Source organism: Hermetia illucens, chromosome 1 (genome assembly GCF_905115235.1).
Source record: "Hermetia illucens chromosome 1, iHerIll2.2.curated.20191125, whole genome shotgun sequence".
In the NCBI taxonomy this organism is placed as follows: Eukaryota; Metazoa; Arthropoda; class Insecta; order Diptera; family Stratiomyidae; genus Hermetia; species Hermetia illucens.
In genome coordinates this window covers 108,688,656-108,975,587 of record NC_051849.1, presented here as the reverse complement: position 1 = coordinate 108,975,587, position 286,932 = coordinate 108,688,656, and the positions used below count along the sequence as shown (strand labels likewise).

Below are 286,932 nucleotides of genomic sequence, written 5' to 3'. Positions count from 1 at the left end.
TCCGTTTGCCTGTCTACTTGTTCGTCTGTCCGTTTGCCTGCTTCCACAAAATATGCTCCAGTATAGCCAAATATTTTGAAATAAAACTTGACAGGCGTATCCTATCTGTGAAGTCCCATACTTTTGAAAGAAGGTGCGCTTTTTTTAAAGTAAGATCATTTGGAATATCAGCTGAAATACAGCCGGGTTAGGGTTTGAAATGTACGCATCTTAAACCGAAAGAGGTTTCGCTTGCAGAATTTGTCGAGCGAAAAAATTTGGAAAAGGTCACGGTGAAGAATCTATTCAAAATTTACGCCTCAGAATATATCCTCGTATCTTCTTAAAGTTCCGTAGTTAGGCAGCGTGAAATTACAATTAAGATACATAAATACATGACACCATATGACATAATACATATTACATAATATACACTACATTATGTTATATCAAACACTAATTGACTGACGATCACCGAAGTTTATAAGTGAACAGTACTTAGATAGGAGACCAGCTGGGAGTACATTATTTCAATATTTTTCGTTATTGATTGTTAATTGTAAAGCAAAGGTAAATAAGATTCATAAGATTTGTGTGGTAAATAAATTTACTTTTTGTGTATACATATTTTAGTTGCAAAGCACTTCGCTTCCAATTTTCCGATTGATTTATTATCATTTACATTTAGATATGAAGTAGCAGTCACAGCTCGGCGCTTCAGGGTACGAACAGTTTTGTCGATTTTTTGTGAAAGAACATTTAGGATTAAATGTCCCAGGGCGAAACGTGTATTGGTACCCGCGAAGGAGCATAAAACCTGGCAAACGCCTGCTGACCCAATACCAACACCCTTACTAACAAACACTATCGCCACCAACGCTTTAACAGTGAAGTAGGGGCGGAGTTCATATTCAGGCTATACGTCAGTCCCTATCGAGAGTTGCATAAAAACAGGAATAATAACGGACTGCGAGTTATTCAGTTAGCCGTATCGCATGAAATGCTTTTCCGGAAGTAGCTGATTTCCGCGGAAAGCGGTACACAAACATGTAGGGTACTCTTCAGACCCCTGACAATTAGGTGAAAATTGATACACAAACATACTTGGCCTTATTCGTAAAAGAAGTCGGAACGACTGGTTGCACGATGAAAGTAAGCTAGCAACGGAATGGAAGAATGCAGCATACCGGGCAGTGCAAAATGCTGCACTTCAAGAACGCGAGCATCTATTTATCACGAACTCCTTCAGACAGAAAAAGGAAGCCTGAGAGAAGGTCTGTGAACTCTAGGAGTAGAGGAAGCAACGGCATCCTGCCGAGACAATGAGGGAAATCTGATTTACTACCGAAGTGATGGGTTGAGTACTTTGACGAACTGCTTAGCAGCCAAAATATCGGCGGGTTGGAGGTTGGAGAAAAAATAGTAATCGATATTTTTTATTTGATACCATGCATGCCTATATTTGGTGGAAGATGTAATTGAAATATGGAACATTGTAATTATCTCAAGTTTCGATTTGCATAGTTTTGTAGATCAAATCAACTAGATGGCGTCCCGTATTTCCGATAATAATAATAATCGTTGGCGCAACAATTCAATTTGATCAGGGTCTTAAGGTGTGTTGGAACACTTCATTCGTGATCACAACGATATACTGCAGTACACTGCAGGAGGCAATGTGGTTGGCGTTGCGCAGGCCCTTGATTTTTTCCCTGATATAACTTCTCTAACGCTCATTCACAGCTGATTCGACTAGTATCGAATATCTAGGCACGCTATAAACCCCTCTACCAACAGTGAGGTGAAACGATTTCTGGCATTTGTCATGAATATTGCCAGAAAAGGAGAAGTTATGTTGGCTATTTTTTCTGGATGTTGGTCTTCAAATCTTGAAGGGGTCCTTGGACGGTTCACACAAACACATGATTTTGAAAAAACCCCATAGAAGAAAAGCACAAAGGGCGGAATCAGGAAAAGGAGCCGGCCACTCTAAAATCGTCCCTAATTGAGCTGAGGCACTCTGGAGGTGTTCCCTCAAAATAGCCATCGATGTTCTTGAATTGTGTACCGTTGCACCGTATCGTTGCACCGTCCCTTAGTCTATGAGTTGGACTAGCAGTGGGAAAAAATCCGGTAACATGTTTACATGTCGATCCGAATTTACTGTCACTTCGACTTAATTTTCCCCAAAGAACAGGGGACCAATAATTCCAAATAAGGAAATTGCACACCACACGGTGACTTTAGGTGAATGCAAATGCTTTTGATGCAATTTTCCAAGGAATGGTGTAGTAGCACAAATTTAGTTTATTGACGGATCTGCATAGCTGAAAATGGGCTTCATTACTAAAAAAACAATAGTGTCTGCAGGAACGACTTCGAGAAGAACCTCAAATGCGTTTACCCGAAAATTGAAGTCACCTGCAGAAAGTTCTCGTAAGGATAGAAATGGAGTTTATCTTGGACAATTTTCCTCACAGAACGATTGTTAAGTCCAAGGGGAGACGCAGATTTGAATGAAACTAAATTCATTTACTTTGGCTTCACTATGAAATTGGAAATTTCATCTAAAGTCAACATCAAAGGACAGGGCGTTCCTCAGGCGAATGACATATTTAGTTGAATTTAGTTGGAAAAGACACTTTTTAAAAGACAAGCAAGAGCTAAATGCCCGATTCAGACAGATGCATTGACTGTTGGTGAGGAATTCACAGTTGACAACTAATTATTTATTCCTGCACATAGACCAGTTACCGGTCACACATTAAGGAGGGACGACAATTAGATTGCAGGCTACGCCATGCACCGAAACCCATTGTTCCAAGTTGGCAGACGAGTGAGTCGCTTCAAGAGCACTTGGCACAGAATAGTAGAGGAGAAGTGTAGGCTTCTAATACCGTGAACAATAGGGTGTCCCACTAAGGAGTGAACTGCAACCATATTTATATGTTCACCAAATCTCGTCTACATCGGTGTAACCATTTCAGAGAAAGTTTTATGTGAATTCTTAAAAAGATCTCAAAACTGTGTTTTGTTCATCATCATCATCAACGGCGTAACAACTGGTACGCGGTCTAGGCCTGTCTTAGTAAGGAACTCCAGACATCCCGGTTTTGCGCCGAGGTTCACCAATTCCCTAAAAGCTGTCTGGCATCCTGGCATACGCCATTGCTCCATCTCAGGCAGGGTTTGCCTCATCTTCTTTTTCTACCATAGATATTACCCTTATAGACTTTCTGGGCTGGATTATCCTCATCCATATAGATTAAGTGACCCGCCCACCGTAACCTATTGAGCCGGATTTTATCTATAATCTGACGGTCATGGTATCGCTCATAGTTTTCGTCGTTATGTAGACTACGGATTCGTCCATCCTCATGTAGGGGTTCAAAGATTCTTCGGAGACTTCTTCTCGAATACGGCCAAGAGTTCGCAATTTTTCTTGCTAAGAACCCAAGTTTGCGAGGAATACATGAGGACTGGCAAGATCATTGTCTTGTACAGTAAGAGCTTTCACCCTATTGTGAGATGTTTCGAGCGGAGAAGTTTTTGTAAGCTGAAATAGGCTCTGTTGGCTGACAACAACCGTGCGCGGATTTCAGCATCGACCCTAGATAGGAGAAATTTTCAACGGTTTCAAAGTTTTAGTCTCGTATCTTTATTTTTCCCGTTTGACCAGTGCGGTTTGATGTTGTTAGTTGGTTGGTTTTTGGTGCTGACGTTGCCACCATATACTTCGTATTGCCTTCATTGATGTGCAGCCCAAGATATCGTGCTGCCTGCTCGATCTGGATGAAGGCAGTTTGTACCTATCGTCTGTGTCTTTTTATCGAAGAAAAATGGGCGTAATTGATAAAAAAATAATAACCGTGGCAAGGTGCAGGCTGGCTTGGGCTTTAAATTTCTTTGAACCTTTACCTTGGTGCCGTGCTTGACCCTCTTCTTTTTCTTCAGCTTTTGTCCCGTTCACAAGTGGGGTCGTATCAAGCCCCCGTTGCTTCGGCCTGCCTTTTGGTCATTTATCATCGATTTTGATGTTCACACCAATCTTGGGAAGTGAATTCTTGTTAGTGCGAATTACTTGATGATACCATCGAAGACGCCTCTCCGCCAGTCTTTTCGCGATCGGTGCAACCCCATACCGATCACGGATATCCTTATTTCGGATTTGATCAAAACGTGTTACGCCACTGGTCTAACGTAACATCTTCGTCTCCATTACCGCAAGACACCGTCCATTGTCTTTTATAGTTGGTCAACATTCAGAACCACAGAGGGCGACAGGATGGGCATCATTGCGATAGATTCAGATTTGAGACGTTCATTGATGCGTCGATCACAAAGAACACCAGTTGTGGAACGCTACTTCATCCAGGTTGCGTTATTGCGTGAAGCAATTTCATAACGCGGTTTTCCATTGACTGATAGCGTTGACCCAAGGTAGTCAAATCACTTAGTTCTAGGCAGCTCACTACCACTGACAGTGATTGTGCCTGTTTCATGGGGATCGGTCGTCAAAAGTTCAGTTTTATTGAGATTTAATCTGAGACCGTGTTGCATGAGGCGGTCATTCCATTTTTGGACAAGTTGCTTGAGATCATTGTTACTAATAGATGCTAGGAAAACATCATCTGCAAAACGGAGTGTATAAGGCGTTGGATATTGGATGTCCCGTGGTACGGTGTCCATAATAAGAACAAAGAGGGGTGGTGAGAGGGCGCTTCCTTGGTGAACACCAACAGAGACATGAAGCGGTTTACACCGGTTTGATAAACTTCGAACTTTACTTTTCGGATCGTATTAGAGCGATTGAACCCAGCGCATGAGTTCTTCTGGCACTAAGTGTTGTCGTAAAGTAAATAAGATGAGTTCACGCAGGGTGTATTGTGCCAATAGTTCCACAGTTCTTGACAAATCCGGCTTGATTCACAATTATTTCAACGATTTCGCGAATATGGTTGACAAGAATCGGATCGGACGATAATTTGAACATTCTGCTGGACTACCTTTCTTTTTCCATATTGGAACAGTGGTACTTGGTGCCAGTCAGATGGTGTTGTACCTTCCTGAATAATCCGATTAAAGAATTCACTGAGCCATAGTGCTGGGTCCCAGGTCTTCATTTTCCAGAGCTCAGATGCGATGTCGTCAGGTCCTGTGGCTTTCCCCGATTTCATTCGTTTTATCGTTTCTTCGACTTCAGGTACGCTGATAGGTGGAACTGCTCCTAATGTGAGCAATGATTGTGGAAGTGGAGGATAAGCCAATTCTTCAGTTCGGTTGGTGAGGAAAGTACCGTTCTTGTCATTAACGCAACAGAAGTGTTCGATATCCTGTGGAGGTTCGTTACGGCTTTTAGTAAGTCGATACATATCTCTCTCGCCATGCCTAGTGTCCAGTTTATCGTAAAGAGTTTTGTAATTGGGTGCTAGGGTGACAGCGATTACTTTCTTTGCTTCCCGGTTGGCATTCGTATAAATTTGAGACGTTTCTTTTCACGGACCTTCATTTCAACATGGTTATTCCAAAGGCAAATATCTTGGATGATATACCGCTTACCTGGCTTGATGACCCCGAGGGCTGCAGAGGCCGCTTTGTGGATCGTTTCTGTCATTTGATTCCACGACCTTCTCCTTTCGTAATGGTTGGTAATCGCGTAAGTGAGATAATTTTTTCTTTCTTCTCCGCCGCCATGTGATGCGCGGCGGGCCAGTGCTTTCTCACGCTGTTTTGTCCGTGGCTTAATTCTCAGGACGGCAATCAATGGCCGATGTTGAAGTGCGATGGTCTCAGCGGCTTTAATATCAGGGACGGTGGTAAAATGTGGGCTTCTTGTGAGAATATAGTCGATTTACGTTTTACTGTCCCCGCTATAAAATATAGGAAGTTGAGAGAATCGTTTGATGAACCATGTATTCATAACTCATGTCATGGGTGTCCGCAAAATAGATTATACGCTCGCCACCCTCATTACGCGCTCCGAACCGCTTTGCCTTTTCACCCACATGACCATTCAGGTCACCGGCAATGATATAGGCAGGCACGTCGTAGGTCGTTTCATCGAAAAGTTGCTAGAATGCATCTTTCTCGGCATTCGATTGATCTGTCTGTGGTGCATACGCGGTGAAAAAGTGAATGGTGCGAACAACTGATATAATGGTGAGCTTTACCAGCCGATCATCAAATCGATCGACTTCTTTAATGGCATCACGGAAACCCTCTGAGATGGTAATGCCAACCCGGTATTGAGTGTGTGGGCTACCAAAATAGAGGAGTTTATGGCGATTTTTACCGCGTTCGCGTTTAATGTCGCAGCTTTTAGCACCAGACCATCGGGTTTCTTGCAGAGCGTAGATATCAATTCGCCTTTCCGAAGGGCTCTCGCAAGTTCCTCGGTCTTTCCAGTGAGGATGTTAACGTTTAGCGTGGAGATACGTATTTGTTTGGCTTTTGTTCGGACTAATTTACTTACGTCCATGCATCAAGAGCTCTTGCCCATTTCTCGACAGGACCGGGGCCGTCCAGCCTCGTCGACTGAGGTGGCCCTAGCGTTCTTCCGAGGACAATGGATGCCTGACGCGGATTCTGTCATCAAGAGAGATCTGGTAGGATTTACCACTCCACCTATGATTTATTTATCTCTTTCACTGATCTCAGCATTTTATTTTTTTTTTACTGAGGATAGTACAAAATACGTTGACTCAAACACTCCTCTTTTACGTGAGCTTGGGACCAATCTACTATGTTAATAGCATACTATTGTCGCTATTACCTTTGCGACGGTAGGGAGTACGAAATTACCCCTGCAGTTGTCTTTGGAATCGTAACGATCACCTCCTTCATTTGCTCTTTGAGAAAGGTCTCGGATTCCCAGAATTCTCGTGCAAGTGGAGTGGAGGAGTATACCTGCAGAAACTGCAGACTGCGATGGTTAGCTCTGCCCGGAGACCGTCAAGCATTTCCTGTTGGAACAGTCTGTGTCCGCATGTATCCGTGGCTATCCATCCACAAGAGCTGGAACTTCAAAGGATAAGATATGTTTAAGGACCGTGGAGAAGTGTTCTATCCACCTCTTCAGGTGCAGTTATCACGGTAACCGTTACGTTCCTCAGACGACCATCGAATGGTTTGCGAACACATGATGCAGTATCTTCCGAAATTATTGCGTTCCTCCGAAATCTTACACTCCCGTGACCAGTGCAATGATAAATTCCCCTTTTCATGCCATACAGCAGTTTAAACTTCGGCGGATTCCGCATGGTATCGCAGCTCGAGCGCGTCACACTCGTCATCGCTCATAGTGATCAGTAGATAGTTCAACCCCTTCCGTTCACTGATCAGCTTCCACGATTCCATGACGCAAAGAATTTTTAGCAAATCTTACGAAGTGGTATGCGGAGATAACCTGAGATTCCTCACTGACTCTGTATTCGATATTAGGTCGATACTCAACACTACCGGTTTGTTGTCTATGCGTGGGAACGCAGTGCTGAAGTCGCCACCACTTGGCAACCACGCGAAAACCGTGGCTCACGTGCCCATCAATCTCAAAACCTGCACACATATCCTAATTAGCATGGACACCTCTACGAAGTCGCCGCTGCCACCTTTGGTTTCAGCTGGGGCTGGTGTGTCGTTACGGAGCAAGCAATTTGGCCATGATATCGGAAAACAATTTTTTACAGTGAAAATTGTTTTTCGATTTCAGTAGTCGCAGAAAGTTAGGAGTTGAAGGAGAAGAACTCCGCACTATATTAAGAAATAGTTTTTTTTTACAATAGCTACATTGTTATGGCTGCAGATTCAAATACGGTTTTCATGGCGACTGAAATTACTATTCTATTATAGTTCAATTGCTTAAGTGAACTTAACAGTATCATTCTATCTGACAAAATCATATCAGGTAGGGTACGGAACAAAAACAAGTGGGATTACCGGAAGCTGGACACTTCAGGCAGAAAGGTTTTGTGTTAATCTTGTGTGAGGAGGTGCATATTTTTCAATTCGTACATAGCTCAACATATTTTATATATTTTCAAACTCGAAGGTATATTTCCATATTAACGCCCAATATCTGTCGCTCCTCCAAACATACAAACATATTTTTCCATATTTTTCCATCCTAATATATTTACAAATCCAACATCATCAACATAATATTGGATATATACATGCATGCATTGATCGTACCCATATTTCCGATCTACTTCGTGCACAAAAGCATATATGGATATGTACATCTATAGAACGTATATTGAATATCACTGGTTTAATTTACAAATATATCTATTTGAATTAGGCATTACCCGCAAACGTCATTAACACGCATATATACCTACGTACACACATATTTCTGTCCGGAGTGATTAATGTCAACATACAAATGACTACAAAACTAAAACAAAAGTTTCCTTAGCACCCCCCGTTCATATGAGCTCACTTTGTTGTGGTATAGACGAATTGATATGTGGTGATGACATCATACACTTTGTAAAATGCATGAAATTCACAGAAAATGGAAAAGTTTGACCCTTTATAAGTTTGTTAGTTTGTTAGAAAATGCAACTATTACATTTTCTTCAATAATAACAATAATAATCGTTGGCACAACAATCCATATTAGATCAGGGCCTTGAAGTGTGTTGGAGCACTTCATTTAAGACCGTAACGGTACACTGCAGGAGGCAATGTGGTCAGCATTGCGTTCGCTTTCCTTCAAACTTGACTAAATTGTGCCTTATTTTATCCCTAAGGCCGGTGCAAAATTGTGCACTTTCAGGATGAACCTATCCAACCGAAAAATTTGAAAAAAATCACAGCGGTGTATCTAATCGAAATCTAGGCCTAAAAATATATCTTGTTATAACATCTGGACAAAAAAACTTAACAACAATATATTAGTATATTTTAGAAATTTAGCCGGAAACTCCCCTTAAGTTCATGTTAGAACTCCAAAATTTGGCAGTTGCATAAGGGGTAACATAAGGCAAACCTCTGGGAAGGAAGAAAGGGAAGTTTGGAGGAAATGCAACTATTCTTAACAAAGTTACAGAATGTGAAACTTTTAAATTTTGTTTGAATTTCGAGCATTCTAAAACGTGGGTGACGTCATCATAACATATCAATTCGTCAATACCACATCAAAGCGAGCTCATGTGAATGGAAGGACGCAGGGAAACATTTCATTTTAGTTTTTTAATCATTTACATATCAATATCAATTACTGGAGACAGACATACGTATGTATTTATATGGATATGTATTATAAATGAAGCTGTGCCTAATTCTGATAGATATATTTGTACATTGAACAAGCGGTATTTACGAGTAGTATACCTACTTTATATCAACATTTGTATACTTTTATGGACGAAGTAAATTGCAAACAATTGTACGGTAAATTTATATACATGCATGTATAAGTATAGTATTCGGTAATAGGCAATGTTTGTTTATTTAGCGTGAGCATAATATCTACGTCTGTAATATGTACGTATTCCCTACAGTCTGAAAAAATTTGAAGGAATATTTTGGGTTTTTAGCCATATACGAATGGAAAAATGTGCGTGGAAAATTTCTCCCATAAGATGAAACAGAAAACCATTATACCCGAAGCGCCAGTTTCTAGTATTATATATATATTGAAAGCCTTATTAAAATCGGTTTACTGTCTGTTTGTCTCTCTTTGTTTTTTGGCTGGGGGAAATCCATCACGGATACACATTTGGAATCTAGGACACGCTTGCCGAACTCTTACCGACTAAAACCTCCCATATTTTCTCCACATTCTCCCCGCGGGACCACCTTTCTGGTATTGCACCGCGGGGCTGTTCCGTACTTAGCTGTTCATTCTAAACGAGCTGTTACCACTTTACGTGGCATTAACTGCAGAAGCTTCCCTTCTACATTTCTTCTTCGGCTGCGCTTTCACACGTAAGACAATCGGGCGATTCATCTAGACCGAATCTACAGAGGTAATTCCTGTATCCACCCTGTCCGGTTAAGAACTGAGTTAGATCTTAACTCGTCTCACCGTGGTTCCGCATAGTCCACATACTTATGTCTGGGATAAGCCCGTGTGTCCACCAGCCATTCTCTGCCTGGTTCTATGCTGTTTACTATACAGCTAATGACTGCATGCGCTCATTTTGCTTGTTTAGACTCTCTTCCTGATTTTCGTACAGACGACTTGCCTTATCGGTTAGAATAGATCAACTCCACAATCATGTATGCCGCCTCATAAGAAGTTCGTCGATAGGCGCAACATGTTCGGAGCATACTTAATCGATATGCAGCCTGAAGCTATCCGCGATTTTCTCCGAATTTTATCGCCAACGCCCACACTGGTGCCGCTTATAAAAGTACAGAGCTGACGACTTGCGATAAGAGTAATCGTCGACTGTGTTTCGGGCCGCCTAAATTTCGAAGCATCCTTGCTAGTGTTGAGCAGATTGTTACTGCTTTCTGTCCAGTAAGCTTTAAGTGGGGTTTAAGGCTTAGCTTGGAGTCGAATGTTACTCCCAGGTGTTTCAGCGATGGCTGAGAACTAACGACATGCGTTCCGATGCAAATTTCAGTTTTCTGCTTCCGCTGCTTTTTGAAGAGCACCAACTCCGTCTTGTGTTTAGCAAGTTCCAGCCCGTGGTCTTTAAGCCAAGACTTGATCATCCGTTAAGTCTCGTTTCCATATATTTGCACTTCGTCGGGGTTTGCTTAGCTACGGGGCGCCGTAAAACGCCATTGTACATTAAAATCCATAGCGGGGGGCAGAACAGACCCCTGCGAAACTCCTGCCGTTATTACATACATCTTCGACCCTTTGTCCGCATCATAAAGTAGGTTCCGCTGTCGGAAGTAATCGAATATTATGTTTAATATATATTTAGGCGTTTGTACCGCGATGAGCGCTTCGATGACATGGTTTCACCTGGCAGAATTGAACGCGTTCTTAATGTCAAGGTCACCATTGCGAAATATTTCCCTTCATCGTAGGCTAGTTCGAAAACCAGTTTGGTAGCATCAATCGCTGACCGAGCTTTCCGGAAGCCAAACTGCCTATTTGATAAATAACCGTCATTATCAAATAATGGATATAGCCGATTATAGATTACCCGCTCGAGGACCTTGCCTAGTGTATTCTGAAGGCAGATAGGTCTATAGGATGTTGGTGCACCTATCAGTTTACTTGTCTTCGGGATCAATACAAGCTTTTGTATTTTCCACTCTGCCGGAAAGTACCCCACTTTTGGGCAGACTGTAAATACCGATACGAACATGCTTGGTGCCATTTTCATTGTCAGTTTCAGCGCCTTGTTGGGGATTCGATCAATGCCGGGGGCTGCGGTATCCCGGACCCTGTGTCTAAGACTTCGTCTCTTGTCACTGGAGGTATGTTTTCGGCGCTCATTGTTATCATTGGGAGATTGTTTCCGGATATTGGGGGAACAATGTCGAAACTATCTCCCACAATAATCTAGCGCACATAATAGGAGGGTACTTTTTGACTTTTATTGCCGACATAACCGACTTGTACGCTCCTCCCCTGGATCTGAGTCTGCCTCATCACAAAGTCACTTGAAGCAATCATTTTTACTTTTCGAGGTACCTTTGCAAATACTCTGGCGTGCTTCTTCGGTGCTGATTCTGCCATCTGGCTTCAAGCACTTCGTGCGACACTTCGCGATTTCAGCGTTCCACCAGTAGTTAGAGTTGCGCTTCTGAGAGTGTGCATGTCTTGGCATGGAAGCGTCACATGCTCGGTATATTTGTTGGGACAGCTGCGATGCTTTTTCTATGACCGTTCCAGTAAACTCGGTGTTTCACTACAATACCTTCAGAAATGTATCCTCATCAAGTGCACTTGATGGCTAACCTGTTTTTGGTTTATTCAGGTGAGGATTTATTGTTCTGGGTCCTCCGTTATCAATAGCAATAATATCATTGCTTGCTGTAAGGCTCGATTGCCGCAAGCCCACACCGCAGTCTTTCCACTTACGTTTGTTTTCCAAACGCGCTGATGGAGACATTTGCATTGTTCGAAGACAATAGCAACATCGACTTCCTCTTCATACACTTTTTGTGCTGGCAGATCCTGGGTGGCTTGGCAATGAGTTAAATTCAGCTGGATGACTTTCATTCACGTAGAGTACTTGAAGCGATCCTGTAGGCTGGACACCTCGTACTACCCGCTATGCGGTTGCAATTGCAATTTGTAGTTTCCCTGTATAGAAGGCAGCGAGGGTTTTTACTGCAGTCCTTTGCTAAATAATTTTCATCTCTACATCTTCGACACACTTTAGATCTGTTAGTGGTGCTATCCTTCGCCATATGTCCAAATTCGAGGCATTCGAAACACTTTTTTAGTGAAATTTGCTCGCGTTGCCTGTACACGACCCAAACAATGCGGATTTTACCCGCAGACAGTGCTTTTGTAGCTGGGGTCATATACATAGTAAGGGTCGTTGTCTGCGGTCCACCGTAAGCTTTCCGTTTCCTGAACGTCCTTCAATTGCTTTTCTTAAAATTGTTGTTGTAGTAGGAGCAAGCTACCTAGTTTTATTTTTACTTCAATTGCTGTTTGAGTGCTGCACAAATTTCCTCTTTGGTAGTAACCTCGTTAAGATCTTTACACTCTCTTGTAGCCATTGGCCGACTTACGGGGACAGTCGCTTGCTCGCCGAGTGAAGCCTCTATATTCTTTTGAAGGTCAACGTGATCCTTCTTTTCCTTCGATAGTGCAAACAGCAATTCTCCTTTTTGTGTTCGCCTAATTCGTGTTACATTGTCGCTAACCTCCTTCATCGTAGGATCAGTCTTCACCCTTCGTAAAATATCAGCATAGGAAATACCCTCTTTTGTTGTTATTACTAGCGCTTCTTGATGGTTTCGTTTTGTGATCATTTTCCCCGCTTCACCCCGCTCATTCCTTGATTTAACCAAAGTTCAACTTGGGCTCGGATCCCTTTGGCTGTTAGTTCCTTTTGCTCCAGTAGTTGTCCGATATTCTGGCGCGGAATTTTCCTTTTTAAGGTTTTGTGTAAACAAAAAACCTTATTAAAATCAGTTTACTGTCAGTCTGTCCGTCTGTCTGTCTGTCTGTCCGTCACACGCATTTTTCTCGGAGACGGCTGTAGCAATTGGCACGAAAGTTGGTAGGAAGTTGGTAGGCGCATATAGTAAGTAACATCCCTTTACGCCGAACTTAAGGAGGGCTCCCATACATGCAAAAGGGGGGTGTACGTTTTTTTATCATCAAATATAGTCATGTGGAGTATCAAATTAAAGGTCTCGGTTAGTACTTTTCAAGGCCAATCTTAGTTTTGACATTTGTTGAAAAGGTGGGGAGTGCGGGGGGTTGAAAGTGATCATTTTTTTAACGAACCCATTCTCAGAAACTACCCAACCGAAAAATCTGAAAAAAATCAGGAGGCTCCCACTATATGGTGTCTCCGAAATACCCCCCATATCCATACCTGTCTAAATAAAGTTATTAATAGTACATTACTATAATTTTTAGTAATTGACAGGAAACCCCCCCCTTAAGTTCACCCTAGAATCATAAAATTTTGCAGCAATGTAGGCTACAGTATAGAGTACGATCTTGTCAAACTTGGCGAAAATTGCACTATTACTAACAAAGTTATACTAGGTCAAAACTGCCGCTTCTCCGCAAATTCAAGACCATGAATGTCAATATCACTTGAAAGTTGAAATTTTCACATAATATATGCATATTTTACGTGCTACAAGCTAATGGGACAAATGCACAATCAAACCTCTTTATAAAAGAAATACACAAAACCTTTCATAGCTGAAGCCTCTAGTTTCCGGTTTCCCGACTTGTTTTCTCTGTTGGTGTATGGTTGAATTGTTAACGGGTTCCCTGACACGTTTTTGTGCTTCGTGTCTTGGCTGTGAAACAATCTTGCATCAAGCCTTGATGCGGGCAGATTTTTTCTGTGGAGTAGCGTCGCTGGGGATGTTTGCACTGCTCCATCTGTCGTCGTCTCCTTTGGCATTGTTAGGCAACCATTATCGAGTTCCTCCTGGATTTTTTTATAAGAAGTTCGTATGGCCCGCACCTGATTTTTAATGGCGTGGGGTGCATTCTTCCTTGGGCTGACGTATTCGGATTATTTCTTTTTTCCTGGTGTCAGTTTCTCCTGTTTGTTCTTCTGTGGCATTTGCTTCGCTGGAAGTGGAGTTCTTTCTTTGGCTTCATTCACTATCGGTTCTTGGTGGTGATCTTATTATCTTCGTGCTCCTTTTGAATGGATCTTCGTTATTGGCCATCGGCGAATTTTTAGTGAAGCTGTCAAATAGACGAAAGACCCATCGGAGGTCATATTTACCTTCGATGTTGGAGGAGCGATCTCTACTCCAAGTTGAGTTTCGCGTCCTGCCATGCCTAGTTTACTTCATTCTCTTCTGTCTGTCTGTCTTTTTTTTCATTGTTGCAGGTGGAAAGGTTCAAAACCTACTGCTGGCTCACTACACTAAAACCACTTCCACCTTCTTCCATTCTCCCCACGGGACTACTATAAGCATTGCATCGCGGGGGTGTATCAGTTCTTAACTGTGGCTCATTATTGTTCTCTCTCTTTCTCGTTTTCTTCGCAGTTCTTCATGCCTTAGCTGTTAATGAATCATTTTCAGCTCAATTACCAATTGATTCCAACCATTCGATGATTCCAACGTAAACTCCACTATATTTTCAACTGTTAAGCACCTGTCTGCGATTGCCTCCGTCTAGTTCGGTGCGCTGTAAACTTGGGGCAGGAACTGCGTTAGCTCGTAGCTTAGTTCTCCGTGGCTACTTTTAATCCACCTTCGAATGTGTGGAATGATACGGTAGGTCTATGCGGCTAGTTTGTGCCTCGCTTTCATCTTTTTGCCATTCTGCAATGGATTCCCGCCATGCTAGTTGCCGTCGAAGTACGCTAGGCTCTCCGATTGCACACATTTTATCATAGAGACGCCGACATTCCTTCGCCAAGATGTCTATGGTGATTGTCCCTGCTAGTACATATGCTGCTTCTCTTGACGTTGTTCGATATGTACTGAACACCGGGAGTATACTTATTCGATACGCCATTCCTAGTTTTCCGCAGTTTGATTTATTTGCTAGAACAGGTGCCTAAACTGGAGCTGAGTAGAGTAGCATGGAATTAACTACCCTTGAAATAAGACGACGTCGACTTTGTCTTGGTCCACCAATGTTTGGTAGTATCCTCGAGATCGTTACAACGATGGAAGATCCTTTAGTTGCAGCGCACTCAATGTGTTTTTTAAAATTGAGTCTTTTGTCAATCATTACTCCCAAATATTTAAGCGACTCTTGGGAGTAAATTGTTTTTTCACCAACTTTAATTTTCACGGTTGTGTTCTTCCTTCTTTTCCTGATTAGCACTGGTTCCGTTTTATGTTCAGCAAGTGAAAGGCCGGACTTTTCCAACCAGGAATTGATCTCCCATATCGCTTCATTTGCGTAGATTTCGATCTCGTCTAAGCGTTTTCCAACTGCTGTTACCCCGATATTGTCCGTAAAGCTAATTATTGTCATGCCGTTTAGAAGGCGTGGCGTCAATACTCCATCATACATAATTAACCACATTAAGGGAAATACAAGTACAACGTACTTTGAAGCCTGCAGTTTGGTTAGAGCCTCTACGATTTTCGTCCACTTTGCAGTATGAAATGCATTTCTTACATCGAGTGTCACCACTGCGCAGCATTTGTCATCTTGCTTTCCAGCGTAAGCCAGACCAGTCACCATATTGATTGCATCGACGGTTGATCTCCCCTTACGAAACCTGAATGTCGGATAAGTCTCCTTCCTTTTTCGCAACTGCGAGCAGCCTGTTGTATAATACTTAGTCAAATAGTTTACCAAAGGTATCAAGCAAACATATTGGTCTATATAAGAAGGGGTCACCCAGTGGCTTATCTGGCTTCGATATAAGTATCAGCTTTTGCAGCTTTCATTGCTCGGGGAATTTTCCTTCTCTAAGGTATGCTGTAAAAACTTGGGAAAACATACTTGGTACTCGCCTGGCTGCCACCTTCAGGGCGATATTCGGGATTTCATTTGCCCCTGGGGAATTTTTAGCGAATTTGCTTACTGCATCATTAACGATCCTTAACGGGTCGCTTACGATACGGAAAGTGGCGTCCCCGAGGTGTCCGAGCAAGTAGTTCTGACCCCCTAGCTGGCATAATACCTACGTTCTAGGTAGTAGCCTCGAGAAAGTTTCTCGGTGAAGAGCGAACTGCTAATGACCGATACACGCCGTCGGTAACTCCTTGTCGGCGTCGATGGTGATGTGAGCTTAGCTCTGCCAAGGTGGTAGTTGTGGTGTGTATCAGGAGCTAGCCCCTTCGGGACTTTGCAATGAAGACAGGAATCCAGACATACCACGCAGTGCTATAATTGCGGAAAGTGGAAACTCCCGAAACTAACCAAATGGTTTCGAATATAAGCCGAGTAGGAGGGCTGTCGACTACTTTGGCGCAAACTGAAGAGGAAAGGCTTATCAAGAAATGCGCGGCAGTTGTGATGCGCATGCGATCTGCGATTTTCCTCCAGAAAAACGTCGGCAAGGGGGTGAAAAACGGACTAATGGAACTGGAGGAGCTCCTGGACAGGATTTCATATTATAGTCGGACATGGAAACAACCGCGCTTCCCTGACGAGAACACTACGAATACCAAATGGATCGCTGACAGCCCATTGCAGAGCGAACTTGGGAAAAAATGAAAAGAGGAAGGTATATCTGAAGGAGACTACACTCAGGTACTCTCCAGGGCTCAAAAGAAGAAGGTGAAGAGAACAAGAAACAACAACACGTCGCGCCATCAGAAAAACCTCCGCCTAAAATTAAAACGGAAACGAAGGACGGAGCACCAACAGAAAAGGTGGGCAGATGAAGGAGGACTAGACCGCCAGCTCTGCTTATTAAGCCGACGGAAGGCAAGACTTTTACGGGAGTCCTCAGTGAAATCCGTTACAAGATTAAACCCGAAGATAACGGAGCAGAAGTGTTTTCCATTGGTAAAACGAAGGGTGGGGAAGTCCTAGTCGAACTAGGCCCGAAGACAATAAATAAAATTACGTTCTGTGAAGCAGTCAAGGGGTTTCTGGGAGAAGAAGCTTTGGTTTCCAGCCTGGAACCCACGTGTTCTTTGGAAATCGGAGACCTTGACTATCTCACAGAAAAGAACGAGGTAGAAGAGGCTACCAAACGCGAATGCCGGAGGTAACCAATATCCGGATTGGTATCACCTCTGCGAACTCCCGAGGCTAAAAACTCGCTGTGGTGGAAGTTGTCCAGCAATAAATTAGAAAAAAAATAAAAATTGGTTGGGTAAAGCGAACATCTGCAATGAAAAGGAAAGCTGCGTCCTATGCAACGACCGTAGCTCGACTGGGTATTCAGGGCAGAATTGGAAAGAACTAGGACGCGGTCAACATGATTGAATCCTACAAATCAATATGCACCAGAGTGCAACCGCTCCCGAGTTGCTAGCGCAGTTCGCTGCCAAGACCAAGTTGATCTAGTACTCATCAGTGAGTAGCACCAAAACAAGGACCCAGTTTCATGGCACTCTGACATATCAGGTACCGCTGCCATCTGGGTTCGGGACGGCACCCTCCTTAGGGTCTGTCTGGATTCGGTGTTCAGGGATAACGTTTTTTAGTGTCTATCTTACACTGAATGAGACGATGCCGGACTTTCAACGGAGGTTTGCTGCTTTGGAGGACGCTATCTTAGGCACAGATGGACGGACCCTGGTCGGGGGTGACTTCAATGTAGGGCACTTGAATTGGGCATGCCAGAGGGAAACGAATTCTAGAAATGGTGGCGAGAACAGGACTGGTAGTTCTAAACACCGGATCCACCCCAACATTCCGGTGCCCGTTCTGCGAAGGAAGCATTCCAGACTTAACCTTCGCGTCGGAATCACTGGTGTCGTTGGTGGACGGGTGGCGAATTTTGGAAGACTTCTCGGCAAGTGACCATCAAAACATTGCTTTCGAAGTGGTGGACACAAACTCTAGGTGTGCGCCACCCCGACGACCTTTCTGTGCACGGAACTCGCGAAAGTGAGCACCGGAGGTTTGTCGAAACTCTTGGAATAGGTGGGGCCATGCTTGAGGGTACTCGTGAGAACCGTGGCGCAGCAGCCGACACTGTCGTAAATTCAGTTATGAATCTGATAACGACGGCCTACGGAATCTCCATGCCCAGAAGGGAATCGAGATGTGGCAAAACTTTTATGTATTGGTGGACACTAGAAATCGCAGGGTTCCGGAAGGAGTGACACAGACTCCGCCGCTTAACACAACGTCTAAGCCACCGGGAGGAGGCATGCACCATAATGACGGAGTACAAATCAGCCAAAAGGAGACTCCGCAGCGTAATAAACAAGAGTAAAGCTCGCTGCTGGCAAGATCTCGTCAACGAGGTGAATGGGGACCCGTGGGGACTCGGTTACAAATTGGTAACCTGAAAAATCGGGGCTCTGCGGAAACCCTGTTCACTTAAGGCCGAGGAGACGGACCTCATTGTAAGGCACTATTCCCTGCGCACGTCGTATGGGCTGATGATGTCGGCGCGAAGAGCGTAGAGGACTGTCCACTTTTCTCTATAAAAGAGTTGGAACAGACCGTCCTTTCTATGAAAAGTAAGAAGGCGCCGGGACCCGATGGTATTCCAACAGAGGTATACAAACTGGTATTCCAACACTGGCCAGACCTACTGCTCGGCTCATTTAACGCTTTCCTGAAATAGAGCACTTTCCCTGCTCGTTGGAAGGTGGTGAGACTTAAGCTAATCCACAAAGGGAAAGGTAACCCCGAGTTGCCGTCTTCATACCGCCCACTATGTATGCTCAGAAGTAGACTTTGCTGAAGCGATACGCGCTGCCGGAGATTTATCTCCTCGGCAGTTTAGTTTTAGAGCAGGGAGATCCACAGTTGATGGTGTCATGCAACTCGTGTATGCCGTTCGACGAGCGGAGGCACATAGCCGGCGAACTCGACGCGTGGTGCTCCTCGTAACGCTTGACGTCAGAAACGCCTTCAATTCCGTAAATGGAAATACATTCTAGTCACAATAGACAATACTTTCAACGTGCCGAACTATCTTTTGCCGATATTGAGGGACTATCTGAGGAACCGCTCCCTGCACTATGAAACACTAGAGGGTCAAAGGAGGATAAAGGTCACGTCGGGGGTAGTATAGGGATACATCCTAGGGCCGGACCTCGGGAACGCTACCTATGATAGTCTACTTAAACTCTGCATGCCAGAAGAGTCGCCCCTGTTCGGTTATGAAGATGATGTCGCGGCACGGCGCAAAGCAGACTCGGCATACACGGGATATCCAATGTCCAGCACCCTGTACAGCAAAAATGATCTCGAGCTCCAAAAATGAAATGATCACTAAACTGAACTTCTCACTGTCGATCCTCATGAAACATGTATAATTATGGTCAGTACCAGTACCTGCCCAGAGCTAGGCGATTTAAATACTTCGGGTCAATGTTATCAGCCAATGGAGAACTGGGTTATAAAATTGCCTCATGCATTAGTGAAACCTGGATGAAGTGACTTTTACGGCTGATATTCTTTGCGATCGACGCATCAACCAACATCTCAACTCGAAATTTAATGCAATGTCGTCCGCTGTGTAGGTATCTATGTTTCTGAGTATTGGTCGACTATCAAGGACAATGACCGGTGTCTTGCGGTAATGGAGACGAAGATATTACGTTGGACTAGTTGCGTAACACACTTCGATCACCTTCGAAAGGGCTTGCACCGATCGTGAAAAAATAGCGAAAGAGGCATCTTCAATCGTGTGGTCACTTAATTCGCGCTAATTAGAATTCATTTGTCGAGATTGGTGTGAACATAGAGGCCCCAACAGTAGTTTCGCACAGTGGATAATGATTTGAAGGCATCCCGATTGCTTCCAGATTAGGCTTTGATAGAATAAAATGGCGCAACCGATTGCAGCGAGCATAGTTCCCTTGGTCAAATGAAGGGGTATGCCTGATGTCATAATTTGCAATTTCGCACAGGCGTTTGTTTGTCATTCGACATTTTGTTACGAAATTTAGTGAAAATATGTGTTGGTCCAAGGCTGCATGTTGGATTTAGTTAATTCGACAATACACGCGCTACTGTTAATTTTCCATTTAACTCCTTATTGTTATTAGACATTTGTTCACCGATTTGATGCATCTGTTGCCCGGTCAAAGCAATTATCGTTCGCATATCATAAATCGGCATACATTCTATTTGGATAAACGTGCTTTAAAATATGCTGTGTGAATATGCATTTTTCAACTACTTTTTAGACACCACCCATTTCAATTACATCAAACATCTCCAAAAAAACTCCAGTTACACAAGGTCTGTCGCAAAGTAAACAATACTTTTTCATTTCAGTTTATACTGATGTTCAGACCAATATTGGCTAGTGAATTCATAAAAATGTCAAGCGATGATGGATTTACGGTTTCTTACCAGGGCAGAGGGAAATCGTCAGGGGCTGCCTGACCTCTGCCCTGGGAGCAGCGTGACCGAAGCAGCTCGCAGATGGTAAACGCTCCTTTATATAATTCGCAGAACACGGCATGCCTACGAATTATATTGAGCGCAAATCTGCCTTATTGATCAGAGCTTAGCCAGAACTGAAAATATTTTCTGAGAATTGTGGGGTCCTAAGTCCGCATCAATTTAATGCCGGACCGGACCGGAGGGGTCTGTCGACCAAAAAAAGAGGGAGTAAGTTGCTCCCCATTTGGTCCGGTCCGGCATTAAGTTGATGCGGACTGCCGTGGTAAGAAACCGCAAAGCCGTCATCGCCTGATATTGTTGTAAAGTTTGGGTGCCAACCCTAAACGAGGGGTCTGTGGACCAAAAAAGAGGAAGTAAGTTGCTCCCCATTTGGTCCGGTCCGGCATTAAGTTGATGCGGACTTAGGACCCAACAATTTTAAAAAAATAGTGAATTCACGTTGATGCGAATTACGTGACCATACCATCGAAGACCCCCCCGGATATCCTCATTTCGGATGTGATCAAAACGCGTCACGCCATTAATCTAATGCAGCATCTTCGTCTCCATTACCCCAAGACGTCGTTCAATGTCTTTTATGGTCGGTCAACACTCAGACCCATAGAGGCCGACAGGACGCACGACACTGCGGACTTGAAAAGCTCGTTGATACGAGTTGATAAGAGCACCAGTTGTGGAACGCCACTTTATCCAGGTTGCACTAATGCGTGAAGCAATTTCATAATGTAGTTCTCCATTGGCTGATAGCATTGACGCGAGGTATTTAAATCGCTTAGTGCTGGGCAGGTCACTGTCGCTGGCAGTAATTGCGCCTGTTTCTTGAGGATCGGTCCACAAAAATGCAGTTTTATAGATTATTCAAATGCTCGAGATCACTTTTGCAATTAGACGCTAGGAAAACATCATTTCCATAAAGCATTGTATAAGGCGCTGGACTTTGGATGACCCGTTTGCCAATGTCCATAACAAGAACAAAGAGGAGTGGTAAGCGGGTGCTTGATGAACACCAACTGAGACTCGAAGCGATTTTGATACACCCGCCATACTTCGATTTTTATTTTGCGAATCGTGGTAGAGCAATTGAACCCAGCGCACGAGTTCTTCTGGCACTAAGTGTTGTCGTAGAGCACACCAGATGAGTTCGTGTGGCACACGGTCAAACACTTTCGCCAAATCCAGATATGCAATATAAAGAGGGCGATGATTCTCTATGAGTAACACCGCAGCGTTTATTGCGTAGTTCCACAGTTCTTGACAAATCCCGTTTGATTCACGGTTATTTCAACGATTGTCACTCTGCTGGACTACCTTTCTCTTTCCATATTGGAACAGTGGTACTTTCTTGCCAGTCAACTGGTGTTCTACCTTCCCCAATAACCCAATTAAAGAATTCCAGAGCTTAGGTACGACGTCTTCAGGTCCTGTGGCTTTCCGCGATTTCATTTGTTTCATTGCTTCCTCCACTTCAGGACTTCAAATATTGGCAATGCTTGTGGTAGTGGAGAATGAACAAATTCTTCTGTTGAAATCTGCCCGAAATATTCACGCTATCTATTCGTTGCGGTGTCCGCAAAATCTCCTACCTCATTGCGCGCTCCAAACCTCTTTCCCCCATGTCACCTATTACTGTCTGCCTTTTCATGACCAATAGGTCGTCGGTAATGATGACGATCATTACGTTGCAGATCTTTTCATCGAGAAGTTGCCAAGAGGTATCTTTTTCGGCATCAGGTCAACCTGTCTGTGGTGCCTACGCGCTGAAGAAGTGAATGATGCGATCAGTTGATATAATCGTGATGAGCCGATCATCAAATCGTTCGACTTCTTTAAGGGCAAGACGAAAGCCCTCTGAGATGACAATGCCAACACGGTATTGACTGTGTGGGCTATCAAAATAGAGAAGTTTTTATCTATTTCTACCGCGTTCGCGTTCTAGATCACAGTTTTGGCACCAGCCCATCGCGTTTTTTGCAAAGCGCAGATATCAGTGCGCCTTTTCCGAAGGGCTGTTGCGAGTTTTTTTGGTCTTGCTAGTTAGGGTGCCAATATTTAGCGTGAGGATGCGTATTTGTTTTGCTCGGACTAACTTACTTACTTCCTACTTACGTTGCCTTAAACCCCCCTCCTTTACCTGGGCTTGGGACCAGCATGCTATGATAATACTATGGCTGAGTTTCGAACCATACATATATATGTGCGCATATAAATTGATACAATGCATCTTCACGCATTTCCACTTTGCGCACAAAAGCATAGATATGTGAACAAAAAACCGCTGATATCTCGCGTACACACATGTCCATCATATTGACTACTACCCGCAAGCTTTATTAGCACATACGAATACGTATACATGTCTGCCTCGAGTAATTGACACTGATATAATATAAATAAAAAAAAGCTAGAAAGGAAAACCAAAATGTCCCCATGGGCCCCGTCATTCATACACTCCTTTTCAAAATTATAACCGCACGGCAAAATTCTAAGTTCTATAGTTCTCGATATAGATGCAGCTGTCTCATTTTTTCAGCAGTTAGTGTAATAGTCTGTTGTTCGAAATATACCGACTAACGGTGTTAGTCGCAACCGTTCAGAAATATTTCACAGAAAACCGGTTTTGTGCTATTTCAAAAGTATAACCGCGCGCGACTGATACTGTTTGTAGGCTGCTGAAAAAACATATTTTTGTAAAATTGTTAGTTTCTTTTGATCGATTCTGCTCATTGATTAATTTTTTTTAAATATGCCACGAGGGGTTAAGCTTACCGATTATGAAAAAGGGCAAATTAGTGCCTTATTTAAAGAAGGTATATCAAAACGCGAAATAGCGTCAAGAATAGGCAGATCGGATCGAGTAGTTCGTAATTATTTAAATAATGTGGACAATTAGGGTACTAAAAAGCGAAAAGGAAGACCTAGAGTGCTTTCCGATAGAGATCGACGTTCCATAAGCAAAGCGACTTCAAATTCCACGAACAGTTTAAGAGGCATAAGGAACGAATGTAAGCTTTCTGTATCGATTCCGACCATATGGCGGCAAATAAATCGAAATCCTAATCTCGTACGGGAAAAAATGAGGAAAGCACCACGATTACAGCAGCATCATAAGGATGCTCGACTGGAATTCGCCCGAAATAACATGTCACGACATTGGGATCAGGTATAACCTTTTTGTTGGCGGATGTTTTCAGCAAAATTATCTTTTATTTTTGATTAGGTAATTTTCTCTGATGAGAAAAAATTTAACTTAGATGGTCCGGATGGTTTTGATGGCTACTGGCGAGATTTGCGTAAGGAACCACGATATCTGTCCAGAAGGAATTTCGGAGGTGGAACAGTTATGGTCTGGGGAGCCATTTGTAGTAAAGGTACAGTGCGTCTAGCATTTACATCGGCGAGAATGAATAGCCAGGAGTACCAGAATGTTCTGCAGGATAATCTCCTTCCTTTTATAAACTCTTTTGAGGGCAATGAAGTAATTTTCCAGCAAGATAATGCCAGCGTACACGCAAGTAGGTCCACTAAAGCCTGGTTGGAAGCGAATTCCATAGCCACACTTGAATGGCCAGCCTGCTCACCAGACTTGAATCCTATAGAGAATGTCTGGGGATGGCTAGTCCGACAGATTTACTCCCAGGATAAAGAATATTCTTCCAGAAATGAGCTGAAAGAGGCCATTGAAAGAGCATGGCATGAGTTGACACCACAAATGCTCTCAAAATACATTCATTCGATGCCTAATCGAATCTTCGAAGTGATTAAAAAGGGAGGAAACACTATCGATTATTAAGCCATGAGTTAGGTCTGCCCATTATTGTTTTATTTATTTTTTATGTAACGAGGTAATTAATGCGGTTATAATTATGAAAAAGGACAATTTTACTTTTTTTCTCAATTTGTTATGTTTTTACACATTTTTTAAGCTTAATTGCTATTTTTAGGTTTCATTTTTGTTACATTATGTTTGTTTTTATACATTTTCGAATTTAATTTAAGTTTGGTTATTTTCACATCTTTTCATAATAAAAAAATTTACTCAGTAATCATGCGGTTATAATTTTGAAAAGGAGTGTATAAGTTCACTTTATATGATGATCACGTCATACATGGCTTAGAATGCAATAAATTTACGTGAAATGCAAAATTTTGACCTTCTATAACTTTGCAAGCAATAGTTGGACTGCGTTCAATCTTTTCAGAATTATGTCTCAACTGCAACTTCCCAAAATTATCGCCCCTTTTGTAGCCATGGAGGAGCCGGGGACCGAATCGAGGACACAGGACACGTATGGAGGACGCAGAAAACAATCAACCTGATGGTAGGAGAGAAAAAGACAACGATAGCGGTGGAAATGTGCCAGAAGAGGGTGCTAACCAGGTTTGTTGTAGTAGTGAAGAGGGAAAACCGGGTGTGTTTTTGCTTAATGTTTCAAAAAAATTGAAAATTGGACAGTGAACTGTCAAATGAAATGGGCATTTAACTCATTCCATAGATACAAGTCTGCAGGTTGGGATGGCATCATTCCTGCGCTAGTAATAGAGGGAATGGATCCCCTGGGTTTACATATTCGGAATATACATCGCGCATGCCTAGCACACGCTTATATTCCAATTAAATGGCGTGATGTAAAGGTGTTATTCATTCTCAAACCAGGCAAACCCACCTAGACAGACGCAAAAAGCTTCCGACCGATCAGTCTAACGTCCTTTCTACTAAAAGGACTAGAAAGACTAGTAGATCTGTTCATAAGGGATACACACATTCCTAAGTGGCCAGTTCACCATATTCTACACGCCTACCAGAAAGACAAATCCACAGAAACAATACTCCATGAACTTACGGCAAAAATTGAAAAGGCGATGTTCGAAAAAGAATACGCCTGAGGCGCACTTATGGACATTGAAGGTACCTTCAATTATACCTCATTCGCGGCAATTTGTGATGCGGCAAGACAGCATGGAATCGAACCGCTGCTAATCATATTTCACATGCTAGAGTGGAGAAAAATCCACATATCGGTCGGCCAGAAGTCTATTGAAGCAGGATGTCTCAGGGGTTGCCCACAGCGAGGGGTTCTCTCCCCACTGTTATGGCTCTTGGTAATGGATACCCTGCTGTGGCTCCTGGAGGACAAAAAAGTCTTCGCGCAAGCATTTTCGGACGACCTAGTCGTAATAATTACCGGTAAGTTTGCGGACACAGTATATGACTAGTATATGGCTACTCTTCATGGAATCCACAGTTGGTGCCTCCGCAATGGATTCACGGTGAACACTAGGAAGACTGGACTAGTTATGTTCACTAGGAACGTCAGGTAGGGCAGCTATACGCTACCCACTTTAGCAAGGGCGGAAATCCAGCTGGCACAAACAGTCAAGAACTTAGGAGTACATTTCGACTCCAAATTAACGTGGAAGCACCATATCCAGGAACAATATCAGAAATCCTGCAGATTTCTCTTGTGCTGTAGGAACGCGATAGGTAAGACCTGGGAATTTTCACAAAACGGATATACTGGATGTATACAAATAATAAAACCCATTTTGTTGTATGCATGCATCGTTTGGTGGCCAAGACTAAACTTTGCTTACAGCAGGAAGCTGCTAACATAGATACAGAAACTTGGTTGCCTAAGTATTACTAGAACAATAAGTACTTCGCCGAATGCGGCACTTGAAGCTATCCTAAATTTACCCCCCGTTCATTTGGAGGTGAAACGGAAAGCAGCCAACGACGCATGTAGGCTCGATACCATTGGGGCGTGGAAAGGCGGCCAATCACACGGTCATGCGTCTATCTAGAAATTCCGGTAGCCCTGATGCCGACCGATCATATGGTTTCCAGGATCGTCTTTGAGAGAAGAGAAGAATGGTCGATAAATGGCCATGAGTCTTTTCAGATTACAGAATTAATAATCTTCACCGACGGGCTGGATCTACAATGGTGGGGCCAGAACCAGCTTTTGGGATCCGACCATCCACATCTACTCTGAAGGGCGAAATGGCAAGGATTCAAGCAGCCGAGTGAAGAAATTTGAACTCTTTCCGGCAGACGAAAATTCTTGCGAAAGAACCTGGCAAAGCGGCATTTTTGTTGTCCCTTAAGAAGTGGGACCTGAAAACCCTAGTAGGGCTTTGAACGGGACACTGCTCCTTAAACTACCATATGGAAAAGATTGAGGCGGTGGTTTTGGCTATGTGCAGCCAATGTGAGGAGGAGGAGGAGACGGCCGTGCACTTTCTATGTAGCTGCCCGTCTTTAGATCTCAGAAGAAGACACCTAGGCAAGATTTTCTGCAATGTAGAATCTGCACACTCTCATCCTCTGGAGAATGTTCTCAGATTCGCTAAAGTCTGCGGACACCGTAGGCGGAAAGCCATTGAATAGGCGATTTACGGAAATAGTACAATGAGCCTAACAATGGCCCGAGTGCTCGGAGCTGCGGCTCCCCCCAGTAAACTAAACTAACTAACTAACTGTCAAATAACCTTTCGATGTGTAAACTCCGGGAAAGGCCATACCGCAGCCGAATGTTTGCTGACTGAAGCAGAGGGCAAGGAAAAAACCGTCTGTGTCAACTGCGGAAGCGGAGGGTATCCGGCTTCGTACCGTGGATGTCCTGAATACCGCAATGTTAAGGTCACAAGGCAGCAGGCGTCAAGATCGGCCCAAAGGATGAAAGTGTCAGCGCCATCGAACAGTACCGTACCTTCGGCACCAATCGTCCCGGGGTTCCCGTTTGCAGAAGTAGTCCAACAAGGGGGAGTTAAGAAACCTCAACAAGATGTAATTAGCAGGATGAACACCATCTTCAATAAAATATGAACTATGTGTGAAAATATGCTGCATACGTTACACGTACACAATACAAAAATAAACAGTATAACAGAATATTTACACAAACAGCATGTCCGCTGCTAGGTCTGCAGTCACAGCGGTACCACTGGATGGTCTCCGGATCATCGGGATTAATGTGAATTTCATCATAAGAATCCACCGAAGAGCGGCAGCTCCTTGATTTCACTGCCAGGCAACAATCTGCCATTGTCTTGATTTCAGAAACCCAGCTCAGTCCGAGGCATTCGATAACATTCAAGAATTTTGAATTCGTGAAGAACGATAGACGATGAGGGGAGGTAGTATCGGAATACTTGTGGGTCGCCATTATCGTTTCAGGTATATTAATAGGCCTGAATTTGAAATCTTGAATGTTTGGAAGTCTCTTGTATTCTGTTTTCACTGCCTAGAGGAAGGAATTTATACATTCTGTCAGTTTATGCAGTGGGAAACATTCGAGCCAAGATCAAGGAGGAATTCCATTATCTGTTTACGATATTCGAACTGAACAGGCTGCATAATTATTATATTATAGCCGGCGACTTGAATGCTGAGCATACCTCGTGGCTAAGCGCCACAAACAATCCCAAAGGGAAATTCCTCAACTCTTGGATAGAGTAATATTAGATAAAGTATAAACGTGAATTATATGGATCAGATAGTCCAACCTGGTCCAGGGCAAATTCCTATCTGGATTTGTGCATTGCTCACGCCTGAAATTTAATTTTAAGAATCCTCAACAGACTCTATAGACTCTTCCTCACGATAGCGATCATAACGCTATTCTTAGTGAAATTCTCTCTGATGGACGAAGAGCTCGCCTTCTGCAGTGGCGTCCACAGGCTGAACTTTAAACATACAGATTGGAAGAAATTCCAAGGGAGGTTTATTCGGGGATATTAAGAGGAATGCCCACCTTCTTGATGGAGGAAAACGATAGTACAATTGCGCCAGGTGACAGGAACTTCAGCAACGAGGAAATACTTCAGTACCTTCTCAAGCTGGAGAACTTGACACTGGATACAATTGGAGATGTGGTCCCTAAGATTAAATCTCGCAATTATATGGAACGGATATGAAACTGCAACCATGAAACGGTTTAGAAAAGCGAAAAGCTCATTCGCGTCAGGAAAATCTATCGGAGATATGGGGACTATCGTCATCCCATATTGGTTGAGTTCAAATCACTTCTTAAGATCGCGCAGGATCTTATCCGCCAATATTACATAAATGAAATGAACTCCCAATGGCGGGAGAAGTTAAAGGGTATTTCACCAAGCGATTCAGACTCCATGGTTACAAAGATAAATATGTTATTCTGGAAGAAGTCACGAGTAACTGTGCCGAGAATTAAAGTCGGTGGTAGCGAGATACAACACCTCATTGATTCAGGTATAGACACGAATAGTGTAACTGCTGATGCGCAAGGCAATTACATCAGTGATGGATGATGCTCTGAAACTCTAACTTATAGGGGAGTACTTTGAATCGGTGCATCGGCCCAAAACGGACACAGAGCCAACGCGGCTTTTGGAAATTGTAGAACGAGATGTCCGCAATTTCAAATATAGCCTGTACGGAACTACAGTTCTTCAGTTTAGCTCTGCATTGCAGGCTGATCTCATACCGAGTGATAATCTGCTAGATTACTTTGTCTTATGTGGGGAATTAACCACCATATTTAGAACGTTAAACAATAAGAGATCATCCGGTATGGATGGCATTCCCAATGTGGTCCTCAGGCATTTACCAGACATTGCCATTCGTAATTATTGCATCTTGTTCAAATAATTTATTGAACAATTCTTTCTTTCCAGGACAATGGCAGAAAGCCCGAGTGTTCCCGATTTTAAAGAGAGGGAAGGATTCATCCAGTCCTAAGAGCTACCGTACAATCAGTTTGCTGCCTAACATCAGCATGGTGTTTGAGGTTTTGGTATAGGAAGCCTTGAACGGGCATATCAAGAAGAAGCAATTATTTTCGAATGCGCAATTCCGATTTCGATCTGGACATTTGACAATACATGGAATAACGTAGTTAACGTCTGATATTTGCTGGCGGATTAACAATGGTGACTGCGTAGGCTTGCCTTATAGACATGGAGAAGGCCATTGATACCGTCTGGTTGGATGGACTGATTTTCAGGCTCCTGCAGAATGAGTTTCCCAGCCACTTCGTAGCGATGATGTGTAGTATGCAGTATGGCAAGTGCTTTGTCATTACGGACGGAAATCTCACTATTAGTAGAGAATTTCATATTCTGAATGGATTACAGTAAGAACAGTGACTGCACCTACACTTTTCGCAGAATCTGCCAGCGAATTATCCAACTTGCTTCGAGTTTAATAAATCTCCTAAAAGGTCGTTGGTTGCCTTTGCTGATGATCTGATAGCCTACATGGCCCACAAGAAGGTAATTGAGGTGCAAGTTGAACTTCAGAAGATGTTTAATGATATTAAGTTCTTCACGAACAGTTGGCGGATGAAAATCAATGCGCAAAAGTGTGAAACGATTCTGTTTCGAAATTCCTTGGCGTACACCAGTAGAACTTGGAAAGGAATTGGAAGAGATTTCCATATTGTCGCAAACGGGGGATAGTTCTGAGCGCATTCCTCATAAGAAGTGCGTTAGATACCTGGGTGTGCGTCTGAACGATCGTCTTCAATTTAACGAGCACGTTCATGTCTCTTCGAAGACTTTTTTATGCTCCCCATCTTTGCCGGAAGGTTAAGATTATTTGCTATCTTACTTTGGTTAGACCGGTGCTCACCTATGGGTGTCTTATCTGGTGTAATTTGAGTGCTAGTACAAATGGAGAAAATAAGGATCTTTGAAAGGAAATGTCTGCGTGCTTGCACTGGGCTTATAGGACTGCTTCGTCAAACTAGTGAGCACTATGTAACTAATGAAGTGATGTATACAGCTGCTGCTTTGCCAAGAATTGACACAATTATCGTCAGATTGATTCGGAATCATATAGTGCGATCTGCTTCGCATGGTGAGAGCCCTTGGGTTTCGCAGCCGTTCTACCCAAATGATGGGTATTTCGAAAAAACTCTCACGACAGGCTTCATTTCTCCCGAAGCGTTCGTATATCTTGACAGGAATGGTCTAATTCTTGATTCTGTCGGTGATCCGGTTATGTATCATATACATAGAAGGGCCACGGACAAAAGGATAGAATACCCCCCGAATTTGACAGTGGGGGCTCCGGGATTCGACTGGAGATACTCCAATAGCGAGAGCAATTGATATTAAGCGGGATGAAAAAGAGAAATCTTGGTACTGGTGGCTGCGGGATACCGAGTAGCGACGGCTGTGCTCAGTTCTGCCATTTGTTTCTTGGTGGGGCTTTGCAAATATGTACATATTGAACTGCTGCTTTTGCCTCTAGTTGTAACTTATACATACATATGTTATTCTTTATTTCTTTGTAAATATTACAACTTGTTATTAGTACTTTTTCTTCCTATGGATGTTATTGTAAAAAAAAAAAGGAAAAAGTATATAAACCGAAAGGTAAATAGTTTTCTAATTATGATAGTTTTGAGAACAATAATTTATATTAAAAGTATCTCTTGAAGCTATCAAACATTTATTATTACTTTCATATTTCTTTATTTGCCACTAAGGCCAAGTGAATTCCTGTCGGGTTTTTGACCATTTCCCGACAACTTATTGGAAAATTAGATTTTTATTTCTTACTGTTTCTCTTCTCTGTCTGTCTGTTCTCCACAGTGGCCATTAGGTTTAAGTTATTTTTCTTTTTTTTGTAAATTTCTATATAAATCCTAATATAACTATTTCTTAAATATAAAAAATGATTTTAAAAACTCAAAAACTCCGTTCAGCCGTTTTTGAATAAACCGCGTGTGGCAGACTGGTGAAGAAACGTGATCTTTTTAATATCAGAAAGTACCCAAATGAGCCAGATCCGAAAAGAAAGCCACCACGAGAAGTCAAATGTGTCACATTTGATTTGTTTCTACGAGTACGTATTTGCGCGTGAGACCGCAATACCGTAAAAATGGCAGCTGACACCTTTCGCCTGATAATGCGCCGGTTCATGTTCGGCACTTAACTTACATTTTAACCATTAGCCGCTCACCTGATTTGGTACTTTTTGACTTCTATCTTTTCAAACAACCACATTTGGCACCGGCTATATTGAGACTAGGCGCCAATCGCGATTCTGAAGGAAATTCCTACAGAATGGTTTAAAAATTCATTCATTGATGTGCACGGAGACTATTTTGAAAAAAAAGATGGCTCCTTTTAAAAATAGGAAAAAATTGTTGATTTTGACTTTGTAATTGACTATATTTAGGCCTGGATTCATTGGTATGAAAGGAACTATTATACATACAGAAGCTTAACAAACTAAATTCTAGCATCTTGTAATGAATCCGCTTTCTGATTCTCGCAAAAAAGGGGTACATTCATAACATTGGAGTATTGAATTTTGCAGAAGCATAAGTTTTACTTTAATGCATAAAATAGACAAATTTCGAGCAAATCTTACCTATTTATTATTGTAAGATATAATCTTATAGCAGTCTGGGTACGGAAATTCTTATATGGGAAAATTATAAGGCCTTTTACACCCAAAACAGGTTCCGATTTACTTATTATTATTTAGGTTCCTTTTTTCTGCTCTTGTTAGATTTTTGCTCCGTTTTGGTTTCCCTATTGTGGGGGCGGGATGTTATCAAAAGTTTTACGGGGTGCAACCTACGGAAAATACGCCGGTTTGTTTCAACTAGATTTTTAAATGAAATCGTACTCATTCTCTAGTCAATTTTAATTGTATTTGCTTTTAATTTTTCTTCTTCAGGTTTTGAGCGATTTTGCTCGGTCAAAGGTCTGACCTGGATGGTGTCCAGAGGCTGCCAAAACGCAATTTAACGAATCGAGTCATCGTTTTTTAACTTCGTCACCGCAACAACGCCTCTCTCGCAATTTCTTCTGATCGGTGCAACCCTATATCGACCGCGAACGCAGTCTAACTCATCTTGAAGCACTCAGAACCGGGTCCATTGTGCGTTCGACGCAAACGATTCCGAGTCTCCCGTTTCGGCCCTGTACCTTTTGACGTCGCACGTTTCGGCGCTGTACGTTTCGACGCCAAATAATAATATTTTAGTCACTATTTTTTTAAAATTAAATAATATCTTGGCGTATTTTCGTTTTGAGCACCCCAACCATAGAATGTTGCTAGTTGCATTTTTCCATTATTCTGCAAATTTTTTACCAGCCTAATGTGGACCGTAGCATTTAAATGTAATGAAAGATGATCAAAATATTGATTTATGGGCATACATGAATACGATTATATAAAAGTGAAACACCATCATAGGAAGTAGTATGGAAAAAAACAGTAATCAGAGAAAATGAAAATCGGCGAAACCAGAAACACAAACTCCGGAAAAAACATGGATAATCAAAAATACAACTCAACACCTCTCTCAACAGACAAGTTTTTTAAAGTTTCATCATCATCATCAACCGCCCAGCAACCGATAAAAGGTCTAGACCTGCCTTAATAGAGAAATCTAGACATCTTGGTTTTGCATCGAGGTCCACCAATTCGATGTCCCTAAAAGCTGTTTGGCATTCTGACATACGCCATGCTCCATCTAAGGTAGGGTCTGCCACATCTCCTTGATCAACCATAGATGTTGCTCTTTTAGACTTTCCGGGCTGGATCATCCTTATTTATACGGTTTATGTGATCCACCCAAGGCAAGCTAGTGAGTGGGATTTTATTGATAACCAGATGGTCGCGGTATCGCTGACATAATTTCGTCGTTGCAAAGGCTACGGAATCGTCTATCCTCAGGTAGGTGGCCAGCAATTCTTCGGAGGATGTTCTCTCGATAGAGGCCAGATCCTCGAGGAATTCTTGAGGACTGGCAACGTAATTGTCTCTTACAGAAAAAAACTACAGTAATACCCTATGGTGAGACGTTTCGAGCGAAACAGTCTCTGTAAGCTGAAATAGGCTCTGTTGGCTGCCAAAAACCGGGCGCGAATTTCATCGTCATAGTTGTTATCGGTTGTGACTTTCGACCCTAGACATGAAAAATTATCAACAGTTTCAAATTTGGGGTGAGAGTAATGAGTGGTATAAGTAACATGCTCGATGTGAGGCATGATCTGCTACATCTTCCTTTTCTACCAAAGACTACCCTTACAGACTATCCGAGCTGCGTCATCTCGCGTAGAGAAAATGAAATGTGCTGCTTATTTGCGTTGAGTGAAACCTCTTTGGTGGGGGCCAATGATATTCAAGGCGTATGGGACTATTCAACCTAGCAAGATAGCAGAGCATATCTTCTAGATGGTACTTAGAAACGTAACGCATCTATAATTGCTGCATTGGGTGATTTCTTCCTTTTTATGTATGGGACAGATAATGCTTCGTTGCCAGTCGTCGGGCATTGATTCGATGTCTCACACCATGAGCATCAGATGATAAACCACTTGCTGCTTCCATTTTTAAATAAATCGGTTGTAATTTCATCAGCCCCTGGCGATTGATGGTTTTTAACCGAATGGATTGCACGGAGTGTATTCTCCATGCTTGGTGATGGTAGCATTTGTCCGTCGTCTTTAGTTAACGGGACTTCAAACTCGCCGATATTTTGGTTGTTGAGCAGTTCATAAAAGTACTCCACCCATCACTCCAATATGCTCAAACGGACGGATTTGATGGTACTTTACTGTGCTACACTTCTCGAGTTTACAGACCTGTTGGTTCTCCCAGGCTTCCTTTTTCCCTCTGTGTAGTTCGTTTTCTTTTGTGAACTTAAATTCATCGTCGGACAAGTTAGCCTGACTTTTTGTATGTTTATGGCCGTATCAATGATAATGCTCTTCATCTCCAGCACCTCTGTTAGCTCCGGTTATTGCGGCATCCACTCCCTTCTTGTAGGTGTTACGGAGGGCTTTGTTGGGGATAGCTTCAGTATTTATTCTCACCTGATTGCCAGAGAGGAATCAAGGCCGTGTTCTAATTTGAGCTGTAGCACTATACCTACGATTATTGGTTTCCCCTATATGTTCTGATATTCATCAACATTAAGATGTGGGGCATTCGATTAACATATAGTCAATTTGGTTGAAAGTGGCCCTGTGTCGGTAGGCCCAGTTATGTTTGAGGACTGCTTTTCGCTGCAAACCAGGCACTTCTAACAACCATTTCTAACTGCTAACTGAATAATCAGGAGTCCGTTAACATTAGGTGTTTTTATGCACATTATGGGAACCGACGTATCGCCTGAAATCTCTGTGCTTCAAAACCCCCAAAATTGATTTTTATTTTTATCCGAGCACATGCTTTACGGGGTGGCCGGTATAATATATGGTGTAGTAGCTTTTCTCTAGGAAATCGGTGCCTGTCTAGCGGATCTCTTCCAAGCTGTGACGTGAGCTTTATATTGGGACAGGGTACCTTTTAATTGCTTAGCAGCTCCTTTTCTGTACAGGGAGCGTATGTGACAATGTTCGCAAATCGTAAGTTCGCTATGGGTGCCGGGTTCGTCATGTAGAGTATTCAGCCCTACCCGACCCCCAACCTTGAGGACCAGTTGGTACAATTCGTTCCGTTTTCAGGCACGGGAGACTCGCCTTCATTGTTTTCTGTCTGCCGGAGGCGGAAATAGGGTTTGGTTATAGAGCTGTTGAGTCTTAGACAGTATTGCTTGAGGCTATTATTGATCTTGTGGATAAGTTGCTCTGTTCCAGCTTTGCCATAATACTCTCGGCAAGCATTATCTGCATAAAACAGACAGTGTGGCAGTGTCCATAAAAAAACAAAGCGAAGTGGCAAGAGGACGCTTCCTTGAAGAGTACAAGTACTTTCTTTGACGTTCATAATCGTCGGTAATCGCGTATTTTCTCTTTTCCCACGAAAACGCTACCTTTGTATTCGTCACGCTATTTTGTTGTTGCGTCCATGTTCACAATCGTTTAATAACCATTTATTTGCAAGTACCGAGTCATGAGTGTTTGCAAAATGGGTCATACGCTCGTCATCCTCTGTACGTGTTTCAGAGCCTTTTCCCCTAATGTCGATGTAGTCATTGGCATTTATGTCTAGTAGTTACCAGAAAGCATCTTTTCCGACATCGGTTCAACCTGTATGTGGTGCGTATCCGACTTTATTTAACACGATCCTTTTCGGATGATAGCGAATGCGATTAGGTAGGATTTAGCATAATGGAACAAACACTACTCCTTTATCTGGATTTGAGACCAGCATGATACGCCACAAAAAAGCGGAATTGTATTCAGTTTCAATTATTGTTGTCATAGTCAATTGTATTTGTTTACATTCGGGTTTGCACCTACTTTGCTGATTAATAGACTTAGCTCTGTGCTAAAACCAGTTGATGGAAAATTAGAACAGATTGAGAGTTATATTTCAACTGAAAGTTTTTCTTGGTTCAAATGGTCGGCAAAAGTACGATTTGTAGTATATATTCATCACTTATCGTATTGCTAATGACGTTAGCAAGTTAGCACATTCTAACGTTTACAGCCATTAGAAAACAGTTAATAATATCATCATCTTTGAGTGCTATTGAATGTGTCATATCCATAATTATATTCAGGTTTTTCCTCCTAAGCCACTTCTGTACATAAAATAGTCAAGAACCTCAACTCACCTGTTTTACATGTTATGGTTTGCCTAAAATTTTGTCTCGGCTATTTACCTACTTCTTCAGTCAGATATTTCCTAGATGAAATTAAATCAATAGTATGTATGATGGCCCAAACGAATTGATATCTGCTGATCAGCTAACATATGTGCAAAAATTCTTTGGTACATCAGTCGGTTTTTATTGGATATTTTAGATTAGAATTTTTTTGAAATTCGTTAGGTTTGCGCTTAAAGAGACTAATGTTCTTCGATTCGTGAATAGATTTCCCGTTTGGCGCTTTTTGCTGGAATGTGTTTTCGCGGAATATCTACTTGTAGGTACCAGTACATGTGATAGAAGTGTATAACGTCGAAAAAGATGCGCAATTTGTTTAATCGCCTTTACATAGACGGTTAGATCCCATTGAATATTTAGAGTTTTTGTTATATATTCTCGCGCATCGGTATAGTAATAGTTACATAACTACAAAGGCTTGAAATTTAACTCGATTTGAGCACAAGTCAATTCATAATTGAATTTGAGGCGAGATTTCGTTAATATATCATATTATAGAATTGTCTGATTTACAAAACAAAAGACTTAAGCGGGGAACTTGAAAACTATTTAAAGGTATGCTTGGGAGCAGATCTCGCCAAAATGTAAATATTGACATGTTGAAGTAGTAGAAGTGATATTGGGTTGAAATTTATGTCCACGTTTTTTTTTTACAGTTAATATTTAAAATAAGAAAAGAAGTATTGTTGTACAATTGTTAAATTAGGTACTAGCACTGATGAAGGAGGCACGCGGTCTCCGAGACAATTATGTGCGGAAAAGGAAAATAAAAAAAATTTACAGTATAAGGAACAATATCTAGGTCTTTTCGTAATTTTGGTGTTAGGCATTATTTTTGCTTCGTTGTTCATATTGTTTTGTTCCAAGTGGAATGGGTAACATAAATTAGGAAGCGACTAAAGCTCAAATGTACACTAATTGATCCGTTTTTCACATCATTCGTCAAATTATACTTCTAGCTGTTATGTGAAATGCATTACGTATCTAATGTATAGGAAGTTCACGCATGTTTTTTTAGTGATGTGCCTTCGCATTTGTTTTCTAATTGCTTGATTAAGTTGAAATTGCCGCATTTGTAGAGCATATGGGTCTGCAAACCGGCTATAGACAAACTACTCCACTTCCTATAAAAATATAACACGAATTACAAAGATAAATGAAGTAAGCCGAACTTTCTTTTACACTACAGACCTGAAGTAATAGCACGCACCACAATGGAACTCTTCAGTTCTTACTACCCACCAAATATGTAATATCAGAACATGCAGGAAGTTATATATATTAGCACCGTTGATGGCATCACTCTACACTCAAGGGAAGATCTTGAGTACTGTGGGTTCGATGTTTCTATGGGTCTATGCCCGGTATTTTGCATTCATCTAACAGTTTGCTTGATAGTTCCATCGCGAAATGATCTTTTCCGCCGAGCGTGGATCGCCTCCAATGATGTTGAGATGTTGGCGATTAATAACGGCCGTTCTGATCTTCATTTTTGTGGTAGAGTTACAACGAGTTGATTGCAGTAAAAGTTTTGCCGAAATAATCGATAATAACAATAGTCGTGTGGAAAGTTTAAAAAATGTAAACTTTTTGGTTGGGATCGCGGAACGCGGCGTGAGTTTGAAAAATGAAAGTAGTATTGAAGTACGAGAGTGCGTCAAAGACTTGAAGGTGTTTTTGGAAGCGGTTGAAGCTAATGAAATTTGGGCAATAAAATGTAATTTTTTTTGGTTTCATATATTAAAGCAACAAGGAGGAGATTAGCAGTGAATCAGATTAGTTAATGTTAATCATGTGGAAACTGTTTCGTTACGTTTAAATAGGAGTGCAGTATACTGTTCTAGTTTAAGGAACAAAGGTTCCACTGCCAGGCTCGTTCTGTTAAGTGCAATGCATAGTCTAACATTTTTCGCGACGTTTGTCGTGCTCGTGGTAATACAAAACATATGTGATGTTATGGAATTTAGATGGTGCCTCAAATGTTCCTGATGGACTATTACCGTCATTAACTAAAGTAAAACGATGTCTTCTGATCCTTTTCTCTTTAATCTCATGTCGAGCGATTGTATGCTTCCTCTCATTCAATATAAAATAGGATATACTTTTTTTCTCAAAGGCTTTTCATTGCTTATTTTCGTAGGTTGCCGTCAGTGTATCTACCAATAAAATATTTTGTTGGAATGTAAATCGATAATCCTGTGTACCTTAGGATTTGAGTTCGGTCTTCACATATTTGTAGGCTTACTTTCAGTTTAAAGAGCTTAGCATCTTGTATCTGCGGTTGTCAACTGACTTACTCCGCCGATTTCTATGCAGATGTCCGATTTTAAGTTTTTTGTTTCGAATCAACGGAAAGATTGAAGCTTCTAGTTCATCATAAATGCTATACAAAACCCAGCCTTATTTACTTTGCTATCTGCCATTCTCTCTCATAGGGCCTAATATCCCCCTGATCTGAAAGGCTTTCGCTGCAAGTGTTTCATGGTCTGCTCTTTGCTTTCATAACACCAGACGGAGGAGTCCAATGTATATGGTCAATTAATTATTCCTGTGTATATTTTCTTCATGTGAGTACCACGGGATAATATCTGATTCGAAAGCATTTTCTTCTTTTTAATTTCTTCCATCCTGTTTTTGTCACTGAAAACCAATAAGCCTAAGCATGTACAATTTTCGACCTGTTCAAAATGATTACCGCCCATCCTTTCTCGTCATTTATTGTGAATTCACTTGTTCTCACATATGTCCTTCAAGATGCAGGAAGCTTTTTGCAAAGTTCCTTTCGAACAACTCATTTTATGCTCCAAGGAAGAAAAGCGTTGTTCCAATCTAGAAGTTGTTCTGAAATTGCTCGCCAATTAGCCTTATATCTTAATTGGAGTCACCGATTAATCCTTGTCGTTTGAATGGGCCTGAACGACCAAATGGAGCTGTTAGCTAGCTAGCCGATGCAATATTTGATACAGTGCTAAAATCTATTTCCTGTATTATAGAACTCTTTTCGAAGAGAATATAAAGTCAAATATTGATTTAGATCATTGGGGTCTTCTATGATATCTGCCAACTTCTATTTAATTTTGCCGCCTGTTCTCAGTAACGAAATCTTCTGTAATTTCTTCTGGCCTATTCACTTCTACTCATCCATTCGGTCGTAGTAGAACTACTCTGGGGGCACTTATGCCAGCACCGCTTTTCCTGTAGGAGCTCTGATAGAATCTCATCTATGTTCACCTTTATGTTTAAGATAATAATGGAATTTTCGTTTCGAAGTTCAACAATACCATTGATTATATGTATATGTAACTCCCTAAAAGCTGTCTGAGCTACGCTATCGCTTCATCTGGGGCAGGGTCTGCCTCGTCTTCATTTTCTACCATAGATATTGACTTTATTGACTTTTCCGGGCTGGATTATACTCATCAATATGGGTTACCTACACCCACCGCAACCTGTTGAGGTGGATTTTATCCATTCTGTTCATTCTTAATCGATTTACCGAAAATATTTACCTGCCTTACGTTTAAGAGCTCGATAATCACGACTGTTTCCGTCTCCCTTAAGTATTTGATGTAATAATAAATAAACATTAAATCATCAACGACGCAACAACCGGTATCCGGTTTTGCGCCGAAGTCCACCAATTCGATATCCTTAAAAGCTGTCTGGTGTCCTAAACTACGCCATCGCTCCATCTCAGGTAGGGTCCGCCTCGTCCTCTTTTTCTACCATAGATATTGCCGTATTGACGGTAATGGTATCGCTCATAAATTTCGTCGTTATGTAGGCTACGGAATCGTCCATACTCATGTAGGGGGCCACAAATTCTTCGGAGGATTCTTCTCTCGAACGCGGGCAATTCGCGGGGTTCGCAATTTTTCTTGGTAAGAACCCAAATCTCCGAGGAATACATGAGGATTGGCAAGATCATTGTCTTGTACAGTAAGAGCTTTGATCCTATGGTGACACGTTTCGAGTGGTACAGTTTTTGTAAGCTGAAATAGACCCTGCTGGCTGCCAACAACCGTGCACGGATTTCATCATCGTAGCTATATTCGGTTGTGATTTCCGACCCTAGATAGGAAAAATTATCAACAAAGTTGTAGTCTCCTATCTTTATTCTTCCTGCTTGATCAGCGCGGTTTAATGTTGCTGGTTGGTTGGTTTTTGTTGCTGATGTTGCCACCATTTACTTTGTCTTGCCTTCATTGAAGTGCAGCCCAAGATCTGGTGCCGCCTGCTCGATCTGGATGAAGGCAGTTTGTAGGTCTGGGGTGGTTCTTTCCATAATGTCGACATCGTCAGCATAGGCCAGTAGTTGGATGGACTTAAAGAGAATCGTGCCGCTCGCATGTACCTCAGCATCACGGATCACTTTCTCCAGGGCCAAGTTAAAGAGGACGCATGGTAGAGCATCCCCTTGTCGTAGACCGTTATTGATGTCGAATGGTCTTGAGAGTGATCCTGCTGCTTTTATCTGGCCTTGGTCAGGGTCAGCCTAGTCAGTCCTATTAGTTTCGTTGGGATACCGAATTCTCTTATGGCCGTGTACAGTTTTACCCTGGCTATGCTATCATAGGCGGCTTTAAAGTCGATGAATAGATGGCGCAACTGGTGTCCATATTCCAACAGTTTTTCCATCGCTTGCCACATGATAGGGCATCCCCTTATCGTAGACCGTTTTTGATGTCGAATGATCGAGAGTCGAGAGTGATCCTGTTACTTTTATCTGGCTTCGTACATTGGTCAGCGTCACCCTAGTCAGTCTTATCAATTTCGTCGGGATTCCGAATTCTCTCATGGCCGTGTAAAGTTTTACCCTGGCTATGCTATCATAGGCGGCTTTATAGTCGATGAATAGATGGCGCAACTGGTGTCCATATTCCAACAGTTTTTCCATTGCTTGCCGCACAGAGAAAATCTGATCTGTTGCTGATTTGCCTGGAGTGAAACCTCTTCGGTATGGGCCAATGATGTTCTGAGCGTATGGGGCTATCCGGCCTAGCAAGATAGTGGAGAATATCTTATAGATGGTACTCAGCAACGTGATACCTTTATAATTGCTGCACTGTGTGATATCTTCCTTTTTATATATGAGACAGATAATGCCTCTTTGCCAGTCGCCAGGCATTGATTCGCTGTCCCACACCTTGAGCACAAGTTGATGAACCACTTGGTGAAATTGGTCGCCTCCATATTTCCCCAATTCGGCTGTTATTCAATCGGCTCCTGGCGACTTATGATTTTTAAGCCGAGGAATTGCACGGACGGTTTCTCCTAAACTTGGTGGTGGCAGTATTTGTCCGTCGTCTTCAGTTGGCGGGACCTCCAACTCGCCGATGTTCTGGTTGTTCAGTAGTTCATCAAAGTACTCAACCCATCGCTCCAATATGCCCATTTTGTCGCAAATCAGATTTCCCTCTTTGTTTCGGTAGGATGAATGTGTGTAAGTCTTCACTTGACTTGTTTGTAAAACTTGTGCCCCTGGTGCGGTTGCTCCCTGTACTTTTCTAGTTCACAGACATTTTGGTTCTCCCAGGCTTCTTTTTTCCGTCTGTGAAGTTGCTTCTCCGCTCGATGGAGTTCGTTATAAATCTCCGGCCGTGCCCACGTCCCTTGAGAATTCAACATTACTTGGTGTGCAGCATTCTTCCGTTCCGCTGCTAGCTTACATTCATCGTTAAACCAGCCGTTCTGACTTCTTTTGCGGGGCCAAGTATTTTTCTGGCCGTATTTATGATAACGTTCTTCAGGTGGTTATGAAGATCATTGGTTGATGCTTCATCTTCAGGATCTCTGTTGACTGTGGTTATTGCGGCATCCATTTCCCTCTTATAGGTATTGCGGAGGGCTGTGTTGTGGGTGGCTTGAGTGTTAATTTTCCCCTAATTGTCAGAAGGGATTCTGTTTGGTGTTGTTATATGAGCGCGGAACACCATGCCAACGAAATAGTAATCCGAGTCTATATTGGCCCCGTATATGTTCTAACATTCAACAAGGCTGAGAGGTGGCGGCGTTCAATCAACACGTGGTCAATTTGGTTGAAAGTGGTCCCGGCTGGAGAGCCCCACGTATGTTTGTGGACCGCTTTCTGCGCAAACCAGGTACAACCAGCAACCGTTTGGTGTGACACTGCTAAATGAATAATCCGCAGTCCGTTATCATCTGTATTTTGATGTAAGCTATGGGAGCGAACATATCGCCTGAATACGGGCTCCTTCCCTACTTGGCTGTTAAAATCCCCAAGTATGATTTTGATATCATATCTGGGACAGGCTTCCAGGGTTCGTTCTACTATTTCGTTGAAGGTATCCTTCTCCAACTCTGCAGTCTCCTCTGTAGGGGCGTGAATGTTAATGAGGCTTATATTTCTAAATTTGCCTTCGAAGCACAGAGTGCATAGCCGTTCGTTTATGTTTTGAAAGCCGATAACAGCAGGTTTAATTTTTTGGCTAACTAAGAAACCTACTCCGAGCACATGGCTTACTGGATGACCGCTATAATATATGGTGTACTGACTATTCTCCAAGAAACCGGTCCCTGTCCAACGCATCTCCTGTAACGCTGTTACATCAACTCTATATTGGGACAGGGTATTGGCTAGCTGCTTATCAGCTTCAACTCTGTACACGGAGCGTACGTTCCATGGGAAAATGCGTTATTCCTTTGTCGTTGCCGGGTTCGTAGTTGTGTTATCTGTCTAGTCTGAGGCTCCTGTTGTGGCTTCGTAACAAGTTGGCTTCCGTGTAGGGTTGTCAGCCCTACCCAACCCCCAACCTTGGTACAGTTGGTACAATTTGTCCCGTTTTTAGGCGCGGGAGTCTCGCCTTCATCCTTCTCCGTCTTCGTTAAGAAAGAGCTCCCAGCGGTCACCACGTGGTGGTGGAGATAGGGTTTGGTAGTAGAGCTGTTAGTGTTGGTTCAGCAGGTTTCCCAGGTATTATGTTCCATCGTGGGTAGCAACCCACGTTTCGCCCTGGGACCTATACTATCCTTTGACCACCAAACATTAAATACTTTGACATAGTTGATCCTGGCACTGTGATGCTATGATTAATAGAAATAATCGTTGGTACAACAATCCAATTGGGGAGAGAGAGAGCACTTCATTCAAGACTGTAATAGTATACTAAACAGAAGCCCGTACCCTTCCTTTACTTTCTCCCTTGGAACGACACACTCGTCACCCATTTTGGAGGATGGATTCCACTGTTTGGCATAGTCAGCAAGGCGATTGTCGTCACGCCTTAGTGTGATTTATCGATTACCACTTCTGTAATTCGGTCACCTCGCGTACTGCCTGTGCGTCGACCAAATTCTTCGTTTGAAATAGTATTAGGTCAAAGTGCTCCGATGATACGTCACAGACAAAGGCTAACGAAGGTTTGGAGGTTTTAGGTGATATTAGGGTTGATTTTTCATGTTTCGGCTGAAATATAGATAGATATATAAATTGATGGACGCCTTTGATTCTCTACTCGTTAGTACATATAGGGAAAGCAGGACAACTCCTTGGACTGAGAACCCTGGTTTTGTTGGCTTTTATCTTCAGTCAGTTTACTGCTTCCTCTTTGTTTTGGTTGAGAACATATGGCAAATGTTCTCAGCCAAAATAAGAGGGACAGCCTTCCCGTGATTCGTATTGCACTTTAACTTGTTTCTTTCCGGGGAAAACCGTTAGAGAACACTATTCCATGGGCGTTATCTCTGGTTTCGGCTTCTTGATTTTATACATATGTTTCCATAAAATTTACTATCTTTGACCTTCGGTTCGAAGTTGTTAAATCATCCAGATTCTTCCCATGCTTAGGTAAAGTTTCACAACTCTCGAATCCCCCCTCTTAGAAAAGTGTTTTTTTGGATTCACCGGTAGACTCGGGTCGGCATTTATTGAATCTATTCCTTTTCACAGTTACGGATATCGATAATCAGTACTTAGATGTATCCTTTTATATATGTTCCACATGCGTGGAAAGTAACTCGTCATCATGTTACATTGCTCTCAAGTCCATGGCAAGCAACATACTTTCTTTCCCCACCTTCAACAGTGCATTAGCAACTGCTTTTGTTTGCGGTATAAAAAAAACATTCTGAATTCTTTTGTTGGCTTTGACTTTTCCCACCGTTCCCGTGTTTTCAAAATGCTGGTCGTTGCTCTGACACCAGTGCGTCTTTTATACTTATTTCAGTTTTCCTTGTTACCCATTCTGTTGGAAAGCCCCCATCATCATGACCAGTGCTGTAACTAAACGAGAATATGACTCAGGCGTCACTAAAAGAATAGAGACTTTCTCGTAAGAAAGAAGGTGGTAACCTTGGGGGTCTCTTTGGGCCCACTTGTATTTTCTGGGCGAGCTCCTATCAGTCTATTTATTGAAGCTGATAACCTGGTGCGACCTCCTCACATTCCAACATTCCAATATGAAATTTGGGGTGAGAGAAGGGGGGGGGGTTAAGAAATCAAAGTTATGTGACATACGACATGCTCGATCTAAGGCAAGGTCTGCTACCTCTTCTTTTCCTACTGTAGACATTGCCCTTATAGACTATCCAGGCCACATAGGCCCATAGGGATTAGCTGGCTGCACCGGAAGCTATTAAGCGGCATTTTATTCACAACCAGATTTTCGTTGTGGCTACGAATTCGTCTATCCTCATGTATGGGGTCAAAAATTCTTCGGAAGATTTTTTCGAACCGACTAAGATTACATAATTTTTCTTACTAAGAACCCCAGTTTTCGAGGAATTGTTGAGGACTGACAAGATCAGCAAGTTTTTCGGATTTCCCTGAACATGCCACGGCGCAAGTCGATGCTGGAGAGGCATTTCTGGAGGTAGTGGGTATATTGGACCAGAATTCGTTGGTGGATTGACCTGTCGAAGTTGCGGATTTCTAAGATGAAGTGAACGGATTATGGAGAGTATCTGTTTCTACATAGTCCTTCTGAGTTTTATATCGTCACGGATATAATTCGAGAGAGGAATAAGGTTACAGTAGTTACAGTATTAGGGGGACGAACTGGAATTATAATAGTTCAGTGCATGCTTGCTAAATTACTTCAAAGTACTGACGAACTGTTCGGTAAATGGTGTCCTTGGATAACAAGTTGTTGGATTGGGGCAGCAGTGGATCAGCTCTGGACTTGAGGTTGAGTTTCCACTTCGCCTTCTGCTAATCTGAAACTGAAGGAAGGACGGGACAGATGGCTCTTTCAGGAAGTTTGAGATCGAAGATGACGTCATTATAGTCACTGATGCTAGGGACGGTTTTCATGAAAGGATAATATTAATAAGGAGGTTAACAGTAATGTGACTGCTTATTATGAAGTGGTCCAAATACGAGTGATGATAGTCTTTATGAAAGGTGGAAAGGGCAGAGCTAATGTGGGACAGGTTTATGCTTGGATGAGCGATTGTTAAAAAACCGTGGGGTCTTTTCCATTCGATTTGACCGTGCATCAAACAAAGATAAGTGCCTGGCATTGAGGTTTTCAGCTTTTTTGCAGCCTTTACCTCGTCCTCTTGGTTGCATAATGAACTATGTAAGTTGCATGTGGTTAAGTTTACTTAAATAACAACGAAATGAAGACATTCGGAAGTGGTGATTAAAGAATTACAAGTGAGTAGAATATAGTGGATATAACGGCGCGATGCAGGCATCTAATGCGCCTGACTTGACTTGTGATCGAATTTCTTCTAGGATGTTGGAGTTGTCCAAATAATTTTCTTCTTCTCATGGAGGTTTAGGCTAAGTAAGAAAATTGTGGCAGCATGTAGGCTACAATAGATTCATTCCTCCATCCAAAGTGGGTTTTTCAGAATTTTTTTTTTTTGGAAAATGGACAATTGGCTATAGAAGACTAAGTTTAACATCGCGATATCTAAGCGTGATAGTTCAAGGAGTATTGCGTTGAGTCGTCGGAATGGTTTAATGATGGCGGCACTGACGTCGGCATTGGTATGTTTGTGGAAAAGTGAGAAGTTTGAAGATTAGAGGCATTACTTAATCAAGACTCATACCGAAAGCAGGAAGAATTGACACGATATTTGGGAGCGACCTAAGAAACCATCGAATGGAAGGAAGTCGTGCAGTTATCGAATTGGTGTCAGCGAAAACAATTCACGCTGATGATTTCTAACATTCTGCTCAGGGAGGGATGATTCTAAAATCTAAGCTGATATGATTTTAATGGCACCTAGAATTGTCTTGTTTTTCGTATTTGTTTGCTGTTTTCCTACGCTTTTAAAAAATTTTCTTTACTGACGTGAAACATTATGCCATGATGTTTATATCGTACGTATATATAATGATTTGTGAGATTTATAGGGTAGCATGTGCTTGTGTTCACAGACAACTTTCATATAACCGGCTCTAGTGCCAGAATTGAAAAGCTTCTTTGGTTTACCTCGACCATTGTCTCAAATGCATCTGTCAGGCTATTAATAATTTTGGCCTGCGCTGAGTGGGGCTGCGTTGAGTGGGGCTGCATTAAATGGGACGTGACGTATGCCTGCTTGAACCTTAATAAATATTTGACCAATATCTATGTTGGCTTCCTGTCATTTTTCTAATACATATTTGACCACAAAATACCCGGTATTTATTCCCAAACGATAATTTAGTCCCAAACCCTCCTTGGTATTCTCGAATCATCGCGTATAGCCTAATTATTTTAATAATAATATTTGGCGCGACAATCCAATTGGAATATGGCCTTGAAGCGTAAGCAAATTACGGATAATTTTCATAACCCATGCAACGCCTGATTTGACGAATTCAGATTTTTTTAAAATTATGATTTTGGAGAGATTTGTTTCTTGTGTGCTCGCTGGAAAATTTTTTCATTTTTAAGGTTTTGTGTAAAACAAAACCTTATTATTATAAAATCGATTCAATGTCTGTCTGTCTGTCTGTCACATGCATTTTTCTCCAAAACGGCTAAACCGATCCGAACCAAATTTGGTGGACGGATGGGAACTATGAAATCCCACGCATATAGCGAGTGGCATAAATTTAGGTGGAGTTTAAAGGGGGACTCCCCATACATGCAAAGGGGCGATCTAAAAATTTTCTTCGCCGGATACAGTTGTATAGGGTATCAAATGAATGAATGACCTCGATTCTGACATTAGTGTTGGCATAAATTGCAAGTACGTGAGTAAGGAGTCAAAATGTACACACTTGAAGTGAGACTCATTTTCGGAAACTACCCAACCTAAAAATCCGAAAAAAATCAGGGTGGTGCGCCTAGATGAAATCTAGGCCTCAAAATATGTTCCATTCCGATATCTGCTCAAATAAACTTGCTAATGGTATATTACTAACTTTTAGAAATTTACTAAAAAACCACCCTTAAATTCATCCTAGACGACATTCGCGTGAAATATTAAAGTCATATTGATGAAGAATCTATTTATCTGCACCCCTTTTTAAGACTTTGTGTAAAACACTTATATGCAATCTAATCTTCGAGAGATGTCCCATTCCGGTATCTGCTCAAAACATTCACTAATAGTACATTATCAATTTTTAGAAATTGACAAAAAAACTGTCCTTAAGTTCATCCTAGGTGTACTAAATTGCACCGATATAGAGGTCATCCTCGTGCATACACATGCCAAGTTTGTTGAAAATCCAACCATTAGTGGGAAAATTATAGCAGTTCAAACTTATCAATTTCGTGTTAATTAACAGCATTCTAAACCATACAAATAAGATGCTGACGTCATAATTAACGAGAATAATTGACATTCGAGTGAAATATTAAAATTCCATTCAAGAAGAATCTAATTCTCCCTAGCCCTTTTTAAGGTTTTGTGTAAACACAAAACCTTATTCAAATCGGTTTACTGTCTGTCTGTCTGTCTATCTGTCCGTCACACGCATTTTTATCGGAGACGGTTATAGCGATTGACACCAAATTTGGTAGAAAGATGGGAACTGTGAACGCTCACGCATATAGTGAGTTACATCCTCTTACGACGAATTTAAGGGGGGTCTCCATACATGCAAAAGGGGGTGTACATTTTTTTTTAATCAAATATAGTCATGTATGATATCAAATTAGAGGTCTCGGTTAGTACTTTTCGAAGCCGGTCTTAGTTTTGACTTTTGTTGAAAAGGTGGGGAGTGCGGGGGGTTGAAAATGGTCATTTTTTTAACGAACTCATTCTCAGGAACTACTAAACCGAAAAATCTGGAAAAAATCAGGGGGCTGCCACTATATAGTGCCTAGGCTCCGAAATACCTTCCATATCGATACCTGTTCAAATAAAGTTAATAATAGTATATTACTATAATTTTTAGTAATTGACAGGAAAATCCCTTTAAGTTCACCCTAGAATCAAAAAATTGCAGCAATATAGGCTACAGTATAGAGCATGATCCTGCCAAATTTGGTGAAAATCGCACTTTTACTAACAAAGTTATACTAGGTCAAATCTATCCCTCCTCTCTCAAGACTATGAATGTCAATAGCACTTGAAAGTGGCTATTTTCACATAATATATGCATATTTTACGTGCTACATGCTAATGGGACAAATGCACACCCAAATCTCTTTATAAAAGAAATACACAAAACCTTTCATACCTGAAGGGTCTAGCTTCCGGTTTCCCGACTTGTTTATATTTGATGTTGCTTAAATTCTTGGCATTTGCTAATAATATTAAACTCAGAGTGTGAAGCGTAGGAGGTTGACTATTTCAATACAGTGCTTTCCATCAAATGATTTATTTAAATTACTTTCTAAACAAGTCGGGAAACTGGAAGCTGGGCGCTTCAGGTATGAAAGGTTTTGTTTACTTCTTGTGTGAGTATATTTGAGTGTAGAACTATCTCATTTGTATGTAGCCCATTAAGAAAAAACATTTAGCATGTCAGATTTAGTACTTCGGGCTGTAAATTTACACGGTAAAGACAACTTTGAAATACTGCAACTTTGTTACTAATAGTATGATTTTAATCAAACTTGGAGATAATATGCTTTCATACTACTACCAACTTTTACAACTCTGAGATGAACTTAAGGGGGGTTTCACTCAATTTTTCCAAAAATATGGTAATATACTATTATTAACTTAATTTGAACAGATATTGATATGGAGAGTATTTTGAGGCCTGGGCACCGTATAGAGGCAGCTTCGTGATTTTTTTCAGATTTTTCGGTTGTGTAGTTTCTGAGAATGGCTCGGTATAGCCGTTTCTGAGAAAAGTCCCTGTGACAGACAGACAGATAGACAGACAGAGGGACAGACAGCCAGACAAACAAACATTGAACCGATTTTAATAAAAATTTTGTTTTACAAAATAAAGGCCAATAGAATTTTTAACTATGTGACACGCAACTGTGAGGCTCATCGCTCCTCACATCTTCTTCTTTTTCTTCAGCCTTCAGTTCACAAGCGGGGTCGGCTCATTGTGATCGGTTTCATCATTTTATTTTATCAAATGCCTGATCAGGATGTAATCGCGAGACCTTCAAATCGCCATCCAGTGTATCATGCGACCATTGTTTTGGCCGGCTTTTTGGTTGCTTACCATTGACTTCGATGTTCTGACCAATACTGGATGTTGAATTCTCGTTAGCGTGAATTACGTGACCACACCATCGAAAACGCCTTACTCGCAGTTTTTCCACGATCGGTGCAAACCCAAATCGATCGCGGATATTCTCATTTCAGACGTGATCAAAACGTGTCACGCCACCAGTGCAATGCAACATCTTCGTCCCCATTACCGCAAGACGCCGTTCATTGTCCGTTAGAGTCGTCAACACTCAGAACTATAGAGAGCGGCAGACGGACGACATTGCAGTAAATTTTAAATTTGGGATGTGCGCTGATACGTCGATCACAAAGAACACCAGTTGGGGAATGCCACTTCATCCAGGTTGCGTTAATGTGTGAAACAATTTCATTACGCTGTTCTCCATTGGCAGATAGCATTGACTCGACATATTTAAATCGCTCAGTTCTGGCAATGGCAGTAACCTGCCCTTTGAGATATTTAAATCGCTGAGTTCTCGCAATGGCGGTAACCTGCCCCTCGAGATATTTAAATCGCTCAGTTCTGGCAATGGCAGTAACCTGCCCATCGAAATATTTAAATTGCTCAGTTCTGGCAATTGCAGTAACTTGCCCAGAACTGAGCGATTTCAATATCTCGGGTGAATGCTATAAGCCAAGGAAGAACTACGTTATACTCACAAAACTTTTATACCTGAAACGTCAAGCTTCCGGTTTCCCGACTTGTTTCCTTTTGCCTTTGAATTTCGCTTTATATGTTGTCCGTATGCCTCGTTTTACTCAAATTCCAAAGAGTCTGTATAGAATTCTCGGAAATGGAGAATTCTATCTCAAATCAGTGATGAGATTGCATCTTGTCGCTCAGCTACTATGTCTAAATTCCAAATGCATCATCCAAACTCTGCCTTGGAACGGATGAACCTGCCTCGTGACATAGGGGGTAAGGGCCTTGTTGAGGTGGCGGGACAATATTATCGATAAGCTACGCGCCTATTTTTACTGCAAGGAGCAGGCGCGTCCCTTGCATACAGCTGCTTGTAAGGCAGGATGCTTACTGATTCCACTTACTTTGAAGAATCGATCTTTCAATCCTTTGAGTGAGGTGAAGTCAGACCAGGAGCGGATCAATGAATGGAAGTTGAAGGCAATGCCCGGTAAACACGTGAATTCCCAACCATTTGTCGATTTGCATTTGTCGAACAACGGAAGGATTCATGTCTGTCATTTAGGACCGCGTGGTCGCAACTCTAGCTTATAAAAGCTGATAATGAACGAGCGGGTGAAGAGCGACCATTGTAGAATGTGTGGTTCGGCGTTAGAGACGTTGGACCTTCTAATTTTTGGCTGCACTGTTATCGCACCGGTGCAATACACGAACAGGCATAATGCTGTATGTAGGGTGATAGATCAAAACCATGCATACAAGCATGGGCACATGTCCGTTTTACCGATGTGAGTAGCAAACAGTACTTGATAATTTTGCTTACAGCCTGTATTGGTACCGGCAAGTTCTAACTGATCGCCATTCCACACAACAAGTCTGACGCGCTGTTAGTTGACAAGACAGGTTACTCTGCGCATATTATTGATATTGCTATCCCCCAAAATAGCAACATTGAACGGAAATACATGAGAAGAAGTTGAATTATGTGCCACTGGCTCGGGCAATCAAAGAAATTTGGCGTCTCGAGCAGGTGGTTGTAGTTTCCGTAATATTGTGAGCTACAGGTATTGTACCTAAATTTCTCACAACTTCCCTTGGTGTTCTGTGACTCTCACATAGTCTGGTCCAAAACATGCAGAAATACACCATCCCGTATACGTTCTCGATGTTTCGGGGATTTCTCGACGGATTCTCCCAATGACCTACCGCCAGCCACCACCACTAGCGCCCCTTTATCTTTTAAGAAGGTAGGATCGTTCGAGCCTAAATGCTTGGCACTTAGTGCTAGTATTAGGTAAAATCCGGCATCTGACGAGATTGTGGCAATTCGGAAAATAATAATAATTAATCGTTGGCGCAATAATCCAACGGGATCAGGGCCTTGAAGTGTGTTAGAGCACTTCATTCAAGACCATAACGGTACACTGCAGGAGTACAGTGCACTATAGGAGGTAATGTGATCAGTATTGCGCTCGCCCGAGATTATTACCCACATTTGACTCAGGTACTCATTCACAGCTGAGTCCTTTGGTATCCGATGTCAAATCACGATACAAATCCCACTGTCATCATTGCATACGACAGCAACGATGATACGGCGGAAAATAATGTTTAAAAATCGTGCCATTTTACCCTTTTATCGATGGTTCTCCATAATGTTTTTTAAGCATTTCCGTTTACTGATCCTTCTTCACCCTTAATAGGTGAAGTATTTTGCAGTCATTCGCAGCGCAGCGTATAGGCTACCCTCCTGCAGTTTTCGTGGAACCGCCAGTGTGATCCATTCTAGTCCATCTTCTTCCAAAAACACTCTTCTAATGTACACTGCAGTTTAGATCCGAACCCGGAAACACATTCGCTTTGCCAACTAAACTTCCGTAGTAGTGGTTTTTCACTAGGGCCATGGCGAGGGTTGAGAATGAGTTGAGGCAAGACCATATGCAAAATAAATAAATTAGTAAATAAATAAATAAATAAATGAAATAAATATGCTAAGTAGTTTTAATGTGGTAACTGGTTTGTATTAAAATTATATAAAAGACAACAACATACATGCGATATAACAATGCCTTATAATTGGTCCAAAAGAATTCATAAAAGATAACAGACCACCAATTACACCAATATGAATAGCTTCGCCTTCCATTGATTCAATAAAGACATCACTTTCAATTCGAAACCTACTCAACACTATTTTTAACTTTAGATCACATGCATTTGCAAACTTACAACATGCAGAAAACTCTAATATTCAATACACTCTATTCAAACAAATACAACCGAAAATCAAATTGGAAGCTTAAGGTTTTTAAGGTTTTAAAATTATTTTATTTTCAAGAAATAGATAACAATAGTATAAAGATTGGAAAAATGAACAAAAAAAAAACAATTTTTTAAACTAACAAAAATAACTTAAATCTAATGGCACTGTGGGCTATAAAAATTTTTTGATAACAGACTAAAATTGATGTAAGAAACAAACATCTAATTTTACGATAACTTGCCGGGAAAAGATCAAAAACAAATAAAGAAATATGAAAGTAATAACAAATGTTTCATTATATGCAAACAAAACCTTACTAAAATCGGTTTACTGTTCCTCTATCTGTCTGTCACACGCATATTTTTCGGAAACGGTTATAGCAATTAGCCCAAATTCAGTAAACAGGTACTGTGAACCCAGACGCATGCAGTGAATTACATCCTTCTACATCGAAATTAAGGGGGCGGGTCCATGGATGGAAAGGGAGGTGTAAATTTTTTCGTCACCAAATGTAGTCATGTGGGCTATCAAATGAAAGGTCTCGGTTAGCACTTTTCGAAGCCGGGCTTAGTTTTGACATTTGTTGGAAAGGTAGGGAGTGCGGGGGGTCACAAGTGATCGTTTTTTTAACGGACCCATTCTCAGAAACTACCCAGCCGAAAAATCTAAAAAAACAGAAGGCTATCACTATATGATGTCTAGGTTCCGAAATACCCACCCTACGTAACGATATCTGTTCAAATAAAGTTAATAATAGTATATTACTATAATTTTAGTAATTGGCTGTCAAACACAGAATTACGAAATTTTGTAGCTATGTATGTTATAATATAGAGCATACCAAGTTTCATGGAAATCGTATATAGAAGGTCAGCGGATATTCTCACATAATCTCCTTTCTGCTTCTTTTTCTTCAGTCTTTGTCCCGTTTACAAGCGGGGTCGGCTCGTCGTGATCGGCTTCACCATTTGGCTCTATCGAATGCCTGATCTGGGTGCAATCTCGAGGCTTTCAAATCCCCATCTAGCGTATCAAGCCACCGTTGTTTAGGTTTGCGTTTCGGTCGTTTACCATCGACTTCGACGTTCAGACCAATCTTAGCAAGTGAATTTTTGTTGGCACGAATTTCGTGACCATACCATCGAAGACGTCTCTCTCGCAATTTTCGCGGATATCCTCATTTCGGATGTGATCGAAACGTGTGACGCTACTAGTCCAACGTAGCACTTCGTCTCCATTACCGCAAGACGCCGTTCATTGTCTTTTATAGTCGGCCAACACTCAGAACCATAGAGAGCGACTGGACGGACGACATTGCCGTAAATTTTAGATTTGAGACGTTCGTTGATACGTCGATCACAAAGAACACCAGTTGTTGAACGCCACTTCATCCGGGTTGCGTTATTTCAATGATTTCGTGAATACAGTTGTTAAGAATGCGTTCAAAAATCTTCATGGTATGGGAAAGTAACCGGATCGGACGGTAATTTGAACATCCTGCTGGACTACCTTTCTTTTTCCATATTGGAACAGTGGTACTTTCTTGCCAGTCAAATGGTGTTCTTCCTTCCTGAATAACCCGGTTAAAGAATTCACTGAGCCACAGTGTTGGGTCCCATCTCTTCGCTTTCTAGAGCTCAGATGTGATGCCATCAGGTTCTGTGGCTTTCCCCGACTTCATTTGTTTTATTGCCTCCTCGACTTCAGTTGCACTAACAGTTACGTCCATGGTCTTTAACGTAGGTACCAGTCGTGAGACTTAATCCTACGGTCCTCTTCAGACACGGATTGATTTTGTGACCACAATCAGAGCCCCGCTGAGACAAGCAACAACGGTACCAGTCAATACCAAGTGCATGGCTTAGCATTCATACTGGTGGATGTAAGAATTACCTAAATCTCTACCGAACTACGGAGTACGGCACCCGTGTTGATACGCAACACCACATCGAGGGCCGAAGGTCTCTTCTCGCTTGAGCACAACCACAACCACCATGAGACTCCCATTAGGGGGGCCAACCGCAAATAACCGAGCTGTCCTCACATACAACAGAAGTTCATGCGAAGTATCTGAGTCCATGGGGTCTGATCGCCCTGATTAGGCCTTTGGAGCATTCGCCTACTGCATCACGGCCGGCAAACCAAAGTGAGTATAGCGTTTCCGGGTGCCACCACTATGGAGGTTCTCCTCGGCCACTTGGTTTTGGTTTGGCCGATAGGGTTCCCGCCCCATCTTCCTCACCGCCACCTCTGAGCACCAGTTGCACTGACAGGTGTAACTGCTCCAAATGTCGGCAATGATTGTGGAAGTGCAAATTCTTCAGTTGAAATCTGCTTGAAGTATTCTCGCCATCTATCCGTTGCGGCTCGATGGTTGGTAAGCAAAGTACCGTTCTTGTCATTAACGCAACAGAAGTGTTCAATATCCTGCGTGCGTTCATTACGGCTTTTAGCAAATCGATACAGATCTTTCCATCTCCATCCCGAGTATCCAGTTTACCGTAAAGATTTTTGAAATGGTTCGCTCGGGTGACAGCGACCGCTTTCTTTGCTTCACGGTAGGCATTCTTATAAATTTGTCAATTAGCAGGCATTTTATCGTCGAGAAACTTGTGGTAGAGGCGTTTCATTTCACGGATCTTCAGTTCAACGTTGTCATTCAAAAGGCAGGTATCTCTGTTGATGTACCGCTTACCTGGCTTGGTGAACCCGAGGGTTGCTCAGGCTCCCTTCAAAATATTTCCAAATTTTGGCGGTTATGCCGCCACCAGGGACGGAAGACCTAGGCGGTTTGGACGAATCAACTCAATGAATTTATTGTCCACGCCTATTACGGTGTCACGGATTTGGAACGGAATCCATCAGGGTACAGACACCGACTACATGAGGCGTCCATTCACCGAATATATTGAGATTCTCCCAGACACTAGGCTAAAGACCCAAAACTATAGTATACCTCGGCAACTACTAACATCGCTGCTGCCGCTGATAGAATTTTGGCTGACCATTTGGCGAAATTACCGCTATAGAGGTTCACGGTTATTCGTCACAATAATAAACATCTTAGAGCGAATAATAGAGGTATGCGCAAGAGGACTTTACCGTTCTGGGTATTTCAACAGAAGAAAAGTGGGGAAAGGAAATTGGTCGTGTCACGCAAGCACTTCTTGGAAATCCATCACCAAGGGTGCACAGATGCGTTGCCAACATTATTGGAAACTAAAATCTCTCCAATGATGTGCCAGTCGATGTAAGTATCAAAAGAGCTTTCAGCGAAGGTCAGACAACACCTTGTTCTGAAGTCGTGAAAGTAACGTCGAATCTGGATCAGGCAGAAGACTTCTGTAGAAGTGTTTCGAGCGAACCCAGCCAATGCAATGTAGAAGCAGCGTGGCTCCCATACCTTATGCGTTCATGTGAGGTCGCCTTGGCATTTTCCAAGGCGACTCTCTAAGTCCTCTAAGGTTTTGTTTGGCTTTGAATCCACTATTCCAGTCTTCTGTATGAAAGCATATATGGGTATATATAACCCGAAAGTGGATAATCTCACATAATATATGCATATATTACGTGTCATACCTGAAGCGTCCTAGCTTTCGGTTTCCCGACTTGTTTAAATTTTTCCCTCCCCCTTGTGTTATTCTTTTCATCAGTTAGCATTTTTTTTCTGCGTTTTAGTTTTTCAATTTTCAACTCACCCAGCTTTCCCTCTGCAGGGATCTCATTGCCGCACCCTCGTCTGGGACATTTCCACCGTCACCGATGTTACTGCTTCTCGTACCATCCGCTTGATGGTTTTCTATGTCCTCCATACGGACAGGTCCGCTGTCGAAATCTTGCTCGCCCTCAAGGAAACCCGGCTCTTCCATGCCTGCAGAAGGATTTTTGAGGTTTTGTGTAAAACGAAACCCTATTAAAATCAGTTTACTGTCAGGCTGTTTTTTTTGAGGAGGTGGAAATCTTCAAAAGTCACTGTCCTGGGCACGCCAGCATGTGGGATTCTTACCCACTAAAATTACCCCCGACTCCCCTAAGCACCGTGGAACCACTATACGGTCTTACATCTAGGGGCGGAGAGTCGATATCCTCCATGTCCCGTGAGAAACTGGGTAAGATTATAATTCATGTCACTGTGCCGTCTCTACAACCACTCCTTGATGGTACGGATGAGCCTGTGTGTCCACCGACCCTTTCCCGAGCATTCCCAACGCTCTTGCCATCTATTTAGAGGTCTTTCACTTTCGGCGTTCTTCGTCTGCGATAAGGGAGAGATTGCACTTCGCATTGTATATATTCGCCATCTCATCTGCCAAGATGTCAATGGTATCATTCCAGCGATGATGAATTTTGCATCCTCTGAGACAGTCCTGAATGCCGAGCACACCCTGAACACAATCTGTTAGCGTTAAATGTAACCTACAGTGCCTTTCCCCAAACTGGAGCTGCATAGAGCAGGATCGAATTGAATACTCTAGCTATAAGGGACCTGGAAGCATGTCGTGGCCGTCTCACGTTTGGCATCATCCTTGCAATGGATGCTTTGTCATAAGCATACTGCACATGTTGCTTATAGCTGAGCTTCTCGTCTATCAATATTCCCAAGTATTTGATGGCAGGTTTAGAAGTGATGATATAATTCCCAATTTGAATACCCCTTAAACCCTTAACAGCACTGATTGCTTCGCATAAATATAACTTAGTATCTTCGAGGTGCTTTGCGACCGCAACCAGTGCTATATCGTCGGCGTAGTCCACCACCGTGGCTTCCTACGGAAGGGGAAGGTTAACTACATCGTTGTACATGATGTTCCACAGCAGTGGCCCCAGTACAGAGTCCTGTCGGACACCCGCAGAGACAACGTACCAACGTACTCCAGGGGTTCGTCATTAGTGTCATACCAAAGCCTCCCTTCTTGTAAATAGCTGTTGACAATAGCTGCAAGATAAGTAGGAATGGCAATCTTCCCCAGAGATTTCCGTATTGGGTTCCAATTGGACGAATTGACCATTTCGATGGCATCAATGGTTAATCTGGCTTTACGGAACCCATACTGTCGATCTGAGAGATCTCCCTGGCTCTGAACAACCGGGAGTAACCTATTATAGATTACTCGCTCTAGCATTTTCCCTACAGTGTCCACCAGACCAATAGGTCTGTTGGAGGTTGGCTCACCGAGAGGTTTGCCAGCCTTAGCCAGCAGTAGCACCAACTTTTGTCGCTACCATGATGCAAGGAATATCTCTTGTACATGCACGCTTCGAACAACTCAGCGAACATGTCCGGTCTGGATTTCACGGTAAGGGCCCTATTCCGCATGCCAGCCAAACCCGGAGCTTTGTTATCGCCTATGTCTGCCTGTCCGCCTGTCTGTCTGTTCGTCTGCAACACGTATTTTTCTCGGAGACGGTTATAGCGATTGACACCAAATTTGCGGGAGAGGTGAGAACTGTGGACGATCACGCATACAGTGAGTTATCATTGCCGCACCCTAGTCTGGGACATTTCCACTGCTGTTACTGTCTCTTGATGGTTTTCTATGTCATCAATACGGACAGATTCGCTGTTGAAATCTCGTTCGCCCTCAAGGCAGCCCGGCTCCTCCATGGCTGCAGGAGTATTCGAAGAAAGCTTATCTTTTTCCTTACTTTCCGAAGCTGGTCTTAGTTTTGGCATTTGTTGGAAAGGTCGGGAGTGTGGGGATCGAAAATGATCATCTCTTCAACGGACCCATTCTCAGAAACTACTGAACCGGAAAGTGGGAAAAGATGAGCAGGCTGGTACTATATTGTGTCTAAGCCCCGAAATACCCTCCATACCGATATCCTTTCAAATAAAGTTAATAATAGTATATTACTATAATTTTTAGTAATTGACTGCAAAATCCTCTAGTGTAGGCTATAACATAGAGCCTGATCATACCCAGTTATAATAAGTCGCTTCTTTGCAAATTCTTACTTCTTCAATTGCTCTGAAGTAACTGAGTGATCTGGCTTGGGAAAATTTTGAAAATTTGTTTATAACCGTTAATATATAGTGCTCTTCCTTATGGAAGACGTCTTTGTGCAAAATGTGACCTGAGAATTCACAAATAGGAGCTCGTTTAAGGATGGAATTACTAAAATAGCGTTCGTAATTATTTTCCTTTCAGGTGGAGTACTATTTGACGATTAGTTTGATTTTTGAGCTCATTTTGGGAAATTGTACCTTTGAAGGGTTTGGAGTTTGTTTCCTTTCGCGTTCCTGTGCGGTCTTTTATGGGTGGTTAGTATCAGGTTTTCTTGCTCCATCTCGCGTTCTGTAATTCTTTTTGTTTAAACCTAATTTTGTAATTGTTGAAATGTAGAGGATAAATTTCCTGAATTAACCCCATGACGTTTTCCTCTATCTTTATTCCATTAATCAGATTGGGGCTCAGGTACCGTTTGAAAATGCCAATTAATTTTACGCGGGTGTAAGAAGGTTCTATGAAGATATACTTCCAGTAATTTGGGAAAGGTTTTTCGAGTTGGTATCCTGTTTTAAGGAGGATTTGATTTCTAAACACATTGAACGGAGTGCCTACAGAGGAAATTAGAATTGAGAAGAGCTATCAACGTTATTTGATTTTACCGGCTTCGGCTCTTCGAGTATAGTTTTTCATATTTTTTATTTGAATTTTTATTACTGAGCGCATAAGTTAAGGGTTTATGATCGTTATAGATCCTCAGTTTCCTTGGTCTGAACAGGAAATTTCTCAAAGATTTGAGGGTCCATATTATCGCTAATAGTTCTTTCTCGTTGTTTAGGATAAGTGAGGGATCCTAAGTCCACATCCACTTCATGTTGGACCGGCCCAAATGGAGAGCAATTTACTCTCACGTCCTTTTAGCCCACGGATTCCTCGTTTGGGGGCACCCAAGCATTTAAAAAATGTATCGACAAACGGTTTCGTCCAGGGCAGAGGCAACTCGTCAGACGCTGCCTCACCTCTGCTCTGGGAGCAGCGTGGCCGTTCTTTCTCGTTAGCGACATAGTTGGCCTCGGCTTTGTTGAGGTTCCCCGAGAGGAACATTATTGGCGTTCTATCCTGTGCCAGAACTGCGCCTAATGAACATTGGAATGCGCCCGTGGTTAGCTCAAAGTCCTTATCAAACCTCGTAAATGCGAAGAAGCGCAAATTTGGCGTAATCGAGTATAAAGCGTCAGTAACATCCCGATAGGCCTAAAAACGACTAAAGTTTCCTATGGGTTGTTGGAGGAGGGTAGTTTAGTACGGCTTGAACCTTATGTGGATTAGTTTTAATGCCGTGTTCTGAAATGATGAAACCAGGGAACTCAACCGCTTTTTCGAGGATGCTGAAAACGAGATCGAGATTGATCAGGTGGGTTTCCTCGTCTGTGCCATAGATAATTATATCGTCGATATAAACTGGACATCTAATACCGATTTGCTCTCTCAAAATATCATCAAGTATGGAACGTGGCGGGGGCATTCATAAGTCCAAAGGGGAGGCGAGTGAACTCGTATTTGCCATTATTTACGGAGAATGCCGTTTTCTCCATGTCAGATGGTTTCAATCCCACTACCCAGACAGGTGCATTGCATGGTGATTTAGACGGTATGCCATCAGCTGTCGCGAATGTAGCTACTCGTCCGGTTTACAGAATAGACTTTTATGTCTTGTCAATACTGAAAGTAGTTTTTCGGTTTATTAGTGGGACAAATGGTTAGTTCGGATTCAGATATTATTCACGGAGATTATTCAGGACGGTAAAATTGCAGAGATTATTAAGGAGGGTAAAATAGTTTTTGGCCGTATAAATCGTTGCGTCTAGTTCTTTTAGGCTGTCGTTACCTAAAATGCCATGGAATGATTTCAGGTTTGGAAAAACTTCAAGCTGGGTACGGAGGGCCCAAAAAGGTTGACGATCGCATGGTGTGTTATTTTATGTTACCACCTACAGAATTTGCAAAAAATGAACTATTGTTAGGGATTTAGGTTGGATGTAATTTTTGTTAGATCCAGTATCGACAAGGAATTTCAGCAATTTCCTGCTCTTCATTCGATACTCGAAGGAAGGAAGCGAAGAGCTAGTTAATCTAAACAAGTCAGGAAACCGGAAGCTAGACGCTTCAGGTACGAAAGGTTCTGCGTATTTCTTAGTATGTAGCACGTAATATATGTATATATTATGTGAGAGTATCCACTTTCGGGTGATATTGACATTCACAATACGCTAATCTTAAATTTTCAAAGAAGTAACAACTTTGACGTATTATAATTTTGCTATCATAGTAATAGTGTGATTTCCACCGAACTTGATGACATCATGCTCTATATTATAGCCTACATCACTGCAAAATTTCATAAAAGGATGTAATTCACTGCATCCGTGTGCGTTCACAGTTTCCACCATTCTACCAAATTTGGAGTCAATCGCTATAACCATCTCCGTGAAAAATGCGTGTGACGGACAAACAGGCAGACAGACAGACAGACGGGCAGACAGATAGACAGACAGTAAACCGATTTTAATAAAGTTTTGTTTTACACAAACCGTGAGTCCGGATGTTGGACAGCGAAGTCCTATGGCCACAGCAACATTCTAGATGAAATACCTCGGGAAATCTGCGCATCCCCCACGGACTATGCCACACGCAAGCTGAACTTCACGAGAAACTTTGCTGTGGACCTTCCAACTAGGGCAAAGTGGAAGACCGGCGGCGTGTTGCAAGACTATGACACAGTATTTTTTATGGACGGATTAAAGATGGCCTATGGAGCCGGCGCGGGGGTTTTCTCGAATACACCTATTGTATCCAAGTCGTATGGTCTCCCAGGTTTCGCCAGTGTATTCCAGGCGGAAGTACTGGCGGAAGTCTGTCGATGGCTGGAGCGTGATTCGAGCCCCAAGCGTAACATAGCCATTCTGACCTGACCTTGTACTCAACGACAACATCTTCCCGGCTGGTGGGGCAGTGCAGAGACGCGTTCAACCATCTGGGCGGCACGCTCAAGGTCACTCTCTTCTGGGTTCCCGGGCATAGGAACATAGAGAGGAATGAGCGGGCTGACGGATTGGTGAGGTAAGACTCTGCTCTTGGTAGTCCCTCGGCGATCACAGTCGGTGTTCCGCTGGCGGCTGTCGGGGGCGGAGTCTATTCGCACTACCTTGCAGCCACGGGTCTGAGATGGTGAAGGCTTACAAGCTGTGCCAAGTCAAGGAGAATTTGGCCCGCTTATAACATAGCCCGATCACGAGAGCTTCTGTGCCAGACGCGTGCAAATGTATTCAAGATTACGGCGGTCTGCACGGGGCACTGGCCCATAGGGGACCATGCCGCTAAGCTCGGCATACCCTACAACTCGCATTGCCGAAGCTGCGGAGAAGGAAGGGAAACCCTCATGGACTTTCTCTGTGATTGCCCAGCTCTGGCTAGAGTCAGGTTGCGAACACTGGGTAAACCATTCTTCGGGGACCTCAGAGAAATTTCTAGCTGGAGGGTCGGAGAGCTGCTTTCCTTCGTGTATGCTACGGGCTGGCTCTGAAAATCCGAGCCGGCTGGACTCTGCCTCCCTGCTCCAATAACAACAATCACGGTCTTAGCAGTTTGTGGCATCAAAACGGCGTACCAAAGCGCTAATTGGGCTCCTCCGAGTGACCAATGATACCTACCTATCTAGCCCTGCATGGCTGTAGGACGTTCAAGGGCGGCAGACTGTTGTGGTCTATTTTGCGACCTGATGGAATGATCTACACTCATTGGCATTGGTCTTGGTTGTGGTTTGGGTGGAAGCTGGTTTCAAGGGGGTTGGAAAAGATAAAGTTGTATTTGCTAAGGTTTAGGTTGAGGCTGTAGTTGTTGCCGTTTCATTGGCTCCGGGAAAAACGTGCATCGTGGTGCGGGGATGGGTGTCTGCTGAAATGGAGTCTACCTTGGTAGTAATGGGGTGGATTTTGGGTGGGAGTTCGGTGCGTGTTTTAGATATTGCCGTATTGGGAGCGATAATTCCCATTTTCTAGTTTGAGACATAAATGAAGTGCGGGGGCAGATCTCCTCGTTCTCTCATGCTCAACAACTTAGGTAAGGCTTTTCCTTGTGTGCGCGGACCAGATCATTGGTTGCCTCTAAGCTCATGTCCATACAGGAAATTTTATTAAGAATCAGAGAAAATTGATAAACCGATTGATAGAAGTCCTGACCATTGCCTTGAATGAGACAAGTCATCTCATATCCAAATGTGTCCAAGTCATGTTAATCCCCATAGTTTAATGTTAGGCGTAATACGTTCCCAATTCAGAGGAATATTATAAGATAAGAAATTCCAGCAGAATTCGTATTCTTACTCGTAAATACGAATACTTTTGTATTCACTTTCGGAAGTGAGAATGTAGCTGTATTCGCATTCACTTGTGTAAATACTGAGGTATTCACCTTTTCGAATACCAATGCATTCGTGTTTGTATTCATATTCATAGGAAATCATCGTACGAATTTATTCGTATTCGTATTGACGAATACAAATATGCCCAACACTATCTAGTGGTTTACTTAAAGAAGAAGCTACTTCTGATCACGTGCCCAATCCATGTGAGTGCGGTGGCGTCTGACGGGATTGGAGCGTAATTAGATTACCTAAGTTCGTTCCCACGGAAAGTACGACAGGTTACAAGGTTGCAAGTGTGAAATGAATTGAATTTGGACTTTGCCTGTGCAACTTTATATTTCTCGATTTTTGAATTTGACTGGATTGATGTTAACTTATATATGCTTTTGTACAGAGGAAAAATTTAGATGCGCACACATATATGTATACATCAGTGCGGAGTAATAGGAAATGTTTGTTTAGGATGAGTAAAATATTTGTCTTGTATGACTCTTTTGAAGTTTGGAAATATATAAAGGAATATTTTGAATTCTTTGATATGTACGAATTGGAGAATATGCGTAGAAAGTTTCCCATGTAAGATGCAAGACCTTTATCCCGTAGCATCAGGGTTCCGGAATTCCGACTTGTTTTGTCAACTCTGTCAACTGGAATCTTATTTAAAGTTCTTTACATAAGGAATCTACAGAACATTTCAAATGTCAAGTGCTTCGCTTTCGGTTTTCGACTTGCTTCGGATAACGCTTTATTTTGCATTTTTCCTCAACTTCAGTTACATTTTTACTAGTCTTATTACTGTTTGTTTTTTGCTAGGGGAATGTTCCTAATGAGCATTTCCTGCCTTTTCTAGATTTCCACAATGTATATTTGATAGTAGACGTGGGGTGATCAACATTTTAAAATACTTTTAAAACATATTGACTTGTAAAGGTTCCCATTATCATTGTTTTCCTCATGAAGATTATGCTTAATTAAGTCTGTTCTTTTTTCGAGTCCGCCAGGAACATTTCCACGGGTTTTTGAGCAAGAAAGTGTATCAAGTTCCCAGTCGATTTGAGAAGTTACTCATTATAAATATGAGGACTACTTATATATTTTAAAACATCATCAGGGAATTACAAATGTAGGCACTTTATAAAATGCATGAAACATTTAATGAACGTTCGTTCATTTCTGCCAGCAACCTCTATAAACAGAATTTTCGGCCACCGCGAGATTTGGATTCACGAGAAAATTTCCCTCCTTAGATGTTTGAAGAGATGAATTACTCGCATCTACACTACCGCCTAACCTCATCTTGAAATTAAATAAATCTGTTACATCTTACGAATTTTCAGTGATAGATGCGTTTGGAAACATGCCGCGTTCGTTTATTTGGGGGAATAATTTCTGGTTTTCATCAGGCGAGCTTTGCTCAGATGTCAGTGAACCTTTCTATATATCATTATCATCAAATATCCCGCGGGCAACTAGTGGAAACTTAATGAATGCGACGAGTCCTTACAAAATGCATCTTCAAATGATCTACTTCAACTACACATCTTCGCTACAATTGGATTTGAAACAACAGTATCAGGTAATATAGGTTACATATGTATGTTTACGTTTTATCTCGCAAAGCTAAATACATATATTCATATGTCATGAAATTTTGATTTATGATACATACAAATTAATACTAAATCACTAAATCACCGTTTATTCGCTTCTGTATTATGCAAAGTTTGCTCATTACATCAAACGGAAGAGTATCAATGGAAATTTTATATATCTGTGCGGTTGTATGTTATGAAATCGTTGCAACATCACACATTTAGAAAAGTGCATTTCGACTCGAAGGGTAACAGGGAGAATAAATTATGCACTACAAAGGAGGTGCGACTTCTTGGTAGGATGTTTCATGCTGAAATTCATATTAGTCCAATTTTACGGATCTAGGAAGAATTAAAGGAGGTTTGCAGAAAAGGTTCAAAATATATTAATATTCTATCATTAACTCTCTTGGAGCAAATTTCGTAACGTAAGATATTTCGATGTATATGGACCACCATATTTTTTTCTTAGCTTTTTCGGTTAAGTGGTTTATGAAAATGGCACCTTGAAGTAATTGTCTCTTTCCGGACAACCACATTGCTTCGTCTTGCAGTACCTGCTTAAGGGGGTCATCCCGTGTGAAGGCCGTTTTTTTTGCCCTTTTTTGAAAAATTATTTTGAAGGACTGGATAAAGATAGAAACGTGATTTTTTCACCATATGTTTACTGATATCTCTAGTATATGTGATAAATTTTTCAGCTTGATTTCGTAGCTAATTTTCGGAATGGATTTCCCTGCTCTAAAATAGAACTGATTGGAGTTTAAATCGCCGAGCCGTCCGAAACTTGATGAATTTTTCGATCATTTTCCTGGCCGTGTCAATCGGAGAGAGTGGGCGGTATGCGGATGGAAGTTCAGGGTCGCCTATGCTGATTAGCGCCAGAATCAACTCCTTCATCATGCCCCCTTCATGTAAGCATTGAATGGGCCGAGCAGTAGGTCTGGCCAGTGGTGGAACACTAGCTTATCTATCTCTGCTAGTTTATCGGTCGGTTCTGGCAGATTCTTATTTTTTACAGACAGGATTGCCTTTTCCAAATTTTTCGCTCGGGGCTTTTGCGCTGTTGTAAGCAACCCGAACTTAATATATAAGAAATCATGTTCTTACAATGCGGTCCAACTGTTCGTCATTCAGTGAACATGGTTTTTGCAGAGTTCTAATTTTTTGGGTGGCCAGTCTGTAACCAAGCTCCACGGATCCCCGTTTACCTTGTAGACCAGTTCATGCCAGCAGCGGGTTTTAACTTTTCGGGAAAAGTGGGAATGAGAGTCAGCTGGACAGGCACACAGAGAGTAAGCCGATTCTAGGTTTTGTTTTCTTGGAAAACCCTGAAAATGAAAAATCTGTAAAATGAGCTCATACGGAAGTAGTTCCGATAGCACTTTCTTTGGTGGTGCAATAAGGACTATGTAGTTACCTACACTGTCGATTACCCAGACGGAGCTGTGAGTTGTTTTTAATTATGGTTTTATTAGTGAGAAAAGAATCCAATTACAGAATATGTACTAAGTACGCTAGATCTCAAAATATTAACTTTATTCTAACCTTTTACACTTCTACTAATCCAAATGGGATGAGAAAAACAAGATTTTAAAGCGAGGAAGTATGGAACTAGAATAAATTACGCTGGCTTATAGGGAGGAAATGATATTCATATCGGTGCATAGCTCGGGTGGTATACACAGTTGAAAACAAAACTTTAGTATAATCGATTCATTGTTTGTCTGTCTGTACGTCACGCACATTTCTCCTGGAATCGGTTACACCTAAGTAATGGAATTAGGTAGAAAGATTGGAACTATGAATTCAAATACATGCGTTGAATTATATGGCTGCACGTTGAACTTAAGGGGTGAGTCCACATACACCTAAAAATTGAGTGCACATTTTTTTTCATCGATTGTAGTCATGTTGGGTATCACTGAAAGGTCTTGATTAGTACTTTCCGGAGCATTATTATATTAGTTTTGATGTTGGTTACAAAGGGGAGGAGTACGAGAGTCCGAAAGGGGTCAATTACTTTAAAGACCCATTCTCAGAAACCAGCCAATCAGAAATCTGAAAAAATTATGGTGGCTCGTGGGTATTGTATCTTTGCCTTAAAATATCTTTCGCTATTATATCTGCTCAAATAAAGTTAATGATAGTGTGCTGTCATATTTTGAAAATTTACTGTCAACCCCCATAAGTTCATCCTAGATCCGTAAAATTTAGCAGCAATATGCTGCAAGTTTGGTGGAAATCCGACTATCAGTTAGAGTTAAAGTTGCCTCTTACTCCCTACATGCAAAATGTCAGCATCCCATCGAATTGAAAGGTCAGGTATATTCAAGGTACATATGTACACTACAAGTTATGTCTAAATGGCACCATTATGGGAAACGAACGCGTTTAGTGGGGTACTTCTATGGAGACGTGGTAGTGGCCCTGATTGGTCGAAAAGAGACTACTTTTCCCACTCGAACCTTCTTCTTGATGTGATTCGCGATAATGAACTGACGCATCTTTTACTCAGTAAACATCAAATCAACAATTTCCGTTTCCAGCTACTTGCGCTGTTCTTAATTTTCCACATCTGGTCTCGTATGTTAAAAATCCGGCAAAGTAGTAGAAACCGATGCATTTCTAATAGGCAATGATCTCCGACTTTCGAATATATTGATGAAGCTTATCCATACACATCATAAGCCCTAACACCTAGCAGTTTAAGTTTAAGTTTTTTATTTACCATAGTGACTTACTTCTAATACATTATTAATTACTTTCTAGCTTAGATATTAAGCTTAACTAACTTAACTTTATTTCAATGGGTGGCTATTACAATTGTTTGGCCTACCCGACCTTCTGTGTAAATTATTACTTTACTTGTATTAATTTTAATACATATATCTTCACAATTATTTGTATTCAACTGAACTATTTAAAAGACTGCGCTTGCACTAAAAGCGCCAGAAGGCATTACTTACTTACTTAAAATACTTAAAACTAACTAAGTCTAAACTTAATCTAACTTAATCTAACAATAAATACTTAACCTACTATATACAATAGCACATTACATGTCTTGTGCTTAGCCTCGATGTGCCCCTACCAGGCAGGGAGAATCATATAGGGAAAGGATGGCGGGTTGAAGAGCTTCGCTCACTATTTGGTAGGGCCTTAGGTAGTTGGCCAATGGGAAGGTGCTACCCTGTTGGTAGAGTTGCCGGATTAGTGGATTTGGATGGTTCTCCGTTCTTTCGAAGAACCGTTCCACCAAGTTGAGAACGAATTCTCGAAGAGGTTGTACTTTGGCGCGCCGATATACCTCGGCGTTTTTTCCAACCTTCTTGATTTTCCAATTATAGGAAAGACCAGTGCAGTACCTTAATATCCGGCGTTCGAATGCCTCACATTTGGACATGGTTCGGGTGGAGCAAGTGATCCACGTGGGCGCTCCATAGCAGATAATGGGTCTGATCAGGGTCTTGTAGAGAGTCAGTTTGGCCTTGGTGCTGAGTCCTACCTTCTTTCGAAGAAGAAAGTAGATCCTACTGAATGCACCGCGTGCCTTACCGATCGCGAGCTCAAGATGTGGCTTGAACTTAAGGAGTTCGTGAAGTTTAACTCCTAAGTACTTGATGGTCTGGGAATTGCTCACTATAGTGTTTCCTATCTTCATTTTCAAGAGTGTAGCTTTTCTATGGATTCCTCTAGAACCTAGGTATCTAGCTTTCCTCCGGAAGGTGCAGAATTGCGTTTTAGCCTCATTAATCTTAATGCCCCATGCCAGGTAATATTTGCCAAGGTCTTTCAAATACCTCTCGACCGGTTTGGCTGCCCTGTTGGGGTGGAGGCTTGAAGCGAAGATGAGTGTATCATCGGCATATTGCTGCGGAACCCGAACTGATGGTTCGGTATAATCTCTTTGAGGTTGCAATATTGGACTAGCCCGATTGTCCATGCTCTCTCAAAGAGTTTGCCTAAATTGGATAATAATGAAACGGGTCTAAAGTTGTTAGGCTCAGTAGAGAAGCCTTTTTTCCGGATCGCAATTATTTTAGCTACTTTCCAGGTGGTGGGAAAATAGCCATTATTTATGCAGTTATTAAATACTGCCAGCAAAAATTTGATGGAGACTCGGGGAAGTTGCCTAATTACGTAATTAGGAATTTCGTCAGGTCCGGCTGATATTTTACCGTTTAGGTTTGAGGTCAAGGCGGTGAGCTGTGATAAACTCAGAAATTGTTGCGAATCCGTTGGTTTTACCGAGGAGTTCGTTTGGGAGAATGTTACTAATCTATTTGAATGCCTAGAGACAAAGTCGGCAATAGTTGTTTCAACCATCGACACTATTGCCGGGTTACTTTGAGGCGGAGGGGTATTGAGCTGAGACTCAAATGATTCCCCAAGGACTTGCGCCTTTCTGGCGTCTCCGCAGATTGGTTCCTTGTTCCTGGTAAGAACGAAATTACGGGACTTATTTTTCCCCGCTAGCCTATTTATATGTTGAAACATATCTGGCCCGGGTTTAATATCTGCGAGATTACGGGTTAATTCTTTATTGCGGAATTGCGCCACCATTTCCCGGATAATTGTACTCAGGCAATTAATCCGGGAGAGCAATGCTTTGTATTCAGCATTAACTTTATTTCCATTTTTATGGAAGTTGCGCTTGAGGTTCCTGCGCCAAATCTGTCTGACCTTCATATGTAGCATGATATCATGCGGGAGTTTGTTGTATACAAACTCATCAACTTTGATAAGCCTGGTATTTCTGCGTGTAGCAGTATTGATGGCGTCCGTGGCCAAAATGATTGCTTCGTCGATTTCTTTGTCCGACAGATTGCGATCTGTAGCGAGTTTCTTCAAGTTCAGCCTTGGTGCTAAATCTGACTTGAATTTGTCCCAATCAGTGTGGGCGAATGACCTGATGGTTATCTTAACTCGCTTCTGCAGTTGTGAGGTTGAGGCCATTTTGAGTTCAACTGCAAAATGGTCGGACATGCCTGGCAAGGTTTTACAGGAAGTTACCTGAAAATTGTGCTTGGTTTCATCAGACAGCAGGAAAAAGTCAATGATGGATTGACTAGCGGGTCTTGTCGGCGAATCCGGCGAGACCACCTCAAGGTTGGCAGGCGTGAAAGGGTCGTGGATCCAGTTATACAGGGTTTTCCCATTAAATTTTCTGCCTTATCGCCCCAGGATTTGTGCCGGGAGTTAAAGTCGCCACCGAAGATAAGATATTTGGATTTTAACTGGAGATCGCCCAAGACTTTTAAGTCATGGCCCAGTTGTTCACTTGGGGAATTGTATTTGAAATAAACGGAAACTACCAAAATCCGTTTATTATCGGTAGTTTTAACTATTGCCGCTGCAGCGGAACAGACTAGTAAGCCCTCGATGACGACTTCCTCAAAATGGTAGTCTTTTTTGACTAGTAGGGCAGCGCCCGTGTTGCTGTTATGCCGAATAGTGGTATATCCGGTGAAATTGACATTATGTCTGTGGTTTAGGTGGGTCTCCGAAACGCAAAATATGTCTGCTTTCAGAGTATCAACCAACGCTTGGGCAGTGGCACGTTGGGCGTGTGAGACCAGGGACGCGGAGTTAAATGTGACTATATTTAACTCCATAAGTTCATTAATAATTGGATTGCGGCAATCTGCCGCTGCTCATTCGTTTGGGCGGAAGCGAGGCTTTCGACCAAGTTCTTGAAGGCCAGTTTGTTGCCTTGTGGAGCTTGAGGTGCAGCTCTAGGAAGAGTATTCCTAGCTGCTTGGGCGTATGATACACCTGGCCGGGACAAGCTTTGTGACATCTTTGTCACCGTTTGCTTGGTCCTCGCCGTTTCAGTATTTTTTCGCGCCCTGCCAGCTTCCCTTCTGGCAACCATATCTTTGTATGCCGGGCATCCGCGGTAGTTGGCAGGATGTCCGGTCTGGCCGCAATTGCAGCAATGCGGCGCCTCCGCCGATGGTGTGGGGCATTCCCCGCGAACGTGTTTCTTTGCGCACTTCACGCACCTGTGCACAATGGAGCAGTTAGGGGCAATGTGGCCGAAGTTCTGGCAGTTGTAGCACTGCACTTCTTCAATTGGCTTGACTTTCTCAAGCGAAATCTTCTGGTGAAGTATATATTTAATTTTTTGTACTTCACTGAGCTCTTGGGAGGGCTCGAAGGTGGCTATGAAAAGTCCCGATTGAGACCTCATCGGAAGTGCCGGGTTCTGGCTGTGCAGAAGCTTGTCTGCACGCGTAATTAAATTGGCCACAGTTTTCAGTTTTATTTGCGGGTAATCTTCATTGAGTTCCCGCAATATGTCTGCTGGATCTGTCTCCCTGTGGAGACCGCGAATAACCAGCGACTTTGTTCTAAGAGTCGGTGGGGTGCTGGTGGTGGCGTGAAGCCCTTTCTCTCTTATGAGAGCGAAAATTGCAGCATGGTCCTCTACCGTCTCGGCGAAGATGAGGGTCTTGTCAGCCCTCGTGTTCTTCAGGGTTGCTTTCAACCCTTTCTCTTTAATGAGTCGTAGGAACTGCGGTACATTTAGCCTGTACCCAGTTATCGGTGGAATTTTGGGTTTCTTAGGGGTGGCTGCTTGGGGAGAGGATTTTGGGGTGGTTGGTGGGGCACTTACAATAGTCGCACTAACCTTCTTTCTATTCGACTTCTTTCTTCGTTGAACAAAGTTGAAGGGGTCTCCTTCCTCCTCCTGAAGGATGACTTCCAGGCACATGCCGTCATCTTCTTCTGGCTGCTGCTGTTGTTGTCGTTGCTGCTGCTGCTGTTCCTGCCTTTGGTGTTTTCGTTGCTGCTGCTGTTGATGCCGTTGATGGTTAAGTAGCTGCTGCTGTTGTTCTTGTTGCACCGGCTGCTTCCCGGCCATGTTGACTGCTTGCAGATCAGCCATCTGCTGCTGCAGTTGTTTTATGAGTGCCAGCTGGCACTCCGATTGTTGGGCCATGGCGGCCTTTTCTTGTTCGAGCTCTGCAATCTTGCTGAGCAGGCTCGAATTTCCTTCCACCGATGTAGGGCCCATGGCTCCCTCCTCCTCTGATGACATTTCGTCAGGCAGGATCAGCTTCGTCCTCTTGGCGGACATTCTGTCCCCAAGCCCGTCCTGCGTGGCTTCCTCCTGGACTTCACTGAAAAGATAAAAACGTCACTAGTAAATTTATCACTTGGCTATGCAGTGTCTCAATAATCTTGAGCTGCACTGTATAACGAAACAGAACGATACTTCCTTGAGCATCTGCTTCTCCCTGCAGTTGTATGCTTCTCTGTTCGTCTTGTCCCGCACTACCACACTGTCACACTCACTAATAATTTTCAGAATTAATTTTCAGTCAGCGCCGACGTCTGTTCACTTCGATGGCTCGGAGTGAACTGACACCTAGCAAAAAACAAAAACAAACATTTTTATTCTATCCTATAAAAATACAGTGCTAAATTAACCTAACTTAAGTACTACCTTAACAGCCTAGCTTAATCTAAGGTATAATCTATGGCTTAAACTAACTTATCGCTAAGGAGTAAATGGAAAAAATACATGTTATGATATCTGGAGGAAACTGACACCTAGCAGTATCTACCTACGGTTTAATACCTATGATGTGTGCGGATAAGACTCCGCAATACATTCGCAATCCGGTCCACTTAGTATGGGTACTACTTATTAGATGTACTGTGGTAGAAATCTCCTTTTAAATACTTTTTGCTGGTTTATTACCACATGTTCGTCCAGTCTTCATTGCTAATGTCAAAGATGCGTTTATTGAAGAGGTTGCAAATTCGTTGAAATTCATCACTATTTGCTTACCGCAGTTTTTGAGATTAGCGAAAAGTATGGCGACTATCCTTCTAGGATTTTATGTAAAACAAAACCTTATTAGAATTGATTCAATGTCTGCCTGCCCGTTTGTCTGTCTGCCACACCCGATTTACTTGGAAATGCCGAAACCAAGTGTGTTGAATTTTAGTGAAAATGTGTGGTCTGAATTCCTTTACACACAATAGGTAGTATCATGCCCCATATATACGGAAGGGGGTTGTAAAGATTTTTGGCCCAGAATATGGTCACGGGGGTATCAAATGTATGGTCTCAATTAGTACTTTTCTAAACCGATGATATTTTTGACACTAGATGAAACATTAGAAGTAAGAATTCAAAATGTGTGCCCCAAGAAGGGTAACAAGTCTCGTTCTCATAACCTATTCAACGAACTTGTCGTATAGTACCGCCTCCTAAATTTTCCCCATAGTGGTTTTGGATATCCGTTAGCATAACCACTCTTTGCCTCTTCCATTGGGTGGGAAAAACTTGTTCCATATGCACGAGTCAAATGTGCTTATGAACCAGGCGGGGCTGGTTTTAGCATTCAGCTTCAGGGCTTTGTTCGGAATCCCGTCGAAACTCATCCATTCGTCTACAGATGCCTCGTAGTTGCTCTTCTGTCATGCCGGGTGTAGAGAAGACGTTGAGCCGTTTGCTGAGGTCGTCTTTTTTCCTTTTGTGGGGAATGAATTGCGATGACTTTGAAAATGATTCGTGGGCACGGCACTTAGGGTGATTTTTGCCCACGAATCCTGTCCATTACAACTTTTTTAGCAAAGTCGGGAAGAAAGATAGTCACGGGGGGGAGGGGGGGCGGGTGTAGTCTTCACTTATCAGAAAGACCATCCGTCTCGCCAACAAGGTAATAGGGTACATCAGATCGACGAACGAGGTTACTCCTCTGCTTCTGGAAAGTGGCCACGCATCCAACGTTGGCTAGTACGGTGTCCAGCTCCGTGAAAGCCTGAAGCAGCTTTTGCCCTCTGGTGTTCGTCTCTCGGCTTCTCCCGTGCATGGTCCATGCATTGAAGTCACCTCCAATAATTTTAGAGTTGTGGTCTCTGGCACCCATCTCCTCATATTGCTCTAGCGTTGCACTAGAAGCAGCATATCAGCTGTGTATATACATCCTGTTGACTTCCGTTCTTGCATAGCCGGCTTCCCGGGAATGCGATTATTTCTTGTACGGCTCGCCTTCCACATGCTAATATTGCCGCATTTGTAGATGAGTCTTTTATCCACGTAACACTACCGTAATTTTGTTCCCATTCGACTCGAGAGCAGGTCTTCAGTTACCTGGCAATGTTTGAGGTTAATTTGTATCTGTTTTAGGCGAACTTCGTCACATTTGTTAATAATTGTGAGTTCCTAGTATTAAACGTATAGACTCAACTATATATGATAAAGTTCCTTGCAGAGTAAACTATTTGAGCAAGTGAATTTTATATTATTATGCAAGTGCAACTGTATCATGCACTCAAGGTTCCTCACATAGGGAAACACAAACCGTTCATACATGAATCATCCAGCATCAGGTTTCCCGACTTGCTACGGTTAACTCGATTGACTTTATCAACGTATGATTTTAACTTTTTAATCACGTGACTGCGACATTTTCGCGATATGTTGGTTGCTTGCAATCACAACTGTTTCTAATGTTGCAAAACCCTATCACGGTTCATAATTTTGCTTTTTCACTTATTCCCAGAATATGGAAGAAGTGATTCGCCTTTTAAGGAATCAACTGTTTATTCTATTTATGCCAAATCATGAAAGGGTTGCCAGTGATGCGACTTTCATGACTGTCAGTGTTCATTTGCTCACTGTTTACTTACTTAATTCTAGCCATACATAGAAATTGGGTTGTGTGTCTCAGCAAAGTGCCCGAAAGAGGCTATCGTGAGTTGGACCGAACAGTATTTCAAGGATAAGCGATATGGCCCTCAACTTGTATATGATATCGATATGGCCACCATTGATAGTAAAGTCCCAGAGTTTAAGCTGGAAATTTTCGCGAGTACAGGAATAATTCTCCTTGCGTATGTTAGCGACTCTAATTTGTATCTTTATTTCCCTTCTTAACAATCTATTATCTTCTAGGTTAATTGGTATCGTAATATCATCACTCGCAGTGTTTGCAGAGGTTACATATATTCTGCAGCAGAGACGTTTAGAAATAAGCAAAAATAAGACCATAGCGGAAGCTTTTCGAGGTGAAAAATTTGTGATGTGTTTTTCCCTGCGAGAAAACTTTCCACGTGTACTAAAAGCAACAGCACCCAAGGATTTTGTACCGGTTATAGCCGGACTCAGAACAATTGTCTGCCTCTGGGTTACTTTGCTGCACATTTACTATCATTCAATGTTTACCAGGAACAACATTCAGTTCTTATACGCGAAATTAGAAAGTTTCATCTTGCAACCGATCCTGCAAGCCTGCTTCTATGTGGATGTATTTTTTACCATCAGGTGAGTATGACATGCAACCGTATACCTGAGCCCTGAGCAAAAAAATTATAAGCTAAGGTGAATTTCGAAATTTGATTTGCATTATTATTAATTAAATCGCTTATTGGAAAATTTCTTTTATTGTTAGCGGATTTTTACTAGCATACAACCTTTTAACGAGTTCACACCATGTAGAGACAATAAAATCCAATACATTTTTCCAAAACGTGAAGCTATACGTGAAACTGGTCATTCATCGCCACTTCAGGTATGAACCCGTCCCTTCTTTCTTTGATTAGTTGGATTAATGAAAGCCTTCATTTTCAGACTAATGCCTGTGTTCATATTGACAATGGTTGTAAGTGACTTTGTTTTTGATATCGTCAATATGATCTCACCATTCTATGTGAATGAAGGACACTGACTTGTATTGCAAAGAGTAAGTACAGAAGCGTCTTTTGTATCTATTATCTGTTTATGTTGCAAGCTGTTTTCCCGTTTAGAAATGAATAGCATAAAAATAGTGAAATGAAGATTGTTTTTCAGTGTTTTACTTTATAATTCGTATGGTACGATTTGGTACGAAGTATCTCGATAGCCAATTATCGCGAGTGCAAACTAAAGAAAATTAACCCTGGGGATCGGCAAATTTGTGCAAAATTGTGACGATTTTAAAAAATCGACTTTTTTTGTATATTTGGAAAGTATAACCTATTGAAAATGTACAGTCAAAATCTCAGATTAAAATTCAACATATTTCTAAAGTTGTAACACAAAGAATGGAGTTCGCCGCAGTAGATATATGTAGAAACGGAAATTAGCCGGCAGCGCCTACTTCAATTCTTCTATATATATATATCCATCCTATATTGTTATAGTCAGTTCATTAGGTCTAGGCATTATGTAAAGGTATATTCGATTATAATATAAGGAATTCAACAAAGAATGCGAGAGAGAATTTTAGAATATCGCATTTTGTTACGAAAAAATCTATTGTCAAAACTTTAAACGCGTTTTACTTGAAACCACGTTTTTACAGTTTCGAGGTAAGCGCTAACAAAAGACTACTTAGCCGAGTTATTTTAAATTTGCAATCCCTTATTATCAACTTTCTAATAAGCAATATTTTTGTTTAACTATTTGATTTTGATTTGGAACATTACAACAAAAATTGCTGTTTAGTTTTTTATAAAATATTCACATGTTTTAGTGTTTGTATATTTCGATAAGTCTACAGAATAAAGGGAAATTTACTTTTTTGAATTTAGATCACCAAATAAGGCTATGGACTTCCTCGAGTGAGACCACTATTCTCCAAAGCGGTTGCTTTGGTCATAAAAATCATACATTGAGTAAGGCAAAATCAATCAATTAAATCTCTCTCGTTGTATATCTGTAAGTTCTACCAAAATCATAATAAAATTTCAAAATCATAATAAAATTTCAAAAAGTAATGAAATAACCTTGAAATTTCGAACGATTTCCTTCCTTTCCGTTCCTTCTACCCTTTGAAAATGTGGTTTCGAGTAAAGCGCATTTAAAGTTTTGACAATAGATTTTTCGTAACAAAACTAATGAGATGTTGATGAGATTCTTTCTCGTATACTGTGTCCACTTCTTATTTTCTAAAAGAATACAATTTTACATAATGTCTAGACTTTAGTCAGCTGATTATAACAATAAAATATAGATGATTTTATATAGAAGGAACGATTGAAGTAGCTGCTGCTAGCTAATTTCCATTATTATATCAACTGCGGCACGCTCCATTCTTTGAGCTATAACTTGATTTTTAACTAATCTGAGATTTGACTGTACGTTTTCAACATATGTATTATACTTTAGAAATATGTAAAAAATATGTTTTTTAAGGTTTTTTGTAAACACAAAATCGATTTTTTTAAGGTTTTGTGTAAAACAAAACTTTATTAAAATCGGTTTACTGTCTGTCTGTCAATCACACGCGTTTTGCTCGAAGATGATTGTAGCGATTCACACCGAATTCAGTGGAAAGGTGGGAACTGTGACAGCTTACCTACTCAGTCAGTTACATAAATCTACATCAAATTTAAGGGGGCTGTTTTTCGAGCATGAAAAGAAAAATGAAGATCGGCATGTCAAGTTTCATGTGCTATGCATTTCAATATTCTCCTGGTCATTGATTCGTAAGGAAAAAACATGATAAAATTCCATATATTTTTAACAAAATCGTATGTTTCGACGTATCCAAAATTTTGGTTTTGATGTAAAGTGTGGGTAATATGGCACCCAGGGGGCCATATTGGAAGTATGAAAAATTCTTTAAAAAATATTCTCCAAAACTTAACAATTAAGTAAAAAATAAACAATAAATTACCTTCTTTTCTTAAAATTAAGTAAATCCATTAATAAAAAAATAATAATGAACATAATAAAAACGAAATCAAGATAAAATACATATAAAATAAAGTTATCGGCAAAAATCGCAAATATAATAATCTCCTTCGTTCGCCGCACAAACGCAATGAGCCCATAAATTGCATCCCTGGCATTGAATCCACTCCTCCCCTTGTTGGTCATTTGAATACCTTGCATCACAAAATAAGCATTCTGCATCTAAGCTCGTTGGTATTTTATCATTTGAAGGTCCTTCGTCGAAGCTGTCGGATTGTGTGTCTAAATGATTTTCATCTGAGACAGTGGTTTTCCCTCCACGGCTACGACTTTGGATATTGTCAGGATTCTGATTTCCATCTGAAACACTTGATGTACCTGCCAGGTGTGTTCTATATGCAGAAGAAGTGAGTACTTTTGGTGTGGTACGTTTTCGCCCTCGATTCGAAGTTTTATTTTTAGGTTTTGGTATTGGTTGAATAATTTCTGGTGAAACTATGATGTTTAAGTGATGATGCAACAACTCATCTCTTTGCGATGCAGTCAAATTTTCCTGTGTGTTGCTCCCTGGGCGGTTTTCGGAAGTGTTTTCATCGTTATAAACTTGAGCTTCTGCTAAAAAATCTGCGTCAGAAAAAATCTGCGGATTAAAGGGGTAGATTCCGGTGACGCGAAATCTATTTGCAGCGATTTCTCCTGTTGAGCTTCGTAGATAGGCTCGACCAAACAATTCGGCGATATCGTAGGGTTTAAGCAACCGATCGGAATGCAACAAGAAATTTCGGATTTCTTCACTATAATAGGTTTTTAGTGCCCCCATAAAGGTTTTATCCAGGGGCTGCAATTTATGCGTGGTGTGAGGTGGAAGAGTAACTATTGTTACATAGTTCTCATGAGCTAACTCCAGAAGTTCAATGTTACGAGTGTGGCTGTAATGCCCGTCGAGTATTAACAGTACAGGCGACTCCTTAGTTGGATTTGTTTTAGAAAGAAAATGACGAAACCAATCGGTGAATAAATTCGTTTGAATCCAGCCGGATGGGTGGACTTTGCCGATAGCAGCATGCGGAGCTCCTTTCATAAGTATATCGGAATAATTTTTTCTGGGGAAAATCATCATGGGTGGTATAAAAAACCCGGAAACATTCATACAGCAAACCACGGTCATCAATGATCCTCGTTCCGCAGCAATTAAAGCACCTATTTGTTTTTTGCCTTTCTTCCCAATTATTTGAGGAACTTTAGATTGAACGATTGTCAGCCCGGTCTCGTCAACGTTGAAAATGCGATCAGGAGGGTATCGAATTTTTTCCATTTCCGCCTTCAAAATCTCAAAAAATTCCTTTACTGCCTCACGGTTAAAGCCTTGAACACGGGCAAAAGATGTTCCTAATGGTTTCCTTAAAGAAAGTTCGTGTTTGTGTCTTCGTAGAAAAAGGTCTAACCACGAACGCCCTGCTATTTCCTTTGTAAAATTGTTGGGTATGTTATTTTTCAAAGCTAACTGATAGGCCATTCGCCGAACATTTATTCGTGTTAGACCATAGTATTTCGCTTCCATTAAAAGAATATATTCCACGAGTTTCTTTTCTATATTAGGTGGAAGTACAGTTTTCCTGCCTAGCGGTTTTTCAACAATTTTTTCAGACTCTCCTAGATCGTGCACCAACCTTCTTAATGTAGTCCTCGGTACGCCAAACATTTTTACGGCTTTTTTGTAACCCATCGTCTTACTCCTGACTGCATCTATTGTTTTTTTCATTTGTTCCGGATCCCATGTTTTCCTCTTTTTGGCTACGGTTAACATAATGCTGTTCCGGGGCATTTATAGGAAACAATACAGCAATCTTTAATACTTTTGTGTTTCAAACATCGATTATGGCCCCCGGAGGCCATAATCGAAACCGAACGGGGGGCCATATTAGACTTATGCAATCACAGAAAAAAAAAGCAAAAAATAAAACGAAAAGTAAGCCGTGCTTCAGCATTACCTTGATATGTAATACTGCTGAACCTGTAAAAACTTTTTAGCACAAAACACCATTTAAACATGCCACATTTACAGGAATACCGAAAACAAATATCTTCTTGGAAGAAAGTTAGAAGAACACAAAGAACAGAAACTAGAATTTGTCTCTACCATTCATTTAAATGACATATGGATACATGAAAAAACAGCTGTTAAGATTGTGGTTGTTGCACAGTGGCGTTTTTATCTGTGGCTGTTTTGTGTCGCGTAGAATCGTAGGGGGCCAAAATACCAGCAGGGGCCAAATTTAGATCTTCTCCTCTATAATTTTTGGTAATTGCCTCTAAAACTCTTCTTAAGTTCATTCTGGCACCAAAAATTTTGCAACAATTTAGAGTATAACGTAGAGCATGGTGACAATCGCACTGTTACTAACAAAGTTATAATAGTTCAAAGTTATCGCTTCTTTGCAAATTCAATACTGATTGTGGATATTCTCACATAGTATTACGTGCTGCGTACTAACGGGACATGCAAACGCACACTCAAATGTTTTTATAAAAGAAATACACAAAACCTTTCATACATGAAGTGCCCATTTTCCGGCTTCCCGACGTATTTTTAGTTCCGCTTGATTATGGTAATATTTGTGGGGAATTTTTCTTGGAAAACAAATTGTGATCACCAGAGCTCGGGGTGAGGGTTTCATTTGTATCTTTTCTTCGTAATATCTTTACTTAAATGTACCTATTTCTTTAATTTGCGCCTTAATAAACATCTGAGACAGAATCGAAACTGTGATCTGTCGTGTAAGTGAATGTAAGCTAGAAACGAAAGGAAAAATACCGCATACCGAGGAATATTGCATTCTCAAAAGACGCGGGCACGTCGAGTGGGGAAGTGAGTTTACAGACAGAAAAAGGGAGCCTGGGGAAACAACAAGTTTGTAAACTTGAAAAGTACAAGGAGCAACCGCACCAGGTGCGCAAGTTTTACCAACATGAAGCCTTATACATCTCGACGATCATCCTGCCGAGGGAAACCTGATTTCCGACAGAATGGGGATATTGGGGCGATGGGTAGAGTATTTTGATGAATTACTCAACTAGAATATCGGCGAGTTGGATGCTTCCCTAACTGAAGATGAAGAAGTATGGAAGAAACAGTCCGTACAATTCATCGGCTTCAAAATCATAAGTCGCCAGGAGGCGATGGAATTATACCCTGAATTGGTTAACAATGCAGGCAAGCAACTACGCAAGCGGCTCATCAAATTATGACAGCGAATCAATGCCCGACTATTGGCAACGAGACATTATCTGTCCCATACATAAAAAGGTGGATATCACGCAGTTCAGCAATTATAGAGGTATCCCGTTGCTGAGTACCATCTATAAGACATTCTTCGTTATCTGGCTCGGATCGAATAGCCCCATACGCCTAAGAACATCATTGGCCCATATCAAAGAGGTATCACTGGAGGCAAATCAGCAACACATCGCATTTTCTCCCTGCGGAGAAACTATTAGAATATGGCCTGCAGTTGCACCTTCTTTTCATCGATTTCAAGGCCACTTATTATAGCATACCCAGGGTAAACTCTACAGGGCCATGAGAGAATTCGGTATCCCGACGAAATTGCTAAGACTGACTAGGCTGACCCTGACCTGCGACGCCAGATAAAAGCAGCATGACCACTCTCGAGGCCATTCGACATAAACAAAGGCCTAAGACAAGGGGATGCCCTATCGTGTGTCCTATTTAACGTGGCTCTGGAGAAAGTGATTAGCCATGCGGATGTCACTGCAAGAGGCATCATCCTTTTTAAGTCGACGCAACCACTAGCCTACGCTGACGATCTTGATATTATGGGAAGAACAATCCGAGATGTACAGTCTACCTTCATCCAGATCGAGCAAGTGGCGCGAGATCGCGGGCTGCACATCAATGAAGTTAAGACAAAATATATGGTCGCAACGCCAGCACCAAGAACCAACGAACCAACATCATCAAACCGTAAACGAGAATAATGAAGATAAGAGACTACAACTTTGAGACCGTTGATAGCTTCCCCTATCTAGCGGCGATAGGGATATCGAATTGGTGGACCTCGGCGCAAAACGGGAATGCCTGGAGTTCCCTATTAAGGCACTCCTGGAGCGGATACCGGCTGTTGTGCCGTTGATGATAATCAATAACAACAGACTGATCGTCGGGTTGTGGCAGCATAACTAACTTTTTTCAAAACTTGATATAACCCATTGAATGAATTAGAAAATTATGATCTACATTGTTTTCAAGATTAAATCAGCTATATGACGTTCTCAACTTCTCGAAACACTAAACCGATTTCTGGCGTTTGCGATTATTGCGCTGGGAAGTGTTCCCTCAAAGCAGCCATCGATCCTGTTGAAATGTGCGCCGTTGTACCATCAGAATCAAACATTTCATTGATAATGCAATGCAGCGGACTTCGCTCTGGTGTTCGATAATGTGTGACATCAAGCTATGCTGTACAAATTGCATAAATAGCCCCCAGAAGAATTTTTCGATATCCTAAAATCTTATATATCTGATTGCTTATTCAAAGTGAAATACAAAGCAGCGTGCTTCGAATTGAAAAAAAATTGCAGCTGGTGTACCGCAGGGGAGTGCCTTCGGCCCTACTCTGTTTCTTTTGTGCACCAATGATATACCTAGCTGGGATGAAGTGAAGCAAATAGTGACATTTATGGATGATACTGCTATCCCCTCCGCCGGACTGATAGATCCATATGGACACACGACATACACCTCTGGGGCTGTGCTAAAGAAACAACCCTGAAAGCCACACAAGCCTTTCAAAACAGAGTGCTTAGAAGTATCTAATAGGCGGTCCCTGGTATTCGTAATGAGGATCTGCACAGGGACCTGCTAATACAAATTTTTGGTGAGGTCCTTAAAGAGCGTGCAATTGAGCATAGTTAGCGATTACGTTCACATGAAAATAACAAGGTTCAAAAATTGACTGATATCTCAAATATAGCGAGACGATTGAAAAGAGGACATAAGCTTTTGAGGAATGCCAGTCTCTGAGCAGGGTCTTCCCCCTATAAATGCCAAAGTGAAACTTGCAACGGAGGCTGCTGGAGGAGGATATCTCAGTCGTAACTTGGCTAGAGGTGGTTTTAGTGGGTGATAATCTCATACTCCGAGGGCAACAAATGAATTTCATGTGCTGGAATTTCTGGAGTGAGGTAAACGCAACTTAGTGGCAGCTTGAGGAATATCTGCGACAGCCTCTTGGCTGAATAAAATACATTTCACATTTTAGAATAGTATCTCCTGGTAGTGTAATAATGCTTTGACAGCAGGTTTTTAAATCTTTTAGACGCATTTAAACTTTGCTTGACGGCTTCTTTGCTTGTTAAATAGGTGGCTGCGCACCACGCTTCATTTGCTTAAGAGCGAACATTCGAAATTTAAATGAAGTTTAGAACAAAAAAGAACAAGTCGGAAACCAGAAGTGTCCTTCAAGTATGAAAAATTCCGTTGACTTTTTCTGTAAGAATGTTTGAGTACATACCGATTGGGTCCATTTATACATAGCGTTCGTTGAAGATAATGGATATTCAATTGGGCATGGTATTAACATTTGATAATAGTAGGATTTCTACCAAATTTGATGTTCGATGATGTGGTGTTCATAGCTCCAACCTTTCCACCAAACTTCGTATCAATAAGTTCAACCATTTTTGAGAAAAGTGCAAACTGCAAAACCCTCCTTATGTGCATCCTTCTTTTTTAGTGTCCGGATAGCTGAGTGGTTAGAGCGCAAGGCTGTCGTACGGAAGGTCGCGGTTCAAATCTTGCTGGTGGCAGTGGGATTTGTATCGTGATTTGTCGTCGGACACCAGTCGACTCAGCTGTGAATGAGTACCTGAGTCAAATCAGGGTAATAATCTCGGGCGAGCACAATGCTGACCACATTGCCTCCTAGTGTACCGTTACGGTCTTGAATGAAGTGCTCTAACACATTTCAAGGCCCTGATCCAACATGGATTGTTGCACCAACGATTATTATTATTATTTATCCTGTTCACAAGCGTTCGTTTAACATAGACTTTGATGTTCAGACCAATCTTGGCAAGTGAATTCTCATTAGCGCGAACTACGCCACCATACGATCAAAAATGTCCCTCTCGAAGCTTTTCCACGATTGGTGCAACCCCATATCGATTGCAGATATCCTCATTTTCGATGTGATGAAAACATGTTACGCCACTAGTCCGAGGCACACATCTTCGTCTCCACTACCGCATGACGCCGTCCATTGTCTTTTATATTCGGCCAACACTAAGAACCATAAGGAGTGTCACGATGGACGACATTGCGGTAAATTTTAGATTTGAAATGTTCGTTGATACGTCGATCACATCCAGTAATACCAGTAGTGGACCACCACTTCATTCAGGTTGCGTTAATACGCGAAGCAATTTCATAGCCCAGTTCTCCATCGTAGACCCGAGGTATTTAAACAGCTCAGTTCTGGGCACGTCACTGCCGCTAACAGTAATTGTGACTGTTTCATGAGGATCGGTCTTCAAAAATTCAGTTTTATTCAGATTCAATCTGAAACCGTGCAAAAGTTGCTGGAGATCATTATTATTATTAGATACTAGGAAACATAATCTGCGTAAAGCAGTGTATAAAATGCTGGACGTTGGATATCCCGTATGACGGTGTCCATAGCAAGAACAAAGAGGAGTGGTGAGAGGGCGCTCCTTGGTGAACACCAACAGATGGTTTTGCTACACACTTTGAACTTTACTTTGTGGATCGTGGTAGAAAATTTCAACCCTGTGCAAGTTCTTCTGGCACTAAGTGTTGTCGTAAAGCATACCAGATGAGTTCGTGTGGCACACAGTCAAACGCTTTCTATAGATCCAGAAAAGCAATGTAAAGAGGGCGACGCCTCTCACAGTGTTTCTCTATGGGTAACCGCGCAGGGTGTATTGCATCAGTAGTTCCACAGTTCTTAGCAAATCCGGCTTGATTCACGGTTATTTCAACGATTTCGCGAATACGGTTGCCTAGAACGCGTTCGAAAATCTTCATGGTATGGGAAAGTAACCGGATCGGACGGTAATTTGAACATTCTGACTTGACTATCTTTCTTTTCCCATATTGGAATGGTGGTACTTTCTTGCCAGTCAGATGGCATTCTACCTTTCTCAACAAAGGTTAAATTTGTCGCTTCTGTGCAAATTCAAGACTTTAAATGTCAGTAGCAAGCGAAAGTGGATATTCTTACATAATATATGCATATATTACGTGCTAGGTACTAATGGGACAAATGCCCACTCGAATGTTTTTATAAAAGAAATACACAAAACCCTTCATACCTGAAGCGTTCATCTTCCGATTTCCTGACTTGTTTTATTTTGCTACATTCGGTTGTGTTTGATGTTGAAATTAACTTTCTTTTGGAACTTACTGCGTTTTTGACCAGACAGTGAACCCCAAAAAGAAAGCGTAAGTATAGTTTGGTTTAGAACACAACACAACGGGATCTATGGAAAAATAGAGCTTTGGCAGTTTTTACAAAATTAAATTTGAAAGTTGCCCTGCTTTCTAAGATTTTGTTGGTTAAAATCGGTTCAAGGTGTGTCTGTCTGTCCGTCTGCTTGTCTGTCACATGCACTTTTCTCAGAAGTAGCTGAACTGATTGAGAAGAAATTTGGTGAGAAGGTGGGAACTCTGAACCTCCGGACATGCACTGAGTTACATCTTTCTACATTGAAATTAAGGGAGTCTTCATAAATGGGGGGATGTAAATTCTTTTTTTCACCGAATATAGTCATGTCGGGTGTCAAATGAAAGGTCTTGATCAATATTTTTTTTGATGTTAGTCTTAATTTTGTCATTTCTGGGAAAGGCAGGAAGTTCGGGGGTTCCCTATGCGTACAACTTTGAGCGCGTTTCAACGTCAACGGCAAAGTACTCTATCGATTATAGCTAATTCCATATGCTTCACAATAAGGGTTCAACAACAAATGTGAACAAGTTCACCAAAAACAGATATAAACAAGTCGGAGTACCGGAAGCTCGGCACTTCACGTATAAAGGCTTTGTGTTCATCTTATGTGAGGAACTGTCTAAACATGGTGTTCCATTCGTACATTGTTAACAATGCAAAATTTTCCGTCATATATTGTCAAACAAAATATGCGTATTTACATGAAATGCAATGTTTTGACATTTAATAACTTTTCAGCGTTCAAACTTTCCAGAGTTATATTATCGCCTAAACTAATGCCCAATTTTGTACTTCTAAGATAAACTTAAGGCGGGTTTTCGGGTAAATTTCCAAAATACGCTAATATATTATTATTAATTTTATTTGTGCAGATATCGGAACGGGATGTAGTTTGAGGCCTGGCTCTTGTAGAGACACATCACTGTGTTTTTTTTTAGATTTTTCGGTTTGGTAAGTGAGCTGCGAACAAGACTTGTTCCACGCTTTAGGGCATATATTTTGAACCCTCCTTCCCTTAAGTTTCACCTAAAGTTAGAAATGAGATCAGTTTCGAAAACTACTAATCGCGCCTTTCATTTGATACCCGACATGACCATATTCTGAGGGGAAAATTTTACACCACCCTTGTATGGGAATGTATGGGAAGCCTCCTTGAAACTCAACACTAAATGGCGCCAATCGCTGCATGTAAAGGGAAACACAGACCATATGTTCTCACCAAATGTCATATAGCCGTTTCGGAGTAAATCGGGTGTGACAGACTGACAGACGGAGAGACAGACACCGAATCGATTTTAATAAGGTTTTCTTTCACTCAAAATCTTAACCTGATAGCAGTAAAGGGTAAAAGGGCTGAGGAGAAGTAACTTCTTCATGTATAGGACTTTAATATTTCACTCGAAAGTCAATTATTCTCGTTAATTATGATGTCAGCATCTTGATAAGTTTGAACTGCTATAACTTTGGCACTAATGGCCAGATATCCATGAAACTGGCACGCGGCAACTTAAGGGGGCTTTTCAGTGCGTTTGTAAAAGGTGGTAAAATACTATTAATAAGTAAATTTGAACAGATATCGGAATGGGACAAAATACGTCAAAATATGTGGTTTTTATGAAATTTTCATAAAAAAGCCCTAAAAAAAGAATTGTGAGTTTTGAAACTGAGGGAGCTTAAGACTATGTCCTATCAAATTAGCAAATAAAAAAAATTTGCAAAAAGAAAATTGAAGGTTGTGGAAAGTCCTTTTAAAATAACCTTTATTGCTAAACAATAAGCACTTTCAATTTAAATTAAATGCAAACGTGTTGAAAAGCGCGCCCATGTTATGTGACATCAGAAGCCGAGTCGAAGCACGTCAATAAAGAAGCGAATTGCTGTTAACATGCATCATTTATATTCTCCTTACTGCATCGTCTCCCTAGCCTTAGCGATTGCATCTGTAAATTAATTTATACACAAATATGATACATTAATTTAGCTGTAACTTGACGGAACTAAGATTCAAACCATTTGCCGAGTGATATATTTTCCTGCCTTGTTCAAATTTAGACTTTGAAAAATTCTATTAAATGTGTGAAATTGAAACCATATCAGAAGGCCCATTTTCACGTATATTTTTGGAGTTTTTCTTAGTAGGAAAACATAATTGGGACTCAATCAAATTTGAACATTATACAGGGTGCGGCAGGATAACTTCCTTTTTTCAAAACTCAATAAAAACTATTGTATGCATCGGAAAATATTTATTTATTTTTTATAATGTAGGTACATGTCTAATTACATTGTTTTGAAGATCAAATCTGTTAGGTGACGTCCCCCATTCTCAATACATTGCGTAAATCGATTTCTGGCGTTTGTCATGACTCTTGTTAGCATAGCAGGTGTTATGTTGGCAATTTCTTCTTGGATGTTGGTTTTCAAATCTTGTAGGGTTCTTGAACGGTTCGCATAAACACGGAATTTCAAAAAACCCCATAAGTTTTTTTCTATGGGGGACAGATCGGGAGAGTGTGCCAGGCCATTCCAAATTGCCTCTAATTGAGATAAGGCGCTCTGGAAAGTGTTCCCTCAAAACAGCCATCGATGCTCTTGAAGTGTAGCTGTTGCACCGGTCTTGTTAGAACCAAGTGTCCCCCAAATCCAAATTTTCTAGCCGTGGGAAAAAAAAATTCTGTAGCATGTTTACATACCTGGTCCGAATTCACTGTCACTGTAACCTCATTTTCCTCAAAAAACCAGGGACCTATAATTCCAGCTGAGGAAATTGCACACCACACTGTGACTTTGGGTGAATGCAAAGGCTTTTGAATGCAATTCTCGAGGGTTGGTGTCAGCCCAGTAGCGCATGTTTTGTTTGTTAACCGACCCACACAAATGAAAATGGGCTTCATCGCTGAAAAAAACAATAGCACCCTCGGGAACGACATCAAGAAGAAGCTCACACGCGTTCATCCGAGAATTGAAGTCAGCGTTCTGAAAGTTCCTGCACTATCGCCATCTTATAGGGACGAAAATGAAGATCATCACTAAGAATTCTTCTCACAGAACGATCGGATAGTCCAAGGGCAGATGCGTGTTTGCGCTGCAGAATGCCGTGGCGGTCGCAACATTGACGCTCTCACTTGCTTTCAATGTTCTCAGGTGATCTAACGGGCCGAGGGACTCCAGTTCTTCCTTTTGTCGCACTTGCAGTTTGTCTGAATGTAGTGACCCATTTAACAATTGATTTGCGGTCTGGGACGGGAGCCATAATATATTATTATTATAAGTAGAGCCCCCTACTGCGGGACGTGTAGCGACTCTAATTTTTATCTGAAGCCAAAAGGCTTTAAAGTTTACGTTATTAACTTATTTTCAATGAATATTAAGAAAATAATAAAAATCAAAAACTTTGCAGCGGTTGAATAAAAATTTCATCTCACCACATTTAACGCAAAAAAAAATCCTTAAAAAAATTATATCATTCAAAATGTTGGTTCATATTCTTGGCAATATTATAAAAAATCATAGCTCCAAATTTCGTAATGATCGGTTTATTAATTTTGAGCTAGAATTCCTGCAAATATCAAAAGCGTCATTTTGAGAAAAACGAGTTTGAGAAAAAAATTCCTTGAAAGGTCGTCCTTAGGACTATAAAGATATATTTCTCACTCTTACTAACTACTAACAAAATACAGTGTTTATAAATACGGATATTTACATAGCGCAACAAAATTACGCAAGGACATAAAGCGACTACATTCTGGGCGCTCAAGTTCATAATATCTAAAGGAATACGAATTTCGCTTTGAACTTTTTGTAGGATATTCTAGGATAGCTACTGATCCTATGTAATAAAAAAAGTCGATTCTGAAAACCTCCAAATGGGGTTTCCTCTCTTAAAGAAACGTTTTTTTTCAACGAATATGTAAATAGAAGAAACGAAACCTGGCGGCGATCGAGAGTCGACGAAGAGTTCACTAAAAGAAGCCGAAAGAGGTCGTGAATGTATAGGCGCTACCTTGAATGAATACTCGAGTTTCTCCTCATTCAATCAAACTAGGTTTATAGATTATGAAACTATTAGTATAGTGTAGCTTCTGACATAAATCATTCAATATTATACTGTAAAGAAACCCTAGAGTTCTGGAAGGTTTGCAATTGATTGATTGACAATTTATAATTGCTAGCATTTATTTTTTGTTTAGTTCGTATTATAGTTTTTTTACTTCTTTAACATTGTTTTCTCTTTTTTCCGTTTTTTTTTTGTGAAATTTCGTTTGCCTCCCTATCTCCCGTGAACTCATAGTAACGTAAGGGGTATCCTCCATTATTATGAACTGAGAATGACAACGAAGGGTGGAATCCCAAAGTCGTAGGTGTTCCTTCTTGGTCGCTGGCACTTGCGTCTCGTGTTTTACAGCTACGAGTGTGGTGGAAGGACACGAGGCTCGATAAATGACACCTGAAGGACTAAAGTGTGCAAAGTACCCCACATATTCTCGAGGCTTACTAGCAATTGGGCCTGCAAGTGACTGTCGATCTCGGTAAACTGAAATAGCCCCTGGATTCTCATACTTCGGGTGAACTCCGGTTATATGTGAGTACAGCTCAGTTATTTGCGGTTGCCCCCTAGTGGGAGCTTCATGTGGGTTGATTGGTTATGCCCAAGCGAGAAGGACCTTCGGGCCTTGGCGTGGTGTTGCGTTTCAACACGAGTGCCGAACTCCTTAGTTCGGTAGAGATTTAGGTATGCATTGCATCCACCAGTATGAATGCTAAGCCATGCACTTGGTAAAGACTGGTACCGTTGTTGCTTGTCTCAGCGGGGCTCTGATTGTGGTCATAAACTCAATTCTGTGTCTTAAGAAGACCGTAGGATTAAGTCTCCAGACAGGTGCTCACGCTAAACCCTCAAGGACTCACTGTCGACCTTAGTAAAGTTTCAGTATTGCTGGTTGATCTTCAGGGTCAATTTTCGCCAAATGGGATAGCTCTCCTCTCTAGGTCGACTTAGGCCAAATAAGATGGCCAATAATGTAAATAACTTTAATAATCGTCCAACCAAACATGTCATCCCATATAATTGCCAGTTACCCGTATATAGGGCATAGTGCACCAAAGACGGCTACACACCGACGCTGGACGGTTTGCTGAAATATTTCGGCAAATCCCTCCAGGACCTTTCATTCTCATTTCCATTATTCGGTAGATACCAAATGCTCTAAACTCACACGAAAAAGGCAGCCTTGTTAATAATAGTAGGATGTGCGTCACATAACGGTTTATATTGCCTCAGGAGTTCAGCTTCAGCTATATGAGTATGTACACTTAAATGCGCTCCTTAATCACGGGAATTCATACTCCGCCCCACATAGCCTGTTAAAGTTGCTTATAATATTGGCGTAGGTCATCAATTCTCTTGAACCAAATATCTAGTATCTAAGAAACTGATGAAACTACTGAATGAAAACTGCTTGCCTGCTATGTTAATTCTGCCACAATTCCTAAATCTGGAAAAATCATGCAAGGCAAGAAGACTACTATATAAAAAACAGGTAAAATCTGAAAGTAAAAACGAGATCAATTTAAGGCCAAGTCAAGGACATAATGCGTTCTGTGCTCCTCATATATACTTTGTTTCTTGTAACATTCTAATCATTTGCTCGGATCATGAGGTATGTAACAAAAATCCGCAGATGATAATGAATGAGGATGATGTAGATGTGATTGATGCGCTGCACACTACATAGAGGTTCTATGACAACCTTCATTGAGGATGATTCGAAAACTGTTTTTCAAAATTAAACGCTTGCGTGACTAGGTCCCTTTCTCCCTGACAAGGCAAAACTGTATCAAAGACATAGCGTAACCTACTAAACGTCCTCTTTACGAAGAAAAGTGGTTACGAATGTATCTCCGCTAAGTAGAAGGATGTGGAGACTTATTGTTCGTGTCTGCTGAAAGAAAGACGCAACGAAAGTAGCCTCTCAGGAAAATATGTGTGGTGTATGTGGTTGCGTTGCACCTATTTCTCTCCAACCAGTTAAGGACTTTTTCACTTCATTGTTTGGTTAGTAGAAATATCCGCGCAGCATAGCGTTTTGTATACAGTTTTAGATGATGCTTCTGATTGGGAGAGATTCTCCCTAATGTAGTTGATGATAAATAGTAAGTAAAACTATCCGCAAAATGACGACATACGTAGAAGAAAAAATAGCCTTATATGCAGTAAAGTTCACTTTCCAATTCAATTTATTTTTGATTTTCAGGAAGATTACAATTGTCTTATGTTTTACAGGACGTGGTGGTACAACTTGTTATATATCAACAACGCCTTGCCTTTAAGTAGAATGTGTTCAAGCTGGGGCTGGTATATCGCTTGTGAGATGCAGTTCTACATATGCTTCCTTGCAATTATGTTTATTTACATAAAAAATGAAGGTGCCGGAAAAGCACTTTTTATTTCCAGTGGGATAATAATGGTCACCGTTAGCTTCTTTTGTTACTATTCGAACGGAATAACTTTCCAGTAAGTATGAGCTGTTTTTCCTCATGATGACTATAGTGAAAATCATTTCTGCTTTTCCACAGGATCGATGTAATCAGTTTGACAACAGAAAATGTGTACATAAAACCTTGGACCAGGGTACCACCATACTTCGGCGGAGTGTTCATGGGCTGGTTTTTATATCGGATTAGAAACTCAACTGTGAAACTAAGCACGCTCACTAGAACAACGTTCTGGGTGGTAGCCATAGTGATTCATTTAGCGACAATTTTCATGAGCTACTGGAAGACGACCCCCGTGTGGCTTGTCTCATCAATTATGTCTTTTGGGAAGGTTCTGTTTGGAATCTTCATTGGTAGTTTGATAAGCATCTGCCAATTAGGCTATGGCGGGGCATTCGCTAAAGTCATGGGTTCTAGATTGTTTTTGTACCTAAACAAATTTTCATTTAGTATGTACATGGTCGCTCCAATTGTAATAACAATTTTATTTGGCTTGCGAACTGAGCCATCAACGTTCAATGAGTTGACAGCAGCATCAGAAATCTTTGCAGTTATTTTCATATCTCATATATTCTCAGTGGTAATAACTCTTTTCATTGAAATTCCATTCCAAAGGTTATCGAGTCAGTACATTTTGAAAAGAGTGTGATAATACGATGTCTATTTTATTATAATAAGTTATTAAGTTGTAGCAGAGTAGCTGAGATATACATAAGTTCTACAGTGACAAAAAATAAATCCTGTCGGGTGTTAGTTAAGCGATATTCCGCTCTGGCGAAAATAGTACAAAGATGAACAAAACACTCTGGACACCTTGTAGCTAACACAATGGAGTACTTGTGATGCTACGACCTTACCTAGGCAAAAAGGACATTGTTTATCACCATGCCACCATTTGATTATCACCATATCTACTTTTTGATTGTCAAATTAACTTATATCGATTTTATACTGAAATGAGGTGATTCTTGGTGACCTGTAGTTAATTTAATACGCCGAGTTTTATCAGAATAAATGTTTTTTCTATTGCCTACGTTTTGTTTAGATTGCTTCACGTTCAGATACAGCAAGAACATATGTATGTATATTACTGCAAGTCAAATATGTATTCACACTAAGCTAGAGTCTTATTATAGAGTAAAATGGAAATATATGTATGAATAAAAATATAAGAAGTACTTTCTCAAGTCATTTTGATCTTCTTTATTGAGCCGATTGTCAGAATAGCAATAGACTGGAAATAATCATACTTCAAGTGGTCCTTTCCACTGCCATTGCGACACAGTGTCAATGGTGGTTAATCATCATATGGGTTAATATTAATGTTCAATAGTCAATCTTCAGTCATACTAATAATATAATATCATTAGCTAATAAACCTGGATATTAATTTCAGAGATCAATTTAGTCTGCATTTTTGCTAATTGCAAAGGAAACTGTGAACAAAAGAAAAACCTTGTTTACCAACAATTCAATAACTTAGATTTAAACACTAAAGCTATCTTATTTTAACAGCAGGTCGTTCTAAACAGGTATGAAAACAACATAGAAGACTTTAGTCGAGAGCATATGTTGATTTCGTTATCATACCATGAATTTTAGGTATATTAGCCATAAGAAAAATCGCATGGCGTCTTGAAAACTAATCTCAGGAACTTGAGCAATTTGAAGCTTTGCAATGTAACTATTTGCACTGCTGCCCTACTGATGAATAATTAATAAAATGCCAATTTCGAAAAAGCGATGTTTTGTTTGTTTTCTCAGTGGAGTATGTACTCGTAGTTAGAAGAAATTTGTTGTCATAGCTGGACAATCTACAGTGTAAATCTGAATATAACCCCTTCTTCAGTCTTTGCCCGGTTCACAAGTGGCGTCGGCTCGTCTTGTCCGATTACCCCGTTTTGTTCTGTCAAAGGCCTGATCTGGATGCAGTCTGGAAGTTCTCAAATCACCGCTTAGTGTATCAAGCCACCGTTTGTTACGACCGACGTTTTGCACGTTTCCCATCAACTTCGATGTTCAGACCAATGTTGACAAGTGAATTCTCATTAGTGCAAATTACACAACCATACAATCGAAGTAACTTCACATTCAGTCCCAGACCGTGTTGAATGAGGCGACCATTCAAATTTTGAACAAGTTCCTCGAGATCAGCTTTACCATAAATAGGGCGCTGGATGTCGTCCTGTGTGATAGCGCCCATAACAAGAACAAAGAGCACTGATGAGTGGAACCCGATAGAGGCACGAAGCGGTTTTGATATGCCTGTCGTATTACGAGCTTTACTTTTAGGATCGTGGTAGAGCATTGAACCTATCGTACGAGTGTTTCTGGTACTAGGTGTTGTCGTACAGAAGATCGGATGAGTTCATGTGGCACACGGCCAAATGGTTTCTCTTGATACAGAAATGCAATGTAAAGAGGGCGATGGTTTTCACAGCGTTTCTTCGTGAGTAACCGCGTATGCGGGATTTCCGTTAGTAGTTCCGCAGTTCTTGAAAACCTGTCTTAATTTACGATTATTTGAGCGATGTCGCGAATACAGTTGATAAGAATGCATTCAGAAAATTTTATGGTATGGGGCAGAAACTGGTTCGTATGGTGATTTGAACACTGCTCGATTATCTTTCTTTTTTGATATTGAAACGGTGGTGCTTTCTTGCTAGTTGGGCGGTCGTTCTTCAATAAGCTGATTCAAGGACTCCATTTTAACACCGCAGTGTTGGGTCCCAGCTCTTTGCTTTCCAGAGCTCAGTTGGTTTTCTCGCTTTAATTCGTTTGAAAGCTTTCTCCACTTCAGTCGCAATGACAGGTGAAACTGCTCCAAATATCGGCAACGCTTATGGAAGTGAAGGATGAACAAATTCTTCGCCGGTCAGTTAGCAAAGTACCGTTCCTTTGATTAACGCAACTAAAGCTGGACCTTCATTTGGACATTTTCATTCCAAAGTGTCCCGGTTGATGAACCGCTTACTTGGCTTGTTGACCCCGAGGGTTGCATAGACCGCTTTGTGGCTCGTGTTTTAAACTTAATTCCACGATTCTTCGACCATCGTATAGGTTGGTATTCGCGTAAATCCCCACCCCATCTTTTCCCAAGAAACTTTCACCATTTAATGCGCGGAGGGTCACTGTGTTCCCCACGCCGTTTAATCGATGGCGTGATTCGCAAGACAGCAACCAACAGCCCAAGGTGGAGTACGATGGTCTCAAAGCAAATGGCTTTGCAGCCATAGCCGTTGATGAAATGTTGGCGTCCAATAAGGGTATAGTCGATTTGCGTTTCACTGTTCCCACTAAAAAATGTAGAAAGATGAGATAATCGTTTGATGAACCATGTATTCGTAAATACAAGGTTATTAGTGAACGCAAAATCGACAATACGCTCGCCACCTTTATTGCGTTCTCCAAAACCTATTGTTATAAGTAGGTACGTTACATACCTTTATATCGAGAAGTGGCCCAAAGGCATCTTTCTCGGCATCTGTCTGTGCTTCGTATGCGGCGAAGAAATGAATCGAGATTTCAGCTGGTATAAGGGTGCGCTTGTTCAGATTACTTCTTAACGGCATCACGGCAACCCTTAAAGATAGCAATTCTAACATCATATTGAGTGTGTGGGCTACCAAAATAAAGAAGTTTATAGTCACGTTTACTATGTTCACGTTTTCTGTTTCAGCTTTTGGCTCAACAACATCGAATTTCTTGAAGAGTGCAAATATCAATGCACCTTTTCCGAAGGGCACTTGCGGGTTCATCGGTCTTTCCAGTGAGGGTCCAAACACGTATTTGATTTGCTCAGACTAATTTACTTACATTCTTATGCCGCTCAAGGTAACTTCGCTTCTCTTACCCCTCTTCCCTTCCTTTACAGACAACTCCTAAAATACTTATGGAAAGGTTTCATTTGATACTCCACATGGCTATATTCGCTAAAAAGTTGTCCTCTCCTTTCCTAGTATGCAGCCATTTTGCCTTTTCCTTCAATACATTCATGGATCTGCGGACCGAAGTAGTTCTTCAATTATATTTGTTTCAGGTCAAATTACCCTGGCGATACAATGCAAACAGCAGTTCATGAAAGAATAGTTGTAACTTTTCATATGCCGCTCCCATACAGGAAATGACCTCAACTTGATGTTGGTGTTGAGAAAGTGATGGTTCTAAATTTTGGTCGAAACACCAAATCTGGATTTATCGCTGTTAACACACCGGAAGATGTCAAATTTTTTGTCGCCGTCTACGCATAGGGACTCTACTCAGAATAATTAAGGTAAGAATTAGGTGCCCTGCTAAGGTAGTGATTATCCTATAAATTGGAATTTTTGGAATAGAAGAATAGAGATTAGTCTCAAATGTGGTTTGGAAACCACTACTATGCCTAGGAAACGGATTGAATTTTGGATTATTACTTTTTGCATTCGACAGCGGTTTATGACTGGATTCTGGAATGTGCGAATGCTTCTCGGCGAAGGTATTGAGGCAAGCTTGAATGCTTGCTCCAACTTCTGCGAGAATTTCAGTGATAGAGTCTGGGCATTGTGGGGTTAAGTGAGGTAAAATGATAAAACTCAGGGGACCACTCATCTAATTGTGGAGCACTGTGCTATTGGGGTTTAACAAGTCTGCCGGATATAAGCGTCAACCTAGTACCGGATTAATATTTACTGCAACCACTTGGGGAACTCTCACGTCCTGAGGTATCGGAAGAACTATTACATGCAGATTTCAGTCGAAACGAGAAACATTTGATTAGTGCAGTAGAACGCACCAATGACTTTCAATATAGAGAAGAACTGAATTCAGTTCACGAGAGATGCCCTGAAAACGGCATTATGGTTGCAGCGGGTGACATGAATGCAAGTAGTGATAGTATCTTCCTCCGAAATGTGATGGGAAAACAAAGTCTAACGAGTAGAGGTTTATGGCTTTCTGTAGCTCCCATGGCCTTTTCATATAGCACCAGTGTTGTGGGAAGTGGGAAAATTATGATACTAAAAAATGTGGCAAAAAACGCTTGAAGTTCTTCATAACTGATAGCTTTCCTCACAAAGGGAAATTAGTAGTAAATCTAACCTCAATTATATACACAGTTTTCATAATATCAGTTTAAGCCTACTGATGAGATCCTAGTGGGATGGATCGAAATACGAATATAGGCGTCCCAATGTATTAGACCTTTTAGTTGCTCAAATTTTTTCACCACTCTGAATGGGCCTCCTTTTAAATTAAGCAGTACTGGAAGTGACTGAGCAAGTAGGAGTTAAGATTAGATTAGAATTCAATCCATCAGTATAGATTAATCGTTTATCTCTTCCTATGCACCATCAATAATTTTATTGCTGTTCGAGGAATTTTTTTAATTTTCTCAAATTTCTCAAATGTGTTAAAAAATTCTGATTTCTAAAGAAATGCACTACTAACTACCCTAAATGTTTAATAATTACACTACACAAATCCAGCTAACTTCTTATTGACTTATAGTCCCACGCGGATTGTTAGCATTGGAGAGTCCTTTTTACCACCTCTCCCAATGCAACATTATTTGGTTGATGGTTAATTATCACCAAATCTGGTTCGTACGATGATCATTATGCTTGTATTAATTTCTACTAAGACTGTACTTTCCTACTTGTACTGTCTGGGAGGGGAAGGGGTTGCCCCTCTGGCTCCAAGTCGGAGGTTGGGTTGAGAAATAAAAATTTCCCTCGATATGGTCGGAACTTAACCCTCAGGGATACTCCGATATAATACTGAGAGTACATTCCCTTCATGATCTTTTATGTGGGAATCATCTTCTTCATTGTAACATGGTCGACCTCCCCTTTGGACACCAGCTTGTCGTGGTGGGGGAGCCTATACTAGTTTACTACTACACTAAGGGTGTCCAAAATATGAATATGGAAACGAAGGATATAAACTCTCCAAGTGATAAGAAGTCACAGACATGAGCAATCATGTCGCGGCGGAGGCGCAGATTTTGGAGGCCTTACCCCATTCATACTCGCCTATAGATCAATCTATAGAAGGCATGCTTTCAGACTCAGTGGAAAGCTTGCATTTAGTGCCTACGGCGAAGTTAGTCAGAAAGGAAAGTACGGAAACTTTCAAATTGGGAGAAACTGTAAATTCGACTACGGCCGTCTACTACCGTCCGCGGTAGAACAGCCCAAATCTACCCGGGAGCGAAAGAGGAAGGCCCGGCAAAAGGGAACTTCGGCCACTAAGAAGGGGGGGCTACAGGCTGAATCCTGCCTGTCAGAACCTTCTCCTTCATCCTTACGGGGAAGAGAAGAAGAAAGGGAAGCTGGTGACGTGGACGCTACTGGTTTAACGCCAGTATGCGAAAATGAATCCAAGCGGTCCGGACACCATGAACCTGGAAAGACCCCAAGCCGACGGCAGAAGAGAGCACTGTGAAGGAAGATGAAGCACCTTGGGAATGAGGACATGGACGTGGCTGTACCACTAGGCGCGGTAACCCCCAGAGAAATCGGACGTAAGGAAGCGGAATCTCCGGCGGAAGGTGGGCATAAACTGGAAACCCCGGTAAGATCCACACTGGACGCACCAGACTCTTCTGTCAGCGGTAATGCGCGCAAGAAGCGTAAGACCAACACATCTGCTGTGGCAAATGCTTTATTGTGCTCGGCACCAGGGCTTATATCCCCGCGTCTCGCGAGGATTAGGATCGGTGTGCCGGGAGGTGATCAAATCAGCGAGAGGAATATCAATGAAACTGATCCCTCCCGCAGGAATACGAACACGAAGGCGGGAAGGAAGAGGACGTATGCGCAAGTTACAGCCTCTGTTCTGACTGCTGCCGTGGGAGTTTCCTCCAAGGATGGCAAAATGTCAGAGGGACAATTTACCATCCTCCAGGAATGCCTGTGGAAAAAAATGCTGGAGCCTGGAACGAAGCCACGATTTAACGATCAAGGTTTTCGTGATGAGCTTCTCCATTTGAAGTGCACTGGCGAGGCTGCCTTAAGGTGTCTCCAGCAAGTAGTCTCAACTTTGAGTTCCGGCGGTCGGCCCAAGTTCACTATTGTGAACACTGAGCTACGCAGGACAGAACATGTCGGATGTTGGCTACCGGGCCCTCGAATGAAGGCAGAGGACATCATCTGCATGCTGGGTGAACAGAACCCGGGCATGGACTTTGGACACTGGAGGGTAAAGTTCATGAATGCCAGGAAGGACAAATCTACAAACGTGGAAGGTTTCAACTTGGTATTCGAACTGGACCAACAGGGTCTGAATGTGCGCAGGAGAAGCCACCATATGGTGCTCCACTTTTTCCAATATAGACTGAAATTCAGTCATATCAGGAAACTGTAGGGCATCATCTCCATTTTGAGAGCGAAGAACAATGATTGTCTTCGACTCACATAACATAGAGGAAATTGCAGCATCTTCGGTGCGCTCTCCCACAATCGAGCCGCGCGCGGAGGATAGTGCATACAGGGGCGGAACCCCCGTATGGGGGCTCGCACTGGGGAAGGGACTACAGAGTGAATCCTACTTGCTAGTAACTTTTCCTACACCTTCCAAGGAACAGGCGGAAGGAAGGGAAGCCAGAGACGTGAACGGAACTGACTTGATACCAGTTCGAGTGAGCGAATCTATGCAACCCGGACACCGCAAACCAATTGAGGTGCTAAGTGGAAAGCAGACGAATGTTCTGCGGGATGAGATGAGATCTTTCTTGGATGACAACATGGGAACTGCGGTACTTCCAAGTACGGCTTTTCTCAGAGAAATCCATCACGAGGGGATCGCGTCTCTGGCGGTACGGTATGGGGGAAACCCCGTCATACGCGGACTGCCGCATACGCTTCTAACTGTTTTCCATAAGACAATAGACTAAGTTTATGTCGAAAAACATAAAGATTGGTCAAATCAACCTGCAGCATGCCAAAGCTCCTTCCTACCTCTTGGCAGCGAGAATGATCAAGCTGCAGGATTTCCCCTATATCTTTCTGGTGCAAGAACTGTGGGTTCGATGTAACAGAATCTGTGGCATTGGATCAGTAAAGGGGGCTAGGATCTTCTGCGATGAAAGATCCATAAGACCCGTGAGCTTGCGTCCTGATGTCAAGACGGTTAGAGACAATATTGTTCCCAGAGCTTAGTTACGGTCATCATACTCGTACAATACCAGATAAATGGCGAGAGGAAAAACATCATAGTTGCCTCCGCTTATTTACTCTATGATTCTTTGTATCCTCTACCGACGCAAGAGCTTAGAGATCTGGTGGCGTATGCAGAATCAAGTGGTCTTGAGCTCTTAATAGGTTGCGATGCGAACGCTCAACATATTTGTGGGGGCAGTAGCAAATGCAATCCAAGAGGGGAGAAGCTATTTGATTTCATCACTTCAGTTGGTCTTATGACTGCAAACGTAGGGTATGCCCCTACGTTCGTGGGACCGAGAAGAAGCGAAGTAATTGACGTAATAATCTGTACCCCAAAATTGTTAGAGTTGATTACACACTGGCGAGCACTAGACGAGGTCTCACTGTCAGATCACCGATATCTAGAATTCAATCTGACTATTGCGGGCGAGCAGTCTGCAGTACAAAGACGGAACCCTAAGTAAACGGATTGGGCAAAGTTCAATGAACTTCTTGGCAATAAAATGCAGTTCTCTAGGCGACTAAGGACTTTTTTGGCGCTGGAAGATGAATTGAAAACTCTGAATTGCACACTTTTAGAGTGCTATGAAGAGTCTTGTCTTACTTCCCGAGGTCAAAGCGGTAAAACGGTTCCTTGGTGGAACCGAGAACTGCAAAAACTCAGGAAATCAACCAGGCGACTTCTAGACCATGCTTGCAAAAGTAACAAGAACGAAGACTGGTTAAATTTGAGGAACTCACAACGTGAATATAAGAGGCTCGTTAGGTGTTCGAAACGAGTTTCTTTTAGAGCGTACTGCGAGGAACTGGAAGGCGAAACAGAGACAGAAGAGGGTTCTCGAGCCGAAGTCTACCTATCGAAAAAAAAAACGAGAAGTGGGCTTTTCCTTTGGGACAATATGCAACGGTTTTTCAGGCCGAAGTTTATGCGATCCTGAGGGCGGCAAACTGGGTGATTGACGAGCGGTTGAAGGGCAGGCGCATCGCAATCTGTAGTGACAGCCAAGCTGCATTGAGGGCATTGAGCAGTCCTTTGATCACCTCGAAAATCGTTCCGAAATGCAGAAACCGTTTGAACTCTATGTCTAGATTCAATACGGTGGAACTACTCTAGGTACCTGGTCACTGTGGCATAGAGGGAAATGAAATCTCGGACGCTTTAGCGAAAGAGGCGTCAATCTCCCCTATGCTGGGACCGGAGCCAGCAATTGGAGCATCAGTAGCATTGGCTAAGTCTGTTTTCCAAAACTGGGAACAAGTTTCCCATAATGACAGGTGGCAGAGCCTAAATGCTGCTCGACAAACCAAACTTTTCCTGCCAGAACCGAACATACGTACCGCAAAGTTTATCCTGTCGAAAAGCAGGAGGACTTGCAGGTGAATTGTGGGCATTCTGACAGGCCATAATTCACTAGCTGGGCATATGTTCAGAATAGGAATTACCGAAGATGATACGTGTCCCTCCTGTAATGAGGAAGCGGAATCCACGGAGCATTTCCTATGTGAATGCCCCGCCTAAGGACGCATCAGGCATCAGATCTTTGGTGGCGATGTTCTCCAATTGCGACGGGTAGCATCACATCCACTAACGGAAATCCTGCGATACGTTAACGAATCCGGAATATTCCGTTAGATGGGGGTGGCGGGTACAATGGACCAACACAGCCTGAGTGCTCAGAAGCTGTAGCTTCTCCCCCACCATACATACACACAACATGGTCGACCCCGGTCATGTCAGCCAAATCACAAATCCCACAGATGAGATTTAACTGGTAATCATGGCAAGCGTTCCTGTGTGTTATTAAGTTATGGGATAGAATGAATGGTCATGACACTGATCGGTTTACATATAACCCACTCGTGCCAGGGGAATGGGCATTATGATGATTCCAGATGTAGACAGGCTGATGTCCTATTGGGGTGTTTACCTCTCCACTTATAAAATATCTATCTAATATATCTGGAAGCAGTAGGATTCCCGAAAATATTCTTAGAAATGGTACCAAAAAATCAACATGGTGTAGCACAAACAGCTTCATTATCTTCGAGTGGAAATAAAGTTCGAAGCTTTGGCGTAACGTATGATATACGGAGGCATGCGGGTAGGTTGTGTCAATAGAGGCGGAGCATTTGATGAAGCCAGTAGACAATTTAAAAACTGCACATTTCAAAAAAGATTCTGCTGGAAATTAAGAGAGTGGAGGCGGGTATGAAAGTTCCCACTGGAAAGATTGCTGTTAAAGAGGAAAGTTCGGACGAAATTGCGTTGAACTTTTTCGAGGATAAGGTAACCAAACTTATAGGAAAGGGATCATAACACTTAGAAATATTCAAGCATGCTTAGAACGAGGTTATTGAAAAATGTTAAGGAGGGTAAAACTGAGTCAAAGTTACAAGAGGCACGCAGCTGGACATTCTGGAACCTTGATTACTGATATCAACGAAGTGTCAGTTGATGGGGGAACGTATTATTCGAATTTAGCCGCCAAGTAGGTATCAAAATAGGCTGGAAGAGAATTTCAGAGTGTTGAATGTTAAGCGCGAACTGATTTATAGAGCAATAGTGAACCAGAGTATCTAAGTTCGACTGTAGCGACACACAATCTGTTGAGAAGCTACAGAAGAAAAAAAATTAAAGTCATCGGCTTAGGGTGGTCCCAACATGAATCCAGTCGCATATCAGAGGAGGGGGAAAAGGATGGATGTGCAGCCATCGAAAGAAACTCTACAGGATCGGTTCAAAAAGTAGTAGGTGGGTCATGTACTGAGTAAGAGAGAAATGTAAAATGAGGCGAGTTTAGATAAAAGTATCGTGTGATATTCGTGATCATAGTTTACACACATTTAGACACCTTGCTAAAAAGTTAGTACAGTTTAGTAGATTAGTAGTAGTGGACCAACATTTCACAAGCTATAAGATCGCCAAAGGAAAATGAAGAGAGGCTGTACATTGGATGGATTATCCAGGGGTGAAGAGAGTTTCTTTCCGCACATTAGGAAAATGACAACCTTCAAGATTTTGTTAAAAATCATGCAGACAGGCACGGGAATGTGTACATTATTTGACATTTTTTAGAGAACAGCAAATCTGCCAAGACCAAGAATAATATTGAAGTTTCCATTGCTGATCGACTAAAGAAGGAATAAGGAGGAACGTTTTTCAAAAGATAACGCAGGAATCGAGAATATTACTCCTATGGATTACTGCAACCACACAATTCCGTATACTAGATTCTCTTTGAAATTTTTCTATTTCCTGTGCTGTACTCAATCTTGTCAAATATTAGTCCTCGCCTTCACTAAAAATCGCAACCAGTACATTTAAGTTTTTTCGTATAATTTCACTGGAAAAAATATTTTTGAGCACGTTTACGCTTGATCGATTAAGTATTATTAAAAAAATATAAGAAACATTCACGGACGATTAAACTGCAATGAGCACGGTAATATTTTGTTTGAAATAATCAGACAACAAGGAATTCATTTACATAGCCAAAAAGCATACGAATGCAGTGAACAAAAATATAACCTAGAAATCCCAATCACGAATTTGGGAACCTTAAGGGGGTCATCCCGTGTGAAGGCCGTTTTTTTTGCCTTTTTTTGAAAAATTATTTTGAAGGACTGGATAAAGATAGAAACGTGATTTTTTCACCATATGTTTATTGATATCTCCAGTATATGTGATAAATTTTTCAGCTTGATTTCATAGATAATTTTCGGAATAGGTGTTAATTTATGCACCCATCTCCAAAAAAAGGTGTTTTTCTGCTGCCACGCTGGAGGGCGCTGTGTTCATCTGACGGGAAAAAACTAAACGGCATTTTAATGTGGACAATATTCCACGGTCCGCAAACTAGGATAATTAGAAAATATTAAAAGGTAAATTTTTGGTGGGCTTTTAAACTTAATTTTTTGGATTTTGGTGTTTTTTTACGGCTTTTTTCATGAATAAAAAAAAAACTATCCGTCCGATTGCAATTATCCTAGTTTGCGGACCGTAGAAATATGTACTAAAGAAGCCGTGAAAATTTCAAAGAATTTGGTTAGATAGATTTTGAGCTATGGTGGCAGCCGATTTTCAAGATGCAGTTTCGAGAAAAACACATTTGAAAATTTAAATGTGATTATCAACAGTAAAATTTTAGCTCACCATTAATCTGCTATACCTGGTCCATAGAGAGTACCCTCCGTTTCTTCAAAAAAGTCTTGTAAAGCCGATTGTTGCTCTCTGGTGTCAATTGTGGCTCTTTTAGCGAGGTCAGTCGATCGTCGTTCGGACCGCCAAATTCGCGCTTCATTACGGCGGTCGGCATAAACCTGACATATGTGACCAACTTGACATCCCATTGTCACCAGGATTTTGAGAATGCCATTGAATCCTTCATTGAAAATAATTACAGCCAGAAAAGTGACTATTTCTACGACCTTGGGCCCAGAATGAAGGTGTTTAAGAGCGAAAGTTCAATGCATTTAACGACTCATTGTTATTCTGGGTCTCTGCTCCTAAACATCTGTTCAAGAGGTCATCTCGTGACAAATCTTCGTAGATTGGTTTGATGACTGTTTGAACTTCTTCAGTCAAAGGTGCCTTCTCGTGGTGAAAACTATCCAGTTCTCCCTTAGCTTGCGCTTTCCGGCATTTGCACCAACTGTCCTCGCCTGCTGGACAATTTTGATGCTGAGGATTTTCGTTTGTAGAACATTTATGGAAGAAAGTTTCCCAAATTTCTTGCTTCATTCCTTCTATCGAATTTGCGTGTCGACAAATAGCCAACCCAGAAAATGTAGTGAGGTCCTTATCAGTAAGTTTTCCAGCCCCTTTTCCACCAATGCCTTTGTGATTCATTTTTGCATTTCTAAGCCGCGCTCCCATTCTTTTCTCGACATGTCCTACGTATTCCTTTTTTACTACTACGTATATTTTATTATTTGCAGAAATTCGCAGAAATACCGGAGAAAGCTGCAGCAAAATCCAATATACAATATACAAAACTTGTCGCAATTGGAACATCCATGTTCATGGTTGCTAGAAGTTTCTTTGCTGATGTTTGATGCTAAGTCCTTTTTCTTCTCTGATAAGTATCGATTCCTATGAAATATTCGTTTTTTAGTGCGAGCATGACGTTGAACGTTAAAGCCATCTCCCTTCGTACGATCCATTTAAAAAAATCACTGAACACACAAACAGCACAATACTTACAACAAAATATAACTGAGTATAGCTTGAAAGGCTTTCAGTGCTCACTCTAGACTGGATTATCCTTTTTATTCCAAACAGCAAAGAAGTGTAGACAATTGGTTGGTTTTCCACCTTTTCATATTTATACCTGTGTTCAAATTTATAAGGCTCAGGTAAAAAACTAACAGGTAAATAAAGATTCGATGCTCTTTCTCATCGAGTACTCTAGCCGCGGCTGCAAACTCCTTACCTGTTTAACCCTGTAATTTCTGAAGGACTCGGAATATCGGAAAATCCCTTTGCCCACATATTGTCCACTATATATAGATACAATTCATGCAAAAAAAAAAAAATCGATTTCTCCAACCCGACACACGGGATGACCCCCTTAAAAACATAATTCTATCACCAAGCTTCGTCCCAGGCATGGTCGCCTCATGGATCGGATTGGTTTCCTCGAGCCATAGGTTACCTAATTGAACTAATTGTAGCTTCGATGACATACATATGTACAATAAATCATTATTTGATGGGCAGTAGTGCACATTTAGCATCACAAAAGGAAACACAGATAAAATTTTCTGATGTCAAGATTCAGCTTGATGCAATATGTTTCGTTGTCGAAAACATCAATCACTAAACAATTTGAGTATAATTCCGCCTGATACATATCGAAGATCGAGTAAAACTATCTTCATTATACTACATGGTCCATTTTTTTGTAAACCACAATTTTTAGGTACGCCGGAGCATAGACTAGGTTTTTACAATCAATACTCGATGGATGTAATAATTAGACTTTATTAATTTTAATCAATGAGTTTATATTATTTAAAAACTGCACGGCGTGATAACCGACTATTTAAACGTTAGAGGCAGAAGAGAATAATCTTGCTTCATCTGTTTCTTTCTGCCCCTAACTCATAGCACACTTTCCTCGCTAGTCTTCCACTCCCGTGGCAAGCTCTACAAAGTGGAAAGTTCCGCGCCATCTATTTGTTCCCATTCGCAACATTCGAAATAAATTTCGAAATAAATTTCGAATGTTGCGAATCCTGCCGCGCCACATCACTCCGCCCCCAGATGAAACCTAGGGGTTTCGGCGACTGATCCGGGAACTTCGTTCACCGTCAATCCACAAAGCGGACACGACGCTGCTTCGGGGCGGACACGGGTTTCAGCCTGGACAGAGAGATCACCTTTTTGTGTCCACCGATCTCGAGCTGGAAGAAATGTTCTCCCCGCTCGAGAACGCGGTACGGGCCCTCATATGGAGGCTTCCGGACGGAATCCGTCCTGACCAGAACGTGCGTGCACGTGTCCAGTTCCTCCGGCGAACAGGCAGGTGTGGACGAGTGTCGCTTGGGTGGTGTGGCTTTTATGCGTCGGAGATTGTCCCTCAACAGACGCACCAACCCCGACTCTGTGAGACCCGATCTCTTGTCGAAGACCGGATCGCTTGGGAGTCTCGGGTTCTCCCCGTATACCAGCTCCGCGGGGCTGGCAGCAAATTCCTCTCGGCGGGTTGTACGTTGGCCGAGTAGGACGAGAGGCAAGACTTGAGACCAGGACGGATCGTCGCGTGTCATAATGGCGGCTTTCAGCGTCCGGTGCCAACGCTCTAGCATCCCATTGGATTGCGGGTGGTATGCAGTAGTCCGCTGGCGTTTAAAACCAAGGAGTTTGCCTAACTCGGAGAAAAGGGTGGACTCAAATTGCAACTGCAGGGACGCCAAAGCGAGGTATCCACTCTCTGGCCCAGGAATTGACATCCTTATTCATAGAGGGCCAGAAGTATTTCTCGGTGACTAGCCGATTTGTTGTCCTGATACCTGGATGCGCCAAGTCGTGAACTGCGTGGAACACTTCCTTGCGAAAGGTGGCCGGAATGTATGGCCGAGGTCCCTTTTCCGAGTCTTCGCAGCAGAGAGAGAGGTTTGAGCTCGGTAACTCCCGAAATTTGTATTTGGAGTTGGATTTGAGGCTCTGAAGTGCTGTGTCATCCTCCTGCGCCTTGGCAATAGCCGAAAAATCGAGTGAGGCGGGGATGTTAACCTCGGAGACACGAGACAAAGCGTCAGCAACTATGTTGTCTTTGCCGGACACGTGCTGGATGTCTGACGTAAACTGGCTTATAAAGCTCAGGTGTCGAAGTTGACGAGGGGACGCTTTGTCGGGCTTCTGTTTCAAAGCATACGTGAGAGGCTTATGGTCCGTGAATACTGTGAACGGCCTGCTTTCTAGGGAGAACCGGAAGTATTTGATGCTCAAGTACGCGGCGAGCAGTTCACGATCGTAGGTACTGTAGTTCCGTTGAGCGGAATTCAACTGCTTCGAGAAGAAGCTCAAAGGCTGCCAAACTTGATCCACCTTTTGGTGAAGGGCAGCATCTACTGCGATGTCAGAGGCATCAACAAAAACGGGTAGGGGTGCATCTTGCAGAGGGAATGCCAAGAGTGTAGCGTCGGCCAGTTGTTGACGGGATTTGTCAAACGCGCGGATAGCCTCTTCAGACCACACGATCTCTCGTGTGTCCTTAGTTTTGGGGCCAGACAAGTACGCGTTCAAAATGAACTGGTGATGGGCGGCCTTGGGCAGGAAACGACGGTAGAAGTTTAGCATGCCCAAGAACCTCCTCAACTCCCTCACTGTTTTCGGACGCGGAAAGCTTGTAATTGCTTGCACCTTGTCTGGGTCGGGCTGTATTCCTTCAGAGGAAATGGAGTGGCCGAGGAATCTCACCTGTTGTTGAAGGAATTTGTATTTCTCAACGTTTAGGACTAAACCGGCCTCAAGGAGACGTTGAAAAATGCACTCGAGATGGGCTAAGTGCTCAGATTCAGTGGAAGAAGCGACATCATCCAAATATACGAAACAGAAATCGAGTTTTCGCAGGACTGAGTGAATGAACCTTTGAAAGGTTTGCGCCGCATTGCACAATCCGAAAGTCATTCGGGTGAACTCGAAGAGTCCAAAGGGTGTACATATTGCCGTCTTTGGAATGTCTTCAGGAGCTACTGGGATTTGGTGATAAGCCTTGGTTAAGTCGTTGGCAAAGTCGTGGATGAGTGGAATTGGATATCGGTCAGGAACAGTCTGTGCATTTAGCCTTTTGTAATCCCCACATGGGCGCCATTCGCCGTTTGGCTTAGGGACCATATGCAGTGGGGAAGAGCGAGCGAGCTCGCGATCTGGCGCCCGAACGCTGAGCGTCCAGCGTCGCCCGCATCTCGGCCACACTGGCTGTTAAAGCGGCTATCTCGCGCCTCAAGTCGCTCACCTCATCCGACGGTGGATGAACGGCCGCCATGGTTGGGCGTACGTACACCTCCTGCACCTGGTCGGCCGTCGCTGCCAGTTCCTCCAGGGAACCGGAGACGGAAGGGAGGATCGCCTGGGTGCCCTCCGGGAGCCGTCGCAGCCAGAGCGACCTGATCAGGTCATCGCCGATCTTGCTCCCACCCAATTGCCTCATTTCGCGAAGCAATTGGCTGGGAGTTCGATCACCCAACGTTAAACCCACCAGCAAGTGGTCTAATTTTGCCGACTCGCTTGCCGACAGGCGCCTGATCAACTCGCTCTTGAGCTGCGTGTATGATGTCGACTTCACTACATCGGACACCAGAAGAATCGACTCTTCATCCAGGCCGACCACCGCATAATTGAAGCGGGTCGCGTCCGATGTGATTCCGGACATTTGGAACTGCGCTTCCAAATGTATGAACCACAGCTCCGGGTTCCGCCGCCAAAATGGAGGAACACGCACGGCGAGGGCGGTCACTTGTGGGTTCGATGGGCCTGCCGCGTCTTTGTTGTCGATCGACATCTTGACTAGTAAAAAGGAAACTTCTTTTCGCCGCTAGTGTTAAAACGAAAATGCAGTGAAACTGTTCTAACTACACGGCAGGCCGAACCCACAAATTCACGCACGTACAAAGAAATCACCACCGAAGCGGACGCTTTTCAGGGCAGACCGAAACCACTTCCCAGAACTTCGCCCAGAGAGCGGACAACCAACGATGATCCGCACCTAAAACGCCTGAACGCTGTCTCTTGCAGCGGGCATACTATTTATTGATTCTTTTTTTTAAATAAATCAATTCAAATAAAACAAATTAAAATTCAACAAATTACAACAATGATTCGTTCTGCGGCGGTGAAGGTGACGACGGCTGCGGTGTTGATGGTGACTGCTGCGGCGTCTCTGGTGGCTGCGGCGGCTTCTCTGGTGGCTGCCGCTGCTTCTCTGGTGACTGCTACGGCGTCTCTGGTGGCTGCGGCGGCGTCTCTGGTGGCTGCGGCAACGATGGCGGCGGAGTCTTCGGCTTCTGCCTGATAGCGGTGGCTGTTGAGATGAAGTCAATTGTGGCCTTATTTGAGTTTAAGGCCGCGGTTGCCAAATAATCGTTCGTTTTCTAGGTTGCTGTTGCCAATGTTGAAAGGTGGTCGCGCTCGTTGAACTTCTGATGCGTCGGCTCTCCGAGTGGTTCTGGATACGTGGCAAATGATGGGTTCGCTGCCGCGAGTCAGAATTGCAACAACGGTGGCGGAGTCTTCTGATAGTGTGAATAGTCGACACTTCCAATTTTCGCATTCGCCACTTGTTGAGCGGCCTCAGTCGCTGCAAACGAATTGCTCTCAGTTACACAAGTAATGGGATATGAGAATTTTGTTTTCCTTCATGGACAAATTCTTGCATAGGAACTAATGTGAATTTCTTTTCCTGGATCAATCCAGAGAATGTCAACATGATCCAACTAGGAGTCACAAAACAGTCAAACAACATCGAATTCTCGGCAATGGTTTTTTTAATTTAGATCCGTTACTCAAACTTTTTGTTACGGGGTCACCAATTTAACTAAAATAGTCCATTTTTTGTAAACCACAATTTTTAGGTACGCCGGAGCGTAGACTAGGTTTTTACAATCAATACTCGATAAATGTAATAATTAGACTTTATTAATTTTAATGAATGAGTTTAATTTAATTAAAAACGGCACCGCGTGATAACCGACTATTTAAACGTTAGAGGCAGAAGAGAATAATCTCGCTTCATCTGTTTCTTTCTGCCCCTAACTCATGGCACACTTTCCTCGCTAGTCTTCTACTCCCGTGGCGAGCTCTACATAGTGAATAGTTCCGCGCCATCTATTTGTTCGCATTCGGAACATTCGAAATAAATTTCGAATGTTGCGAATCCTGCCGCGCCACAATACATTTTTTGGAAGGCAAAACATAATAAATATAAAAACTCTTGTGTCATCCGAACTTGGTAACATCTAATATTTTATTTCATTATTACTTATTGTAGTTTATATTACAAAATAAATAAAATTATGTTAAATACCCTACAATCATTTTCCTTATATCTATGACGTGAGAACTTTCACTAGCCTTATAAACGGATTTTCAAACAGCAGCATAAACAGGAAAGCCAACGCGTAGATTGTTGTAGCGAATCCCATTGACATTACAGGCTGTAAAGATAAATGGTGAATATAATAAATAATGCATGTTGTGTAACTAAACTTAATGAAGAATATAAACTGATAAACGATGATATTATTTCACTATATTAATTTTAAATTTTGTCTTACTTAAATTGGATCGATACGAAAGGGCAAGAATTTACATATTCAGCGAGGATGAATGAACAGGAAACTAATGTAGGATAGTTTTGTACTCCGATACTGCAGCTTGTTAGCTTATTATCCATTGTCGATCAAGAGTTTGAGACTGCTAATACGAAGACGTCATCAGCCCAGAACGTCATCAGCCCATATCAAAGAGGCCAACAGATCACCCTAAAAGCTCTCTGGCGTCCTGCCCATGCCATGCTCCATCTGAGGCAGGCTCTGCAACGTTTTCTTTTTCTATCATAGATATTGTCCTTATAGACTTTCCGAACTGAATCATCTTCATCCATATGGGTTCAGTTCCCGCAACCTGTTGAGCCGGTTGAACCAGGCGGTCATGGTATTGCTCATAAATTTCGTCGTTATGTAGGCTACGGGATCGTCCATCCTCATGTAGAGGGACAACAATTCTTCGTAGGATTCTTCTCCCCAACGCGCCAAGAGTTTACAATTTTTCTTGTTAAGAATCAAAGTTTCCGGGAAATATATGACGACTGAGAAGATTATTATCTTGTACACTAAGAGTTTTGACCCTATGGTCAGACGTTTCGAGTGAAACAGTTTTTGTAAGCTGAAATAGGCTCCGTTGGCTGAAAACCGTGCGCGAATTTCATTGCCGTAGCTATTATCGGTTATGATTTTCGATCCTAGATAGGAGATGTTATCAACGGTTTAAAAGTTGTGATCTCCTATCTTTATTGTTCTTATTTGACCAGTGCGATTTGATGTTGTTACTTCTTTGTTCTTTGTTGCTGACGTTGCCACCACGTATTTCGTCTTACCTTCTTTAAGTTGCAGCCCGAGATCTCGCGGCGCCTGCTCGATCTGGATCTCTTCTCATAATCAATATCGTCAGCGTCGGCCAAGAGTCGGGTGGAATTGAAGATGATGGTGCCCCTTGCATTTTTGTAGGGCCAGATTTAAGAGGAGGCATAGCAGGGTATTCCTTGGGCTTATACTGTTTTGGATGTCGAATGGTCTTAAGAGTGATGCTGCTTCTTTTATCTGGGCGCGCACATTGGTCAGGCTCAACCTAGTCAGTCTCATCGATTTCGTTGGGTTACCGGAATTTACCCTGCTATCATAAGCGGCCTTGAAATTGATGAAAAAATGGAGCAACTGCAGGTCATATTCTAAAAGTTTCTCGACAAAGAGGAAATGTGATCTATTGCTAATTTGCCTAGAGTGAAGCCTCTTTGCTATGCACCCAGGATGCCGTGGGTGTATGAGGCTATTCGGCGTTGCAAGATAGCAGAGAATATCTTATAGATAGTGCTCAGCAATGTGATACCTGTATAATTGCTGCGTGATATCTCCCTCTTTTATGATAGCATAGCCAGAGAAAAACTGTACAAGGCGATGAGAGAATACGGTATCCTGACAAAATTGATAAAACTGATTAGGCTGACCTTCTCCAAGGGGCTATCTGTGATGCTGATGTCAATGCGAAAGACTTCATCCTCTTCAACTTCATCTAACTATTGGCCTAGGCTGACGATATCGACATTATGGGACATTATCCAGATCAGGTGGCGTGAACCTTAGGCTGTGCATTAATGAAGGCAGGAGGAGGTACAAAAACCAACAACATCAAATCCTACTGGTCAAACGTGAACAATAAAGAAAGGAAACTACAACTTCGAGACCGTTGTTAATTTCTCCTATTCAGGGGCGAAAATTACAACCGACAATTTCGCCTAACCAAAACCGTTTCGCTCGAAACATTTCACCTTAGAGTCAAAGACAATAACGTTCCTAGTCCTCATGTACTCCTCGGTGACCTGGGTTTTTAGTAAGAGAAATTGCGAATTCTGGCGGCGAAATTTATGAGCGATACCATGGCCGTCTGGTTATGGATGAAACCAAGCTTAAAAGCTTGCCGCGGGATGATAGTGTTTATATGGTATGCGCTCAGGGTAATTCTTTACTATATCGAAGAAAAATGCAATAGACAAGCATTGCTTCAGAAGTTCATCAAATGCCAGTGATTCTTTCATTTTGCTTATTAAGCCTATCACTTCTACGTGTCAACTCCGTCAGCCTCCGGGCAAACCGCCTTCGGGCAAACCGCCTCCGGGCAAACCGCCTTCGGGCAAACTGCCTCCGGGCAACGCACAACCAAAAAGCTTTGCCAAGGTTGAGGGGGAAAGGAGCGTTCGGGGCACCTGCGGCTAAGGGGAAACCGAAGCGGCAGCGATCCTCGAACGATCGTAACTCTTCGGCACAAAAGGCAGCAAAGAGGGCTCGGCCGGCGACGGCTAGGCCTTCATTTGCAGACAAGGCTATCGAAGCCGATGGATGGGTCCTGTGACGACTCTAATCCATCCGGCTACGATACCGAGCAGTGCGAACAGCTTAGAAGGAAACTCCTCCTAGCTGGAAGGACTGTGTCCGCGCAAGGCATTAAGCTTTGCTTTGAGTCGGTAGGTGTATACCGTAAAATGTTACGGCTGAACTTTGCCGACGAAGACACGAACGAGTGGCTCAGGCAGTACTGCTCCTCCCTTAACGATGTGTGGGAGGGTGCGCGACTAACCTTGAAAAGGGTCTCTGAGCTTCCATCGATCAAAAAGTGCTTTCTCTGGCTTCCAGAAGAAGAGCGAAATGGTGTCGGGGTTCTGGAACAACTTGGTGTACAGAAAAACTTTAACACTTCCACCTGGTTGCTGCTAGGCAGCAAAACAGGAGGGAGAACCGATAGGCCGGGAACCTTTCTCACTATCGGCGTTCCCGAACCTGATGTTATGAAGGCTCGGGAAAAATCGGGTTGCCGGCTCTACTATGGGCTGGGAACCGTCACGCTACAAGTGTCGGCTCCTAAAACCATTGAAGGGGACATGCAGCCCCCGGCATCTACATCTGAAACGTAGATGAGATGCCACATTTCCCAAGTAAATTTGCAGCATTGTATAGCGGCAACTGCACTTATCAGTCGTCGAATCAATAGCTGCAAGACATTTATATACCTCATACAAGAACCGTGGGTTGTTGGTGGGGCAGTCAGGAGACTAAACTTCCAACATGCTGACCTATTGTATGCCAATGGAAGTGATCGACCACACACCTGCATGGTAGTCTCCAAAGACTTCCAGGCTAACCTGGTTAACGATCTATGTGATGGCGACACCACATCGGCTAAGCTAACCATAAAAAGTCAACAGGGAGATAAAGAGATACTATGGTGCTCTGCATATTTCCCCTACGACGCAGAAGTCGTTCCCAGTGGAACATTCATCAGAGTTATCCAATATGCCAAAAGTAGAGGCATGGGGGTAATAGCAGGATGTGATGTCAACGCTCACCACATATGCTGGGGAAGTTCGAACATCAATGCAAGAGGATCGAGACTACTGGAGTATCTAGCAGGGACCGATTTGCAGATCCTAAATGTGGGTAATGAACCCACTTTCTTCAACGTGGTCAAGCGAGAGGTCATCGACATTACGGTGGCATCTCCTGACATCGCGGCTTTCATCGGAGAGTATCAAACGATATCACACTCTCGGCTCACAGACGCATTGATTTCGTTATGGGCATGGATCCACCTCCAACCACTCCATTTCGGAATCCGAGGAAGACAGATTGGGTAATGTATCAAACAGAATTGAGCGCCCGAGTCACGATCCCTGGGAAGCGCATCAAATCCATTGCTGGAATTGAGAAGACAACCCAGCTGATCACAACTAGCATGAGAGAAGCTTTCGAAGAAAGCTGTTCACTCAAGATGCTAAAGAAGGGTAAAACACCATGGTGGAACTCGGATTTGGCAAAACAGAGGAGAACGACAAGGATGCTCCTTAATCGTGCTCTGAAGGGTGAATCAAGCACTAGCTGGAATCGCTATAAAGAGTCACAGAAGGCTCTAAAGAAGAGCATAAGATCGGCTAAACGATCATCTTGGAGACGCTTTTGCGAAGAGACTAACTCTCTTGAGGCAACCTCAAATCTGAAGCGGATTCTGGTCAAAGAACGTAGCCAGAAACTGGGTTATTTACGTTTACAGAATGGGAAGTACACAGAAAGCGATGAAGAAACTGCAAATCATTTGCTTGAAGTACACTTCCCAGGCAGCATCCAAAATCTAATCTCGGGGCCAACAGGTGCACAGCCCTCAACCGAGAGACTGGAATCTGGCATGCAAAGTAGTATCACTGGAGCGAGTGAAATGGGCATTTAACTCGTTCCATAGATACAAGTCTGCAGGTCCGGATGGCATTATCCCTGCGCTAGTAATAGAAGGAATGAATGCGCTGGATCTCCACATTCGTAATATATATCGTGAATGCCTGGCACATGCTTATATTCCAATTAAATGGCGGGATGTGAAGGTGTTGTTCATTCCCAAACCAGGAAAACCCACCTACAAAGACGCAAAAAGCTTTCGACCAATCAGCCTAACGTCCTTTCTGCTAGAAAGACTGTTAGACCGATTTATAAGGGATACACACATTCCTAAACGGCCACTTCACCATAGGCAACACGCCTACCAGAAAGGCAAATCTACGGAGACAGCACTCCATGAACTTACGGCAAAAATTGAAAAGGCGATGTCCGAACAAGAATACGCCTTCTTCATGGACATCGAAGGTGCCTTCAATTATGCCTCATTTGCGGCAATTTGTGATGCGGCAAGACAGCATGGAATCGATCCGCTGCTAATCAGTTGGATCCTTCACATGCTAGAGTGGAGAAAAATCCACATATCGGTCGGCCAGAAGTCTATTGAAGCAGGATGTCTCAGGGGTTGCCCACAGCGAGGGGTTCTCTCTCCACTGTTATGGCTCTTGGTGATGGATACCCTGCTGTGGCTCCTGGAGGACAAAAAAGTTTTCGCGCAAGCATTTGCGGACGACCTAGCCGTAATAATTACCGGCAAGTTTGTGGGCACAGTATGTGACCGCTGAATGCAACTCTGCATGTAATCCACAGCTGGTGCCTCCGCAATGGACTCACGGTGAACGCTAGGAAGACTGGACTAGTTATGTTCACTAGGAACGTCAGGTGGGGCAGCTATACGCTACCCATCTTAGCAGGGGCGGAAATCCAGCTGGCGCAAACAGTCAAGTACTTAGGAGTACATTTCGACTCCAAGTTAACGTGGAAGCATCATATCCAGGAACAATATCAGAAATCCTGCAAATTTCTCTGGTGCTATAGGAGTGCGATAGGTAAGACCTGGGGACTTTCACCTAAACGGATATATTGGATGTATATATCCATAATAAAACCCATTTTGATGTATGCATGCATCGTCTGGTGGTCAAGACTGAACTTTGCTAACAGCAGGAAGCTGCTAATGCAGATTCAGAGACTTGGTTGTCTAAGTATTACTGGAGCAATGAGTACCGACTGCGGCCCTTGAAGTTATCCTAAATTTACCCCCCATTCATTTGGAGGTGAAACGGAAAGCGGCCAACGACGCATATAGGCTCGATACCATTGGAGCGTGGAAAGGCGGCCAATCCAACGGGCATGCGTCTATCTGGAAATTCCTTGAAAAACACCCGGTAGCCCTGATGCCGACCGATTATATGGTTTCCAGATTCGTCTTTGAAAAGACATACACTGTCGTAATCACCGAAAGAGAAGAATGGTCGACAAGTGGCCATGAGTCTTTTCAGATTACAGACCTAATAATCTTCACCGACGGGTCAGTCACGGAGGATGGATCGGGTGCAGGTGTGTTCTCGGAGAATCCGATTATAGAACTGGCCCGACCCCTCGGAAAAATGACGACCATATTCCAGGCGGAGATATATGCCATTTCATTGGCAGCAGAAGAATGTCTGCGACAAAAATGGAGGGGTCGCACCATTCGAATCCGTTCCGACAGTCGGACGGCATTATCAGCACTAAATGACAACAACATATCAAGCCAGTTGGTGTGGAGTTGTCATCAGGTGCTGCTGAAACTTGGCCTGAACGAAACATTCCTGATGTGGGTGCCGGGGCACGCTAACATCGCCAATAACGAGGAGGCTGATAGACACAATGGGGGAGAACCAGCTCTTGGAATCCGACCATCTACTGTCAAGTCTACTCTAAAGGGTGAAATTGCAAGGATTCACGCAATCGAGTAGAGAAATTTGGGCACTTGCCGCCAAGCGAAAATCCTTGTGAAGGAGCCTAGGGCCACTAGAGAGGCATTTTTGTTGTCCCTTAAGAAGTGGGACATGAAAACCCTAGTAGGGCTTTTGACGGGACACTGCCTCTTAAAGTACCACATGGAAAAGATTGGGGTAGTGGTTTCGGCTGTGTGCAGCCAATGTGAGGAGGAGGAGGAGACTGCCCTGCACTTTTTATGCAGCTGCCCGGCATCCTCAGATCTCAGACGAAAACACCTTGGCAAAGTTTTCTTCAATGAAGAATCTGCACACTCTCTGCCTCTTGAGAATGGTGTCAGATTCGCTAAAGCCTGCGAACACCGTAGGCGGGAAGCCATTGAATAGGCAACTTACGGGGATAGTACAATGGGTCTAATAATTGCCTGAGTGCTCGGAGCTGCGACTCCCCCCAGTTAACTAAACTAAACTAAACTAAACGTGTCAACTGAAAGCTAACATATGGTAATGAGGAAACTTCTGTCAACTTTGCAGTTTGTAAGTAACGTAAGTACCGTTACGATATTGCATTTTGAAGTTTAGACGAAAAATCGATTTTGAAATTTCTTCAAAATTTAAACTGTTATATCTTCGAAGGAATGATGACCCTTGCAACAGAAAAGTACGCATTTATAAGAAATTTTATGTATGGTATCTGTTGAGTTCTATGCTTCTAATTCATTCATATTTTGCATATTTTTTATACTGTATAATATATTGTAATGTAAACGTAAGATATACGCGAGTAAATTAATGACCGCCATTGAAATCTGCAAACATTATTCCACGTGCATGTAAATTGCAACCTAAGCAGATCAATGTCGAACATTTTTTCCCCCAAGGTAGCAAGGTGCATTGTACGCACTTTGTGATAATCAATATTTTTTATTATTTTCGCGTATGTCCGGAAATAAGTCACCTTTTTCTTCTTCTCTAGTGAAGCTGCTAGAGACGATCGAGCTTGGTACCGGAGTTGGTGTATCACCAAATCAAGAACCCTTTCCCCATTGGTGTTTCACCAAAGGGTCAACATTTATTAATTGGTCGGTTGGTGTTTCACCAAACGACACTCCCAGCAACTACATCGGTTGGTTAGTGTTTTACCAAACAACATTAGGGAAGAAAATTGCGGCAAAAGAGTCGCAACATTTATTGATGACCCCGAAGTGATACGGTGAAATGGATTTGTGGAGCCAGAAGCAGGAAGCGATTGGAAAGCAGATAGAGTCGCTCGTGTCCAACTACCGGAAAGATGGAGCCTCGAGAAAAACATTGAACTATTTTCGGGAGCGACAATAAAAACTACTGGAACTGTTCGAGCTGTTCGAGCAAGGCGACAGCCAAATACGAGAGCAGTTTGGGGATTATTAAACCCATCCATACTTTGCAAAGCGGTACTACCATCTTATGAAGGAGGCCTTTCAAAAATACTCGGCGGAATTTGCGGAAAATATTGAAATGCCGCAGGCTCAGTCGGAACACAAGACAAACCAGCGCTCATCTCTCGTGAGGAAGCCGGGCTGCAGAAACAGGTCAGACGACAACAATCAGTCATGGGAGCATTAAAACGAGTGCATCTAAATGCGCTTCTGGTGGAGTAATCTCGGCAATAGTATGAGTTGCAGGGCACAACCATTCAGCGCTATTGGGATCAGATTGAAGAGGTACCTGAAAATGAATCTTGGAGGCGAAGCGGAACGTTTAATATGACATGTAGCTTTGTCGGATTTAAACTACGCAGCGGCTTGGAAATTATTGCAGGACCAATACAACAATCCTCGGCTTCTAGTGGCAGCCTTCCTCAATAAAATTCTGGGCCAACCATCGCAGTCATCAGATACAACATCAGCTGCAACTCTAAAGGCATTACATGACACCACCACCAAGAGTGTCTTCATAGGATTGAAAGATTTGGAAGTTGCGGATGGACACCTGGGATCCACTACTCCTACACATAGTACTCTGGAAATTGGATAAAATGATCCTCACGTTGTACGAGCAGTCGTTGGCAAATCCTAAACAGTTGAAATCGGTGGCCGAGTTTCTGCAATTCCTAGAAACTCGTTTTCAATCGCTGGAAGTGCTGGGTGCCAGGAATATTAAAGCGGAGGACAGCAAAAAGAAGCTAACAAGAACAACGATGTCAGTCACTACCGTCAGCGTAGGTTGATGTGTATGATGTGTAAAGAGGCAGCATCAACTCTTTGCATGCAACGACTTTTTGCGCTTGTCACCCACGGATCGTTTTCATCATCTCCGAAAACACAAGCTCTGCATCAATTGTTTGAAAGGTGGTCATTTTGCATGCAGGGTGCACGAAGTGCTTCCAAGAAACACAACACGATGGTTCACTTTAAGCCCCGGAGAACAAACATCATCGGACGACCAAGCGCAGAATCTTGAGAAAATTAGCTCGAATCGAAAGCCTTCTAAGGTGGCAAGTGAGAAGGCTACATTAGCGGCGGTTAGCAACGACAGCGATAGATTTGACTGTTACGTGTTCCTTAGTACAGCATTAGTTAACGTAAAGGGACCCGATGGAACTACAGTCAGCTTTCGAGTGATCTTAGATTCTGGCTCACAAGTCAACATCGTATCAGAAAGACTATTGCGGAAATTAAGTATGCCGCTAGCAACTAATTCTAATCCAATGCGCCTACAAGGAGTGGAACATTCGATACTGGAGACGCATCGAAGAGTGAGCGTTGAGGATCAATCAGCAGTGACCAGGTATTCAATGAGAGTTGAAGCAATTGTTCTACACCAGATCGTGGCGCCGCAGCCTTCGCGTACATTTGACGTCTCTTCATGGAATGTTCCTAAAAACATTAAGCTATCGGACCCAAGGTTCAAGGAATCGAGTTGAGTCGATATGCTAATAGGAGCAGAATACTACCATGAGTTTTTGTGCGTCGGAGAAATCAAACTAGCGAACTTCATATTCCTGTGTTGCATGCGGATGGAACTTCATTCGCACCATATTTAGCGACAAGATGCCTTCAGAAGCTCGCATCTGAAAACGCTACAAAATATCCATTGGGTTGCGAAGTCCTCAAAAGAGACTGCAAAGGAAATTCAAAGGCAATTGTGACCATCCTGAAAAAAGGAGGTTTTAAATTTCGAAAATGGAGTTCCAGCCATAACAATCTTCTGCAACAGATTCCATCTGAAACGCACTTCTAAGTTTTAATGATGACAACAATGAAGCTTCAATAAAGACACTAGGTCCGGCGTATTCCGTTGGAGCTGCAGACACGGTGGTGCACATATCGGGAAGGCTTGCAAAAGCTAGACTAAACGAAGATCCCGAGACACGTGTTCGCTGAAGGAGTGCCAACGTCAGTACAAATTCACACATTTGCGGATGCTTCCGAGAAAGCACATGGAACTGCGGCAGCCCGACGGTACTGTAATAAGCAGACTACTGTGCTCAAGGTCTCGAGTAGCTCCTATAGCCAAGACGACAGTAGGGATGACAAGTATCACAATTCCATGGCTGGAACTTTGCGCCGCAGTATTAGCCGCAGAGCTGGCATCCCGTATAAAAGCAGATCTTAAGATCGAAGGAGTTACTTCCTATCTATGGACAGATTCGCAGATTGTTCTTTGTTGGATTCACGGCTAAACAGAGGTACGTCCAGCTTTTGTCAGCCGCCGAATCGCCAGAATTCATGCAATATCAAACAAAGACCAATGGCGGCATGTGTCCGCTAACAATCCAGCAGATGTTCTCTCAAGAGGAACTACCCCAGATAAGCTTCTCGAGCACTACTTATGGTTCTATGGGCCATAATTCTTACATGGGCGAGAAGCTTTGTGGCCTTCGTGTTTCAAGCCGAACACAAACAGCGACGAAGCAGAGGAGAAGAAGGAAGAAATCAGCTTGCCCAGTGAACCAGGTCTAGAACAGGACAGTTTGGGAATTAGAGAACAGTAGAAGGTGGATAAGATCGTTTGCCCGGTAATTTCGCAGCAAGAAGAAGGCAGTTTTGTGAACAAAATCGAACATTCGAATTCGTTTTGAAAGCTTCAAAGGGTGACAAGCATATTGCCTCCGTTTCATAAAGCTTTTAAGAAATAAGGATGGCAAAACTGAACCTTCAAAAAGCACTCTGACAGGTTCAAGGCTGGTGGTAAACAATAAACCATTGACTTCACAAGCATTGGATACAGCTGTATGGGTTATAGTGAATGCAGTCCAGCAACAAGGTCGGTTGGTATTTCACCAAACAACATTAGGGAAGAAAATTGCGGCAAAAGAGTCGCAACAGTGTCCAATCTGGGACTAAATGATGGAGGGATGGGGAAAATTATGCCTTTGTTGGGATGATCAGGGTTTCTGACATTATTCACGAGAAATGATATAATCTGGTAACAGTGAAAGATAGAATTCGCATTCCATGGATTCAATTTTCATAAAACAAGTGGTACTATCCACTAAATTTCTACCATCGTATAGTAAATGCAAATTTGATTATAAGATTAGGCGTTAACTTAAATTTTCGAAGCTTGTTGTGTTCATCGCACTATTGTACGATGGAACGAAAGTGGTAGTAATCAAGATTATCCATGCTCAGGAATGGTGCCCTTTAACAAAGTTAATATAAAAGTCGGAATACCGGAAGCTGGCCCTTCGGATATAAAGGTTTTGTGTTCATCTTTCATATTCATATTTTTACATTCGTATATGGCTAAACACCAAAAATATTCCTTGATATTTTTTTCAAACTACAAGATATATACCCTAAACAAACATTGCCTATTACCGAATACTATACTTATATATGCATGCATATACATTGATCGTACACACGTTTCCGATTTACTTCGTGCATAAGTTTACATATGTACATATAAAGTACCTATTTTGAATCGCTTGTTCAATGTACAAATACATGTATCTGAATTAGGCACTACCCCAAAACTTCATTTATTTATATATAAATACGTACATATGTCCGTATCGAGTAATTGATGTTGATATATAAATGATTACAAACTGCCTTCATCCAGATCGAGCAGGCGGCGCGAGATCTTGGGCTGCACATCAATGAAGGGAAGACAAAATATATGGTGGCAACGTCAGCACCGAAGATGAACCAACCAACAACATCAAACCGCACTGGTCAAACGGGAAAAATAAGGATAGGAGAATACAACTTTGAGACCGTTGACAATTTCTCCTATCTAGGGTCAAAAATCTCAACCGATGACACCTACGATAATGAAATTCGCGCACGGTTATTGTCAGCCAGCAGAGCCTATTTCAGCTTGCAAAAACTGTTCCGCTCGAAACGTCTCCCCATAGGGTCAATGCTCTTACTGTACAAGACTATGATCTTGCCAGTTCCTCATGTATTCCTCGGAAACTTGGGGTCTTAGCAAGAAAAATTGCGAACTCTTGGCCGAGTTCGAGAGAAGAATCCTCTGAAGAACTTTTGGCCCCCTACATGAGGATGGACGATTCCGTAGCCTAACGACGAAATCTATAAGCAATACCATGATAGTCACGTTGTGGATAAAATCCGGCTCAATAGGTTACGGTGGGCGGGTCACTTAATCCGTATGGATGAGAATGATCCCACCCGGAAAGTCTATAAGGGCAATATCTATGGTAGGAAAAGAAGACGAGACAGAGCCTGACCCTGACTCCCAGATAGAGCGATGTCGTAGGTCAGGACGCCAGACAGCTTTTAGGGATATCGAATTGGTGGACCTCGGCGTAAAACTGGGATGTCTGGAGTTCCTTATTAAGGCAGGTCTAGACCGGATACCGGTTGTTGCGCCGCTGATGATGATGATGATGATATAAATGATTAACAAACTAAAACGAAACGTTTCGCTGCGACCTCCCATTCATGTGAGTTCCCTTTGTTGTGGTATTAGCAAATTGGTATGTTTGATCACGTCATAAACGTTTACAGAATGCATGAAATTCACATAAGTTGTACCTTCTATAACTTTGTTAATAATAGTTGTATTTTTTTCAAACTCCTCAGAGTTATGCCTTATGTTATCCTTTATACCACTGCCACAGTCATAATAGTAATTTGAGCCCATACTCCCCTACGATTCACCGGATACCAAATATGGCCAGTTTCGAAAAGGGCTCAATTACCTTTCATCTCATACCCCACATGGCCACATTCTGCGAAAAAAATTGTGCACCCTCCTTTCGCATATATAACGATTCCCCCCTTAAACTCAATACAAAATGGCGCCACTTACTATATGTAAAGGGATGCATAGACCACACGTTCTCACCAATTGTCGTGACAATCGGTTTAGCCGTTTCCGAATAAATCAGTTGTGACAGGGAGACAGACGGACAGACAGTTATCGACTCGACTCGATGACGTGGATTATATCCATTATATTCTTATCGGATACATATACCTAAATACTTGTACAATATACCCCAACGGGGTCACAGACGACCCAAGTGACACCCAGTCGTATTGCAATCTACCTGTCACCAAACGAGAGAGTGAGGAAAAAGATGCAGAGAGAGAAAAAAGACATATTATAATAGTTAAGTTTAGTTTACCGGGGGAGCCACAGCTCCGAGCACTCAGGCCATTGTACTATCCCCGTAAATCCCCCCTTCAATGACTTACTGCCTACGGCGTTCCCAGGCTTTAGCGTTTTTGAGTATATTTTCCAGAGGCTGAGAGTGTGCATATTCTTCATTGAAGAAAACCTTAGCAAGGTGTCTTCGTCTGAGATCAGAGGAGGTCGGCAGCTGCATAAAAAGTGCAGGGCCGTCTCCTCCTCCTTCCCAGATTGGCTGCACATAGCCGAAACTACCACTCCAATCTTCCCTATATGATAGTTTAAGTAGCAGTGTTCCGTTAAAAGCCCTACTAGGGTTTTCATGTCCCAATTCTTAAGGGACAACAAAAATGCCGCACTGGTGACCCCAGGTTCTTTCACAAGGATTTTCGCCTGCCGGGAAGAGTTCAAATTTCTTCATTCGGCTGCTTGAATTCTTGCCATTTCATCCTTCAGAGTAGACTTGACAGTGGATAGCCGGATCCCAAAAGCAGGTTCTGGTCCCACCATTGTGGATCCAGACCCTCGGCGAGCCAGTGCACCGGCACTCACATCAGGAATTTTTGTTCAGTCGGCCAAGTTTCAGCAGCACCTGATAACAACTCCTCACCAACTGACTTGATATGTCGTTGCCAGCTCCATAATCGAATTCCCTGAGAACACCTCTGCGGCCGATCCGCCCTCCATAACAGATCCGTCGGTGAAGACAATTAAGTCTGTAATCTGAAAAAACTCCATTTATCGACCATTCTTCTCTTTTGGTGATTACAACAGTCCATGTCTTTTCAAAGACGGCTCCGGAAAGCATATGATCGGTTGGCATCAAAACTACTGGATGTTTGTCAAGGAATTTCCAGATAGACACATGACCGTATGATTGGCCGTCCTTCCACGCTCCAATGGTATCGACTACTTGGCTGTTTGTGCCAGCTGGATTTCCGCCCCTGCTAAGGTGGGTAACATATAGCTGCTCCACCTGACGTTCCTAGTGAATATAACTAGTCCAGTCTTCCTAGCATTCACCGTGAGTCCATTTTGGAGGCACCAGTTGTGGATTTCATGCAGTGTTGCATTCAAGCAGTCACATACTGTGTCCGCAAACTTGCCAATAATTATTATGGCTAGGTCGTCCGCAAATGTTTGCGCGAAGAGTGTTTTGTCTTCCAATAGCCACAGCAGGGTATGCATTATCAAGAGCCTTTCTGTGGACAGCCGCTAAGATATCCTACTTCAATAGACATAGACTCAATAGATTCCATACCGTCTTGCCACACCACGAATTGCCGCCAACGAGGCATAATTAAAGACACTTTCGATGTCCATGAATGAGCCTAAGGCGTATTCTTTTCGGACATCGCTTTTTAAGGTTTTGTGTAAAACAAAATCTTATTAAAATCGATTCACTGTCTGTCTGTCTGTCACACGCACTTTTCTCTAAAACGGCTAAATCGATCCGAACGAAATTTGGTGGATAGATGGGAACTATGAAATCCCACGCAAACAGAGAGTGATATTAATTTAGGTGGAGTTTAAAGGGGGGCTCCCCATACAGGCAAAGGGAGGATTTAAAAAAAATTGATTAATTGATACCTCCCGAAACTGACATTAGTTTTAGCGTGAATTGCAAAGCGCGCGACTGAATCAAAATGTTCGCACTTAAAGTGAGACAGGACTTATTTTCGAAACCTAACCAACCTAAAAATCCGAAAAAATCAGGGTAGTGTGTTAGATGAAATCTAGGCCTCAAAATATGTCCCATTCCGATATCTACTCAAACACACTTCTTAATAGTAGAAATTTACTGAAAACCCCCCGTTAAATTCATACTAGCACTGTATCAGCATAGAAGACAATATTTCGTATACACGTGCTGAATTTCATGGTAATCTGGCACACTGCTAACAGTAAAGTTATAGCAGTTCAAACAATTTCCCGCGAATTAACTGCTTCCAAAGCCAAGCAAATAAGATGCTGACGTCGTAATTAGCGGGAATAATTGACATTCGCGTGAAATAGTAAGGTCGCATTTATGAAGAATCTACTTCTCTGCAGCTTTTTTTAAGGTTTTATGTAAAACGCTTATGTGAAATCTGATCCTCGAGAGATATCCCATTCCGCTATCTGCTCAAATAAATTTACCAATAGTATGTTACCAACTTTTAAAAACTGACTGAAAATCTCCCCTTAAGTTCATCCTACGTGTAGTAGATTGATAGTGGACAGCCTCGTGCATACACATGACAAGTTTCATGAAAATCTAACTATTAGTATCAAAGTTGTAGCAGTTCAAACTTATCAATTTCGTGCGAATTAACAGCATCCTAAGCCATACAAATAAGATGCTATGTCGTACACGGAGCTGTTGTGCATTCGTTGTTCCTCACATCTTCTTCTTTTTCTTCAGCCTTTGCCCCGTTCATAAGCGGGGTCGGCTCGTCGTGATCGGTTTCGCCATTTCATTACATTAAATGCCTGATCAGAATGCAATCGCGAGGCCTTTAAATCCCCAACCAGCGTATCAAGCCACTATTGTTTCGGCCGGCTTTTTAGTTGCTTACAATTGGCTTCGATGTTTAGACCAATATTGGTAAGTGAATTCCACCATTCCATCATCATCGAAAACGCCTCACTCGCAGTTTTCCATGATCGGTGCAGCACCATATCGATCGCGGACATTCTCATTTCGAACGTGATCAAAACGTGTCACGCCACTAGTACACTGCAGCATCTTCGTCTCCATTAGCGCAAGACGTCGTTCATTGTCTTTTATGGTCGGCCAACACTCAGAACTATAGAGAACGACAGACGGACGACATTGCAGTAAATTTTAAATTTGAGACGTGCGCTGATACGTCGATCGCAAAGATCACCAGTTGTGGAATGCCAATTCAGCCAGGTTGCATTAATGCGTGAAGCAGTTTCATTACGCAGTTCTCCATTGGCTGGTACCGTTGACCCGAGATCTTTAAATCGCTCAATTCTGGGCAGGTTACTGCCATTGCCAGAACTGAGCGAATGCGATCAACTCCATGGTCGCATCTATCCAGAGCAAACTGCAAAACGCAGAAAAAACGAGAAAAGTTTGGAGTAAGCTACTGGTCTATCAATTTTTGACTTAACTACAAACAGAAGGCAATATCTAACCAAAAAAAATACATCGAAGTCATTCGAAAGAGTAGGTTTCGCTTAGCGATTTTTTGATATAACATGCGGTGTTTTTACCACTTTATACCGCACCATGACAGCGTTTCGTTATGCAAATCCGTCCTTGTGAGGGACTTTTTACCAAAAGGCTTTGTTTCTGAAACTCAAGCTGCTCAAGCTGATTGAAGTTATGTCTTCTCAACAAATCAGGAAGCTAGCAGCTGACCGTTTCTGGTTGAAAGGTTTTGTATTTTATTTATGTGAAGAATACTTTGATGATGATAAATCATCATACTCATCCCAAAAATTAAAAAATATCGCCCATTACTGCTAACATATGGCTAACATGTAACTGATGGTTGATAAGCTCGCCGAATAAAGGCGTCCATCAATGATGCGGCAGGCCTGTCAGGTACACTCCTTCCATTAGACAGAAAACAACATCCATATCGGCAAGCTGGACGGCACCATCTATTCAACTACGGCTATGAAAGGCGTTGAGACGCAAATTTGAGATATTTTTGCAGTTGAACAGTCATAAAAACTGTTTACTAGCGATGAAAATGCGCGACGCAAAATCGCACATGTACTGCCTAAACGGCCTGTGAGGCATTCTCAACGGCTAATTTGGAATATTATCATTAAGGTTTAGCATATCTTGACTGATAAACTATTGCCAATAATATAACATTTTTCTTATGTATAAGAAATGATTTGCCCCTGGGCCCATAATTATTATCGAAGAGCTTCTATATTCACAGAATCACTTACCAGCATCGGAAAATCAATAGTATATGGTGCTTCATTCAACATAGTTACAAATAGAATCCATATTGGGTTCACTAAATATGCTGAATACGTCATCCTACTGAACGGTAAGAAGACTTTGGCAGACAAGAATCTGTTGACAATTCCTCCATATCCTGTGGAACATGCAATGATGATCCAAACTGTTCCAACTCCCCAAGCTGTTCGAGCTAGTGCTGCATAAGTCATTGCTACTAACGGGCTAATTTCTTTGTTGGAATGGCCAAAGAGCAGTACGACGATTATTAAGGGTCCAAGTATCCAACCTAGGGTAATCCATTTCTGGAAATAAGAATGGTAATTTGAGGTCAATAAGATACATGGGGGTCGGTAGGTTACCTTTCCAAGATTCAACGTTCGATTTTTTACGCTCAAATACCAGCCAGCATAAACTCCCGTGAAATATGCGCCAATTCTTCCCCAGAACGGCGTATAAAGGAAGTCGGCTGTTTTATGTAGGGAGTCTTGCCTAAAATTTGAAATATATTAGAGTCCGGAATTTGACCAAAATAGCAAGCTACATAGTAGAACTACGCGGTGTTCTGTATTTTCCGTACTCACGTGAAACCGAATCCGAGGGAGTAACCATAGTACCCGCATATTGAAGATGATGCTAGAAATATAACAGTGAATAACGTTAAGCCCAATTTTCTGTTTTTATCAAAAATCAACAATAAGGCTGCTGACAGAACGAAGCATTGGAAATCTGCTCCCAGGAACCAGCTCCAGATCATGCAACTGTCCTTTATCGGAAACAGATTGTTTATGTAGATCACGTTTCGCCACCAGGTTCTGAAAAAAAAGTGACCTTATGCTTGACTGAGTACAGTTGACTGGCATTTTACCTTCCGCATTTTGTTTCGTCGTCATCTAGTAGATAATATGGCGAGAGATCCTTAACTAAATTTGTTATTACAACGGTCAGCAATAAACTTATTACGTATGGGGGTGTTAATCTCAAATATCGGTTCGCCACCATACGCAGAAAGAACGAAGTCCTGTTTTTTATTGGCTTTTCTTTCAAATTCTGAAAGAATATGTAAGACAATACCATTCCGCTCAGAACGAAAAATGTATCCAAAGTTAAATGAATGGTGTAAAGTGGCTTGCAGCCAAAAATTATCTGCGTAGACGAGTATATGCTGCATGTTTGTGACTGAACTCATGGCGAAGAGCATTATGTGACCAATAATGAAAAGAAGCATTCCAATTACTCTAAAAATAGAAAAAATACGATGAGATGTATTAATATACGCATTTTTTAAATGGAGAAAGTCGAGGTTGTTCTGTTTGGTTAAAACTTAGCGGATCTTTTGAAGAATTGAAAGACTGCGCTGAACTATCTAGAGAAGCTGTTTCATCACGACCAATAATAATGCCCACCATCTCGGAAAGACACTTTCTGTGGTAAATAAACTTAAATATATTTTAATTCAGTCAAATCAGGGTAACAATCCCCAGTCAGCAAAGTACTGACTCTATTATGACCTAGTCAAGAAGGCTATGCACAGCAGATTCAATTCTCAGCACATCTCTTGAAATTTTATAATAATAATAATCGTTGGCACAACAATCCATATTAGATCAGGGCCTTGAAGTGTGTTAGAGCACTTCAAGACCGTAACGGTACACTACAGACCACTGTAGGGGGCAATGTGCAGCATTACGCTCGCCGAGATTATTACCCTGATTTGACTCAGGTACTCATTCACAGCTGAGTCGACTTGTATCCGACGTCAAATCACGATACAAATCCCATTGCCGCCAGCGAGATTTGAACCGCGACCTTCCGTACGACAGCCTTGTGCTCTACCACCCAGTTATCCGGAAATTTTATGGGGACGGAAAAGTCTTGCACACATTCCGACCGCGACGGGAGAAGCTTGAGGAAAATTCCGCGCGTAAGGACTGTTCTTAATGCCGCGTATTTGATGCAGCGCATTGGTGTACGCCCACATGGTTGGCTACCTCCTTCATGTCTAAAGTTTCTCACTCTGCGTATATCATGTTCTACTAAACTATACAATTCATTGCAGCTATTTATTGACATTGGAAAATAAATAATCTTTCGTCATCTTCAGGTAATTTAGCAGCGTTTTCTTCTCGTTTTCTGTTAATTGAGTGCTTCGTATTTCCCTTGGAAGCCTCCAGGCTCCAAAAGAACAGTGCTTCTTCTTCCTTGGAAGATGCACTCGAGGAGAACATGTTTCACGAACAATATTTGCAACAAAACTAAAACGCTACTAACTGATTATTATTAAAATCAGAATATGGTAAATAAAGACTGATTTTTGCTCTACAACGTTAATTCACTTGCCTTCGAATATGAACACCATTTGAAATTCTCGACAGCCATTCTTTGTGGGTGGGGTGATCAAAAAATACCCATCTAAGTTTAATCTCGCAATAATTAAGACTTGCCTTTTCTTTTCATTAGTAATATTTATTAACCTCGCAAATCCCGATATTTCGGAAATCACTAATTCCCATCATCAGTCTACAAGACTTGTAGCACAGTTATCTCCAAAATATCGGTGTTTGCAAGATTAATAAATATTACTAGCGAAAAGAAAAGTAACGTCTTAATTATTTAAAAAGAAAAATATTTTTAGAGCCTTTATGATAATTTCTCTGAAACAAAATATTTATTACATAATTTATTTCTTGCTGCAATTTTCAACCCCCAAATACCACCTCTTGCCGCAGAAATTATTTCAACTAATACTCGTAATCTAGCCATCATTTAACTTAAGCGATTCTCCTGCCCTTTGGTGTCAAAAAATAACCTTATCCCTGTGATTTTTTTACCCAATTTTCTATATAATGATCTAATTCTCAATAACAAACTATAATGTTACCAAAAAATGCAAAGGAAGCCAGCTTGGGTTATAAAATTCTCCGGGTCGGATAGTGTGAAACCGAAAAGTCCAAATGATTTATGGTCAGTAAACAATTAGCCATCGTCCCTATTTCAATCAAATTGTAAAAGTAAGAAACTGGTGAACGGTTGAAAATGGGCAGTGTAGGGATAAATTGCAAACGAATCCGTTGATTAGTTTCGAAAAAAATTACAGCAGAATATTTTCAAAAATGCTGCTTTGTGACAAATGCCTTTAATTTTTTTAACGAGAAATCATTGATAATTGCCACTTCAGGGTGATATTGATACTTTATCACTTTAGGGTGATATTGATATTTCGTGTTTTGGGTTGCAGTAAATTTACAATTTGAGCCATTCTAGCTTTATCAATAATAGCGCGATTTTGACCATACTTGGGGATATCATGCTTCATACTCTAGTCTATCATCATCATCCATGGCGAAACAACCGGTATCCGGACTCGGCCTGCCTAAATAAGGAACTCCAGACACCCCGGTTTTGCGTCGAGGTCCACCAATTCGATATCCCTAATAGCTGTTGGCGTCCATTTCAGGCAGGGTTTTTCTCGTCTTCCTTTCCTACCATAGATATTACCCTTATAGACTTACCGTCCTGGATCATCCTCATCCATACGGATTAAGTGACCCGCCCATCGTAGCCTATTGAGTCGGATTTAATCCACAACTTGACGGTCATGGTATCGCTCATAGATTTCGTCGTTATGTAGGCTATGGAATCATGTCATCCTCATATAGGGATTCAAAAATCCTTTAGAAGGAATCTTCTCTCGAACGCGGCCAAGAGTTCGCAAGTTTTTCTTGTTATGAACCCAAGTTTCCGAGGAATACATGAGAACTGGCAAGATCATTGTCTTGTACAGTAAGAGCTTTGACCCTATGGTGAGACGTTTCGAGCGGAACAGCTTTTGTAAGCTTGAAATAGGCTCTGTTCGCTGACAACAACCGTGCGCAGATTTCATCATCGTAGCTGCTATCGGTTGTGATTTTCGACCCTAGATAGGAGAAAATTATCAACGGTCCCAAAGTTGTAGTCTCCTAGCTTTATCTTTCCCGTTTGACCAGTGCGGTTTGATGTTGTTGGTTGGTTGGTTTTCGGTGCTCACGTTGCCACCATATACGTTGTCTTGTTTCCATTGATGTGCAGTCCTAAGATCGCGCGTCACCTGCTCGATCTGGATGAAGGCGGTTTGTACGTTTCGGGTCGTTATTTCTAAGATGTCGATATCGTCAGCATAGGCCAGTAGTTGGGTGGACTTGAAGAGGATCGTACCTCTTGCATTTACCTCAGCATCACGGATCACTTTCTCGAGGGCTAGCTTAAGGAGGAGCGCATAATAGGGCATCCCTTTGTCGTAGACCGTTGTGGCTGTCGAATTGTCTTGAGAGTGATCCTGCTTTCTTTTATCTCGCCTCGCACATTGGTCAGGGTCAGCTTAGTCAATCTTATCATTTTTGTTGGGACCCTAATGGCCGTGTACAGTTTTACCCTGGCTATGCTATCATTGGCGGCTTTAAGGTAGATGAAGAGATGGTGCAATTGTTGTCCATATTCCAACAATTTTCCCATCACTTGCCGCAGATAGAAAATTTGATTTGTTGCTGATTTGCCTGGAGTGGTGCCTCTTTGGTATGGGCCAATGATGTTCTGGGAGTATGGGGCTATCCAGCCCTAGCAAGATAGCGGAGAATATCTTATAGATGGTACTCAGCAACGTGATACCTCTATAGTTGCTGCATTGAGTGATATCCTCCTTTTTATGTATGAGACAGATGATGCTTCTTTGCCAGTCGTCAGGCATTAATTCGCTGCCCCACACCTTGAGCACAAGTTGATGAATCACTCGGTGTAATTGGTCGCCTACATATTTAACTAATTCGGATGAATTCCATCGGCTCCTGGTGACTTATGATTTTTAAGCCGATGAATTGCATGGATTGTTTCTTCTAGACTTGGTGGTGGCAGTATTTGTCCGTCGTTTTCAGTTGGCGGGACCTCCAACTCGCCGATGTTCTGGTTGTGCAGTAGCTCATCAAAGTACTCAGCCCATCGCTCGAAGATGCCCATTCTGTTGGAAATCAGATTTCCCTCTTTGCCTCGGCAGGATGAACATCGAGGTGTGTAAGGCTTCATACTGTTGACTTGTTGGTAAAACTTGCGCGCTTGGTACGGTTGCTCCCTGTACTTTTCTAATTCACAGACTTGTTGGCTCTGCCATGCTTGCCTTTTTCTGTCTGTCGCTTCTCCGCTCGCCGGAGTTGCGTGATAAGTCTCTGCGCGTGTCCCGCATTTTTTGAGAATGCAGCATTAGCTTGGTATGCGGCATTCTTCTGTTCCGTAGCTACATTCATAGTCAAACCAGCCGTTCCGACTCTTTTTGCGGCTGGGGCTAAACATGTTTGTGCCATATTATGATAACGTTCTTCAGATGATTGTGAAAATCATTTGTAGATGCTTCATCTCCAGGTCCTCTATTGACTGCGGTTATTGCGGCATCCATTTCGCTCATACTGGTGTTGCAGGTGCTATGTTGTGGATGGCTTCAGTGTTAATTATTACCTGATTGTCAGAGTTGATTCTGGGTGGTGTTGTTATTCGAATTCGGAGCACCATGTCAATGAGATAGTGATCCGAGTCTATATTGGCCCCCTATATGTTCTGACATTCATCAAGGCTGAGAGGTGGCGGCGATTCGAGAGGCCCACGTATGTTTGTGAACTGCTTTCTGCACAAACCAGGTACTTCCAAGAACCATTTCGTGTGACACTGGCTAAATGAATGATCCGCAGTCCGTTATCATTTGTACGAATACGGGCTCCGTCCCTACTTGGCTGTTAGTGTCCCCAAGTATGATTTTGATATCATATCTGGGACAAGCTCCGAGGGAAGAAGGATATCCTCCTGCGACTCCTGCAATCTCTTCTGTTAATAAGGCTTATATTTCTAGATTTGCCTTGGAAGCACAGAGTGCATAGCCGTTTGCTTATGTTTTCAAAGCCAATAACAGCAGGTTTCATTTTTTGCCTGACTAAGAAACCTACTCCGAGCACATGGTTTACTAGATGGCCGCTATAATATATGGTGTAGCGACGCTTCTCCAGGAAACCAGGTCCCTGTCCAACGCATCTCCTGTAACGCTGTTATATAAATATCTATATATACAAAAGAAAGTGGTGTTAGTTACACTATTTATAACTCAAGAGTTGATGAACCGATTTGGCTGAAAATTGGTGGAGAGGTAGCTGACAACCAAGAGACGGACATAGGATACTTTTTAACCGGTTCGACCGAGTTTCCGTCAAGTCACTATAAAACGTGTTATAACCAAAAACGCATCTGACATGGAATAACAAAACGCAAAGTGACAGGTGTAATAACAAAACGTGAATGACAGCTAAACGTAATTTGGTCTTTGGTTAAGTATTGTAAAAAATTTCACAATTGTAAAAATTATAGCTAAACGTAATTGATAATATCATCAGTAATTTGTTTTCTCTGTGAATCATCATTAACAATGTCGCGATCAAGACGATTGAATCTTTCCCGACAAAGCCGTAATACAAGAAGGATGCGAAAAATTGCGAATGAAATGACTGAAGAAGCACAAGGAATTGCCCGTGAAGAGTGCCGCGTTAAGTATAGCTCGACTTCGTGCTTCTCAATCACAAGAGCAAAGCGAGGCAGCCCGTGAAACGGCTCGGTTGGCAATGCGAAATCGTCGAGCGAATAACAGAGATGGAGAAGTAAATAATTTTCGACGCACAAGAAGAAATGTATCAAGTGCTGATTTGTATCGAGCAGCGTTTCGACATTGATTGCAGCACTTGCATCCTAGCGTTTGCATTGGGCCAATGGACGTTGTTTGCGAGTATTGTGACGCATTGAAGTTTTCAGGGGAAACGCCCGGATTGTGTTGCCTTAGTGGAAACGTGAAATTGCCATTATTGACTCCGCCACCTGAGCCATTGCATTCATTGTTTTGTGGCGAAGCACCACAATCACGTCATTTTCTTGCAAACAGTCAACAATACAATGGTTGTTTCCAAATTTCCTCATTTGGGGCAGACATTATCCAATAACGAGGGTTTAATCCGACATTCAAGGTATTTATTTGTTTATGTTGGTACTTACATACAATATAGTAGATGAATAACTTACTATACTTATTCCTACTTACTATGTTGCTGATTATACAAAAAATCAGAAATATTGACTTTGCTTTTTATTTTGTAGATACAAGGACAGATTCACCATCAAATGGGATCATTGCAACCTCCTGAAGATGCACAGTATAAATTTTTACAAATATACTTCATGGGCAACATGGAAGAACAAGTTGATCGACGTCAAGAGATAAATGCAGCAATGAAAAGAGCAATTCTTAAAGATCTGCAGCAACTACTTCACTGAAGATAATGCGTTGGTCAGGCTGTTCAAGACTGCTTTGGAACGCATGCCCAATGATGACTACAAAGTCGTGATCAGAGCAGATAAACGACTATCTGGAACACACGAACGCACATTTAACGCTCGAACAATAGATGAAGTTGCCATCCTTAATTGTTGGTGAAAACTTGGAAACACGCGATATTGTGCTTACAAGTCGCGATACTGGGCAACTGCAACAAATATATGAAACACATCGTTCATATGACACAGTTGCAGTACCCGCTGATGTTTTGACAAGGAGAAGATGGATATTATTTTAATATCAAAATGATAAATCCATTAAATGGTGAGTATCAATATCATAGTTCAACATGACATACATTTTACATTGTTTGGTTTTGGATTTACAATAAAAGACCAATTACACTACTTATTACCAGGAAAAGATAAGGGGTTGTTCTAAAATTAGACAAATGACTGGCAACCGATTTAAAATCATTCATCTTCACCCCTTTATAACTATGAAAAAATTATATATTTACAAAATACTAAATCTAATGTTTTAATTTCAGGTGAAGAAACTACAAAAACAGTTAGCTCGATGGATTATTACGCATATCGTTTGATGATTCGTCAAAATGCTGACAACTATTTGTTGCAGTTTCGTCGATTGTTTCAGCAGTATTGCGTCGACATGTACGTTAAAATAGAAACGGAGCGTTAGGTTGAACCAAGCCAAACTGCGTTCTGAGGAGTATATACCTTTACGTGATGCAATTGGTACTGAAGGAAATACAGCTGATATTGGTCGATTAACTATTCTTCCGGCGACGTACATAGGCAGTCCACGTCATATGCATGAATATGTGCAAGATGCAATGACATATGTTCGTCATTACGGTCGACCAGATCTCTTCATTACTTTTACCTGTAATCCAAAACGGATAGAAATAGTTCAATTGCTGCTTCCCGGACAAACATCAAGTGATCGACACGACATCACCGCACATGTATTCGGACAACAAATACGGTCCCTGATGAATTATACATTGTTAAACAATGCGTCTTTGGAGATACTCGGATGCTGCATGTATTCAATCGAATGGTAAAAACGAGGCCTGCAGCACGCACACATCCTTATTTGGTTAGTTTTCAAACAGACCAAATAGATGATATCATATGTGCCAATATTCCCGACCACGAAGCCGATCCAGACCTACATGACTGTTGTAATTACAAATATGATTCATGGACCGTGTGGCACCATCAATCCCCAATCACCTTGCATGGTCAAGGTCCAAACGGTATTCACGGAAATTAACTGGCGGAGACCGTGACTGGCAACGATGTGATCCACTGTGTCGCCGTCGATCACCCGATGATAACGGTCGAACTATCACAACAAAAGTGAAAAGAATGGATTTCATTCTCGACAACAGTTGGATTGTCCCATATTCGCCACTTACTTCCAAAACATTCAAGTACACATTGCAACGATGAGTATTGCAATTCAGTAAAGTCCATAAAATACATTTGTAAATATGTCACGAAAGGCAGCGATATGGCGGTTTTTGGTATCGAATCCTCTCGTCGTTATGTGAACTGCAATGAAGCCATTTGACGTAATATTCGCATTCCCTATTTACGAACGTCATCCTACTGTTGTAGCATTTGGCGGTGCACCTCGAGAATGGTTAACGAATATATTTCACGGCTTCGAATGTTGTTCAACGTGCTGAAAAACCCTCCAGCGAAAACATTGACCAGTTTCTTTCCGATCTGCCAAAGCGATCCGTTTGCAGGAACTTTGCTATACTCGGAGATGCCACGTTGTTACACTTGGAATGCTTCATCGAAGAATTTTCAACGACGAAAGCAAGGCAATACGGTTCCTAGGTTATCCGGATGTGCGTTCTACTTGATGCTCTTGGTCGTATGTGTACAGTTCATCCAAAGAATGATGAATGCTTCTATTTGCGATTGTTGCTGGTAAATGTGCGTGGCCCAACATCATTTGAGTCATTACGGACTGTTAATGGTACAATATTCCCAACATATCGTGCTGCATGTGAAGAACTCAATTTACTAGAATACGATACCCATTGGGATACGACAACGGTTGAAGCCATTATCTCTGCATCTCTAAGTCAGATACGCACATTATTTGCCTATCATAATTTCGACATGCTTCCCATCGAACCCATCTAACATGTGGCACAAGGATAATATGTCGGAAGATATTTTACATCAAATTCGTGTCAGTTCCAGAAATCCCGATCTTGAGATGAATGAAGAGATACATAATCGGGCTTTACTCTTGATCGAAGACATGTGTTACCTTATGTGCGGTAGTTTATTAGTCAGGTTAGGAATGCCAGCGCCAAATCATGATGAAGTGAATGACGCATTCAATGGAGAATTGGAGCGGGAACGTGAATATGATCACCAGCAATTAGATTTAGTAGTTCAAACGAATGTACTACTGTTGAATCCCCAACAAAAGGAAGTTTATGATACATTAATGAAGGCAATTGATGATGGAAATGGTGGTTTATATTTCCTGAATGCCCCTGATGGAACTGGTAAGACATTCCTGATGTCATTAGTTTTAGCCACTGTTCGTGCAAGATCCGACATTGCGCTTGCAGTTGCTTCTTCGACGGCACATTCAGCATTCGAATTGCTGTTAAATCTTCAAACTATTGAAGAACCAACATGTAATATTTCAAAAAACTCCGCAATGGCCAAAGTTTTATCAGCGTCGAAAGTCATAATATGGGACGAATGCACAATGGCGCATAAACGTGCATTAGAAGCACTTAACCGAACATTGAAAGATCTACGCAATGACTCTGGCGATTTCCGCTAAGCACTGCCAGTAATTCCAAGATCAACGGCTGCCGACGGAATAAACGCTTGCCTAAAATCATCGAATCTATGGCGCTATGTGAAGAAACTCCAGCTGACAACAAAGATAAGAGTTGCATTGCTTAATGATACATCTGCTGAAGATTTCCCTGTGCAATTGCTTACAATCGGTAATGGTCGAGTACCGGTCGACGAATCAAGCGGATTGATTTCTTTTCCTCAGAATTTCTGTAACTTTGTCTCATCGAAAGACGAACTTGTCAACAAAGTATTCCCAAACATCATTACTAACTACAAAAATAATAAATAGTTGAGTGAACGAGCAATTTTAGCGGCTAAGAATAAAGATGTAGATCACCTGAACTACATAATTCAGAATGATATCATTGGAACAATGCATTTATTCAAATCAATTGACTGTGTTACAAACGAAGATGAAGCTACCAACTATCCAATTGAATTTTTAAACTCCTTGGATGTGCCTGGCTTATCACCGCACAATTTACGCCTCAAGGTTGGCTCCGTAGTAATTATGCTTCGAAACATAAACCCACCAAAACTTTGCAACGGTACGCGTTTGGTGGTATGTAAATTGATGAACAATGTGATTTACGCGACGTTACTCAAAGGAAAATTCGAAGGTGAGGAAGTTCTCATTCCGAGGATCCCGATGATCCCAACCGATATGCCATTTGAGTTTAAAAGACTTCAATTTCCGATCCATCTTTCATTCACCATCAGCATTAACAAATCACAAGGACAATCCTTGAAAGTTTGTGGTCTGAATCTGGAAAATCAATGTTTTTCGCATATCATATTTATATGTGGCATATTCACTGGTCGGAAGGCCATCTGCGTTGTCTGTACTTCCGGCTGATAATACAACAAAACATGTCGTGCTTAACTAAAGAGTACAACCTATGCACCAAAATACATGAACAATAAAGAATCACTAAAATACTTGATTTATTAATTTATTAATTAATTTATAAAAAATTAAATTGAATAAAATCCAAAGTCTGCTTATTTATTACCTCTAAGGCGGAACAGAGTTCGCCGGGTCAGCTAGTATATTATAAAAATAATATACCGTTCAGTCCGGTTTATATGATGATAACGTCATACATGTCTTAGAGTGCAATCAATTCATATAAAATACAAAATTTTGACTTTCTATAACTTTGCTAGTAATAGTTGGATTTCTTTCAAATTTTGCATAATTATGCCTTATATCAGGTTGTTGCACATGTAATGGCCGATTGGCAATCATGTGAAGTTAGTTGCGATTTTGCTGTATCAAACCACCACTAGTTAGCGCTGTTGACGTCGGATAATAAAGCAAAAATACTTCTACATTTAATCAAAGAGTCATTTCAGTTTTACTATGGTTGTGATAACAGTGAATAAAAAGGAAACAAGTAGGGAAACCGGAAGCTGGGCGCTTCAGGTATGAAAGGTTTTGTTTGCTTCTTGTGTGAGTATATTTGAGTGTACAATTATTCCATTTGTACGTAGCCCGTTAAGAATATGCATTTAGCATGTCAGATTTAGTACTTCGGGTTGTAAATTTACACGTTAAAGACAAGTTTGAGCTACTGTAACTTTGCTATGAATAGTATGATTTTGATCAAACTTGGGGATAATATGCTTCATATTATATTTTATACTATTACCAACTTTTATAACTCTGAGATAAACTTAAGGAGGTTTCACTCAATTTTCCCAAAAATATGGTAATACACTACTATTAACTTAATTTGAACAGATATCGATATGGAGAGTATTTTGAGGCCTGGGCACCATATAGAGACAACTTCATGATTTTTTCAGATTGGTCGGTTGGGTAGTTTCTGAAAATGGGTCCGTTAAAGGATTCATCACTTTGCACCCCTCCCACTCCTCGCCTTTTTAACGAATCTCAAAACTAAGCTTCGAAAAGTACTAATCGAGACCTTTCATTTGATACCCCACATGGCCAAATTTTCTTGAAAAAAATTTTTACACCCCCCACAGTTCCCACCTTCTCACCAAATTTTGTGTGAATCGCTATAGCCGAGAGAAAAGTGCCTGTGACAAACAGACAGACAGACAGACCTGTGAGGAGTAGGCCAGATCTCCCATCAGGCGCAACCCCAGCTGGCGGATTGGGATACCTATGTGTAAATATGTGTTCATGCACTTTTCTTTTCTGACTGTGCATGGGCTAGTGTTTGCTCATCTCTGGTGCGCGGACAAAAAGGGCTATGGGAAGGATACCCAGAACATAAAACCACCATGGAAAACGAGTGAAGGAGTACACTTACGATGCAGGGGCGCGGAAACCCAGCACCGGCGGCTTTTGGGAGTGAGCAAGCGTGCTCCCGGTCGTCGATATCCCTCGACTGCAGTACCTTGGTGGTTGACAACTCGGCCACCTTGGTATATAATGTTACAAGTGATTTGGATCTGGAGAAGGAAGTGTTCAAGCGAAGTACGACCTTACCGAGAACACCAGTAGCAAGAACAACCAAGAATGAACTGAAGACGGATCGTCGACGACGAAAAATGTGGCAACACCAACCGCATATGTTTAAGATGCGCGAGAGCAAGAGGTGCTCCTGGAACAAGAAAAGGATCCATTCAAAAGAAGCTCATCAACTTTGAGATCTCCACCAATGCTAAAGACGGATGAAGGATAAAGTATAGGCAAGATCAATAACTGCCAAAAGTGAAACAGCATATAAAAGGAGTAATCCTGTCAGGGCTTATAGGAAGCGGAGTTCCGGATCCGAAGGAATTACCCTTTATCCAGCTTGGGGCAAAAATAGTTGAGCTGTCCGAGTTCATCAAGGACAAGCACTACGTGCACCAAGCCATAAAGAATATGGTAACGGCTATTAGAGTTCTCTACAATAGATCGCAGACTGAGGAAAAGAATACTAAGGATACACCGAACACCGCTGCACCAACAGTCTCGCAAGCGACCCAAGTGACACCTAACCGTACTACCATCGAAACACGGCGAAATAAACGAGTACGGGAAAAAGAAGGGGATCATAATCAGCAGGCGCCTAAGAGAGAAAAAGGCGGACAGGAAACTCTGAAAACCAGCATTAATAGCTCTGAAGGAGGAAAGCGTACAGTGAATGTAGAAAAGTCGACCACCGTTGCGAAGCCCAAGACGAACGGAAACGATGGATGGACCAAGGTTACGAGCAAAAAAGCGGAAGGAAAAGCAAAAGTGCGAACCCGTCCAGATGCGATTGTTATTTCCAGTAAGGGCAATCTGTTCTACGCGGAGATACTCAGAAAGGTCAAAGCGGATCCCGACCTACGAGTAAAGATTTGAGCGGAAATGTGGATCGAATCCGAAGAACCCAGAAAGGAGATCTCATGTTCGAGCTGAAAAGATCCAGATAACCGGCATATTCTCGGAAATAGTAAATATCCCGAATTTATGAAGGCGCTCACTGCAATAAGAGGTTTATTCAAATAAACCTCAATCATTGCAGGGTCGCTCAGGATTTACTTCAGCATTGAATCTGAGATGGAAATTGCCATCATAAGTGAGCCGTACAGAAGCCGTCACGGTGGCATATGGGTCACAGATTCGACTGGTGGAGCGGCGATATGGGCTTGTGGTCGACAGGCAATACAATGTACTGCAGGTCAGGCAGCCAGTAGCTTTGTGTGGGAGAAAATAAGTGGTGTATGTGTATACAGCTGCTACGCTCCACCAAGTTTGACACTGTTTGAATTCGAGCAAATGATTGATAATCTTGTTCTCGACGCAAGGGGACGAAGTCCAAAGGTGATTGCTGGTGATTTCAATGCCCTAGAGTGGGGTAGCAGAGAATCAAATGCTAGGGGAGCGCAGTTTAATAGAAGCTTTCGCGCAGATGGATATAGTTTTGGCTAGCGAAGGTGCTGTAAACACCTTCCAGGAAGGGGGGTCAGGTTCAGTTGTACACCTGACCTTTGTCAGCCCTTCGCTGGCGCGTGGTAGGTCCTGGTGCGTCAGCGAACGCTACACCCACAACGATCACCAGGCAATCTTCTTTGAGACATGTGTCGAGCCTCAGGCCAAAGAGCCATCATGCCCGAAACCGAAAAAGATTTCAGGCTGGTCTGCAAAATCCTTGGATGAGCAGACCTTCATAGAGGTGTGGTTAGATCAATCTGATAAAGCAGGCGCCTCTACGGAAAGAGCCATCCATCTGGCTCAATGCATCTGCCAAAGCATTTGACGCGTCCATGCCTAGGAGGTGCTCACTTCCTCGTAGAAGATCAAACTACTGGTGGAATAATGAACTGGCCGGTCTTCGATCAGCCTGCCACCGAGCCAGTAGAGCGGTTCAGAGGGCGGTAAGTAGAGTTGATCAAGGGCAGGAAAGAGTGCGCCTACAAGGCAGCCCACAAAACCCTCAAGCTCGCCATCCAGCGAAGCAAGAGGAAATGCTTTAAGGAGCTCTGCTCAGAAGCGGACGTAAACCCGTGGGGGAGATGCCTACAGAATCGTGATGGGACGATTCAGAGGCCGTTCATCTCCGCAGATCATGCGTCCTACCCTCTTGCTGAAAATCATCCAGGGGTTATTCCCCCAGCAAGAGGAAAGCACCGACACATTCCGACCACCTCTGAATGTGACGGCAATTCCGCCAATCACAAGAGACGAGCTGCTGAAGATCTGCGGTAGAATAGGAAACAATAAAGCGCCGGGCCTGGACGGGAGTACCGAATAAGGCCCTTAAGCTTGCCGCTGAAATCCAGGCCGGACATGTTCGCTGAGTTGTTCGAAGCGTGCATGTCCGAGGGAATATTTCCAGCGGACATGGAAGCAACAGAAGTTGGTACTTCTGCCTAAGCCTGGTAAACTTCCAGGTGAACCATCCTCAAACCGAGCCATATGTCTTTTGGACACGGTAGGGGAAAATGTTAGAGCGGGTAATCTATAATAGATTACTCCCGGTTGTTGAGAGCCAAGGCGGCCTTTCAGATCGGCAGTATAGGTTCCGAAAAGCCAGATCAACCATCGATGTCATTAAATTGGTTACGGGCTTGGCCGAAGATGCAATCCACGGAAAGGGTAGTACCAGCAAATATTGCGTGGTAGTAACCCTGGACATGAAAAATGCATTCAATTCGGCCAGTTGAAATCTAATACGCAAATGCCGTAGCGAAGATTGGTATTCCCGCCTATCTCGCTGCTATCGTCGATAGTTACTTAACTGAAAGGAGGCTCTGGTATGACACCGATGACGGACCCCAGGAGTACGCTTGTTTCCGCGGGTGTCCCACAGGGCTCGGTATTGGACCCACTACTGTGGAACATCATGTACAACGATGTACTTAATCTTCCCCTTCCGGAGGAAGCCACAGTGGTGGGTCACGCTGACGACATAGCACTGGTTGTTGTCGCAGAGCATCTCGAAGATGCTGAGTTATACTCAAGCGAGGCAATCAGTGCTGTCAAATGCTGGTTAGAGAGCTTTGGTCTGACGCTTGCGGATGAAAAAACAGAAGCGGTCCTCATCATTAAGCGCCGGAAGAGAAATTACGCCTGTGTTAGAATCGGGAATCATATCATCACTTCCAACCCGACCATCAAATACTTGGGGTTGGTGATAGACAGGAAGCTCAGCTATAAGCAACACATACAGTATGTTTGTGATAAATCATCCACTGCCAGTATGGCCCTGGCGAGGATGATGCCGAACGTGGGAAGGCCACGGCATACCTCTAGGTTGCTTATAGCCAGGGTGGTGACCTCAATCATGCTCTATGCGACGCTCAGTTTGGAGCGAGGGGTTGCAGATGTCAGGTAATACTAGTAAACTGAATGGAGTCAACAGGAGGACAGCCCTGAGGGTATGCTCTGCGTTCAGGACTGTCTCAGATGATGCAGCATTCGTCATCTCTGGAATGATGCCGATCGACATCTTGGCAGATGAGATGCCGAATATATACCATGCGAAATCAATCTCTCCCTTATTGCAGACGAAGAACGCTGAGTGGGAGAGATCCATAAATAGATGGCAATAGCGGTGGGAACGCTCGGGAAAGGGTCGGTGGACTCACGGGCTCATTTCCTGCCATCAGTGGTTGGAGGTGGTGGTGGAGTGGTTGGAGAGACGACACGGTGAGATTAACTATAATCTCACCCAGTTTCTCACGGGACATGGAGGATATCTCCAATACCTTCACAGGTTTAAATTGGAGACTTCACCCGACTATCCAAATTGTAATGGAGTCCCAGAGGACCCAGAGCATGTATTCTTCCACTGCCCGAGATTTGTGGAAGAAAGGAGGAATCTAGAGGAGATTCTAGGAGAGGTGTTGGTACCAGCAAATCTGGTGCTGAAAATGGTAGCACATCAAGAGAATTGGGATGTGGTCAACTTCATGATCGCATCTATTCAAGATAAACTGCGAAAGGCAGAGGAAAGGAGAAAAGCGCGGTCACGTGCGCCGCGTATAGAAGAAATGGGATTAAGCTAGAGTGAGCTGACTACACCCCGTGATGTAATACCTTATGGTGGTTCCGCGGGGCAGGAAGGGAGTCTGGGGTGGTTTTAGTCGGTAAAATCACACACGCTGGTGTGTCCAGACCAGTGTCTTTTGTAGATTTCCACCTTCTCAAAAAAATACAGATAAACAGACAGTCAGACAAAGAGACATTGAACCGATTTTAATAAGGTTTTGTTTTACAAACGGATGGAAAAGAGCCAAGAACGTATACTTTTTCTGTATGAGTTCAAACTCGGTCATAAAACAGCGCAGGCGTCCAGGAACATTAACAGCGCATTTGGAGCTGATAAGGTAAGCGAACGAACCACACGGCGGTAGTTCGAAAAATTCCGGTCAGGCGACGTAAACCTTTAAAGTGAACCACGTGGACATCCAGGACCATCGTTGACAACGAGAACCTGCGTTTGCTAGTCGAATCCGACGAATCCGATCTGTGATAGGCATTGCAGAGAAACTGGGCGTACACTATTCAACAGTTTCCCGGCACTTACAACAGCTTGGAAAGGTGAAAAAGCTCGACAAATGAATTGCACATGCCTTACGGAGCAAAACGGCGCTTCGAATGGAAATTTGCAGTTCTTTACTCTTCGCAACAGAAGTGATCCCTTTTTGCACAGAATGTGATGGAGTGGATATTATACGAAAATCTTCGCGCGATCAGCACAATGGCTAGATGCTGATGAGTCACCGAAGCATATGCCCAAACCGAGCCTCCATCCGAAGAGGTAATGGTGATTGTTTGCTGGTCTATGGCCGGAGTTATCCGCTATTTTTTTGGCACCTGGAGAAACGATAAATGTACAGAAATACTGTGCCCAACTGAGTATTCAACGGCCGAGATTAGTCAACAGAGATGGTGCGATACTCCTTTACGACAATGCATGGCTTCATGAATGCAAAAGTTGAACGGATTGCAGTATGAGACTCTGCCTCGTTCACCATGTTCACCGGACCTTTCGCCAACCGACTACAATTTTGTTAAGCATTTGGATAATTTTTTGGCGTAAAAACAATTTCGGAATAAAGAGGCCATCAAAATTGCCTTCGACGAGTTTATCAACCCCCGAAAATTGGATTTCTACGAAACTGGCATACATGCTCTCGCTGGGAGAAGTTTTTTGAATCGATTGGCACCTACTTTGATTAATTAAATAAATTTTTGAAAACTTTAATTAAATAAATTTTTGAAAACATCAACGGCGCAACAACCGGTATCCGGTCTAAGCCTGCCTTAATAAGGAACTCCAGACATCCTGGTTTTGCACCGAGGTCCACCAATTCGATATCCCTAAAAGCTGTCTAGCGTCCTGGCCTACGCCATCGCTCCATCTCGTCTTCTTTTTCTACCATAGATATTGCCCTTATAGACTTTCCGGGCTGGATCATTCTCATCCATACGGATTAAGTGACCCGCCCACCGATACCGTCATGGTATCGCTCATGCCTCCCCTATTTTGCACATCACAAATTGTTTTGTATCATATATCAAAAATTGTGAACTTTAGCAAAGCAAGGAATTAAATTATTTAATATATTTGAATCAGGAAAAGCAAAAGAGACATTTTAAACAAAGACTGGCCGAGCGGTGCAATTAGGGACGTTAACGAAAAATTTTGAGCAGATTTATTGGCATTTCTTCAAACGAAACATAGTCCTACCAGAGATATACCTGTAGTGTAGGCGCCCAAGTCGTAACCAAGGCTACTGCATAAGATCACCTTAAATATGGGGCAGCACTGAGCCACATGCATGCACAGTTAAAGACATTTGCAATTATAACATTGAGAAGGAGGTAAATGACCCACATTTATGTAAATGTTTACTCACTGCCGATGATGAAACACTAGACGTTGTAGCATAGCAGCCTCCACAAATGGAACAGCTGTAACAACCGGCTTTCTAAAGCATAAATGCTGTAAAAACATTAATTATCCAACTAGTTTGCAAAATTCATCAGACTTCCAGCAGCCCAAAGTAAACTGTTATAAACATATTTATAGAAGTTAAAAATTGTGTGTGTCTATGCTGTGTATAGCGTCATTATCGAGTGAACTCACATGGACGCCGGAGTTGGAGTTTGGAAAAATATGCAGGCAAGATGAACACAAAACCTTTATATAAGCGTCCAGTTACTGGTATTCCCACTTGTTTTCTTCCTGTTGTTAACCCTATAAGATAATTTTATTTGTCCGGGCGTCTCTGGATATAGAGGCACGGAGAAAGGTGTAGTGGCTCAACGCACGCGCGCAAGTCTAATAAAGGAATCGTCGTCAACACCATGGGCCATAACAAATCAAGCAGTAGGTTGTAATTTTGCAACCCCATCTGGCAAAGGGAAAAGGGGAAGGTACCTGGTATGACAATTGATGGTATGGATACAAGCGGGAAAATAATAGTATGGGATTAAAAAAGTCACGCCTTTCAGGCGTCGGTCACGATACTGGTAGACTACTAGATAGACTAGATTGATTTTGTGACTACAATCAGAGCCCCGCTGAGACAAGCAACAACGGTACCAGACTATACCAAGGGCATCGCTTAGTATTCATACTGGTGGATGCAAGACATACCTAAATCTCTACCGAACTAAGGAGTATGACACCAGTGTTGAAACGCAACACCACGCTGAGGCCCGAAGATCTCTTCTCGCTTGAGCATAACCACAACCGCATGAAACTCCCACTAGGGGCCTACCGCAAATAACCGAGCTGTACTCACATTCAACGGGAGTTCACCTGAAGTATGAGAGTCCAGGAGCTATCCTGGTTCCCATGGTACCAGTATATCTCTGGTAAGGTTTCGTGATCAATTTGCCACTTCAGATGAGACCCCGTGCAAACTCGGGTCTGATCGCCCTCATCATTGAGCTCAAACGGAGTAAATTGAGGGCGTCAAAGGGAGGGAGTCGCGCTAAAGATAAACGCCAACAAAGCCAGGATTAACAATTTACATGTCGTCGCACTCTCCGTATCTACACTAATGGCCTGAGCATCGAAAATGTTGATCAATCTTCATATATATCTAAGAAGCGTTGTTTCTGCCAATGGTGATGCCGAATTGTTCCATTTTCGCTACCCGATGCATTAACAATACTAGATTCGCCTTCAGAATCAGAAAATACACTTTTCTCAACACTCAATCAAATTAAGACTGTTTTGTGATGTTTTTTTCTGTGTTGCTATATGGGAGTATGGCATGGAAATTGACTCCCACTTTTACCCAAAATCTCTAATCCTTCTGCGACGTTTCAGCAGGGTACTGCTGGCTTGAATACTACTTCGAATAAAGAACCTGTGGGCGATGTAATCGAAAAGCGTAAGTGGCACACATTAAGGAGAGGCGACATATTCCGGTCTACTCACTCAGATGGCTGACGAGTAGGTGACCCCAAGAACACTTTGGCGCAGAACAGTAGAGGAGGAGTGGGGCATCTCAGGAAGTCCTTGAAGGAACTGAAGCGCATTTCAACGAAATGTGTACGATAGCGCGTAAGTGAAGTTGAGGCGCTATGTCCCACCATAGGGTGAATGGCAACGATATATATATTGTTGTTGGTAGTTTGTTTGTTGTTGTTTAGTTACTACTCGGAATTTGGTGGCCCTCAGCAAATTTTGCATTGTGATGATGTAGGATGTTAAAAACTGATTTTGACTAGCCATTTGGAGGATAGTTCAAGGGACAATCGGGGTAAAAAATTAATTAGCTAGGTTCATCGAAAACTACTCTCTTATGCTACACGTCAGATGAAAGGCTAAAGGAATATACTGGCATACAGAAATTTACAGGGGCTGCTATTTGGAACCTCTTTTAAGTAAGGTAATGTATTATGAAGTGCCTGAATTCGACGTCATGGAAGAGAGAAAAGTTATTTGCAGATGACATTGTGGTGGTTTTAAAAATGTGGAGGAATCCCTTATCTGAAAATCGATAATAAAGTGCCTGATCGATTGATGCCAAATTGAATTTCAACTTCATTAAAACCGTGGGAGCCCTAGCTAATGTTTTGTAAAGAATACTAATGTCCTGACCGAAATGCAGATGCATGACCTTTCTTAGCTGGAGGCACTGGTAATTGAGGTGAATCCGTGAAGAGTGATTTCAGCTTATTGCGCCGCGAGTATGCAGTGTATTAAGGGCAACACCGAGTGAGGCATGCATCATCCTGGGAATAATTCTTAAAGATATATAGAAGAAATTGCACAAAAAAGGTACTAAGGAAGGGGCAGAACCGATATAATAACCCCGCAAGTAAGTTACCACTTGATAGAACAGCCTACGGGCGCTGTAGTTATAATAGTTACATTTGGTTACATGAGTCTCCGGGCTAACGTCAGTGCATCAGTACTATACACCGGAAGTTACGGAGCACAAAATGCGAGCATATAACCCAGTGATCAGAATGATGAATCTTGAAAGTTAGAGGACCACAGTAAATGTTGCGATAATGGTTGCGCAAAGTAAGCTAACATTGAAAACGCAACTTGGGACTAACATGGGCGTGCCGGCCTTAACTAGGGTATAACCCACGGAGTAAGATGGGGAGGATAAGCCAGGCGAGAGGTGGAGGTGGTTTTTATGGGTATAGACATTCCGCCAGTCATCAAGCGTATCATCGCCTTATAAAATTTCCACCTCCTACTACAAGAAAGGTATGTGAACGTTATTTATTTGTTATGTTAAGATATCTAGATAACTAGATGGTAACCATGAATGAGCAGAGGGCGACGAAGTATAGTATGTACAATCTGCAATACTTAGGTTTTCTTAGATTAAATTGAGTACATTTGTTAGTGTTAGTTACATTAAACGCAAAGTCAAATGAATCATAAACTTGGTCTTACCAGGTTTTAACAAAAATGTAGAACCTGCGAAACCACAATGTTGTTATCATCGATAATAACACGGAAAATTGATAATATTACACAGAGAATGCATTTCTTCTGTTTACAGAAGTAAATAACCGCCAGTATCTTTGGATTATAGAGGAATCATTGAAATTATTCATATTAGTCGCATATGCGGAAAAGTATTCAAGTGTTTTGTCGAAAAAAAGCGTTCCCTGAACAAAGATGAGGCAGCTTCTAAGTTAACAATGGCTATTTCAAATGAAAACATAATAAATTAGTCATCTGGGATGCTTTCCGTATTTCTCGCTGTTAGTCTAACAAAGGGTTCAGTAATATTCTGTATCATCTATATATAGGTATGTATGCATACATAGCATGAATGGACGCTTATCAGCTTGTTTGATTAATCAGTCAAGATTTCTCTGTAGTTGCTTCATTAGTTTCCGATAAATGCGTGCAGCAATTTGTGAGCAATGTGGACCAGGTGTATCGGCGCAGTTATGGTATGCGACGGAATAGCATTTTGATTCACCCTTGCCGTTTGAGCCGTTTGGTAATGGATATGTGTTTATTCAAATGACGCTGTGGGATATTCAGCGACTTTCTGGGAATTGATAATGCCAAGAATTCTACGTAGAGCGTCGTTTTGAAAAATAATATCTTTGGTCACTGAATGCAATTTAATGCTATTTAAGATTGTGCGATTGTTCTGGAGTTGATCAGTTTTAATCTGGAACTTGGTTTTGTGATGTTATTGGAACACAAAGAAAAGTGAATTGAAAACTCGAAAATGGAAAATATTTGTATAATCCGGTTTTGGTTAGCTTTGGTGGTTGCCTGCCACGTGAGTGTCTGGTGTCAAGATATACCCCCAGGGACACTAGAGCCCGAGTTGCAAGAAGCGACAACGGATTTTGCTTTGGATCCTGAATCCACTAGTATTCAGATGATAACCACCCCCCATGAGGATAGCAAAACGACAACTTCTGATCCAAATACTATTCAGACAACAACTGCTCCTGATGAGAATGGGACAACAACGGATATTTCGCCTACAGAATCTGTTAAAACATCTTCTAATACGATGAAAAGCGCCACCGAAAGAGAAATTGAAACATCCACGGCAACAGCAACTGCAATACCTCCTACCTTTACCGTAACTACTCAAGGAACCCTTAGCACCACCCAAATTACAACAACAACCTCTACAACATCAACAAAGCCGCCGTGTCCTAGGCCAGTTTGCTTTTATAGTCTCAGTAAAACAAGTAAGTCTGTTTGTCTTGTGATTTACAAAGGTTTTGAGCCAATCACAGTACACGATTACACGATTCAGCCTATACTTCGTGGACGAATTATTTCAGTCCTTTTGAAGTGAAAACTTTAAACATTTTACAAAATTGTGTTCACTGTTGCTCTTTCTCATTATACAATGCTACAATATTTCTAGTTAGGTTAATAGAGAAGAAAAAGAAGTTGATAGAGTAGCACGGGAATTTACGATAGATTAGGTTCTGATCATTTGTTTAGAAGAGAGAGCTACAATTTTCAGTGAAAGTGGTTTAAATAATTGTCCTTTCTGAACAAACAAGAAATGCAAGGCACCTTTCACGCAGCATTTTCAACGATCGAGTAACAGAAAAATTAGCTCTCGCGGTGTCACCAGGAAAACATTTTCTTTACAACATGCTGGCGAAAATTAGTGGGTGAAAGTCTGAATCACGAAAGCCGTTTTGGCTGCTTCCTTAATTGTGGAATGCATTAACGTAACTGTAGATATCCCAAAATTGATGATACTAATGGTGAGTGTCCGGATAGCTGAGTGGTTAAAGGACAAGGCTGTCGTACGGAAGGTCGCGGTTAAAATCTCGCTGGCGGCAGTGGGATTTGTATCGTGATTTGATGTCGGATACCAGTCGACTCAGCTGTGAATGAGTACCTGAGTCAAATCAGGGTAATAATCTCGGGCGAGCGCAATGCTGACCACATTGCCTCCTACAGCCTACTGTAGTGTACCGTTACGGTCTTGAATAGAGTGCTCTAACACACTTCAAGGCCCTGATCCAATATGGATTGTTGTGCCAACGATTATTATTATTAATGGTGATATACATGTCACAGACCTGTAAGCACTAGATTGTTGTGCACTACATTCGTAAAGGTAAAGTGTGAGGAGGAATATGTACATTTGATTTAGGGCTGCTTGCTGTGGCCTATTTCAAGCTACTAATTTTTAGTAACTTTGTACTGATGAAGGGTGTAAGTTGCTCCCGAAATATATTCCTTCACTGAAAAATAAAATTGCAGTTTGGAGTAAGCTACTGGTCCATCAATTTTAGGCTAGACTTCAAATAGAAGACAATATCTAACCTCTTAGAAATGATCACCTTCCTCTTTCACTCATTGAAAAATATCAGATTTAAGGATTAATGGTGGGAGCATCTCTGGAGACACTACCTGAGCGTCGGGTAAATCCACAAGCTCAGCAGCTTGAAGCCCTTTGATCGCATTGATGACGAGATGATTTCGGTTTTATTTGCTGCAGTGACTAGCAATTTCATGTGGCATTTGACGTGGTGGAATGCTTCCCCCGCTCTTAAGCAGTTCGTCATTGTGGTTGAGGAATGCACGACGACACTGGTCCATCGAGCGATTTGTGATCATCAGGAAGTTCTTCCTAAATGAGATTATTCTTGTTTGCAGCAGCTTCTGCCTTCTGAACTCCAGATTCAGATCATCTATCAGAATCGCAATGTCATCAGAATTGCATTGGGTTGCTTATAGAAAGTCTCCTTCTCCTCTGCGCTATTGGAGTGTTTCTTATCCTGGATCGGAATCTCGCAGATAGTATTCTGTCTAATGTCGGTTCCCAGGATATGAGGGTGTTCCTAGCGGAAACGGTAATCATCAATTGGATACCGAATTCATTCACGTTCACAGCAACAGGAGGAATGCTCCCTAGAGTCTCACCATCTTATTTTGCCTTGCCCCAAGATGTCTAGTTTGTCTCGTTGAAATTCCGACTAAAGTTGAGGCAAATGAGCATTCTTGGGAGCCTTTATACCATTTCGTTGACAAGATTCTATACTATCATCAACCTTTGTCGAAAGCAACAGGTCGTAGCCAAAAGGTAAGCCCGGATCTTAGGCATGGAGGTGGTGTTGGACCCATCTTCTCAGATTGTATGAATTTTCCTTCCTGGTTTTTCAAACGGGCTTGGGATCGTCTAAAGTGGCTCGGATTAAGTAGTATTATAATTGTGTATAGTTAAGCATTGCAGCTGAAGATTACATTGCGGTCATGATGGGTGATCTAAGGTCAAAGTGCTTGGTGACCGTATGGTATATGGTATATTCATGGAGCGCAGAACTCGCTACAAGATAAGATTGACCAGCCACAAACATCTATTCGAATTGACCGTATCGTGATCAGAAGTAGATTTAGTAGTTATGTACTAGAACCCGTTTCAAGACCTACAATCAAACTGGACTTTTATGTCATCGACTTGTGCATTGGATTTCAATATCAGCATGTTTGTGTCGATTTACATGTCTAAATTATACTTTTCACTGATATTTTACTCGTACATATGCGTCTTTATATATTTGTTTTAGTATAATAATTGTTTTTATATGTTTGCTTTAGTGTTTAATTTTTTTACTAGATTTTTATAATTTCCGAAAATTTCTTTCAGGATTTCTTTTAATTTTCACGAGAATATGTTGTTACCATTGTTGCTATTTCAAAAACTCCCCATATGAGCGCTGCCGCCCAGTTCATTTAAGACATTGTGGATATCCCTACCAATATCCTTCTTATTATAAAGATGCGGAAGATTATCACGATGATAGCGAGTATTACAATTATTGAAACAGTATACGTTTAAGTGTTTAGGGATATTACTAGCATAATTTGTTAATAATTTCCAATATTTTTCTTTGTTAATAAAAGCATTCGTTTGATGTTCGTTTCATTATCTGCGAAATAATTCGAGTTACACATTTGATAAGCCTGTCCAGCAACCTTTTTCATCAGATGTTAACGTTTGTAATAAAATGTCTCGTTAAAATAGACACTACCAAATTATATTTTAAAAATACATACCACCGAGTGATAATTAATAAAACAAGTCGGGAAACCGGAAGCTTGACACTTCAGGTATAAAAGGTTTTGTGTTCCCCTATGTGAGGAGCATAACGTAGTTCTCCATTGGCTTATAGCATTCACCCGAGATATAGAAATGGCGCAGTTCTGGGCAGGTTACTGCCATTGCCAGAACTGAACGATTTAAATATCTCGAGGGGCAGATTACTGCCATTGCCAGAACTCAAGCGATTTAAATATCTCGTCAATGCTATCAGCCAATGGAGAACTGCGTAATGAAATTGTTTTTCCGCATTAACACAACCTGGGTAAAGTGGCATTCCCCAACGGGTGTTCTTTGTGATCGACGTATCAGCGCGCGTCCCAAATCTAAAATTTACTGCAATGTCGTCCGTCTGCCGCTCTCTACAGTTCTGAGCGTTGGCCGACTATAAAGAACAACGGCGTCTTGCGGTAATGGGGACGAAGATGTTGCATTGCACTGGTGGCGCGACACGTTTTCATCACGTCTGAAAAGAGAATATCCGCGATCGATATGGGTGGAAAAGTTGCGAGAGAGGCGTTTTCGAATGTGTGGTCACGTAATTCCCGCTAACGAGAATTCAGTTACCAGTATTGGCCAGAACATCAAAGTAAGCAACCAAAAAGCCGGCCCAAACAATCGTGGTTTGATACACTGGAGGAGGATTTAAAGATCCCGCGATTACATCCTGATCAGGCATTTGATAAAATAAAATGACGAAACCGATCACCACAGGCCGACCCTCGCTTGTGGACGGAAGGCTGAAGGAAAAGAAAAGGATATGAGAAGCGACGAGTGCACGACAGCTTCGTGTCACATAGCTAAAAATTCCATTGTCCTCTATTTTCTAGAAATCGATTTAAATAAATAATTTGATGGAAAGCCATGTATTGATAACGGTCAACCTCATACGCTTCACACTCTGAGTTTAATATTATTAGCAAATGCCAACATTGTTAACCAACATCAAATAAAATTACACAAAACCTTAAAACAAGTCGGAAAACCGGAAGCTAGACGCTTCAGGTATGAAAGGTTTTGTGTATTTCTTTTATAAAGAGATTTGGGTGTGCATTTGTCCCATTAGCATGTAGCACGTAAAATATGCATATATTATGTGAAAATAGCCACTTTCAAGTGACATTGACATTCACAGTCTTGAATTTGCAGAGGAGCGACAGATTTGACCTATTATAACTTTATTAGTAATAGTGCGATTTTCACCAAATTTGGCAGGATCATGATCTATACTGTAGCCTACATTGCTGCAAAATTTTGTGATTCGCGGGTGAACTTAAGGGGGGTTTTCCTGTCAATTACTAAAAATTATAGTAATATACTATTATTAACTTTATTTGAACAGGTATCGATATGGAGGGTATTTCGGAGCCTAAGCACCATATAGTGGCAGCCCCCTGATTTTTTCCAGATTTTTCCGTTGGGTAGTTCCTGAGAATGGGTTCGTTAAAAAAATGACCATTTTCAACCCCCCTCACTCCCCACCTTTTCAGCAAAAGTCAAAACTAATACCGGCTTCAAAAAGTACTAATCGAGACCTTTAATTTGATACCCCACATGACTATATTTGATGAAAAAAAAATTTACACTCACTTTTTGCATGTATGGGGACCCACCCTTAAATTCGTCGTAAGAGGATGTAACTCACTATATGCGTGAGCGTTCACAGTTCCCACCTTTCTACCAAATTTGGTGTCAATCGCTATAACCATATCCGAGAAAACTCCGTGTGACGGACAGACAGACAGACAGACAGACAGTAAACCGATTTTAATAAGGTTTTGTTTTACAAACAAAACCTTAAAAAGAGCTAGGAAGAATTAGATTCTTCTTGAATGGAATTTTAATATTTCACTCGAATGTCAATTATTCTCGTTAATTATGACGTCAGCATCTTATTTGTATGGCTTAGGATGCTGTTAATTAGCAAGAAATTGATAAGTTTGAACTTCTATAACTTTGACACTAATAGTTGGATTTTCATTCATGTCGGTGCAAAATTTAGTACACCTACGAGGTGTTTTTTAGTCAATTTCTTATAGTTGATAATATACTATTAGCAAAAGTATCTGCTCAATACCGGAATGGGATATCTCTCGAAGATTAGATTTCACATAAATGTTTTACATAAAACCTTGAAAAGGGCTGCAGATAAGTAGATTCTTCATAAATGCGACTTTAATATTTCAGGCGAATGTCAATTATTCCCGTTAATTATGACGTTAGCATCTTATTTGCATGGCTTTGGAAGCGGTAAATTCGCGCGAAATTGCTAAGTTTGAACTGCTATAACTTTGGCGTTAATTTCCAGATTTCCATGAAATTTAGCATGTATATAGGAAATATTATAGAGGATAATATTTCCTATATAGATGCTAAATTTCATGGAAATCTGGCAATTAACGCCAAAGTTATAGCAGTTCAAACTTAGCAATTTCGCGCGAATTTACCGCTTCCAAAGCCATGCAAATAAGATGCTGACGTCATAATTAACGGGAATAATTGACATTCGCCTGAAATATTAAAGTCGCATTTATGAAGAATCTACTTATCTGCAGCCCTTTTGAAGGTTTTGTGTATGGATAGAGGATGTGTATGTATAGAGGCATAGAGGATGCCTGTGCGAAATTGGGAAGTCCTAGAATGAATTTAAGGGGGTTTTACAGTAAATTTCTAAAAGTTAGTAATATACTATTAGGAAGTTTATGCGAGCAGATATCGGAATGGGACATACTTTGAGGCCTAGATTTCATCTAGGCGCACCACCCTGATTTTTTTCGGATTTTTAGGTTGGGCAGTTTCCGAAACCTGTCTCACTTTAAGTGCGTACATTTTGACTCCTTACTCACGCGCTTTGTAATTAACGCCAAATCAGTTTCGGAAAGTACAAATCGGGACCTTTCATTTGATACCCTACACGACTATATCTGATGAAAAAATTTTTTCAATCCCCCCTTTGGAACTCCACCTAAATTTATGTCACTCGCTGTATGCGTGGAATTTCATGGTTCCCATCTGTTCACCAAATTTCGTTCGTGCGTGCGACGGACAGACAGACAGACAGACAGACAGACATTGAATCCATTTTAATAAGGTTTGGTTTTACACAAAACCTTAAAAATGTGAGCGAAAGATAGGCAGCATAAAAGGGGAAATCATTTTAAATAGACACTGGCTTTGAATGTTAATCCATATGTTGTAGGAGAACGGCACATATCATTTGTAGATTAAATAAATCATCATCAATAGCACAACAACCGGTGTCCGGTCTAGGTCTGCCTTAGGAAGGTACTCCAAGCACCCCGGTTTTACATCGAGGTCCACTAATACGATATCCCTAAAAGCTGCCTGGCACCTACGCCATCGCTCCATTTTAGCCAGGGTCTCCCGTGTCTTCTTTTTCTACCATAGATATTGTCCTTTTTAGACTCTTCGGGTCGGATCATCCTAATCGATAGAAATTAAGTGACCCGCCACCGCAACCTATTGAGCCGGATTTTATCTACAACCTGACACCTTTAGGCTGGGCGTTTTGTGAGAATAGACCCCTAAAGTAAGTGATCTAATTTTCACAATTTGTGATAGTTAGAATCCTACAATCAAATCTCCAACGAGTGTAGAACACAGAGCAAATAGTTACATCACAGAAAGGTAAATAACTGTTATGGTGCCATCCACATTTAGTACGGCCTGTCAGTTACCCCGGAAGAGGTCGCAGTGCACTCGGCCTCCAATTGGACTGACGTTCAACTGGCGGACGTATTGGCGAGGCAAGTGGCATCATTAATTCGATTAACAAATTTGAGATGTGTGTGTGTGTGAGTTTGAGGTGAGGGAGAGGACAAAGCCTCTGAGCACTCAGACCTTAGTGGTCCATTGTACTCAATTTCCCCGTCTAACGGAATATCCCCGATTCATTTATATAACATAAGATTTCCGTTAACGGATGTGATGCTATCTGATGCATTTTTAGCATATCAACCCCAAAAACCTTGGATAACTCCTGTTCTGAACATATGCCCAGCAAGTGAATATGGCCTGTCAGAATGTCCACAATACTTCTGGAAGTCTTCTTGCTTTTCTACAGGATAAAATTTGCAGTATGTTTGTTTGGTTCTGACAGGAAAAGTTTGACTTTGACTTTTCTCCTCTTACCATTAACCTGGTATTGCAATTTGATCGCAACAAGGTCCCGAAACAAAATTGTCTAAGCATGGAGCGAAGGACAGTCCTGGAACTTTGCTAGCTTGTCGCCAATAGATAGGAAGCAGGTTTGGCATGCTGCAGGTTAATTTGACTAACTTTTATGTTTCCAGCCAAAAGTGCAGTCTAATATCAAAACACCCCCACACTGAAAAATTTGCTGTGTTCAGTGTGGATCTTACCGGTGTATCAGCTTGTCCTCGCCTTCCACCGAAAGTTCCGTTTTCTTGCGTCCGATTTGCCTCGCTATCGCCATACTTGATGGTGTAGCAACATCCATGTCTTCATTCCCAAGAAACTTCGCCTTCTTTTGGAGTGCCTTCCGTTGTCATTGGCTAGAAGCCCTCCCAGGTTCACGGTGCCCGGGCTGCATGGATCTGTTTCCACATACCGGCATTGGACCAGTTGCGCCCACATTACTAGCTTCCCTTTCTTCCGTTTTTGCAGGTACAGGTAGAGGAGAAGGTTCTGACAGGCAAGCCTGTAGTCCCTTCTAATTGCGGCTAAAGTTTCCTTCTGGCGAGTCTTCCTGTCCTGGTACTTTAGAAGAGTTAGGTAACAGTGGCACCGACAGGTCGGCGGTAGTCAGATTTCCACTTCCTCTAATCTAGGGAGTTGCTAGTACCATCTTTTCTGGTTGACCGCGCGGTAGACACCAGGTGTAAGTTTTCCAAGTGGAGAGTCTGCTTTTACAAATTTCCCCGTGGGCAGCATGAATTTGGTGAGGCCTTCCAAAATCCGCACTTTGGCCAAGATCTGATTTCTCGAAGTCGCGGGTGGATTCGAAGTCTGTGACTTCTTACCACTTTGAGAGTTACAATCCTTTGTTTCCATCTTCATGTGTTGTTGGACACCATTAGTGTAGTAAAGCTCCTCCACCACGACAAGGTGTTCTCCGAGTGAAGATGGCTCTGTCAAGTACGCCGAAGGAGTCCGCAGTGCACTCGGACGCCAGTTGAGCTGACAGCACCATCCGTGTACCGGCGAGCCAAGTGGAATCACTAGTACTATTTCCAAATTTGAGATACTTTCGTGTATGTTCAAACACAAAAATATCTCAAATTTGAGAGTTAAACTGACGCCACTTCGCTTGCCTGTACATGGACGGTGTTTTCACTTCCATTGTCAGCTGGGTAGCCAAACTGACTGCGAATGATGGCCTCCTTATCTCCTTTCGGGCGGCCGGTTGACCGAATCGTTTTTCATCCAATCACCGGCCTGAAAAAAATTGACAAACCAGTCACATAAACTGCGGACTGTTCAGGCGGCGACTTTTAAGCTTCCGAAAAATGCCTTTGGATGAGAACAGCATAAAGAAAATAACCTATGAAGACAACCTGGCTTCAGAAAAAGAAGAGGGTGTGTCAACAAGTTCAAGCACTTTAGGGGTGCTCCCCGCCATCCACGGTCAGTTCGACTTGTCAGGTACACTGAAACAGCTCGCAGTACACCCGGCTGCCTATCGAGCGGAAAGCAACATCCAAGAAACATGAAATTATCGCTCAATATCTAAACAGCATGTGTACGAACGACCGTCGACAGAACGCATCAACGTGCACTCGTACTAGTTTCCCTTACGTCCTTTCAAGCTAATCGTAGAATCGGCGGCTGAATTAGACGTTTTTCACATTTGTGCATTTCGGACGAGCATTTAAAATATTCAACGCAGCGCAATATGTCAGACCTTAGGAGCGAAACAAATACGCAAGAAAATAATATACATAATTCTTGCATCAAAGGGTAGCTTTTGTGAACCCTTTCAACTGAAAATGGGAGCGGCGTATAGTTCATTTACAGGACTACCATAAGAAAAATATAGGCACTTACCAGCAAATAACTAACAACTATTGGTAGAATATTCTGGACAACAAAAACTAACAATTGAAAGCTCTGGGAACACCTAAGGAAGGAACCAATAGCCATACGAATTGCGGATGGGTAGTGGATCGAACATACTTCACGAAGGTTAGCAAACAACATAGCAACATCTTGCCTAAACTGGCCACTAGAGGGCAAGGTAAATGTGGGTAGGCTGCAAACCGTAAGGAAAAAATGGTTTCGAACGAATTGAAATCGAACGCAAAAAATGTTAGAAATCTTCTAGTAGAGAGGCTTTGCCTTCGAGCAGGATTGAAACACTAAAAGAACACACTCCCTATAAAAATCCTTAGTCTCGAAAAGCAATTTCACTGCGAAGAGCTGATGGTGGTGATTTCTATATTTCATTTCATATAAATAAATTTTTACCTGAAGGGTAGCTCCATTTACCTTAAAGTATACATTCAATTATAATATGGCATAGAAAACATAGGTTCTTAGCCTGAACCACAATCTTCAAGTCAAAGGCCTGTCCTAGCCGAGTTAGTGATTTGGGCGAAAACTGGCGATTTTGATTTTTAATAGGGAATTGGATAGAAATTAGTTCAGTTTGTGTGTCATCAATTCGATGCATGTCTGCCTGTCTGTAAATTTAGTAAGTCTGGTTGGCTGCCACACAACAAATTTACTCGGAAATAGCTGAACCTATTCACCCTGTGCATTCGTTTATTGTAAAAGGCGACTAAAAGTGATAGACTTTTATGGACAAGCTATCAAAAGTTACGACCTTTGCCTATCGCAAACGGCTTGTGATTGGTTTCAGGGCACGCTCTTCGTGCGAGAATTGTGGTGATATAAGACTTTGGAGAGTAATCCTCCTCACTTATTGGCGGCTACGGTAAGGTGCTCTGACCTAGGAGCCGGCTTTTGGCAGGATCTGGACTGCAAGATTTCGGTTCTAAGGAGCATCTCGTTTGTACAATGCTACGCGACAAAGGGGGCTCCCGATATAATATATATAATAAATATAATTCTATAAGCAATTACATGCAGTTGGGTGAGTCTACCCATCACAACCTATTGACAAAAAACTTTATGAACCCTCTCTAGGTTTAAGGTGGCAGGGAGGAAGCATTCTTTTCCTTCACGGATCATCGAATGAAAGATCATGTTGAGCTCTTTTCGGAAAAATCCTCTATGAAAACTGAAAAATACTAAAACATTACTGTCATACATACATCTATTAAGTATAGCTGTAAATACACCCCACACGAATATCGACTCAAATAAAGTAGATAAATGAAGCTTGGGAGAACCAAAAGATCTGTGAATTCGGAAAGTACAAACAGCAACCGCACCATGCGTGGAAGTTTTGCCAATACGTCAATAGGATGAAGCCTTATATATACATTTTGGTGCTAATCCAGTGAACAAAGAGAGGAATCTGATTTCCAAGAGTATATATTGGAGGGATGGATTGAGTATTTTGATGAACTACTCAACTATCAATATATCGACGGTAAAATACTGCCAACACAAAGCATGGAGGAAACAGTCCTTGTAACTCATCGAGTTCCGTGGAATTCATCATGGAATTACAGCCGAATTGGTTAAATATGGAGGCGACCAACTATACCAACGAGTGCAATGAAGTGCTCTAACACACAGTCCTTGTAACTCATCGAGTTCCGTGGAATTCATCATGGAATTACAGCCGAATTGGTTAAATATGGAGGCGACCAACTATACCAACGAGTGCAATGAAGTGCTCTAACACACTTCAAGCGATTTAGTCGCGGATAAAATCCGGATCAATACGTTACAGTGGGCGGTTCACTTAATCCGGATGAGTGAGGATGATCCAGCTTGGAAAATTTATAAGGGTAACATCATACCATAGAAAAGAAGAAATAGCAGATTCCGTGTCAGATGGTGCGAGTATATAGGCCAGGATGCCACATTCAAAGGTTATCGTTCGCTGCTCCTCGAACATTGCTTGAGTTTGTATGATGAAAGAAAGTCATTGCTCAAGTTCGACCTTTTCCGATCATTTGCGCGAGAAAAATTTCGCGCATTTATTCTGGTGTTAGTGTATGTGATGAAGAGCATTGTAGTGTGGCCATGTGGTAGCTAGCACAGGGCTACGAGCGAAGCTGTTTATGAATTTTCACATGGGATGGTGAAACATACACAAGAAAACCATTTAGGTGCATTCGGCACGCCAGTACACCAACACATGAACCGTACGAGCCACGGGCCAGTTATAGCGCCCACAAACGACCAACCAAGTTGGTGACTAAGTTACCGGTTCGTTTGCCACACACGTAGCAACCGACCCTGCAACTTCATTTCGTTGCGAGATTTCGAGGAGTGCACATCGTCGCGCCTTAATGGTCATTACGATGCGAGATGTCGAACAGTGCACATCGTTGCTTCGTGAGCTTCGCTATGTTGCTGGCTCTCTTTTAGTGTGGCGTTAAATTACACATGTGCGTAGTCCTCCGGGAGGATTTAATTATGTTCACCAGTTTCCGACCCTGATCCGCCTTTGCAAAACAAATAAGTTCAAATGTAACTCTACACTTTAATGCCTTGAATAAGAGTGCACCCTTTGCTTGCAGTTACATGTCCTTTTAAAGGGTCACAATGCAAACAATAAAATACACATCTTTCCTTATTCTTACTTCCTAAGAATTATGTATTTACTTAGGTCTAGTGCAATAAAACTAACTTACATTCTAGCGAGTATTTATTTAGGTATCGTTCTTTGACGATGCCGACATGTGTAGGCGGATGGATGAGGATGACGTAACTATTTCAGGGAGTAGCAATGATTGAGAACAATCAGATGCTAACCAAAGCGATGATCTTTATGTTCAGTTTGAAAGCCATTAATTGAATAGTTAGTTTCAATTGCAACGAAGGAAGCAACAAATCGAAGCTGAGTCTAATATAATGTAGGACAGGCTAATATTATGTAAATCTTACCAAAAACGATCCGTGTTTGTTGTTCGATAAGCCATGCATTCTTATTGGAATTCGGCATTAGTTTATTGGAATTGATATGTTACATTGTTTGTGCATTCCAACATCTTATTGAGTATAGTCCGATGTAACACTTTGGCGTCATGAGCATGTAAATGCCAATAATGTAAATAAACTTAATGTTATATACTGGTATTTACTATTTGGAAGTTAATTTCACTTTTCAATATCTTGCGTTAGACTACATTTTTACAAATTACCGCACTTAATGCATTTTCTAGCGTTAGTGTAAATAAGCCTCCGGTTTTTAAGGTTTCTTGTAAAACAAAACCTTATTTCTAATTGCCAACATACCTCGGGCTATTATTAGCAATTGTTGTGGCACCGTTGTGTTTGATTCCAAATGCTTGTAATGCAATAAAACTATCTTTATGAAAGGATTCATGTGGCTTAGGAAGGTAATAATGCTGATATAGGAAGTGCAGATATAGAATTTTATGGATCAACTTCCTATTTTTCAGTGCGCATAATTTAATTTAATTCCATGCTTATAAATACAAAGAAATTAACGGCATATAGAGCGAATTGCTGATTGTATCTTAAATGATTTTCTTTTGATTTCGTGTTGCATCTTAATGAACTACTTAATTTCAAGATAAAGCAAACGACAAGTGTCACTATAATTTCTCATTTTCAGAGAATGCTAGGCAACGTTACAGGGTACAGGTACATCGCAGACCCATTTTTTAAATAAACGAAATTCTTATTTGAGGAATACCCAAATGCGGTATTTAGCTTTCGTTAATATAGAACAAAATTATTAATTACGAGGCATGTGCTGCACGGGAATTGCACCTACACAAACATGCGTCGCCTACTTGCTATTAAACAACCTCATAAAAGGATTAAGGTAGACCAGAAGGATCATTGCTCTTTCAAGTTAAATTCCTTTATAATTAAGGAAACATAAACGTAAACGTGTATTCACGTAAACATCCTTTCTTTAAGAGTTAATATAAACATATACAAACAATTAACGGTGGGACTCAGCTGTACGAAAGAACAACTCCTTCTTTTTTATAAGAAAGTATATCCAGAATAAATCGGCTACTGTTGCTCAACGAACAGAATTTAATTCAGGAACACATAAACAGTCACATACTTCTCTGAAACCCAAAATAAACGCTTTGAAATGTCCTTCTAAGCTTTGGATAAACGATAGGGGACCCTAATGGGATACTAGCAATTCTCACATCTTAATTCAAATATATGTAGTTATGTCGCCACATACCAATGTAGACTTCACTGCCCTAAACACTTGAACGATAAGAAATTCAAAGTGCATCCGAAGCGTTATAAACCAATAATAAAATGCATGAAATATCAAAAGCACATCTGTTTGAATATTCAAGGATAAGGAACATCATAAGATACCACAGAACAAATCTTAACATTCCAAATAAGGTAAATGCATTTTAAGAAAAAAATATGAGCGAACTAGAAAGAAGAAAACTAAGACATTATCGTAATGAACTTGTAGCGACCGGGTAATTTAAAGTTTTCCACTTTTATTTTACATAGTGGCAACATCTAATAATCATATATCATATCAAGAGTCCTCCATTTCCAATCCTACCCATAAATCACCCAAACAACACCCTATACAATATACGACGATGCCACAACAATGGCTTTCTAGATAATGATAGCAATAAGAACTGAAAGAATCATTGCCAATGTAATTAAGAAATAATCGAACGCACATTTGCACTTAAGGAACAAAAGGCATTAAGTGCACTTATTTATAAGAGTATAGCCTAATCATATCATCATTCATCATATGATGTGAACGTCTCAAGCGTTCGCAGCACATTAAAATCGCTCGGAAGCTTTTCAAATGATCAAGCACACACCGAACCGATTCGAAACCGATTCACATTTAGAGGCCACGCCTACAAAATATGAAAACATTTTGATGTTCCTGCAACCGCTGCCGTAACCTCAGTTTGTATGGAGAATTTCTCCACAGACGTGCAACCGCACTGTAACCGGGAACTTGGTCATCAGCTTGGTTCGTCGTTTGTGGGCGCTTTTAGCTACCTCGTATCAACCCCGCGAACGCGTAATCGCGTTGCATGGTCCTAAACATTTGATTTGCTTCTCTTGTGTTTAGTCTTTTTGGTCACTGCATATTGTTCGAGATCAAAATTTACCATAAATTCGGTTGAATTTCGTTTAATTCGCAAAAACTATGGAGTTGGATCTACCATATAGCGATCAGTAGAACATAAGTTTGCAGTTGTATTGCGGGTATCCGCAATAAATCGATTTCGATAAACGCCACAAAATGGACGAATGTCTAGAGTTGAGGATGTTCAGATATACATATATGTATAATAAGGATATAACTATAATATTACGCTCGCCCTAAACAAACATTGTCCACTATCGATATGGTATTTATTTAAATTGATGACAAGCATCTGAATATTTCAAGTTGGAAGATTGCGAGTCCATGGGCAAGAGATTGCACGTCTGTGGCCAAATGGCGATTAGCCCATTAGATTGCGACAGGGATAACTTGACCACAGACGTGCAATCTCTTGGTTGGTTGGCACTTGCTCACGATGACGATGTTGATACGCAAACTCAATTTAAATATTTATGAAGGTTTGGAGTTTGCGGCAAGTAGCAAGCGTGTGGGGCCGACATTAAATTGACTGACTGGCAAAGAGTACATCATTCCAAAATGTTTGATCTTCAAAAAGGCAGTTCAAGGCAAACTCAAATCGCTTTACTTGATTGACTTCATTAACATAAATTTTATTTCGTGCGATATGTGAAATGCATGGCAAAAGAAGTCCTATGGTGGCTGTTACGGAGAGAACTGCGTGGGTAATTGGTATTTGTCGAGAGTAGTATGGAAGCAAATATTTACATCAAAGTGAAAGAAAAAATTTGCATGCCAGCGAACAGAAATTGGGTATTTGTCAAACATTCAACATATGTGTGCCGAAACAGCAACCCGAAACATAGGGCGTGATAAACACCCATGTGCAGTGTTCAATTTCTAATTTCAATTTTGCCATTTACCCCTTGGTGGGGTATAGCGCGGCAATCATCTACGCACCACCGCGCGCGGCTCCCGAAATAAGCTCAGCTCTCACCAGAAGTTTTGGAGACACCGGTCTATTGCTCTCGCTTGATCAGTTAGGTATCGGATGGGCGTCTTCACTATGCTTTGCGTTTATGTTCATGGACTTTTGAAGTCAAAGGGTAGTTTTGGATAGCCATTTACACACAAAATCTTATTAAAATAGATCCATTGCCTGTCGGTCACACGCGCTTTTCTCTAAAGGGGTTACACCACTTTAAATCATACATGGTGGACGTATGGGAACAGCACGGATATAGTGGGTGACATATTTGATTTGTTTATTTAAATCCAATATCCATCCCGCTTTTCATTGCGGTGTACACAAAGTGAGAGCTGTGAGTAGACTGGCTCCGCTACTGAGTGACTGCTCTACTTATCACTACTTATGTATCAATCAGTTAATTTTTTGGGAGTAAATCACTTCGGTAGAAGAGAAAGGTAATTTAAAGTTCTAATGCCAGGCAAGTGACTGGAAGTAATTCGCATTACAACAGTAATTTCACAGACAGGTAGATTTAACTTTTAACGTAAAGTGAAAATGCGCGAGTAAGGGGTCAAAAAGTGCACACTTTAAGTGAGGCAGCACTTATTTTCGGAACCTACTTAAGCTAAAAAACTCAAAAAGCTAGGCCTCTAAACACATTCCGTTCCGATACCTGCTCAAATGAAGCTAATAATAATATACTATCACATTTTATAAATTTATATTTATTTATATTTTGCATTGAATGAATGGAAAAGTGTGAATAGGAATTTCTCGCGCAATGTGAACAAAAAGCCATTATACTGAAGGTCTTGAATAATTTTTATTCTGAACATATGCCCAGCTAGTGAATTATGGCCATTCAGAATGCCCACAATACTCCTGCAAGTCCTCCTGCTTTTCGACAGGATGAACTTTTCGGTACGCATGTCCGATTCTGGCAGGAAAAGTTTGGTGTAGGCTCTTCGACCTGTCATTGTGGGATGCTTGTTCCCTGCCCAATGCCCAATTAGCCCATGCTACTGATACTCCAATTGCTGGTTTCGGTCCCGGCATAGGGGAAATTGATCCCGTATTGAATCTAGAGATAGAGTCCAAACGATTACTATTCGGAACTTTTTTTGTCCTGAATTGTCAGCCTTTTTCGGTATGACAATCAGTGGACTCGAATATTTCGAATTGCTCTTTTGGATGATTCCTTGTTCTTCCATTTGAGCTATTTGTTTTCTCACTTCCTGCTCATGGCAAGGTGGGAAACGATACAACTTGGAATTAATTTGTTGGTCCGTGGTAGTTTTTATTTCATGAACTATACTTGTAGTACTGGTCAATTTATCACCTTCTTTATAAAAAACTTGTTCAAATCGTTTGACCAGTTTGATTACTTCCCTTCTTTCTTCATTATTCAAGTGATCTAATTTCAAATGTTTTATGTAATCGTCTTGGGTTTGTTCTAATACGCAAACTTGTTTGAATTGGTATGGGTTATTGATAAAAGGAATTATCTTGCCGTTGAGTGTTACTCTTTTTCGCTCTATATCTATCAGAGTATTCAGATTATCTAGCAGATCGATGCCTATTATGAACTGATACTTTCTATTTGAAAGGTCACGAACTTTCCATCTAATCCGTGCCTGTGGGGGAGATTCAAACTCTTCTGGAGCTGGAGTGTGAATTTCGAAATAGATTGTGTCTTTACCGGTAATGGTAGTGAAATGAATAGGTTTGATTTTGATTTTCTGGAAACTATTTATTCGTTCATCTACTATACTGAACGAGGATCCAGTATCTATAAGAGCTAAATATTTCGTATTTTTTATTGTGATTTGAATCATAGGTAGTTCATCCGAGGCTAGTTGTAAAAAAAATTTTCCTCTTCCTTTGAACTAACTAGGTTTGACTCAGGTTGTTCTCTGGGTCCATTTTTACTTCTATGGGAATTTCTATTTTCGTTGTTTTGACTAGTGGATTCGACATTATCGATTTCCATAGGAGTTACCTCCTGCTGTTGCCTACTACGGCCTGAATTCATCCTAGAATTACCTGAACTCCGTCTGAATTGTCTTGATCTATTAGGGTACTCTTCACGATTATGATTGTTATCATTGGGATTACTACTATTATTATAGTTGTTTTGAGTTTCCGATTGAGGATTATTTCTTCTGTCCTGGGTATAGTCGTTAGAGTAGTTGCGTCTATTGTAATTTGTCGTAGTGTATTGTGTCTGTTGTCTTGTTTGTTGGGAATCACCTTGATTTTGAAATGAAGGATAACGTTTAGGAGAGAAACCTTTCGAGTCAGATGGGGACTGTCTATTTTTATCTTTTATGGCTGAGTTAATATTTTTAATTTTTCGAAACTCTGGCCTAATGCAGGAGTTTTCGTATCTTCTCATTTGCATGATTTTTATTATTTCTGATATATCGGACAATTCATAAATTTTGTCTAATAAGACGCCCTGTGTCATTTCTTTACATATGTTGACCAATAGGGAATTAACATTACTTAAGTCTATGTACAAATCATTTTTATAAAATAAAATAAGCTCATCGGCTTTATTTTTAATTTTTTGAATTTCTATAGCTAAATCACTTACTGTGTTAATCCTTAAACTGTTAATTTTCCTGTAAATATCCGCTGGTTCCATGTCTGGTTTGAAGCGATGTTTTAAATTGGACTTGATCAGCTCCCAATCATCTGGTGCGGGAATATTAATAATAGCATCCTTTGCTGCTCCTTGTATTTTTTCAAAATATATCTGTCTGGTTGCTGCTTTTCTGATCTCCTCGTCGTTTATAGAGTTCAGATAATATTCGGTGCTACTGATGAAGGCATTCAACGAAACTTCGTTTGTCCCTGTAAAGCCTGTCATACACCTAATTTCCTTCGGAATTTTGTTTCGCGGATCTCTAGAAGTTTGCTGCATGGTTATTTGTTGGAGTACCGTTGCCAGCTGACCAAATTGTAAATTTGTATTTTGATTCGCGGTTAGTTCCTGAACTGCAGCTGCTAATTGGGCTAATTCGACTTCTCTTTCTTGTAGTCGTTGATGTAATTGTGCCAGTTGCTGTTCCATGTTTTCTGGAAATGCAAACTTTCTATTCAATGAAAAATACTTATCTCGCTGGAGTTTTCGGTCGTTCATTCGATGCACTTAATTGCAATTTTATGCACTGTTTCTGTTTTTTATTTTTTTTATTTTGTGCTTCTTTTTGGCACTTTACACACTTATATATTTTATTTGGTTTTATTAAATCAGTATATCCTTCGCGGCTTCTACTGATTGGTAATATTATTATATTGGTATGTAGAACGGTTAGTCTTCTCGACAATACCGCCTTTGAAAATTTGTTATGTTTTAAATGGGCAAGATCTCGGGCAGCCTCACCCGTGTTTCAAGCAACTATTTTGGCCTCAGTTTTCTGCTCTTGCTAATTTATTTTTAAATTGACCGAATACCTTCGCGGTAATATCGGCTTGGTTTTTTGTTAAGTTTTAATTTGTTAGTCTGGGTTAGGGCCAGCCTCAGCCACTAATTTAAGAAACCTTAAGGCTTAACTTGTTCCCCAGAAAAACTTTATTTAATTAATGCAAATGAACTCGGAATTTTCCTTCGCGGCTTTCTTCCAGAGTTTTCGTTTGCATTTATCACAAGTTAAACCGACTGCGCCAATTACGTGTTCGGACCAAGCGGGAAGGTTTTTAAAAACACACGATTTATTATTCACTATAAAACTTTATTTTACACACAAAATTCAACTAAACGTAACTTATCTCAATGAATTTTAGAGACTGGTCCCCGGAGGTTACGTTGCACCTATATTTATGATACATAATTTGCTGATCTTGCGTCTGGACTTTGGAATGAACTATTCGCTGATGTGCATTTTGTGTTTCCCACGTTTTCCAGAAATTGTCTAATGTTGCACATTGCGGTTTCATATTCTAATGGGTCAGATGCAGACGGATACGTAACTCGCGTACTTGGTATTTGACGTCCTAATATTTTCCAAAAGGTAATCGAATATAACGAATTCCTTCTGGAAAGAGCAGCTTTTGACATTTCAAACCTGCGCTTTTGCGAATTATAATCTTACTCGTACGTAACAGTTTTTCTGATGTTAATGGATTTCAAGAGAGTCGGAAAGCAATCGGTTTTGCATGCCTAGACACACGACAACATAACATAATTAAGTCATAAAAAAATAAATTTCATTGTCCACCGCAACTGCCATGAGCTGTTACTGTAATTTGAGACTGGATCTTTTCACACAATGCAGACATGCAGACGTCAAGGGTCTCAGCTGACTTCCTCAGATGTCCGCTACTCTTTCTTGCAAGGGCATTCGTGTTACGGAATCGGACTGCGGACTGTTCCTTAGCAACTATTCCCAGACTAGACCCTTTTTGTACCGCTTTAACGATAAAGGGCTTCTCGGGCAATTGTTTTTAACAACCCAATAAATCAACAATAAACTAAGAAAATTGCTTTAAACACGTTTTTCTCCACCCAAAAAATTGACAAAAATGGCAATAATGCAAGTAGTTACTTCATGACAACTTTTTTCGAAAATTGAAATTTCACATCTAATTCTATATAAGATGTGCTACGAAATCATATATAACATATAAAACAGCTTCATAATGCATTCATTTTTTAACAGAAAACATCTTTAAAATCTTTGAGCTCGTTTTTTTCGACACGGTAGTTCTCGAGATACCCTCAATCCGATATTTGCTTCAATAAAGTTACTGACAATACCATACTTTTTTTTAGGGGAAACCCCTTTGGTTCTTCCTAGGATCATAAAATCCCTCTGATATAAAGCATGATACATACATGAATCGCCTAGCTTCCGGTCTCCCGACTTGATTTTATATGTAGCGAGGAATAGGTCATTCTTGATTTTTTGATAAAATAAAGTACATGCATATGTATGTAACATTTGGAAGCATAATATGAGGTCGAGAACAGACGGAAAGCAACGTTTGATAAATTGCCTCTCTTCTGGACGGAACCGTTAGTTGCCCTTCTTTAAAAAGTTGCTTACATAGTCAAAAAGGAGGGATATCTGCACCAAAAAGTGACCCGGTGGTCCAGTCGGCTATCAAGTGCATGCGGACATAGGACTCCCTCAATCTTTGAATAACAAATTCTGTTGGATATTTACTACTACTCGAAACGAGACATGTGATACTCGGACTATATGTACTCAAAGAGAAAGACCACATCTTTTATAGGATCACAACTAATTTGTCAGCAAATTTCTATAGTAATAAACTAATTAAACTGCCACACGGCAGAATAAACCCGTGACAGAGCCTTATTTTGTTATTTGTTTGCTTGAATTTATTCTGCACATAGGGTATACCAGCTGGCAGTTACTTTCAAATTTATTTACCTGATTCCATGAAGGACTTCGATCGATTCTTTGCCGATTTCTTGTGAAATGATGATTTTGGTGTTTTCAATGATTGAAAAACACGAAAGAATTCGTTCAAACAATTTTGGCTTTTTCTTTTCCAGTGTCAAGTCTGGAGGCAAAATCCATGAACCTAATTTTCCAGTAATTGTGTATGCAAGATCCAGGACAATAAAAAACAATACTAAGTAAAGGATGATGCTGAAATAGAAAGAAGAAACCATTTTATTCAATCGACAACTACTCAGACTTGTGGAGGGTTTTATTTATTGCAATATCCGCGTTTTACTCACAAGAATGCTGTAACAAAAGGATTCTTCAGGAAATTCTCTCTAAGCTGCAAGATCTTGGTGTGAATTACTTCTGTATTCATTCCGATGAGGCTTCTGTCCACAAATGTTTTATTCTGCAAGATAGCTTCCAGCAATCGAAACGAGTCCACATTACTGCATGATAGAGGTAAACAGAATCCGAAATTTAAAACGTTCTGCGAAGAAGGGAAAAGCCATTTTGAAATTATTTGATCACCACCGTTGGCACGTACCTTTTCCAATGTACTCAGATCCACTTGCATTTCGGACCAATGCCGGGCATGAATCGATCTGTATCCAACTCGAATCGGGGCCGTAACTTGTGTGAGGTTAATTATTCCTACTGGGACATGGTCTGTTGCAAATTTCACATTTGCCGGATGACTGATAAGATTACATGAACGTGGTGATCCAATTAAGATATTATTGCCCCAAATGAAATCAGATCCAATGTGACTGGAGGCATCTAACACTAAAAAAAAATAAATTAAAGATAGTTTAAAACATTTACCGAAAGTAATAGGATTATATTTTATTTCTTTTATATATTTAAGATTCTGATCGAATATTTCAAACATTTTGACAATATTGTTGAGTATTGGGCTACCATCAAAAGTGCCTTTTCTTAGCTACATCCCGAAGGGAAGCCATAAAGTCTTACTGACTACCGGGACTGGGAAGCGGATTGACAAACATGGACAACTGAAAGCTACTATTGCCACTGCGAGTGAGGACAAACGTTATAGACGTGAGGTTCGGTACCGCAACAAATCTCTGGAGTTACTTCAAGAAACCACTTGCAGGTGGAAAGAACATTTCACCAAGATTGTCTACATGATAACACCTCGCAAAAGTTCGTCTAGTTTTAACGGAATGGTTAGGCGTCATGACGTGAGGATATGGACTGCTCCTCCAAACCAACGAAAAATCAAACGTGGCAAGGTTGTTGTCCGTGACGGTCTCTGCGAAACTATTCCCCACTACACCCGTTGTTTCTGCAAAGCTTTTTGGAATCTGAGATCTCTTCAAAAGAATGGAAGAAAGAGAAGATCGTTGAGTTTCTGACAAAGAGCCCTTGTCTTGAGTGCGAAAATCGGAGCGGTGTTTGCATGCTCCCTAATAACACAAATTATCTTGTAAAGCATCATCATTTCCAAGGTTTGGTTGACAGTGCAGATTGGTTTCTGCTCTGGATCCTTCTTCTATGACCGTATTAACATCCTTTGGAGTATTTTAGAGTAATGTTTGTAGTTCAGATCGCCACTTCCCCTGTACTTTGTCGATTTCGAGGATGCTTTTGACAATGCCCTACGCAGGAGGGGCGTTCTGGAGAAATTAATAGCCATTATCAGAGCAGCATTTAAGGGGGTCATCCCGTGTGAAGGCCGTTTTTTTTTTGCCTTTTTTTGAAAAAATTATTTTGAAGGACTGGATAAAGATAGAAACGTGATTTTTTCACCATATGTTTACTAATATCTCTAGTATATGTGATAAATTTTTCAGCTTGATTTCGTAGCTAATTTTCGGAATAGGTGTTAATTTATGCACCCCTCTCCAAAAAAAGGTGTTTTTCTGCTGCCACGCTGGAGGGCACTGTGTTCATCTGAGGAAAAAAAGCTAAACGGCATTTTAATGTGGACAATATTCCACGGTCCGCAAAGTAGGATAATTGGAAAACATTAAAAGGTAAATTTTTGGTGGGCTTTTAAACTTAATTTTTTGGATTTTGGTGTTTTTTTACGGCTTTTTTTATGAATAAAAAAAAAAACGACCCATCCGATTGCAATTATCCTATGTACTAAAGAAGCCGTGAAAATTTCAAACAATTTGATTGGATAGATTTGAAAATTTAAATGTGATTATCAACAGTAAAATTTTAGCTCACCATTAATCTGCTATACCTGGTCCATAGAGAGCACCCTCCGTTTCTTCAAAAAAGTCTTGTAAGGCCGATTGTTGCTCTCTGGTGTCAATTGTGGCTCTTTTAGCGAGGTCAGTCGATGGTCGTTCGCACCGCCAAATTCGCACTTCATTACGGCGGTCGGCATAAACCTGACATATCTGACCAACTTGGCATCCCATTGTCACTAGGATTTTGCGAATGCCATTGAATCCTTCATTGAAAATAATTACAGCCAGAATAGTGGCTATTTCTACGACCTTGGCCCCAGAATGAAGGTGTTCAGGAGCGAAAGTTCAGTTCAATGCATTTAAAGGAATCTCCCTTCGTACGATCCATTTAAAAAAATCACTGAACACAAAAACAGCACAATACTTACAACAAAATATAACTGAGTATAACTTGAACGCCTTTCTGTGCTCACTCTAGACTGGATTATCCTTTTTATTCCAAACAACAAATAAGTTTAGACAATTGATTGGTTTTTCATATTTTTATATTTATACCTGTGTTCAAATTTATAAGGCTCAGGTAAAACACTAACAGGGTAAAAAAAGATTCGATGCTCTTTCTCATCGAGTACTCTAGCTGCGGCTGCAAACTCCTTACCTGTTTAACCCTGTAATTTCTGAAGGACTCGGAATATCGGAAAATCCGTTTGCCCACATATTCTCCACTATATGTAGATACAATGCATGCAAAAAAAAAATCGATTTCTCCAACCCGACACACGGGATGACCCCCTTAATGCTATAAAATGGAATGCCAGGCATTTTATCGAAGTAAAAATTTGACAGTGAAAGCAGAGTCCACCAAGGTTGCATCTTGTCATCATGCTCTCCATATTGCCACGCGAAATGTAGTAGAAGAGTTCAATACAACACGACACCTCTCCTCAAAGATATTAAATACACTGATGAGAACTGTTTGCTTTCACACCAAGTCATGGACGTTTCTAAAGTGGTGCCATATTGTTGTAGAGGGTTTCATTAATCTGATTTTCTCACCAAATAAAGGTGGCAATTGGTTCAGCCTTCTCCCACTAAATCGGCTATCACAGGCAGACCGACTAACATTGAATCGATTTTAATGAAGTTTCGTTTCCCACAAAACCTTAATAAGGTTTTATTTTATACAAAGCTTTAGTGGATACCGCATCCACACTAACACTACATTCTCGCATGAAATCCGGTAAAATGATCCACTAAATTGTAAATTTCGAGAGGACTTCCCATCAAAACTCGTTAGCCGCCAAGCTTTCCTTTCTCCTCCCACACCAAAACCCAGGGGTTCATTAACGCGATGCCGCGCAAAAAACATAGAAATGACCTTTGTCTTAATAGAAATGCGTTCCGTGCCTGGTGTACGGGCAAAAGTCGGCTGAATAACACATTGACTGCAGGCGGGGATAAACGTAACCCTTTTTTGCGGCGGCTTCGCTTTAAGTTGGTATGAATGTATTATCAAAAATTTATTAATTTATTACTTTTTCTTTTTCAATGAAAAAAACTGGCTAGCTTTGTAATTTGGCAAGACCATATCAAGTGAAGGCAAAAATACAAATGCCAACTGTGAAGCAAGCGTTCTTCATCAACAAACAACTCGGGAAATTGGAAGCTGAACGCTTTAGGTATGAAAGGTTTTGTGTATTCCCTATATAAGCATATTTGAATGGCCATTTGTCGTATTTTGGCTTAGCTCGAAGTGTTTATGAATCTAATTTATCAGACCATTCACTTTAGTATGACACTGACATTCAATAGCGATAGGTTTTTTACGAGATCTTCGATTGTACTAGTACCTCATAAAGAGATATTGTTAACTGATTACAGTACTTTTTTCGAAAAATTTTGCTTGAATTCAACACTCACTCGCTAACAATTAACTTCAATTCTCCAAATTTATTCGAATTTTCAATCTCTCCGCCAACGTTTCTAGCATTTCATAACTCCAATCGACAGAACGGAATTCTCACTTCGAAATCACTGTCATTGCATCACTCACTTCAACAAAATAACACTCTTAAACGAACTTTTCTAACGGTAAAAACTGATCTCCGTCCCCGAGTCCAGCTGTTCACTTGTCCAATCTCATTAGCCATTCCGGGTTCCGCTTTCATCTAATCGCGAGCTTGAACTCCAAATTTAGTCTAGAAACAAACGACGGCTAAAGTATGCTCCCAATAATAAGTAATATGAGCAGGTTTGGATAGAAGCAAATGGTCGACGATTCTTTCGCTACAACATTCCAATCCAAATCAAGTGATAGCCGCTACTCCGGCTGCTATGGTGAGATTTGAAGTATTACATGAAAATGGGTAACTGTATTCCAAATAAAAGGGAGTGCTAAAAACGTGAGAAAAAGAAGAAATGCTTTTTATTGTTAAATGCACTCTCTCGTAAGGTCGTCACTTGATAAGGTGAATCAAATGTTTCGACCAAGGCAATGCAGGTATTGTTGGGTGTTCCTCCCCTTGATCTAGAGGCTGTCCGACGATCAATGGTAGTCAGTTAGAGAAATTAGGACAACAGTGGTCAAAAGGTTGTTAATTGAGAATTTGACAAAAGTCCGGTCACGTATGAGTACATAAAATGTGTGGCAGCCAGAAGAAGTTCTGCTGTGGATTTTGAGTTCAAGATGGGCTTCCTACTAACGGGGCATGACAGCCTGAATGAGCTTCTCCTCTCACGGAACCTTACCTCTAGTCAAGGTGTGTTCTTTATGGGACAGACTCAGAGAATTGGTTTTTGTGTTCTATGTGTCTGTCTAACGTGCTGTGACTTCCGCAATCTAGACGACATGTGCGTTCACGTACTCCACGATATCAATGATTTTAGCCAGTGCCTTGCTGGCATTGGTATGCTTAGATGCCCTTATGTATACGCGTGATTACCTCTAACGCAGGAGGGAGTTGGTTGACGATGCCTCATCTGCAGTATAATGGGGGAATGGCCATATTGGTCGTGGTTGGTTGCCATTAGTTTCGTGTAGTTTAGTTAGTGTTCTCTAGTGATGTCTTTTGTGATGCGTTCTATACAGAGAAGTAATTGACTGGAGGGAAGGTTTAGTTGCTGTTCTCTGCACCGGGCTAATTAAGTCAAAGTGTTGTGCCTACCTACTCGACGAGTGGGATCACAGTCTGAAAGGGACTAATCTCAGGTGTTTTGCCAATTCACTCACCGGAGGTTATCTGGCATCATGGAAGCCTGGATGGTCCTCTGAAAGCATGTATTGCGGGAGAATTCCTGGAGGATCTACTGCGGGAACGGTTATTTGCTCCCCCCTCCCATGTGTGGGGGCATCGATGGCGTCGAGTGTGGACCAAGGGTGGGGGCTAATACCAGAATTTTAACGGAATTGACTTCACACTTGAAAACAAAATATAACTTAGAACTTTTAAAAATGTGTGTGAAACAGAACCTTATTAGAATTGATTCATTGTCTGTCTCGCCGTCTATTGCACCCGGTTAACTGTCACAAAATTGGGTGAAAACGTGTCGTCTGTGAATCCCTTTGTATACAACAGGTGAAGTCATTTGGTACTGATTTTAAGGGGGTGGGTTTAAGGGGTTGTTGCAAATTTTCATAGAATGTGGTCGATTAGTACTTCTCGAAGCTAGGGGAGTGACGGTTCAAAATCTATGCCCAGACAAGTATAGCAAGTCTCGTTCTCGAATCTATCGAACCGAAAACCCTGAAAAAATTTATAACAATGCACCTGTATGAAGTCTAGACTTAAAAATACATCCCATTCCGGGCTCTGCTTAAGTAAAGTTAAAAATAGCATATTACCATATTTTAGATGTTTACCCGAACAGTCCCTTAAGTTTATTCTAGAAGTACAAAATGTTTTAAAAAAAGTTTGAAAAATATCCAACTATTATTAACAAAGTTATAGAAGGTCAAAATTGTGTATTTCACGTGAATTTATCGCACTATAAGACGTGTATGAGGTCACCATTATATTAAGGGAACTCATACAAACGGCGGAGCTGGAGTTTGGGAATATATATGTATGTGAAGGAACATTTTGAATTTTTAAGTATGTACTAATGCGAAAACGTGCATAGAACATTTTTCATACAAGACAGGTGAACACAAAACCCTTACTTTCCCGAAGCATCCAGCTTCCGGTATTTCGATTTGTTTAGCTTAGGAATATACAAAAAGTGGACAACACATAAAACGAACAAGCAGATGTCCTCATAGATTTAGTCTAGCTATATAGGTTTGGCGCCTTTGCCTTTCAGTCCAGCTGGCGCATCATCCATAACATCCCTCCCGCATGCCCCCATCCCAACCCACATCCTAGTTCCTCCCCCGCCCGCCCGCTTTTATAAAAAAAATTTAACGAGTGGAGGTTTTTTTCGACTTTTCCTCCAGATACCATGACATGTATATTTTTCAATTTATTCTTTAGTAATAAGTTAGTTTACGTCATAGTTTTTACCTTAGATTAAGCTCAGCTGTTAAGATAGTACATAAGTTAGGTTAATTTAGAATTGTATTGTTATAGGTAGAATAAAAATGTTTGTTTCCGAATCATCCATAACATTCCAAACATTTTCAGGAAACATCCTTTTGTACAACGAGTCCTGCGGATTTTCACGTAGCCAGTTCTCCGTCTAACACTGGTAATGGCTGTCCTATCACTTTTGAACTGAAACAAATTGATTACCAATAGCTCGCGTTTCATGTATTAAAAATTTTATGTATTTCTTATATAAGAATATTTGGGTGCACAACCATTGCATGTGTACGTAACTCGTAATGTATTGTATGTATATAAATTTCGTATGTCAGCCTATTCACAAAGGGAAACTATAACCTATAATAGGTTCGTCAATAATAGTAATTTTCCTTAACCTTGGCAACTTCATGTCTTATATTATAGCCTATATTTATAATTCTTGGATGGACTTAATGGGTCCCTAGTCATATAATAAAGCTACACACTATTCTTAATTTTCTTTAACTATGAACGCTCACGCATACAGTGAGTTACATCCTTTTACGTTGAATTTAAGGGGAGGTCCCCATACATGCAAAAGGGGGGTGTAAATTTTTTTTTCGTCAAATATAGTCATGTGGGATATCAAATTAAAGGTCTCGATTAGTACTTTTCGAAGCCGGTCTTAGTTTTGACATTTGTTGGAAAGGTAGGGAGTGCGGGGGGTTAAAAGTGATCATTTCTTTAAGGGGGCCATTCTCAGAAACTACTCAACCGAAAACTCTGAAAACTCAGGAGGCTGCCACTATATGGTGCCTTGGCTCCGCAATACCTTTCGTACCGACATCTGTTCAAATAAAGTTAATAATAGTATATTACCATAATTTTTTGTAATTGGCTGGAAACCCATCTTAAATTCATCCTAGCATATAGACTATAATCTAGAGCATGATCATACCAAGTTTGGTGCAAATCGCACTATTATTAACAAAGTTATAATACGTCAAAATTATTGCTTCTTTGAAAATTGAAGACTATGAATGTCAATATCACCCGAAAGTGGATACTCTCACATAATACATGGATATATTACGTGCTACGTACTAAGAAATACACAAAACCTTTCGTACCTGAAGCATCCAGCTTCCGGTTTCCCGACTTGTTTCAGATTGGGCAGTGTTTGAGGATTGACCCTTACTTCTTGGTACTTACATGGAAAGGCTGATCTCGAAACTAACTGACTTTGAAAAGTACTTATCATACTTAAATAAATTGCATACCCTTAAACTCAAGGTAGAAATATCTTACTCACTTCATGTATGGAGGTTCATAGTTACTATATATAACGGTACAATCATCTCTGAGAAAAGTGCAACAGATAGATTGACGAAGGAAGAGATGACTGAGAGACTGTGAATGGTGATGTGTTGGCTCATCTCTGGTGCTTCGACCAACATGACTACGGGAAGGATACCCAGAACATAAAACCACTATGGAAGGCGAGAGAAGGAGTAAACTTACGGTGCAGGCGCTCGGAACCTCAGTATCAGTACATGCACGTATATAAATTGATCGTACCCATATTTCTGATTTACTTCGTGCAAAAAACCATACGTACGTACATATATAGTACGTATATTAAAAACGGCTGGTTTAGTGTGTAAATTTATCTATCTGAATTAGACACCACCCGCAAACTTCATTAGCACGCATATCTACGAGTACTTACAAACACATATGTCTGTCTGGAGTAATTGATATTTATATACAAATGACTAAAAAACTAAAACAAAATAATTCTTTGCGACCCCATTCATAAGAACTCATTTCGTTGTGGTATTGATGAATTGACTTCTGATGATGACGTCATACAGGTGGTAGAATGCACGAAAAACTTCAAAATTTCACTCCCTATAACTTTGTTAATAATAGTTGGATTTTCTTCAAACTTGATCAAATTGTGCACTACATTATCGCATTATGTATCCATGCCAAATTTTGTACTTCGTAGAGCTGCATCACTGTCAGATTTTTCGGGTGGATAGGTTCTGAGAATGAGACCTGTTACACTTTTTGTGGGTCATATTTTAAGACCTCACTCCCCTATGTTTCACCCAATATCAAATATGGAACCAGTTTTGAAAAGTACTAATTGAGATATTTCATTCGATACCACATGGCCACATTCTGTGAAAAAAAATGTTGCACCCTCCTTTCACATGTATAGGTAGCTCCCCTTAAACTTACACTGTATGTAAAGGGAACAGCCGATCACACACTCCTCCCAATTTTCGTGCAAATCGGTCAAGCCGTTTCCAAATAAACCGGCTGTGACAGACAAACAGACAGATGGGGAAGAGCGTACAAGTCCGTTATATCAGCAATAAAAGGCAAAAGGTCCCCTCCTATTATGTGCCCTAGATAGATAGGAGATTGTTTCGACATTGTTCCCCAAACATCCGGAAACAATCTCCCAATGATACCAATGAGCGCCGAGGACCTACCTCCAGTAACCACGGACGAAGTCTTGGGAGCAGTGAAAAGGGTCCTGGATGCCGCAGCCCCCCGCATGGATCGAACCGCCAATAAGGCGCTGAAATTGGCAATGAGAATAGCACGCAATGTTTGCACGGGTAGTTACAGACTGCCTAAAAGAAGGGTCCTTCCCCGCAGAGTGAAAAATACAAAAGCTTGTATTTATCCCGAAGACAGGTAAGCCGATAGGTGAACCATAGAATCTTGGTTATATATCTGTCTTCTGAATAAAGTAGGCATGGTCCTTGAGCGGGTAGTCTATAACCGGTTATATCTATTAATTGACAGTGGAGGTTATTTATCGAATAGGCAGTTTGGCTTCCGGAAGGCTCGGTCAGCGGTTGATGCTATTAAACTGGTGTTTGGACTAGAGAAAAGACTGCGCACTGGTGACTCTTGACATCAATTCTGCCAGATGGAAGCGCTCATCGCGCGCAAACACCAAAATACATATTAAATATAATCTTCGATTACTTCCGACAGGGGAAGCTACTTTGTGATACGGACGAAGGGTCGAAGATGTATGTAATAACGGCAGGAGTTCGGTTCCGGTCTGTTCTAGCCCTTCTGCTATGGAACCTAATGTATAATGGCATTTTTCGGCTTCCCATAGCTAAACAAGCAGTTGTTTGAGTGTTTGATTGGTCATAACATCCAATCACCCCGATGAAGTACAGATATATGCGAACGAGACTATACGGACGATCAAGTCTTGGCTTAAAGAACAAGCTGGAGCTTCCCGAACACAAGACGGAGTTGATTGGTCTTTACAAAGCGGCGGGAAACAGAAAACTGGTGAAATTTGCATCGGGGTGCATGTTATTAGCTCTCAGCGACCGCTGAAATACTTGGGAATAATATTCGACTCCGAGCTGACCTTTAAACCCCACTTAAAGCTTACTGGGCAGAAAGCGGTGAGAATCAGCTCAATACTGGCAAGGATGCTTCCAAATGTAGGCAGACTGAAACACAGTCGACGATTACTCTTATCGCGAGTCGTCAGCTCTGTACTTTTATACGCGGCACTAGTATAGGCGTCGGCGATAAAAATCGGAGAAAATCGCAGACAGCTTCAAGCTGCATATCGATTAAGTACCCTCCGAGCATGCTGCGCCTACCGAACATGCGTGATTTCGGGGATGATCCCGGTAGATATTCTAACCGATGAGGTAAGTCGTCTGTACGAAAATTAGGAAGCAAGCCTAAACAAGCAAAGTGAGCCTATGCGGTCACTGGTTGCATGGCAAACAGCATGGGACCAGGCGGAGAATGACCGGTGGATACACAGACTTATCCAGACATAAGCATGTAGGACTATGTGGAATCACGGTGAGACGAGCTACCATCTGACTCAGTTCTTAACCGGACACGGTGGATACAGGAGTTATCTTTATACCACCAGCAAAATCAGTAAAATCAGCAGAAGTACAGCGGAGACATAGAAGGGAAGCTACTGCAATTAATGCCACGCAAAGTGGTAGCAGCTCGTTTAGAGTGAACAGCTAAGAACAGCCCCGCGAAGCAATTCCGGAACGGAGGTGCCGCGGGGAGAGTGTCGAAAAAATATGGGAGATTTTAGTCGGTAAGAGTCTGGCATGCGTGCCCTAGATTCCAGATGCGTATCCATCCCCCAGCCAAAAAAAAAGACAGACAGACAGACGGACAGACGGAGACCGTCTCGATATTAATAAGGTTTTGTTTCACACAAAACCTTAAAAAGATGAGTCTAAACCAGATTTCGTAACACCCACCGAATTCGTTTTGGAGGGTGACAACACCAAGAAAAGGTTCTATTTAGCTCGTCAACTTTCTGATCTCTGCCTATGGCAAAGACAGAAAAAGACAAAGTACAAGGAAGGTCTATACATGCGCAAGGTGAGGGAGTATATAAAAGGAGTGACTCCGTCGAGATCCATAGAAAGCAGATAGATTCAGGGAAATCACTCTTTACCCAACTTAGGGCAAAAATAGTTGAGTTGTCCATGTTTACCAAGGAAAGGCACAATGAGCACCAAGCCATAAAGAATGTAGGTGAGGACTATTGCCGTCCTTTGTAATAGATCGAAGGAGAAGGAAAGGAATTCCGAGGAGTCACCGTAAGCTGCTGTAACAACAGTGTCACAGACCACCAAGTGACACCTAACCGCACTGCCATCGAATGGGGTCAAATTAAAAAGTGCGACAAAAAAGAGGAGCCTCCAGGCAATCAGCAGGCAGCTAGGATGAAAAAGGGCATACAAGAAGTTCTGAAGAGCATAAATAAAAGAAAATAAATAAAAAGAAGGATGATCGCACATGGCCAAAGTGCGAACGTCAGCTGGCATAGGGAACCCAAGAGTAACGAAAGCAATAGATGGACTAAAGGTAATCAATAAAAAAGCGCAAAAGAAAATCACAAGTTCGACTGATTGTAACCGGGTCCTAAGTAGATATCGTCTGCTAGGTCGAGGTGACCTGGAATCCACGTTTATGTAGCCATCCTTTTGATGTTCTGCGTCCGACCCGAGTAGATTAATGTTATCCATTGCCTAGGTTCTGTGTTCACTTCCTAAAATAGTGTTGAAAGTTGCTGTCTTGAGGCCGGGCTTTGTTTTGTTTGATCCGATTTTCGATGGGTTCCTGTTGTATCCGTTTTTCTTGGCTTCTTCTCTCCTCGTTGAGCGGTATTGTGACCATCCTGTGGATCATAAAGTTGTATGCCGCTATCCTATGGTTGAAATCGTGATTTGCGGTGTATGTGATGATTCGTTGTGTCTGGGGCAGTTTCCTGTAGATGTCGGATTAAAATTCCCCTTTTTCCTGTGTGCCCGGTTGAGTTTCTCGAGGATTGTTCCTGCTTGTTCCCTTTTGATAATTGTTAATACATCATCCACGTACCTGATCCTGAATCTCGGGAGTGCCCCAGCTTCCTCGAGTTCATCCTCCATGACGTCAGGTTGTGAATAGAACCCGACTTAATAGATTCAGATGAAGGCTCAATACAGGTGTATGGATGAGGATGATCCTCCTTGAAAAGTCGGTAAGGACAATATCTAGTGGAAGAAGTAGAAGACGAAGCAAATCCTGCCTGAGGTGGAACGATGGCGTAGGTCAGGACGCCAGACAGTTTTTAGGGATACTGAATTGGTGGACCTCAACGCAAAACCGTGATGTCTGGAGTTTTTCACTAAAGCAGGCCTAGACCGGATTCCGATTGTTACGCCGTTGATGATGACGATGAATAAGAAGATGAGTGCTTTGATACTCACCCAGAATAATTCTACTAACTGCAATCAACATTTAGAAAAAGCTTCACGTGCTTTATGCAAATTTGCGAAGTTTTAGTTGTATTTTTCTTGCAATCGGATGCGAATTTTGACGATAAATAGTTTCTGTTTAGTTTTGTTCATTAACCGCTGTTGATTCAAGACACTGATGAGTGTATGATGAGCTCAGGAATTGTTAAGAAGCGGATTACCCCTTTATAGCTGATGTTAAGGTTCTTGCTGCGTCCTTTATTTATATATAATTTTATTTTTATTCTTTTATCACGTTTAGTTGTATATATCATTTTGTCGAGTTATCATAATCTGGACTCATGCCGAATTTTATGTAACATTAACACTAAAAGCACATGATTTTAGCTCAAATGATCCTACTTAGTTAGCAGTTAAGCTCAGACGATCATATTAACTTCAAAGGAATAGAGGGGCTTTGGTAGTGGTAATCGGGGAACGAAAGGCACTTCGAGCACTCCCCACAGCTTCGAACAAGCTAGAAAAAGGGTGTACTCCTACACGGTTTGGATTTGACAATGCGAAAGACACGAGACGCATAGGTAAGTAATAAAGGATTTAGGTACACATAAATGACTCCTTCTCATCCAAGGGCTCCCCAACACATACTCACTTATAGGACAAATGTACAAGTAGATCCACGAACAGTTGACAAAAACAATTCATGTATTTACTCTATATTGCTTACATTCGTTGGTCCGTCTATGGTTTGACTCCGGACCATTGACAAGATTGAAATATGGGAAACTGAAACCACTTAAATGGTTCTTGTGATGTTATGTCACATTGTCGTTAATTTGTCGTTTTGGGATAGCTACACCATCATGACCATGACTAGTCGACCTGGATGGTCAGTTTGGCCACACCTATTTTTACCTAGTCATTACAATGGCAAATAAATCAAGTGATGATTTTTCTAAAAAGGAAACAGTAAATATAAAGTATTTGAAAGCATTAAACCCTCAAGCTATCGAGAAAGTGGGAAGGACAAACGCGAATCTAATGGCTTTTAAGGACATTCAGTAATGCAGAGGGGGAATCGAAAACTGTCATCATTGGAGAACGAGGATCTTTACGGATCAAAGTAAATGCCGTAGAAAGAGTTTACAAAGCCAATGGTAATATTTGAAATATGAATTATGAATGGACGATCGAATAAATCAAACGACTTATGGAATCGTTGATTGGACTTATGGAATCGTCGTGCGGACTATACTTCAGAGCAAAAAACGCACAGTGGCTATGTTTTAACTTCAGGTATTAATATATGTTTTACTGCACCTGCCAGGGGACAGTTAGAAAACGTTTACCTGAATAGGGCTTGACAGCTCACACGTTCGGGAACACGTGAATTGGACGATGGAGCAATGGCAGTAGTCTCATTCTCACACGAGTGGAGGATGTGTTTGCATGGTAATGACAGTCGAGTACATGTATCGAAGGCCTTCATAGTGATTTGCCGCATATTGCATTTCAGAGCTGATTTTTTGTTTGGCAGCGGATTCTGTATCTTCTGGGAAGGCACGGCATTATTACCTAGTCATTAAAGCCGAAAATCGATAGATATGATATTTGAGGTGTTGATAAAGGATGGCTTAATCCGTCCGTCTTTTTTTTTTAAGAAGGTTGAAATCTTCAAAAGACTCTGGCCTGGTCACACCAGAGTGTGGGATTTTTACCCACTAATTTCTCCCTGTCGGTTTTTTTCAGCGATAAGGGAGAAATGGTGCTCTAAATATTCATCATTTCGGTTGCCAGGATGTCAATCGGCATCATTCCCGAGATGAAGATCGCTGTACCGTCTGAGAAAGTCCTTAAGGCAGTTTATGCCACAACCAGTGTTATATCGTCCGCGTAACCCACCACCGTAACCACCTTCAGAGCTGGAAAGTTAAGCACATCATTATACATGATGTTCCATAGTAGTGGGCCCAGTACAGAGCACTGTGAGACATCAGCAGGGACAATGCATGGTACTCCTTATGTCCATCATCGGTATTATACCAAAGTGTCTGTTGTTGCAAGTAGCTATCGATAATAGCGGCGAGGAGGGTGGGAACCCCAATTGTCGCCAGAGACTTTCGTATAAGGTTCCAATTGGCCGAGTTGAATACATTCCCCACATCCAGGGTCACCACAACACAATATTTGCTGGCACAGCCCCTTCTTTGAATTGCATTTTCGGCTAAGCCAGTAACCATTTTGATGGCATCAATGGTTGATCTGGCTTTACGGAACCCATACTGCCTATCTGAAAGACCCCCTTGGGTCTGGCAGTAATATATTAAAAATTACCCGCTCTAATATTTTCCCCATAGTGTCATATAGGTGACATATAGGTCTATAGGAGGACGGTTCCCCTGAAGGCTTTCCAGTCTTGCCGCTTCCATGGTGCAGGAAAGATACCCACGAATATGCACATTCCGAACAACTCCGCGAACATATTCGGTCTACATTTAACGGCAAGTTTGAGGGCCTCATTCGGTATGCCGTCCAGACCCGGGGCTTTGCTGTCGCCTATTCGATTGCAGATCTCCAGCAGCTCGTCTCTGATGACTGGTGGAATCGGCGTCATATGCAGAGGATGTTGGAAGGTGTCAGTACTCCCTCTTTCTGAGGAGATAACCCTTGGATTATTTTCAGCAAGAGCATAGGGCACGTGATCTGCGGAGATGATCGCCCTTTGAATTGTCTTGTCACGATTTTATAGGCGCTACCCCACGTATTTATCTCCACTTCCAAACAGAACTCCTTAAAACATTCCCTCTTACTCCACTGGCGAGCTTGAGGTTCTTGCAAGCTTCCCTATAGGCAGCCACTAGCCGCCTGACCCATGCTATATTGTATGACCTCACGACCGCACGCCCATATCGTCGCTCCACGAGTCGAATTTGTGACCCATACACCACGGTCAAGATTTCTTTACTATTCACTAATGATAGCAATCTTCATCGCGGATTCATCATTCAATCTGCGCAAGAAAATCTTGTGCGACCCTGCAATGATTAAGGTTTATTTGTATCAACCACATTTTTTTAATGCGGTTAACGCCTTCCGTTGTGGGCATTTACCAGTTCCGGAAATATGCCGGTTCTCCCTTCTCTCCTTTCCTTCGCACAAAACGCATTTGGGGTCTCTATTGCACTCCTTGGCAATATGCCCTTTCTCCTCACACCTTCGACATCCTTCGGGCATGTCTTCGCGAGGTGTCCAAACATTAGGCATTTAAAGCACCTCTTTAAAGAGATCTGTTCTCTTAGTCGGCAAACAACCTATCCAATCCGAACCTTCTTCACGGCCAACAACTTCTGCGCTGACTCCACTCGCAGTCGCATTGTGGCCATTTGAGTACCGCCGTAAGCTTTTCTTAGGCTCACCATAGGTTCTTTGCTGAATTCCTCCAACTTGAATTGTTGCTTCACGGCAGTGCAGATCTTTTCTCTGGATGGTACCTCATCGAGATCCTTGCATTGTATACAGACCTTCTCTCCAAGTGAGTTTATAATTTGGTTATGAAAGCGGTCAGTTTTCCCCCACGCTGGATTTTTTTAGCTCAAGCCCCCCCTTTCTGGTCCTCGCGATTTTGATGATATTTCCGCCTATGTCTTTTAGGTCGGGGTCAGATTTCACCTTCTTCAGTATTTCCGCATACGTTAGATGTCCTCTGCGTCTGTCCGTCTTTCCGTCTTTTTTCTTTGAGGAGGTGGAAATCTTCAAAAGACACTGGTCTGGACACACCAGTGTGTGGGATTTTTAGCCACTAAAACCACCCCCGACTCCCTCCCTGCCCCCGCGGAACCACCCTAAGGTATTACATCACGGGGCGGAGTCAGCTCATTCTAGCTTAATCACCTTTCTGCTATACGCGGCGCGTGACCGCGTTTTTCTCCTCTCCTCTGCCTTTCGCAGTTTATTTTGGATAGATGTGATCATCTAGTTGACCGCATTCCAATTATTTTGATGTGCTACTATTTTCGCCACCAGATTTTCTGGTACCAGCACCTTTCCTAAAGTCTCTTCTAAATTCCTCCCTTCTTACACAAATCTCAGACATTGGAAGAATACATGCTCTGGGTCCTCTGGGACTCCATCGCAATTTGGACAATCGGGTGAGGTCTCCAATTTAAACCTGTGCAGGTATTGGCGATATCGTCCGGGGGGACGGGCGTGTTCTGCGGAGATGAACGGCCTCTGAATCGTTGCATCACGATTCTATAAGCATTCCCCCACGGGTTTATGTCCGCTTCTGAGCAGACCTCTTTAAAGCATTTCCTCTTGCTTGCTGATCGAAGGCGGTCAGTTTGTGGCGCGGCAGGATTCGCGGCATTCGAAATTTATTTCGAATGTCGCGAATACCAGCGGACAGATGACGTCACCGGCGCACAGTGCTGATCGAATCATTGCAAACGTATTAAATGTGCACGTTCTCCATCTTGGAAGGAAACTCCGAAGTGGGAGAAGCATTTCCAACTTTCCCCCACTGTCATTGGATATAATTAACCGAATTTACTACGCGTCTTTCGAAAACGATCCATATTTCCGTTCTAACGTCAAAAAAACATGTACAGTCACTACATCAGAATGTATGATAATTCAGTTCCAATCACAAAACTTGTGGTGCTATCGGAAGCAACCACTGCAGTCGTTTCCACCATCGCCGCAGGGTTCGAAGCCGCCACCGTCACTGCAGCCCCTGCCGTCAAGACCAGTGCAGCTGACCATCACCAGCGTCACCGCCGTAGCCGCCCCACAACCGTCGACACCATTACCAGCATCACCGCCGTAGCCGCTGCCACAGCCGTCGACACCATCACCAGCGCCGCCTTCGTAGCCGACGCCGCAGCCGTTGCCACCATCAACACAACAGACACCGCCGCGTTATTATTATTTATAATTTCATTGAAATTTTTTTTTTTTAAAAGGTGGTAAGAATAAAAACAAAATCGCCGCAAGAGACGGCGTCGAGGCCTTTGCATCGGCATCTTTTCGCTTGCTCTCCGCTCTTTTAGCGAGCTTTTCACTTTGGGGTGCGTCGTTGGTGTCACTTTCTTTTTTTCGCTCGTGCGGTCATTTGAAGGTGCGGCCTGCCGTGTCATTTAGGGATTTGGCTAGGTCGGTATTACCTTCCCACAAGTTCGCGTAATAATTAGTCTTTTAAAATGTCGATTGACGGCAAAGACGCGGCAGGTTCATCGGACCCGCAAGTGACCGCCCTCCCGAACTGTGGTTCGTGCATTTGGAAGCACAGTTCCAGATGTCCGGGATCACAGCGGACGCGACCCGTTTTAATCACGCAGCGGTCGGCCTGGACGAGGAGTCCAGCGTGCTCGTGTCTGACGTAGTGAAATCGGCTTCATATTGGGAGGGAGTAAGATCGACGACGAGTTGATGAAGTCCCTTTGGCTGCGTCGGCTCTCGGAAGGCACCCAGGCGGTCCTCGCGTGTGTCCCAGGTTCCTTGGAGGTACTGGCAGCTGCGGCCGACAAAGTGCACGAGGTGCACGTACGCCCGACCATAGCGGCCGTTCAACAGCCATCGGGCCCGACCATTGCGGCCGTTCAACAGTCATAGGGCGTACATGCACCTCGTGCACTCTGTCGGCCGCAGCTGCCGAATCCTGCCGCGCCACAAACTGACCGCCTTCGATCAGCCTGCTGCCGAGCCAGAAGAGCGGCTCAGGGTGGGATAGGTAGAGCTGATTAGGGGCAGAAAGTGTACGCCTATGTGGCAGCCTGCAAAACCCGCAAGCTCGCCATCCAGTGAAGCAAGAGGAAATGCTTTAAAGAGGTCTGCTCAGAAGCGGACATAAACCCGTGGGGGAATGCTTATAGAATCGTGATGCAACGATTCAGAGGCCGTTCATCTCCGCAGAACACGCCCGTCCCCCCGGACGATATCGCCAATACCTGCACAGGTTTAAATTGGAGACCTCACCCGATTGTCCAAATTGCGATGGAGTCCCAGAGGACCCAGAGCATGTATTCTTCCAATGTCTGAGATTTGTGTAAGAAGGGAGGAATTTAGAAGAGACTTTAGGAAAGGTGCTGGTACCAGAAAATCTGGTGGCGAAAATAGTAGCACATCAAAATAATTAGGATGCGGTCAACTAGATGATCACATCTATCCAAAATAAACTGCGAAAGGCAGAGGAGAGGAGAAAAACGCGGTCACGCGCCGCGTATAGCAGAAAGGTGATTAAGCTAGAATGAGCTGACTCCGCCCCGTGATGTAATACCTTAGGATGGTTCCGCGGGGGCAGGGAGGGAGTCGGGGGTGGTTTTAGTGGCTAAAAATCCCACACACTGGTGTGTCCAGACCAGTGTCTTTTGAAGATTTCCACCTCCTCAAAGAAAAAAGACGGAAAGACGGACAGACGCAGAGGACACGCGGCGAGGTGGGCGACTTAAGGCGCGAAATAGCCGCCTTAACAGCCAATGTGGCCGAGATGCGGGCGACGCTGGACGCTCAGCGTTCGGGCGCCAGATCACGAGCTCACTAGTGTTCTGCCACCCGAAAAGGGCGATCAGGTAGCAGGTCCTCAGGACAGTCCACGGACCGAGGGATTTGCTGGTACCACCGCAGATCCGGCGATAAAGCCACCAAGTGTGCAATCCCTTGCAAATTCACGCCTGCCGCAAAAAACTAGGTCCGCGGGGGGTCCTGGCGACAGCCACCCAGAACGCAGCGCCACGTCGCCTAACAATTTACGACCCTCTCAGCAGGCGCAACTACCTCATCGATACTGGTGCGGAGGTTTCGGTTCTTCCCGTACCTCGGCAACATCAACTTTTTCCACAACCGCTCAAACTTGCGGCAGCAAATTCCTCCCGCATAAACACATACGGGTATAGGCAAGTGGGCGTGAGTCTTGGCTTGCGTAGGACGTTTTCGTGGCGTTTCATCCTGGCGGATGTCAGCTTTCCCATACTAGGCGCAGACTTCCTGTGCCACTACCAGCAAACCAGACTAGACAGGTAGACTTGCAAAACAAGTTTCGTATAGATTCCACGACCAACCTTAATTCGTCGGCACAAATGGTATCTCACCCAGGCAATAATCTTTCCGTTCTTTTAGAAGACATTACTGACTCTCGTGTTCGGACACTTCTCCAAAAGTTCAGCCAGATTACTACCGAGTGTAGTCTCTCCACAATGTGCGGCACCACATTATCACTACTGGTTCCCCGATGTTCTCGAAGGTGCGTCCTCTACCATCACAGAAACTGGCTATTGCACGGAAAGAGTTTGAACAACTCGTTCAACAGGGTATCTGCAGGCCCTCAAACAGCTGTTGGTCTTCCCCACTGTATGTGGTCCCTACGCCAAACGGCGAATGGCGCCCATGTGGGGATTACAGGAGGCTAAATGCACAGACTTTTCCTGGCCGATATCCAATTCCACTCATCCACGACTTTGCGCATCACCTCGCGAATTGCCGCATCTTTTCGACCTTGGACTTAGCTAAGGCTTATCACCAAATCCCAGTAGCTCCTGAAGACATTCCAAAGACGGCAATATGTACACCCTTTGGACTCTTCGAGTTCACCCGAATGACTTTCGGATTGTGCAATGCGGCGCAAACCTTTCAAAGGTTCATTCACTCAGTCCTGCGGAAACTCGATTTCTGTTTCGTATATTTGGATGATGTTTTGGTCGCTTCTTCCACTGAGTCTGAGCACTTAGCCCATCTCGAGTGCATTTTTCAACGTCTCCTTGAGGCCGGTTTAGTCCTAAACGTTGAGAAATGCAATTTCTCCAAAAACAGGTGAGATTCCTCGGCGATTTCATTTCCCCTGAAGGAATACAGTCCGACCCAGACAAGGTGCAAGCGATGACAAGCTTCCCGCGTCCAAAGACAGTGAGGGAGTTGAGGAGGTTCTTGGGCATGCTAAATTTCTTCTTCCTGCCCAAGGCCGCCCATCATCAGTCTACTTTGAACGCGTACTTGTTTGGCCCCAAAACTAAGGACACACGAGAGATCGTGTGGTCTGAAGAGGCTATCCGCGCGTTTGACAAATCCCGTCAACAATTGGCCGACGCTACACTCTTGGCATTCCCTCTGCAAGATGCACCCCTAGCCGTTTTGGTTGATGCCTCTGACATCGCAGTAGGCACTGCCCTTCACCAAAAGGTGGATCAAGTTTGGCAGCCTTTGAGCTTCTTCTCGAAGCAGTTGAATTCCGCTCAACGGAACTACAGTACCTACGATCGTGAACTGCTCGCCGCGTACTTGAGCATCAAATACTTCCGTTTCTCCCTAGAAAGCAGGCCGTTCACAGTATTCACGGACCATGAGCCTCTCACGTATGCTTTGAAACAGAAGCCCGACAAAGCGTCCCCTCCTCAGCTTCGACATCTGAGCTTTATAAGCCAGTTTACGTCAGACATCCAGTACGTGTCCAGCAAGGACAACATAGTTGCTGACGCTTTGTCTCGTGTCTCCGAGGTTAACATCCCCGCCTCACTCGATTTTTCGGCTATTGCCATGGCGCAGGAGGATGACACAGCACTTCAGAGCCTCAAATCCAACTCCAAATACAAATTTCGGGAGTTGCCCATCTTCGGCTCAAACCTCTCTCTCTGCTGCGAAGACTCGGAAAAGGGGCCTCGGCCATACATTCCGGCCACCTTTCGCAAGGAAGTGTTCCACGCAGTTCACGACATGGCGCATCCAGGTATCAGGACAACAAATCGGCTAGTCACCGAGAAATACTTCTGGCCCTCTATGAATAAGGATGTCAATTCCTGGGCCAGAGAGTGCATCGCATGCCAGAAGTGTAAAGTCTCCAGGCGTGTAAGGAAAGAAGTGGGCTCATTCCCCCGCACTACCAAGCGGTTCCACACAATACACCTCGACATAGTAGGGCCTTTGCGAGACTCGCCCGGTTATAGGTATTGTCTCACAATCATCGACAGGTTTACGCGGTGGCCTGAGGCAATACCTCTGAAAGACATTACAGCGCAATTATGTGCCGAAGCCCTCTGGCGAGAGTGGATACCTCGCTTTGGCGTCCATGCAGTGATCATCACTAACCAGGGAATGCAATTTGAGTCCACCCTTTTCTCCGAGTTAGGCAAACTCCTTAGTTTTAAACGCCAGCCGCCCATACACGCGAAAGGGGGGTGTAATTTTTGTTCACAGAGTATGGTCATGTGGGGTATCAAATGAAAGGGCTCGATGGTACTTTCTGGAACTGATGTTATTTCTGATATTAGACGAAACATAGGGGAGTGAGTGGTTAACACATCTTAAGCCTTATCCTGCAACTAATCGATTTTTTCATTTGATACTTCACATGACCATATTTTTCGAAAAAATTACCCTCACTTTTTCGCTTGGATCGGAAGCCCCCTTCAAACTAAACACAAAATGGCACCACTGGCTACATGTAAAGGGACGCACAGACCACCTGTTCTCACCAAATTTCGTGAAAATCAGTTCACCCCTTTCCAAGTAAATCGGGTGTGACGGATAGACATTGAATTGATTTTAATCAGATTTTGTTACACTCAAAACCTTAAAAAGGGCTGGGGAGAAGCAGATTCTTCATGAATGGAATTTCAGTATTTCACTTGAATGTCAATTATTCTCTTTAATTATGACTTCATCATTTACATGGCTTAGAATACTGTAAATTTCCGCGAAATTGGTAGGTTTGAACTGATATAACCGGATTTCCACGGCACGCGTATGCGTGGTACTGTCCTCTATGCCGGTGTAAAGTACTCCCAAGACGAACCTAATGGTAGTTTTCAAGGCGGTTTGCAAAAGTCGGTAATATACTATTTATAAGTTCATTTGAACATATATTGAAATGGGAAATATTTTGAGAAATAGGTTTAATGTAAGCGCACACTTAATTTTTTGGGTTGAGTATTATTATTATTTTGTTAAGGGAAAGTCGCATCGCGTTCTTAAAGAACTACTGTGCCCCTTTTCCTGGTTATAGGGTACCTATTGATCGTAGTATCCCAAGCAAGCCTGTAATCGTCAGGAACTTTAGTATGTTCCCTACTTCTAGATCTTTCAACTTTGCATTTCTTATTAAATGTTCTCCCAGATGCCTTGACCTACTTTGCACAAGCGCCGGACACTGTCCCAGGACGTGTATAGACGTTTCATCACATTCCGCACATAACCTGCAGGCAGTGTCCGTAGATATCCCTAGCTTCCCTAGGTGGTGGTTTAGCTGACAGTGACCAGTGAGAATTCCCACTATTATTCGGAGGTTCTTTTTGGTAAGGTTTATGCAATCCTCTGTGTGCATGGGTTCGTATCCCCCAATAAGTACCCTGGACTGCTTCATCCCTGGTAGGCCCGCCCAGTATAGTTCCCTCAACCGTTCCTCTTCATTTCTTAGATTCATAGCCATGAAACCGTTTCCGATTCCACAGAAGGGTTCTGGCCCGTGTACAAGCGTCCCTGCTCGATTCTTGCCTAGTTCGTCCGCTGCCTTATTGCCTCCCAACCACGCATGGCGTGGAATTCAGAGAGACCTTGTTGGACAAGTCGAGTGTATTCATTCTCTCAAAGCATTTCCATACCAGTTTAGAGTTCACCCGCTCCCTCTGCGGTGAGGAATCCGTTAGTGCACCAAGTAATCAGTTGCTGGTTTAAGCCGTATGTCGCACCCACGCTCTCCCAGTTTGCCTTGTTACTCCAACGTATTTAAAAATTCTTATGAAAGTGAAACCTCGTTGCCATGTTATCCCTTGGTATCAGAAATTCGGGATACCGTCTAGAAAGAATATCAATCTTCCTTCGGTTTAGGCAGCTTCTCGCCTCACTGATACTCCCGGCCATCCTGAATATTGCCCTCCTTGCATGCATCTGTATGTGCAGATGGAGAGGAGTTAATCCCAGAAGGACCTCCTGGGTTGCCGTTGGGCATGTCCTCATTCCCCACTGATACACACGTAAGCCAGCCTTTGAAGCTTCTGTAATTCCCTAGCTTGTGTGCTGAGTTGGGTTCTTTCTTCCCAGATTACCGCTCCATAGGTAATCATTGGTCTTAATATTGTAGTATATATCCAAACTAGTATCTTCGGGCTGCAATTCCATTTTTTTCCTTCTACGGACCTACAAGTTATCAGGGCCCTCGTGGCTTTCCGACATCTGTCTTCCAGAGTAATTTTTGGTCTAGCGTAATTCCCAAATATTTGACCTCTGTTTCTCGTTTCACTTCCATATCATGTAATTTTATGGCTCTCAGGTGATCAAACTTACACCTCCTAGTGAATGGTACTATGGTGGTTTTGGCTGGGTTGATACGCAATACCACCTTTCTACACCAGGCACTAGTAATCCTTAGTCCAGTTTGGATTCTATCACATAGGGTATCTTCTTGTTGGGTTTAGTAGTTGCCGAAAATGAGTTCTGTCTCACTTTAAATGTACACATTTTGACTTCTTACTCGCGCACCTTGCAATCCACGTCAAAATTGAATCACTAAAATACTAATTGAGGCCTTTCATTTGATATCGCAATTGGCTATATTCGGTGCAAAAACGTGATCATTCCCCCTTCGCATGTATGTAAAGTCACCATTTGAACTCCACCTAAATTTATGTCATGGATATTTCTCAAACATTCATGATATACAGAGACAATGACTTAAAACATAAAGGTTGAAAAATACGCATACGAAGCTACTTGGGGGCTGCAATATTATTGAGAATCTTTGGGACTATGTGAAGGATAGGCCTGGGGAAGGTTCCAATTCGAAGGAAAAATACTAGATGGAACGTCTGCTCGAATAATAGAGAAAAACTCTAAGCCGAATATGTTCTAGCATTTGGTCGAATCCATGCCAGGAGGAGTGTTACTCTATAAGCTTTGTGTAAAACAAAATCCTATCAAAATAGATCGCTGAGATAAATCCATTATCCATGAATAAACATCTGATATCGAGGGCGGGATCACCGTTTTGGTTTTGCTTCCCAGGCCCGCGGAAGTTTTTAACTGTTCTACATGAGATGCTACCAATAGATTCAATGCCGATATGACATTCGTTGCAAATGAGAGGAGTGCGGGGATTTGTAATAATTAATTACTTTAAGCACCTTGTTCTTAGAAACTACCCAATCCAGAAATTGTGGTGGTCAGTGTACATGATATCTAGACGCCGAAATACTCTCCGTTACCATATTTGCTAAAATAAACATAATACGTATAGCATATAATTATATTTTGAAAATTCACTGGGAACCCCTAAGTTTTCTGGTAATATAGGTGTTAATATTAAGCAGCAAGTTTGGAAAATTTGGTGCAAATCGTACTATTGTTAAGTTATAGTAGGTACTCCTCCCATTCCCTAGGAGATAAAATGTCGCTACCACGTTGAATTCAATATGGGCTACATTCAACGTATGGAGTATGCAATATTTCGTATATTCAATGAATATACACAACAAAACCTTTCATACCAGAAATGCCGAGCTTCCAGTTTCCGACTTGCATGGTATCTGTTTTAGGTAAACTTCACATTTGCGGATAATATTGACTTGCAAGTGTCAAGCATATGAGGTTGACTATGATTAATATAGTACTTCAGATCAAACTATTTGCGCAAATGGTTGTTCGAAAAATGGAGAATTGTCATGCACTGAGCGTTCCTCACATAGAGAAACACAAAATCTTTTGTACCTGGAACTTAAATACCACAATCAAAAAAGTGAGGCAGCAAAAGTGGCGTGTAAAGCCACAACTTATCGCTTTTTTGATTCAAAAGGACTCGTATACAATGAATAAGTTCCGTATGGTGAAACAATCAATGATGTATTTTATTTTAATGTATTGAAACGGTTTGTTGCCCGTTTACGTCCAATGAAGTCAGAGTACCAGGAACCTGGGAGTCGGTGTCTGTTACACGATAATGGGCTCGTACCGCTCATATTATTCAACAGTATTTGGAAAAATTTCAAATTATAATATATATTTCAATCATCCACCCAATTCGACAGATCTGGTACCAGCAGACTTTTTCCCATTCTCTAAAGTCAAGTTACACATGAAAGGAACTTTTTTGAAGATCTCAAGCGTCTTGAAGCCATTCCTATCGAAGAGTATGGGCATAGTTGCCAATCATTTTATCAACGTTCTACCTGACTGCGTAACTCGGGAAGCGGATTGTGTTGAAACCTAACATAAATAAATTAATTATTATTACGATTCGTGCCTGTTTGAATTTTTGACAAAGACACGCTGTGTAAAAACTTTTTCGCAAAACTTTCTTTTTTATGCGCGGAATAGCACAGAGAAGAATCGAGTGAACCGTTTCATCCACTGCCAAATTTACGTGGGTGCAGTGCATTTTCATCAAAACTAACGAAATATTTTTCTTGAATTGAAAAACTGCTATATTCCTTCTCCTTGCCTTCTCAGCTTTCAATATTTGGATACCGCAGTCGCCGGTTTTGTGTGTTTGAAGCAGAATGAAGGTTACAACATAAAGCATGATCCTACAAAGTTTGGTAGAAATTGCACTATTATTGTCAAAGTTATAATAGGTCAAATTTGTGGCTTCTGCGCAAAGTTAAGACCCTTAATGTCAGTATCACCCGAGGGTGGATATTTTCACATGCATAGCACGGAATACTATAATAGTTACTAATGGAGCAAATGTCCACTCAAATGTGTGTGCTAATTATTAACGTCACTTGCATTAGTTCCATCGCTTCCATTAATAAAAAATAAATTTAAGCCGAAGGTTTGTGCATTCTTATTGGCATCTAATTGTATGAATTTCATAACATCATATATAAGAAGATTCGTACGCTAATTGTAGAAAGCATTATGTACAATGCCGTGATTTTATGCACGGACAATCCACCTTAAATGTCACCAAAAGTGCACATACCTCCGGCATAAATTTCTTTTTTATAAATGGAAGCAACGGGACTAATTCAAGTGGCATTTGCAACATAAATAGTGCCTCTTCTTTGAAACGTCACTAGCATTGCTTCCGAAGTTTCCATTCATAAAAATCGAATTTAAGCCGGGGATAAGTGCATTCTTAGCGAATATTTCAGCTGTTTATCTTCGGGACAGCCGGAAGAACACTGATATCTATTGCTCTTTTTCAAAATCCCCTTCTAGCTTCCGCCACCCAATCTCAGTAATTCGGAAAGGCATTTTCATGTTTTAGGGCAGAGGAACCTGGGTGGAGTAGTAACTTCATAGGATGCAGCACACAACCAACATTTGAGCTAGGAGGCTTTGTGTATTTCTTTTATAAAAACATTTGAGTGGACATTTTACGTTTGTCCACGTGGTACTGTCATTCAAAGTCTTGAATTTGCACAGAAGAAACAACGTCGGTTTATTAAAATTTAGTTTATAAAGTGCGATTTCAATGAAACATAGCAGGATCATGATCTATACCTCTCGAGGCCTTTAGTATGAACTTAAGATGGGTTTCGAAATCAATTACTAAACATTATGATAATATACTGCTTGAACGGATATCGGTATTTCGGAGCTCAGGCAGTGACAATCTCTTGATTTCCTTGCAGATTTTTGGGTTGGGTAGTTTTTGAAAATGGGTCAGTGAAAGAAATGGCTTCGGAAAGCACTAACCGCACTAAACATTTGATACCCCAAACGAATATATTTGGCGAAAGAAAAGTTTACACCCCCTTTTGCATGTAAAGGAACCCCGAAGTAGAATGATGTAACACCAAATTTTGTGTCAATCGCTATAATCGCTTCCGAGAGAAATGTTTATAACAGGCAGACAGAAGGACTGACAGACAGATAGATAGTAAACAGTTTTTGCTTCCAGTGTCAGTGGGGGTAATAAGGTTTTATTTCCGGTGTCAGTGGGAGTTGGTGGTAGTGGGTCGAAGCCTCAAATGATCCAACCCACTTTCCCGTAGTGGCTAGTGAAGACACAGGTGATAGAAGTCAGCGAGTGATGTTTTGAAGTGGGACTTACACACTCATATGAAGTATCGAATACACTATTCCTATTTGTCGTCTGCCCATGCAGTCTACGGATGCTCCATTTTAGGGGACTACTATTGGATGTCAGTAAAATCGTGCTGCTTCCAAGATGTAGTAAGTAACTGGTTATAAGAAGTGGATCATGTACGAAAATACGCCAAAGGTGATGGTGGGGATGACCAGCCTTCACAAGCGTTAGCAAACCTTACAATGGGAAAGACTCAAGACTCCCTGCATCCTTAACAAAGAAGCATATAATCCTGACTCTGACTGTGTTAAGAGGCCACTGAAGTTAACTGGTTTAAACGGGTGTAAGCAATCGAAAGTGGAGGTGATAATGGCCTGTTACACTACTCGTTGATCGCCAGCGTTCATTATTTTCATAATTGGTCAGCATTCTGAACCATAAAGGGTGACGGGACGGGCTTCACTATGGTACGTTTTGCATTTGAGACTTTCGTAAATACGTCGACTATAAAAAAAAAGTTGTGAAACGCCACTTATTTCAAGTTGCACTAATGTCATCACGGTAATACTCGGAACAAATTTCTGAGAAACTTCCTGGAAATGCAAGAGTCTGGTTGAGTTGTTACATTCGCCATAAGATTTATACACTAGTAGTATTATTAAGTGGTATTTAGATCTGGCGATCTTACTGCAGATTGTTACTGCAGAAACTGTATAGAAAATATAATTTTTTATGCAAACATTAACAACGCTTCGGATATAATTCCATTCACTCAGAGCTAAGAATTCAAAATATTCCAATATCCGAAACTCCGGGGAAACGTAGCCAACTTGAAACCATATTCAACAAATTGAATACGGCCCACAAGAGTATTACATTCGCAAAGCAAGTCGAATGTAACCACCAACTACCTTTCTTGGACTTACTCATCATCAACGACAGAGGAAAAATTGAATTCAACATTTACCGAAAACTAACATTCACACAGAGAACCATCTCAGCAACATCACAACATTACTTCTCACAAAAAATAGCATCGTACAACGCAATCCTCCATCGCATGCTAATCACGCCTTTTTTGAGAGGAACGTTTAAACAATGAGAAACGCCACATCAAAGAAATTGCGGAAAAGAACGGATTCAACGAGAAGACCATAGAAGGAATAATCAATGAACAAGTCGGGAAACCGGAAGCTTGACGCTTCAGGTATAAAAGGTTTTGTGTTTCCCTATGTGAGGAGCATAACGTAGTTCTCCATTGGCTTATAGCATTGACCCGAGATATTGAAATCGCTCAGTTCTGAGCAGGTTACTGCCATTGCCAGAACTGAGCGATTTAAATATCTCGAAGGGCAGATTACTGTCATTGCCAGAACTCAGCGATTTAAATATCTCGAGTCAATGCTATCTGCCAATGGACAACTGCGTAATTAAATTATTTCACACATTAACGCAACCTAGATGCAGTGGAATTCCCCAACTGGTGTTCTTTGTGATCGACGTATCAACGCACGTCCCACATCTAAAATTTACTGCAATGTCGTCCGTCTGCCGCTCTCTATAGTTTTGAGTATTGGCCTACTATAAAGGTCAATGAACGGCGTCTTGCAGTACTGGGGACGAAGATGTTGCATTGCATTGGTGGCGTGACACGTTTTGATTACGTCTGGAATGAGAATATCCGCGATCGAACGGGTTTGCACCGATCGTGGAAAAACTGCAAGAGAGGCGTTTTCGATGTTGTGGTCACGTAATTCACACTAACGAGAATTCAACAACCAGTATTGGTCAGAACATCGAATGTAATGGTAAGCAACCAAAAAGCCGGCCAAAACAATGGTGGCTTGATACGCTGGATGGGGATTTAAAGGTCTCAAGATTACATCCTGATCAGGCATTTGATAAAATAAAATGACGAAACCGATCACCACAGGCCGACCCCGCTTGTGAACTGATGGCTGAACAAAAAGAAAAAGACGTGAGGAGCAACGAGTGCACGACAGCTCCGTGTAATATAGCTAAAAATTCCATTCCCCTCTATTTTCTAGCAAGCGATTTAAATAAATCATTTGATGGAAAGCCCTGTGTTAATAATGGTCAACCTCATACGCCTCACACCCTGAGTTTAAAATATTATTAGCAAATGCCAACAATTTAACCAACATCAAATATAAACAAGTCGGGAAACCGGAAGCTGGACGCTTCAGGTACGAAAGGTTTTGTGTATTTCTTAGTACGTAGCAAGTAATATATGCATATATTATGTGAGAATATCCACTTTCGGATGATATTGACATTCATAGTCTTGAATTTGCAAGGAAACGACAACTTTGACGTATTGTGACTTAGTTAGTAATAGTGCGATTTCCACCAAACTTGGTGAGATCATGCTGTATGTTATACCCTATATTACTATCATGGTGCTAACATGAACTTAAGGGGGGGTTTTCCAGCCAATTACTAAAAATCATAGTAATGTACTATTATTAGCTTTATTTGTACAGATATCAGTATAGAAGGTATTTCGGAGCCCATATAGTGGCAGCCTCCTGATTTTTTTTCAGATTATTCGGTTTGGTAGTTTCTAAAAATGGCCCCCTTAAAGGAATGATCACTTTCAACCCCGCATACTCACCACCTTTCCAACAAATGTCAAAACTAGGACCGGCTTCGAAAAGTACTAACCGAGGCCTTTAATTTAATACCACACACGACTATATCTAATGAAAAAAAATTGTACACCCCCCCTTTTGCATGTATGGGGACCTCCCCTTAAATTCAACGTAAAAGGATGTAGCTCACTGTATGCGTGAGCGTTCACAGTTCCCACCTTTCTACCAAATTGTCAATCGCTGTAACCGTCTCCGAGAAAAATGCGTGTGACGGACAGACGAAACAGACAGACAGACAGACAGTAAACCGATTTTAATAAGGTTTTGTGTTTATACAAAACCTTAAAAAGGGCTGGGGAGAATTAGATTCTTCTTGAATGGAATTTTAATATTTTACTTGGATTTCAATTATTCTCGTTAATTATGACGTCAGCATCTTATTTGTATGGCTTAGGATGCTGTTAATTAGCATGAAATTGATAAGTTTGAACTTCTATAACTTTGACACTAATAGTTGGATGCAAAATTTGATACAGCTAGGATGAGCTTTAGGGGAGTTTTTTAGTCAATTTCCAAAAGTTGATAATATATTATTAGTAAATTTATTTGAGCAAATACCGGAATGGGACATCTCTCGAAGATTAGATTTCACATAAGTGTTTTACACAAAACCTTAAACAGGGCTGCAGATAAATAGATTCTTCATATATGCGACTTTAATATTTCATGCGAATGCCAATTATTCCGGGTAATTATGACGTCAGCATCTGATTTGCATGGCTTTGGAAGCGGTAAATTCGCGCGAAATTGCTAAGTTTGAACTGCTATAACTTTGGCGTTAATTGCCAGATTTCCATGAAATTTAGCACGCATATACGAAATATTGTCCTCTATGCTGTTACAAAATTCGGAAGTCCTAGGGTGAATTTAAGGGGTTTTTTTCAGTAAATTTCTAAAAAGTAGTAATATACTATTAGTAAGTTCATTTCAACAGATATCGGTATGGGACATATTTTGAGGCCTAGATTTCATCTAGGCGCACCACCCTGATTTTTTTGGGATTTTTATGTTGGGTAGTTTCCGAAAATGAGTCCTGTCTCACTTCAAGTGCGTACATTTTGACTCCTTACTCACGCAGTTTGCAATTTATGCCAGAACTAATGCCAGTTTCGGAAAGTACAAATCGATACCTTTCATTTGATAGCCTACACAACTATATCCGGTGAAAAAAATTTTTGAATCCCCCCTTGACGAATGACGAAAATGGAAAGGAAAAACCTGACGGCATTTTTTACACAAGCGGGACCATCTAAAAAACATCGAGTTCCTATCATCCATTCCCAAATTAGGGGAGTGGTTTTCCAGGTGGAACATATCCTAAGGAAACGTGACATCAAAGTGATATCTACCAGCAGACCACATCAACTGAATACAGCGAGAAAAGTGGAATCTATCAGATAAACTGCACCGATTGTAAAAATCCTTATACAGGTTTCGTACGGTAGATGAGGACATGCATATATGTCGCTATAATTTCCCAAAACCATTATTTTTCTTTTTGCTCTTTTTCAGATAAGACATGGAGGACAACCACTTAACTCAAGAAATGAAGAAACATACGGTTATCGTCGCTATATGTGCAAATCACACCGATTTAGAAATCTCGAATTGTCTTAAATGCACCCGTTCATTCGTTCATAAGGTTCGCCGTGAATTGGAAGCATCAGACGGAGATGCAGAATCTGTTGCAAAACGAAAAAACACGTGCGACGTTTTGGCACTGTCCGATCTGCAGAATTTATTCAAAAAGTGCAAATGATCATTGAGGAGGACCCTTCAAAATCAATGAGGGCCCTTGCGAGGGAACTTAATGTTTCTGACCGTCTTATCCGTCGACTTGTCCAAGAAAATTCTCGGTATAAGCCCTACGTTTTGCGCAGATGACAGTTTATGTTGAAGCAAACACAGAAACAGCGAGTTATCCGATCAAAACGCCTTCCAGGCAAAATTAAACACCCTGAAGCGCCTTAGATGCTATGTTTTTTTTCTGATGAAAAAAATGTTGACCAAGACCAAAAGGCCAACCGATGAAATGACAGATGGCTCTGTTACGATTATACAGAGGTTGCTGTTGTCATGCACACGAAGTTTCCAGCTACTGTTATGGTTTTGGGTGTTGTGGGTGGTCAAAGGGTAGTCTAGGTCCCAGGGCGAAACGTGGATTGGTACCCACGATGGAGCATAAAACCTGGGAAATGCCTGCTGAACCAAAACCAACAGCTCTACTACCAAACCCTATCTCCACCTCCACGTGGTGACCGCTGGGAACTCTTTCTTAACGAAAAGCTGCAGACGGAGCAGAATAAAGGCGAGTCTCCCGCTCCTAAAAACGGGACAAATTGTACCAACTGGTCCTCCAGGGTTGGGTAGGGCTGAAAATAACTTGTCACGAAGCCACAACAGGAGCCTCGGACTAGACGGATCATACAACGAAGAACCCGGCAACGACAAAGGAATAACGCATTTTCTCATGGAACGTACGCTCCGTGTACAGAGCTGAAGCTGATAAGCAGCTAGCTACTACACTGTCCCAACATAGGGCTGATGTAACAGCGTTACAGGAGATGCGTTGGACAGGGACCGGTTTCCTGGAGAAGAGACGCTACATCATATATTATACTACATCCAGTAAACCATGTGCTCGGAGTAGGTTTCTTAGTCAGCCAAAAAATGAAACCTGCTGTTACCGGCTTTGAAAACATAAGCGAACGGCTAAGCACTCTGCGCGTGCGAGGCAAGTTTAGAAATATAAGCCTCATTAACGTTCACGCCCCTACAGAGGAGACTGAAGAGTCGGAGAAGGATACCTTCTACGAGGCAGTAGAAAGAACCCTCGAAGCCTGTCCCAGATATGATATTAAAATTGTACTTGGGGATTTTAATATCCAAGTAGGGAAGGAGCCCGTATTCAGGTGAAACGTTGGCTTCCCTAGCTTACACCAAAATACGAATGATAACGGACTGTGGATTATTCAATTTGCAGGATCACACGAAATGGTTGTTGGAAGTACCTGGTTTGCGCGGAAAGCGGTCCACAAACATACGTCGGCCTCTCCAGACGGGATCACTTTCAACCAAATTGACCACGTCTTGATCGAACGCCGCCACCTCTCAGCTTTGATGAATGCCAGAATATATAGGAGGGCCAATATAGACTCGGATCACTATCTCGTTAGCATGGTGCTCCGAGCTCGAATAACAATACCACCTAGAATTCCCTCTGACAATCAGGTGAGAGTGAACACTGAAGCCATCCACAACACAGCCCTCCGCGATACCTATAAGAGGGAAATGGATGCCGCAATAACCGCAGTTAACAGAGGACCAACACCAACAGCTCTACTACCAAACCCTATCTCCACCTCCACGTGGTGACCGCTGGGAGCTCTTTCTTGACGAAAAGCTGCAGACGGAGAAGGATGAAGGCGAGTCTCCCGCGCCTAAAAACGGGACAAATTGTACCAACTGGTCCTCCAGGTTGGGAGTTGGGTAGGGCTGACAACCCTACATGGAAAACAACCTGTTACGAAGCCACAACAGGAGCCTCGGATAGGACGGATTTTAAAACGACGGACCCGGCAACGACAAAGGAACAACGATTTGCGCATTTTCTCATGGAACGTGCGCTCCCTGTACAGAGATCAAGCTGATAAGCAGCTAGCCGATACCCTGTCCCAATATAGGGCTGATGTAACAGCGTTGCAAGAAATGCGATGGACAGGGACCGGTTTCCTGGAGAAGAGCCACTACACCATATATTACAGCGGTCATCCAGTAAACCATGTGCTCGGAGTAGGTTTCTTAGTCAGCCAAAAAATGAAACCTGCTGTTATCGGCTTTGGAAGCATAAGCGAACGGCTATGCACTCTGCGCTTGCGAGGCAAGTTTAGAAATATAAGCCTCATAAACGTTCACGCCCCTACAGAGGAGACTGCAAAGTTGGAGAAGGATACCTTCTACGAGGCAGTAGAAAGAACCCTCGAAGCCTGTCCCAGATATGATATCAAAATCATACTTGGGGATTTTAACAGCCAAGTAGGGAAGGAACCCGTATTCAGGCGATACGTCGGCTCCCATAGCTTACATGAAAAAACAAATGATAACGGACTGCGGACCATTCAATTAGCAGGGTCACACGAAATGGTTGTTGGAAGTACCTGGTTTGCGCGGAAAGCGGTCCACAAACATACGTGGGCCTCTCCAGACGGGACCACTTTCAACCAAATTAACCACGTGTTGATCGAACGCCGCCACCTCTCAGCCTTGATGAATGTCAGAACATATAGGGGGGCCAATATAGACTCGGATCACTATCTCGTTGGCATGGTGCTCCGAGCTCGAATAACAATACCACCTAGAATCCCCTCTGACAATCAGGTGAGAGTGAACACTGAAGCCATCCACAACACAACCCTCCGCGACACCTATAAGAGGGAAATGGATGCCGCAATAACCGCAGTCAATAGAGGACCTGGAGATGAAGCATCAACTAATGATCTTCACAACCACCTGAAGAACGTTATCATGGATACGGCAACAAATATACTTGGCCCCCGCCGCAAAAGGAGTCGGAACGGCTGGTTTGACGATGAATGTAAGCTAGCAATGGAACGGAAGAATGCCGCATACCAAGTAATGTTGTATTCTCAAAGAACGCGGGCACGCGCAGAGACTTATCACGAACTCCGTCGAGCGGAGAAGCGACTTCACAGACGGAAAAAGGAAGCCTGGGAGAACCAACAAGTCTGTGAACTAGAAAAGTACAGGGAGCAACCGCACCAGGCGCGGAAGTTTTACCAACAAGTCAGCAGGATGAAGCCTTATACACCTCGATACTCATCCTGCCGAGACAAAGAGGGAAATCTGATTTCCGACAGAATGGGCATATTAGAGCGATGGGTTGAGTACTTTGATGAGCTACTGAACAACCAGAACATCGGCGAGTTGGACGTCCCGCCAACTGAAGACGACGGACAAATACTGCCACCACCAAGTTTAGGAGAAACAGTCCGTGCAATTCATCGGCTAAAAAATCATAAGTCGCCAGGAGTCAATGGAATTACAGCCGAATTGGTTAAATATGGAGGCGACCAGTTACACCAAGTGGTTCATTAACTTGTGCTCAAGGTATGGGACAGCGAATCAATGCCTGACGATTGGCAACGAGGCATAATCTGTCTCATACATAAAAAGGAAGATATCACACAGTGCAGCAATTATAGAGGTATCACGTTGCTGAATACCATCTATAAGATATTCTCCGCTATCTTGCTAGGCCGGATAGACCCATACTCCCAGAACATCATTGGCCCATACCAAACAGGCATTCACTCCAGGCAAATCATCAACAGATCAGATTTTCCCTGTGCAGCAAGCGATGGAAAAACTGTTGGAATATGGACAACAGTTGCACCATCTGTTCATCGACTTTAAAGCCGCCTATGATAGCATAGCCAGGGTAAAACTGTACACGGCCATGAGAGAATTCGGTATCCCGACGAAATTAATAAGACTGACTAGGCTGACCCTGACCAATGTGCGAGGCCAGATAAAAGCAGCAGGATCACTCTCAAGACCATTCGACATCAACAACGGTCTACGATAAGGGGATGCGCTATCACGCGTCCTCTTTAACCTGGCCCTCGAGAAGGTGATCCGTGATGCCGAGGTAAATGCAAGGAGTACTATCCTCTTTAAGTCCACCTAACTAGTCGCCTATGCTGACGATATCGACATCATGGGAAGAACCACCCGAGACGTTCAAACTGCCTTCATCCAGATCGAGCAGGCGGCGCGAGATCTTGGGCTGCACATCAATGAAGGCAAGACAAAATACATGGTGGCAACGTTAGCACCGAAGACGAATCAACCAACAACATCAATCTGCACTGGTCAAACACAAACACGAACAAGAATAAGGATAGGGGAATACAACTTTGAGACCGTTGACAATTTCTCCTATCTAGGGTCGAAAATCACAACCGATAACAACTACGATGATGAAATCCGCGCACGGTTGTTGTCAGCCAACAGAGCCTATTTCAGCTTACAAAGACTGTTCCGCTCGAAACGTCTCACCATAGGGTCAAAGCTCTTACTGTACAAGACTATGATCTTGCCAGTCCTCATGTATTCCTCGGAAACTTGGGTTCTTAGCAAGAAAAATTGCGAACTCTTGGCCGCGTTCGAGAGAAGAATCCTCCGAACAATTTTTGGCCCTCTACATGAGGAGGGAAGATTCCATAGCCTATACAATGACGAAATCTATGAGCGATACCATGCCCGTCCGGTTGTGGATAAAATCCGGCTGAATAGATTACGGTGGGCGGGTCACTTAATCCATATGGATGAGGACGATCCAACCCGGAAAGTGTATAGGGGCAATATCAATGGTAGAATAAGAAGACGAGACAGACCCTGCCTGAGATGGAGCGATGGTGTGGGCCAGGACGCCAGGCAGCTTTTAGGGATATCGAATTGGTGGACCTCGGCGCAAGACCGGGATGCTTGGAGTTCCTTATTAAGGCAGGCCTAGACCGGATACCGGTTGTTGCGCCGTTGATGATGATGATGTTGTGGGCAACAAAGGACATGCCATGCCCCTTCACTTCTTCACTCAAGGATTTCGAGTGAATTCTGCTGCATACATCGAGGTTCTAGAGACAGTAGGGAAACCCTGGATTGATAGTGTTCGCGGTGACAGTCCATACATCTTTCAACAAGACTCTGTTCCTTCACACAAAGCGGTGGCTACACAAGATTGGATGGCTGAAAATTTCCATGACCACATAACATCGAACTTATGGTCGCCTAGCTCTCCAGACCTTAATCCTCTGGAGTATTACGAATGGGGCGTAGTTAAGCGAATATGAACAAGGAGCATCTGATATGGGCATGCAATCGTATAGGGCAAACTTGAAGGTTAATAGCAACCAGATTCGACGAACATATAAGGGAGGTAAATATGACAAAAGCAAAAAGCAGACCAACACACGCCCTCAAATCATTGGGAGCCAGACAACATACAATAACGGAGGATAATCTAAAGGTAATTAAGGAGGTTAATGACTTCCGCAAATTGGATGCATTAGAGAGTTTCATCATCCACAAGATACGGGAGGAAAAAAGTATTAACAGTGATTAGGAAACGTCAACAGTTAGCTTTTTGGGTTAATTAGATGATAAAATTAACTAGCAATTAACGTATTCTGTTAAGGGAAAGTCGCTCGATTACGTTATCACATTCTAGGAAAAAGAAGTTGCACTTCTCCTTTGCGTGTTTGCGGAGCCCCCTGGAACCCAAAGCAAAATAATGCCACTCGTTGGATGTGAAGGGGCTTACAGACCAAAGGCTTTTGTCGAATTTCATGTTAATTGGGCGTGACGGAGCGACAGGCATTGAACCGATTCTTATTAGGCTTTGCTGCACACAAAACCTTAAGAGTACTTATATATATTTAAGCGTTCTTCAAGAATTTTGTGGCCAACCTGTAAAATCAGAAGTTGAATTGGAAATTCCAAGTTTTGCTTTTTTACACAGTGAAACCTTTTTCGCTGTAAACTGTGGATGCTATGTCTCACCAGATAAAAATTATGTCACAAGCAAAGTGGCTGCAAAGTTGCATCACCAACGAGAGGCATCTAAACATCGTGAACTAGTTGAACGATTTTACAGAAAAAGTTGATGGTTCATATCTGAAGATGGGAAAGTGATAAAACAAGAATTCACTGCCGAGTTCAAGGTCGTCTTACTTATGTAGGTTTATTATGCTTGCGTGAACTTAGAGTCAGTGGACGCAATCCAAGCATGAATCCATGAATATGTACAAGACCTGAAGATAAAAGTTTGTTTTATTACCTCTGATTTAATGAAACGAGGCAGGTACAGTTTTCGTTAAAAGTATCTACGATTCATGCGATTGCGTAACTTGGTTTTTTCTCTACTCATTTATTCCTGCGATTTTTACTTTTTGATAATGATTTTCGCGAAGTGTGTTTACAGGAAATCTTCGTTTCTTTGTTATGAAATCTTAACATTTTGTGGGAATTACTTAATAATTGAATTGATGAAGTTGTAGGTAATCATTTCGTTGAGAAATCAATACTTGTGTTTATGACGAGTGTGTGGAAAGAAATGGCTATGGAAAGATCGGGTTTCACTTGCCGCGAAACCAGAAGGTATTGCGAGGTAGATGTATTCAATAGCAATTTGTGTGGAAGAATTATTGGCCAGCCAGTCAGCAGGTTATGAGTACCGAACGGCCGCTCCGTATGTGTACTTTTACTATTTAGACGGAAAGCTCCTCCTCTGGCATGTTTGGCTTATAGGTACACAGGCACAGGTACACAGTCCAACTAACCCAGTTTCCATTTATGCAGACAACAAAGGGCTATACGCATATGTAGTGCGGCATCCTTTTATAACACTTCTGGATCCTTCTATAATTCTACTAAGCAAAGGCATGCGACCCTTTGATATCCGACGCGGCTGCAATGCCGAACCCTGAACGATAAGCTCGCTTATTCAAAATAACATTTGTTTCCTTTCTTGATAACTTTTACTTCAGCATTTTATGATGCCTACAAAATAAAAAGTCTGAAGTGAAATTACCTTTCTGGAACTTATTAATTTAAAATCTGATTCTTGTTCTAACTCTAATTGTTTGTATGTATTTTTGAATAAAATTTTGTTTGTTGTTTGTTTTTATGTTTTGATTTTCTCTTTTAACTTAAAGGTTTTTATGAAATTATTGTCCTTATTGTTAGGATTATATTTTAAGAGGCCTGTCTTATTTAAGTACAAGTGATTTGTGGTAATGTTCAGTTCTTAGTTGTTATGTTAAATAAAATTTCACTGATGTTAGTAATTTTAAAGGGCTTGGTTGAAAAATTAGATGAGTTTTGGTGCCAAACTGATCTAGCTTCTTTATTCAGTAGCTAGCTGTTATCCCTAATATTTTCAGTCTCTTTCCTGTCAGCCTCCAAACAATCGGCCTTTGATCCAATCTTTCATAGTTTGAATTATTTACAGTATGTAGACATATACGACCAACGTTCAGTACTTCTTCTATTTTAGAATACCCAACTGCGTGTTGCTTGTTTCTAACTTAAACCTACAATATTTTTGTTTAGAATTATCCTTATTAAGATCTTTTGGATTGTTAACAGCGGTTGAAGATGAGTAGGAAGCCGCTGCACAAACTATGATCGAGTTTTGGCGTGAAATACAACATTTTGAAATGCGTTAAATACAAGACTCAAATGACAAACGAAGTGGTTTTTGCCGCATAGTTCAAATACTTTTGCCAAGTTACGTGTGTGGTTATTGCAAAGTCTTGATTTAACTAAGTTTGTGATTATCGCCGCTCATCGGTACATATTCCTTATTGTGTGCTACTACTCATTAAATATACTATATTAGAGGTGTTTTAGGGTCTTTTTAAAGTTGTTTGGAGTGCCAACAGTTCTTTTATCCCAACCGCACCCTGACCCACCTTTTAGTTTCGCTATAACCGACAAGATATTTTGCTTAGATATTGTTGAATTTCTCTAGGGTAGAGCTTTTATATTGATGGTTGTGGATATTAAGGGGGTCATCCCGTATGAAGGTCGTTTTTTGGCTTTTTTAGATTTTTTTTGTAACGGAGTGGATAAAGATACAAATAGGTTTTTTTCACCATAGATTTACTAATATATTGAGTGTGTGCAGTAATTTTTTCAGCTCGATTACATAGTTCGTTCTCCCCCCTCGGATACCACCTTGTCGTGGTGGGGGAGCCTGTAGTAGTTTACTACTATACTAAGGGTGTCCAAAAATATGAATATGGAAACGATGGATTTAATCTCTCCAAGTGATAAGAAGTCACAGACTTCGAATCCACCCGCGACCATAAGCAATCATGTCGCGGCCGAGGCGCGGATTTTGGAGGCCTCACCACATTCATATTCGTCTACAGATCAATCCGTAGAAGGTATGCTTTCCGGCTCAGTGGAAAGTTTGCACTTGGTGCCTACGGCGAAGTTAGCCAGAAAGGAAAGTGCGCAAACTTTCAAATTGGGAGAAACTGGAAATCCGACTACGGCTGAATTCTGCTTGTCAGAACCTTCTCCTTCATCCTTACCAGGAAGAGCGGAAGAACGGGAAGCTGGTGACGTGGACGCTACTGGTTTAACGCCGGTGTGTGGAAATGGATCCAAGCGGCGCGGACACCGTGAACCTGGAAAGGCCCGAAGCCGACGGCAGAAGAGAGCACTGCGAAGGAAGATGAAGCACCTTGGGAATGAGGACATGGACGTGGCTGTACCACTAGGCGCGGTAACGCCCAGAGAAATCGGACACAAGGAAGCGGAATCTCCGGCGGAAGGTGGGGATAAACTGGAAACCCCGGTAAGATCCACACTGGATGCACCAGACTCTTCTGTCAACGACAATAGACTAAGTTTATGTCGAAAAACATAAAGATTGGTCAAATCAACCTGCAGCATGCCAAAGCTTAGGGATCTGGTGGCGTATGCAGAATCAAGTAGTCTCGAACTCTTAATAGGTTGCGATGCGAATGCTCAACATATTTGTTGGGGCAGTAGCAAATGCAATCCAAGAGGAGAGAAGCTATTTGATTTCACCACTTCAGCTGATCTTATGACTGCAAACGTAGGGTGTGCCCCTACGTTCGTGGGACCAAGAAGAAGCGAAGTAATTGACCTAACAATCTGTACCCCAAAATTGTTAGAGTTGATTACACACTGGCGAGTGCTAGACGGGGTCTCACTGTCAGATCACCGATATCTAGAATTCAATCTGACTATTGCGGGCGAACAGTCTGCAGTACAAAGACGGAACCCTAAGAAAACGGATTGGGCAAAGTTCAATGAACTTCTTGGCAATAAAGTACAGTTCCCAGGCGACTAAGGACTTCTTTAGTGCTGGAAGATGAATTGAAAACTCTGAACTGCACACTTTTAGATTGCTATGAAGAGTCTTGTCCTATTTCCTGAGGCCAAAGCGGTAAAACGGTTCCTTGGTGGAACCGAGAACTGCAAAAACTCAGGAAATCCACCAGGCGACTTCTGAACTGTGCTTGCAAAAGTAATAAGGACGAAAACTGGTTAAATTTCAGGAACTCACAATGTGAATTTAAGAGGCTCGTGAGGTGCTCGAAACGAGACTCCTTTAGAGCGTACTGTGAGGAACTGGAAGGCGAAAGGGAGACTTCAAGGCTGTGCAGAGTCCTCAAAAAAGATGAGTCGGCCAAGTTGGATTCTCTTAGAAAACCCGACGGTACTTTCACGAGCTCCAGACTGGACTCAGTACAGACCCTCCTGGAAGTACACCACCCGGGAGAACGGGTGAGAGAAGTGGTAGGGGGAGAGTTGACGGTTCTTGCAACCCCTTCAACACGCTAGCGTTGCAAGGGGAACTGGAACACTGCGAAAGCGGTTGTTACCCATGAAAAGGTGAGAGCTGCCATACTGTCCTTTGAATGTTTCAAAGCACCTGGCATGGATGGCATCTATCCGGCAATGCTAAAGGAGGGTATGGAGCATTTAGAGCGACCTCTAAGAAATATTTTTCGAGGATGTCTTGCTCTGGGCTACGTGCCTTCTTCTTGGCAACAGGTTAGGGTAGTTTTCATACCGAAACCTGGGAAAGATGACTATTCTAATCCAAAGAACTTCAGACAGATCAGTTTGACTTCATTCTTGCTGAAAGGTTTGGAGAGACTGGTGGAGCGTCACATTCGTGGAAACGCGCTTAGGTCACACCCACTTAGTGAGAACCAACATGCTTACCAACGTGGAAAGTCCTGTGAGTCTACTCTTCATTCTTTGGTCACAAAGATAGAGGATGCAACTTTGAATGGTGAGTACGCGATGGGGGTGTTCGTGGACATTGAAGGGGCTTTTGACTTTGCCTTTTCAAAAACTTTGTGATGCCGCCAGAGCGCATGGTGTTGATGATGCTTTAATTAAGTGGATCCATGCTATGCTAACGCAGAGATTGCTGTGTGCTGAGGTAGGTGTCGATCGCTACCTGACTGCAGAAGCAACGAAGGGCTGCTCCAAGGAGGTGTGCTTTGGCCACTTCTGTGGAGTATGCTGATTCACTCACTGCTTTGCGAACTGCAAAATTTGCCAATACAATACAATACAATACATGATAACGTGCCTGTACTTGCTGTTGATCGGGATCTTGGAACGGTGTGTAGGAACATACAGCGTGCCGTTGATTTGATAGACAGCTGGTGCCTTAGACATGGTTTGTCACTTAATCCAAATTAAACCACAATGGTTTTATTCACAAAAAGGAGAAAACTGGATGGACTTTGTCTCCCTGAGATGAGGGGTACTACCCTTCAACTCTCCGAAGAAGTGAAATATCTGGGGGTCACTCTAGATAAAAAACTTCTTTGGAACAAACATGTAGAGGTAAAGATGAAACGAGCTCTCACAGCTTATGGGCTGTGCAGACGGACCTTTGCCTTGACATGGGAACTCAGGCCTCATGTGGTATTTCGGATATACGTTGCCATCATTAGGCCGATGTTCGTATATGCATCCGTAGTGTGGTGGGTTAAGGTGAGACAAAAAGGTTTTCACCGTAAACTAGACGCACTGCAAAGAACTGTTTGTCTGGGTATCACTGGTGCCATGAGCACGACATCCGGCGCAGTTCTGAATGCACTACTCAATTTGCAGCCCCTGGATATATTTATTCAAAGCACTGCAATGAGAGCAGCAACGGATGTGGGGGGCACAGAGTATTGGAAGAGTTACTGGGAGGACTAAATCCAATTCTTACAATGCCTTCCGATTCTCGTGTCCCCATACATCTGTTTGGTAGAAGATATGTAGTTACCCTGAAGCGTAGAGAGGACTGGGAAGACCCAGAGGAATGCGTGGCGGGATATACGGAATTCTTCTACACCGATGGCTCAAAAACAGAAGAGGGTTCTGGAGCCGGAGTCCACCTCTCGAATAAAAACGAGAAGTGGGCTTTTCCTTAGGGACAATATGCCACGGTTTTTCAAGCCGAAGTTTATGCGATCCTAAGGGTGGCAAACTGGGTGATTGACGAGCGGTTGAAGGGCAGGCGCATCGCAATCTGCAGTGACAGTCAAGCTGCACTGAGGGCATTGAGCAGTCCTTTGATCACCTCGAAAATCGTTCAGGAATGCAGAAACCGTTTGAACTCTATGTCTAGATTCAATACGGTGGAACTACTCTGGGTACCTGGTCACTGTGGCATAGAGGGAAATGAAATCTCGGACGCTTTAGCGAAAGAGGGGTCAATCTCCCCTATGCCGGGACCGGAGCCAGCAATTGGGGTATCAGTAGCATTGGCTAAATCTGTTTTCAAAAACTGGGAACATGTTTCCCATAACGACAGGTGGCAGAGCTTAAATGCTGCTGGACACACCAAACTTTTCCTGCCAGAACCCAACATACGTACCGCAAAGTTTATCCTGTCGAAAAGCAGGAGGACTTGCAGGTGTATTGTGGGCATTCTGACAGGCCATAATTCACTAGCTGGGCATATGTTCAGAATAGGAATTGCTCAAGATGATACGTGTCCCTCCTGTAATGAGGAAGCGGAATCCACGGAGCATTTCCTATGTGAACGCCCCGCCTATGGACGCATCAGGCATCAGATCTTTGGTGCCGAGGTCCTCCATTTGCGACGGGTAGCATCACATCCACTAACGGAAATCCTGCGATACGTTAACGAATCCGGAATATTCCGTTAGACGGGGGAGGCGAGTGCAATGGGCCAACACGGCCTGAGTGCTCAGAAGCTGTAGCTTCTCCCTCACCATACAGACACACACACACACATAGTTCGTTATGGAAATACAGAGCAATTTAAACATCCATCTCCAAAAAAGGTGTTTTTCTACTGCAACGCTAGAGGGCGCCTCGATGATCTCAAAGAAAAAAAGTAAACGGCATTTTAATGTATAGACTTAACTACAGTCCGCAAACTAGGATTATTAAAAGATATTGAAAGCTAAATTTTTGGTGCCGTGTTAAACTTTTTTAGTGAACTTTGGTGTTTGAATCGCAGTTATCCTAGTTCGCTCTGAATAAAATGAAAATTTTAAAGAATTTCGTTAGATAGATTCTGGGCTATGGTGGCAGCCGATTTTCAACACGCAGTTTCGAGAAAAATGCACTTAACATGTAGAATGCGATTTTTAACCATAATCTGCTATACCTAGTCCATAAACCTTAGGTTTCTTGAGGGAACACATGCACAGCCTCGGCTTCAATTCTTGTCCTTTTAGCGAAGGCATTCGAAAAAAAGGACAAGAATTTTCATTCGGGCCGATAAATACGAGCTTTATTACGGCGATCAACATAAATCTGGCATGACTTATCGCGTGTTAAACATTATAATTTCCAAACGATTTAGAATATCAAAAATCTCTTTGCCCATATATTCTACACTATATCCAGATACAATTGATGCCAAAAAAAAATCAATTCCGCGGATCCGACACACGGGATGATCCCCTTAACAGGATCGATTTTACTTTACAATCGCTCCCATACATTAGGAAAGTGATTATCCAAGCAGTTGGCAACTGATATTTGATCTCTACACCGTTCGTGATTTGTATGGCAATGGGATTTACTGTCGGTTGTCGGTGGAGTAGATCCTCAGATTAACATTGAAACAAGTCCGGAAGTTGGATACTTCAGATATGAAAGGTTTTGTGTATTTCTCTTATAAAAACATTCGAATGGACATTTGCCCCATTAGTACCTAGTACATGATATATAATACTGACTTTTAATCTCAGAATTTTAACATTTTAATTTTTAAATTTAACTTTATTTGAACAGACATCGGCATGGAGGGCATTTAGGAGCCTAGGTATTATATAGTGGTAGCTTTCCGATTTTTAGGTTGAGTAGATTCGGGGAATGGGTGAATAATAAAATGACAACTTATTAACCTCCACCTGGTGAATTAAATGTCAAAACTGAGACCAGTTTTGAAAAGTAGTAAGCGAGATATTTCCCCATACCTCCCTTTTGCATAAGGTTCAATGTAGAACGATGTGACTCACTGTATGCGTGAGCATTCACGTTCCCACGTTCTCACGAAATTCGCTGTCAATCGGTATAACCATTTCCTGGAAAAATGCTTATGACAGACAGACAGGCAGTGAAAAGTGCGACTACCACAAAGACTACACTGCAAAGAATAATTCGTTCAGCGGGGCGGGTAGCTTACCGGCAGCATATCCCCCCAGGGACCGGTGTGAATAGGTTTTGATTCTATGTCGGGTCGCAAAGATATTTTTGCTTTAACTTACTCTAGACGGTGAAGGATAAATGATGAAGGCCGTTTATTTCCTTGGAGGGATACTTTAAGTAAATGTGCCAGGCGAACTTAATGACAAGTCAAAAAAGGAAACTTGGTGATTCAGGTGTGAACTGTTTTATGTAATTTTTATGCAAAATATCTTGCAATCGTTTTGATATTCACTCAATATTTTGGGCTTCATTTCAATGTGATACTAAGTTTCTATAAAAATTGGTTTGGGGAAAAAGAAATGTCGTATTTGTGATCGAAATTTGACGCTCTATTTAACATACGTGGAATTATCCGAATGAAATAACGCCGCGACTTCATTATCCCCCTTGTAAAACCCCCTCCTTATTTGAAAAGAATCAGACAGCTGGTTTTCGCAAGCATTCTTTGTGGCCAACTTAGTAGCACCAAGAGCGTTTTGCATGGACCAGAAGAGATGGTAATCACTTGGTGTCAGGCCCGAACTATACGGTGAGTGCGATAGGACATCCCATCCGAGCTCCCGTAGCTTCTGGCGGGTCATCAAAAATGTGTGAGGCCAAGCGTGTCCTGGTGAAACACAACACCATTCCTATTGACCAATTCTGGCTGCTTCTCCCCAATCGCCTGCTTCAAACGGTCGAGTTGCTCACAGTAAAGGACCAAATTGAGGGTCTGGCCATAGTTGAGCAGCTCATAGTGGATAATTCCCTTCCAATTCCACCAAACACACAGCAAAACCTTCCTGGACGTCAATCCGGGCTTGGCGATGGTTTGGGCCGGCTCGCCGCACTTCGACCTCGATCCTTTTTGCTTGAGGTTGTCATACGTGATCCACTTTTCATCACGAGTCACCATCCGTTTCAAAAATGGGTCGAATTTGTTCCGTTTCAGCAGTGCATCGGAGGCGTTGATTCGGTCCAAGAGATTTTCTCGGGTCAACTCGTGTGGCACTCAAACATCCAGTTTTTTTTGGAATCCAATCTTCTGCAAATGTTTCCAAACGATTTTATGGTCTATACCCAGTTCCTGGCCAATCGAACGAATGCTCACATGTCGGTCTACTTGGATGATTTCGACGATTTTTTTGGTTTCTACGACGATTGGCCTACCAGTACGGGGTCTATTTTCGACATCCACTACACCAGAACGAAATCGATCGAACCAACGCTGTGCTGTGTGAATCATTACTGCATCTAAACATAAACTTCACAATTTTTTTTCGGCCGCCTTCATTGCATTTTCACCTCTCAGGTAGTAAAAACGTAAAATATGACGAATTTCTTGCTTAGTGGACTCCATATTTGACGCGCTATAACTTGAGACTGAAACGTACGATCACGACACTGTCAAAGAGACACTTGTAGCACAGATTATCGTCTTCGCCGTATAGTATGATCCGATGCGATAAGTACAACACAAGATATGTTTAAGTGTCGCCATCTATTGACAAAATACGACATTTATTTTCCCCCAACCCAATAGATGTTAATATCCAGTAAATTTTTGTGAAAGGGATACTTGTGACCTACGGTAACTTTGCTGATAATAGTAATCTCTCCACAAACCTTTCCAATCTTCGACTTAATATTAGACGAAAAAGGAAAACTAAGATGTTTGTTTCCCTGTGGTCCTCGTTAAATGAGTTCACATTATGTGATGATGACGGCATATACATTTTCGAATACCATGAATACACGTGAAATAGCAAACCTTGACCATCAACAACTTTATAAATAACTAGCTGACCCGACAGACTTCGTACTGCCTCCATCGATAAATAAAAGACCTAAACTTTTGTATAAAATAATTTTAAAACAAACAAAACGAATCCGTATTTAATGAAAAAGCATATTGTGAAGCATTCCGTCTGCGGATTCGATCAATTTCATTCTGTCGTGATTGCTGTTGTTGTGTTTGATGTGCACGAACTCGTTGCATTCTAAGCCTATCTACTTCATTATCACTCACTAAATAACGCAATTCTGACATAGCAATACGACTATTTTCTTGATCTGTCTCTCTCTCAGTCATCAGTGCGGTTAGCACGTGAGGTAGCTCTTTGCACATTTGATTGACTGCGACGACCTAAGTCAGGTCATCTTCTCCTTGGCATCGTAAATTGTAAATAATGAAAGTGAGAAAATGTTTCGCTCACTTAGCAGTAAAGTGTCACAATCACAAAATATAAAAAAAAACAGACATTATCTGGAATGTCACTATCACAAAGGATCGCCAAAGTAAAGAAAGTTCTCGCGCACTCATAGCTATCGTTACGCAATTGTAATACTTCTTTCCGTGTTCTAAAGTGCAACAGGATGGATTGACATATTAGTTGGTTGTCAAATCTAATGTCAAATATTATCTTTGCGTTCAGAAATTTAATTTGTAACAAAACTTAATATCTAGTCTAGGTCTAGGTCTAAGTAGTCTAGTTTGGTCTTGAAATATTTACGGAAATTCAGAGGTTTAAACGGTGAGAAACAAAAATACTAAAACAGAAATTCTATTTTCCAATACAACATGTTCTGAGCTGCGAAACATTTGATGTCTTTTGTCTTTTTAGAAATAAAAGATTGTCATTTGGTTGTCAAATATTTCTAGTTGCGTTAAAAAATTTGTCCGTTTCATAGCTGTAATATGAGGTCCGATGAACACAGTGAGTGATTGAACTTTATTATAATAATAATAATAATAATCGTTGGCGCAATAATCCATATTGGATCAGGGCCTTGAAGTGTGTTAGAGAACTTCATTCAAGACCGTAACGGTACACTAGGAGGCAATGTGGTCAGCATTGCGTCGCCCGAGATTATTACCCTGATTTCACTCAGGTACTCATTCACAGCTGAGTCGACTGGTATCCGACGTCAAATCACGATACAAATTTCACTGCCACCAGTGAGATTTGAACCGCAATCTTCCGTATGACAGCCTAGTGCTCTAACCACTGAGTTATCCGGACCACCGGAATATCAATAAAGTTCAAATTGACTCTAAATTTTATTTAGAAAAAAACGTTTATATGGGGAGAAGAAAAGTGCTGTTTTTAGGGTTTTACCGGCAATTATTCGAATTTTTCTCACCTTTTAAACCTTCCCTAGACCTCCACGGACATTTCAAAATCAAGATAAGATAAATCCGTTCAGCCGTTCTCGAGTTTTAGCGAGACTAACGAACAGCAATTGATTTTTATATATAAGATAGTTGTACAGCCGTTTCCGAGTAAATCGGGTGTGGTAGAGGGACAAACAGATATTGAATCGGTTTTAATAATGGTTTGTTTCACACAAAACCTTAAAAAGGCCCCCTGGGAAACAACTGTAGATCCGTCATTATTAAATATTTTTTTGTTCGTAAAGCAGATTTTTTTAATAACCATTTCTGATCACACTATACTAACTAGACAGATTATAATCCATCATCACTGGTTATGTCATGCAGGCTTGGGATGCCAAGATATCGCCCCAGTACGGGATTCTTCCCTATATTGCTTACTATTTTAAGTACTCAAGTGGCATGGGGCAGACGCCGACAACGTAACAATTTAAAAGGACCACGCTTGTCATCAAGGCAGAGGCATCAGTAGAAGCATGAGTTTCCATGAGGCTTATATTATGGAGTTGGCCTCGATCGCCCGAAATGCATAGTATTTCGTTCATTACTATAAAAACCGATAAAAACGGGTCTTACTTTCTTTACTGACTAAAGAAGTGCTTCCAAACCTTTATAGTCCGTCCGATAAGTACCGTTTGTCAACACTCCAAACCGTCGTTTTCGTACTCCCAACTAAGTTGTATTGAACAGTACTTGGCTTACTGGCAGAGCTGAAGTATACCATAGCATAAGGCACCTCATACGTTTACGTGCCCATAAGACCATGGTATCTGATACCAGAACTTTGGCACATATGAAAAAGTAGAATATGACCTGCAATAATTTTGCTAAAGATAGTAAGATTTTTACCAAGCCAATGTAGTGCTCTATACCATAGAGTTTTCTGCGCGAACTTTGGATGTAGGATGTAGTTCTAAAAACTTTTAAAACATACAAAAAAATTGGTTACAGAATTTTATTTGTGAAGATAACGAAATGGGACGTAATTTAAGGCTTATATTTTACTCACACGCATCATCGTTTTCAGGATTTTTCATCTCTTTTGCAATTTGTTGACGATCGATGCAACCCCAAGTCGATCATGGATGTTGTCCCTTCGGATGTCATCATGGGTGGGTGTTACTCCATTCATGCAACCCAACATTTTCGTCTCCATTACCGCAACCGGTAACAGCTACGATGATGAAATCCAGGCAGCTTCAGCTTACAAAGACTGTTCCGCTTCGAAACGTCTCACCATAGGGTCAAAATTCTTACTGTACAAGACAATGATCTTGCCAGTCCTCATGTATTCCTCGGAAACTTGGGTTCTTAGCAACAAAAATTGCGAACTCTTGGCCGCGTTCGAGAGAAGAAATCCTCCGTAGAATTTTTGCCCCCTACATGAGGATGGAAGATTCCATAGCCTACACAATGACGAAAATCTATGAGCCGATAGCATGACCGTCTGCTTGTGGATAAAATCCGGCTCAATAGGTTACGGTGGACGGGTCACTTAATCCGTATGGATGAGAATGATCCAGCCCGGAAAAGTCTATAAGGGCAATATCTATGGTAGAAAAAGAAGACGAGGCAGACCCTACCTAAGATGGAGCTGATGGCGTAGGTCAGGACGCCAGACAGCTTTTAGGGAATATCGAATTGGTGGACCTCGGCGCAAAACCGGGATGTCTGGAGTTCCTTATTGAGGCAGGCCTAGACCGGATACCGGTTGTTGCGCCGTTGATGATGATGATGATTACCACGAGGCACCTTTCATTACCTATTCTACTCAGCCAACTCTTAGCAATAGAGGGCTACAGGGCGGACGATATTGCGGGAAATTTTCGATTTCAGCCGTCTGTTGGTGCATTGTTGGAACTCTACTTGCGCTGATGAGGCAATTTCACAACGTAATTTTCTATTGGCTGATAGTATTAATACGAGATATTAGAATCGCTCAGTTCTGGGCAGGTCACTGCTACTGTCAGAGATAGTGCCAGTTTCAAAAGCATAATAGGGAAAATTCGATTTCATTCAAGGTTAAATTTGAGGCCGTGCTGCATCATCCCAGTTTTGAATAAAGTTGGCTATCCCTAATAGCTGTTTTCCTACTGGTCTACGCTATCGTTTTATCTGAGGCGCGAGCTGGACTGCCTTCTTTTTCCTATTATAAATTGCCCCTACAGATTTTTCGGGCTTGTCAACTTGTATAAAACAAAACTTCATTGAAATCAATTCAATGTTTGTGTCTTTGTCACAACCAATTTACTCGCCTGGAACTTTTGTCAGAAAATTGGTTGGGTTTGGTCGCTTTTAGGTATACGATTTTGTAAGCAAGCTTAAGGCAGGCTCTACATGCATATGAAAGAAGTGTGTAGATTTTCTTTTTATCAGAATATAGCCATGCGTGCCAAAATGATCATGAAAATTTCCTTTCGCTCTTCTGTTGCATTGCATACCCCAATCATAGGTCTGATGATTATGTTGGTGGAAAACCTCTGAACCGCTGATACTATGGGATTGTTGTTAAAGTCGAAAACTCCTAGTCGTAGGTTTGCGACTTATATACAGAGGTGCGTCTGAAGAAGGATCCGCGCATGCATTATTGTTTTCAATCATCCAAGTTCATTGGATATTCAAGGAATGGTCGACATTTAGTGTTTTCTGGACAAATGTGCTGCTGTCGCAAGACAAGAACAGGTTTTCGAAGCGTAGTGAACACCTCAACACCAAAATTTAGGGAGAAGCAATATTAAGGTGTTCGTGTTTCCAGATGGTGAACTGACAAGTAGCTGACGGTAGAAGACTGGATTCAATTGAAAATAGTGTTAAATTAGAGTGGCATTTTCCAGGGTTTTTAGGAAGTTTCTTTGAATTGGGTTCTGTGTGAAGAATAGAAATCGAAGGGAATTTCGTCCTTGGAAAGCATTTAAGGTGTCGAGTTTTTTAGTTATGTTTTTTACCAAGCTGGTGGGGATCAAATAGAGTGACAATTCCTTAGTGGGTTTCAATATTTTGCTAAAATTCTGCAATTAGTGAGAAAAAAATGGAAAGACATTTTCGACATTATGTGCAATCGCTAAAATTTAGGGGCCAGTGATTTGCCCGAAAAAAGAAGTTGTATAGTTTACTATCTGATATTCCAAAAAAGTATTCAATTATGATATTGAATTTGAAAACGGCTGAAGGTTTCTAAAAATTAACTAGTCATCATATGGTGGGTGTTCTGCTTACAGCAAGAAGTAACCGGGGTTTTTCGGAGTACATACTGCGACGAAGGCCCGTACTCCGAAGGAGGAGCAACTTAGCTGGGTAGGGTATGTATTAACATAGGCTATATTCAAGTAGTATGATTCCGACATGAAAAGTTCATGCATTTTACACAGAGGCGAAAAAATAAAATAATTGCTTGGAAACCAACTTTCTTCTATTTCTATTACGCCATAATGTCAATTATTTTTCGGTTTAAGGACTTGGGAGAAGTTTAAGTTGTCGCGTTGCTAGCCCCCGTAACTGCTTAAAAGTTATTCGAGGTTGCGGATACAATTTCAGGGTTGAATCGAGAAAAGGACTGAGAAAAGCCACTGGGCCATTATATTTTCAGACCGAATATATTGGTTCAACTCGATGCTTACTCAGTGGAAAAAGGTTTGTATCAAACTCTATAGTAAAATATTGGAAAAATTCAGAATTTTAAATGGAAAATACGTGGGTTTTGGAATGTAGAAATCTGAATTTGAAATGGAAAACTCAGGAATAGATTTGAAAGAGTCTGAAGTTAATTTGGAAAGATTCGAAATTAGTTAGGAAAATTTTGAATTCGGTTTTAAACTTCTGTAAAACCTACAAATCCCGGATGTACTCAAATAAATTCCACGCTGGCGACCAATTTCGTACGTATATGCATATATGGATGCTGTGAGTAACTAATACTGATGCAAAAATAATTAAAAAAATTAAAGTTCACCGTAACCGCCTTGAAGTGTGTTAGAACACTTCATTCAAGACCGTAGTTATACACTACAGTGCACTCTAGGAGGCAATGTGGTCAGCAATTCGCTCGTCCGAGATTATTACCTTCATTTGACTCAGGTACTGCATTTTTAGGATAGATATAAAATGCAAATCCAAAAATGAGGAGTAGGAGGAACTTAAGTTCCAGTACGGATAACTGGCGAACGCCATCTGACTTGGCGATGGGGTTGGGCTTCTGGAATGGACAGCCTAACGCTGTTCGTAGGGCGGTTCGACGGGATCGTGGCGCACCGTCCAGGACCCCGCACACAGAAGACTTATTCACTTATTTATGAACCCACCACAAATTCATAGCGTCCACCATTATTGGAAAGATCAATGTGAAACTCGAGACCAACAAAACTCTCTCCAAGAAGAAGGGCTGCCGAGGTGGACATGGGCAGTTCATTATCGATTCTGTAGTTGTCGGACAAGCAACTAGAAGCCATTGATCCCAAACTAATAAAGCTTTTGGCGACAATCATGGAAGGGTGGCATATCACCTTATCACTGCGTTCATCTGAGAGTACCAATACCTTAGAGCCAACCCATATACCTGGAAGCATCTTCCAGGGAGATTTGTTGAGTGCCCTTTGGTATTCATGGCTACTGAATGATGCTAGAGGGCATGGTTTCGCAATAAGGTATAGCCTAAATGCTAAGTGAGAGGTAACACACTTGATGAACTTAAATAATATAAGGCTGTGTTCTGGTGCTGGTGACCACTTGAGAAGTTGGTTACGAATAGTGAACATGTTCAGCCGTGACATACGGATGGAATTTGGATTAGACAAGTGTTAAATCCAAGCCACCCACATCATGAGCCGCATACTAGATATGGCATTGGTGACCTCCACATCTAAACTATGACCGAGACAGATTTCTACAAATACCTAGGAATACTGCAAGGAACCTGTGCTCGGGTTGGTGATCTGAAGCTGAGACATGTAAAGCTGATACTGAAAGCGACATCTCTTGGGCAAGAATAAAATAAGCGCATTGAATGTATTCGCTATCCGCTGGCTTATGCATTCGGAATATTGCTGTTGATGAAGAATTACCTCACAAGACAGGTCGCGTCGCGTATATTCTTGCTTTCGTTGTTCGCTATAATAGCAACTTTGAACGGAAATACGTGAAGAAAAAGGGGAACTATACGCCAGTGGCTTGGGAAATTAAAGAAATTTAACATCTCGGCAAGGTGGTTGTAGTTCCCATAACATTGTCAGCTACAGGTATTGTGCCTAAATCCTCACGGCTTCCCTTGATATCCTGTTACTCTCACACAGTCTGGTTCAAACCATGCAGAAAAACATTCTGTATTCGTGTTCGATGCTGCGGGAGCTCTCGCCGAATTCTCTCATTAACCTCGCACTGGCCACTACTCCTACAGTCACTTCATCTTTTAAGTAGGTTGGATCGTCTGAGCCTAAATGCATGGCATTTAGTGCTACTATTAGGTAAAATCCGGCATGTGCCAAGATTGCGACAACTCAGAAAAAAATGAAAAATAGGATATTCTCTTGCAGCCCCATGTTACTATATATATATGTATATATGTATTCACCCTAATGTGGTACGGATATACGGATATATGTCACGAAATATTAAATATTGACTAATTTTCTTTAAACTTTTCAGTACATTATCAATTATACTCAAGGTCAATTTCCACTTGCGGGAACCTAAAGCAGCTTTTGGGGAAATTCCTTAAATAAAATAATATACTATTTGAGCAGATATAAAATGAGAAATATTTACGAATTTGAATGTTTTCATGATGTATTTCACTTTTTGGGACACATTTTATTTCATTTTATACCTAACATGATCATATTCTGAAAAAAATAATTTTCTTCGGATACGCTCTGTGAATTGCTTTCTTTTTCCATTGGAGGAGAAATTAACAATTCATTAACATGCCTATCCGCACATGCCCTCCAGTTTTGCACCATATGTGCACCACCGAACTGGATCACCACTTTTGGTTTCGCGATGCACTTAGGTTTGGTTACGGCACTTTTTTTCTGATTGTGATTAAATAACTCGCAAAGTAGTGTAACTTAATCGCGCATATAAAAGTATTCGGAACACAAGAAGACAATAAGAAACAAAGCGCTTAGGAAACATCTTCAGAGTCATATTTAAATATTTAAAATATCAAACAATGCTCTAAAGAAAAATTAAGATGGCATTCCTATATCCGAAATTCGTACTTCTCTCATCCACCAATGGATCAAATTATTTACTTCGGTGTAATAATAGCCCTCACACGATAAGTCTCTAAACTATGCAAATCGATCCTTCCTCACCAAAAGCCAAGATTTTTTACAATAAGCAATTAATTCAACCTTGAATCACTCTTGGTTTCTTCTTTTCAGATGGATCCTCCGATATTAATCCGGTATACCTAACAAGTCGGGAAACCGGAAGCTCAGCCCTTCAGGTATAAAAGGTTGTCGTTGATTGTTTATGTAAGAACATTTGGGTGCACGATGGTTCTATTTATATATATTAGCACGTAGTGTATAAACATTGAATATACCCGACATTTAATTCGATGTTGTTCTAACATTTTATCTCTAAGGGAATAGCAAGATGATTCCGCGGCCATATAAACATAAAAGTGGGGAGAAGTTTAAAAGCGTTTGAATCGCACAAACTGTTGCAACTTAACCCAAAAACTCCTTTCTAAGATTTCAGCTTCCATCAATTAGAAAAAAAAAATTATCTTTTTAATTGTGAAATCCATATTTACTAATAAAAATGTTGTTTTTCAATTTGTGTTTCCTAGCTTAAAACTAAGGATGGACGACAGTGTATGGAAAATATATGATACAAAAGTCTAAGTTGAATTCTTGTAATAACATTTATTGGTCATATCGGTTATCCACCTAAAAAGTTGCACTAGATCCGAGAGAAATCGCCGCGGAAAAAATGACAATTAGCATTTCAAGGAGGAATAACACATTGTCCTAACTTTCTGCTGATTTTCGATGACACTTTTGGCAGTTGATAGTTTATTGACTTTCACAGTTGATAGTTTATTCACTTTCACATATTACATATATATCTAAGTTTTCGTGCTTATTATTATATTATTATTTGTCGTCAATCGTCATTATCTCTTCACAATTCAGTGATAGTGATATTCTATCTTCTCTATTTTATAGTTGAATTTTTGAATTTGATCCTACTAAACCTAAGTTTCTATCTTTTTCAAGGTGTGCTTTCTATGTTATAGCGACAAAAACTCTGTTTTCTTGTCATTGGACACATAACCCTTTCGTAATCTGGTTTTGGTATAGTTCCTTTATCAATGAATAAGTGGTGATGAATTTAACTTGAAAAACTAAACCAATTCTCTTTCTAAATGACAGCGACCGATGGCTTCTTTACTAGAATAGTATTATAAACGAAGATTCAATGGTTGTGCGAGTTTCAAATATTAAAAACTGCAACTGGGTTGTATCTACGGAGACTTCTATCACTTCTACCATCCGCAGCTCCAATCGAATTCCATTGAAATTTCGTGGAATAAAAAAGTGTTATACAATAGTCTGGTAGCGTGATATAATGCAAGTTCAGTAATGAACCATTGCAAGCCAAGAAATTCGTTGGTATTGTGGTGGTTCGCTGGCATGGATGCTAACGATTTCAAAATCTTATACTTGTAACAACTTTTACATGTCATGCTGGATCGTATATTACATTGTTAAGATAAAAAAACCGTGGAAATATGGTGGCAGCATTGTGCCTTTACTTACTTTTAAGAGCCCAAATCTCACGGTCGCGTAATCCATTGCGAATCATGAGCATGTGTTCCTCGCACTTGGAGGTGATATCCATAAGCTGCATGTCCTGGTCGACCAGGTCCTTGCAGGATGCCACTGAACTTTACATTCTGTCCTCCCACGGCACTGAGGCATTGTGCAACGAATAGTATAATTGGTGCTCTCATTTCTAACGGGTTGATTGCCCAAGACGAACTTTCCGTTTCACTGTAACCGTCCGCAATTTACTATCAGATTCCGCGATTCGCACACCGAGCAATTAATAATGGCACATTCCGGGCGGGCTTTTCCTCCGTCTCAGGTGAAAACTAGGTGAAAAACGAATTCGACTGGCAAGAAGTTTGTGCGTTTTTAAAAGCGCAAGTAAATCAGAGGATCATTAACCGGCGCTCGTATTTGAATTTGAACTAAGCGAGCACTTTAGCTGGAGTTCAGTTTTTATGGGTCCCCACTGCATCCAACAGCGGCGACTCACCTGGTATTTACCCGATTCGTGTGCTGTGTCTTGAGTGCCCTCGGTAGTAACGGCGGACTCGCGACTACCGTGCCAGATTGCTTTTGGGCACTTGACTACACTCGGATGGATGGATCCGAAGTGTATCCACATAACATACATTTATACGTAAAAAGTGATCTTTGAGGCTGCAGTTATGCAACTTAAATAAAATTTTCGTACTCAACCGCGGCGTGCATTCGAACAGTGCAACGCTTTGGAGTCGTCTCACTTTCAGTTGTGATAATTTCAAGGCTGTCGAATACCCTATCATGAAGCTTTTCTTCTACAGAGGGATAACCCTATTTTCATTCAAATTTCCAGATGAGCGCAGGCACACTATAAGCTAAATAAAATAGCGGGATATCACCGTGCTGCATGTAATTAGCGTAGGCGGTATTAGATTTTGCGGGGGAAAGTAAACACCCTTAATGGTTGAAGTCTGCAGTATTCCTTGTCCGAATTCTTCGTTAGAAAAATATTGAATCTCTTTTAAATAGCTTGTGTTCTATAGGCCAACCCTAACAGCAGCCAGTTATGGTTAGAGACTTTCGTATGACGCTTTTCTGATATCTACACTTTGTTCTTCAGTCAGGGAAGGGTCCACCTACTGTTGAAAAATTGAGTGTTGATTCAAATATTCTTTGATGACTTGATGATCAGCAAAAAGAGTGCTGCTAATTCTCCATACCTTGATTAAGTTTTTAGCAAAAGATTAGTATATATTTAGAAGATAATTTCCTTTAGTAGCTAATAATTATACTTCTTAAGTTTAGCCATTTAAGGGAGTCATCCCGTGTGAAGGCCGTTTTTTTGCCACTTTTTGAAAAATTTTTTTGGAGGACTGGATAAAGGTAGAATTTTTCATCATATGTTTATTGATATCTCTAGTATATGTGATAAATTTTTCAGCTTAATATCGTAGCTAGTTTTCAGAATACGTGTCAATTTATGCACCCATCTCCAAAAAAAGGTGTTTTTCTGTTGCCACGCTGGAGGGCGCCGTGTTCATCTGAGGAAAAAAACTAAAGGGCATTTTAATGTGGACAATATTCCACGGTCCGCAAAATAGGGTAATTAGAAAATATTAAAAGGTAAATTTTTGGGGGGCTTTTAGACTTAATTTTTTGGATTTTGGTGTTTTTTTACGGCTTTTTTTATTAATAAAAAAAGCGACCCGTCCGATTGCAATTATCCTAGTTTGTGGACCGTAGAAATATGTATTAAAGAAGTCGTGAAAATTTCAAAGAATTTGGTTGGATAGTTTTTGAGCTATGGTGGCAGCCGATTTTCAAGATGCTGTTTCGAGAAAAACGCATTTGAAAATTTAAATGTGATTATCAACAGCAAAATTTTAACTCACCATTAATCTGCTATAACTGATCCATAGAGCACCTTCCGTTTCTTCAAAAACGTTTTGTAAGGCCGATTCTTGCTCTCTGGTTTCAATACTCGCTCTTTTAGCGAGGTCAGTCGATCGTCGTTCGGACCGCCAAATTCGCGCTTCATTACGGCGGTTGACATAAACCTGACATATGTGACCAACTTGACATCCCATTGAAGGGTTGATTTTGAAAATGCCATTGAATCCTTCATTAAATAAAGTGCCTATTTTTACTACCTTGGCCCCAGAATAAAGGTGTTTAGGAGCGAAAGTCCAGATCAATGCATGACTCATTGTTATTCTGGGTCTCTGCTCCTAAACATCTATTCAAGAGATCATCTCGTAACTAATCTTCGTAGATTGACTGTTTGAACTTCTTCAGTCAAAGGTGCCTTCTCGTGATGGAAACTATCCAGTTCTCCTTTAGCTTCCGCTTTGCGCCATTTGCACCAACTGTCCTCGCCTGCTGGACAATTTTGATGCTGAGGATTTTCGTCTGTAGAATATTTATGGAAGAAAGTTGCCCAAATTTATTGCTTCATTCCTTCTATCGAATTTGCGTGTCGACGAATAGGTAGCCCAAAAAATGTGGTGAGGTCGTTAATAACCTTATCAGTAAGTTTTCCAGCCCCTTTTCCACCAATGCCTTTGTAATTCTTCTTTGCATTTCAAATCCGCGTTCCCATTCTTTTCTCAACATGTCCTTTTTTACTACTACGTATATTCTATTGTTTGCAGAAATACCCGAGAAAATTCCAGCAAAATCCAATATACAAAGGTGGAAACGTGGATTGGTACCCACGATGGAGCATAAAACATGGGAAATGCCTGCTGAACCAACACCAACAGCTCTACTACCAAACCCTATCTCCACCACCACGTGGTGACCGCTGGGAGCTCTTTCTTGACGAAAAGCTGCAGACGGAGAAGGATGAAGGCGAGTCTCCCGCGCCTAAAAACGGGACAAATTGTACCAACTGGTCCTCCAGGTTGGAGGTTGGGTAGGGCTGACAACCCTGCACGGAAAACAACTTGTTACGAAGCCACAATAGGAGCCTCGGATAGGACGGATTTTAAAACGACGGACCCGGCAACGACAAAGGAACAACGATTTGCGCATTTTCTCATAGAACGTGCGCTCCCTGTACAGAGATGAAACTGATAAGCAGCTAGCCGATACCCTGTCCCAATATAGGACTGATATAACAGCGTTGCAAGAGATGCGATGGACAGGGACCGGTTTCCTGGAGAAGAGCCACTACACCATATATTATAGCGGTCATCCAGTAAACCATGTGCTCGGAGTAGGTTTCTTAGTCAGTCAAAAAATGAAACCCGCTATTATCGGCTTTGAAAACATAAGCGAACGGCTATGCACTCTGCGCTTGCGAGGCAAGATTAAAAATATAAGCCTCATAAACGTTCACGCCCCTACAGAGGAGACTGAAGAGTCGGAGAAGGATACCTTCTACGAGGCAGTAGAACGAACCCTCGAAGCCTGTCCCAGATATGATATTAAAATCATACTTGGGGATTTTAACAGCCAAGTAGGGAAGGATCCCGTATGCAGGCGATACGTTGACTCCCATAGCTTACACGAAAAAACAAATGATAACGGACTGCGGACTATTCAATTAGCAGGGTCACACAAAATGGTTGTTGGAAGTACCTGGTTTGCGCGGAAAGCGGTCCACAAACATACGTGGGCCTCTCGAGACGGGACCACTTTCAACCAAATTGACCACGTGTTGATCGAACGCCGCCACCTCTCAGCCTTGATGAATGTCAGAACATATAGGGGGGCCAATATAGACTCGGATCACTATTTCGTTGGCATGGTGCTCCGAGCTCGAATAACAATACCACCTAGAATCCCCTCTGACAATCACGTGAGAGTGAACACTGAAGCCATCCACAACACAACCCTCCGCGACACCTATAACAGGGAAATGGATGCCGCAATAACCGCAGTCAACAGAGGACCTGGAGATAAAGCATCAACAAATGATCTTCACAACCACCTGAATAACGTTATCATGGCTACGGCCACAAATATACTTGGCCCCAGCCGCAAAAGGAGTCGAAACGGCTGGTTTGACGATGAATATAAGCTAGCTACGGAACGGAAGAATGCCACATACCAAGTAATGTTGCATTCTCAAAGAACGCGGGCACGCGCAGAGACTTATCACGAACTCCGTCGAACGGAGAAGCGACTTCACAGAAGGAAAAAGGAAGCCTGGGAGAACCAACAAGTCTGTGAACTAGAAAAGTACAGGGAGCAACCGCACCAGGCGCGCAAGTTTTACCAACAAGTCAGCAGGATGAAGCCTTATACACCTCGATGCTCATCCTGCCGAGACAAAGAGGGAAATCTGATTACCGACAGAATGGGCATATTAGAGCGATGGGTTGAGTACTTTGATGAGCTACTGAACAACCAGAACATCGGCGAGTTGGAGGTCTCGCCAACTGAAGACGATGGACAAATACTGCCACCACCAAGTTTAGGAGAAAGAGTCCGTGCAATTCATCGGCTAAAAAATCATAAGTCGCAGGAGCCGATGGAATTACAGCCGAATTGGTTAAATATGGAAGCGACCAGTTACACCAAGCGGTTCATCAACTTGTGCTCAAGGTATGGGACAGCGAATCAATGCCTGATGATTGGCAACGAGGCATAATCTGTCTCATACATAAAAAAGGAGATATCACACAGTACAGTAATTATAGAGGTATCACGTTGCTGAGTACCATCTATAAGATATTCTCCGCTATCTTGCTAGGCCGGATAGCCCCATACGCCTAGAACATCATTGGCCCATACCAAAGAGGCTTCACTCCAGGCAAATCAGCAACAGATCAGATTTTCTCTCTGCGGCAAGCGATGGAAAAACTGTTGGAATATAGACAACAGTTGCATCATCTGTTCATCGACTTTAAAGCCGCCTATGATAGCATAGCCAGGGTAAAACTTTACACGGCCATGAGAGAATTCGGTATCCCGGCGAAATTAATAAGACTGACTAGGCTGACCCTGACCAATGTGTGAGGCCAGATAAAAACAGCAGGATCACACTCAAGACCAATCGACAGCAACAACCGTCTACGACAAGGGGATCATGCGTCCTCTTTAACCTGGCCGTCGAGAAAGTGATCCGTGATGCTGAGGTGAATGCAAGAGGTACGATCCTCTTCAAGTCCACCCAACTACTGGCCTATGCTGACGATATCGACATCATGGGAAGAATCACCCGAGACGTACAAACTGTCTTCATCCAGATCGAGCAGGCGGCGCGAGATCTTGGACTGCACATCAATGAAGGCAAGACAAAATATATGGTGGCAACGTCAGCACCGAAGACGAATCAACCAACAACATCAAATCGCACTGGTCAAACACAAACACGAAGAAGAATAAGGATAGGAGAATACAACTTTGAGACCGTTGACAATTTCTCCTATCTAGGGTCGAAAATCACAACCGATAACAACTACGATGATGAAATCCGCGCACGGTTGTTGTCAGCCAACAGAGCCTATTTCAGCTTACAAAGACTGTTCCGCTCGAAACGTCTCACCATAGGGTCAAAGCTTTTACTGTACAAGGCTATGATCTTGCTAGTCTTCATGTATTCCTCGGAAACTTGGGTTCTTAGCAAGAAAAATTGCGAACTCTTGGCCGCGTTCGAGAGAAGAATCCTCCGAAGAATTTTTGGCCCCCTACATGAGGATGGACGATTCCGTAGCCTACACAATGACGAAATCTATGAGCGATACCATGACCGTCCGGTTATGGATAAAATCCGGCTCAATAGGTTACGGTGGGCGGGTCACTTAATCCGTATGGATGAAGATGATCCCACCCGGAGAGTCTATAAGGGCAATATCTATGGTAGAAAAAGAAGACGAGGCAGACCCTGCCTAAGATGGAGCGATGGCGTGGGCCAGGACGCCAGGCAGCTTTTAGGGATATCGAATTGGTGGACCTCGGCGCAAAACCGGGATGTCTGGAGTTCCTTATTAAGGCAGGCCTAGACCGGATACCGGTTGTTGCGCCGTTCATGATGATGACGTTGAACGGTAAAGCGATCTCCCTTCGTACGATCCATTTAAAAATCACTGAACACACAAAAAGCACACTACTTACAACAAAATATAACTGTGTATAACTTGAAAGCCTTTCAGTGCTCACTCTAGACAGTATTATCCTTTTTATTCCAAACAGCAAATAAGTTTAGACAGATTGGTTTTCCAACTTTTTATATTTATACCTGTGTTCGAATTTATAAGGCTCAAGTGAAAAACTAACAGGTAAAAAAAGGTTCGATGCTCTACAATTTATGCAGAGAAAATCGATTTCACCAACCCGACACACCTTCATTCTGTGTCACCTTTTATCGGGTTACAGATGGCTCAATGGAGGTTCTACAGTTCTAAATTTCTTTAAAAGTTTCGAAAACAGATGCGTTTGCATTGTAGTTTCCTCGAATCCATTTCTCTGAAAAAATCTTAAAAGTTCAATTCTTATTTTGGTAGTGAAGCTGGCCTGGTAATTTTCCAAGCCTTTTACTACAATGTCTTTTTTATTTACAATTTTTTTTTATATTTCAGCCATATACACCTGTGGAAAGTTGCCAAATCCATGATCAAGCACGTCCCTTCATGTGAACGAGGAAACGATCGGCGAATCTGTTATATGCATGCATTACTATGCACTGGGAGATGTGTACGGATGGGTCCTTAAACTAAATATAATTATAAAAGCGTTAGTTTTAAAGTTTTAAAAGAAACTATGCTGAATCATTTTAAATTTAGCGCACAAAAACTCTCTTTGATCAGTTTCAGTGCACTGACGGCCGAGAGGACTCCTTTTCTGCTTGGAGGGACAGTCCGTATCCGCATGTCACGGTAACTAGCCATTTCATCTGAAAACTGCAGAACTTCATCGGATGTTATACGATTAAGAACCGTGGTGACATGTTTTCTCCATCTACTGTCTGTCTATTTGTCCGTCTGTCTATCCGTCAGGCGCATTTTTCTCGGAGACGTTTGAACCGATTCGCCCGAAATTTGGTGGAACGGTGGGAACTGTGAACGCTCACGCATACAGTGAGTTACATGGTTCTAGGTCGAATTAAAGGGGGGGGGGGGGGAGTCCCCATACACGCAAAAGGAGAGTGTAAATGTTTTCTTCATCAAATGAAAGGCCTCGATTAATACTTTTACAAGCGGGTCGACGTTTTGACATTTGTTGGAAACGTGGGGAGTGTGGGGGGTCAAAAGTGATCATTTCCTTAACGGAACCATCTCAGAAACTATCCAACCGAAATATCTGAGAAAGATCGAAAAGCTGCCTAGGTTCCGAAATACCCTCCATACCGATATCTGTTCAAATAAAGTCAATAATAGTACATTACCACAATTTTCATTAATTAGCTGCAACACCCCCTTAAGTTCATTCTAGCATAGCGGAGTTTTGTAGTAATTTAGGCTAATATCGCACCACTACTAACAAAGTTATAATGGGTCAAAGTTGTCGCTTCTTTGCTATTCAAGTCTATGAAGGTCAACATCACCCGAAAGTGGATACTCTCACATAATATATGCATATATTACGTGCTACGTACTAATGGGGCAAATACACACTCAAATGTCTTTTTAAAAGAAATACACAAAACCTTTCATACCTGAAGCGTCCAATTTCCCGACTCATTTAGCTTTCATTTGTATATCATATTCCCAGAAACTACCAAATTACTCATTCAGTGAGTGACATAAATTTGCGAGAAATTTAAGGGCAAAGGGGACTACCCAACCCATTCTCACCGTGTCCGCGGTAACCAACTCAGCCTGTGTTCTCATCGACAAGCTAATAATGTGTTATACTAAGACCTCCTAAATCCTTAATTAACGAACTCTCACCAGCAATCATCAAATCATACCGAGTCGACAGGAAAATACGTATGCTCGATAGAGTTCAGGGTGTCAGGGCCAAAGAGCTACGTCTATCATTCCGTTTTAAAATCTGCAGAAAATTCTCAGAAATTCTCAGAAAATGCTCTCAGAAACTACCCAATCCCTGAAAAAACGTACGGTGGTCGATGCACATATTATTCAGGCCTCAAAATACTCTCCATGCAAATACCTATTTAAATAAAGTTAATAATCGTATATTGCTATATTTACAATCAGAATACTTTTTAGAAATTGACTGGGAACTCCCCTTCCTAGAATCAGCAACTTTGCTATAATATCGGATATACTATAGGGTATGACACTACCTTATTTGGTGGAAATCGAGCTATTACTAACTGAGTCATATTTAGGTACAGTTACCACCTTTTCTGCAAATTCCTTGCATTCTAAGACTTTGAATGTTAGTCCCATACTAAAGTGACTAAAGTCTGATAAACTAAGTCCGTAAACATTAAGAGCTAAGTACAAATGGGCAAATGACCACTCAAATATGCTTATATAAGTAATTCACAAAACTTCTTATACCTGAGGCGTTCACTTTTCGGTTTCCCTGCCTGTTTAATATATGTTTGATGAAGGGTGGATGACGTTTCTGCGCGATGTATGTTTGACTCACAAACATACTTATGTTGATCCTAAATAAAATTTAATACTAAAGCGAAATCCTCTTTATGAAATTGATTGAGTCGGTTGAAGTTGAGCAATAACTTTAACGTGGAGCAGTATTAACTTTCAGATGGAGATTCTTCCTCAAAAAGTCGAACTGTTGGTAAAATATCTACCAAATTAAAATTGTGTTCTGTTTTATGAAAACTGTTGAGCTCTATAGGACAGCAAACGAGGTTCATAGTTTAAGTTCTTCATCTTCTTTCTTCTTTGTGTGAAATATTGGCTTCATTTTGCATTGAGTTTAAGGGGGCACTCCATATATGTAAAAGGGCGCAGAATTATGGTCATGTGTCATTAGTACTTTTCGAAAATGAGCGAAACGTTTGGGAGGGAGGTCTCAAAATATATGCCCCGAAAAGTGGAACAAGTCTTGTTCTCAGAGCCTATCTAAAGGAAAAGTCTGAAAACAATTCTCAATGGCAACTTAATCGTTTATAGAGGAAAGGAAAAACGTGCACAGAGGGTTTCTCACATGAGAGGAAGATAAAACAATTGTACCCAAAGCATCGAGATGGCGGTACTCCTATTTGTTTTCTTTTTGTTTTTGTCAGTAGCAAAACATGCAAAAAATACAGCTTATATTGTATTACGAATAGCCAACGAATGCAGTTTCACAAGGAAATTGGAAATATTCGCATACGTGCGTATACTTACTCATATGTGCAAATTGAATACCGCTGGTCCTAACTCCTATACTCATCATCATCAATTGCGCAACAACCGGTATCCGGTCTAGGGCTGCCTTAATAAGGAACTTCAGCCACCCCGGTTTTGCGCCAAGATCCACCAATTCGATATTGTTGGCCGCAACAATAGCCTCTATCTATCTATAAATGAAAGATGGGTCATTCACTACGAATGGGAAGAATAGGTTTCAAATCTCACTTCCTGGGGTCCTACCCCATTGAGTAAGACCCTAACATTCTAATTGGTATCCCAATAGCAGAAAGTAGAGAAACGGAATGGCAGGAAAACAGCAAGGGCTCTTGTACCCTTACGACAAAAGTGTTGTAACTCACAAATTCGTCCTTTCTTTTAATATAACGCTCCATTAATCTGAAAAGACAACCGAACTGCAATACAAATAGTTGTCATTAGATGACACTTAAAACACTTCGGTTAGTACAAAATATTATTTGCGAATTACCTTCAAAACAACATAAACAAACGTAACTGTAAAACCATAATATTTACATTATGAACAGGTTCAAATATATCGAAAGGCGCATGGTCTTCATTTCAAGGAGATGCAAACGTCTGCCTTTTAACAAAGAATAAATTCACTTCTTCAGCAGCAAATGTTTTTTACGATTTTTGGAAAACTAACTTTTTTGAGCTTCGACACTTTTGTCGTAAGGGTGTGATGTGTTCAAAAGCGAGGCTGGGCGCTAGGAACGTTTAAACCACTGATATCACCCGGAGTGGACTTCACTGCTTCTGAGGGACCTATAAATTATCTTAGGATCTTAGTAGCCTTCGAATATACACTAAAGGCATGAAAGTGGGCAAAAGTGTTTTTTATTCTGAAAGTAAACAAACAGGTTCCGATATGTCCAAAATTGTTCATACCAATATGTATGCCACCATTTGTACCATGGAGAAAGTCTAAGACAACTACAGTGGAACTAACGATCTAGCGTGTAATGCCTTACATTCATATCAACACCCTTGCTGGGCAGGAAGGTCAACAAAATTTGCTCTGTATCAGTTGACATATATGCTATTCTATAGAAATCACGAAAAAAGTCCTGTCAAGAAATGGGCAAAGGTTGTTCATGCATGGACGGCATCAAGACGTAAATAAATTAGTCCGAGCAAATCAAATACGTCTCCACACGCTAAATATTGGTATCCTCACTGGAAAGATTGAGAAACTCGGAAGCGGCCTTCGGAAAAGGGGCATTGATATTGGTGTAATACAACACACTCGATGTGATGCGAAAAACTGCGACGACGCAAACGCGGTAAAAATTGCTATAAACTTATTTATTCTTGGTGTTGGTATTGTCATTGCAGAGCGTTTCCTTGATGCCATAAAAAATTCGCACGATTTGATGCTTGGATGATAAAGCTCACCATTATGTCAGCTGATCGCACCATATTATTTACTTCTTCACCTCGTACGCACCACAGACTGGTCGTCCTGATGCGGAGAAGGGTACCTTCAGGCAACTTCTTGATGCAATGACCTGTAACGATCCTGCTGATGACTATATCATCATTGCAGCCGACCTTAATGGGCATGTGGGTGAAAAGGCAGACGGCAGGCATACTTATGAATTCATGGTTCATCAAATGATTGCTCCATCATCTTACATTTTATATTGGGAACAGTAAAATGCAAATCGACTATATTTTCATAAAACTCTAACGTGTTACCACCGTCACTGATTGCAAAGATGTGAAGAAATAATCTCACTTACTCCACTAACAACCATTACGAATGTGGAAGAGTCAAGGAACCAATTTAAAGATACGAAAGCGGCCTATGCAACCTCGGTTTCATCGAGCCAGGTAGGCTGTTCATCAATCGAGATACTTGGCTTTGGAATGATCATGTTCAAATGAACGTCCGTGGAAAGAAACGCCTCTAAAATAACTTTCGTCAGCGATAAAATGCTCGCCTATTGGCAAATTTATAAGAACGCCAATCGGGGACCGAAGAAAGCGATCACTATCATCGGAGTGATCCAGGGTGGCGAGGGAAATATGTATCGACTCGTCAAAAGCCCACACGAACGCACACAGTATATCGAACACTCAATATCGTTGCACTACTAACAAGAACGGTACCTTGCTTACAGGTCGACTAGCCGCGACGGATAAATGGCGAGTATATTTCGGGCAGATCTCAACAGAAGAATTTGTTCATCCACCACTTCCATAGTGAAGCGCAGAAAGCAATAAAAAGAATGAAATCGGAGCAAGCAACAGGACCTAATGACTTCACATCTGCTCTGGAAAGCGAAAAACTGGGACCTTCAGTCGGATTATTCAGGAATAGAACGCCATCTGACTGGCAAGAAAATAACATTGCCAAAATATGGGTAAAGAAAAGTAGTTCAACAGAATGGTCAAATCACCGTCTGATACGGTTGAAATCCCATAACATGAACATTTTTGAACGCTTTCTTGTCAACCATATTTGTGAAATCGTTGAAATAACCGTGAATCAAGCCGGAGTTGTCAAGAACTTTACATTGCATTTCTGGATCTGGAGACAGAGTTTGACCGTGAAGAACTCATGCCTTAGGTTCAATTGCTCAACCACGATCCGAAAAATAAAGTTGGAAGTGTGACCTTACCCTCTACGGTGCTGATTGTTATAGTAATGGAGATGAAGATGTTGCGTTGGATCGGTTGCGTAACACGCCTTGATAAACATTGCGGGACAAACGTCTTTGATGGTGTGATCATGTAATTCGCGCTAACGAGAATTCACTTGCCCAGATTGGTCTGAAAATCGAAGTCAATGGTAAACGACCAAAAGGTCCTCCGAAAGAACTACAGTTTGATACGCTAGATAGGAATTTGGAAGCTCCGCGATTGTATCAAAGGCAGGTCTTTGATAGAAGAAATGGCCTAACCAATCATGACGAGTTTAGCTCGCTTGTAAACAGGACAAAGGCTAAAGAAAAAGAAGAAGGGAGGTGAGAAAACCAAGGCCTACTGAACGAAAGATAGTAGAGTACCAACCGGTACCAATGCTGTAGACTACATGGTATAGAAGCTACTGTGTAATACCGGAAATTCGTGATGGATGTCGACTGAATAACGGCTCAGCAGTGAATGAGTACCTGAGTCAAATTACGGTAATAATTACGGGCACAATGATGACTACATTGCCTCCCACAGTGTTCCGCAGTGTACCATTACGATCTCGTAAGAAATGAAGTAACACTCTTAAAGACCTTGATTCACCTTGTTTGTCTCACCAACTATTACTATTATTATTGAAAACTATTCTGGGAAACACATGTTGGGAATATATTTCGCGGCAGGAAATGCGGATTCATTTAGCAAATACTCTCTTGAATATATATGTCAATAGTAAGGCATATTATGACGAAAAATGCTGTGTGGCGATAATCTGTTTCAGCAAAACAGCCAGGTAATTTCACAAACTTCTAAGGCTAGCTTTTGTATGTATCATAGGGACAATAAGGAGACGCCCAACGGCATGTTTACATATCGATCCAAGCAAGGAGGGTAATCCTGTGAATGTTCTGGAATATCAGTGAGGCGCAGAGTGGCCTAAACAGAAGGAAGATTGATATTCTTTCTAGGAGAGGAGAGGTGAGGTGAGCAGAGTGATGAAACTTCTAGGGCAATGTCCAGCATTTATGCATAGTGGGTTAAGGCACCTGGTGGTTGCTATACCATGGTTAAGAAGTATATTATGAATGGAACAATCGTTCTTCTAGAATGTGTTGTCAATAAACAGGACGCCAGGTTTTTGTGTGGTATATGGCAAATAGTTAAAAATATATTGTTCCAATACATTCCGTGAGAAGATCTATCGAGTAGTGCCTGCAGTTCAAATCGATCCTATGATGAATTTGAGGGGGCTTTTCAGTCAATTTCTATAAGTAGGTAATACACTATTAATAAGTTTATTTTAGCAGATATCGAAATGGCACATATTTTGAGGCCTAGGTCTCATCTTTCAGATTTTTGGGTTGGGTAGTTTCCAAAAATGAGTCCTGTCACACTTTAAGTGTGTACATTTTGACTCCTTACTCGCGCACTGTACAATTCACATCAAAGCTACTATCAATTTATAAAAGTACTAACCGAGGCCTTTCATTTGATACCCCACACGACTATACCCGGTGAAAAAAAATACTTTAAATCACCCCTTTGTATGTAGGTTTACTTAGTTTATGTCACTCACTGTATGCATGGGACTTCATAGTTCCCATCTGTCTACCAAATTTCGTTGGGATCGGTCGGGGATCGACCTTTTGGAGAAAAGTGCGTGTGAGAGACAGATAGACAGTGAATCGATTTTAATAAGCTTTTGTGTTAAACAGTTGTGTTAATTGATTGGCGCTGTTAGGATTTTCCAACAACCATCTACGTTCAGACACGCAGAATATTCCTACCGGAAATAACGAAGCATCGAGGAGTGTACCTTTCCATAATTATTATAGACTAGGAACAAGTTTCAACTAATTCGATGACTGGCAAGTTTTCCTCTGAACTTTTTTCTAAATTCAGAATTGCAAACATTTTTGTATAAATTGTGCAAAAATTGTGCAAGATGACGGCGTTAATGCCGAGAGTACACAGAATTTCCGTACGAACCAGTAACTTGTTGCAGTTTATCTACTTGGATATGGCCACATATGTATCTACCCGTCTATCGGCTATTTTGGAACGTTTGAGTAAATATTATCTCCAAGTAAATGTAATTAAGTAAATGACTGACGGAAATTAAGCTGAAGTGTCAAATATTTACTTTTTTTACTTTTGTTTTAAATGTGCGCAACAACTTTATATTTCTTGTAAGAATGGCTTGAGCATTCCTACATACACCCAGCTGGGATTTAGAGAAGATGAAAATGTAGAAGGGTTGTGGGTGCGAAATCAATTCACACCTGTTATTCTCAGGAATTTTGAGGGCAAGATCCATGTTATTCAAAATGTTAACACCTGTTTATTGGCCATGCGGCTTATTTATTTTAACATGTCATGTATTAATATAAACGCAAATATAAATGTTTGCGGATACACATCTATTTTGCAGAATAATTGCGTGATATTATTTAACCCTCTTGCAAACCAGGACCGTTAATTTGCATTGCTTTTTATGCAATATTAAAACTCTGGAGGGGAAGGGAAGGGCGAAGGTATACTTAAATCAAAGAATCACTCGAAGTCTATTATGGAAATTTTCTGATTTTACAGACCTAATTTGGCTATTCCGAGGTAACTAAAAGAAGCAAAAGAAATATAGCTTTGGGCGATATGGAAAATAATGATAAAAACTCCGGAGTCTGGAGGCTTCAGTTAATCCCAACTGAATTACAAACGCAGAGCAAGTGATGAGTTTCCGATAATGACATGGATCACTGGGTCAGCTACAAGGAAAAGCAAGCGTACTTCATAATGCGTAAGCCGCGCTGTCGTCAGAGGGGACGCGGTTGAAAAGTATCGAGAATCAGAAATTATAGTCCGCTGGTGGAAAATAATAAAAAAAGTCGGGAAACCGGAAGCTGGTCGCTTCAGGTACGAAAGGTTTTGTGTATTTCTTAGTACGTCGCACGTAATATATGCAACTAAAATTAATAACACTTGATGATTATTAATTTAATATATTTTATTGATCTTAATCCTCGTACAGATTCAACTAGACTCCCAACTAGACTCCCCCTCGTACAGTTCCAACTAGACTCGTAGTTATTTATTTAATATATTTTATTAATCTTCATCCTTCCACAGTTGCAACTCGACTCCTGCTTTTATTATCTTACCGCTACCTTAATACCTACGATGCTCGCTCGTTTGTGCATCCGTTATGCAGGTGCACTTAATAATGTTTATGATTCTATTGGTTTGTGCATCCGTTATGCAGGTGCACTTAATAATGTTTATGATTCTATTGGTTTGTGCATCCGTTATGCAGGTGCACTTAATAATGTTTATGATTCTATTGGTTTGTGCATCCGTTATGCAGGTGCACTCAATAATGTTTATGATTCTATTAGTTTGTGCATCCGTTATGCAGGTGCACTTAATAATGTTTACAATGTTTCGGAATTAACTGTAAATGGGAGATAAGCGACCCAAGCGGATATTTAACCTGCATATATTATGTGATAATATGCACTTTTGGATGATATTGACACTCATAGTCTTGAATTTGCAAAGACAACTTTGACGTATTATAACTTTGTTAGTAATAGTAGTTCCACCAAACTTGGTAAGATCATGCTCTATGTTATACCTTATATTGTTGCAAAATTTCGTGGTGCTAGCATGAACTTCAGGGGGCTTTTGCAGCCAATTACTAAAAATTATAGTAATATATTATTATTAACTTTGTTTGTACAGATATCAGTATGGAAGGTATTTCGGAGCCCAGGCACCATATAGTGGCAGCCTCTTGATTTTTTTTTCAGATTTTTCGGTTGAGTAGTTTCTGAGAATGGCCCCCTTAAAGGAATGATCACTTTCAACCCCCCCAGCCTCCCCCTTTCCAACAAGTGTCAAAATTAAGACCGGCTTCGAAAAGTACTAACCGAGACCTTACCGATGACTACATTTGATAAAAAAAAAAATTGCACCCCCCTTTTGCATGTATGGGGACCTTCCCTTAAATTCGTTGCAAAAGGATGAAACTCATTGTATGCGTGAGCGTTCACAGTTCCCAGCTTTCTACCAAATTTGGTGTCAATCGCTACAAGCGTCTCCGAGAAAAATACGTGTGACGGACAGACAGACAGACGGACAGACAGACAGTAAACCGATTTTAATAAGGTTTCGTGTTTAAACTACTCAGGTTCCTTCTCTAGGAGTCTCAGTCTGTTCTACGGGTATTCCTTATTAACGACCGTGAATTAGCCCCCGGTACAGCTAGGGTTCTTGAGCGAACCTTAATCCAATGTTATTCGTGGAGTTTGTTCTTGCACTTGCTGCAGGTGCATTTTTTGCTTGGACATTTTAGTGGTGGCCATCGGCTTCGTTAGTACTTGGAGCTCTTCTGCGATGACGGAGCATCCAATAAGGCAATTCCTTCCGTTTTCTTACCCGACTTGAGCTTTAGAAGGCTTAGACCAAGGTCGTCTATTTTCTCCTGTTCTGTAAGCAGCAAGTCCACTTCCCTGCTCAATCCTGTCCTTTCAGCCTTTATGTCTTCCGCGATTCCTTCGAGGACCTCGGTAGGCATACTATCTGTTGTGTCCTTCGAAGTACCCTTCCTTGATTTCTCTCTGTTCATGTGCACAGGTATGCTACCAAATCGGTAATTGATGACGCAGTTACGGTGTTTGATTGCCTCCAAAAATTGGTCGTCTACCCCGATTGTGAAAAGTTTGTCCTTGCCCTCTTCCTGGTTCCTAAGAACTTTCCATCACCCCGTGTGGAGATCCATGTTTTGAGTGAGGAGGAGGTGTAGAAGCTTCCCCTCTCAATCGATACGGCTTTGGTAAAGTGGGCGGCCACCATGTGTGCCTCTGGTATATCATCCCCGGTACATGCCGACATTTCTGTTGTCCTAAGACCAGGTCGAAAGTGTATGCCACCACTTGTTCGCTTCATTAGTGCCTGGCGCGTCCTTTGTATAAGAGATATTTGATGAGCGTCTCGCTGCATTCGCAACTCTCGTAACCCCACCCCTTCTTTCCTTACTTCCATCAAATTTGGTGGCTTCACTGATAACTACCCTCAACGATTTTCTGACTTACCATATTTTTATTATTCATCTGTGATTACCTGCTCGCCCCTGCACCCTCTATGCCATTTTAGGTGCAGACTGTTCTGAGGAGCCCACTATTCCTCTACTGTTACTTCCTTGGTTAAGTTTTTCGTTGAAAAACTTTACATTAATATCTAATTTGGTCCCGATGGGCTTCCTAATTTACTGCAAACAAAACGTCCCCCGCTCTCTACTGAAATGAACTACAACCCCAACCCACTTTTCTCCTGTTATTTCAAAAACGCCGAAAGATAGATCAACGGCTCGTTCGCCACGGTATTCGGTGATCACATTCTTTTGGGAAACATCGATCTACTGCTTCAAACTTTCTTGACTTCACCAACTTCAATACCAAATGTATTAATTCGTGCAGAGGGTGCACGCTTTTCACTTTGATTTCATTAGTCGACACTATCCCATGAGGATTACCCCAATATGTTAGTGAATGCGATGCGATGTATGCAGTATCTGCTGGCGAAAAGAGGGTATTAGTAGGGCAAGAGATGAATGATCGAAAGCAATGTATATAAAACCTGGAGGATAAAGCTGAGGAAAGTCGCAGAAAGCCATTGAACTAATAACCAAAATTATCCTGGGACGAAACAAAAACGCCTGGAAATTTCTAGATCCTGCTACATTGACTGCACCAACGCCCCGCGGATCATTTTGGAACAGTGTACGAAGTTCGGATTTCCAGTGCACTTGTTCTTCATCGATTTCGAAACGGCTTTCGATTGCAGCAGTGTAGCAGTGCAGTCGTCCATTTGTACTGATCTAGGAAGAACTTAAGGGAGGTTCGGAGTAGTGATGAGTGATGAGTTGCCTCTACCAGGTTCTCACCAAATTTCATGACAATTGGTTAGCCGTTTCCGGGTAAATCGGATGTGACAGACAAACAGACAGACATTCAAAAATAACAAGAAACCAAAGTTGCGAATTCATCCAAAGGCAATTGTTACCTCCAACATAACGTATGCGGTGATATTAAAAAAGGGTAAAAGCTGGCCCCGAGCTAAGAAAGCTAGGCGGAAATGTCAGCAAAATCTGGAGGACCCAGAAAGAGAATCTCCATCAAAAAAAAAAAAACAATTCATGGAAAGGTCTGTACTAGCAAATATCGCGTCGTGCTGGCCTTGGACGTGAGAAATACATTCAACTCGGCTAATTGGAATCTTACACGAAAGTCTCTGTTGATGATTGGTGTTCCCGCCTATCCTGCTGCTATTGTCGATAGCTACTTGTGATAGTGGATGCTCTGGTATGATGCCTATGATGGAAACAAGGAGTACGTTGTCTCCGCGGGTGTCCCACAGGGTATTCCACTACTGTGGAGCATCATGTCCGGTGATGTGTTACGTCGACAATATAGCACTGATTGCGCTCATGTTCTCAAGCAATTAGTGCTGTTAAGGCTTGTTTAGAGAGTGGTCCTCATCACTAAGCTCCGCAAGGGAAATTACGCCTGTATTAGAATTGGGAATCATGTTATTACTTCCCAGCCAGATGGAAACTCAATTTTAAGCAGCAAATAGAGCATACTTGCGAAAAAGCAACTACCACGAGTTTGGCCACGGCAGGCTGCTCATAGCCAGAGTGGTGAATTCTATCTTCTTGTATGCAGTTCATTCATTTTGGGAAAAAGCGCTATATGTTTTAGACAATGTACATAAAGTGAGTACGGTTTACAGAAGAACAGCCTAAAGGGTGTCTTTCGTGTTTAGGGCCCACTCAGAAGATCAAGCGTTCGTTATCTCGAGAATGATGCCGAATGACATCCTGACAGACAGATACATAACATCAGATTCACCTCTCCTCCTCGCAGGTGAAAAAAGCCGAAAGGGAGAGATCCATAAGCAGATGGGAAGAGCGATGTGACCAGTCAGAAAATATTCGTTGGGCTCCAAGGTCCTTCTTATATCGGGAAGTGGTTGAGCAGATCAATTGTTATCTAACCCAGTTTCTCACCGGCCATGGAGCATATCATCAATACCTGCGTAGGTTTAAATTAGACACCTCACCTGATTGTCCAAACTGCGACAGGGTCCTAGAGGGCCCAGTGCATATCCGAGATTCGTGGAAGAAATGAGGAACTTAGAGGAAGCTCTATGTGAAGTACTAGCACCGGAAGTTTTTTTTTGGTTTTCATCATCGTCATCAACGGCGCAACAACCGGTATCCGGTCTAGGCCTGCCTCAATAAAGAACTCCAGACATCCCGGTTTTGCGCCGAGGTCTACCAATTCGATATCCCTAAAAGCTGTCTGGCGTCCTGACCTACGCCATCGCTCCATTTTAGGCAGGGTCTGCCTCGTCTTCTTTTTCTACTATAGATATTGCCCTTATAGACTTTCCGGGCTGGATCATTCTCATCCATACGGATTAAGTGTCCCGCCCACCGTAACCTATTGAGCCGGATTTTATCCACAACCGGACGGTCATGGTATCGCTCATAGATTTCGTCATTGTGTAGGCTACGGAATCGTCCATCCTCATGTAGGAGGCCAAAAATTATTCGGAGGCTTCTTCTCTCGAACGCGGCCAAGAGTTCGCAATTTTTCTTGCTAAGAACCCAAGTTTCCGAGGAATACATGACGACTGGCAAGATCATAGTCTTGTACAGTAAGAGCTTTGACCCTACCGTGACACGTTTCGAGCGGAACAGTCTTTGTAAGCTGAAATAGGCTCTGTTGGCTAACAACAACCGTGCGCGGATTTCATCATCGTAGTTGTTATCGGTTGTGATTTTCGACCCTAGATAGGAGAAACTGTCAACGGTCTCAAAGTTGTATTCTCCTATCCTTATTCTTGTTCGTGTTTGTGTTTGACCAGTGCGGTTTGATGTTGTTGGTTGATTCATCTTCGGTGTTGACGTTGCCACCATATATTTTGTCTTGCCTTCATTGATGTGCAGCCCAAGATCTCGCCTCGATTGCCGCCTGCTCGATCTGGATGAAGGCAGTTTGTACGTCTTGGGTGGTTCTTCCCATGATGTCGATATCGTCAGCATAGGCCAGTAGTTGGGTGGGCTTGAAGAGGATCGTACCTCTTGCATTCACCTCAGCATCACGGATCACCTTCTCGAGGGCCAGGTTAAAGAGGACGCATGATAGCGCATCCCCTTGTCGTAGACCGTTGTTGATGTCGAATGGTCTTGAGAGGGATCATCATCATCATCATCAATGGCGCAACAACCGGTATTCGGTCTAGGCCTGCCTTAATAAGGAACTCCAGACATCCCGGTTTTGCGCCGAGGTCCACCAATTCGAAATCCCTAAAAGCTGTCTGGCGTCCTGGCCCACGCCATCGCTCCATCTTAGGTAGGGTCTGCTTCGTCTTCTTTTCCTACCATAGATATTGCCCTTATAGACTTTCCGGGTGGGATCATCTTCATCCATACGGATTAAGTGACCCGCCCACCGTAACCTATTGAGCCGGATTTTATCCACAACCGGACGGGCATGGTATCGCTCATAGATTCCGTCATTGTGTAGGCTACGGAATCGTCCATCCTCATGTAGGGGGCCAAAAATTATTCGGAGCATTCTTCTCTCGAACGCGGCCAAGAGTTCGCAATTTTTCTTGCTAAGAACCCAAGTTTCCGAGGAGTACATGAGGACTGGCAAGATCATAGTCTTGTACAGTAAGAGCTTTGACCCTACCGTGACACGTTTTGAGCGGAACAGTCTTTGTAAGCTGAAATAGGCTCTGTTGGCTGACAACAACCGTGCGCGGACTTCATCATCGTAGTTGTTATCGGTTGTGATTTTCGACCCTAGATAGGAGAAATTGTCAACGGTCTCAAAGTTGTATTCTCCTATCCTTATTCTTGTTCCTGTTTGTGTTTGACCAGTGCGGTTTGATGTTGTTGGTTGATTCGTCTTCGGTGTTGACGTTGCCACCATATATTTTGTCTTGCCTTCATTGATGTGCAGCCCAAGATCTCGCGCCGCCTGCTCGATCTGGATGAAGGCAGTTTGTACGTCTCGGGTGGTTCTTCCCATGATGTCGATATCGTCAGCATAGGCCAGTAGTTGGGTGGACTTGAAGAGGATCGTACCTCTTGCATTCACCTCAGCATCACGGATCACTTTCTCGAGGGCCAGGTTAAAGAGGACGCATGATAGGACATCCCCTTGTCGTAGACCGTTGTTGATGTCGAATGGTCTTGAGAGTGATCCTGCTGCTTTTATCTGGCCTCGCACATTGGTCAGGGTCAGCTTAGTCAGTTTTATTAATTTCGTCGGGATACCGAATTCTCTCATGGCCGTGTACAGTTTTACCCTGGCTATGCTATCATAGGCGGCTTTTAAGTCGATGAACAGATGGTGCAACTGTTGTCCATATTCCAACAGTTTTTCCATCGCCTGCCGCAGAGAGAAAATCTGATCTGTTGCTGATTTGCCTGGAGTGAAGCCTCTTTGGTATGGGCCAATGATGTTCTGGGCGTATGGGGCTATCCGGCCTAGCAAGATAGTGGAGAATATCTTATAGATAGTACTCAGCAACGTGATACCTCTATAATTACTGCACTGTGTGATATCTCCCTTTTTATGTATGAGACAGATTATGCCTCGTTGCCTATCGTCAGGCATTGATCCGTTGTCCCATACCTTGAGCACAAGTTGATGAACCGCTTGGTGTAACTGGTCGCCAACATATTTAACCAATTCGGCTGTAATTCCATCGGCTCCTGGCGACTTATGATTTTTTAGCCGATGAATTGCACGGACTGTTTCTCCTAAACTTGGTGGTGGCAGTATTTGTCCGTCGTCTTCAGTTGGCGGGACCTCCAACTCGCCGATGTTCTGGTTGTTCAGTAGCTCATCAAAGTACTGAAACCATGGCTCTAATATGCCCATTCTGTCGGAAATCAGATTTCCCTTTTTGACTCGGCAGGATGAGCGCCTGGTGCGGTTGCTCCCTGTACTTTTCTAGTTTACAGACTTGTTGGTTCTCCCAGGCTTCCTTTTTCCGTCGGTGAAGTCGCTTCTCCGCTCGACGGAGTTCGTGATAAGTCTCTGCGCGTGCCCGCGTTCTTTGAGAATGCAACATTATTTGGTATGCCGCATTCTTCCGTTCCGTTGCTAGCTTACATTCATCGTCAAACCAGCCGTTCCGACTCCTTTTGCGGCTGGGGCCAAATATGTTTGCGGCCGTATCCATGATAACGTTATTCAGGTGGTTCTGAAGATCATTTGTTGATGCTTCATCTCCAGGTCCTCTGTTGACTGCGGTTATTGCGGCATCCATTTCCCTCTTATAGGTGTCGCGGAGGGTTGTGTTGTGGATGGCTTCAGTGTTCACTCTCACCTGATTGTCAGAGGGGATTCTAGGTGGTATTGTTATTCGAGCTCGGAGCACCATGCCAACGAGATAGTGATCCGAGTCTATATTGGCCCCCCTATATGTTCTGACATTCATCAAGGCTGAGAGGTGGCAGCGTTCGATCAACACGTGGTCAATTTGGTTGAAAGTGGTCCCGTCTGGAGAGGCCCACGTATGTTTGTGGACCGCTTTCCGCGCAAACCAGGTACTTCCAACAACCATTTCGTGTGACCCTGCTAATTGGAATGAATGAATGAATGAATAGTCCGCAGTCCGTTATCATTTGTTTTTTCGTGTAAGCTATGGAAGCCAACGTATCGCCTGAATACGGGCTCCTTCCCTACTTGGCTGTTAAAATCCCCAAGTATGATTTTGATATCATATCTGGGACAGGCTTCGAGGGTTCTTTCTACTGCCTCGTAGAAAGTATCCTTCTCCGACTCTGCAGTCTCCTCTGTAGGGGCGTGAACGTTTATGAGGCTTATATTTCTAAACTTGCCTCGCAAGCGCAGAGTGCATAGCCGTTCGCTTATGTTTTCAAAGCCGATAACAGCAGGTTTCATTTTTTGGCTGACTAAGAAACCTACTCCGAGCACATGGTTTACTGGATGACCGCTATAATATATGGTGTAGTGGCTCTTCTCCAGGAAGCCGGTCCCTGTCCATCGCATCTCTTGCAACGCTGTTATATCAGTCCTATATTGGGACAGGGTATCGGCTAGCTACTTATCAGCTTCATCTCTGTACAGGGAGCGCACGTTCTATGAGAAAATGCGCTAATCGTTGTTCCTTTGTCGTTGCCGGGCCCATCGTTTCAAAATCCGTCCTATCCGAGGCTCCTGTTGTGGCTTCGTAACAAGTTGTTTTCCATGTAGGGTTGTCAGCCCTACCCAACCCCCAACCTGGAGGACCAGTTGGTACAATTTGTCCCGTTTTTAGGCGCGGGAGACTCGCCTTCATCCTTCTCCGTCTGCAGCTTTTCGTCAAGAAAGAGCTCCCAGCGGTCATCACGTGGAGGTGGAGATAGGGTTTGGTAGTAAAGCTGTTGGTGTTGGTTCAGCAGGCATTTCCCAGGTTTTATCCTCCATCGTGGGTACCAATCCACGTTTCCCCCCGGGACCTATACTACCCTTTGACCCTTTTTTGGTTTTAGTGATAAAAAATTCCACACTCTGGTGTGTCCAGGCGTACTCGGTAGGTGAGTACGAGCGGTATTCAAATTCCGTACATATATGTGTTTATGTTTTTGCGCACGGAGTAAAGCGAAAGTATTCAGGAACGTTTGATCAATTTGGATGCATACATATATGTATTTATATGTATTTGCCTCACTGCTATAAATCTCTCATTTACACAGAATTAAGTGTGACAATGATGCAAAAGAGAAAATGAAAATAAAAAAGGAGATTCTCTGCGGGACCATAGACGGTGGAGGACTGAATATGAGGCATGTGCAATTGTACATGCTGTTAGTAATGTGGTAACTACCAAATAGCAACATCAAAGAAGAACTTCACCAGGATTTCTAGTTGCATGACATTCAACATGCCCTGGCTATAACTTATGGATAAGAATCTTACTACCTAACAAGAGAAACTCATATTGACTTCCATTGCTCTCAAGTACATTTAAGTTACCAACAATAATGGCTTCCCATGCGTTTGATGTTGACAAAACATTACTCACTCAGTATAATACAAAAGGCTTTATTATTTGATAGATACACCTTAGATTATGATTGTTTCTCTTTTACATTATAGTTTAAATAAAGCAACACAGTCATAGTTAACAATTTCTTCGTTATCCGATAACTTCCGTATATCCAGACGGCACAAAACACTACTAAACACGTAACTACATCAGCGTTATTTTCCGCGATAAAGCTTTGATGGGAAATTTTGGAAGTCGACGAAAAACCTCTATTTTTTGCAAGAAATTCTGCCCAAGACGCTGTTGATTCTACTTTTCTAAGTGGTGGATTCTGAAGGCGCTTGGAAATAGCCTTCGCTGCATCGGTGTAAATAGAATTACTCAGAACTTCTGTCACAACGCTGTTCAAATCTGTAAATTCCAGGTCCATTAGGTTGAGATCGATGGCAGCTCCTTCTCGCCTTGCAAGCGCTAAGTTATGAGACTGATCGTAGAATTGCGTGATACCAATTATCGGAGCACCATTATATGCCGCTCTAAGAATTGTCGACATCTCGCCGTCACATATAACAAGTTTAACCTTGGGATGAGCGATGATACTGCTTTCTGATATGTCAGTTGCAACCAGTATGTTATTAGGAAAGCTAAACCTTTCCCGTTCATTGCTTTTCCAGACAATATTTTCTTTTCGTTTGCTGAAATCTGTGATTATACGCTTGAGCGTTTCATTGGACAAATTCCTATTTGTCATTTCAAAGGAAATGTAGATTACTCCATGAGTTGAAGAGTCTAAGAATGCTTGCATGTTTTTTTGAAAATTAGTTTGCTTTTGCGATGCGGCTTTTATTGAATCCTCAGTTTCAATGATTTTCTGGTAGTGCTCGTAAATATCTGTCAATTTTCGGTTAAGGATGAGTACAGACACGTCTCGCAGGTTACCTAACGGTGTTTCAGCTTCGGAGAAGTATTCCTTGTACAAAGCCTCTTGTCGCGGGAGATATTTATAATTGAAGTAGAGCATTTCCCAAGCGTACGCGAATATATTTGACAACCGACTATAAAAGCTGGCGCTTCCAATGATTGGCTCTCTCAAATGTTTAGTGACCAGTGATACTGGCTGCGCTTTATAGTCGTAGGTTAGGAATTTCATGCCACTGGTGTCGCATCCAACTATAAGCGAGTTAAAATGTTGACCTAAACCCAACATTGCTTCGTTCGCAGTGGTATCAAGGACCACCAAATCAAAGGTAGCCTCTGATTCAAGAAGCTTTTGAAATGTCGGGTGCTGTAGAGTGTTTGCAGTCATTCTATATCCTGCTTCATAAAACTCTGGTAGAAGGGTTACAAAGGTGCTGGACTTTAAGCCTCGAAATCCATTTTTATAATCTGAAAATAGAAAAAAAGAAGAATGGGTTAACTAAGAAGCGAATACTGGATCCCAGGAAAAAAGAAGAGGTTATTAATTTAAGGTTTGTGTGAAAGTTTGCCCATCTGTCTGTCACATGCACTTCTCTCAGGAGCAGTGGTAGCTACTGGCATAAAATGTTGTGAGAAGGTTTTTCATTTATATATTTTTGAAAGCAGAATACTGCTGAAATTTCAAACCGAAATTCAAAATATTTAGCAAGCAAGCATTATGATCTGCCTACCGGATATCTGTACTTGCAAAACGCAATCTAAACCTGCATTATATGAGTCAACTTAGGAAATAAGGCACAACAACTTTGCCTCGCTGGGTGGTATTGAATTTTCGATCTGCCGAGCATACGAATAGAGAGGCCTTCAGTTCATGTTAAGTTTTTTTCTTCTTCATTTCAGGACGCTAATTTACTGTACTAATTAGTTATAAGAATGTAAACTCAATTGTCTTATTTAATGAACGATTGCAAATCTAACCCTTCTATAATTTCTGAAACATTCAGTTGCAAAATATTTCCCCAAATATTTGATGATTGTATAAAAGTGAAGTTCAGAGGACTTTTATGTTCTAGATTTTTAGTGGCCTTATGTGCTGACTCCTAATCTTTGTACGTGACCCTGGTGGGCTCTGATATAAAACCTCCCACTTTATGATAAAATTCATCATCGAATTTCTTTTTAATATTATTAATTTTTAAAGTTTTATGAAAATTACAATAAGGACGATTACAATTATTACTGTTATAAATAAATATAAATATATGTGATTAAGTGTTTTTGTTTTATATATTTGATTTCTTTGCTTTCATTAAAATTTTCTAGGTGAAAATCGTTCAACTGTGCTCAAGTAGGTTGCTTTTAGAATTCTGAGTAATTTAAACATTATCCTGGAATAATGACTTTAGCTTTATATTCTGTTTAGGGAATGATGAGTCCTTAGTCCCCATCCACTTCATGTCGGGCCGAACCAAATGGAGCAACTTGTTCCCACTCTTTGGGTTTAACATCCAAAGCTCAAAAATTAGGACGGAGACGGCCACAGATCAAGTGGATGTGGACTTAGCACTCCTCAATCCCAAGCAAAAATTGTCTAGCATCGGCCAAGCTTTGGTCCGAAATGAGGCAGTGTCTGATGAGTTGCTTGGTACGAAACCGTAAACGTCTTCGTCCCTCCTCCGCCTTATAGTCTGGTATTCTATTGTCGAATGTAATATTATAAGTTACAGAACAATTATTGAAATTTAAGAGAGAGTTTCCTTTCAATTCTTGATTTCTTTCATCACATGTGTTATTCCATTGAACTAAAAACCACTAAAACTGTACCTATTTCGAGTTTACTTATACACTCCTTTTCAAAATTATAACCGCATGATTACAGAGTAAATTTTTTTATTATGAAAAGATGTGAAAATAACCAAACTTAAATTAAATTCGAAAATGTATAAAAACAAACATAATGTAACAAAAATGAAACCTAAAAATAGCAATTAAGCTTAAAAAATGTGTAAAAACATAACAAATTGAGAAAAAAAGTAAAATTGTCCTTTTTCATAATTATAACCGCATTAATTACCTCGTTACATAAAAAATAAATAAAACAATAATGGGCAGACCTAACTTATGGCTTAATAATCGATAGTGTTTCCTCCCTTTTTAATCACTTCGAAGATTCGATTAGGCATCGAATGAATGTATTTTGAGAGCATTTGTGGTGTCAACTCATGCCATGCTCTTTCAATGGCCTCTTTCAGCTCATTTCTGGAAGAATATTCTTTATCCTGGGAGTAAATCTGTCGGACTAGCCATCCCCAGACATTCTCTATAGGATTCAAGTCTGGTGAGCAGGCTGGCCATTCAAGTGTGGCTATGGAATTCGCTTCCAACCAGGCTTTAGTGGACCTACTTACGTGTACGCTGGCATTATCTTGCTGGAAAGTTACTTCATTGCCCTCAAAAGAGTTTATAAAAGGAAGGAGATTATCCTGCAGAACATTCTGGTACTCCTGGCTATTCATTCTCGCCGATGTAAATGCTAGACGCACTGCACCTTTACTACAAATGGCTCCCCAGACCATAACTGTTCCACCTCCGAAATTCCTTCTGGACAGATATCGTGGTTCCTTACGCAAATCTCGCCAGTAGCCATCAAAACCATCCGGACCATCTAAGTTAAATTTTTTCTCATCAGAGAAAATTACCTAATCAAAAATAAAAGATAATTTTGCTGAAAACATCCGCCAACAAAAAGGTTATACCTGATCCCAATGTAGTGACATGTTATTTCGGACGAATTCCAGTCGAGCATCCTTATGATGCTGCTGTAATCGTGGTGCTTTCCTCATTTTTTCCCGTACGAGATTAGGATTTCGATTTATTTCCCGCCATATGGTCGGAATCGATACAGAAAGTTTACATTCGTTCCTTATGCCTCTTAAACTGTTCGTGGAATTGGAAGTCGCTTTGCTTATGGAACGTCGATCTCTATCGGAAAGCACTCTAGGTCTTCCTTTTCGCTTTTTAGTACCGTAATTGTCCACATTATTTAAATAATTACGAACTACTCGATCCGATCTGCCTACTCTTGACGCTATTTCGCGTTTTGATATACCTTCTTTAAATAAGGCACTAATTTTGGATAATATTAATATTGACTTTTATGGCGATGTAAGAGGGTGCTCTCTTCCATCTATTACTTGTTTGATTCAAAGTCTTTTGTATTATTGACCTCTCTATTTTAATATTTGCTATTACTTTCTGTTATTTATAAATTGTCTGTCTGTTCATCCTATCGATTATTTCCTGATTATTCCGGTCTATGACTCTAAAATGTTCTTCTATATCCTCTCTATCATTCACACATTCATAATCCCGAATATACACTTATATAAAGTTCCTATTTGATCTATTAATATCGGCGAAACCGATCACGACAAGCGGGGTCGGCTCGTCGTAATCGGTTTCGCCATTTGCCTTTATTAAATGCCTGATCTGGATGCAATCTTCTTCTTCTTTTTCTTCAGCCTTTGTCCCGTTCACAAGCGGGGTCAGCTCGTCGTAATCGGCTTCGCCATTTGGCTCTATCGAATGCCTGATCTGGGTGCAATCTCGAGGCTTTCAAATCCCCATCCAGCGTATCAAGCCAGCGTTGCTTAGGTCTGCCTTTTGGTCGTTTACCATCGACTTAGATATTCAGACCAATCTTGGCAAGTGAATTCTCGTTTGCACGAATTGCGTGACCATGCCATCGAAGACGCCTCTCTCGCAACTGTTCCCCGATCGGTGCAACCCCATAACGATCGCGGGTATCCTCATTTCGGATGTGATCTAAACGTGTGACGCCACTAGTCCAACGTAGCATCTTCGTCTCCATTACCGCAAGACGCCGTTCATTGTCTTTTATGGTCGGCCAACACTCAGAACCATAGAGAGCGACTGGAAGGACGACATTGCGGTAAATTTTAGATTTGAGACGTTCGTTGATACGTCGATCACAAAGGACACCAGTTGTGGAACGCCACTTCATCCAGGTTGCGTTAATGCATGAAGCAATTTCATAACGCAGCTCTCCATTGGCTGATAGCGTTGACCCAAGGTATTTAAATCGCTCAGTTCTGGGCAGATCACTGCCGCTGATAGTGATTGTGCCTGCTCCATGGGGATCGGTCGTCAAAAATTCAGTTTTGTTTAAATTCAATCTGAGACCGTGTTGCATGAGACGATCATTCCATTTTTGAAAAAAAATGCTCGAGATCATTTTTGCTATCAGATGCTAGGAAAATATCATCTGCATAAAGCAGTGTGTAGGGCGCTGGTCGTTGGATATCCCGTGTGACGGTGTCCATAACAAGGACAAAGAGGAGTGGTGAGAGGGCGCTTCCTTGATGAACACCAACAGAAACACGAAGCGGTTTTGATACACCCGCCATACTTCGAACTTTACTTTTCGGATCGTGGTAGAGTAATTGAAGCCAGCGCACGAGTTCTTCTGGCACGAAGTGTTGTCGTAAAGCATAACAGATGAGTTCGTGTGGTACACGGTCAAACGTTTTCTCTAGATCCAGAAAGGCAATGTAAAGAGGGCGATGCTTGTCACGGTGTTTCTCCATGAGTAACCGCGTACCGTGTATTGCGTCAGTAGTTCCGCAGTTCTTGACAAATCCGGGTTGATTCACGGTTATTTCAACGATTTCGCGAATACCGTTGTCAAGAATGCGTTCAAAAATCTTCATGGTATGGGAAAGTAACCGGATCGGACGGTAATTTGAACATTCTGCTGGGTTACCTTTCTTTTTCCATATTGGAACAGTGGTACTTTCTTGCCAGTCAGATGGTGTTCTTCCTTCCTGAATAACCCGGTTAAAGAATTCACTGAGCCACAGTGTTGGGTCCCAGCTCTTCGCTTTCCAGAGCTCAGATGCGATGTCGTCAGGTCCTGTTGCTTTCCCCGATTTCATTTGTTTTATTGCCTCCTCGACTTCAGTTGCGCTGACTGGTGGAACTGCTCCAAATGTCGGCAATGATTGTGGAAGTGGAGGATGAACAAATTCTTCAGTTGAAATCTGCTCGAAGTATTCTCGCCATCTATCCGTTGCGGCTCGACGGTTGGTAAGCAAAGTACCGTTCTTGTCATTAACACAACAGAAGTGTTCGATATCCTGTGTGCGTTCATTACGGCTTCCCTATGTTAGGAGTATAACGCAATTCTCCATTGGCAGATAGCATTGACTCGACATTATTATATCGCTGAGTTCTGGCAATGGCAGTAACCTGCCCTTCGAGAGATTTAAATCGCTCAGTTCTGGCAATGGCAGTAACCTGCCCAGAACTGAGCGATTTCAGTTCAATGCTATAAGCCAATGGAGAACTACGTTATACTCCTCACATAGGGAAACACAAAACCTTTTATACCTGAAGCGTCAAGCTTCCGGTTTCCCGACTTGTTTTAAGGAAGAAAATGATACCTGATCTGAAATTTTTATATGATTTTGATTGAAGCTTAAATATTGATTACTTTATTTTACCAATGTATCATTTTTTTCACATTTTTCGTTGGATAGGTTCTGAGAACGAGACCTGTTACACTTTTGGGGCACACATACTAATACTTTTTCTTCAGCCTTTGTCCCGTTCACAAGCGGGGTCGGTTCGTCGTGATCGGCTTCGCAATTTGGCTCTATCAAAGGCCTGATCTGGATGCAACCTCGACGCTTTTAAATCCCCATCGAGCGTATTAGGTCACCGTTGTTTCGGTCCGCCTTTTGGTCGTTAACATCGACTTCGATGTTCAGACCAATCTTTGCAAGTGAATCCTCGTTTGCACGAATTGCGTGACCGTACCATCGAAGACGACTCTCTCGCAATTTTGCACGATCGGTGCAACCCCATAACAGTCGCGGATATCCTCATCTCGTCGATCACAAAGAACACCAGTTGTAGGACGCCACTTCTTCGATGTAATATACTGTTATTAACTTTATTTGAAAGGATATCGGTATCGAAGCTATTTCATAGAGTAGCAGCCTCTTGATTTTTTCAGATTATTCGGTTGGGCAGATTCTGAGAATGGTCCAATTAATTAACTGACCACTTTTAGCCCCGCACTCCTGTTTTATACAAAACCTTAAAAAGAGCTGGGAATAAATAGATTCTTCATCAATGAATTTTAATATTTCACTCGAATGTTAATTATTCTCGTTAATTATGACGTCATCATATTATATTATTTGTTTGGATTAGGATGCTGTTAATTCGCATGAAATTGCACGAAGTTTGAGCTGCTATAACTTTGACAATAATAGTTGAATTTTCATGAAACTTGGCATGCATATGCACGATCCTGCCTCTATGCCGGTGCATAATTTAGTACTCCTAGGATGAACTTAAGGGTGTTTTTTTAGTCAATTTGTAAAAGTTGGTAATATAGTATTAGTAAGTTATTTTGAGCAGATATCGGAATGAGACATCTCTCGAGGCTTAGATTTAACATAAGTGTTTTACGCAAAATCTTAAAGGGGCTGGGGAGAAGTAGATTTTTCATAAATGCGACCTTAATATTACACGCTAATGTCAACTATTCTCTTTAATTATGATGTCAGCATCTTATTTGCATGGCTTTGGAACCAGTGAATTCGCGCGAAATTGCTAGGTTTTAACTGCTAAAACTTTGGCGATAATGGCCAGATTTCCACGGCATGTATATGCGAATGTTATCGGCTTTGAAAACAAGGCAAGTTTCGAAATACAAGCCTCATTAACCTTCACGCCCTTACAGAGGAGACTGCAGAGTCGGAGAAGGATACCTTCTACGAGGCAGTAGAACGAACCCTCGAAGCCTGTCCCAGATATGATATGAAAATCACACTGGGGGTTTTTAACAGCCAAGTAGAGAAGGAGCCCGTATTCAGGCGATACGTTGGCTCCCATAGCTTACACGAAAAAGCAAATGATAACGGACTGCGAATTATTCAATTAGCAGGGTCACACGAAATGGTTGTTGGAAGTACCTGGTTTGCGCGGAAAGCGATCTGAGAATAAAATAGATAATGTGATTTCTGGCTGGAACTGGCTTTCAATCGAAATTAAGATAATCTGAATTTATCTTGGCATTTCGCAAGCATTTCAAGAAATTCCTCTGGGTGCCGCGGAAGGAGTCTAGACTAGCGAAGAATGAAGAGCTAATCAACAGCAAGCTTTTAAAAAGTTATGTACGTGAATGCTGAATAATCGTAAAAAGTAGTACGCGGCCGCTCGTACATAACTAAAATGGTTGTTGGTAGTACCTTGTTTGCGGGGAAATCGGTCCACAAATATACGTGGGCCTCTCCAGATGGGATCACTTTCAACCAAATTGACCACGTGTTGATCGAACGCCGCCACCTCTCAGCCTTGATGAATGTCAGAACATGTAGGGGGGCCAATATAGAGTCGGATCACTATCTCGTTGGCATGGTGCTCCGAGCTCGAATAACAATACCACCTAGAATCCCCTCTGACAATCAGGTGCGAGTGAATACTGAAGCCATCCACAACCCTCCGTGACACCTATAAGAGGGAAATGGATGCCGCAATAATCGCAGTAAACAGAGGACCTGGAGATGAAGCATCAACAAATGATCTTCAGAACCACCTGAATAACATTATCATGGATACGGCCACAAACATATTTGGCCCCAGCCGCAAAAGGAGTCGAAACGGCTGGTTTGACGATGAATGTAAGCTAACAACGGAACGGAAGAATGCCGCATACCGAGTAATGTTGCATTCTCAAAGAACGCGGGGACGCGCAGAAACTTATCACGAACTCCGTCAAGCGGAGAAGCGACTTCACAGACGGAAAAGGAAGCCTGGGAGAACCAAAAAGTCTGTGAACTAGAAAAGTACAGGGAGCAACCGCACCAGGCGCGCAAGTTTTACCAACAAGTCAGCAGGATGAAGGCTTATACACCTCGATGCTCATTCTGCCGAGACAAAGAGGGAAATCTGATTACCGACAGAATGGGCATATTAGAGCGATGGGTTGAGTACTTTGATGAGCTACTGAACAACCAGAGCATGGACGAGTTGGAGGTCTCGCCGACTGAAGGCAACGACAAATACTGCCACCACCAAGTTTAGGAGAAACAGTCCGTGCAATTCATCGGCTTAAAAATCATAAGTCGCCAGGAGCCGGTGGAATATACAGCCGAATTGGTTAAATATGGAGGCGCCCAATTACACCAAGTGGTTCATAAACTTGTGCTCAAGGTATGGGACATCGAATCAATGCCTGACGATTGGCAACAAGGCATTATCTGTGACATACATAAAAAGGGAGATATCACACAGTGCAGCAATTATAGAGGTATCACGTTGCTGAGCACCATCTATAACATAGATAGCCCCATACGCCCAGAACATCATTGGCCCATACCAAAGAGGTTTCACTCCAGGCAAATCAGCAACAGATCAGATTTTTTCTCTGCGGTAGGCGATGGGAAAACTGTTGCAATATGGACAACAGTTACACCACCTGTTCATCGACTTTAAAGCCGCCTATGATAGCATAGCCAGGGTAAAACTGTACACGGCCATGAGAGAATTCGGTATCCTGACGAAATTATTAAGACTGACTAGGCTGACCCTGACCAATGTGCGAGGCCAGATAAAAGCAGCAGGATCACTCTGAAGACCATTCGACATCAACAACGGTCTATGAGAAAGGGGATGCCCTATCATGCGTCCTCTTTAACCTGGCCCTCGAGACAGTGATCCGTGATGCTGAGGTAAATGCAACAGGTACGATCCTCTTCAAGTCCACCCAACTACTGGCCTATGCTGCATCATGGGAAGACACAGCTGACGACAGTAGCTGTTTCAAACGTTGTTATAATCAGCTGACTAAGGTTTAGGCATTATATAAAAATATATACTATTGGAAAATAAGACATCGACACAGTAAGTGAAAAGAATTTTTGAACATCTCGTTAGTAAGTTTTGTTACGAAAAATCAATTGTCAAACTTCTAAATGCGTTTTATTCGAAACCAGGTTTTCAAAGTTTCGGGGAAGCACTCACAAAAACTACCTAGCCTATTTCATTGAAATTTATTCTACACCAATGCCGATATGCGAAGCCTCTAAAATATTTAATTTTTAGATAATATTTTTTTTTAAATAATTAAACCTAAAATAATACAACAGTTTTGAAGGTGAGGTTGAAATTCGAGCGTTACACTGTGCTGAATCTGGTGGGCCAAAAGACTGAAGCATCCTTATTACCAATCGCAAGAAAAACGGTTCTGTCAAAATTTGGTTGGTAATCACGAAATCGTTTCAAAATCGGTCATTAGGGATCGATGTCAAGCTGAGTTTGTGGAGACATTCGGATTATGCACGGGAGAAGACAGAAAAGGCTAGTTCTTCTCTAGGCAAGATGATGCCTCATTTTGCAGGATCAAAATATAGTCGCACACTTATAGCAGCGTTGGTGAAACCCATCATATTATATGTCTTGCTGTCTGAACGGTAGCATTGAATACCACTGCGCCAGGGGGTGATTCTTTTGACTCTTCTAGCGAATTAGGTGACTTCGGACTTCTAAAAAGCAGCAAAGAGCTGAACAGGTGGCGGCAACAACAGTGGGAATGCTAGGACCCATACACGACGTGTAGAGAAAAAAGATGAAAACGTACATGAACTTATCGTCACTTACATGAACGAAAACTACTTCATTATTAGAGGAAAATTCGAATAAATCACATTGGGGGTTTCGATGGACGAATCCACTGTCATCACCCGGTTACGGAAATAATTGTTCGAAATGGGACCCCCGCAAAGCCTACCATCGAAATAATCCTGCTGGTTCTTAATAATATTGCACTCCGAGGATTGTGGAGTGGTTAGAGGGCCGGGTAGTCGCAGTGGAAGTTCGCGGTTCAAATCCCACTGCTGAGAGAGATTTGTTATCGTGACTGGATGTCGGATAACAGTCGATTCAGATGTGAATGAGTACTTGAGTTAAATTAGGGTAATAATCTCGGGCGAGCGCAACGCTGATCCACATTGCCTCCTACAGTGTATTGTAGTATACCGTTACGGTCTTGAATGAAGTGCTCTAACACACTTCAAGGCTCTGACCCAATATGTATTGTTGAGGCGTCTCAACATGAAATAATGTATTTTGCTGCATGTGTGGGGTTCACACTTTCAACCTTCCTACTAACTTTCATGTCAATAGACATAACTGTTTCTAGGAAAATTGTGTGTGACAGGCAGACTGACAGTAAATCGATTTGATTCGGTATCATTTCTATAGCTTAAGGGAAAAAAGATGATGGATTTGCATCCATACTGCAAATATTGAACACTATTAGCATGAATTCCCCTCCAAACATATCGACCCGAAAGGCATAAGCAAGGCGAAGAAGTTCGTGTCAAACGCAAGTCAAAGCAGGCGAGAATCGACGCAAAAATGCTAAGTGAAGCAAGACAGAAAGATTATGATAACAAGAAAGGCCAGTTGTATGGCGCAGGTATTGTAGATTAAATGTAAGACTAATTTATTCATTTTTTGGGTACTTAAAACACGTCTCGCCGAACAATTATTGTTCGATTGACTTGAAATTTTTACTGGACATTAGGATTTTTCCTATATATTGCATAGATGATTGATTTGATTGATAATTTTCAAGTGATTTTTGGGCGTTTTTTTTTTCAATTTTATTTGAAAGCACGCTATTTATGCAATAATCAATTTAAAAGAAAAATCCTACGTAGCGTAAACGCTGCTTTGATACCTATTTGATATCCTTTTTTGTTTTCTAGTTTGTATCTGCCACGCAGCTTTGACAAAAAAAAAACTCTCTGTGCAACTACTGGGACGCTAGCCTGTTGTGACGCTGTTTTGAAAGGCTCTGGCGAATTAGTTTTCCCAACTAATTCTGTAATAAACGCCTTTTTGAGGCGAACGAAAACCCCTATTAAAATCGGTTTACTGTCTGTCTGTCCGTCCGTCCGGGAACGGTTATTGCGATTGACATCATATTTGGTGAAAAGGTCCTAGCTTTCACATTTGTTGGAAAGGTGGGGAAAGCGGGGGGTCTCAGACCAATTCTCAGAAAGTACTTAACCAAAAAATCTTAAAAAAGTCAGAAGGCTGCCATTATTTAGTGCCCTCTCTCCGAAATACCCTCCATACGGATATCTGTTCAAATAAAGTTAATAATAGTATATTATTATAAATTTTTAGTAATTGACTACAAAAACCCCCTTAAGTCATCTTAGGATCACAAAGCAATGCAGCAATGTAGGTTACAACATAGAGCGTTATCCTGTCAAGCTTGGTGGAAATCGCACTATTATTAACAAAGTTATAATAGGTCAAAATTGTCGTTCTGTACAAATTCAAGACTTTGAATGTCAGCATCGCTCGAAAGTGGATACTTTCATATAATATAAGCATATATTACATGCTAGGTACTAATTTTTATAAAAGAAATACACAAAACCCTTCAAACCTGAAGCGTCCAAATTCCGGCTTCCCGACTTGTTATTAAATATCAAAATGTTGCTTAGTCTAGAAAATTACTTAGTTAAAGGATTATGGCGTATCTGGTATAGCGAAGAACTGTTTACTATAACCCGTGGAAATTTAACGATTCCATTATAGATGATTGGTGCCGATTACAACGAATCACTGTTTACTGTGTTTGCCATTTCGCAATTCATCTTCATTATCACGAAACGCTCAAATAAGTTGGTTTAGAGTGATCCTTTTGATTGCTGATTATTCCGAAGGATGCAGTACGATTCTACAAATTGCGGTTCGTTCTTTTTGCAGAAATCGAAAATTTGATGATTTATTTATTATTTGATCTCCATATACAGAGAGTAGGTACATGTCCATCATAGGCAATGCAACTAACGCAATATACTCTGCTCATGACGGTATGTATATAGCGTCCGATGAGTTGATGTTAAGCATGGTTTTTAAGCGGAACATGGCGAGGCATTCGATTCATTGAGAATCAAGGCGAGTTATGTGAAATTATCAATAATATATAATAATAATTATAAAACTCCGCCGTAGCCTGTCCTAAGCCCGGTTGTGAAAAGAGAAGGGATGAATAGTTATAGCTTGATTGGCTGTACGCCACCGCAGCGTCTTGGGGGGTAGATGGGGAAAGTGCAGGAACTTTGTCTTGCAGTCTTGCAGATTATTCACTGAGGAAGCTATCACCACACCTAACAGTTAGGTATAAATGCAACCTATAAGAAGAAGGCGGAACTTAAGGTCCGGTACGCACAACCGGCGGCAGTCGTCTGACTTGGTTACCTGGGTCGGGCTCCCGTAATGGAAACCGCTAGGCCATGGGGTGGATCAATTTCTGGGCGCCACGACCGCCAAGAGCATTGCTGCGCCTGCTGGAGCTGTTTCGTCACAATTTGCGACCACTTCAGCAGGTTCGCCTAGGCAACGGATGAAATGAAATGAAGAAATGAACCTTTTGATCATTCGCTCCTACTATGAAATAACGTCGGTGGCGGGTACAACATCTTACCGCTCCTTGTTGTGATTCGTCGAGCATTTCTCGCAATTCGCGCATATGACTGAGCAGCGAGTCGCAGACCAATACCGCTTTATTACTCGCGGCAACACAATTCCGGCCACCATCAGGGAGCGCGTTCAACTTGAGGTCATCGGGGAAACTGATGACCAAGAGTCGATGCAGGCAGAGGCGGCGGTATCAACAACACCACGCCGCACTGCAGGCAATAGTTTCATTATTCGCCAAAGCTCACTTTTCCACCGTCCAGCTGAGGTTCGGGACGAATTCCAAAGAGCGTTTATGGAATTCTCGGATATGGATGCTTTGCATAGACGAGGTATTTCTAGGCTCTATGCATCTCCAGCAACTCCGAGAATTCTATCGCAAATCAATGATGAGATTGCGCGTTATTGGTTTTAGTGATCCAAGAGATCCACTACAGAAAATTCATCTGGAATGTCGGCGGGACTGACTAAGGCAGGACATTGCTAAATTGATTCAGATTAGCCCTGTAATACCAGTAGTTGGGTGAGAAATAACCCACCCCAATACAGGAACTATGCCAACCCTAGTGAAACAGCCGTAGTCAAAATTCTGGACACACGAAAGCAGAAACATAAAGTGCAAAGGGTTTACTGGTACTATGTCAGTCCCAGTGAGACACTCGTAGTTGAAATCGTGGGTACACTAGAACAGAAACTTTCTATCGTATGCAGTTGGTTACGACGGTATGGCGAAAGTCGCTTTAGACGTATGCAGAATGCTGAATCTCAACAGAGTGTTCAGGCAATACCGATTTTGATAGCGAAAGCGGCGCTGGAGTGGACGTTGGGGCTTACCCGCCCAGTATGCTGAGTGGATTTTCACCATTTCATTACGCCGAGCATGAATTTTTGTGGATGTTACCAAGAAGAAGGTTCGACGAGCCGTAAACAGTTTAAATAATTGGAGGGGCCCTGGTCTGGATCGGGTGCAGAACCTTTGGTACAAAAGTTCATCAAAATAGATGGTCCGTTGGTACACAAAATAAATCAGGTCATCAGTCGGCGGGGAAATTTGCATCTTTCCTCACTGCGGGGATTACCTACCTTACCCCTAAGAAATGCACGGAGCAGGCCCCGGCAGACACAAGATCCGATTGCTTGCTTACCAGCCCTCTACAAATTTATAACTTCAATTATTAGTAGAAGGGTTAAAGCGCACCCCGGGGCAACAACATTCCGCCGGAGAAGTAGAAGGGCTGCCGAGTTGGGTCAAGGGGTTGCAAAGACCAAACCCTGCCGTGGAGCGGATGAACCTGCATTCGTAATATAGAAGGTAGGGGCGTGGTTGACATTGGCAGTATAAAATCACCGCCAAGTCTACTCGCCATGCGCTTACTTTTATAGCAAAGAGCAGACGACTCCCCTTGCATGCAGCGATCAATAAAGCAGGCTGTGGGCTGACTCCATTTAATTTGAAGGATCGACCTTTCAATTCCTCTGAGTGGGAGTGAAGTCAGACCAAGAGCGGATCGATGAATGGAAGTCGAAGGTACGCACATGTAATCACGCGAATTGTATTTGGTAACCATTTGTCGATTTGCATTTGTCGAACAGATGGCTGTGTTCTGGGGAGCTCTTTGCTGAGACGGAGGCAATTTATGTGTGCCACTCAGGATGGCGTAGTCGCCACTCGTGCTTAGAGAAAGTCGAAGCCGAATTTTGAAATTTTTCAGTTACTCTGAAAAATTTGCATCGAAAAATTTGTTGCTTCTGAAAGTGGTCACATAGTTATAAAACGGTAAAATTTCCTATATTTATCTTTTCCTGTTACTTAATTCATAAAATTTTAAGTAGTAGTGTTGACAGGAGCTTCAGATAAAACACCCAAGAAAGAGAGCTGCATTCGAATGGCATATTTTATGAAGAATTCTAGGGCCAGTGAGAGAGAGCTCAGAATGCCATTACAATGCAAAGCTGGCAGTTATGATTCGTTAGCATTAACCATCGTGAAATTATGAAAACTGGTATGGGGTGAGCGAGAACAAGTGCAGAATTTCCGGCTGTAAATTAAAAAGTAGAGTCCTCATGAAATGGCCTAGAAGAGCAACACCTCATCGATGAGAAGACTCTAGTGACAGGAATGATTTGATATCCCTGATTGAGACTGCCAAATTAAAAGGCAATTACAATTCGCCATTCTCACATAAGTGCATAAATCCCGTTAAGAACAATTTCACTGTTTCAGCGAGGAAGTTTTGGTGAACATAGGACAATGGCAAATCATCAGTGGGCGGGAGAGAATTACACAAACAACCACTCCTTGAACCTAATTTATTAGAAGCAAAATATTCAACTAGAAAATGGTTGGTTGATTGTTTATGAAACGTGAGTTATTTGCACTTTGAAATTTGTTCGAATAACTTAACTATTAGCTACGTGATTACGGTGAACCTTGTTGGGTAGACTTTCACTTCAGGGTAGAATCAACCTCCAGCATCTTTAAATTTCAGATCTTACCTTGTGCTTTCTCCAGCACTCCCTCCAGAACGATCTCATTATAATTCTTCACAGGAGAGACTAAACGAAAAGGTGACACCACTGTAACCTGATGGCCCCATGCCGCCAACTCCTTCATCAAGGCCGACCCAGCCAAAAATTGGCTTTCCGATATGGTGTGAAACACTCCAAGAATATGATATCCATAGCATACGGGGTCGAAGGATGCAACCAAAAGGAGAACCGCACAAAATGCTCTCATGTCGAAAGAACTGACCCGATCACTAAATGAATTTGAATAGTACTGATTTGACTGTATAATTTTAGAGGTCAACTGTTAAGCTTTCACAGTAGCTCTCATGATTACTCGACTCATTTGAAACTTTTTTAATAAAATCATCTCATTACAAAAAAGATTTCATGAATTATTTCGTTTTCAATGGTTAATTCTGATTGTAATAAATCAAACTTTACATCAGGAAAAATTTAAATTTGTTGTTCTGAAATAGTTGAATTAACGTTTCATAAACTATGTATATACGCTTTTCTGTTTGTAAACTTATAACTTTTCCCACCCGTTGACTGTTTACTGTCGAAGATTAAACGCTCGGTCGGTACTATCTAGACGACACTGTTCTACCGATTTTGTATTAGATTATTACATCACGGCACGGAAAACTGTTATCAACAACGTTCAACCATATTAAATACAAATTCTGTTTAATGCCAGTGGTCAAGTACGCAATGAAAAATGTATGCAACTTTATCGGAAAGGCGGAGCAGCAAGGGAGGTGCGAGATGAGAAGTTTCTAGTGACGAAGTGCAACTTATCGGGTGCAGATATGCATTATCTTTCGATTAGAGACAACGTGCAATGCGTTGCAGGGGGTCTGCTGTTTCCAAGCAAATATCATAAGGTGTAATCCAGGTCTGAGTACATAACGTATAATGTTATCAAGGGGACTTTGGATGACCCTTTCTGCTTCTAGAGAACTAGCTAGCAATCTGATTGTTTAGAATTGGTTCACATGTCTTTTGTGATCTGTGAACTTCGAAATAATCTTCAAAACATATGTACTTACCGCTTTCCAATAGTACATATATTTTCATAATAACAGATAAGACTGCGTCTGTATTGCTCAGCTGAAATGAACTTGGGTAAATAAAAGAAAACAAATCAGCAGTGGCGGTTCCCTACTTCAATTTGGCTCATTTGACACCGTAAATAATTAGAGTTGTAGTAATTAAGTAAACAAGGCATCCTGGTACTAAAAAAGTTTCCTAACGCTTCTTATCAATTTGTCGAAAACAAAACCTTTATCAAATCCGTTTCCTGTCAGTTTGTCTGTCACTTTGAAACAGCTGTACAGATTTGTTGACATGATTTAAGTATTTATCCAATAATAAATACATATATTATAATAAACATTTATAAGGCGCTTTTATTCATTTGCTGTATAGTTTAAATATTCACAAGAAAAACTGAACTTGTATTGTTGCTTCTCAAACGTTAGAGGCAGAAAAGACGTCTCACTTCATTTGTTTCTTTTCTGCCCCTAACTCATGGCACACTCGCCGGTCCTCCACTCCCGTGTCGTGCTCCGCAAAGTGGATAGATCCGCGCCATCTATTCGTGCGCACTCGCAACATTCGAAATAAATTTCGAATGCCGCGAATCCTGCCGCGCCACATCACTCCGCCCCCTGTTGAAACCTAGGGGTTTCGGCGACTGATCCCCGAACTTCGTTCGCCGTTAATCCACAAAGCGGACACGACGTTGCTTCGGGGCGCACACGGGTTTCAGCCTGGACAAAGAGACCGCCTTTTTGTGACCACCGATCTCGAGCTGGAAGAAATGTTCTCCCCGCTCGAGAACGCGGTACGGGCCCTCATATGGAGGCTGCAGCGGCTTCCGGACGGCATCCGTCCCGATCAGCACATGCGTGCATGTGTCCAGTTCCTTGGGCGAACAAGCCGGTATGGACGAGTGTCGAGAGGGTGGTGGCGGTTTGATGCGTCGGAGATTGTCCCTCAGCAGACGCACCAACCCCGACTCCGTGAGACCCGATCTCTTGTCGAAGACCGGATCGCTTGGGAGTCTTGGGTTCTCCCCGTAAACCAGCTCCGCGGGGCTGGCAGCAAATTCCTCTCGGCGGGTTGTACGAAGGCCGAGTAGGACGAGAGGCAAGACTTGCGTCCAGGACGGGTCGTCGCGTGCCATAATGGCGGCTTTCAGCGTCCGGTGCCAACGTTCCAACATCCCATTGGATTGTGGGTGGTATGCCGTAGTCCGCTGGCGTTTAAAACCAAGGAGTTTGCCTAACTCGGAGAAAAGGGTGGACTCAAATTGCATTCCCTGGTCAGTGATGACCACTGCAGGGACGCCAAAGCGAGGTATCCACTCTCGACAGAGGGCTTCAGCACATGATTGCGCCGTAATGTCTTTCAGAGGTATTGCCTCAGGCCACCGCGTGAACCTGTCGATGATTGTGAGGCAATACTTATAACCGTGCGAGTCTCGCAAAGGCCCTATTATGTCGAGGTGTATGGTGTGGAAACGCTTGGTAGTGCGGGGGAATGAGCCCACTTCTTTCCTTACATGCCTGGAGACTTTACACTTTTGGCATGCGATGCACTCTCTGGCCCAGGAATTGATATCCTTGTTCATGGAGGGCCAGAAGTATTTTCCGGTGACTAACCGGTTTGTTGTCCTGATGCCGGGGTGCGCCAAGTCGTGAACTGCGTGGAACACTTCCTTGCGAAATGTGGCCGGAATGTATGGCCGAGGTCCCTTTTCCGAGTCTTCGCAGCAGAGCGAGAGGTTTGAGCCGAAGATGGGCAACTCCCGAAATTTGTATTTGGGGTTGGACATGAGGCTCTGAAGTGCTGCGTCATCCACTTGCGCCTTGGCAATAGCCGAGAAATCGAGTGAGGCGGGGATGTTAACTTCGGAGACACGAGACAAAGCGTCAGCAACAATGTTGTCCTTCCCGGACACGTGCTGGATGTCCGACGTAAACTGGCTTATGAAGCTCAGGTGTCGAAGCTGACGAGGGGACGCTTTGTCGGGCTTCTGTTTCAAAGCGAACGTGAGAGGCTTATGGTCCGTGAACACTGTGAACGGCCTGCCTTCTAGGGAGAAACGGAAGTATTTGATGGACAGGTATGCGGCGAGCAGTTCGCGATCGTAGGTGCTGTAGTTCCGTTGAGCGGGATTCAACTGCTTCGAGAAGAAGCTCAACGGCTGCCAAACTTGGTCCACCTTTTGGTGAAGGGCAGCACCTACTGCGATGTCAGAGGCATCAACAAAAACGGGTAGGGGTGCATCTTGCAGAGGGAATGCCAAGAGTGTAGCGTCGGCCAATTGTTGACGGGATTTGTCAAACGCGCGGATAGCCTCTTCAGACCACACGATCTCTCGTGTGTCCTTAGTTTTGGGGCCAAACAAGTACGCGTTCAAAGTAGACTGATGATGGGCGGCCTTGGGCAGGAAGAAGAAATTTAGCATGCCCAAGAACCTCCTCAACTCCCTCACTGTCTTTGGACGCGGGAAGCTTGTTATCGCTTGCACCTTGTCTGGGTCGGGCTGTATTCCTTCAGGGGAAATGAAATGGCCGAGGAATCTCACCTGTTGTTGAAGGAATTTGCATTTCTCAACGTTTAGGACTAAACCGGCCTCAAGGAGACGTTGAAAAATGCACTCGAGATGGGCTAAGTGCTCAGACTCAGTGGAAGAAGCGACCAAAACATCATCCAAATATACGAAACAGAACTCGAGGTTTCGCAGGACTGAGTGAATGAACCTTTGAAAGGTTTGCGCCGCATTGCACAATCCGAAAGTCATTCGGGTGAACTCGAAGAGTCCAAAGGGTGTGCATATTGCCGTCTTTGGAATGTCTTCAGGAGCTACTGGAATTTGGTGATAAGCCTTAGTTAAGTCCAAGGTTGAAAAGATGCGGCAATTTGCGAGGTGATGCGCAAAGTCGTGGATGAGTGGAATTGGATATCGGTCAGGAACAGTCTGTGCATTTAGCCTTCTGTAATCCCCACATGGGCGCCATTCGCCGTTTGGCTTAGGGACCATATGCAGTGGGGAAGACCAACAGCTGTTTGAGGGCCTGCAGATACCCTGTTGAACGAGTTGTTCAAACTCTTTCCGTGCAATTGCCAGTTTCTGAGATGGTAGAGGACGCACCTTCGAGAAGATCGGGGAACCAGTAGTGATAATGTGGTGCTGCACATTGTGCTTCACTGGTTTGGAGAGACTACAGTTGGTAGTAATCTGGCTGAACTTTTGGAGAAGTGTCCGAACACGAGAGTCGGTAATGTCTTCTAAAAGAACGGAAAGATTATTGCCTGGGTGAGATACTATATGTCCCGACGAATTAAGTTTGGTCGTGGAATCTATAAGAGACTTGTTTTGCAAGTCCACCAGCAATCCATAGTGACACAGGAAGTCTGCGCCTAGTATGGGGAAGCTGACATCCGCCAGGATGAAACGCCACGAAAACGTCCTACGCAAGCCAAGACTCACGTCCACTTGCCTATACCCGTACGTGTTTATGCGGGAGGAATTTGCTGCCGCCAGTTTGAGGGATTGTGGAAATAGTCGATGATGCTGGGGTACGGGAAGAACCGAAACCTCCGCACCCGTGTCGACGAGGTAGTTGCGCCTGCTGAGGGGGTCGAAAATAGTTAGGCGACGTGGTGCTGCGTTCTGGGTGGCCGCCGCCAAGACCCCCCGCGGACCTAGTTTTTTGCGGTAGGAGAGAATCTACACGGTAGCGTACATCTTGTTGCTTTATCCCCGAATCTGCGGTGGTACCAGCAAATCCCTTGGTCCGTGGACTGTCTTGACGACCTGCTACCTGATCGCCCTTTTCGGATGGCAGACCGCGAGCGTGCTCGCGATCTGGCGCCCGAACGCTGAGCGTCCAACGTCGCCCGCATCTCGGCCATACTGGCTGTTAAAGCAGCAATCTCGCGCCTCAATTCACCCACCTCATCCGACGGTGGTTGAACGGCCGCCAAGGTTGGGCGTACGTACACTTCCTGCACCTGGTCGGCCGTCGCTGCCAGTTCCTCCAAGGAACCGGAGACGCAAGCGAGGATTGCCCGGGTGCCCTCCGGGAGCCGACGCAGCCAGAGCGACTTGATCAGGTCTTCGCCGATCTTGCTCCCACCCAATTGCCTCATTTCACGAAGCAATTGGCTGGGAGTTCGATCACCCAACGTTAAACCTGCCAGCAAGTGGTCTAATTTTGCCGACTCGCTTGCCGACAGGCGCCTGATCAACTCGCTCTTGAGCTGCACGTACGATGTCGACTTCACCACGTCGGACACTAGAAGTATGGACTCTTCGTCCAGGCCGACCACCGCGTAGTTGAAACGGGTCGCGTCCGATGTGATGCCGGACATTTGGAACTGTGCTTCCAAATGCACGAACCACAGCTCGGGGTTCCGCCGCCAAAACGGAGGAACGCGTACGGCGAGGGCGGTCACTTGCGGGTCCGATGGGCCTGCCGCGTCTTTATTGTCAAAAGACATTTTTCTTACTGAAAAGTACGAGATTGAGATGCAAACGCGGTGAGTTTATACTGAAACGCGGTGAACTTTACACCGACACGGCAGGCCGCACCCACAAATGCACGCACGAAACGAGAAAAAAAAACGAAGCGGACGCTATCCAGCGCAGACCAAAAACACCACCAATGAGAATGGAGAACTCGCGATGCTAAACACCTCCACGCCGTCTCTTGCAGCGATTTCAATTTTTTATTACTATTTTTTTAACTGAATAAATAAATAAATATTATATATAAATGAATAATAATTTCACTTAAGTATAACTCCTCGACGGCGGCGCTGGTCGAGTTTGTCGGCTGTAGCTGCGGCGTTGGCGGTGCTGGGGACGTCCGTTTGTTGCTGTTGTTGATCGTTGTGGGAATGATGACTAGTCCGGTGCGTGAAAGGTGTTGTGCAGGAGGGCGTGCGTACGGGAAATCGCGTGAAAATCTACTTCTGGTGAGGGTCCGACGTGTGTCGCGCAGTACACTGTGTAGAGAAGGTTTTCTCGCGTTTTTCTTTCTTGCCTCTGCTCCGACTCGGGATGTGGAGATGCGACACGTTTTCGTGATGTTTACAACGGCACTCCACACTCAACTGTAGATGCGAACGCGTGAAAATCGCTTGCGGTACGGTCTACTGATGTTTTGGATGGATTTCTCAGTCTTTGGAAGTTCTATTTCTGCCGTGTTGCTCGGACGAATTTTTGTCGTTAATAGAACTTCACCAATGTCGGCGATGGTGGACAATTTATCACCTTTTTTATTGACTTAGAGTGAAATACAATTAACTTATAACAACTAAAACGGCGGCACCTGCTGAGGAGGCGGCGATGGTGGCGGAGCCTTCGGCTCCTGCTGCGATAGCGATGGTTGCGGCGGTGATATTGGTGTCAGCTGCGACGGTAGCGGCTACGGCGGTGACGGCGGCGGCTTCGACCTCTGCGGCGATGGTGGAGTTGAGTGCGGCGGCGAAAGTGGCTGCGGCAGCGATGGCGGCTGCGGCTGCGGAACTCTTACTTATCTCCAAGCGGTTGTTGCGGCTGCCTGCTGGGCGATTGTGCTTGCGCAGACTGCGATTTGTTGATGGGGATGATGATGTGCTTGTACAGTTGGGTGGAATTTTAACGGTCGTTGGCATTGGCTTAAACAAATTCGAGCTGCAATGCAGCTTGCTGCGGAGCACCGCTACTGCTGTTCATTGTCCTTTTTGTTGAGTTTTTCAATTTTGCAGGTTCTGGGAATTCGGGATCTTAGTTGTTGATGCTGTTGGTGCGAGTTCCGGGGTCACCAATTAAGTATTTATCCAATAATAAATACATATATTATAATAAACATTTATAAGGCGCTTTTATTCATTTGCCGTATAGTTTAAATATTCACAAGAAAAACTGAACTTAATTTATAAGACACTTTTATCCATTTGCTGTATAGTTTAAATATTCACAAGAAAAACTGAACTTGTATTGTTGCTTCTCAAACGTTAGAGGCAGAAAAGACGTCTCACTTCATTTGTTTCTTTTCTGCCCCTAACTCATGGCACACTCGCCGGTCCTCCACTCCCGTGTCGTGCTCCGCAAAGTGGATAGATCCGCGCCATCTATTCGTGCGCACTCGCAACATTCGAAATAAATTTCGAATGCCGCGAATCCTGCCGCGCCACATGATCTTGTTAAAACGACAGGAATTGTGAGCCTTCATTGAAGGTTGAGTTTACAAGTAAAGGGAGACGTGGCCATATATGTCAAAGGGGATGCAAAATCTCTTTTGACTGAATGTCGCCATTTGGAGTATCAACGGAAAGGCTCTAAATAGTTCTTTCCGAAGCAGGTTTTAGTTTCCGCACCAGTTGAAAACGGTGGGATCACAGTGTTAATAGCAATAGACCCGATCTAGTTCTGCTTCTCAAAGAATAACGAGCGTGATTCATAATTGATGCAGCCGTACTGTTGGACTGGAACACTGTTGAAAAACAGCAAGAAAAAATCCGGAACTACGGCCTTTTGGCGAACGATATGAAGCAGACTTGGAGACTCCAAACATTCGGGTTGATTTTGTATAAGCGTAACACTTCTCTCTCACTCTTCTGCCTGATCCAGATCGAGGTTATTTTCCCAACCTTCACAATTAGTGAGATTTTTATAAAACCTCCGTTGATTTTGGAAGAACAAGGTGTTGTCTGTCCTTCGCTGAAAGCTTTTTCCGATACCTACGGATGCGATTGGCGCATACCGCAAGTTTCTGCTTCAGTTCCTCGAGGATTCCTTTGATTGGCATATCATTAGACAGATGGTAGTTTCCAATGATGTCTGCAACGCATCTGTGCACTCTTGGTGATGGATTTCCAAGAAGTGCTTGCGTGACGCGATCAATTTCCATTCTCAACTTTTCAACTCTTTTGTTGAGTCTAAATAACCAGAACGGCAAATTCCTATTGCGCATATCTCTGTTATTCGCTCCGAGTTGTTGATTATTGAGACGAATAACCGTGGCAGTTACAACGTAGATCATGCTGTGGACCTCTGTCGCAGTAATCTCGCTAGCCAAACGATCAGCCAAAATTCTATCAACGGCAGCAATGATGTTAGTAGTTGCCGAAGTGAAGCTTTAGTTTTGCGATCCTTGGCCTAACGTCTGAGAGAATCTTAGCATATTCTGTGAATGTGGACCTGAAATGCTTTCAAAGCCTCATTATAAATTGGGTCGACATCCCTAGTCACTAAGCTTGTCCTGATTACTGGGTTCATGGAGTTCAGTTCGGTAAGCTGGTGACTCCAGACCGAGCTCAAGTGAAACTTCGTGGAAAATTTGTTGCATGGTTGGTGGGGAAACTCGATTATTTTTCATTCTAAGACGGTATTGATTGGCGATGTTCTTTTCGGGAACATGACTTAGTTCCAGAAATCGGGTTATAAACGCAGTCATGTAGTCGGTGTCTATATCCTGATGGATTCCGTTCCAAATCCGTGACAAGGTAATAGGCGCGGACGATAAACTCGTTGAGTTGGTTCGCCCCATTTAAAGAATTTAAACAAAAGTCCCTAATTTTATTCCCACGAATCAGTCAGCCCTGCAATAGTGCAGTTCAATCAGTCAGCCCTGCAACATTTTCGTTCACCCCGGAGTACGGATTTGTTAAGGAGGTTTACTCCCCGGAAAGGGAAGAATAGCTTAGGGATTAAGGTACGGACGAACGCAAATGGAAGCGTTCTGCTTGTCCGCAACTACTTATAATATTTACAAGATCATCTTGCGATATTCGTAGCTGACCCGGTGGGTCATGTTATTATCCACAACCCACGACACGCGCCGAGTAGCATGCAGCTCTACGTTTGCAACTCAGGTCGGGATTAAGCTGGTACGCCAGGTATATGCGATAAGCAGCGTATCATGGGTTGCGGCTAATAAAAGGACCTACCGGGTCAGCTATGAATATCGAAAGATGATCTTGTAAATATTATAAGCAGCTGCGGACAAGCAGAACGTTTCCACTAGTGTTCGTCTTCCTAAACTCTTTCCTTTCTTTCCTGGGTAGTAAACCTCTTTAAAAAATCCGTAATCCAGGGTGAAAGAATCGACGCGCTTATCGGATGAATTGCAATAATTGCAATAATCAACATCATGGAGCGAATAACAGAGATATGTACAGGATGACTTTACTGTTCTGGCCGTTTAGACTCAACAAAAGAGTCGAAAATTTGAGAAAGGAGATTGGCCGACTTACCCAAGCTTTTCTTAAAAATCCGCCACCAAGAGGGTATAGATGCGTTGCAAACATCATTGGAAACTATCACCCGTCCAATGATATGCCACTCGAAGAAATCCTCGAGGTTCTGAAGCAGAAACTTGCGATACGCTCCAATCGTATCCGAACGTATCAAAAGAGCTTTCACCGAAGGACAGACAACACCTTGTTCTTCCAAAACCAACGGGGATTTTATAAAAATCTCACCAACTCAGTACGTGCAAGTAACGTTAATCTGGATCAGGCAGAAGACTTCTGGAGAAGTGTTTGGAGCGAACCCAGCGTTGCAATTTAGAAGCATCGCGGTTCCCACACCTTATGCGTTCATGCCAGGCATCAGCTATCAATATATAAACATCAAGATGTTTTGAGGTGTTTGCTTATAGAACTGAAGTAAAGACCTTGAAGATGGTAGGAAGACAAGTAATTGGTCAACATTTTGAAGGGCAAGGAATACCCTGGTCCTTGGGGGAAAAGAGAGGTTATCCCCTTGGTGAAAAAATCTGGAACTAATTTTGGATCGGCAATCATCTGATTAAAATGATTTACCAATACCCTAGGAATCCTCTTAAACCGCTTCAGTCAGAAGTTGTGAATCTTGCCAACTCTTGGCACCTTCCAATTACCTACCTTTTCAAGGGTACGTGGACTTCAGGCATGGCCATTTTGAGGAGGGCTTTGCATGAACGCATAAGGTGAGGGAGCCATGCTTCTAAATTGAAACGGCTAGGATCGCTCCAAACACTTCTCCAGAAAACTTGTGCCTGATCCAGGTTACGTCCACGGGCTGAGTAAAGAATAAGCGTGGCAACTGCAACGTAGTTCAGGCTATGGACCTTTGACGCAGTAGTCGCCAAAATTCTGTCAACGGGGGCAATAATGTTAGTAGTTGCCAAAGTAAACTTCGGGATCCTTGTTCTAAGCGCCTGCGAGAATCTCAGCATATTCTGTGAATATGACCAGGAATTCGGTCAAAGCATCTTTATGAATTGGGTGGACATTCATAATTAATAAGCCTCTCCTGACTACTGAGTTCATGGAGCTGCCTTACAGGTGGAGTATTCGAGTTGCTCCTTTGTTCAGTCTGGTTTGTTAATTACTCCAGACCGAGCTTAAGTGAAACTTCGTGGAAAATTGTGGTCAAAATGAGTAATCCAGCTAGGGCTCATAGAGAATAGAACTCTGACCAGGGAAGAAAAGCTTGGAGCCAAAATAGTAACCCGAATTTATCAATGGCAAGCACAACCTGCACCAAGCCATCGGAAACGTGGTGGGAGTCTTTAGGGTCTTCAATAAAAGGTGGCAGAAAAAAGAAGGAGGTCTCAAGGAGGAAGCTGAAACCTGTCATCTGAGCAAGATCACAAGCGACTCAATCGTAGTATCTTCAACGTGTCATGAAATAATGGAGTACGGAAAAAAGATGTAGCTCCTCTAGGGAATGGGCAAGCGTCTAAGAAGGAAAATACACACTAGCAACTTCGAAAAATAGAAATAAAAGTACAGTAAAGTACACCCCAATGATCTAAGGGGACACAGTAGCACTCGCATGAAATTTTAAAGGTAAAAAGGCCGTTAACCAAAAGGTGGAGAAGAAAACAAAGGTGCAAATCTCCAGCAAGGACAATCTGTCCTATGTACACATACCAAAAAAGTCAAAGTTTACCCCAACCGTTGTGAGATTGATAGTATTCAAGTGGTCCAAATGCGACTACTATTAGAAGCAGAGCAAAAATTGTTGCCGGCCAGGAAAGTTCTTTGTTTGAATTTACGGCAATCATTGAAGCGTCACTCAGGGTTTATTTTACTTGCGAATCGATTATAATTAACATCACAAATGTACTCATATATCGCATATTCGTGGTGGATGGACATCCATGAAGAGTTTGCTGCTAGTCTGCTGATTTGGTATACGGGGGAGGAATCTACGATTACCCGGCGACTTGGTCCTCGACAAGAGAGACGGGCTTGTCCGTTCTTAGATTGAAATTACTTCCGTCATCTCGTCACACGCGGCTAGCTGTCCATAGGCCTAGGAAGCTTGAAGTCTGCATTCATGTTCTGGTGAGGACTGATGCCATTCGGAGGCCGCTGCAGCTGCATACGAGGGTCATTGATAACGTCCTCAAGTATGGAGAGTATGCATTCAGTTTGGACATCAGTAGGAAACCCAAGACGGTTTCCTTAGACAGGAGGCAAACTTTACTAGAAGGAACAGTTGGCCTCCACTGAGCAGCCCACCGGAGGTTCTCTCGTCGACACCTCCGACATCAAGAAGAAAAATAAGAAAATCATGTATGATACTCTCTTGAGTTTTTACTAAATTAAGAAATTAATTATTACAAGAATTACTCAATTGAATTGTCGTAGACTTCTGTTGATTTTGAATGGTGTTGAGAGTGATCCTCCTGCTTTTATCTGGTCTCGCACATTGGTCAGGGTCAGCTTAGTCATTCTTATCAATTTCGTCGGAACTACTAAAATCTCTCATGGCCGTGTAAAGTTTTACCCTGGCTATGCTACCATAAGCGGCTTTAAATTCCAATGAAAAGATTGTGCAAGTGATGTCCATATTCCAACAGTTGCAGAGAGAAAATCTGATCTGTTGCTGATTTGCTCAGGAGTGAAGCCTCTTTGGTATGGACCAATGATGTTCTGGGCGTATGAGGCTATCCGATAGCGGAGAATATCTTATAGTACCATCTAGCAACGTATACCCCTATCATTACTGCACTGAGTGATAACTCCGTTTGTATGTATGGGACAGATAATACCGTGCATGCACGTCGAGTATACTTGCGAAGAAGCATCCATGATCGATATGACTCTAGGAAGAATGAGGCCGAATGTAGAAGGGCCCGGGCATACTTGTAGGCTGCTTAAAGTTAGTGCAGTGATTACTATCTTGCTGAATGCAGTTCCATGTTGAGGAGCAGCACTGCGTGTTTTATGTCACCCTTATAAACTAAGTGCGGTCTACAGAAGGAGGAGCTCTGCCTTCAGTATCATTACGTCATCATTCGTGATCTCGGGAAAAATTCCGACTGGCGAAATTTTGACAGACGAGGGGCTGAATAACTATCTCTACTTTGTCACTGCTGGAAAAATGCGAAAGAGAAAAACTCATAGAATGGAACAATGAATAGACCACTTAAAAAGGGTCGTTGGACATACAGGTTGATCGCTGCCACCTGGTTTTTGTCATGATCAATGGAAAATACTGTCAGTAGCTGTACAGGTTTAAACTAGACATTGGATTGTCAGAAGGGTAAACCGCGGAAAGTAGTGGAATAAAGGAGATAACTAAAACCATTTATAATATCGGATTTAAAATTGAGTAAAAAATCTTTTAAATAATAGAAAAAAAAAACGTTTAAAAGGCTGTTAATAACTCTGAACATTATCATACATAGTGTAACAATAAAGGCTTTACAAATTCGTTAAGTTTATTTACTACACTACAGTATACTGTCGGTGGACATAGTGAGTACGCCAAATCCATTCTCCTTTGTTTCACAATGCTACCTAATGCTCTCACTAAGCCAGAAATCATATATAGCACCTTCGTCACAGCAAGTCAGCGATTTCGAGACGAGGTTATAGCCGCAAGCCAAATGCTGTAAGCTTATCATATATGCAGTATTCAGTATGATGATAATGGAACAAATTATAATGATCGATACTTGATCTTATCTATACTGAAAGAATTTTTGAAAACGGAAATAAAATCTTTATTATCTTGGTTTCGTCTTTGAGCCGCGAGTTGCCTCTTCAACTGTCTTCGTATATTTCATCATTTCAACTTTACAACTTATCATAACATCTATCCCATTGGGTATTGGATTGCAATTATCCGACATCCCTTCTTATCTTCAGTTTGTTTCAATATTTCTTATCTTATGGTTTATAGCTAAGATAATGGTCTTTCTTGGTCCTAATTAGGTACCCATCTGGTTAACGATTGATGAGTCATTATGGTTTGCGTTGTCGGGTTGCATTGATAACGCAACGACACAGTCTCATTGAAAATCAAATAAAATAAAACATCAATATGAAAAAGAGGTAGCTATTATTTTCCACGACAAGCGGAGGCAGGTGTTGTGATTTTTTCCAATATATTTTGATCGTAACAACTTTGCAGGCAGCGGTTCCTATTTTCATAGTCCCCTCGAGATATAGTTTCCTGAAGCAATATCCCTCGATTCTCAATATAATCTACTTGCAGCTGATTCAGGAATCCCGGCATTCCTCTTCCAACCTTCTTGTTGTCTTCTGGCAAAACCCTTTAAGCTTCTGTACTGGTCACTCCCTCACTATAGAGTTAAAACGAAATTCTCTCCTGGAAGATGAAAGATAACATATCTTTATTAGATAGACGTAGAGATGTTAGATATACTGCCTGTTAGACGTAAGACGCCTAATTCCATAGATGATTTAGTATTCATCATCATCATCATCATCAACGTCGCAACAACCGGTATCCGGTCTAGGCCTGCCTTAATAAGGAACTCCAGCCATCCTGGCTTTGCGCCGAGGTTCACCAATTCGACATCCCTGAAAGCTGTCTGGGGTCCTGACCTACGCCATCGCTTCATCTCAGGCAGAGTCTGCCTCGTTTTCTTTTTCTAACATTGCCCTTATAGACTTTCCGCCGGGATCATCCTCATCCATACGAATTAAGTGACCACCCACCGTAACGTATTGAGCCGGATTTTATCCACAACTTGACGGTCATTGTATCGCTTATAGATTTCGTCGTTATGTATGCTACGGAATCCTCCATCCTCATGTCAAAAATTCTTCCGAGGATTCTTCTCTCGAACACGGTCAAGAGTTCGAAACTTTTCTTGTTAAGAACCCAAGTCTCGGAGGAATGCATGAGGACTAGGAAGATCATTGTGTTGTACAGTAAAAGCTGACCCTGTGGTGAGACGTTTTGAGCGAAACAGTTTTTGTAAGCCGAAATAGGCTCTGTTGGGTGCTAAGAACCGTGCGTGGATTTCATCATCGTAGCTTTTATCGGTTGTGATTTTCGATCCTAGATAGGAGAAATTATCAACGGTCTCAAAGTTGTAGTCTCCTATCTTTATTCTTCCTGTTTGACCAGTGCGGTTTGATGTTGTTGGCTGATTGATTTTTGGTGCTCACGCCGCCACCATATACAAGCCTTCATTGATCAATATCTCGCGCCGCCTGCTCGATCTGAATGAAAGCAGTTTGTACGTCTCGCGTCGTTCTTCCATGATAGGGGATCCCCTTTTCTAAGACCGTTGTTGAGGTCGAATGGTCTTGAGAGTGATCCTGTTGCTTTTATCTGGCCTCGCATATTAGTCAGGGTCAGCCCAATCAGTCTTATCAATTTCGTCGGGATATCGAATTCTGTTATGACCGTGTCCAGTTTTACCCTGGTTATGCTGTCATAGGCGGCTTTGAAGTCGATGAAGATATGGTGCAACTGATGTCCATTTTCCAACAGTTTTTCCATCGCTTGCCGCATAGAGAAAATCTGATCTGTTGCTGATTTGCCTGGAGTGAACCCTCTTTGGTATGGGCCAATGATGTTCAGGTTATTCAGTAGTTCATCACAGTACTCAACCCATCGCTCCAGTATGCTCATTCTGTCGGAAATCAGATTTCCCTCTTTGTCTCGGCAGGATAAACATCGAGGTGTATAAGGCTTGACCTTGCTGATTTGTTGGGAAACTTCCGACTTCTATGCCTGGTGCGGCTGCTCTCTGTACTTTTCGAGTTCAGAAACCTGCTAATTCTCTCAGGCTTCCTTTTTGCGTCTGTGGAATCGCTTCTTCGCTCGACGGAGTTCGTGGTAAGTCTCCGCGCGTGCCGCGTCCTTTGAGAATGCAACATTACCGTGGTTAGCTAACATTCATCGTCAAACCAGCCGTTCCGATCCTTCTTGCGGCTGGGACCAAATATGTTTGTGGCCGTATTTGTGATAACGTTCTTCAGGTGATTGTGAAGATCATTTGTTGATTTGATTTGATTTATTGCGGCATCCATTTCCCTCTTATAGATGTTGCGGAGGGCTCTGTTATCTAAATCTGGAAACCATTTACCGTTATTGTTATGGTTATTAAGATTACATGTTCGAGACCTGTGCTGTCAAAGTTCATCCTGGCATTCAAATCACTAATCACAACAAAACCTTTTCTCCAGTTATATACTTGATCATAGAAAAATCCTTCCTGTCTATATCGCAAATTTATCTGGTATTTAGCGGAGTATTATAGTTATAAGTCTTAATCTGGACTGGAATCTTTTGTCCTGTCAGAAAACAATTGCCGGTTTCAACAGTCAGGCATTATTATTTCCGAGTACAACTGTGCGGAAATAATAAATAAGTCAGGAAACCGGAAACTCGGCGCTCCAGCTGTGAAAGGTTTTGTTCGTTTCTTCTGTGAGTATATTTAAGCGCAGGACTGTCTTATTTGTACGTAGCCCGTTATATGTTTGCATATAGAATGTCAGACTACTCACATTAGCATGATATTGACTTAGTTGCAGTAAATTCAAACGGTAAAGTCAACTTTAAGCTACTGTAACTTATCGAGACCTTTCATTTGATAGCCAACATGACTAAATTATACATCCCTCTTTTGCATATATTAGGACCCCCTTAATCTCAATGTTACTCACTACATGTGTGGGCGTTCACAGTTGCCACCTTCTCACCACATTTTGTGTCAATCGGTATAGCCGTTTCTGTTGAAAAGTACGTGTGACAGACAGACAGTGACAGACGGACAGACGGACAGACGGACAGACAGATAGATATTGAACCGATTTTAATAAGGTTTTGTTTTGCAAACATTTGATTTAAGTCGAAAATACCCCGCCTATATCTGCGAAATTTTTCTTGAAATTGAAGAAGTTTTCTGGGAACCCTCGGTATCCTTTGTCGTAAATCGTATTTCAAGAAAAAGAGAGAAAGTTTTCCCTTTTTAAATGTAAATTCTGTATTTTGTGCATATTAAACATACGTATGTGTGCCTAGTACTAATCTACGATCGGACTTGATGCAAGAGTCCGCATATTTTTCGAAAAAAGATATTAGCTTAAAACTTCAAACGTTTAAAATCCTCTTTCTGTGACATAACTCAACGCTTTTTAGAACCCTTTCTAGATACCTAAGCGCGTAGTCATTACCAGGCAGTTTGCCAAAGTTCGTTTCGGAAGCAGATTGACCATGTTTTTACGGAAAGTCACTACCTGATAAACATAAGAAGGTCAACATTGATTCGGATTGTTATTCTTTTGGGCAGCCTCCGTAGCTTGAAGAAAATCATCACGTCGCACCTCAAAGCCTCAGTGATACGGCTGGCGCAAAAACGATCGAAATGATATGTTGACGAAGATTGCAAGATAGCTACTTAACTCAAAAAATGCAGCCAATCGTGTAACACTCTCAAAAAACGGTGGTATGCCTAGAGGAACACCTTACCTTTGACAAACAGAGAAATAATTTCATACAGAGGAAAGAAGTCTGGGATTCGGATCAAGTAAAACCAGCAAATACAGGGAGCAGCACAGCGAAATTATAAGGAGGACGGAAGCAATCTGATTTCCGCTTTCATGAAGTGCTCTGCAGTTAGAATACTCAGTTGTTAATCTCGGTAACTAAAATTGACGGATTACTTATATCGCAAGTCACCAACGAAGAAACCGTTCATACAATTCATAAATTGTCAGAGGACAAATCGCTTGGATCCGACGTTTAAAATTTAGGACAACTAGTCAATGCATTAGTGCCCTGCGACATATCACCGAGTGCACTAATTATAGAGGTTGTAAGTTGCTGAGTACTGCTTATAAGTATTTTCCGTTAGACCGATTGACAGGATATTCCTATAAGCCCAGAACTTCATTCAACTGCAATCGAATTACTATTGCCACTTGGCTCTGGGCTCAACAAATTCACCTAATTATTGTACTATACTGATATATGTAGGCACGTATGTTTCTTAAATTGGGACTGGAAATCGAGGGAACAGTTCCAAAAGTGATGAAACATACTGCAGATGTGAAGATGTGACTTCGAAGAAATTAAATTATTTTCCAATCTAAGATCAAAAACAATAGCCAATAAAACGTGAACGGAGAAGTGCATGTACGGCTGTTGCCAGCCATCAGCGCCAACGTCAAAATCCTTTCACTCAAAATATCTCTCCTGAAGATTTTGTGTAAATGGACATGATGTTGATCTCAGCGTGGTTCGAAAAGATGGTACTCAAGAGAATCAGCCCCCTACATGAAGGTGGGCTATTGGGACGTCTAAATAATGATCAAATTCACAGATATCATCACTGTGTCATTACAAATATGTAAAATGAGACTTGATTCGAATGGACTAGAAAAATCTGATGGCACGTCCACATGTTTGAAAAGTGTAGAGAAAAAATCGCGACCGCAAAGGTGTGGATAAGGTGGCTGACTTGGTTGCTAGCGCTTGTAGGCGATTTTGCGCATTCACATACCTGCCAAACCTTAAACAAGTGGGGATACTGGAAGCTAGGCGCTTCATATATATTATAATGGTCTCGTGATCATCTTATGTGAGCGACTTCCTATGCACGTTTTTCTTTTCACAGTTAGTTACAAATTCAAAGTATATGTATTTCCAAATTTTCAAGTATACATGTGTACATATTGAAGACATAAACAATATGCACATCCTAGGAAATGGTCTTTTAACGCCTATTCATGTGTAAATATACTTACATGCCTATCTAAATTGATAGCACGCATCCGGATATTTCCAGTTCACTGCATGCGCCAAATGATACATCTGTACATATATATAAGTATAAAAGGTGAATAACGCTGACGTAGATATATATGTATCCATCTGGATGAACACTACCCGTAAAACATTTTTGTGGCTGGTCAGTTTTGATCGCAGGGTGGGTACAATCTCGTCAAACACGGCCTCGCACCTCCACCCTGAAAAGCAGGGTGACTGAAAGCAGCTACGGATGGCATTTTGTTTTATTTTGGTTTAAGCAAAAACCATATGAATTATTGTTCGAAAACACCAGGTTTGCACCTAGATAAGCATCAGCTAATACAACGAATACATCCTGAGTCCAGCATTTAATGAAGAACGGAGAGCAAATTAATGCGGCCCGCCATTCGTAAATGATGGACTCAGAACCATTGGAATACGATGAATTCACATCAAATACAAAACTTTCATCTTCCTTAACTTTGTTAATAATAGTTGGATTACCTTCAAACTTTTCAGAATTGTGTCTTATATTACCACTTACACTGATGCCATTCGATACTTCTAGAATAAACTGATGGTTATATGCTATTATTAATTTTAATTGAGGGGATGGATGTATTTTGAGGTCTTGATTTTGTGTCGATGCATCACTATGACTTCCGGATTCTGAGGTGGCGATAGGTTGTGAGAACAAAACCTGTTCCTGTTTGTGGGGCACACATTTTCAGTTCTCACATACCTGCGTTACACCCTAATATAAGAAAGAGGATCATTTTCAAAAAGTACTAATCGGTACCTTTCGTTTGATACCCTACAAAACCATATTCTGTGAAAAAAATGCCTGCCACCCTTAAACCCAACACAAAATGATGCCACTCCTTGCACGTCTAGTGGTTCACAGATCCTTATTCTCACCAAATTTCACTTGGACATTGGAGTTGGAAACGAGGTTTCGCAGGTTTCTGGGCGTTGGAGTTTTGCAGCAGGAAACGAATGCATCAAAAATATTTTTACTGCGTTGGGTTAAAAAACAATATTTTCCCTTACTAGTTTTAAAAATGAACGGAAAAATTAAAATTTTCTATAATATAAATTTTACGTATTTACACTTACCCAATGAAGTCTATATTTATAATACTGCACTGTTGTACTAAAAACTTTTATTCGTTTCACTACCCTCGAATAAGTAAAACTTTCCAAAAACTTCGAAGCATCTTCCGGTTACAGATTAGGATCAATTGCCATTAATCCTAAATTAAACTTTAAGGAAGCTCTGCCTTTGGTACCCGCTGGGTTGCGGCAAGCGGCAAACCTATTGAATCGGCTTAATACTAGTCACATACATGCAAGCAAGTTGTCAAGAAAGTTGTTGATTGTAGGGAGATTACACGTTTGTCGGCAAATTGCAGCTGCAGCGAGATTGCACGTCTGTGGGCAAGTTGCGCTTGGTCGATCAGGTTGTGGCAACCAATCAACAACTTGCTTGACAACTTGGTTACATGCTTGTGACTAGTGTAATGTACTTGCACACGATGACGATGTTGACACGCAAAATTAAGGCAAATATTGGTTGAAGGTTTGGCGTTTGCGCATATGAACCCGGCATTGCCAGGACTACGTTAAGAATATTGAACACTTAACGTGACACCCGAGCGTCTGGAAGTCTCCATTGAAACTGCCATAGACTGAATACTGGTAGTCGCACCATTGATATTTATATTAATGATCGACTTGAAAATTGAAAGAATTCGTTTTAATATTTACACGCACCGTCTCCCTAAAACAGGTTCAAACGAAATGTTCTGAAGGTATATTATTGAGTTTTTCATATACATATATGCATATAGCACTGGTTGATCTCTGCAGACGATGTTCTGTGTATATTTGTAAACACTGCGGATTTTTTTAAGGTACTGAACGAAGTGAACTAATCTACTGATACACTTGTCATGGACGGCGTTAGGACAGAGCAAAACAAATACGTGTCTGCACGCTAAATACTAGTACCCTCACTGGAAGATGGGAGCACTCACAAGAGTCCTTTAGAAAAGGCATATGGATACATATTTGCGCTCTACAAGAAACACGATGGTGTGGTGCCAAGAGATGTGTCATAGTTATGGTTATAAACTTCTCTATTTTGGTAGCCCACGCATTCAATACAGTGTTGGCATTGTCATTTCAGAGGGTTGATAGCACGATTCACCTCTTCAACGTATACGCACCGGAAACAGGTCAACTTGATACCGAGAAGGATCCCTTCTGGCAACTTCTCGATACAAAAACGTGTAAAGCGTCTGCTTTTGACTATGTGGTCATTGCGGGCGACCTTAAATGGTCATGTGGGTATAAAGGCAGACGCCAATAGGTGCCATGAGGAAAAGGAGTTTGGAACACGCAATGAGAGTGGCCACAGTATGGTCGACCTTATACTGGTTGGTAGATGGTTCATCAAACGATTGCCGTAAAACGCAAATCGACCATCATTTTATCACAGCCATTGATTGCAAAGCCTTTCCCTACGAGGCCATCACATCGACTGTTGGTTGCCATCTTCTGAATCACACCACTGGTAAAACAGGAAGAGGAGCACTAGCGTGCCGCGCATTAATTAGTGGCGATTTCGTGATAAAAAAGAAGAAATTATCTCACATAAGCGGTTATCAATCGCTACAAACATCGAAGAATCATGGAACCAAGTTAGAAACACGATCCACAAAGCGACCTATGCGACCAGAGAGTTGTCTTAAGCCTGGTAAGCGGCTCATCAAAATTTTTGATAGTGAAATGACGATGTCCAGATGAAAGTCCGTGAAAAAAACGCTACTACGACAAGT

The 286,932-nt window shown here is 42.0% G+C and overlaps 4 protein-coding genes and 1 long non-coding RNA gene across 9 annotated transcripts; 3 read left to right on the top strand and 2 right to left on the bottom strand.

The window, feature by feature from the left end:
- Positions 1-37,470: 37,470 nt before the first annotated feature.
- On the top strand, positions 37,471-92,527 carry LOC119658164 (nose resistant to fluoxetine protein 6-like). Its single transcript, XM_038065453.1, has 8 exons — positions 37,471-37,843; positions 64,286-64,524; positions 74,205-74,398; positions 74,460-74,828; positions 74,956-75,075; positions 75,135-75,213; positions 90,922-91,181; positions 91,244-92,527. Exons 1-8 carry the CDS (start codon positions 37,537-37,539, stop codon positions 91,809-91,811), a joined length of 2,136 nt encoding a protein of 711 aa, XP_037921381.1. The 5' UTR covers positions 37,471-37,536; the 3' UTR covers positions 91,812-92,527.
- Positions 92,528-109,741: 17,214 nt separating this feature from the next.
- Positions 109,742-250,289, bottom strand: LOC119652639 (nose resistant to fluoxetine protein 6-like). Of its 5 annotated transcripts, none has more exons than XM_038056902.1 (6): positions 250,159-250,289; positions 170,490-170,728; positions 170,239-170,432; positions 169,925-170,146; positions 127,568-127,937; positions 127,373-127,514 (listed from the first exon to the last, which is right to left on the bottom strand). In XM_038056902.1, coding segments are annotated over exons 1-5 (975 nt in total). In that variant the 5' UTR covers positions 250,160-250,289; the 3' UTR covers positions 127,373-127,514; positions 127,568-127,618. The 5 variants fall into 5 exon arrangements, with proteins under 5 accessions (XP_037912852.1, XP_037912830.1, XP_037912815.1 ...); XM_038056887.1 differs by lacking the exon at positions 250,159-250,289 and adding an exon at positions 226,178-226,751; XM_038056895.1 differs by lacking the exon at positions 250,159-250,289 and adding an exon at positions 174,028-174,155.
- On the top strand, positions 148,776-152,217 carry LOC119652663 (integumentary mucin A.1-like). The gene is made up of 2 exons (XM_038056933.1): positions 148,776-149,500; positions 151,927-152,217. Exons 1-2 carry the CDS (start codon positions 149,023-149,025, stop codon positions 152,100-152,102), a joined length of 654 nt encoding a protein of 217 aa, XP_037912861.1. The 5' UTR covers positions 148,776-149,022; the 3' UTR covers positions 152,103-152,217.
- On the top strand, positions 208,121-208,698 carry LOC119652673. Its single transcript, XR_005249574.1, has 2 exons — positions 208,121-208,327; positions 208,379-208,698. It is a non-coding gene; the product is annotated as an uncharacterized LOC119652673 (long non-coding RNA).
- Positions 250,158-266,704, bottom strand: LOC119652631 (UDP-glycosyltransferase UGT5-like). The gene is made up of 2 exons (XM_038056880.1): positions 266,068-266,704; positions 250,158-251,508 (listed from the first exon to the last, which is right to left on the bottom strand). The coding sequence occupies exons 1-2, from the start codon at positions 266,306-266,308 to the stop codon at positions 250,205-250,207; spliced, it is 1,545 nt and encodes a 514-aa protein (XP_037912808.1). The 5' UTR covers positions 266,309-266,704; the 3' UTR covers positions 250,158-250,204.
- Positions 266,705-286,932: the final 20,228 nt, after the last annotated feature.

Bases quoted from the DNA above. Each gene is read 5' to 3' on its own strand.
- LOC119658164 (XM_038065453.1), top strand. From the start codon at position 37,537: ATGATCTTTTCCGCCGAGCGTGGATCGCCTCCAATGATGTTGAGATGT. The intron at 37,844-64,285 runs GTAATTTTTTTT...ACGAATTTTCAG, and splicing joins TGAAATTTGGGCAATAAAAT to TGATAGATGCGTTTGGAAAC. The intron at 64,525-74,204 runs GTAATATAGGTT...ACTTAATTCTAG, and splicing joins ATTTGAAACAACAGTATCAG to CCATACATAGAAATTGGGTT.
- LOC119652663 (XM_038056933.1), top strand. From the start codon at position 149,023: ATGGAAAATATTTGTATAATCCGGTTTTGGTTAGCTTTGGTGGTTGCC. The intron at 149,501-151,926 runs GTAAGTCTGTTT...AATTTCTTTCAG, and splicing joins TTATAGTCTCAGTAAAACAA to GATTTCTTTTAATTTTCACG.
- LOC119652631 (XM_038056880.1), bottom strand. From the start codon at position 266,308: ATGAGAGCATTTTGTGCGGTTCTCCTTTTGGTTGCATCCTTCGACCCC. The intron at 251,509-266,067 runs GTAAGATCTGAA...TTCTATTTTCAG, and splicing joins AGTGCTGGAGAAAGCACAAG to ATTATAAAAATGGATTTCGA.
- LOC119652639 (XM_038056887.1), bottom strand. From the start codon at position 226,268: ATGCAGCTTATGGATATCACCTCCAAGTGCGAGGAACACATGCTCATG. The intron at 170,729-226,177 runs GTAAGTAAAGGC...ATTTTTTTTTAG, and splicing joins TGAGATTTGGGCTCTTAAAA to TGTTAGATGCCTCCAGTCAC. The intron at 170,433-170,489 runs GTACGTGCCAAC...CCTTCTTCGCAG, and splicing joins ATCTGAGTACATTGGAAAAG to AACGTTTTAAATTTCGGATT.